Source organism: Choloepus didactylus, chromosome 6 (assembly GCF_015220235.1).
Source record: "Choloepus didactylus isolate mChoDid1 chromosome 6, mChoDid1.pri, whole genome shotgun sequence".
NCBI lineage: Eukaryota > Metazoa > Chordata > Mammalia > Pilosa > Megalonychidae > Choloepus > Choloepus didactylus.
Window position 1 is genome coordinate 49,796,431 of NC_051312.1, and position 256,464 is coordinate 50,052,894.

At 39.7% G+C, this 256,464-nt stretch overlaps 1 protein-coding gene across 6 annotated transcripts; it reads left to right on the top strand.

Moving 5' to 3' along the window:
* Positions 1-11,655: 11,655 nt before the first annotated feature.
* MPPED2 (metallophosphoesterase domain containing 2) lies at positions 11,656-201,959 on the top strand. Of its 6 annotated transcripts, none has more exons than XM_037840466.1 (8): positions 11,656-12,199; positions 17,789-18,037; positions 67,108-67,289; positions 105,726-105,951; positions 192,839-192,954; positions 196,015-196,128; positions 199,089-199,230; positions 199,683-201,959. In XM_037840466.1, exons 2-7 carry the CDS (start codon positions 17,910-17,912, stop codon positions 199,205-199,207), a joined length of 885 nt encoding a protein of 294 aa, XP_037696394.1. In that variant the 5' UTR covers positions 11,656-12,199; positions 17,789-17,909; the 3' UTR covers positions 199,208-199,230; positions 199,683-201,959. The 6 variants fall into 6 exon arrangements, with proteins under 6 accessions (XP_037696394.1, XP_037696393.1, XP_037696391.1 ...); XM_037840465.1 differs by having other exon boundaries at positions 11,658-12,199; positions 199,089-199,240; XM_037840463.1 differs by having other exon boundaries at positions 11,660-12,199; positions 199,089-201,956.
* Positions 201,960-256,464: the final 54,505 nt, after the last annotated feature.

Below are 256,464 nucleotides of genomic sequence, written 5' to 3' on the forward strand. Positions count from 1 at the left end.
TTATCAATTCAGTCAAACAGACCTCTGATCCAGTCCAACAACAGTAAATCTTACTATCTTCAAGAAGTTGAGCACCTTATTTAACAGAAAATGACTGAGGCAATTGTACACGTGTGTTTGGCCACAGCATTTGACTGAAGTTAAATACAAGTCAAATAGGACTAGAGCTTGGGAAACAATGGCCTTGAAACATTTTTGAGTGTTCAATTAATTTCTTCTTTGTTTATTCCTCCATTGTGTTTTTAAAAAAGGTTTAAGGCAGCTCTGAGTAATTTTATAATATGCAGGCTGTTATGTTTGTGAATATTTCATAGACTGGGTGCTAAATACTTAATTATTAACTACCGTTAACAAGAAAAAAGAAAGAAAGATAGTAGCCTGGTATCCTCTAACACCCAGTGAATTACTTTACCTTGCAAACTATTTCAATAACTTACTAATACCATTAGCAGATAAGGCATACATTTTATTTGTGATTCATTTGTATTCAAGGTTACTACAAATATAGAAAATTGTTTAAGTAGAATGAAAGGTGGCGTGAGTAGATGCTCCCTGTTTTTTGACTTTCTGGCATCCATTTGCCCTTCTGAAAAACACTCCAGTTTCTTTTCAGAGAACTTCTTTTTTCCCATGTTACGGTCTTGGTGGAATGATAAATCCAAGTGCCTGTCTTCCTACTGGGGACTTACAGGAGCCCCTGGTGGCTCTTTCTACCAAACCTTTCTTGCATCACCCAGATACAGGCAGGAGGTAGACTTACGACCCACCTTGGTTCATGCATGTGCTCTTCAGGATTTTAGACTCTTAAGCAGATGCTACAAGAATTGGCAAGTTGGAGGTGTGTCATTCTGATGGCAGTACCCCAACCACACTTCTAATGCTCTGAGATATTTCTTTAGTTCCTGGTTGACAACTCTCTTGGTTTTCCTGCCTCTATCACAGCTTCTTGCCCAAGTGTCCCAGTTACTGAGGCTACGTAACATACCACCCTCAACTTAGTGACTTAAAACAACATCTGCAAGATGTTGTCTGGGCAGGGCTTAGTAGGGATGGCTTAGGAGGGATAGCTTGTGTGTTCTCTACTCATTTTTGCATGTGATGCCTTGAAGGCTGGGACTTGAAGACTGGCTCCAATCTGACACCTGGTCAGGGAAGGCACAAACTGCTGGCGGCTGGGACAGATGGGGTTCCTTGAGCTGCTGTCACAATTTCTATATGGTCTATCCAGAACAGTGACTTCAGGGTGGAAGGAATTCCTTCATTGCATCTCAGGGTTCCAAAGACCAATGTCCCAAGAGAAAGCCACACAGAAGCTTATATAATTCCTTTTATGACCTAGCTTCCAGAGTTGTGCTGTGTCACTTCTGCTCTACTCTTAGTTGAAGCACTGTAAAAGTTCATCCAGTTTCAAGGGGAAGGTGGGGACTTCTCAGTGGTGTGCAATCAACATAGCAGTGTCAGAACACGTGGGATAGAATGTATATTGGCCTGATCATTTTTGGAAAATTCAATCCATCACCCCAAGCCTTCTGATTGATGTAATCTGTTACTTTTCAATAAACTCCCTGTTGCTGAAGTTAGCTAGGGTCAGTTTTCATTACTTATAACCAAAGAATCCCTATATAATAGAGCAGGGATCTGTTCTATTGATCCCTTGACAATTAAATGCCATTTTAATGTTGGATATTTAATTAATATCACCATCAAGAAGTTAGTACTTTTTCATTAATTAATTACTAGACACACCTGTGTGACTCAGAAGACGGCTTTACTTTGTTGGTGAATGACTCCAAGTATTTTATCAAGCTTCACTCCATTGCTGCAAAATAGACATGATTCTACGAAAATAGCTGAGGCAGAGAAAGGTTATTTGGTTTATTGCAGATGGCACTGGGGAGTGCAATGCTTCCAGAAACAGACCCAGAAGTTTTCATTCCCTAGGCCAGGCTGGAACTATTAAATCACATAGAAATACCAGGGCAAGATAAGCTACATGAACCAGTGATTGCTGGAGCTAAACACTCTAGTGAGTTCAAAGAGCCCTTAGGGGCTGCTGTTTATTTGGAAAACCAGAAAGAAAAAAAAAAAAAGTGGCGAGAGAATGGCAGAATAGAGGCCTAGCTACATATTAGCTTATGATTTTATCTTAACCAGACTTGTATTAGGGGTACATGTGCCTATGGTCTATATGTGTATGTTTAGAGTATTTTACTTCTTAAAAAAGCTTCAGGGTATGTGTACACAGTTTAAATAAAAATGTATGATCCAATAAATATCATCAGTTGGTCATTAAAATATCCCTCTAAAAAGAAAAGAATTTTAACAACAGAATATGAGTATCAAAAACATGAGTTAGAAAAATAGCAAATGGTATAATTAATATGCTGAATATGATGTTACTAAAAATTAAAATGTTAAAATAATGAAGTGAGAGAATAAGTTCTTTATGTTTCTAGGAATACTCCACTCCTTCTGGAATTTATTAGCCAATTTGCCTGAGACACTTGAGGTTCTAGAAAAATATTTTTTTAAAGTAATTGTGTGATTGACTATCTACACTTTAAAACTTTTATTGAGGATCTTGGAGATAAAAGAGAAGACAGTAATTTATGCCTAGGATTCTAGCCCCTGGTTTTTTTCAAGATTCAATTTTTCTCTTTTAGTGTCCAAATATTGGATTTCATCTACTCTCTCCAGCCCCATTTCCACCTCTTTTCCTCTTTTGGGTCTCTTCCAGAGGCCACTCTTTTCAGTGACAGACATGTCCACGGGCTGTTCTTTGTGACCACCGGCTGTGTTGTGAGAACTGTTTTGGTCTTGCTTTTCTTCACGCCTGTCAAAGGCCACGGAGTGTCTAAGTCTGAAAACATAGCCTGAATCAGCACAGACCCCAGAGACCCTCAACTGCTTCTCAATAAAACTTTCAATGATCTCTGTTTTACACTCAGCATTTTGGTTGTGGGTGACAGACTTCATTTGAACAAAATTATATTGAGTAGCACCTGAATGAAAAGACCATCCGAATAGAGAAATGGCACAGAGAATTACTCCTAACAACTTGGTTTTTATTCTTTGTTATAAATAAAACCATTATCAAAACCCAAGGAAAGCATACAGTTTCCATTTAGAAGCTGCAGTGCCCTAAAACCTTTGATTTGAAAACCCCTTGTGGCCCAAGCATTTTAAGTCATCTTGCAGAGAATTCTATATGTGTGTAAAAACACTTGGTAGGACTATTTTCCCAAAGCAACGATCCTTGAGTGATATTAGAAAACACCTTTGTATTGACTAATTTTGGAGCTATTCCTTTACTCTTTATTCTTAAAATGTATCATATTTTATTAGCAACATGTTACTGGATTCTGAATCAGTAATTTTTTGATACTGCAAGTTTTTCTAATGTGTTTATACTTTGATATTGCTTAAAAAAAAGTTGCCTTTCAACTTCTGTACAAATACAGTATGAACTAACCAACATACATAACTCTCAATCTATCATCTGCATTCCCTCTGCATTAGGTGTAACACTGGCACAAAAATCAGAGCCCCAGCTCCAATTTTTCCAGCTGTCTCTGTTGCCCTGTGATCGTTTGGTACAAATTTTCTAGCCTGTTTGGAAAGGCAGGCCTCTACCCCCTTCTTTGATTGTGCTTAGGCATTTTGCCAGCCTAAGACATGGATTAATATGAGCAGAATCACAGACTTTTCTGAACGTAAGTCATTTACGTGTGTTTAGTGGAATATACTAAGCACGAAAAAGGCAGATTGTCGTTGCCTTTTGTATAGAGTCTGGGAAGGTTTTGATTTCACTCCGAGTCAAGAACAAAGCAACCTCTGACTTTTCCTCAAACTCAGCCCATATGGAATGATTTTTAATGACTTCGCGAACTGCTAGCCTTCAGATGACTGGAGCGTTTTTTATTTCTTAAGTTTTCTTCTTCTATGACGTTTTATGATTATACCTTATGGTGCAGTTCTATTTTTGTTCTTCATGATTTTCTGAGTGTTTAAACTCTGAAGGGAAATTTTTAAATCATTTGGCCACCATCAAATGTGCTTTTAAGTTTGAGGGTAATGTGGAGAGAGGCTTTAAGTACCGTGCCAATACCAAACATGGCATTCCCTATTGAATGAGCCAATTCCATCCCCTGAGTCTGAATAATTTACAGGAGACGTGATGTCATTGTCTACTTAGAGATAAATGGAAAGGAGTCTGAGTGTAGAATTTTTGGAGAGGTCTTTGTAATAATTTAAAAAAGCATTACCTCATGTATTTAAACTTTTTGTACATACTGTGTGCTTTTCTCATTTTTATCCAATATTACTCATAAATGGTTAGTATTTCTATTTCATTATTTTTGAAGCACTGTTTGATGACACTGGTTTAACAGTTTCTCACAGTTCACTGCTTCAGTTTTCATCAAATTATATATCTAGTTACACTAGACACTTTCATCATCAATTTCCATATGCCTCAAAGACATGCAGGAACCGTTCTGGCAGTGGTGGATTCAGATACCAGATAATAGCTTCTGGAGAACACATTTTCTCTTAATACAGCCTTTTCTAAAATGAATAGCTTAGAAACCACCAGGCCAACCCCCTGAATGCCCCAAACACATTCATATTTGTTTAATTAGAGAGCCTGCCTCTATGGTGAAGGCTGATGGTTACCACAGACTATTTAATTTTGATTTGTAAATCTTATGATAAGATAAACACTGGCCAAGGACCCTTCCATATACTTGATATCCCAGCTGGTGGAAAAGCAGCAGCCATACAATTTGCCAAAGAACTGCCAAGTTCCAAAGAATTCTCAAGTTGCTCCCCCTCCCCCTCGCTGCCGCTTAGATTCTACAACTTTTCCCATGTTATTTCCATCACAACTGAATCCCCTGTTGTCAAATGAATGCCAGAGATTAAGGCCCATTATATATTCTAGACAACGCTGAGGTATGCAAATAAGTGTTATATCAACAATTGGTGGTAAAGTTCAAATATCAATTAGTCTCCACTTCTCAAACTTTCAGTGCACTTGTTTTGCTTAGGAATTTAAACAGCATAAATAATCAAAAACCGACTGAAAGTAACAGAACATAAAACTCTCAATTTATTTTTTAGGATATTGTGCATGCCTTAAAAAGGGAACAGGTAAAACTGGTGCTAAACTGACAATAAATGCAAATCTTTTAGTCTTTCAAACAATTCATTCATTGCTAAAAATACGAATATCAGAAGGGTTTTCTTAATATGTAATAGGACTGCTGAATCCATAAAGCAGCATTCCCTTAAAGTTGGATATTCTATAATCATAATATGTTGGGCATTTGAATTTATAATTTATAACTTGCATACCATTTCTGTTAATGAAAATTCTTTCAAGTCATAGAAAGATGCTTAATGACACAGAAGGATATTCACAGTATTTTATTCACTTAAAAGGCTACACAGGTGAGGCATACAAGGGAGATATGTGGGAACTTGTACTTCTTTAAGTCCTTCTGTATTTAATTTATTTGCAATGAATGTGTACTAACTTTGTATTAAAATTTTAAGGTGGATTATAAAATTACATATAATAATTGCTTGACATGTATCAAGTACTGTTGTAAGTTTTTTAAAAAATATTAATTCATTTTATCCTCACAACAATTCCATGAAGGATGTACTTTTTTTATTATTATTAGAGCAGTTGTAGGTTTACAAAAAAATCATACAAGAGAGTACAGAGCTTCCATATACCCTCCTCACATGCACAGTTTTTGAAGTAAGTACATTTAATACCTCTTTTTTACACATGAGAAAACCAGGCATAGAGGGTTTAAATGACTTTCCCAAGTTCACACTCCTAGTAAGAGGCAGAGATGGGATTCAAATCCTCCTCTGCTTTCAACCACTACATTATACTCCCTCTTAACTGCATTCCTAATTTTACTCCATTTTTTAAAATATATTTGATTGAAAAACTATATACCAAAATATTAACAGTGGATATTTCTGAATGGTGGAATCATAGCTGGTTTTTACATTTTTCTTTTTGTTTCTGTGTGTTTTTCAATTTTTCCAAAAACAATGAATAGAATACTTTTGAGAAGGAAAAAAAAAATGTTTTGAAAGTCCCTACTATGCTGAACTCAAACATTTTGATGTAGTGGTGTGATTTTTTTAAAACTACCTTCCAGTAAACTTTACTTTTATTTTATGCATCCAGTAAAACCATGTGCTATTCAACTGTCCTCTTGCGTGTTTCTTAAGCACCCCTTATAATATGGCATGGGATATTAAATGTAAGAGAACCAATTCTTTTGAGAATAGATAGATATGGAACTGAAGTAGTACCAAACAACTCGGAAGGAAAACAGAAATATGTTTACCTGCTGTATTTATCTTACATATGAAATAAGAGCAAGTGCATATGTAGGCCAAAAATAGGTGTGGGGCTTTGAATTGGGATAACATTTTAGGATCTGTAGGTTTCAACAAAATTGGACTAGCAACATTTTATAACAAACACAAATCTAATCATGTTACCTTTTCTACTTAAGATCCTTAAGCAGCTTCTCATTGCCCTCAGGATAAAGTCAAACATTTGGTGCTACAGTTCTTCATGATAAGGTGAGATTCCAAAAGATGTTGTATAGGACAGAATGGCAATGAGTTGGACATTTAGGAAGCTAGAATATGAGTGGAATTAGGTATTTAAGAAAGGAAGTTATTGAGTATGGCTCTCAGGCTCTCTGGCTATGGAGGACCAAGCCTTTGAGCGGTATTTCAAGATTCTGCTAAACTTTGTTTTATTACATAAAATTTATCCATCTATGTCTCTCCATGTCTCGCCTTTTCCAAAACTCTCCTTGTGAAGGGTACCATCACCTCTACCCTATGACTGCAATAGCTCCCAGATGACCTCCCTGTGTTCACTCTAGTCCCCTAAAATCCATTCTCCACGCTGGGGGAAAAATGACCTTTACAAACACAAATCTAATCATGTTACCCTTTCTACTTATGATCCTTAAGCAGCTTCCCACTGCCCTCAGGATAAAGTCAAACATCTTGAACAGGGCCTTAGCTGTGACCTTCAAACGTCTTTAACATAGAACTACAGTTCTGGCCTCTACGTACAAATCCAGATCTGGACCTCTCCCTCACCTTGCAAATCTTTACACTCAGCACCCCAGCCACACTTGTTTTTGTTTTCCTACGACCGCCTTATAATCCCTTCCTCCATCAGGGAAGGCTGCACTCAACCCCAGAGGAGAAAAGGTCTCCCTATTTTTTGTTTTCTTTGCACCAGGTGCCTCTACTTTTCACAGATCTAATTTTTATGTATTTGTGCCATTACTCAAAGTTAGTCTCTCCCTATCCCCAGAACATGGGAATGAATGATCTGCTTTTTTGCACCCATCAGCATGGTATAAGCACAGTGACTGGCACAGAACAGAGCTTAAAGGATACCTGTTGAATGATCAAACTATTACATTAATAATATAGTAAGAAATGGGTTTTAAATTCTGCTGGTCTCTCAAACTCAATTTTAAAAAATTGTATTCGCTCATTTATTTATTTTTGCTGAGAAGGAAAATTACATTATACATTACTTACTCAAAATATTGATAAACTTTATGCTAGCTTGTCAAATTGAATTATTAAACTTGAAAACCTCCACAAACCTTTTATTTAATAAAGTTATCATGGATTTTCCACACTGACCATCTTTCCAAAGAGATTACTTCCACCACGGCAAGTCTATCCCAAGTACCACCAAATTCTACAACTTTTCCATAATTGGGACCATGACATGGGGAAAGACTCAGCAGAATTAACTGTTAACAGAGATCATGTGAGTCTGTTGGGATGGACATTAAAACTGAAAACACACTAACCTGTGCTCAGCGTCTTGTTCCATCTGATGTATTGATTCATGTAGACATTGACTAGTAAGTATGGTAAGAATTAATGAGTGTTTTGCAAAATATTAAGATTTCCATCTCTTCCATGCTTATTATTTAAGGTCCCTGCAAAGCTGGCTTAAATTAAGCTTTTCTAAGACAATGCATATAAAATTTATTTTATGAAATAAAATTTCATCTGTTCTAGTGTGAGAAGTTCCTGAATTTTTTTTATGCCAAAGGATTTTTATTAGTTAACCAAAAGGAAATTTTAAATACACATTATTTATATATTTATATATTTATATTGAGGACTTCAAAAAGGAGCTATCAAAGAGTCAGGTTAATCATATAATTTTTTTTTTTTAATTTTTAGTATATACCTTGTTACATTACCCCTCTAAATCTTTAGGTAAAAATTTTTACTCAGTATTCTTTTTCTGGCATGCTATTGTACATGATTGTAAAAACGGGCTGCCTTTAAATGAGCATGATTCTTAACAATCTTCAGTTTCTCTATGAGGAAATTAATTTCTGAATGCATTATTTCTTATGCATTCTTATGCATGAGCTCACATTTCTAAAGACATTATTAGCAAGCCCTTTAAAATACGCTATTTTAAATACATGGGAAGTCCTTAGCTCTTATCCTCCAAAACTGGCCTCACAACATCACTTCCTTTCCTGCATACCTGGTGTGGATTTTCTTTCATTGTTTGTTTGCCTTACTTACACATGAATTCTCTTATTCACCCTCTTATTTATCAACCCATACAGTTATTGAACAAGTATTTCCAAGTTCCTACTATGCGCAAAGGACATAAGGTTGAGGAGCACAAAGGAATATGGAACATAGTTCTTGCACTTGAGGGGCTTATAAAGGAAGCACTTTCAACAAGTAAAGAAAATGTAAAAACTGTAGGAATTCAGAAAAACAGGATAGGTGTTCATTGGCTCAGTTTTTTTTCTAATTGTATCATAGTAGTAATTCTATTAGGAGGTTCTGTTTTCTGATCATACATATCTTAGACTTTGCTGGAAAATGATAAAACACAACTTAAAGGAAAAAGTGGAAAACAGTTGTTGTTTGTTCCTAGAGGTAGATTGTTACATATAATTTCAATGAAGTTCAATGAAAGGCAATAATTTCAATCACATTGTTTTGCTGAGGAAGAACCACAGGAATGAAAGAGTTTTTAAATTATAAACATGTCCCTGAAGTATTGGAAACCCCATTTTCAAAGGGAGGATGAAAGTCAACTCCAAATAGTGTATTGAGCCTGTAAGGGAAGCAGCATTTACTTTCCAAGCTTCCTCCCAAAGTTCTCCCAGCCTCCTGTTTCTCCTTTTCTTCACTGAATGCCTTCTGAAAGGGATATTTTAAAAAGTATTGCAGTGGGATAATAGGAATCATATTTGTCAGTTCCTTCGATGACATCAGTGGAGAAAGTGTTCAGCTTTACATTCCATTAAAGGAAAACAAACTTGGCATTTGATTTTTGTTCTTTTGTTTTCCATTTTAAACAATAAAAGTTGAATTTAACAAAAAAAGAAAAATAGAACTTGCAGGCTCACTTAACAACAACAACAAACAACCCAGCATATAGCATTTAAAAGATGGCGTAAAGAAGCTATATTTCAAACCAGATTTTAAGGGACGGATATTGTTCACATCCAGTCATTTCAAAACAAGCTTTTAGTGTTGGTAACTGTATTGGTGGAGAACATGACTTAACAAAAGGCAGTATGTTCAAATCTGTGATGAGGATGAGTTCCCTTTGTTCCCGATTTACTACTTAAATTTACTTACATTTCTCCACCTTCTTTGTTTTAATAGCTTAATGGAAATAAAAATTCACAACCCTGATACAGCCTGGTCACTACTTCTTCCAGTGGTTAATTGATCCAAGTAGAGGGTGACTTCTTCCTTTACCACCAGTTACAATTTTAAGGTTTTTCTTTTTGCCTTAGGTTTTCCCCACTTGTAAAATGGTATAGAAATTTTCATCAAATTTGTAATGGATCATTTGCTAGGCTTTTTAAGGCACTAAATATTCTGTAATATTTGCTGTTAAAGTAGAAAGCTTTATTATTATACTGTCTGTGAGCACAAATTTAGATTCAGAATCATGTACAAACTAGTTTGGTTGCTTTGATTGACAGTTAAAACAGAAAAAAAAAGGAAAAAGAAAGTCACAAAAATTATCAAGCTGATATAATTTTTGACTGATTTAATCAGACTGAATCCTTCTAAAAAAATCAAAGCATTTAGATAAGGAGGGTATACTTCTAACTCACAGAGTAAGTGTACAAAGCCATACCTTTCTTCAAAACCATGATTCCAGTCAGGGCTTGCTGCTTGGCTGGAAAAACAAAAGAAAACAACATATGAAAGTGCCAGCCCCTCACCCCCTCATTTTTGAAATCTTTAATGTCCCTTGCTATGATTTGTGCTGAACAAGGAAAGTCATTGGCCTCCCAATCCCAACATATTTGACAAGTACTGATGCTCTGGGAATGCTGTACAACAAAATAAATACATTAATAAGGCCATTTCCCCCTTCATTTCAGCCCAGGCATAAGAGATAGGTTCCTTAAAATTCAAGTGCCAGGAAAGCCCATTGTAAAAGGGAAATATTTTCAAGTAAATTCCGTTTGATCTTTTTTATAGGGACTCCTACCAGCCTCTCTCCCTTCCTCCCCAGACCCTGGAAACCAATTAGTTTCAGCACAGAGGCCACAGACCAGGTTGTAATGACTCCTTTTTATTTTTAGGGGATATAATTATGGCCAGGATGTCCAGTCAGTTGTCACATAGTGTACTTAGCACACTTCTGTCTTACACACACACACATACATTAGTTCCCTCAGGAGAATGCCTAGATCTTTGAGTCTGGCTCCTGGAAAGGAATTAGATCTGCTTGTCGTCCAAATCCTTCAGCTCTGACAATGGCATAACATCACAGGGCCACCTCATCTTTCACAGACAATCCCGCCACCAAGTTTTCTAAAAGCCTTTTCTTCCTTGTCTCTGTCTTCTAGCATTTCAACAGCTTTTTCATTCCTTATGTTGTTTGCATACAATTCTGAAAAGCTTTTCTTCCAACTTGCAAAGTAGCAGAGAAAATTGGACTAACTTTAATTTTAAAAATGTTTTTGAAGCACTTATCTTTTGAGGAAAATGTGTCCAAAAGACAAAAATGGAGACTATTAGTCTTTGCTTTTCTTCACCTTCCAAGCCTGAACCTCCCTTAATTCATGGAGGTGAAAAAAAAATTATCAGCTGGGTTGGCCTTTTTTTTTCCTCGAGGAACAACACTGCAAAGAGAGAGGGGTGTGTGTGTGTGAGGAACAACATTGCAAAGAGAGAGGGGTGTGTGTGTGTGTGTGTCTGTGTGTGTGTGTGTCTGTGTGTCTGTGTGTGGCTGTGTGTCTGGTTCGTTGAAAGGCTTGGGGAAAGGGAGCGCGGCTTTTCCCCCTGGAAAGTCTCTCAGTTCAGCAGAGGGAGACGACTCGGGGTCGCCTTCCTTGGTCCCGGCGCAGTGCCCGAGCCGCTCTCTTTGCCACACCGCCAGCTCTGAGACTTGGAGTGGTGCCAGGACTCCTGACAGCGCCTGGCAGGTCGGTGGGTGGGAGGACCTGGGTGTTCTCTTTGCAGAAGACGCCCATTTGGAGGGAGAACCCTTTTATTTTCATGGAGCCTCGTAACTTCCCCTAGCCCCCGCCCATCATTTTACGCTGATCCTACTCATGATGATGAACTTGCAGCTTAGCTTCCTGCCTCCTGCTTGACCCGGGCTCACCGGCAAGCTGTTTGCCTCGCCCTCAGAAACCTCCTCCTGCTGCAACCTCGGGGCCTGTGGGCGCCGCTGGGGGTTCAAGCCGGCTGGGGCCGCAGGAGGAGCGCGCGAGGGCGCGGGGTCCCGCCGGGGAGCGCGCACGGAGCGGCGCCTCGGCCGCCCTGCTGCTTCCTGGAGCTGTGCTCCTTTGACCCCAGTGGCAGTCCCTGTCACTGCACCGCTCGCGCTCCCTCTGGCTCGCCGCGCCCTCGCTCCCTCTCCTCGCCCCCTCGCTCGCTCTCTCCCCAGATCGAGGCTGCTCCCGTCCTCTTTCCCCCACCTCCCTCTCGCGCCGCACCCAGGGCCCCCCGCCCCAGCCCGCGGCGGGACCTCCCGGGTCGAAGGTTCTGGCCTGCCCGCGCCCCTCGCCGCCCCCGCGCGCCCCCCGCCGGCTCGGGCCGCTCAGCGATGGATCGCCTGCTCGCCGGGCGTTGAAGGCATCCCCGGGACCCGGAGCGCAGCCCGGGAAAGGTAATCCGCCCCGGGAAGGGAGGCGGAGGGAGGGGGAAGGGGAGGAGGCGACCGGGCGCCCGGTGCCGAGCGCGAGAGGAAGGGGAAAAAAATGCACACACAAAGCGGAGCCAGGGTGAGAGGTGCCTTGTCAGAGACGCGTGCGAAGGGCTCGGAGGCTGCGGAACGCGGCTGCCCCGGTGCCCCTGACATTAGCAACAGCAGGCGTCTCCCGGGCATTTCGGCTGTGCGCCGGGACCCGGGGAGGGTTTATTTTCAACCCCCGAGCGCAAGCGAATTATATTTTAGGAGCTGTCTTCCCTCCTACTCCCCATCTTGCCCCTCTCTCTTCTCCCCTCCCCCCAATCTTTCGGGCCCCTCGACCTCTCGGGGTCCTCACCTCACCGCCCCTTCCTCTGCCCAGATTTTTTTTTAGGAGGGGAGGGAGGATTGTGGGCAAGAGGCAGAGGCGATAGCCAGGCGGCGGGGATGGGGGTGGGGATGAGGGTTCGGCGAGCTGTTTACTAGAAAGTCTCGGGGTTATGTGTTCTAGCCGCCCCGGCCTAGGCCCGGGCTCATTGTGTTGGCCCGAGCCCCAGGCGCCCGCGGCTGCCTGAGGCGAGGTGCGGTGCTAGGAAGGCGCCGCGCAGCTTTGTGTTGGGACTGCGCTCCGCGGCCGCCCCCCGGACCGCCTGCGCGCGCGCGGATCTCGCGCGGGGCTTTTTCTCACCCTGTCCCCGCGCTGCAACCTCGCTCTCCGCAGCCGCCTCCGGTCTCTAAGAACGCAGCCTGCAAAGCGGGCCGACGACCCGAGCTGGGGTCACAGCTGGGCGGTGGGGCATAGGAGCAAGAAAAAGTAACCGTTGCCGCCCGATTTCTTCTGTACTGAAGCAGGAGTTTCTTTGCTATTTACGAGTAACGGGGTTATCTTTGTAAAGCCTTTGAATTACGGGTTTTTGCGGCCTAGGAGGTGAAGGGGGCATTTGTCTGGGATTGGGGAGCGGGTGGAGTTTGAAATCCTTGAGCAAAAAGAAAAATTAAGGATGCCCCAGTGGGATTGATTTATTGCAATTCTCCCCCTCCCCCGACATACCACTCCAAATTAAGTGCAAATGCGGGTCATGAAAAAAATGTGTAATTGATTTGAGATGCTGCGAACAAATAAATACAAACAGGTCAGAGCGAACAAACAAACACAAACAGGTCAGAGCGAACAAACAAAACTTTAAGCGAAAGAATATTTCCAAAGGGGTGTGTGTGTGTGTGTGTGTGTGTGTGTGTGTGTGTGTGTGTGTGTGTGTTGGGGGGGTGGTATTCCGTGGCCTCCACACCCCTTTCCAACGCTCTCTGGTTCCTTCCCTTCTTTTTCACCGCCACTCCGGAGAAGGAACCTGGTAGCTCCAGGGCAGAGAGCTGGGAAACCGCAGAGGCTCCGGGCTCGGGCTCCGCTCTGTGGGTTCGGGGATGCCAACGCGCCCGGGAGGCTGACGTGGGGAACGTGGGGCTGTGATGCCCGAGCGAGGATGGCGAGGTGTCAGAGCCATTGGCCGCCGGTGGTCATCAATCAGTCGGGGGCTGGGGGTGAGGGAGAGAAAGAAAGAAAAGCGCCCAGCGGAGCTCGGGGCGGCGAGTGCCAGCGCCAGCAGTGCCAGCGGCAGCGGCTGCAGGGGAGGCAGCGGCTGCAGCGGAGGCGACGGGCAGCAACGGGGGACTGAGCGAGTTAAGGCGAGGTGGTGCCCCGGGAAGGAAGGGGGAGCTAAGGCCAGGAGGAACCGGCCGTGAGCTGGGAGGCGAGGCGAATGTGTGTGTGTACGTGCGTGTTATGTGTGTATGTAGTTTAGCCCCCCCTCCCCCAGATTTGAAACAAACAAACTAATCCAAAGTAGAGAATTCCACGCCCCCCGCCCCACCATATATAGACTCCACATGTTGCCGGAGGCACAGGAGAAAAGTCTTGCCCACCGTCTCCGAAAGTATGTGCCAGCCGGGTGTCTGCAGTGCTGGAGACAAGTTCAGGTGTAAGTTCGGCGGGAGGGCGCTCTGTGGACCCAGGCATGTGGAATTTTATGTGAGCATCCTCGGAAAACCCTAGCGGAGAAGCCGCAGGGAATGCGTGTGGGCATCGCTCCGAGATGCAGGGAGGAATGAGTGGAGATGGGCAAAATAGAGTAGTTGAGAAAACACTCGATCTGTGCGGCAGAAGGAGGAGAGATTTGGGGGAGTTGGAACAAGCGGGTTCCAAAGTTCTTCCAGGCTTTCTGGCGAATCTTCTTGGGGAAAGTGATTAAAATGAGTATCCTTGTTTAAAAAAAGGAAATCGCGGGCTCCTTTCTCATAGGCTATGCCGGGCGGTATAGGAATAGAGAGTTAGTTGTTGCTTTGAAACTTTTAGTAAATTAGGTTTTTGGTATCGAGGAGGTGGAGACAGTTATTTTATTCCTCAACTTTTAATCCCTTCATTGCCAGCAGACTTTAAAAGGTTTTCCAACTAGATTCCTGGAAAAGAACATTGCTAGTTGCACAACTTAAGGGATAGAAGTGATTGCTGTCTAGGAAATGCAAAATGTGCTCACATGATTTTTTTTTTTTTTTTAACGAGAAAATCAAGCTAGCACTAGCATGAATGTTTGGCAGTGTCATTCCCTTTTAGATTTTTCTTTTGGCTTCCTGGCATTTAGTATTGTGTTCCTTTGTTTCATGGAGCAAATGCATTGAAATATAAAATGAAAGAAAGTACTGCTCTGTTTACTCTTTAAATATTGTATGCAAAAAGAAATTTAAGTGTGGCAATGGTGAGAAGTACCAAAATTTGATCATTTGGAAGATTTTACTAACCTAAATATGTGAAGCAAGGTGATGATCTCTCTTCTTGGTTGTTTTTAGGCAGTAATGCCTTTCTCTCTTGCTTCAAGCTTTTTCCAAATTTCTCAGGTTAGAGAAGGTGACTGTTAGCTATTGTCTCCTGTCCTGAGAGTTTACCAAACAAGCAGTCTTGTCCATGTCTGTGTGTTTAATATTCTTAGGATATATTCACCTTGAGATGCAGGAAGAGGTCAACACAGCATTTTAAAAAATAAACCTTTTCTTGGCTTGTCTGTAAAGGTGCCTATGAAAGTTTTGAAGCTCTCTGCCTCAGTCTGACATTTTCTTCAAAGGACTGGAGACTAAAGAAGATAGACGCTGCAGGTCCACTATTTCGATAAAACATTTGAAAGAGGACATGGTAAAGATGAATTCAAATGAGGTACCAGCCACCCATTTAGCTCTTCAGAGTAGAGGGGCCTGTGCCTGCTGATGAAAAGATGTTCCATTTGTCTTGCTGGGGCAAAGGTGCAAAGAGGCACAGATGTTCCCTTGATAAAAAGGCAATTGGTAGGTTGACTTTAGGGTAGAGTGGACTATTAGAAATGGGAATTGATTGTGTTCTAAGTTCTGTTCTCCTTGGCTTCAAATGAGAGAACTTGGGATGCTCACTACTGTAAGTTACTGCATACATATTTAAATATAGATATGTATATTGTATTTCAAGGCCACATTTAGTTCAGTTTAATTCATGAGTTTACTCCAGAAATGTTTAAACTGTTCCTGCACCCCATGCAAAGAGACTGTTACTCTCAGGTCACAGTGCTCCAGACATGAATTTGGTTTCCATTGCTTCTCAATGTTCTATATTTCGCACAATAGGCATTGATGGCAGGAACATAAGAATTGCCATGTAATTTTTACAACACTCTCTAATTTATGCAAACACTAAGTTCTTGCAGTCTGATAATGTGTATTTTTTCTTCCTGTGTGCTTTGATGGCTAACATTCTTTCTAATGACAGTCATTTCTGTAACAGGAAGATGTTTTCATTTGTATTTACTTTTCACTGCCACGCAATTATGCAGTTTTGCGCTTCAGTAGTGTCTCGGTACTTTGTGTCTCAAAAGAGAATTACAGTACTTAGAACAGGACTGCAATTTGAAGCAGGTGTTGTGTTTTACTGTTATGCAAAATAACAGTAAAATATAATTGAAGGGAAATTAAGGAAACAGCTGCAAACTTGGTATGAAAACTGCTACATTATGATTTGTAAGCAGTTCTTATAGATATCTTACATCAGAAGAGCAGGGAAAGATTTTAATTTAGTTAATCCGACTGGCCTGGTTGTCTATCAACTAGCGCTTAAAGGACTCATACCTCCCATGAAGTTAGGAAGAAGAAAGAGAACCCAAAGTGACACTTTGTTTAAAATGCCAGAGCACTACAGAGTCATCTCTTGGCAGTGCAGTTGCATGTTAGGAACACAGACAAAGTGGGTGTTATTTAGCTTGCTTTGCTAATAGGAAGAAGGCAATGATTTGAGTAGAACACTGTGGAATTTCTTAGCCCAGCTAGCATATGGAGGGCTACACAAGCCCCAGGTTGTAAAATAATAAAATAAATGGCCTATGGCAGGCCATCTGCCTTTTGCTCGATATTTAAGGTGTTTCATGCCAAATTTAAATCCAATCTTATCATCCCAAATATTTTTATTTTAGATAGCAGCTAAGATTCCTGGAGCTTAGTGGTGCACATGGCACGTGTAATCGGATGTGGGGCAAAGTAAGATGTGTGTGTTTACCCACGGAGTATGCTACTCGCTTTTCTTCTGCACCGATCAATTGCAACAGATTCGATGGGGAGATTTGCTTTCCTCAGTCTTTGCACACCTGCCATAAAAATAGACCTCTTCATTTCTGAACCCAGTGCAGCAAATAATATGTTAACATTTATAAAAAGAGTCAGAGCTTATGGAAATTTTTGTAAAAAGTATATCAACTAGTGAGAATTGTGCAGCCCTAAGAATGAGGTGGCAGCTGTAATGGCCACCTCCCTTTACCACTCCATCGGGGCTCTAAGAGGGGAGCTAATGAATGCATCCAAAGTGGTGGTCCAATCCTGATGTGTTTGACTTTTCCCTCTGACTGGAGTGCTTAAAGAAATTATACTACATTTAGCAAAAAGGAATTGCCTTACCATAAAGTTCTTGGCCTGAGTGGAATACATATGTATACCTGGCAATAAATACTGGTATTAAGCTGCTTGTGAAAGAGAAATTTGTGTATGTAATGTGTGCATGATATGTGTGCGTTATAACATGTATCTGTTATGAGCACAGTATTTTAAATTTACATTTGTCATTGTGTTATATGGCTGTTTTAAGCATCAAGATTACAAATTTTTATATGACACCAACTTTGTAAAGACCAAACGTTCCAATTAGCAGGGAAGGTTTGGAAGATTCTCCACTTAGATAGAGCACAAACCATTTATAGCTAGACACCATGGCAACTGTGGATATGCCCCTTCTGTAATTCACATTAAGTGCCATAATTATAATTAAAGAGGAAATCTTAGTTTGAACGCCATTAAGATGATTTGCTAGCAGCCAGCAATGTCATATAGAGTGTTGTAGTGTCCACTCATAAAGTGTATACAGGGAAGAGTTGGGAACCGTTGTATTCAGGATGGAATGATTCATATTCACATTTTTCCTGAACCAATTTCACGTCCAAGTGTCAAATTTGAAGTCTCTTAGAACTCCTTTTTTTCCTTTGTTCTCATTTTATAATTTTTTTTTTCCAGAAACACAGAGCGGTATTGATGAGTAGATCTTTGGGTTCAGAGGTTGGCTGAAACGCACCATGCCTGCTTTCATCCTTTGCTCCAGAAAGTTGTGAATTGCTCATGCCTATAGGGAGAAAGGATGGCACATGGGATTCCTTCTCAAGGCAAAGTTACCATAACGGTGGATGAGTACAGCTCAAACCCCACCCAGGCATTCACACACTACAACATCAACCAGAGCAGATTCCAGCCACCGCATGTACATATGTAAGTATGCCTTATGAACTTAAAAAAATAAAATTAGCATGCAAAAAAATAAAGTAAAAAAGGAAAACAGTCACTAAAGACTTCTGCCAGGGAAGAGAAAAACTATACCATTTGTAGAACAGACGGGTATTTGTGGTTCCAAATACAGCTCAGAAGGGATCTCCTACGTCTGTAAATTTCAGATTTTCAGAGCACTTTAAACCACAATTTGACATTAAATTTTCAGAGTCTCTGAGGGTTGGTTGGAGGGGGTTTCCTATATTTTGTAGGTAAGAACAGAGAGGTTAAGGTATTTACATAATGTCACACAGTAATTTTTGGCAAAGTCCCCTGACCCCTTGTTCAATTTGCTCTACATTGTGTTATGTGCCTCTGTTATGAAATATTTCTTTGAAATTTCTGTAGTTTTTTTTTTCCCCCACACCTCACCTCACTACCTCTTTACGTTCAGCTGGAAATAGGCCTAATTGGAACTAACCATTCAGTCATTGCTGAATCTGTTGTCTTGCCTGTTGCTAGTGGAACGTGTGTTGCATACTACAGGACTCAGACAATAAAGGGAACAAAGGATTAAGGGACAGTGAAACACTGGTTCCCAAGAATTGTACTTTTCTCTTGCTCCCTAATACTATTTAAGTCAGGTTGAGGTTTAAACTGTTTAAAAAACAAAGTAGGGGAGAAATCTTGAGGCAAGGACTTGGCAGTACCTGGTTAGCCTACCATCTTTTTTCTGGTCCTCTGTTACAGGATGTGCTGGGCTTTCAGCAGAGGGGCCAAAAGGTCACTGTCTCCCTTGTTTATTCGAGGCCGGGTGCTCATTCTCCATTAGACCCTTCCAATGTCCGACATGAGTCTTTCATAGTAGGACTAAACCTCTTTGAAAACTATTGTACAGTCGAGAGAGAAAAGAAGGTTAGGGCTCTGTTGACTGTTTTTGCCAGTCCTGGCAAAATTGAACTTGGGACACATCCAAATCACAAGCTCTTTTTTTAGTGATTGTTTTGTTTGCCCATTTAAAAAGTTGTAGGACCCCCTACCCCGCCTGCAAACACACACACACACACACATGTACACACACACCTTGAATTTGGTAACACTAAATAAACCAAAAGGTCTTTCCCTTGACTCCTGTGTTTTAGGGTGAAAATTGGAATGTTGCTTAGCAAGTATATATTCTGTAGATCCACTCCATTACCTATGATGGAATTTCTGCAAAGTGGCAATACCAAAATAGCATGCTTGAGGCATGATCCAAAAAAAAAAAAGTATATATATATATATCCTTTGCAAATGGTGAGTGCTAAATTCTAAGAATTCTATACTTTCATTAAATCAGAATATATTCATGATTATGAAGGTTTGCTAATTCGTGATTTTAAGGGAAAGTTTTTAAGGTGAGTAAGATTTTTCTTTCAAAATGGCTTTTCTGAGCCATAAATGCATTCATTTAAATATTCTTTTTATTCTTTTTCCATTTCTTTTTCTTCAAATGTGTTATAAATGTATGTAAGTCAGAATTTAGGTTACCTTTCACTCTATTTTACACTGGTATGATGTTTTGTATTAAAGAATCACAAAGAACTTGCAGATCCTGCTTTCTAATCAGGCAAAAGAACGTATGTCTTATGTCATTCCTTGGAAAACGGCTGATGGGGAGCCTCAATGTAGTCCTGGGGTGTACAGACATCTGCTTACTTATTCTTGGCTGTAAGATTCCAGTGGTGAACTGTGAATGCACAAAGATATTTTAGAAATCATGTAACCTTGGAACTGATCTGTTTAGATCTAGCCATGAAATCTCTGAAGGATCAAATTATACTGCTTGAAAAATAGGGTTTGCAGTGGCAGCCTAGACAGCTGTGTAGCCACTTTACTGGATTCCCTACCTTGGAACAGAGGGCCCTTCACAGCCTGGCTCCAGCTTGCCTTTTTTTTTTTTTTTTTACCAGTTAGGGCTTCCTACCTAAACCCTTTGCTCCAGCTGCACAAGTCAGCTCGCTGTCACCTGAGCATACTTTGGACCTTTTCATCTCAGTGCCATTACTGAGATGTTCACTTTTATGCACTGCTCATCAAATGCCTCAAGGCCAGTTCAAGCCCCTACACTTCTGTGAAACCTCTTCTGCTTCCAGTCCAAAATGATCTCACCCCTTCATAAGCCCCCTAGTCATTTAGCAGTTACCTCATACCACTTCCAGTATTATTTTCCTTCTTAATGCATATATATGTCTTGTCTTCTCAACTATGTTGTTTGCTTTTGAAAGGCAGGGATTGTGCTTCTGTGAAGGTGGCAGACATTCAGAAATCTCATTGATTGATGGATGGATTGACCAGTTGGTTTGATGGTGCACCAAAAGGAGAAATGTATATTTGATGCTTGGAGATTTTCATATAAAGTTTTCAGTCACCTCTTGACATACTGAGTGTCTATATGAAGGTGCACATTGTCAAGATCCTGACTTAGTTTTCCTTGGCTCTCCTTTTGCTTGCTAGAGATTGTGCTGTTGTTTGTAGGCCTAGTTCCCTGGCAAAGTGACTGGCCCATAAAAAGTGTTCAGGTATCTTGGTTGAATGTAATCTCTTTATATCTCACACACACACACACACACACACACACACACACACGGCCCTTAGTCTAAGTAGATACTTAAACTAGCCAGAAAATATCCACACAAATATAGTCTAAAATATCTTCAGTTTTTCTGAAATTTTCAACATGTCGTTTTGGAGCTTTGCTTATCTCCCTAAAGGTATTTTGTCTTTTCCACTTGAATAGTTGCTCATTTATTTTGCATGTTTTCTTAAAACATTTGTTTCCTTTTTTTGCTTTACACCTGGGGAAACAGTTGAGACAAGTCTGTGAAGACCAGTGACAGATATGGATTGAAGTTAAAATCCTGGTCCTTTAAATGATCTGTTTTTTTCTTTCGTATCACCTAGGGGTGGTATTTGGGATTTTCTCACCCTAAGTAAGGACTAGCTCACTTCCCATTTGATTCCCTTAGCCTCATCTCAGCTTTGTGAACCACCTTGGACAATTGACTTCTATTCTCCATGCCTCAGTTTACTCATTGGTAAACGTATGGACCAAATGATAGTTAAGCAACTTTTTAGCTCTGACAGAGGACAAAGATAAATAAGATCCAGTCCCAGTTCCCATCCTCATGAAGCTTGCCACTGATTTCGGAGCTGACGTATTCAGCTGGCTTTAAGAGGTTTACTACTTGTTTGGATTGGGTGAGTTCTGACAAGGCTGCCACCAAATCTTCTAAGAACCACTGGCCTGGGTCTCTGCCTATGACATAGGGAATTTTATTTTTTTAAAGAAAGCAATCCTATATAAACTTGAAGAAAAAAAATTAAAGCACAACTGGGCAGAATTTAACCCAGATTTTGTGTGCCCTCATCTTCAGACTCTTAAACATACTATTAGAAGTGATTTTTGAAAACCAGCAATTAACAGGGCTGTATTTTCCCACAATCCCTTCCTCTCTTCCAAGCAAAAAGTTATAATGTGAAAATTATTGAATATTTTTAATGATGGAAGGAGGAGGTGCTGAAGGGGCCAATACCCACTTGAAAACAGCATAAAGACTTTGTATATTTTTAATTGCCTGATAAAGTATTAATTAACCATCTCAGGTTTAGTACTGAAAGTCCCGTGTTCCTGGAACCTCTTATTCCTAGGCAAATGGGGATGGTTGGTCACCCTACTGAGGTAAAGTCTTCATTTTTTTTTATGGATTGGCTACTAGAAAGCTCACATCAATTTTGTTTCCAGCTGTAGTCATTATCCTTGTCCGTGCCTTTGTTTGTTAACACTCCTGGAATCCTCCTTACCTGGCTCTTTTTACTTTTACCCGTGTTTTAGGGAAGTAGTGTGCGCAGTGGTTGGCATAACCAGTGGAATTAGATTGTCAGACTTAAAGCCTAGTTACACCACTTACTAGCTGTGTAACCAACCGTGGATAAATGTCTTAACTTCTCTGTGTTTTCTTTTTCAATCTGTAAACTGTAGATGATAAAAATAGTGCTCACCTCACTGTTGCTGTAAAGGTTTAAAACAGCATTCCATGTGAAGTCCTTAGAGGAGTGGTTAGTACATAGTCTGTACTTGGTAAATGTTAGCTGTTATCACTAATGACTGTGTTATTGATAATGGGTTTTTTATTCTAAGCTGTCTCAAATTCATTTTGAAAATCAGTGAGGTGTAAATAAATGAATAAATAAATAAGTCACTGGAAATTTCTGTCTCATGTTCCTCAAGGAGGAAGAGCAGAGCTCCGTAGAACCTTTTCTAGGTGGGATTTTTGGCTGTTAGGGTTGGCAGTTACCCTGACTTATTAGTGCCTGCCAAGATCATGAATAGCCTAGGTGGGTCTTGCCTATTTCCAAGTTCTCCGAGGGAGAGGCAGCGGAGAAGGAATCCCATGAACCGTGGGCTGCCTATTTGTTCTCTGTGAACCATAGTGGATTTCCTTTGGTTTGGTTAGACCTAGCCCCTACACCTCCTCTCAGTGTCTTAGGCTCCCCACCTACAGCTGTAGCTAAAAAAGAAGTAGAGTTAACAGTAATTAACCAGGAAAAAGTGCAAAGGACATAGCTTGGCCTGGGGGATGAGGAGAGTATACACATGGTGGCTGAGGGTGTGATCTGAAATCAGACTTTTGTGTACAAAATACCAATCCTGCCAGTTACTGGCTTAGCTGGCTGGTGATGAACAAATTACTGAACCTCAGTCTTCTCATCTATAAAATGGGCTTACTGACCCTTTAAGTGTTTATGAGCATTATATGAGACAATGTGTATGATGCATGGTGCCTGAAAGATAGCACTTAATAAGTAGATGTTATGATAGTGTTTATGGTTTTGTCTACCAGCTAGTGAACGTAAGTGTTTTCCAAGCTGCTTGGTAATATAAAACCTGGCAAGTTCAACTTGTGTTCTTGTTGCATTGGTGCATTTTGTGGCATTGGTTGGTGTTGCTTGGGCATTATTAGTCATTTAAAAAACCCTCTGTAGCTTTGTAGGTATTTGAGTGTTTGTTCCATGCCAAATTCCTATACAACTTTGGTGGTTTGATCTGAGATAGCTGTCTATCCAGTTTAAGAATGTGGTAGAAAGTAAATGTTTGTTTCAGGTCTATATTAGGTACGTTTAAATGCAAGATTAAAATTGCATAATCGTGTTATAGTCATTTGGTTAAAAAATGTAAAACTGTGGAAAGACAATGTCAGCATTCCTAGTTATTATCTAGGAAATAAATTGGACGATGAATTTGGGGCCTGGAGTGTTGGGTAAAGAACTTTTACTTTCTATTTTATATACCCTTGTATAATTTGAATTATTTTTAAAAACCATGTAATATTTTATAATATGAATATTTTTTAAAGATTGATAAAAATCTAATTTGCCTACAAGTCCTTCTGCTTTGCTTATAAATTTGCTCTAATGCAAATCTACTTTCTATGGGCCTAGCTTCCTCTTTTTAAGTTACAACCAAGAAATAGTTCAAAGGCTGTTAATATATTCAATATAGTTCAACTTTCTCATGAGTGGGAAGATGAGGACAATATTCAAGATTCTGGCTACTTTTTAGTCCTGTAATTGAAGGGCATTTGAAAAAAAATTCTGTATACGTTTGGAAAGCAGAGCTAAGAAGTATCCTCAAATCCATTTTTGGAAGCCAGCAGAGTATACAGTATGAATAAATAAATAGCCTGCTATCAAAGATGACTTGCCTGTGTTCCTGGGAACTTGGAATCAGCCTTGGTCACTAATTAGCTCTATGATCTGTAGGAAATTGGGCCCCTCTGAATTTCAGGTTCTTCACCAGCAATCAGACACCATGACCTTTATGGTCACCCCTTCCCATTTTGAAAATCTAGGATTTCGCCCATTCTTATAATTTCTTCTATTTAAAATAATAAAAAAAAAAAAAAACCCCACAAATCCCATTTAATCAGTGATACTATTAGGGAAAGAAAAATTACTGGTGACACATCATGGAATGTGCTGGTGGGAGAAGAGATGATCTCTAACTCTTACAGAGGGGAGGAAGCTCTGTAAAATTGCACTTTACTAACACAGTAGAAATTCATCCTTTACTGCAGAGCTGGGCTGAATGAGCTGTTTGAAAAAAATTCTTAACATACACTTTCTCTTGGTTAGCCACTTTGTCATTCTCATTACAAATTTATCACTGGGCTGGCTCATTAACATGGCAGTAATTTTTTTTTAAAGTTTTCAATCTCAAATTCATCTTGGAGATGCCAAATGCCCCTTTCAGTTTGCACTCATATATACAAACACGGTATTTTTCTCTCCTCTCTCATTTTAAAAATAAGTTCTTTTTCCTGTACACTCCCTGAGGGTGCCCGTCTCGTGGTCCTTGACAATTCATCTTCGTTTCAGAGCTATTTTTTATTCTGTGGATTTCTTTGTTTCCATTTGAGCATTAAAAGGCAACCTAAAACTAGCTTTTTTTTTGGTTTTTGTTTTGGTCCATATGGATTTGTTCTTTGAGTCCCAACTGTATGTTACATAACTGGGCAGTGTTTTATTTGTTCGTTTGTGTATTTATTTGTTGGCTACTTGACTTCCTGGAAAGATGAAGAATTTTGACGAAGAAAGCAGATCCTGTCTATTATGGGAGCCCTGGATTTATTTCAAATTCTGAAATAGTTACCTACATTTCTTAGGATAAAGAAAGATTCATAGAGAACATGTAGCCACGGTAAATGAACAGACATATTCTGAAATTGGAGAACCATCACGTCACCTCTCCATATGCACCTGAATCTGTTTCCTGCTCTAAATACAGTTTCAAAAACAAACAAAAAACAAAAACTCAAAAACTATTTCATGGAGACAGTTTGATAAAAATATACAAATGGCAAGGCAAGCTTACGAGGAAGTAATGCAATAGGGAATCTTTATTTGAAACATGTTTAACTCTGAGTTTTTAGAGCTTCTAAAGATGTAGATTTTAAGATATAAAAACAAAGCTAATGTCGCTTTCACTACCATCTTGTATAACAAACTCTAGTTCTGACCTATTTACATACAGGGAAAAGAGCCCACTGAGAAATGGAAGATCAATTCATCTTGTAGGCTTATTTTTCTTACTCTTCAGTGTTTCCTTAGCTCTCTCCGTTCCATGTCTTTTTTCCCCTCTTTAAACCTTCATAGCATACTGGAAACTAGATGTTTCAGTAGCTCTCTTAGCATAGTATAGGCTATCCTTTCAATATCAGTATGGATAAAATTGCTACTCTTTGGCAGACCACCGTGGAAGCCTGCCTTTTTTTTTTTAAATATGAAAAGTACACTTGGAGGCTTTGTCCATGCAGAAACACTAACTCTGCAAAGAGGAAATTCTGTTGGATTTATTGGTCCTTGCAGTATTTGGGTCTGCATATTTTTGTTCCATTTTGCTTTGAAGATTTTTTTTTTTTTTTTCAATTTCTGTCCCTGTAGAAGGATAACATGTATGCAAATAAGAAAACAATTTTTGCAGACTTTTCACTTTTCTCCGCTTTACCACAAATCAAGAATAAAATTCCCTCTAGTTGTTTGAAATTTTTGTAGTTTTGCATTAAGTAGTAGAGGTCTTGAAACAGAGAGAGAGAGAGAGCGGGAGAGAGGGGGAGAGGAGGAGGAAAGAGAGAAAGCTAGCTAACATTTCCACTTAATTAAGCAAGGAGGTAAATTAAAAGTATTTGATATTGTTGAGCTTTAAAATTCTAGTGACAGTTAGACCTTTCTTAAGTTCCTTTTGCTAGTGGCTTCCTTAAGATAAGACCTCAGGGCTCTTCTCCAAAACATGGACTCTGCTCAAAACATTTATTTCTTTCTGCAGACAGTCTTTGAAATCTTCCAGCTCAAAGATTCTATAATTCTTGGATTGGAAAAATATCTTTTCCCATCTTGCTGTGGGCTATTTTGGCGTTTATACTGATTGGCTAAGAAAACTGGTTTACTTGTGTTATTTGGTTTTAGGTATTTGGGCCACAGACCAAGTTTCAAACCTTTTACATATTGTACATTTAGTTTAAAATGTGTTTTGAACAAAAACTTAGAACTGAAATCAAGAAAAAAAATAATAAAGCTCCCACCAGCCAAGCAACCTCAGCATGTTTTCCTAATTTCCTGAAAGATTTAGCCTTTTCCTATGACATAGACATTTTACCAGCTCTATTTCAGCCCTGAGTTTTGGAAAATTTTCTCCATTTTGTTTCATTTTGCTTTGTCATAAGACTTCAAGGGTAACCACAGAAGACCATTGAATTTCATTAAACATTTTTTTAATAACAAAAATCCCATCCATTGCTTTCGATATCATCATATATTTAATGTATTCTATTTTTAAAGCCATTCAACTTCTGCATATTGGTTCTGCCTGAGTAAGCAGGGAATATAATGAGGAAAGGCATGTGGTATGGAGAAAAAGGGGAGAAATGGGGCAGTGCTTGAGGCAAGGAGAGAGAGGATCTATCAACATTATTTGCTAGATCATAGCTCTTGCAATTACGATGTCCCTGACTTTGGACTTGTCTTGAGCACCAGGAGAAGGTCAGCATCCCTAAGAAAGGGTCAGCATCCCTAAGAGAGGGTCAGCATACCTAAACAGTAGTCAACTGGTAGATTAAACAGTTGCCCCTGGCTTTTTCAGTGTCTGCAAAGTGTAGAAGGGTAAGTTATCTAGCATTTGAAAGGATCAGAATAGCATTTTTGGTATTTTGACCTGATTTAATCTCTGAGAAAACAATTTTTAAATATCTTTTAGGTAATTCAAAACTTTAGGTTCATGTTTTAATATTTTAAATAAATCCGTTTGACGAATAGTGAACTATGAACTGGCCTTTGGGAAATGTAAGAGTATCTGAAATTGCAATTTCCCAGGGTTTGCCATCTGTTAGTATCTAGGAGACTTACCATATGCTGTGCTTAGGTTCTTATTTTACAGGTTAACTTGTTTTCACTTTGTTCTTTCTTAGCCCCCATATTTTGGGCGCAGCTGGTAGCACTGAAGCCTGTTTGGATTCAACAAACTTAGAGAAAAGAACGGGGTGGGGCGAATCTTTGGAAAGAGCAGACAGACAAGGAGGTGTTAACTCCTGAAGGTTATTAATTCCTAATTCTTCCATGATGCAGTTCAAAGAAGTGTCTCATGTTTTCCCCATGTGAAATATCAATGCCCAGAGTATCCTGTTCATTCAGCTGTGTGAGCCCCGTTCTACCCCTTCTCCCACTGACACCCCTGAGAGTTCAGAAGGGAAGTAATAACCCCATGGGAGGGTGTTTGCGCCACGTCTGCCCTTGGGTGGTGGATGCCTCGTCTGTTTTGCATCTCTTCCGTCTCAATCCCGCCACGAAGTTAATGGCAGTCGGCACGCTCCACTGTTTATCTTGGAATTTGATACCATCATCCTTGGCAACCAAACCGGGACCTTTACTGCTCAGATTGTTTGTCATTTGTTGTTAATTATCTGTTACCATAAATTCTGCACTTTGAAAAAAAAATGGGGAATGTTTTGAAATATTTCCTCCAACATGTAAGCGAAGCTTCATTTTCTGTGGACAAAAGAGAAAAACTGAGCCCTGTTGGGAACTGGTTTCAGGGAAGTCAGGTGCCCTGGTTTTTCAGACAGGCTTCAGTTAGTAGCCAGGATTTGCACTGAAAGAACCTTTGCAATTTGGTGATGGTCTGTATCAGTGAGAGGAATCCCTATTTGAGGAAAAAGTAATTTAACTTTACATTAGGGTTTTGCTTTTATCGCAGCCTCTTTATGCCATAATTATTTTGTGTGTGTGGGGGCCTGTTCCTTTCAGTCAGTTCCTCCTTTAAAGGGTTGTTAAGACTGAGCAGTCCAGAGTGAAAAGTGGCTTCTGCTTACCTGCCTTTATGAGGTGTTTATTTTGTCAAGTGCAGAATTAAAATGAGCTTTCTGGCCATTAGTGGATTTCACTCATGCTCCCACACTGCAGGGAAGGTTGTGTCACATTATAAACAAACAGTGCTGTTTTGCAAGGTGTGGTATACATGGGCTGCAGAAGCCACTAACCGACTAACTTAATAAAGTGGAATACAAAAGAACATGAGAGAAGGAAAGAAAGAGGAGAATGAGTGCATGTGTTTTGGAGGGGAGAGTGCACGAGTGGGTGGTTATTAAACAGAAATCTAGGCACATTTAGAAATAAAAGGGAAGTTCTAGAAAAATAATGCATATATAGATTTCAGTCTGCCCCCTCCTCATGTGTTGTCAGATTCTCTACCACTAACTAGTCTTTCATCTTTAAAGTGGGAATCATAATAATACATGCTTCAAAAGGTAATTTTGAGAGTTAAATTATATGCATTTGCAAAGTGCTTAACACAGTACCTAAATGCTCAGTGCATGGTAGCTATTATTATTAATAACATGGTTGATCATTATTGCTTCTGTAACATTAACCTTGGAGCTTCAGCAGATTTCAACAGTGGTGTAAGGCACATCATCACCATAACTTGTTTAGTTGCTGTTAAATTTGGGGGTATCTTTTTTATTCTTGGTGAGAGGGAGGGGATGGGTCTGTGTTAACCTCCTGATAGCCAGGGAAACAGACATAATAAATATTTATCTCAGCTCCCTACGTGCTTCCTGGGACAGTAGAACTCTCAGGGATGAGCCTTTTACTGAAGTTGTGGAATTTGCTTGAGTCTGCTGCCTTTGGTTTCCATAGAACCATCAAACGCTCTTCCCTTATTTGTAAGTGACCGTGACCGTAGTGTTGTCCTGAAATAGAGCACTGTTTCTAAATATTTCACTTTCCTCATCCTTTCATTTCCCATTTCAGTGTTTCTTAAAGGGGGTAGGGTCTTTAGAACATACACACTAACAGATTAGGATTAAAAAACAAGTATTTAATTAGGATCTCAGTTTTAGAAACTGAGTATGAGAATAAGAGACTGGGGAGTGGGAGAGATGGGGGAAAAAAACCACCCTCCGATTGCTCTGGGAGAGGCTGGGAAAAGGATTTAACACTTTGGATTTTTTAGAAGCCATTAAAACTCTGATGGGATCAGATTACCTGACTGCACATCTGAAACATGAAACTCTTGCCCTAAACCGTGCAATTGAGTTAAGCTCAAAATTCAAGGCCTCCCCCTAAGACTGGCCTTTGGATAAGCCTCATTGTTGATCGCAAAATGATTTCCTTTGAGAGGAGCAAGACTACAGTGAGGTTTTTATGGTCAATTTAGTCTGTACATTGGTGCCAGCCAGACATTTGGCAACAGTTAGTGCCAGCTTTGGTGATCTGTCCACTGATTTTTCCCAAGGTCTTCAATCCAGCCTGGATTTAGTGCTAACATTGCAGGGATGATATATTATAAGTCCAGATTTCTAGGCACACGTCCTACATTTTTTTCCCAAGTGGATAGTGCTGTGAGGAAGGGAGAGAACAGCAGATTGGTCTGTTGACTTAAACTTTAAGGATTTGAATGACATCAGCAGCCCTCCTCCCAAAACACTGTTTCCTCCCTCCACCTTTGTTACTTCTTTAGGGAAGCCTTTACACCTCTCCTACATTAGGTGTTCCCCTTAAATATACTCAAACACCTTTGTCTTTTTTTTAAACGTCCCTGTATCCGTAGTACCTATCACAGTACCAGGTACATTCTAGAAATATTTACAGATATCTGTTGAATGAATGAATGAAAATTGAGATTGCAAGGATTCCAGGAATTAATACATATTCCCCCAAGAAGTTGGTACACAATCATAATCACTCATTCAATTTGAGAGCCTGTATTTGGACTTGATGGTGTACTCGGCATTAAAAAGGATAACTTATTTAAGTCTCCCATGTTTTTTTCAGGATGGAGCTGGATGAAGCTCAGCGTGAGTATTTCTGACACTCCTGCACTATGCTATAACCTTTCTTCCCTTCAGCTGACTCTTACTTTGACAGTAGTAAACTTATTTCTAACATAGGAAAAAATATCAAAGTTTCACTTTCAACTTGAATCTAAAGATTTGGGTCTCCTATGTTGTTCTCTAACTTAAAAACTCAGGCGTAAGAAGCTATGTTTTTAGATCCTTGTAAAATGCTTATTTATCAATCTTCTTTGGAATCAGTAGTTACTGGTTAGAGGCATGGTATTAGCTAGGATATGTTTCAGCCTACTTACTTAGAGACTGATTGACAACAGCCCCTCCTGCCTGAAATGAAGACCATAGAAATGGGTCTTTTCCCATCATGGGAATGGTACATTTTGCAAAAGGCAGACCAATCCTATTCTATGCTAGTTTGCTTTTTAACTTACTTTACTATTTTATTCAAAATAGTAAACTCTTAAAGAAGATCTTATAGAATAGCTGTTTTGACAGAAATCTGTGATTTGGGTGAAATACAGGTAACATCATCTTAACTTGGGTGACTGAAAACCTTTTTTTTGTTCACTGACTTTAAGGTAAAACAAATGAAATTCAAAGTAAGTATGTTGTCATTATGGATAACTAAACCATAAACCCTTTGAAAACCAAATAATCAGGAAAAAACTGTTATAAAGTGGCAGGGTTAAGAAGGAACTTTACATCGGGCAGAACTTAAAAGAGTGGAGATAATAAGAAAGAGGGGTTTGCATTGCAGACACTTTGGGGCAGGAAGTCTTTAATTTAGGTGACTGACTTCAAGTTTTCTCCCTAATATTCTACATGGCTGTCTCTGCTACGGAAGCTGTTGTACAATTAGGCTTTCTGGAGATGCCCTTTGGCTCAGGACCTAATTGAGTGTCTAGACTTGAATGCAAAGCTAGAGTTGGTGCAGCTCTTTACCCTGAAGGTAGAGCCTCTTTGATGATCTAACCGCTTTGAAAAGTACCTGTAGCGACTGACAGTGACATTGTTTAGGTAAAGTATGATTTCGTAATTGAGGAGTCAGTGCTCCTTAGTATGTGAAAATTTTTGTCTAAAGTAGGGAAGACATCAAAATCCACATGTGCAATTTAAATGAGCCTGTATTCTGCATTATAAATATGCACCGGATGCCAAGTAGAAAACCGGAACACTCTCTCAGGATGCTGTTAGGGCCAAGCGGAATCTCATTAGGGATAGCTTCAAAGATCAGTTCCTCGTGTCCATAAAAACAAGTGTAAATTATCTGGTGTACGCCTGCTGTTAGCAGTTGTGGTGTTGCATTATGCATGATTCCAGACTGCACAGAAGAGACGCAGGCTGCACCAAGTTCCACAATATGTGTGGGGATTTCTCCACCCATTTTGTGTGTGTGTGTGTGTGCTGAATCCGACATTTTGGAAATTTATTGGTCTGTTTTCAGTTAGTGGAGGGTGCCATATATAACCTGCTCCTACATTTTTGATGAATTGGAGTCAGTTCAGAGAGGTACGATAAGGTTCTGAATTGTTTATATGAACAACCAGTCTACCCAGATTTATGTACCTTGTTTGCTCATATGAGAAGTCAGATTAGGGAACCATGAATGTATTTAATGCACACAGAATTGGGTGCATTTGTTTCAACCATCCTCTCCCTCCTTTTGGTCTCTTGGTTAGATTTTTTTTTTTTTTTTAAATTCAGTTTTATTGAAATACATTCACACACCATACAATCATCCATGATATACAATCCACTGTTCACAGTATGATAACATAGTTATGCGTTCATCACCACAATCTATCTCTGAACATTTTCCTTACATCAGAAAGAACCAGAACAAGAATAAAAAATAGAAGTGAAAAAAGAACACCCAAATCATCCCCCCATCCCACCCCATTTGTCCTTTAGTTTTTATCCCCATTCCTCCACTCATCCATACACTAGATAAAGGGGGTGTGATCCACAAGGTCTTCACAATCACACTGTCACCCCTTGTAATCTACATTATTATATAATTGTCTTCAGGAGTCCAGACTGCTGGGTTGGAGTTTGGTAGTTTCAGGTATTTACTTCTAGCTATTCCAATACATTGAAGCCTAAGAGGTGTTATCTATATAGTGCATAAGAATGTCCACCAGAGTGACCTCTCGACTCCATTTGGAATCTGTCAGCCACTGAAACTATTTCGTCTCATTTTGCATCCCCCTTTTGGTCAAGAAGATACTCTCAGTCCCACGATGCCGGGTCCACATTCATCCCCGGGAGTCATACTCTGCTTTGCCAGGGAGATTTACACCCCTGGGAGTCGGGTCCCACGTAGGGGGGAGGGCAGCGAGTTCACCTGTCGAGATGGCTCAGTTAGAGAGAGAGAGGGCCACATCTGAGCAACAAAGAGGTACTCAGGGGGAGACTCTTAGGCACCATTACATACAACTTTAGACTCTCCTTTGTGGTAATGAGCTTCATAAGGGCAAGTCCCATGCTCGAGGGCTCAGCACATCAAACCGCCAGTCCCAATGTTTGTGACAACATCAACACCAGTCCAGGTGAGGATGTCCAACACATCCGCACCTTCCCCCAGATCCTCGGGGCTGGGGAGGGGGAGGCTGTAAATATATTTTTTATTATCTGCCAAAATTACTCTAGGATGTGTCACTATTTCACTCCAGCCTATACTAACCTACCGTTATCTCACTTCCTATTCAAAGTTCCATGCAATTTTGGTGTTTGAACAAATCGACTGTAGAGTTGTACCATTTAGGAAATTTAGATCCTGTACCAAATAGATATCTATTCCCTTGGTCTCATATGAAAGTTGAAGTTTTAAAACACAATCAGTTTCAACCTTTATCCTTTGGCCTGGCTTGCCCTGGTCTTAACCAGACCTGCTTCATTCATATCACTAATTGAAGTCTGGGCTCTTTTTCAGCTTTTTTTTTTTTTTTTGACAGTGGCTGTATGCACTAATACTGACATTCATATCTCCCGAGCTTCTTGGTTAGATTTTAAAAATAAGTGTGAATGCTCAGTAAATTAAGAAAGTGCAGTTGCTTTTAACATATGAGGCTTTAATAAGAATTTTGGAACAAATGCCTAAGGATCTGGAAATATATTCTGGAACTTCTTAAATGAGGAGCTAGAGAAGTTATAGATCGTGTTTAAGAACATGGGCTCTAGAGCCATAATACCAAAGTTTGAATCAAATCTGTCTCTTACTATTTGACCTTCGAGAAGATACTTGGCCTCTATGTGTTCTCATCTGTAAATTAGGGGAAAAACTGTAGGCGTCTCATAGGTTTGTTATGAGTGCTAAATCAGTGGATTATTAAAAATACCTAGAACTTTCCCTGGGACATCATAAATACTATAGAAGTGTTTGCTCTTATTGGTATTTTTATCATCATCATTATCTGAGGTGGAATACCTTCCAGTGCAGGCGGGAATGATGAGGGATGGAGCACCAAGGACTGAATGCATAAGTATACGTGTGTTTGGGTGAACATGTCCTCATGAAGGCTGAGAGCAAGCAGCATCCAGGAATGATTATCTTGGGGTCAGTTAGGGAAAGCCACTAAAAATATAAAACACAGAGTAGATTGTGTCTTTCTGGTCCACATGACCAAGGGCAATAGCCTTGGGATCTTGGAAGATGTTAAGAAATAGCAAGAGAAGGACGGCTTTCCTCTTGCCAGAGTGGAAGACGGCACCTGTAACACCTCCTTTTCCCCAGCCATTTCTCATATCTCAGAACAAAGAAGCATAAGGGAGAAAGATCAAAAGGGTGGCCTTACATAGTATCATGAGACTTGGATCCACAGTCTTCAGCACCAGTTACCTCCATTTTGAAATTGACATTTGTAACTGTAAGGGGATAGCTGGATATCAGTATTTTCATTTCTGGACTGTAAGCTCTGTAAAGGCAGGGTTTGTGCTGGCTGTTCTTGAATCCTCTGCGATGCCCAGGGGCTCAGTAATTAAATACATTTTTGAGAAGTCAAGAAACAGTTTTCATTATCTCTTTCTTTCATCATTTTGCCCTCACAGTAAATTTTCTCTGAACCAGAAATCTTCCCTTGCTTTTTTTTTTTATCTTCATTTTATTGAGATATATTCACATACCACGCAGTCATACAAAACAAATCGTACTTTCGATTGTTCACAGTGCCATTACATAGTTGTACATTCATCACCTAAATCAATCCCTGACACCTTCATTAGCATACACACAAAAATAACAAGAATAATAATTAGAGTGAAAAAGAGCAATTGAAGTAAAAAAGAACACTGGGTACCTTTGTCTGTTTGTTTCCTTCCCCTATTTTTCTACTCATCCATCCATAAACTAGACAAAGTGGAGTGTGGTCCTTATGGCTTTCCCGATCCCATTGTCACCCCTCATAAGCTACATTTTTATACAACTGTCTTCGAGATTTATGGGTTCTGGGTTGTAGTTTGATAGTTTCAGGTATCCACCACCAGCTACCCCAATTCTTTAGAACCTAAAAAGGGTTGTCTAAAGTGTGCATAAGAGTGCCCACCAGAGTGACCTCTCGGCTCCTTTTGGAATGTCTCTGGTACTGAAGCTTATTTCATTTCCTTTCACATCCCCCTTTTGGTCAAGAAGATATTCTCCATCCCACGATGCCAGGTCTACATTCCTCCCCGGGAGTCATATTCCACGTTGCCAGGGAGATTCACTCCCCTGGGTGTCTGATTCCATGCAGGGGGGAGGGCAGTGATTTCACCTTTCAAGTTGGCTTAGCTAGAGAGAGAGGGCCACATCTGAGCAACAAAGAGGCATTCGGGAGGAGGCTCTTAGGCACAATTATAGGGAGGCCTAGCCTCTCCTTTGCAGCAACTGTCTTCCCAAGGGTAAAACCTATGGTAGAGGGCTCAACCCATCACATGGAGGTGGGGTAGGCGAATACCCCTGCATTCTCCACAGGCTCCTCAAGGGGGCACTATATCTTTTTTTCCTTGTTTTTTTGTTTTTTTTTTAACTTTCCCTTCTTTTTTAAATCAACTGTATGAAAAAAAAGTTAAAAAGAAAACAAACATACAATAGAAGAACATTTCAAAGAGACCATAACAAGGGAGTAAGAAAAAGACAACTAACCTAAGATAACTGCTTAAGTTCCAACATGTTCCTACTTTACCCCAAGAAAGTTACCTAATATAGCAACATTCCTGTGAACTTGTTCCTACTATATCCATCAGAAATTAACAGACCATAGTCATTCCTGGGCATCCCCAGAATGTTAAATAGCTTATCTGTTCTTCTTGGATTATTGTTCCCCCTTCCTTAATTGCTCTCTATTGCTAGTTCCCCTACATTCTACATTATAAACCATTTGTTTTACATTTTTCAAAGTTCACATTAGTGGTAGCATATAACATTTCTCTTTTTGTGCCTGGCTTATTTTGCTCAGCATTATGTCTTCAAGGTTCATCCATGTTGTCATATGTTTCACGAGATCGTTCCTTCTTACTGCCGCGTAGTATTCCATCGTGTGTATATACCACATTTTATTTATCCACTCATCTGTTGAAGGACATTTGGGTTGTTTCAGTCTCTTGGCAATTGTGAATAATGCTGCTATGAACATTGGCGTGCAGATATCTGTTCGTGTCACTGCTTTCCGATCTTCCGGGTATATACCGAGAAGTGCAATCGCTGGATCAAATGGTAACTCTATATCTAGTTTTCTAAGGAACTGCCAGACTGACTTCCAGAGTGGCTGAACCATTATACAGTCCCACCAACAATGAATAAGAGTTCCAATTTCTCCACATCCCCTCCAGCATTTGTAGTTTCCTGTTTGTTTAATGGCAGCCATTCTAACCGGTGTTAGATGGTATCTCATTGTGGTCTTAATTTGCATCTCTCTAACAGCTAGTGAAGCTGAACATTTTTTCATGTGTTTCTTGGCCATTTGTATTTCCTCTTCAGAGAACTGTCTTTTCATATCTTTTGCCCATTTTATAATTGGGCTGTCTGTACTATTGTCATTGAGTTGTAGGATTTCTTTATATATGCAAGATATCAGTCTTTTGTCAGATACATGGTTTCCAAAAATTTTTTCCCATTGAGTTGGCTGCCTCTTTACCTTTTTGAGAAATTCCTTTGAGGTGCACAAACTTCTAAGCTTGAGGAGTTCCCATTTATCTATTTTTTCTTTTGTTGCTTGTGCTTTGGGTGTAAAGTCTAGGAAGTGGCCGCCTAATACAAGGTCTTGAAGATGTTTTCCTACATTATCTTCTAGGAGTTTTATGGTACTTTCTTTTATATTGAGATCTTTGGTCCATTTTGAGTTAATTTTTGTGTAGGGGGTGAGGTAGGGGTCCTCTTTCATTCTTTTGGATATGGATATCCAACTCTCCCAGCCCCATTTGTTGAAAAGACCATTATGGCTCAGTTCAGTGACTTTGGGGGCCTTATCAAAGATCAGTCGGCCATAGATCTGAGGGTCTATCTCTGAATTCTCAATTCGATTCCATTGATCTATATGTCTATCTTTGTGGCAGTACCATGCTGTTTTGGCAACTGTGGCTTTATAATAAGCTTCAAAGTCAGGGAGTGTAAGTCCTCCCACTTCGTTTTTCTTTTTTAGAGTGTCTTTAGCAATTCGAGGCATCTTCCCTTTCCAAATAAATTTGATAACTAGCTTTTCCAAGTCTGCAAAGTAGGTTGTTGGAATTTTGATTGGGATTGCATTGAATCTGTAGATGAGTTTGGGTAGAATTGACATCTTAATGACATTTAGTCTTCCTATACATGAACATGGAATATTTTTCCATCTTTTAAGGTCCCCTTCTATTTCTTTTAGTAGAGTTATGTAGTTTTCTTTGTATAGGTCTTTTACATCTTTGGTTAAATTTATTCCTAGGTACTTGATTTTTTTAGTTGCTATTGAAAATGGTATCTTTTTCTTGAGTGTCTCTTCAGTTTGTTCATTTCTAGCATATAGAAACATTACTGACTTATGTGCATTAACCTTGTATCCCGCTACTTTGCTAAATTTGTTTATTAGCTCTAGTAGGTGTATCGTTGATTTCTCAGGGTTTTCTAGATATAAGATCATATCATCTGCAAACAATGACAGTTTTACTTCTTCTTTTCCAATTTGGATGCCTTTTATTTCTTTGTCTTGCCGGATTGCCCTGGCTAGCACTTCCAGCACAATGTTGAATAACAGTGGTGACAGCGGGCATCCTTGTCTTGTTCCTGATCTTAGAGGGAAGGCTTTCAGTCTCTCACCATTGAGTACTATGCTGGCTGTGGGTTTTTCATATATGCTCTTTATCATATTGAGGAAGTTTCCTTCAATTCCTACCTTTTGAAGTGTTTTTATCAAAAACGAATGTTGGATTTTGTCAAATGCTTTTTCAGCATCTATTGAGATGATCATTTGATTTTTCCCTTTTGACTTGTTAATGTGTTGTAATACATTGATTGATTTTCTTATGTTGAACCATCCTTGCATGCCTGGAATGAACCCCACTTGGTCATGGTGTATGATTTTTTTTAATGTGTCTTTGGATTCGATTTGCAAGTATTTTGTTGAGGATTTTTGCATCTATATTCATTAGGGAGATTGGCCGGTAGTTTTTCTTTTTTGTAGCATCTTTGCCTGGTTTTGCTATTAGATTGATGTTAGCTTCATAAAATGAGTTAGGTAGTGTTCCATTTTCTTCAATGTTTTGAAAGAGTTTGAGTAAGGTTGGTGTCAGTTCTTTCTGGAAAGTTTGGTAGAATTCCCCTGTGAAACCATCTGGCCCTGGGCATTTATTTGTGGGAAGATTTTTGATGACTGATTGGATCTCTTTGCTTGTGATGGGTTGGTTGAGGTCTTCTATTTCTTCTCTGGTCAGTCTAGGTTGTTCATATGTTTCCAGGAAATTGTCCATTTCCTCTACATTATCCAGTTTGTTGCCATACAGTTGTTCATAGTATCCTCTTATAATTTTTTTAATTTCTTCAGGATCTGCAGTTATGTCACGTTTTTCATTCATTATTTTGTTTATATGGGTCTTCTCTCTTTTTGATTTTGTCAGTCTAGCTAGGGGCTTGTCAATGTTGTTGATCTTCTCAAAGAACCAACTTTTGGTGATATTTATCCTCTCTATTGTTTTTTTGTTCTCTATGTCATTTATTTCTGCTTTAATCCATGTTATTTCTTTTCTTGTACTTGGTTTAGGATTGGTTTGCTGTTCATTTTCTAGCTTCTTCAGTTGATCCATTAGTTCTTTGATTTTGGCTCTTTCTTCCTTTTTAATATATGCTTTTAGTGCTATAAATTTCCCCCTTAGCACTGCTTTTGCTGCATCCCATAGGTTTTGGTATGTTGTGTTCTCATTTTCATTCGTCTCTATATATTTAGCAATTTCTCTTGCTATTTCTTCTTTAACCCACTGATTGTTTAGGAGTGTGTTGTTTAACCTCCAGGTATTTGTGAATTTTCAAAGTCTCTGATGGTTATTGACTTCTAATTGTATTCCATTGTGGTCAGAGAATGTGCTTTGAATAATTTCAATCTTTTTAAATTTATTGAGGCTTGTTTTATGTCCCAGCATATGATCTATTCTGGAGAAAGTTCCATGAGCACTAGAAAAGTATGTGTATCCTGGTGATTTGGGATGTAATGTCTGTTAAATCTAATTCATTTATTAGATTGTTTAGGTTTTCAATTTCCTTATTGGTCTTCTGTCTGGTTGATCTGTCTATAGGAGAGAGTGATGTGTTGAAGTCTCCCACAATTATTGTGGAAACATCAATTGCTTCCTTTAGTTTTGCCAGTGTTTCTCTCATGTATTTTGTGGCACCTTGATTGGGTACATAGACATTTATGATTGTTATTTCTTCTTGTTGAATTGCCCCTTTTATTAGTATGTAGTGGCCTTCTTTGTCTCTCAAAACATCCCTGCATTTGAAATCTATTTTATCTGAGATTAATATTGCTACACCTGCTTTCTTTTGGCTGTAGCTTGCATGAAATATTTTTTTCCATCCTTTCACTTTCAGTTTCTTTGTGTCCCTGTGTCTAAGATGAGTCTCTTGTATGCAGCATATTGATGGTTCATTTTTTTTGATCCATTCTGTGAATCTGTATCTTTTAATTGGGGAGTTTAATCCATTTACATTCAGTGTTATAACCGTGAAGGCATTTCTTGAATCAGCCGTCTTATCCTTTGGTTTATGTTTGTCATATTTTTCCCCTCTCTCTATTAATATCCTTTATTGTACCCATACCGAATCTCTTTAGTACTGAACCTTTCTCCAAGTCTCTCTGTCCTTTCTTTGTTTCTCTGTCTGTAGGGCTCCCTTGAGTATCTCCAGTAGGGCAGGTCTCTTGTTAGCAAATTCTCTCAGCATTTGTTTGTCTGTGAAAAATTTAAGCTCTCCCTCAAATTTGAAGGAGAGCTTTGCTGGATAACGTATTCTTGGCTGGAAATTTTTCTCACTTAGAATTTTAAATATATCGTGCCACTGCCTTCTTGCCTCCATGGTGGCTGCTGAGTAGTCACTACTTAGTCTTATACTGTTTCCTTTGTATGTGGTGAATTGCTTTTCTCTTGCTGCTTTCAGAACTTGCTCCTTCTCTTCTGTGTTTGACAGTGTGATCAGTATATGTCTCGGAGTGGGTTTATTTGGATTTATTCAATTTGGGGTTCGCTGAGCATTTATGATTTGTGTATTTATGTTGTTTAGAAGATTTGGGAAGTTTTCCCCAACAATTTCTTTGAATACTCTTCCTAGACCTTTACCCTTTTCTTCCCCTTCTGGAACACCAATGAGTCTTATATTCGGACGTTTCATATTATCTATCATATCCCTGAGGTCCGTTTCGATTTTTTCAATTTTTTTCCCCATTCTTTCTTTTATGCTTTCGTTTTCCATTCTGTCATCTTCCAGGTCACTGATTCGTTGTTCAACTTCCTCTAGTCTTGTACTATGAGTGTCCAGAATCTTTTTAATTTGGTCAACAGTTTCTTTAATTTGCATAAGATCATCCATTTTTTTTATTTAGTCTTGCAATGTCTTCTTTATGCTCTTCTAGGGTCTTCTTGATTTCCTTTGTATCCCGTACTATGGTCTCATTGTTCATCTTTAGTTCTTTTAGGAGCTGCTCTAGGTGCTGTGTCTCTTCTGATCTTTTGATTTGGGTGCTTGGGCTTGGGTTATCCATATCGTCTGTTTTTTTCATATGCTTTATAATTTTCTGTTGTTTTTGGCCTCGTGGCATTTGCTGAACTTGATAGGGTTCTTTTAGGATTCGTAGACCAATTGAAGTCCTTATCTCTAATTTATCAGATCTACAGCTTCGTAGAGTACACTTTCTCTAACTAACCAGCAGGTGGCGTCCACAAGCCACCTGTTCTCCACAAGCCAGTTCTCCCCTGCTTAGCCTTTTTGGTGAGTGGGGGAGTGAGTCTTGTGGGGTCCAATTGGTGTACCAAGCTTGCGTGTGTAGTTGGTGTTGCCTGCCCTGTATATGGGGCGTGTTTCTGGGCAGTCAGGGAGGGGGGGTGGCTCTACCAATCAAATCTCCCTGGTGATCCTAGAGTTTTAAAGCTGCTGCAATAGTCTAATCCTTCCGTTCAGTCCTGCCACAGTTTGTCTCTGCCACTGACCCACAAGTCCTTGGTATTGGCGTATGGCTCCTGAGACTTGCAAGTGGGCCCCTCTTCCAGGCTGTGTACCCCGGGTCCTCTGTTGAGGGATGACTGTGCTATGTCACAGGTGAGTGCCGTTCCCCCAGGGTGGTTCTGGGCTGCTGGGCTGTGTAGGGAGGCTCCCAGTCTGCTGAAATGATGGCTGAATGGGGCTTTGTTAATTCACACTGCTCCACCTTCCCAACTCTGAGACAGTCAGCTGAGGTCACAGGGAAGGCTAATGTCCACACCCAGTTTTGTGGTTTGTGCCTGTTATTTGAAGCACTTCCGTCACACTGGGTTGTGTGGGGCAGCTCTGGGCTATGGGCTTGGCGATGGGCAGGAGTGTTTCCTGTCCACCAGGATGATGGCTGTGAGCAGACACCCCCCTTTTCTTGGGAAGTTGTGGTGTTTAGTGAATTTTCTCAGCCACTGGATTATTGCCTTTTGTCTCAGAGCTCTCTTAGTTGTGCTCTTGACTTGACCTGCCCAAATTGCAAGTCTTTGAAGCTTTCTGTATTGGGCTTCTTAGAGTAATTGTTTTAGAAAAAGAAAAAAGGATTAAAAAAAAGGGCCGTCCTCAGAGATCTAATGGGTTATTGAAATGCTAAGAGACAAAGCAATTAGGGCCATTAAGGAAAGGTCCACAGGGCAGAGAGATCAGCTTTTCTTCGGGATTTGCATATGCGCCTCAGGGCCTGAGCTCTGCCCTTCCCCTTTCTATGTTCACCAGAACTCCAAAAATCCTCCGCTTTTATTTTGGAGTTTTTCGTGTTGTTTTTTTTCTGTGCCTGTCTCCTCTCTGCTGGGCTGGCTGCTCTCAGATTCTCTGGTGTCTGGTCTCAATCTATGTATGGTTGGAGTCTGGATCAGTAGAATGAGTTTCTGATAAGGGCTGCCACTGCAGTTCTCCCTTCTCCTTCCCTGAGCTGACAGCCCCTCCTCCCACGGGACTGAGCCTGGCAGGGAGGGGTGCGGCTCCCCTGGCCACCAAAACTTACAGATTTCGCTGATCTCAGCAGTTCCGCGTTTTCATGAGTGTTGTATGAAGTATGCCCAAAGTCAGATTGCTCTGTGGTGTCCAGTCCACGCAGTTCCTGGCTTTCTAACTACTTTCCTGGAGGAGTAACTAAAACATACAGCTCACCAGTCCACCATCTTGCCCGCCTCCCGTGGATCTTCCCTTCCTTTTTAGAGTCATCCCATCTATTAATATGCTCACCCAAGTACTAGTTATTACACAACTTGCTTGCTTCAGCATTCCTCCGTATAGTTGGCTGAAAATGTGCCTGCCACTTCCTGTCACTCACCCATCAACATCTTAAGGATGGTTTGCTGAAAGCTCTCATATTTTGGCATTGAGTGGTTGAGGCTACCTTTGAGATTGTACAGTCTGCTAACACCTTTGCTTGTAAATGAGGAACTCACTCTGAAATATTTGAATAAGGGAAAGAGTTGTTTGGTCTGAAGGAAGTCTTGGGAACCAGCTACAGAATAGGGAGAACATGAACAAGAAGAGTGGGAAGTCTGTTGGAAGTCAGGTGTCACTGAAAGTGTTTCAATCAATGAATCAGTAAGTAAGTATTGGAAATTGCATGGGGGTGGCAGGAATCAGTGCTGCTTGGCTTATCATTTTATCCCCAGGGCATAGGCCAGTGCCTGGCACAATAAGTAAATAGTTGTTGAGTGAACAAATGAATGAATGAGTTCCTTCTCCGGGCTAGCAATCTGGATAAGGTAGACTGTGAACCACCCAGTTCTTGTCTGCTAGGAATGTTTTGTCTATTTAGGGGGATAATCAAATGCTCTGAAAAATGTATATAATGAACTAAATGATTTTTGATAAAGTAATCATGTGTGCATTATTACTAATAGAATATCAAAGTATATTTTTTGATACTTCTTGTTGCTATGCTCCTTGTAATGGAAACACAAGTAGAGAATTTTACATGTGAGCAGTCAGTGGCCCAGAGAGGCTGAGTGACTTGCTCAGGGTCACACAGGACTGCTAGTATCCGTATAATGTGTCTCTTTATGATCCTTAAGGAGCAGGAGGTGCTTAAGGAGCTTACAATTTGGGGCAGACAATAAATGCTGAGTAGAAGTGAGGGAAGTTTTCTTTAAGAACATGTCTAAAATAAGCCCTTTTGGGGTATCTGACGTAATTCTATTAAATTGCTTTCCAATTTTATTTCCTAATTTTCCCCTGTAGGCATGACCTAGGATAGTCAAAGGATTTTCAGGTCCGATTCTTCTCCCAAACACGAAAGAAGATAGGTTCTCTGTAGGAGGCATCCTGTGAGGAAGAGCAGTTTAAAATTAACAGGAGCAACTATTTTCTGCCCTAGAGGATCACACTTTGCTTTCATTTCAGAGTAGTTCCTCCTCTTCCTACCACTCTTGTGCCCTTGGTTCCTCTCAAGTCTGGCAGCATCCTCTGGCCTGAAGAACTCCATAAACTCTGCACACTTGGACAGCAATTGCATTTTTGCTGAGTTGTGAGAGTTGAGAAGAGTGTGTTCATATGCCGTGAGCTTGAATATTGGCCGACATTGAAAAGAAGTTAGATAGATGGTTTCTGGCCTGCTGCTTGTACTCTGTGGAAATGAGCAAACCTTTATGCTTCTAGGCATTTTCCATTTGATGACACGAAGATGGAAGCTTGGATGCTTCAACACAATAAATTTACAAGGTTCGGTTAGAATACAATTTTGATTCCTACCTACAGTTGAGTACCAGAGGTTGAGGATAACTCCAAAGGGATCTCCGTCTTTGAGAAGTTCAGAGAGGCTAATGTTTAGGAATGATGTCTCCGACCAAAAGGAAGTTGTGTTATTGCACAGAAATTGCTCTTTATCCATAATTGGTGTTGGTATCACTTGGTAGACCATTGAAGTTAGTCGTCCTCATGAGGAACAAAGAAGACCACAAGTTACTCCACGAGGAGCATTACCAGCCACTTGCAATTTCCCGCTTGGAAAAGGCTCTGTGGCTGGTGTGAGGTATCACATTAAACTTCTTTATGTTAAAACTGCAGCTGGGCCCAAGCTGGCTTTGGCGAGGATTCTCTTTGCCTAGGGTGTTGCAGTTCTAGTTATCAAAAAGGCTCCAGCCAGATGCCTAGGATGTTGGTGCAGTTGCTGGCAGTTGGGCATTGCTTCACTTGCTGGTGATGAGACAGTAGGACCTGTTAGAGCTTTAAAACCTGAGTATCACAGGAAGTAGGAGAATTCTCAAAACTGTGTGGCCTTTCTGGGAAGTTCAGAGATGGCATTTGGCAGCAACTTTCACATTCATTTCTAACTGTTGAATGTCATACTAGGAAAATCATCTAATAAAAGCTCTAGTTTTTGTGATGACTAAAATTAGTGGCTGTGGAATGCTCAAGACCCCAACTACTAGGCAGAGAAGTTAATAAAATATTCATTGTGAAGAGCCCAGCTAGTGAATAGATTGGTTGTAGCAGTCTACATTTGACTGTAGAAATTATACATCTATATTGTCTGTATACAAATCTGTGTAATACACATGCACAAACACACACAGATGAATGAGGGTTTAAAATTTAAAAATAGATGAAACTGCTTTCTGAACACTTCTGATGACTGTCAAAAAAATAAATAAAACATTGGGGATGTTTGCATGTGTGTTGGACACCTCTGCTAACAGTTACTCACACAGTTGACCTTGTTTTCTATTGAGGGCACCGAGAAGCCACATTATTAAACATATGGGGTCAACTCATGGTTCACGTTAACATCATTTTTCTTTCTCTGGAGATGAAAAGGTCTTCAGCCAGATTGTTTTCTTTTTGTTCCACACAGGGGGTGAAGGAGGGGGGTAGCATGATTTTTGCATGACTGTGGGTCTGCTCCATAAATAAGCAGATTCAGTCTTTTGTTTTAAATGTAATCAGCGAGATTACATTTGCATTGCTTGTAAGTGAATCACATAAGTGAAATTACATTGCCTGCATCTCATTTGGTATCATAAAATGTTATGGGATGCAGGCTGTTTTTCTCCAACTAAGTGTCTTGTGTTAGTATTAGGGCGCTTTCTTTCATTTTCCTTTGTGACCAAATTTGTTGCATTCTTTAGAGCTAAGGCGCTTATTTCCACTTATGTTAGTTGGTAGAGAAATACCCGTTCATGTCTTCTGGAATGAACTAAGATATTGGTTCAGTAGGGGGTAAATGGGAGTTTTAAGACCGTCTCATGTTGTGTAGCAAGTGATTGCTAATCACTTTCTGTTGTTAGTGACAACTTCTGCTTACTAACAGTAAATGGCAGTCATGTTGGTTGGAAAGTATAAAGCAATTTGCGGCTTTTCAGTCAGTTGGCTACAGAAAATGTTTTACATAATTGAAAAAAAACAAACTTGTTAGTCACCATTTTTTTTTTAGTGATCAGCATGAAATACATATCTTAATTGGCTCCTTAAAAGGTATCCTTAAGGCAGGTAACTCAAAAGTCATGTTGAGATTTCTCTCCTATTTCCTTGAAAATGAATGATTTAACACAACAATAATTGGTGACTTGAAAAGTCAGTAATTTTGGTGATAAATAAGAATGCCCTATCCCTCCCTCCACTGAGGTTTTCTTGATTCTTGAATGTTTAAGATGAAAGTCAAAGGAAAAGTACAAGTTCTTAGATAACCTATAACACACTGTGGTTACCCACAAAACCTCGGTTTATTAACTACATTATTGATAAAACCCCATAAGACAGCATACAGCTATACTGCTGATAATGCCATTTGCTTTTCAAGACGGCTTTCAAGAAGAAAAACCAGACCAGTTATAGTAATATATCAATAAAGTTTAGATGCTTCATACCTGATGGTGATCCTTAGTTGTTTGAAGAGGTACTAAATTAAACATGCTTCAAATGGGATAAACAGTAGAGAGAAGTGGGAAAATTTAAATGTGACGAATGGGGAAATTTAAATATGAAAGTGTAGAATTTTTTTTCTGTCAGAAGGGAAGACTTAGGGATCATAAACCGGATGATGATGATGATAATAATAATAATAGTAATAATAACATTCTAAAAACCTTACCAATTTTTTTTTCCAAAAAGACTTTGAAGGAGACTTGCAGTCTTGTGTTCTTATATCATTTAAAAAAAAATGTATCTAGGAAAAATATTTCATAAGGCAGGGGAAGATTGGGTGTAGCTTTAATTAGTAAACTTTTTATTGAAGCATAGCATACATATATAAAGTAGACAGATTATACAAACTCAACTCAATGAATTTTTACAATGTGAACCTATTTGTGTGACCAAATTGGGTATAGATTAAAAGATCATTTGTTTGTTTTAGTTTGTAAAGTAATATTTTAAAGGCATGAGATTTAAATATTGCTGTAATCTACAATACCTTTTATTAATAAAAAATTGGACTCCTTTGTTACTATGTTTATGTGGTTTACAAAGAAGATTCTTGTATAGGTTGGGATCCCAGTGGCTTCTTGTGGGTTCCTTTGCAGCTGGATATGTAGGGTCTAGAGTTGCGTATGTGACTACTGTGACTTTTATTTAAACTGGTCTCCAAGGCATACTTTTCATTTTTAGTCATTTAGGATTTTCAGGAAACTCCTCTCTGTAATTTGAAAAATTATCTGGATAATATTTCCAGATTGATGACCTTCTGGAGTTAAAACATTTTTTTTTTCAATCTAGCTTTAAAAATATTTTTATTTTTCTATTCCATTCATCACCATTTTCTCACTGAAAAAATTAACCATGCTTATCCCACTTCAAATGAGCAGCTGCACTTTGAAACTAGATCCTTCTTTTGGCTATAATTGTCCAAATGAGGAGGACCAGGTTTGCTAACTATTTGAAAAGAACTGCTTGTGACTGTAAAGCATTTTTCTGTTTTGGATTTTTTCTTTTCAAATTTGGAGTGTTTCCAAGTCAGGAAGAAAAAAGAAAACAACAAAAGGAAAGGAAGAAGGAAGGGAAGAGAAGGAATGAAAGAAACAAAAGAAAGAGGGAGAAAAGGGGGGAGACCCCCAACAGTTTACAAGTATCTACAAGCAAGGCAACTCTTACCTGGGATTAGCTGAACATACTGCCAGAGGAAGGAGAAAATACAGGATGAGTCCAGAAGTCCAGTCTGAGAAAGACTATTGGGTGTGAAATGTGAATATAAACTACTGAGTTAGATTTTTTTTTTCTTTTTAGTAAATTTACCAGAAAAAAATATATACACAGATACATTCTGTTAGGTGTTATCATCACCTGTTCCTGCAATACCAAACATTGTTGAAAACAGATATGGAACCACCTCTTAGAGGGTTTTGTTTGGAACTGGTTCATGAGTTCTCCATATTTTCCAGTCACAGAAATCATCTTCATCTTCCCTCGTACTCATTCACCTTCTTAGTGAGGCCCTTACAGTTCAAGTTCAACCTGCCTGAAGAATGAAGTTCATTCATGAGTTCTCACAGTTGAATTTTTGACTCTGGCAATAGGTCTCTTTAGATACCCCAGGCCAAGTGTCTTCTTCAGTTGGATGCCTCGTCTTCATTTCCGTGAAGAATTCTACACATATTCCTACAGCAGCTTTCTACTTGTCCCCGGATGTATTGGACTGGCTTTTGGAAGTTTATCCTATATAAATGGGAAATACGGTCTATCTGCTTGGAGATTGAAATAATTGCACATCTCACCAAAAGGCTGATTGGACATATTTACTGATTGGGTACTTAGCAACTAGCTATTCCTTAAAAATATTTAAAAAGGAAACTAAAAATCATAATAGATTATCTGGCAATATCTCAAAATAGCTAGGGAAGAACATTTCCAAATGAACCTAGATTATAGCTCGTTTATTATACTGTGGAGAAAACTAATAATTTGTCTTGGCATCATAGTTGTTTTGGGGCTATTGGCAGCATGAATAAATGGTAATATCCATACATTTCCAAAAGTTTATTTGAATTCTTGTATTTTGTATTATGCAAAATTATACATTGTCTTCCAACACAAAGTTTGAATTGATAGAAATATTCTAAAACTTATTTTAACCTTGTAAATAGAAAGGTGAATACAAGTCTGTCTCAGAGTTTGGATATGTATTTTCCCCTTTGGTATAAGTCATTTCTTAATTCATTCACTCATTCAAATATTTATTGAATTCCTGCTATGTATGAAGTAAACAAACTGCCTTAGCTGAGACTGTTTAAAAAATTGAAATAGTAATCTTCTAAATTCAAGGTGGGGGAAAACTGTTCAGTATACTTAAAACAGTCTGATGATGTTTGTCAGCCTAGATACAAAATTTGCCATAGCTGAGAGTATAAAACTAACCCTTACTATCTTTATTATTTTTCCATTCAGTTTACTCTTTCCTCATCTTATTGTTTCATCTTGGTTAAACACTACTTTTGGGGAACTCCTTCTTGCTCTCCTTCAAGGCATGTTAGATCTTCTAGACTGTAAGGCATACAGCCCAAATCAGAACAAGGAAAATTGTTAGTTAAATAGAGGCACACCAGACAGAATGAGGCAAAATACATAGAGATAATAATGATGATGATGATAATAATAATAACTTCTGCCATTTATTGTTTACTGTGTACCAAGCTAAGTGCCAAGTGCTGTAGTACATTATCTTACTGAATTCTCACCATAACCCTAAGAAGTAGGTGGCATTATTCCTGTTTTGTGGGTAAGAAAACCAAGGCTAAAAGAGGTCACCTCTCAGCCCTGGATTTCACAGGTGGTAAGTGAAACAAGTATGCGTGAATCGATGGGTCAGGCTCATTTGACATGAAGGCAGACATGGAGCCATGGATTAAAAGTTTGGATCTTGACTATTTGCTTTTCTTTCCAAAACAATGCTCATGATAAAACCACTTGGAACTCAAGTCATGAAGGAACATGAAGTAAATACAATCCAGACGCACAAACATATTTTTGGAATATTTGCACTAGTTGAAGCTCTGTAGAGAAGCCTGACCTAGGATGACTTCTCCATGCAGATGGAAAGACAAATACAGAGGGACTCCTTACTGAACACCCAAAACTGAGTATAAAAATTTAAGAAGGAAAAGATTTTCTCTATCTTGCAGTACGTATGAGGGCCTATGGAAGTACTAAATACAGATACAGGATCTGGGACTGTGTTGGCTTGAAGCTATTATGGACCCCAGTAGAGCCATGATCTTTTAATCCAGTCTTGTGTGCTGGGCCGTTTTGATTGAATATTTCCATGGAGATGCGACCCACCCAACTGTGGGTGAGAACTTTGATTAAATTATTTCCATGGAGGTATGAACCTGCCCATTTAGGGTGGGTCTTGATTAGTGTACTGGAGTCTTTTAAGAGAGTTCATGGAGAAAGGAGCTCAGGGAAGCTGAGAGACATTTTGGAGAGAAGCTAAGATATGTAATTCATAGTTTGCCCCTGGGAGAAGCCAAGAGCCAACACAGACCTAGATGCTTGGAGATGCTGGGAGATGCAGACAGAAGGACATTTGGAGATGCTGAGCTAAGAGATGAAGTCCAGAGTTTGCCCTGGAGAAACTAAGAGAGGACCCCCAGATGCTTAGAGAGAAGTGCCCTGGGAGAATAAGCAAGGATGCACAGGAGCTGAGAGAGAGAAGCTAAGAGAGACAGAAGCCCAGCTACATTTTGGAGAAAGCCATTTGAAACCAGAACCCGGGAGCAAAGGACCAGCAGAAGCCAGCCATGAGCCTTCCCAGCTGACAGCGGTGTTTCGGATGCCATTGGCCTTTCTTCAGTGAAGGTTTCCTCTTGTTGATGACTTAGTATGGACACTTTTATGGGCTTAGAACTATAAATTTGTAACCTAATAAATCCCCTTTATAAAAGCCAATCCATTTCTGATATTTTCCGTAACGGCAGCTTTAGTAAACTGCAACAGGCACCTTTACCGACTAGAACAAAGAACTCGAGATTCCAGGGAAGATTGTCAAGGATTTCTTTCTTTTATTGTTTCACAGGTATATTCATCTAAAATCCATATGAACAATGGCCTGAGACACTCTAGGTCCGGGACTCTCTAGTTTAAGCATTCCTACTAATTCACACTTTGATATGGAAAAGGCCCTCAATATCTGAGCCTCATTTTCTTATCTGTAAGATGTAAAGTTAGTCCCTCTAAAGGTGCTTTCTGATGCTAAAAATCTGAATCAGTGTAGCTTTTGATATCACTAAAGCAAGAGCGTGACAATATTAAAGTTTGGGGTGATTGGGCTAAAAGTGGCGTGAGTCATGGCTGAAGGACCAGGTCAGAGGACCTGGACTGAGGTAGTTTCTTTGGAAGAGAAGAAGAAAAGTCCAACATGAAAAAATGCAGTTGAGAACATTTTTTCCTCTGGGGAGAGTTAAGTAGATATGGCAATTCTGCTGTCATATGCAAAGGCTTCCAGGAATTGGTGGAGGAGGTGGGATGGTCCATAGTAGAGTGCTATGAAGTCGCAGAAACTACCTGCATGTGGGTTGGTGTGAGCTGCAGGCCTTGACAGGACAAGAGGTCACATGGTCGTATGGACCTGTTTGGTGTCAGGCCTGAGTAATGAGGGGCTCTTCGAACCAAAAGAAGGTAGGACAGTTGGTGGCGAACCTCTAACAGATGTATGTGAGTTTAGGGGCAGACATTTAAAATAGGAACCTAGCCGTAAAAGAAGAGAGCAGAGTGAAATTGGGCCCAAGTCCCTGAAATTATGGTAGGATATAAAAACTAAATAACAGGAATGAGACAGCGGAGCATGTACCCGGACTGAGGTGAAAGGAAGGGCAAAGCAAAGGGGGCTGTCAGATTGACTTGCCTCCCAGCTGCTTGAGGCATGAATTAGGATTTTCTGGAATGACATCTGTGGTCAGGGTTGGACAGGGTTGGTTCAGGAGCCCAGCTTAGGACTGAGCCAAGTGATGAGCATGAAGCTGCCATGGGTCTGACCAGGGGGCTGACCCGGGGCAGGGAACCCTGATATACAGTTGTAGGGAAATTTAGGAAGTGCCCAGGAGGACTTTAAGTTGGACAAGCTGTTTGCAGGACAAAGCAAGAAGTCTAAGAATGGTGTGCTTTTTTCTCCCTGGTTCTTTGTTTCTTCATAAGGTTAAAAAAAAACAGTAGTCCTCCATTTCTTAATCGCTAGGTCTTGGATTTTATGTTTATGACTATTTACACTCATAAATTGTCAGTGCAGTCTGACTGCCTGACAACTTCCTTCTTGATCTGTAGGCTTTTGTTGTTGTTGTTAATAGTGAAATTGTTACAATGCGTTACACACCCACCATGTGCCAGAGATAGTGCTTGGACTTGTGGATATAGTTTTTAATATTCAACCCTTTGAAGTGGGTATTCTCCCTTCTTCATGACCTGAATCAGAATTCAAGCCCAGTTCTTCTTGCCACAAAGCCCATCCTTTTCTATTAGGCTGTCCTTACTTTAATTAAAATAATTTTTTTTTCATGCTTCTCAGTCGTGTAACAGGAACAAAAAGATTTTCAAAACTCCATCTACTGTGACTAGAAATTTACAAAGGCTTTCTTATCTGTGCTTAACCTTTAGTTGCTTAAAACAAGAATCTGGGCTTTTTTTTTAACTTTGGAAAATGTAACTGTAACTTACAAGTTGTTTCTTAAGACCACACCACCATTCCTACATGGAACAAGGTGGCACTGAATTTTGGTTCTTAAGGTGAGTGCCATGCATGGAAATGAAGGTACTGAGTGAGCCTTTACAATTCTGTTTCCTTCAACTTCAGTTTTACATTTCCAGACTCTTAAGCAAGACCTACATTGTTTTTTTCTGCATAATTCTTGTCCTTTTGCCTCTCCTTTTTTTTTTTCTGAAAGAAAAGACAGTGAACATGATACATTACTTAAAAAGTAGTTTTTGTGGTGCATTTGGCAGTAAATGGTGTTGAGTGGTGGTGGAACAGTGATTTTTGGAAGTAACCTGGATAGGGGGAGAGGAGAAAAGGAAGTGGTACTAGTATCTGTGCTCTGTGCTTTCACTGCAACACTTGCTGCAAAGGTGGGAGGTGTTTGCGCATCTCTGCTCTCGCTCTGGGTGGCCAGGGCTGTTGAGAATATTATTTCGTTCATCTTGGAGGAGTAGCTGTAATTGTTGACCAGAACTCCTGGTATTTGAGGTTCACACATCACTGGACTTAGGGGCCATTAGTATTTGAACTAAAGGTTCTCACTACCACGAGAAGTTACATAGCTAGTTCCCAAATGGCCCAGTTCATGACCACAGGTAGGCCTCTTTGCTAGGGTTGTGCAGCTAGAAATCTTGTCTGATCTTGACAGCTTGAGAGCCTTTTGTGGGAGTTCAGTAAAGGAAAATGGTTGAGAAAATTATGACAGAGCCAACCCATGAAGTAATCTTGCAGCCAGTGAAAACCTTTATGAAGAGTGCAGCAACACTGAAAATGCTCGCATTATAGTGGTTTAAATAGAGAAAAAAATTTTTTGGGATGCGGAATGATCCCGAGTATGTCTTAAAGATATGTAACAGGAAGAGAAAAGCAAAAGATGCCAAAATGGTGCCAGTAGCAAAATTAGGGATTCATCTTTCTTTGCTTTTTTATCTACATATTCTTAATTTTACTTAAGTTAATTATAAATAATATTAGTAAGCATCTATTTTATCACTAGAGGGAAAAAAGGATTTATTTTTGCAGTTAAAAAATAATTTATATTTTGGGGAAATTTTTCTTTGTAGATCTGGGAAATTTGCTTGTCCTTTGTGATTCTGGTTCTTCCGATAGGCCTATTTCACTGAATTAACACATTATGGTATGTAAAACAACACCTATTTGACTCGAATACTGAGGTGATACAGAAGACTTGACAGTTTTAATAGTACCAAGTGAATAATAATTTTAAAGGATGGAATTGACTCATGAGTTATAAAATGGCATGTTCTTTCCCAGTTAGGGTATAGGGTAGTTTATTATCAGTATATAGAGAACTATATTTGTAACACTTCATCAAGGAGAATATTCAGCTTTTATCAACCTAGTGAAATTAGAGCAATTCTGAGAAACTTCGTACAGACAGAAATAACAAAACAATAATAATTACAATAATTATTTGCCCTTTACACAGTGCTCAGTGCATTCTCATTATTCCTTCACAAACAACCTCCCTGTTTTATTTTCTCTGCTAAAACAAATAGTGTACAATGGGTTGGCTTAACAACAGGAATTTATGGCTCACAGTTTCAGTATCTTCTGGCTGGCCAGCAAGCTTTGGGGTTCCTTGGTTTTTCCATCACATGGCAATACATGGTGGCATCTTCTCTTTTTCTTTTGTTCTGTTGAATTCCAGCTTCTAGCTGTTCTCCATGTCTCCTCTCTCCATCTGACTTTCACTCTGCTTTCAGAGGACTCTAGTAATCTGGATTAAACTCCAGTCTGATTTGGTTGGACCACACCTTGACTGAAGTAACATCTTCAAGAGATACTATTTACAAATGGGTCCACACCTATAGGACTAGGAGTAGGGACCTGAACATGCCTTTTGTGGGGGACGTGATTCAATCCCCAACAATCCCTATGAGGTAAGTATTTTTACTTCTAATGTAAATGTGAGAAAGCCTAAGCATGAGATCCAGTAACTTGTCCCTACCTGCTGGTTGTCAGTTTGTATATGTGGGATTTGGTTCTTTTTGCAGCTAGTTCCTAGAACTTATTATGCTCATCCAGTTTTCTGGGGATTCTAGTACATTTCATGTAGGAATTTATATTAAACCATCTGTTTTTCTTTTAAATGAATTAAGGAATGAAAGCAAATGATATTTGCACCTAAAATAATACCTGACAAAAGACAACAATTTATAGCTTTCGCAGTGTTTTCTATTAGACAATATTAAAGTGGCCCAAACTAGAATTTCAGAGGTTTATTTAGCAGGTATTTAAAAGTGATTTATTTGAAATCTTCAGCTCCGGAGAAAACTTCTGTTTCTTTAATTTAGTATTGGATTTGTGTAGAAAAAACTATTGGAATGGGAAGTAGTATGATAGTAAATAAGCCAAAAAGTCAGACATACTCCCCTGTGTAATTGAAGTTTCACCATTTATGATGTCTCTGACCTTGGGGAAACTATTTAACCTCATAAGTCCAGCATTTCTCATATGTAAAATGGAATTAATAATATCCACTTGATAGAATTATTGTGGGGAATAGATAAGGTAATGGTCATAAAGTGCTTGGCACAGTGCCTGACACATGGTAAACAGCATTCATTGATAGTAGCGATTATATTTTTTATTACCTGGAGTTGGGAAGCATGGAGTCTGGATCCAGTTCTGCTGCTGACATTGGCCATGAGCAAGTCACTCAACTCTTCTGGGTCTTAGACTCCAGTGGGGATAATTACACTGTCATTTCTACCTGTTAGGTGAGGATGTAATCTGATTATATATGAGGCAGCTTTTTGCAAAGCTATAAAGGGCTATACAGATGACAAGATAAAGGTGACAACAACAGTAGGTGGTCAGAAGGGGCAAAGTAGTTAACTTTGAGTTTAAGTCGTAACTGGGGACTTCCCATAGGAGCCAAGCTTGCATAGAAGGAGTTGTCTGAGTTATATATTCAATCCTCTGTGAAAAAGCTTTAACCCAGAAACTGGAGCAACGCTAGTCACAAATTCACCTGATTTGTAGCTTCTAATCAAGAAAGGGTCAGCCCAGAACTGCATTTTTTTTAACCGAGAGAGGGCTGGGCCCAATGGCTGTTAGGGACCCCCCTGACAGACTCTGCTGATATTAACCCTTTCCCTCGGGAGTGAGAGGAGGGACACTCAGCCCTGCAAGAGTGGAAGTATTGAGCATGAAAGTGTGTGAGCTTGTCCATATCCTTCAGGCGAAGTGCTTATAAAAAATACCCACTTCCTAAATTACCACTGGTGTTCTGCAAAGTTTTGCTTTGGCATATTTGCATCCAAATTCCTGGCTACTCTCACCCACCCCTTCCTGCTGCAGGGCCCTAGGAGAACTAATGCTGGGTCCTCGGGGCTGTAGCATATCCACTGAAGCACTTCATCCTCCCCAGGGCAAGCACTCACTCCCAGCTGTGGCTTTAGGTAAAGAGCACATACTTCAGAATGTCTGATGAGCACAATCCCTTTAAGTGGTAATGGCATTTTATTCATTTACTTTTGTGGGTGTGTGTGTGATTGCCCATTAAAGCAATACTTTAATCAACAATATCTACTGGGGACAGGGTATAGGAGACCCTTAGCTTGCTCCAGGTCTAAGAATCCATTACCACTACCTCATTTGTCCCGTGGAAATCGTTTTCAAGATCAGAAACTTGGTGCCATGCTATGTTACCAACCTCTTTTCTAAACATTTAATTCAAGCCAAATAAAGGGAAATGTGTTCTAGTCCCGCTGCACTTACAGAAATGGGTTCAAGGTTTTCAACATGTTTTCTAGTATGGCGGCATGCTGTAGGAGTGGTGGGAAAGACACAATCATTTCTTTGGAACCAGAGTCTGATTTGTAGTCAGGGATTATAAATCTTTACAGTGACTGTTTTTCGGCAGCCGTTCACCCCAGACTTCCTTCAGGAATCACATTGTCTGCACAGAATAGCGCCAGCCCCAATGCTAATCAAATTTAATCTGTCAGCCAGGACTGCTTTTCTACAATGGGCATTTGGGGGCATTGCCTATTAAAATGTTGAATCTTTAGCATTGCAAATCTGAAAGCAAATCTGAAGGCTTGATAGGACAACCACCTTAGTATTTTGTTTGTAAAGAGCAATTGGTACTGGAGTGGGAAGGGGGTTGGTCCAAATATTCCATCGCCCCCCCCCCGGGCTACCCCTCCCCTAAAAGATGATTTAAAAACAGGCAGTCAGCCAGAGAATTTTCAAGGCTAACTTTTTCACGTGGAAGGGAAAAATTATTGCAATGCCCTTTAGCTAAGTACACTCACTTCAGCCTTTATGGATGGCGGTAGTCACATGCTCACCTCTTCATAAAGAAGAGAGCTTGAAGCACTCATACAGCAGAACTGGGAGTGGGGTTCGCAAAAGGTGATAGCTGACTTTCCTGAGTCTTAGCAAACATTCCGGTCTCTGCAGTAGGCAATTTTGCAGAACACACACTTAACTAGGATGGGCCTTCTACAGTTTCACCATGCTCATGGATGTGCGTAGAATTGAAAAGAAGTGAACCATTGGCATGTGCAGATATGGTGGATGAAGACTTTCCAGTAAAGTTTTAGCAAATCTTGATACACAGCTGAGAATTCTGGGTGGTTTAGTCCCCTTATCCAGAGGAATGACTGATTTGAAATAGAAATTGGAATGTGAATCATCACGGGACCAATGAAAGAATGAAGAAATGACCTGTAACCAAGCACAGAAGGAAGCACATTTGACAAGGATAAGCAGCACAGTGCAATTGGATTTGTGTGCTATTTTCATATGTGTATAGGTGTGTGTGTATGTGTGTGTGCCTTGAATGTCAGTTAACTGATTAAGGAATTTATATGACACTTGGTCTGTATAAAATATGGTCTGTGCTGTGGGGTTCAGTCATTCTTGGCTAATACTTTTTGTTGTTTTTACAAGTTTGGGATAAAATAACCACTTTTTAGTGATGTGTACTTGAGCCAGGTAGTCATGATTTGTTTGTCCAGATTTTGGAAGAGTGGTATCTGAATAATGCTGTTCTACTTGATTTTTTCCCTCCTTCCACAACCCTGAGGTAGAGAAGTACAAGCTTGAACAACTTTAGGAAAATTCAAGTCACCTTACAAATGCAGTGTCCACCAGGAATTACCTTCTTTTTAGATTTAGAACCATGAGTCACCTTCTCTCCTTCTCTTTCCCTTTCATACCTCACTATTTCCTCCCCCATTCTGTTCCTTTTATATCAAAGGCATTACCCCTATTTCCTATGAATCCTTCAAGGTCCAGATAAAATCCACTCTATCCCCAAATAGAACTGATGCCTTCCATCAGTATTTCTTATAGACTGTCTCAATATGGTTAACACTTGCTGACCATTTACTATGTGCTGGCACTTCACAGGCAATAGTGTATTTAATCTTTGTATCAACCTTATGAGGCAGATACTGTTTTATCCCCATTTTATAGATGCAGTACCTGGGGCTCAGGGACCTTTAATAACTTGCCCAAGGTCTCACAGGCAATGGTAAAACCATGTTTCAAACCCAGGTCTGGTTGACCCTTCCCTGCCATTTCTCTTAACTACTTTCTGTCTCTCTCCCTCCCCACTTGCATATATAGGTTTATATAATCTGCTGTTACATTGAGTACAGTATGCCCTTTCAAGCTGACATGTGAGCTTAAAGATGGTAAAAATTGCATCTCAGTAAACTCTGTAAAAGGATAACTTTTTTAAAAGGTAAAATCTTGGCTTTCATACAGATACAAAAATAAACATTTGTCAAAAATTTTATTTAACTCACTAATTGAGAGAACTGAGAAAGTTGTTACAACAGGTGAGTAGAAGTCAAAGAACTACGAATTTATATGGAGTTGAAATGAATTTACAAATAGATGCCATAGTGGCTTGGGTGAAGAGGGGAAGTCAGTTGGCCAGACAGAATTTCTTTTTGCCCACAGTCAATAATTATTTTCATTGCTTTCAGTTATCTACACCTTACAAAGTTGTAAAACCACTTAGTCAAAGACAAAATCTCCTATCCTTGTGGGCTCACATAATCTTCAGAGGCTCCAACATTCCATTGAAAGGATCCTTATTTCAAAGTCTTAAATTTTTCCCTAGACCTCTGAGAAAGAATATTGCATAGCTTGCTCTGGACGGGCCTAGATCCAAACCTAAACTCAAGCTTATTATTTGACCTTGAATAAAATTCAGAGAACACACACACACACACACACACACACACACACACACACACAACCATGCAGAAATCATAAAAGGATTAAAGGTAATAAAACTTTATTTACAAAAACGGCTGGATTTGGCCTGAGGGCTGTAGCTTGCCGATCCCTGAACTAAATGAATAAAATCACTATTGAAAAATTTAGGGAGAAGAACTAATTTCTGGCCAGACCTGTTAGTTGACCTTGCAGTGTCAATAAACAGGTAAATTTGGGCAGTTTGGCCAGCGTGAACCAGAAGTTGTAATGTGGTAAAGAGCATTTCCCTTTGTTATTGTTTGAAGGAAATAGACCACTGGAATTGCAGCCAGACTGAATTTGATTGGCATTTCAACCGCTTACTAGCTGGGTGATCAGGACAGGTGATCACTAGCTCTGTGCTCTTGGTGCACCAGCCTGTGATAATCAGGTGGGAACTTTAACTATGAAATACTCCACCCAGGTATTCATTATTCATTCCCAGAGAGGGAAGAAAGATCTCCATGAATTCTTCTGTTGTGTGGAAACTGTAATTTTTATACTTGAACAGTGGACTAGCTATTCCACCAGGGGATAAAGACGTAGGTTAAAATAGTTCTCTTGATTGTCACAAAACAGTTTCCAGAGTCGATAAATATTGAGCCTAATACTCATTGTAGTGGGTTAATATTGAAAGCTGCTTCAATGTTGGCATCATTTTAAGTGGCCTTACAAATACGCGTTTGTCTTGAAATGTGCTCAGATTACGTCCCATAGGTAAAAATGGTCTTTTTGCCTTAGCCATGACTGTTTGAAAGTAAGTCTATCAAGTCAACTCAAAGTTGGGGGGAAAAAAAACGCATTACAGACCATTAAAACCCAACTGAAATTGCCACATACTTTAAAGAAGGCCCATTAGCCATGCAAATATGAAGTTACCTGCACTTCAGATAAGCACAATTAACTAAACAATGGAGCCCATTAGCAACTACTTATGAGACATTAAGCCTTGGAAAACTTGGCTTTGATGAGTTGGAAAGGTAGAGAAAGACAGTAGAATTAGTTCTCCCTTGGCTGGAGTTTGGATTAAAAAAAAAACATGTAAATCAGTTAGAGGAACGACCCTTGTGGTTGCCCAACCCTCCATTTTGAAAATTAAATCCTTGTGGTTTTGATGACTCTTAAAGGCTCTTTCTTTTGGACTGGGCCAGATGACAGCATGTTTTCAGGTTGGGCCAGTGTATGAAAATGATCCACATTTTATTCTTGAATTGTAATTGTAATTATTTTTTTAAAAGCAACGTGCCCCATTTCAGGCCAGAGTCCGCTCTTGAAACTATGTGTTGTGTACGAGGGGTTGTATAACGGAGGATGGCAGACCAAAGAAGAGGCAGAACCATCAGCCAGGGACATTGTGACTTTGCCAAATTACTTAACTTTTCTGGGTCTCAGTTTTTTCATTTGTAAAATGGGAAAATAATGGGGCACCTGCCTGCTGTAACGATTTGGAGAAATAATCCATGTTAAGTGCATTGCACAGTGCATAGTTTCTAAGTGGAAGTTGTTGCTATCTCTCACCATTATTATCGTTACTATTATTTTCAAAACATAATTTCAAAAAAATTCTATGTCAGTATCCAGATCAGTGTTAAAAGTGGGGACAGACAGAGCTGCAGGAGACTTAATTCCAGAGGATGTTGTAGTTGATTTTTGACTTTTTCTCCAGTCCTCATTTATAATATAATCACCACGAAAGTTTCTCTTTAAAGTAACATCATTGGATTTCTATTGCTTTTCCTTCTTATCCTTTCCTTTCTGTTTTCATATCACCTGGGCTTGGCTTTATCATCCTATGCTTAGATTTTTTGCAGTCAATTCCGAGCCAAGTTCCTTTCCTCCAGTGCCTCTCCACACCCCTACCCACCCTCACGTTTGCACAAAGCCGCAGCAGTTTTCCTAAAACCTGGTTGTCATTGTGTCCCTCCACCTCTCGATGGTGGGGGCCGGGGGACTTTCCCATGCCCTCCCGTGGTGGTTCAGGCCACACGGCCTAGCTCTCTGGTCTGGTCTCCACCCCCACTGGCCTTTCAAATCTTTCACTGCTTATTGTCCCGGCAACTCTGCTCCAGCCATGCCAATTTATTCGCAAGTCCCTAAACATGCTCAGTGCTTGCACTCGCTCATTCTATCATCTGGACAGCGCTTTTCGTCTTCCTGATTTTCCAAGTCCTGAGCTTGTTTCAATCCCAAGTCAAGTCCCAGCTTCTCCCTTTGAGTTCCTGAGTGCCGATCCTTTGTCGCACGTATTTGTCATTGACAAACTGCCTTGCTTGTTGTGCCCACCATAATGCCCCCTGTCTTGCTCTCCACCTTCAGGCAGTGCCAGACAGTTTCTCCTCCGAACCCCATGGCACCTTGCTCATGGTTGATTATAGCAGTCTGCACATTTGTCCATAAATCATCTGTTTAAGTACCTCGGGGACCGTTGCAGGCTTGCTTGCAGCTCTCTCTCCAGCACCTAGCACCTTGGATGACCCATAGAAGGTGCTCATTAAGAACACATGTGAATTGACCAAATGACTGAACAAATACCAGGCATGTCAATAAGCATCTGTTCATAGTGATTGACAGATTAACTGCGGAATCCTTGTTTTTTCTTCTTTGTCCTCCAAAGACCTAGCACGGCGCCTGATACACAGGTTGTAGGTGCCTAGGAAATGGCAGTTAACTGACTGCCTGATTGTCTGGAATAACAGGCACTCTGTACAGTGCCACATGCTGTCTATTCTGAAATTCAAGGCCAATGTCCGGAAAGGTAAACTGATTAATGTGGTTGTTACGTTAGAAGATAGGGGAACATTTAACCCTGGACAGTACATCTCCAATACATCTCCAATGGGATTTTTATGAGCCAACAGTATGCCATCTGAGAGGCTTCAGAGGCTCCCACACTAGCTAGCCTGATGGGCCCTAAAATACCTCGAATGGCACTAGTAGAAGGACCATGAATTCATATTGCATGCAGTGCTTAAAGAATTAAATTGTTACCACTTAATATTCATTGGACGTCAGCACTATACTTTTGTGCTAGGAAAAAATAGACGAGACATACTCCGTTCACTGGGCTTTGTTAGCTATAATTAGTTGGTGATAGAACAGTGTTGATATAGCAGTTCAGCAGTTAAAGGAAAGCAGTGCCCTTGGTACAAATGTGAATATATTTATACATCTGGTTCTGTTATGCTAACTTATTGTATTTCAGCACCGTTACTGTTCTGGGCATAAAGACTAAACTAGGAGAATTTCACCAGCTCATAATTTGGGGAAAAATGAAAACAGCCCCATTTCTGAAGCACCATAGTTTAAATCACATCTCCTTTAAATTTCGTTTTCCTGTGGTTACTGGAATTCTGGCTTCTTTGTTCTCTTTTCACTAGATATACCTGGAAGTGCTGCCCTACTTTGTAATTTCAATTCTCTTTGTATCTAAAGTCTCACTAATTCTGATTATAATTGGATGGTTTTGGACTGCATTTATCTTTGCATTGTCTGGGAAGGCAGACAACAGAATTGCAGAGACAAAGGACATGGGTTAAGCTACTTAATAGAACTAGGTTGTTCCATGGAACCTCAGGGAACATTTGGTCCTGCCCCTCTTTTCATACTTGAGAAACAGAGGCTTGAAGAAGGGAAGTGACTTGCCCAGGGTCACACAACTAAATTGATGGCAGATGTAGCCAGAACAGAAGCTCCTGGACTCCACAACCTGGGTTCTTTGTAATGAGGCTTCTCTGTCAACTGACGTAATCCCTCCAAGAGACCTGTATTTGGAAACAAAATCAGTTTGCTCGTGTGACTTGATGTCTTTGCGAATAAGCATCACTTTTATATCTTTATCAGCATTCTAAAAATCAAATTTTATATTGTTCACTCCCCCAATAAACTGCGGTATGTGGTTTTTTGACATTTTAAGAGACTCAGGTTGGCTAGATAATTTACATGAGCATTGAGGAGTCAAAATAGGGGGCACTAAAATTTGGGTAGTTTTGACAGTGAGTTCCAATAATCTAGATATCAATGGATACCAAAGTTTAGGTGGTTGGTTTGCCAGCATTTTGTAATTTTTTTTTTATGATTTTTATTCACTATTTTCAAAGTGCAAGTCACATTTTAGCTTCCAAATTAAAATGGACAGAAAGAAGACAATATAGGGGAAAGAGAAATGAACTGGAAGGTAGGAGACCTACCTTGTGGTAAAATGAGTCATGTTAAATCTGATCAATGTTTTCCAAAGTGTCGGACTTGGATAATTGGTGTTAGGCAAGAGGCTTTTAAGTGGAAAAACCATAAATGAAAATTTTAATAATTGCAAATTTTAATGAGTAGTTGGAAATTAAACCAACACATCCATGACTTCATAGGCTCAGGACAAAACTGGATAACTATAAAAATTGTGTAAAAACTGTAAGAAACTTAAAAAAATTAAAAAAATCATAGTACAAGTGATTACAGCAAAAATCAGGAAGGTGATACTCAAGAATTGAAATACTGGAATAGATCATCTCTAAGGTCCCTTCCAATATAAACATTCTATGATTTTACTATAGTGAGACTGGTATTTATTTATTTGTTGCTTTCATGGCAGGTTTTGCATCCCTCTTAATCAAACAGTATGTCTAGGGTGGATGGTATAACATCACAAATGTGATTTCAGCTTTCATGCTATCTAAATCTTCTGAGTTAAAATGAAAGGTTTAATGTTGTGTTGGAAAACTTTTTAGAGATATAGTCAGTGGAATGTATAAGCAGAACATCAGGGATGGTGACTATTGAAATTCAGTTAGAATGCTTTGTAAGAGTAATATTCTATTCTTAGACTGAATTATAGGCTAATTGTATACTTAAGGCTTTTACTGAATACATAGTCTAAAGAAAACATCCATGTTGTAACAAACCAGATCTATTGATGGGGTTTGCAACACTGTATGAATTTGTTACAGCCAGAACAATGATATAGCCAGAAGAGGATTCTATAGTGGAAGCAATAATATTATCATATTCTTTTTTATGGACTTTTTAAAAAAACTAATATGTCAAGACTGAATAAATGAGGATGGTTTACTTCTTTGGATAGGCAAGAAGATACATAAGCATTTTACAGTCAAGCCCCTAGAACAAAAATTGAGGCTCGGCACAAAACTTAGAGATGTAATTAAAAAATGTTTTAAGAAGATAGCTCAGACTTCCTCTAGGAGACTCCACTAGTGTGTTCAGCATCGTTGTGTTTCCATAGCCTGTACTGTCATTTGCCTTTGAGTTTATCAGTGTTCAGCTCATTGCTGCATGAATTCCAGCGCTATAGTGCAAGGGTTCTGACCAATCGGATTGTCTAGGAAGAGAGATCACCAGGATTCTGCAGGGTCTTGAAATCCTTTCATACAAGGAAAAGTTGACGGAACTGTGGCTGTTTGAATTAACAGTAGAGTAGATTTCAGGGGATTGTAATCGATGCCTTCAAATAGTCGAAGAACTGTCAAATAGAAAAGGGGCAGGATTCTTATTGTCTGTTATTTCAGAGTGCAGAGCTAGGATTAAGAAGGAATTGACAAAAAAGAAGGAAATGTACTTTATTGACTGTGGGTTATATTCCCGGTTTAGGCTGGGTGTTGTCCTGTGCGTGATCTATTTCTCACAAAGTCCCAGTAGGGTAGCTGTTATTATCTCTTCTAAAAGAAGGGGAGACAGAGGCTCAAGAAATTAAATACTACTACTAAGAGTAGCAGCTAACATTTACTGAGTGCCTGCTGTGTTTCAGACACTGTTGTAAAAGTTTTAAGTACATCATCCCTTTTCATGCTGACAGCAGTCTGTAGGATGTGTACTATTCTTATATCCATTTTACTGGTGAGAAAACCAAGGCATAGGGTTTAAGCAACTTGTTAATAAATGTGAAGCTGGGGCTCAGAGCTTGCATTATTCTGCCACTCTACTTTCTGAGCAAGTGCTGTGTGCCAGCCCCAGTACTTGACTACTTATATCCTCATAACAACATAGTCAGTTAGGCATTAATATTCCCATTTTACAGATGAAAATAAATGTAGCTCAAAAGAATTAAATAATTTGCCCAAAGCAAATGTCAGCCAACAGCGTATCAATCTTCAGTCTCCAGGCCAAGTCTCTTTGACCATGTCCAGCTTTCTCAGAGATGTAGGATCTGTATCACAAACTTTCTAACAAGTAGGGATATCAAAAGTCAGAATGGGTGAATGGGGTTTGGGGAGGAGAATGCTCAGCTCCGGAGTTCTTGTTTTCACTGGAAGCCTTGGAATGAAAATTTATGTCAGCTTGGCAGGGTGGGGGTAGAGGGGATTCAAGCATCATATAGAGCGGTAAACCAGATGTCCCCTAAGGTTTTGTCCAGCCCTGGGATTTATGATACTGTGTTTTCTTCTCATCTTCCCATGTCATCTTGTTTCCCACCGGGTATACTCAGAAGTACTTGTAAATCTCGTGCTGCTATTTGAATTTGGTTGGGGGCAGTGTGGGTGGGGGTGGAGTTAGATTGTCTTGTTAAAATACTCACTTGCTGGGCTATTTGACCTGATGCCTTGGGGGAAATGTTAGGTCTTTTGAGAAGTTAGCAGCATAAACAGTAAGTGATAAAGTTGTTAACTAAGGGGGGAAATGTAGGGTGAAGGTCTTCACACCTTGTGAGCAGGTAGATTTCCCAATAGTAGTCTCAGTCTTTCAGGGTCTCCCTTAGATGCCCTGTTACAATGAAAATGCTGGTCTGTCTTGATGTCTCTTTATGCGATGTTATCAAATGCCCAATTTGGGGAATTGCAGTTTCCCTAGAATTGTCACAACTTTGTTATATCCACTATAACTTGCCCATTGTGCTAGACATCTAATTGGCAACTCTGAATGTCCTTGGTTGAAGTGTCTCCCTTCCAATGTCCCCCAGGTGATGTTGGTCATTTTGTCCTGCAGAGGGGTTCTGATGGTTTTGAAACCATCTCTTGCTTTGTTTCTATGGATCACGAAAGGTGTCAGTGCCCTTGGTCAGGGGAGCTATGTAAATTCTGCATTTGTGTCTGTATATGTTTTTACTTCCCTAATCAGCCTCCATATCTTTCCCAGTTGTTTCTCTTTGATCAAGTTGGTGGTGTCTGTGGGTGAGCCTTCTGTCCTAGTCTTGCTGTCTACTTTTTACAACTCACAGCTGAGCAAACTTATTTTGTCCCTTTTTCTGTCCCCTGTACTTTTTTCCCTTTCCTTGCCTTCATTTAATTGTGAATTCTGCTGGACACTTACATGTTTCTCTAGAGGAGGAGGGAAGGTGGGAAAGGCGTCTGGAGTGATTCAAAAATAGAATGGCGTTCCCCATAGACTTAGAAAATTATTCTTCAAATGGAGTCAAGCTAGGAAACAAGCTTTGTACCATGTGATGATTTGCTGTTCTAAACTGGGTAGATTCATAGCAAGTGGGTTTATATCTGTCTTCCTGTTTAATAAAATGATGATGATGATGATTTCCCTCTGGTAAATTGGATGGACTCTGTAACTTAACTAAGTTTTTGAAAGGGGCAAATGGGAGCTGGGTCTATATGTTACTACTAGGATGAAAGCAGAAATATATATAAGGTAAAATATGATATTGAAGTTATCCATATATTTAGAAATCCAGTGGTTGAATTATTCAGTTTTCATTCAGATGGTGGTAGATACTCTCACAATGAGTATAAATGCACATAGCCCTATTCAAGTGAGCACCTTAACTTTTGATGTAGGATTGTCACCTATCACTTTTAGAGAAGGACACAGCAGTCTGCTGCAGCAGGGAATAGTAATTCATTCTCTGAGAAAACCACCTTAAGAAGACAGGCGATGTTGATAAGATTGGAACCATTAAGACTAAATGTAATACAGCCTCCATGATGGAAAGGAAGACACCAAACATTTTTATATAAGAAAAGCAACATTGGATGAAATTAGGAAGTTTCCAGGTTGCTGGGTTTCAGTGGATTAGTGAATTTTCTGTGGAAAAAGTGTTATTAATTTCTAACTTTTACAGGAAAAAATCCATTAATTTTATGCCCAGGTAAAACTTTCTATTTGGGGCTCCCGTCAGACTCTCTGTGATAACTAGTATGGCTTTCTTCTTTCCTCCCCTCCTTGATTTCCTTCTTCTCTCTCTTCCTCATTTTGTTCCTTTCTCTTTTCCTTTCTCTCCTTTCTTCCTCCTTCCTTCTTCTTTTCTGGCAAAAAATGAAATAGAGTATTAACCATTATAGGAACGCTAGACTGATTATTCAGGTTGCATACTGATGTCTTTGTTTTCCTTGCTAAAATTGCCATTGTTAAAACAGGTTTTTTTTAAAGGAAATGGGAGAAAGAAAGAAAAATACACAAAGGTTGTTACTGCAATATGTATAGGGAATCTTGTGTTGAGGTTTCCATGTAATCTCTGCTGCATTTTAACAATCAAGGGTGGGGTAGATATGAAATATTGTTCCTTATTGAATGCCTCACCCTCTAATCTCTGCATCGCATGTTTGCTTCTCTTGTGACCTTCTCTTTGAAATTTGTAAGAGTTTTTTCACCCACAATCCAAAATAAGTGTTCATTCCTACAGAGAAACTAAAGGAAACTGTTGGTGTAGAGTTAATATAGTTAAAGCATCCTTAACTCGGCTACAAACCCCTTAAATAATTAAAACTGTATGCTTGAAGAGTCAGATTTGCATTTCTTTAACAAGTTTATTTAGTACACTTTGTTACACTCTATTAAATGAGAATGTCCTGTTTCATTTTCTTTACTTTGGGTTGATCATTTTGCCTTTTGATTCTTATGCCCCAGTTTAATTCCACAGCGTATAGGTCTCTAAAACTATACATGTATTAATGTATATGTAGATGTATACATACATTAAAAGGCTTAGTATTTGTACTGAATAGAATCTTTGCCCAAGGCACTTGAGCATTCCTAGTGACCCAATATGTAACTAGGACTGCAGATAATTCAGTACGGTAAAGATGAAGCTTGACAAATTTCTAACAACCAAAGTGTTTTTTGGTTTGTTTGTTTGTCTTAGACCCTGTTATTTTGGCATCACCTTCCCTCCCCAAATTTAATTCATGAATCTCTAAACAAGAACACAAAGATACAGGTATTGAGTGGTGATGGAAAGGAAATTAAATATAGGTGCTGTGACTCCCCACATCTCAGTTGGCAAAGCATGTGCAAACTGCTCTCTGAAAATTAGTTCACTGCTTAAGTTATGCATGTTTAAGAAGGAATAAATTAGTTATCCATTTCCTAATGAGTTGTGGGATCAATTGGAGCACGATGAGAGAGAAAATAGTATAATTTTGCTTCCCCAGTTGGGGTTCAATCTCCCTAAACTTCACCATTAATCACTCTATCAGGTTTCTGAGTTATTTCTGCGTCTTCATAAAAGATATACTTTCCTTGTAATTCTCCTACCAGGTAAGTAAGGCTTTTTGAGTTTGGCACAGAGGAGTTGTAGGTGGGTGATACTGTCCCCTTTCCACCCAGTGTTTCCCTTATTACAATGGGCCTTCCGTCTTTGCATCGGTTTATTTGGGTGCATTCATGGAAAACAATCAATATGTATGTGCGATGAAAATTGCAAGGCTTCTGATATGTTTAACTGTTATGGGATCTGTTATGTCTACTTTAGGGTCGACCCCATCCCATATGACACTCCAAAACCAGCGGGCCACACGCGGTTTGTCTGCATCTCAGACACACACTCCAGAACAGATGGTATCCAGATGCCTTATGGGGACATCCTTCTCCACACAGGCGATTTCACCGAGCTGGGACTGCCCTCAGAGGTTAAGAAGTTTAATGACTGGTTAGGTAAGGAATGATTGCGTTCTGGCACCCCCAATTAACCTTTCCCGTCCGAGTGTCACTCACTGTGTCCTAATTGAATTAGAGCACTTGGAAGCCAGCTTAGCCATTTCTCGTATGATATGCGGTGGTGTCTAGCTTTAATCCAATTCTGTTAATTAAAGATGAATTTTTAGATATTTAATTTTACTGTGCATCCTTTCAGTGCCTGGCCTTGGCGGCTCTGGGGCAGAGGGATGGAAAGCTTTGAAACCGATCTCATCTCACTCATTCTGCTTTAATGAGGGCATTCATTGGCACACATGAGACCTAGAATCATATTTTTAATTCATTGGCTCTGCAATCTTTCCCAGATATTATGAGCAAAGATGTACAAATGACCTACTAGTAAGAGAGCATTTCTAAGAAATGAAGGAGGATATAAAAGTCCTTATACGAAAGGACGGTCCTATAGCACAGTGCTTCTTGGGAACAGCTTTCCTAAAAAAACTGGAGGGTGTCCTAAGACCCCCACCAAGATAAGATGTCTTGTTGTAAAGCTCCAAACACTTGGTATATGAAACCACCTTGAAAAGGATAATGACAACTTTGTAGTTGCTGTAGAGACATTCACAGGTTGGGGTTATAGCAAAATGTTGGTTCCTGGGTCAGGTCATTGCCTTTGAAATATTAGCATTACAAGGCAACAAGAGGTTTTTCACAGCTAGATCCAAAGACAGAACTTTTAAAGAAATCTCTTAGGTGAGGGAAGGAAATTCAAGGGTTGAGATTCTAAAGACACCCAAGAATTATATAGTGAAGAGTAGAAATCACTCTGGATGAGTTAATGCCATAATATGCCAGGTAACAAAAATTACTCGGGAGATTTAGACAGAAACTTTAAAATTTCTTCTTCCATCGAATCAAAGCAGGCTTTCTGAAATTTTTAAATTATTGATTAAATCATATATTCATTGAATCACTTAAAATATTTTTTAAAAATGAACAAATCTAACTAATGATGTGACTATTTTGACTTTTTTATGTGACCTTGCACATCTATGTATATTTCATATAGCTGACATAGAGTACATTTCTGCTGTTTTACTTTTAGCTGTTTTCACTTAGCATTGGTAAGCTTTTATAATGTTTTTACATAATTTTCATATTTATCCTTTTTTATTAGCAACATGACATTCATATTGTTGGCTACGTCTTTATTTAGTAAGATACCTCTCTAAAGGTGAACATTTAAACTGATATCAATGTTTCCTCTTGTGGCTAGTTCCAAAATGTGCATTTTCATGTGTATATCTGTTTTTGCTTCTGTTGACTTATTTCTTAGGGTAAAATACTATTTTATAGTTAAATTACTAAGTCAAAGGTTATAGAATTTTTAAAATGATTTTTGCTGTGTATTGCCACCTTGCTTTCCGAGGGTATTGTACCATTTATTAGCAGTGAATGAATGTACCAGTTTTATGGTGCTCTTAGCAGTGCTGTGTATTAGGACTTTTAAATTTTGTGCTGCTGTAGTAGATATTCAGTCATTTCATTTAAAACAGCAAGATGCTTTAAATATCATTTAGCATAATCTCATTTTTTCAGATGAAACAGAGATGAAGAGAGGTTAAGTGACTTTCTCAGAGCCTCATGTGGTCAGAGTTGGGTCTATATTCCAGATCTTTTCACTTCTGCCTCTGTAAAATTTGCTTTCATTTTAGCAACTTTTATTTATGAACTATTAGCAGGTAAAATTATTTTTGGGTGAATTTTCACAGTTTTAAACTGTAACAGCTGAATCAACACAAATTACCTAGCTGCATTGATGATGCTGGTTTTTAAAACAAGAGAACGGTACTGTAGGAAGTATTTGCAAAAATAAAAAAACAGTTATATCCCAGTTATAATCTTGTTTAGTCACTGACCTTGGGCAACTGAGTTAACCTCACTTTTCCCCTTGGTTTCCCTCTGCAAAACTAAGGATTAATACTATCTGTCTTTCTGGATTGTTGTGCAGATTAATCAGTAAATGATTGCTGCTAGTAAGTTTTTGTGGGCCATTAATAACTGAATGGAGTATGTGGTGAATGAACCATCAACAGATATTTAAAGGGTGAAAACAAGAAAGGGGTAAGAGGAATTATTTAGTAGATTAGAAGTAAACACTGGAAGACTTTATAAGGGAAGCTGCTCTATAAATGGAAATGTGCTGTAACTAAGGAAATAAATGATAAGGAAATAAAATGCTTAGGTCCAGTTGCACGATCAGTTCCTTCTCTTCTCATTTCCCCTTTGTGAGGCAGGAAGAAGAGGTCTCAGCAGGGGGTGCAGGATGTGAGGTCCAAGGAAGCCCATGGGATATGAGTGGAGGAACTGGGACCCCATAGAGAACACCCAGAATAGCTCACTGTTACCCGGGCAACCTGCTGGTGCTCAGAGGCTGAGAGATGGTGTGTGATTACACTCCAGCACTTGGCTCAATCCGGAACCTCTCACCTGAAAAGTGTGAGGTTCTGTTTTCCAGCAGTAGCTGCCAGATGGCCTGGAGTCAGGGGCAGATCACTCTAGGGCTTTTGCCACAATAGGGCAAACAGATTTGGCAAGTACTAGGAGTTCAGCGAGCCTCTAATTAATTTCTCTCTTTCTCCTATAGTCAAGATTACACTGATTATTGGAAACAGCCATGACTATCCCCCAAGCTCCTTCACTTTCTCACCAGGCTGAGCTCTGTTTCTACTACAAGCAAAGCACTCCTCCTATCCCTATAATATCCCTTCAAGGATGTTAATGGTAAACTTGTTTTATAGATGAGGAACCTGAACCCAGCTGAGTTGATTTATCCAGGGTCATTGAGCATATAAGAAGCTTGGAGGATAATGTTGACACTCCTTTTCAATATGAGCAAGTTAGGTTGATCCCTGTCCAGCTATCCCTGAAGACTGAGATAAAATGAAAGAGAAGGGTAGCAACTGACTAGATAGGATTTAACAAAGAATTACAAATACTGATCTATCTGTCTATCTATCTATCTATCTATCTATCTATCTATCTATCTAATGTTTAGTTTCTAGGGTACTAGAATAACTAAAAGGAAATAACTGACATGGTGGAACTATAACATGCTTCTAAATTTGCTCTGTAGCTACTTGTTAAATTATATGTTGAAAGTTAACACATTTCTATATATGTATTATATTTCACAATAAGGAAATAACTGAAACTGTGGAACTGTAACTCATAACATTCTTTGAAATTTGCTCTATAACTACTTGTTAAATTATACTTTGAAAGTTTTCACCTTTCCGTATATATGTGTTACTTTACAATAAGGAATAACTGAAATGGTAGAACTGTAACCCATAACATTCTTTGAAATTTGCTAACTTATTATTAAATCATACTTTGAAAGTTATCACTTTTCGATATATTAGTTATATTTCACAATAAAAAATGTAAAAAAAAAAAATCTAAAATCTAAAAAAAAGGAAAAAAGAAGAAGCTTGGAGGAAGTAAGCAACCTCTCCATGTTCACACAGCCAGTGAACCAGGAGCCATCTGACCCCAAAGTTTGAGCTGTTTTCCTTGACCATTCCATGATATCATAAGTGGCTTATGGCATCTGGGAAGCTTGCGGATTTTAGGCTTGAATTAAAAGAAATGCTGTAACTCCTGGCAGCTTCATGGTGAAGTTGAGTAGTTGTTTGGTCAGGCACTGTTATTTGAAAGATGCTTTTAAGCCTTGCCCATCTTGAATCTCTCATTGACCTACCAGCTGTAGGGCCGGAGAATCCTGTCATGAGGTCCCTGTTGGTTCAGAGACGATGTGCCCTGGTTAATATGCACATATGTCACCTGGCAGATGTAACACACAAAGTTATTAATATAAGGTAATTTATGAGATAAGCTCACATTGTGCAGGATCAGAAGAAAGTAAAACTCCAACCAAGTACAGCTGAGGGAGGAAAAGGTAGTGAAGCACATCATGATTGTGAGCAGCTGGGAAGACTTGGCTTTGAATTCCCTACCCTTGATTAGTTGATTAAACTCCTGAGCCTTGATTTCCACATTTGTAAAATGGGCGTAATAATAATAACCCCCACAGTTGTTGTGAGGATGAACTGAGTGATCAAGCTTGTGCTGTACTTAGACTGCCCATGGCTTAAAGAAAGCTTTCATCAAACTGTGGAGGGGAACAACCGAGCTAGTGGTGTAGACTCCAAAAGGCAGAAACTAGAAGAGGATGGTACCTGGGATTTAAGAGGGATTCAGAGCATAAGAGGGAGCTCCAAAAGACTTAAGAATAGAATCTGAAAACACGCCACCCTTTTAACAATTACACTAACTAGACAGAATGTTAGGATTAGAAGAGGTCTTGGAGGTCATTGAGTCCCACCCCCAAATTGATAAAAGGGGTAATTGAGGCCAGAGAGGAAATGAATTTCTGAGAGGCAATCAGATAATTTTTGGCCATGTTGGGACTGGAACTTGGCAGAGGTGGGGGGAAGCTAGCATGTATCCTCCATGGGTACTAGAGTCTAGACACTGTACTTCCCCTTCCCTCCATGACATGCATCTTTCCTGCAATGCACATAATAACTTGTGAAGTAGGCATTATTACGTTCTTTTACCCACCAGGAAACTGAGCCTCAGAATGGTTTACTTACTCAAGATCATACGACTAGGAGGTGATCCCAGGATATGAACTTAGGTCTGTCAAGAATCCAAGTCCCAGGTGTTTACTCCTGTCAGGGGGCTTGGGATCCCTGCTGGCAGGGGTTGAAGGGGAGATGATATATCCAAGGTAAAACCATTTCTTTCAGTAACTGCCTTCCTGAACACACACACACACACACACACACACACACTCCCACAGAGGATCTAAAGTGAGTTTACTTCATGCTAAAACTATTTTGTGACTTAGCCTCTGTATACAAGTTGGCCTATGGGAGGGTGTTGAGAGGTGGGGAGGCATTCTTAACATTTGGTGTGGACAGTTGAGCTGGGAAATCTTGTCTTATGTGTACAGATTTCTTCCCTTTACAAACACTTGAGTTACAGATGACCCATGTATTCAACAGCTGCTGCTACGCGCCCTCTGGTCCCTTTCTTCTGTAATCTCTGCCGTGGGTTGGGTAATGAAACTCTCAGTCCCCCTCTGTCTCTCACCCTGCGGGAGCCACCAGAATCCCTGCTTTCTGCCTCTCCCTAGTCTGGCTGACCAGACATCCCAGACCTCCAACCCACAAACCATCTGCCTCTCTCTCCACCTAGTGCTATTTTCAAGGGGACCAGGCTGGGGTCAGAGAGGGCAGTTGGCTTCTTATTGCCAAGAACTGCTGAGTTGTGGAAAAGAGGCACAAAGAAACCTTTCCCAAGGAAACAGTTTTCAAAGTCCAATAATATTTTAGCTCACATATGCTACAGATACGTCATGAATGGGCTTTGGTGAGCTGAACTGGGATCCGAGCCACTAGATCATTATAACAGTTTCTATTTATCTTGGCCAAATGCATCCCAATCAAAGATTTGACTAAAAGTAAACTTGTCAACTGCAAATTTCCTGTCAGTTAAAATATGATTGTTTTAATGCATTTTAGTAATTTATCTCTATTGTCCTCTCATCTTCAGAATACTTTGGTAGCCTTCTTCAATATTGCATATATCAGTTTGGATATTGCACAAGTGGGCTTGAGGGGGTCTTATCTTTTTATTGCACAACAAGCTTCTTATTTCCAGCCTTCAGTTACACCCACAGCAAACTTTCTCCCATTCCCCAAACATAACATGCCCTTTCACCCCTCTTTCCCTTTACAAACCCTGCTGCTTCTTTCTGGAGTGACTGTCTCCTTCCAGGGAACTCACTCATTGTTTACTATTCATCTCAAATATTGCATCCTCTACACCACCTTCCCCAATTTTCAGAGGTGGTTGCTCCCCTTAACACATTGGCCGGATATCTGGGTGGCCCTTCCCTTGGTTGTTATATTATTGTTGACTTGTTCCTCTCCTCTACTGGCCGACAGTGTGTGCTTCAAGTGTCTTGATATAACCATTTCTGAGTATAGGGCCTGGCACATATCTGTGCACATGAATGTTTGTTCAGTCACTGAGTGAATGAATAAATGTAATGGTACAAGACTTTTTACTTGCACTTTTAGCCTGAACTTTAAAATTATGTAATACTGTATGTATATAGTGTTTTGCTCTTTCCTACTCCTTTTATTTTCCCTTTACTTTTGCCTCAAGGAATTTATAACATCTCATTGGCTGTTATTAATGATTCCTATATATTGTACAGAAATATTGAAGAAGGACTTATTTTTAGTTTTTATGTTATAATTAGAAATTCAGGATCCTTGGGTGGTCTATTCTTTCAGCTGAAAATTCATACATAACAATCTAGTCGGTTAAAAATCCCTTTCAACATAGCACCATAGCCATGAACTTTTAATTATAACTTTTTCTTTAGTCTAAGGGATTCTCATTTAATAGCTGTTAGCTTCAGTTTCTCCAGGCCTAAAAAGGAGAATAAAAATGATTCCTAGAAAAATCTCAAGAAAAGAGTTATTCATATTTGTAGAAAAATCACATTAGGTAAGATTATAATGGTGTGAGACTGTAATAAACATCCAAGATCTTAGATATACAAATCAATTTTGCCCCTATCAGAATAATCTTATTGGGAGATTGTATTCTTCCTCTCCCAGTGATTCTCCTGTTGGTCCAAAGTTTTGGAGCTGGTCTGTAGGAAAAGCTTTCACAGACTGAGCTTTTTATTTTATTTTTATAATATACATAATACATGTTCATTCCTATAACTTAGAAAATAGAGATAAGTGAAAAGAAGAAAGCAAAATTACCCATGGCGATAGATAACCACTGTTAACATTTTAGTGTGTATCCTTATAGAATGTTTTCTATTAATACATATGCACACCATATATATTTTTTAATCAAAATAGAGATTTTACAGTAGTACTGTTTTAAGGTCTGTTTTTCATCCTAACAGTATATCTTGAACACTGTTCCACATTAACAAATATGGCTATAAATCCAAAAGTAATATTTTCATTATAAATAAAATATACATGCATTATAAAAATTCAAATGTTTGGAAGTGTATAAAGTATATTTGGTGTTTAGCATTTTGGAAATTTTTCTACTTTCTATTTCTATTTTGAATATCTTCAATAGCAGCAAATTTTCAGTCTTTAAGGGCTTTTTATTTTAAAATTAATAGAGCTATGCATTTTTGTTTTGTAAGTATTTAAAGTTTAATACATTATGCATGTCCTTCTGTGTCAGTATAGCAGTCTGTCATGTGGATGTACTCCATTTTATTTAGCCAGAGCTCTATTAAGGAATACCTAAGTTGTTTCCCTTCGTTTATAATTATATGCACCTGTGTCATAAGCATCTTTCTTGCTGTCTCTTTGCAAACATTCTTAATTATTTTCATAAGATATGTTCCTAGAAGCAGAATTATTGTTTCAAACAATATGTACTTTAAAAAAAACCATTTTTATTATGCATTGTCAAATTTCCCTCTAAAAAGATTGTATTTTCTCCTTGACACTCTTAGTATTATTTGAGAGTTTGTGTCATATATATTTTGAATATCCTCAGTGGCAGCAAATCTTCACCCCTTAAGGGCTTTTATTGAATGACTACAGATTATTTTTTCTAATTGTGAAAGTTTGTAAAGATGATTATTGTAAAAATATGTAACTTTTGATACAGAAAAAAATAAAATCACTGGTAAATCTTACCATCCACAGATAACTCCTGTTAATATCACGTGTGTATCCTGTTGTGGTTTTGTGTGTGTTGACGTATAAAGGGCAGTATGGTGTAAGGTTAAGAGCAGGAGCACTGGACTTAGTCTGCCTGTGTTTAAATCCTGGTTTCAACATTATGAAATCTGCTGTTTCAGTTTATTCATCTATAAAAGGAGAATTATTAATGCTTACAGTTTCTTACTTACAAGGATTATTGAGAGATTCAATGAGATAAAGGATACACAATGCATATAGGTGTTAAATGGTCAGTAAATGTTGTCTGCTACTATTATGTCATCCGAGTGCGCCAGGACTACTCCTCCCTGCCCGGGTGGTGAGTTTCTCTCACTGTTTGGGAGGAGAGGAGATGGAGGGATGTGGGGAGGAAAGAAGTTCAGGGAAAGCAGCCTTACAGTCTCTTGTGCCACTTACAGTCTCTTGACCCATAGTACAGAGGAAAGGGGAGCTCTGTAGTACTGAGTGCCACCAGAATCCTGGCACTGTCCTCTCTCCGAGCACCCTAGACCAAACACACCTCTTCCTTAGATTCTAAGGAACCTCTGTACCACAAACCTGACAGAGCCAGGCCTCCTATCCCCCCACCCCCACCTTTTCCTCAATCTCCTGTCATCTCCCTCCTGTTGCCCCTCTTTAATCCAGCCCACTTGCTTTCCCCTGCAGTGTCACCACCGCTCCTTTTGGAAATCACCCCTGCCCATCAGCTCGACTAGCTCGGGTCTTATGCTCTCTAGCATACCAGGCTTAGGCAGGTGTCAGTGGTGGTTTCCAATTTTTTTAAGAACTCATACACATGCTTTGCGGGCATGGTTTGCACACATTTTAGACTTCTGATTTCTTGAGGCAATGAAAAATTTTTGGGAACTGGGTCTTATGAATTGGATGGGTAGGAAAGTTGGGATATCCAGTTTGAATTTAAAAAAACAAACAGTGATATGAAATGATGGTGACTGTTCTCTATTTAGGCACGTAGCAGTTCCCCCCAAAATAGTTCAGTAAAGGTTTGTAGGGGCAGCCTCATTGGGCCATTTATAGTCATATAACTTTATGACCACCATATAGTCATATCTAATAAAGAGGTAAAGGTTCAAGGCTTTAAGAAGGGCAAACAAGATGACTTCTCCCATGATTTGCAGATGTGAATATGCCTGAGTGTTCCTTGGAGCCCAGATCTCCCTGATTCTTATTGTTTAGAGTTTAATACCAATGGAACTTCTTAACCTTTGCTTGCTTGCAAAAACAATATCTGACATGCTGTACTTTTCAGTTTTTTATTCTTAAGATTCTTAATTTGGTTTTTCCAGTTACTTCCTGGAGGTATAATTTATATAATAGCTTTTCTTTTTCAAGCAATTCTTTTGTGGTTTTTTTTTTCCTTAGTGTATGATTCCAGAATTTTAAAAATTGTCTATGGGCTGCTTATGTATTTATTCTGTGTTGAGAATATAAACATCCTATTTTCTTGTCTATAATACTATATAAGAACATTTGTTTAATCCAAATAACTGTTGGTTTATGCACATTATCCTCTTGTCCTTCTTTATTTTGGAGAACCTTTTTTTTTCCTAAAGTAAATTATTTCATGGTCTAATTCATATACAAATACATCCTCCCAATAAGGACAAAATTAACTTTAAAGAATAGTTCAATTTTGGTATAGAATTAAGTGAAGTACTTGAAAGAAATGAACCTAAACACAGAATAGTTGAATACGTTCAAATAAGTAAGAGTGGATTTTGTTCCATTAGAAAGGATCATTAGTGACCTGAGGACATGATGACTAGGTCTTTTGTGATCCATGTGAACCTAATCCTCTGTTATGGCCAGTCATTTTCTTAAATTACATTAATTATAATACCTCTAATTTATATGACATCTTTCTTCCAAAGGACTCAAAGCACCTTTAAGTATATTAGATCATTAATGCTTATAATGTTCTAGGGAAGTTGCAATGCACAGTGTTATCCTTGTCGTATTGATGGATGGAGATCCAGAAAGATGGAAGGACAGATAGGGGTCACATCGTGAACTAACACAAGAGCTGGGATGAGGGCTAAAGTCACTGAATGTTGATGCCCCTGTTCCAGCCTTCAATTCTACAGCCTCCTGTTTCCTCCTTTTCCGAAATATCCCCATCTCCTAAAGACATGGACGACAGGGCAGCATACATTTAATCATTCCCTTGTCAGCTACACAGAGAATCTAGATTAACACTTTCCTTGAAAGGGTGACTTTTTTGGCATGTTATTATATGTAAATCATACCAAAATTAAAAATAGATAAATAAAATTAAAAAGGAGCCCTCTGAAAACAAGCAAACAAAAAGTCTCTAGCTCTTCCAAACCATGTGGCCCAAGAGGGAAAATTGAAGCCCCCAAACCATGCAATCCTAAACTTTAGAGCGGGATCCTTGTATCCCAGAACATGAAGGGACTTCAAACCCCAAAGATTATTTGAATCTGTTCTAAATGTGGTTGCAGGGGCCAGACCCTGCTTTGTGGTAAGGACTGAGGATGCAGAAGGGTACGAGAGAGCAGTATCACTGCATTTAGCATCCAGCCTCTGATTATCCGTATCATTTCCCGCATTTGATATATTAGGCAGAATACAGAGCGTTTAAACATCTTGCCCAATTTTGAACATCAGATTTTTTAAAGTGCATTTCCTAGGCTTAGGGAATTTGTCTTTTGCCTGGGTGTGATGCATTTTTTATTCTATACTATTCTGAATATAGAAACTTGGGATATTACTTAATTCTTTGAGGCTTTACTTACGGATTGGAGCACTGATTTTATCTTAATCTCTCTTTCTCCCAATTCTTATATCTAACTTGCCATTAGATATCTCCATATGGATCGTAGATGGTCCGTAAATAACCTCAAAACCAGTATATCTCAAACTGAATAAATATCTCCTCCAAATACTGCTCATTCTCCTGTATCTTCTTTTGATTCATGATACCGTTAACCAACACATCCAAACCCTCCTCTGTCTATACCATGTTTTGTCATTCTTACTTCCTGAGTGTCTTACAGTTCTCTGTCAGTTCCTAATGAGACAGTCAAGGCCCAGGTTGCCATTTATCTTCCCTGGAATCATCTAATAGTAATAACTAACATATATTGAGCACTCAGTATTGCCTGACCCTTTATTTCCATTAACTCACTTAATCCTTGCAACACTCTGAGGTTGGTTGATGCAGTTATCATTTCTACTGATGAAGAAACAGAAGCACAGGACCCTTTTCCATGGGCATCCCGTCAAACTGATATTTTGTGGAATGCCTTTTAGGAAACATTAATTTATGGAAAAAATGTCTGTTATGGTATGCAGAGCTCTTCATGAGCTGGTGCCGACTGTCTGGCCAGCTTCACTGCCCCCCACACTTCCCTCTGGCCACTCCCGAGCTCTCAGGGCTTGTGTCCTACCAGTCTCTCCTTTCCTCCCTCTCCTCTGGCCATGGAACATTCTGGTCCAAGGTTTTACCCACCTTTAACCTTTGTAGTAGCTGTTTCCTTGGTCTGTAGCTCAAATGCCACCTCCTTGTAGAGGTCTTCTTATTACATTTACTTCTGTATCTCCTGATTTATCATCCTCACTGAACGTAAGCTCCATGAGGACCCTGACCTTTTCTTGTTCTTGTTAAGGGGTAGGTATCCCCCACTCTTCCAACAGTGCCTGATGCATAGCTGCTGCTCCGAAATTGTTCACTGAGTGAAGGGATGGGTGATGAAATCAAGCTCCATGAGAACAGGGGCTGTGTCGGTCTCGCTCCCTCCTATTGATGGCTCTTGCCTATAGTAAACATTCAATAAATGTTTGCTGAGTAACTGAATATTTGCTCATGTTGTGCTCACCACTTGCCTGCCAATGTTTTCCCGAGGACATGATGACTAGGTCTTTTGTGATCCATGTGAACCTAATCCTCTGTTATGGCCAGTCATTTTCTTAAATTACATTAATTATAATACCTCTAATTTATATGACATCTTTCTTCCAAAGGACTCAAAGCACCTTTAAGTATATTAGATCATTAATGCTTATAATGTTCTAGGGAAGTTGCAATGCACAGTGTTATCCTTGTTGTATTGATGGATGGAGATCCAGAAAGATGGAAGGACAGATAGGGGTCACATCGTGAACTAACACAAGAGCTGGGATGAGCTTGTATCTCTACTGTAAAATTGGTCTTGACCTTCCTAGTTGGTCATCATTACTTCCTCTCCTCCATGCTACCTCCAGGCCATTGGCACACATTACTTTTAGGGCTTCTGGTCTCCTTTCTGAGCATATACTCCTGGTGGAGTCTCTGGCTAAGAGTGACCTTCAATAAATGTTTGGTTGCCCTCACTTCCTTGTGCTTCCGTTAACAACATGCTTTGCTTCCCTTAACTTAGAACAAGGGGAAGTAGTCACAGGGTTGTGAGGGTGAGGTTTGACAACCATCCTTTTGGAAGATGTCAAGTGCCATGTAAATGTTGGAGATTATCATTTTGTGATTAACGTTCATCCCATCCCTCATTGCCCCCGCTTGGAGACCTCTGAATGCACTTCAAGACCCTACCGTAGGTTTCTGGATAAGGACAGTATCCTTATACCACAGTGCCCTTTGGTTTGACTTTGAACTTGCTGATAGCGTATAGATCATTTCCATTTCAGCTCCCCCCCCCCCGCCCCCTTCAGCCTGTCTTCATGTTGTTTCCAGGGACCTTTATTCCAGCTGTCGCCTGGGCATTGGAATGCCATTTTCCTGGTCCTTCAGTCGGCACTCCCAGTCTATCACTCGACTCACTAATTCTTGACATTTCCTCCTGCCCCCACCTTTGACTGATAAATTTTCATTATTGGTTTTGTGTGAAAGTCTTCAGGGTTCCACTCTTCCTGACCCCTGTGGTCACTTAGTGATTACACATGCCAGCTGAGGTAATTTATTCACTTTGTTTTGGTGTGAACATATCCCATGGGTCTTGTAACTGCTATAATCACTTGACCTTGGTGACTGTTAAATACTTTAAACACAGTTATTTTAAATTTATAATTGTTTTCATTAAAAATCCCTAACTGACCTTGCTGTCAACATGGCATTATGTTCAGGGGGAAGAAATAAAAAATATTATGATGCAAATAATAAAGTACTCATCAGAGATACATGGCAAATCATTAGCTCACCCTACACCTTCTCACTTGGCGTCATGCAAGGAAGATGAAAGAAAGAGGACATAATTATAGTGCTGTCCACATAATTCAATGCAGCCATTCCTACATGCAGGGCAGGCCACTAGCCCGGGGGGTGGGGGAGGGAGTGGAGTGGAATCCAAAGGGAAGTACTAGAAGGGCCTCGCATCAGGCCGTTAAGTGTGTAGCTAGCACTTCTCACACGGATGGGCAGCTCCAGTTGATTTGATCATGTTTTAACATTTTTATACTTCTTATTTTGAAATAAATTGCAAATTTACAAGAAAGTTACAAGAATAAAACAGTGACTTCCATATACCCCTCACTCAGATCCACTAGTTGTTAATGTTTCAGTACATTTGTTTTATCGTTTTTTCCCTCTCTCTCTGACCACCCCCAACCCCCGCCCCCATGCACATTTTTTTTTTTCATTCTTGAACCATTTGAGAGTAAGTTTCAGGCCTCCTGCCTCTTTACCAAATTACTTCACAATGTCCATGGCCTTATTAAGAACACAGATTTCCCTTCCTGAAACCCCACTGCAATTATCAAAATCAGGAAATATAAACTGATATAATTCTAATATCTAATCTACAGAACTTTTTCACATTTGCCAATTATCCTAATAATGTCCTTTATAACAAATAAGAATTTTTTTCCATTCTAGCATCTAATCCAGAATCATGTACTGCAATTAATTTTTTTTTTTTTTTTGCTGTGGCAACATATGCATCATAAAATTTCCCATTTTAACCACTTTTAAGTTATACAATTCAGTGGTATTAGTTACATTCACAGTGTCATGCTACCATCACCACCATCCATTGCCAATACTTATTCATCACCCCAGACAGAGATTCTGTGCCCATTAGGCATTCTTTCTCCCCACCCTGTCCTGTTTCATTTCTAATTTTTATTGTACTGACAAACTTCTTTTTGTCTCTATGAATCTAAATATTCTAGGTATTTCTTATAAATGAAATCATACAATACTTTTTTTGTGTGTGTCTGGCTTATTTGACTCAATGTGATGTAGCATGTATTGGAATTGGATTCCTCTTTATAGCTGAATAACGTTCCACTGTAGGTGTACACCACATTTTGTTTATTCATTCATCTGTTAATGGGCGCTTGGGTTGCTTCTACCTTTTGGCTATTCTGAATAATGCTGCTGTTTACACTGGTGTACAAATATCTGTTTGAGTCCCTGCTTTCAATTCTTTTGTATATATACCTAGAAGTGGAATTGCCAGGTCATGTGGTAATACTGTTTTAACTTTCTGAGAAACCTCAAGCCATTTTCTGCAGCTGCACATTTTACATTCCCACCAACAATATGCAAGTGTTCCTATTTCTCTGCATCCTCGCCAACACTTGCTATCTTCCATTTTTTAGAAACAGTCATTCTAGTGGGTGTGAAGTGGTATCTCGTGGTTTTGATTTGCATTACTCAAATGGCTAATGATGTTGAGAAACTTTTCATGTGTCTGCAATAAATTTTTAAAATCAAACCAAACAAAAGTAAATAAAAATACTGTTTCTTCCTTTCTTACCCTCAAGGAGTGAAGGATTGTAATGGAAATTTGGTCCTATGAAATTAGTATTTTCACCTGCATTTCTAAATAATAATTGTAGGAAGAGCTAAGTGACAATACACCATGCTAGGTAGCTAAGACTGTGTTTTACAAATACATTTGTTATCTCATTAAATCTCCCAGCAAACATACAAGGAAGTGATTCACGTTCTGAAGTTGCAGATTCTGAAACCCAGAGGGGTTTACTGTGCCCTAAGCTCTAAGGGGCAGAATCTGCCCCAATCCTGCATTTTTCCCGGACATAAAGGAAGGGTGGTGGGACCCTGGGATCCTAGACATGGGCACAATGTGGAATCTAGTGATGTTATATTTTATGTTTCATTTCTAATTTTTATTGTGCTGACAAAGATCAGAAAATATATTTACATTAGAGAGTTATCTGACATCTTTGGCGGGGGGGGCTCTAGAAGGTGATACTTGGTGTCTTAATTTTAAAATATATTGTGAAATTAATAACTAATATCAAACCAACTGGATTTGTCTGATGGAAGGTTGCTAGATTGCTGGCCAGAATGTGCTAAGGAATAAAGTCCAAAGAGTCTTGGTAACCTAGCTACTGGTACTGGAAACTTGTATACTCAGATATTCTGTGTGTTCCTGGCCTGGCTGTTAGTCCTTGTGGAGACTTGATGGCATGTTCCAAAGTTGTGGGTTGAATGGTCCTGCAAAGATAATTGATTAGGTATGTGATTAGCTTAAATCGTGGGATTCTGTTCGAAACTCGGTTAGATCCCTACATTTGGTTTTGTTTTTGTTTGTTCTTGTTTTGTTTTTCTATTTTATTTCTCAGGGAAAGAAATGGGGCTAGTTTTGCATTTTCATTTTTAAATTGTTCAGTTTTTCCAATATGTTGTTCCTGGTCAGGCCTGCTGCATGTCCATAAGGTGCATTTGTGCAGAGTGTAAAGAGGTGTCCCCTGGGTGGCACAGCCCTGGGTCCAGCAGGGTATTTGCTTGCTGAGTGCCTTATGGTAGCCCACTGGCTGTTGCACTTGTGCAGTCGACAACCTTCACAACCATTTGCAGAGGCCTTCAGTTAGTCTTCTATTTTGGGTTGTTTTTCTCAAAATGAGCAGTGTTTTTGTTTGTTTGTTTGTTTTTTTTTTCTCTTTCATTGTCTTTGGATAAAGTTTTCATGTTAGCATTCACTTTTGTCATCTTGTATTCTTTAGATATTGTATTACAAGTTAATTTCATGTACAGTATTTTGAAACAAGGGATATTTAGAGCATTTGATTTCAACATTGGTAATAGCCTATAAACACACATAATTGTAAAAAAAAAAATCATGAAGTCCCTCAGTCAAAATATCTCTAATTTTGAAATGTAGGGGAGATTTTTGTTTTGTTCCAGAAAAGAAATACATAGGGGAAAAATGAATTTTATTTTTGCCTACACTGTCTGCATTTCCGACCTCTTTTCACATCTGGAATTTGTTTTAAGACCCTATTTAGTAAATCCAAAATGAATAATTAGGTAGCTAACTATAGCATGCATTATTGATCTACCAGATTTAGATGTTACTGCAGGAAGTTTTGCATGCATTATAAAATTGAAACAAACTTATTTCCCCTAGCGTGTTTTTTTTTTTTTTTTTTTTTTTCCCCTTTTCTGTTCCCAGGAGCAGGAAAGAGAGAGTACATTTTTTTCTTCTAACTTCAAGGTAAAGTTGTACAATTAAAACAGAGTTGTGTCTCCTTCTGCTATTTATGTGAATCTTCATTTATCCTCTATATAAGTGTTTTTCTCCGTGGTATGAAAATAAGGTTGAGAGTTAAACTTTATTTTTATGTGGTGGAGACTATGCTTGCCTGGGAGGTCAGATATCTAATTATTATATGTAAAAACAACCCCCAAGCTCTGATTTCTCTGTAAAATGTTGAGAATGATGTTTTGAGTCCTTCACTTACTGACTCTAAATTAATCATGTTACATAGGCCTTTGAGATTGAGTACCCACAGTACCACAAAGCCCTGTACATGCCTGAATTTGGAATTTAAAACCAACCAAGAGCGTACAGTAGTAGTTTTAAGGGTGGTGAGGGTGGTGATCTTAGTATTAGTACAAGTGCTATGAGGAGGAATGCTAGATTAGTCAGCTGTAACTCATGAGTTTATTCGGGATTTAGGAAACCAAACTGATATTTTAGCATTTTCATTCCATGTTCTTCATTTTATGAATCCAGTCTTCATAGAAAGCCTGGCTTCAGAAAGCAGGGAAGCTTATGGGAAGTGGAAGGGAAGTGACTTACATATGCATTAAAGACTGAATCTTTAAAACTATGAAAGGAGTAAACTAATCATTATCCTATCAAGATAGATAGAAACCAGAAATCCATGTTTGCCTTTTATGGTGCAGATACAGCTTTTGTTTCTGGATGTTTTGTTCTCTGGGCCTTGTGAGGGTTAGGGGTGATGGAAAAGCATATGTAGTTCCACCACAGTAAAAGCCCTTTTGCCCAGCATGGCAGGTACTGGAAAGTGATCAGTGAATCAAAAATGTCAAAGTGGGAAACCATAAATAATAAACACCTAAATATTTTTATTTTAACTTTGAAGCATACAGCTATGCATACTTTTGCCAGTCTTCTGAGGTAGCCCTGAAGCCTTTTCTTTCACTACAGACATGGAGTAGAGATCAGCATTGCCTTTCCTGTGTAAATTGCATTATAATTTATCATCTACAGGTTTCCCCATTTGGATTTACGTGGTGGTGAGTAAAAACGTAAAGATCCTTGTGAAACCATCTGACTGCAGCATCCGTCTAGATTTTTATGATTTTTTTTTTACCCACAGATTTTAAAGTGCTGTCATTTGCTCCTTATGCAAGGGCAAATTTAAACATTTTTAAAACATTCATATTTAGTCATTTTATGGAATATAAAATTACATTAGACAATTACAGTAAAAAGTGCAGTGGGCATAAAATTGGTTTGGGAATAAATGCAAGTAGCTCTGACACATTGTCCACATCACCTTCTGTAGGAGGAAATACAATGGGTGTCATGAGAGATAGCCATTGACTGCAATTATTGCACTGAGGACAGCAGTCAGTATGTGTCACAGGGGGACTGCAGAGTGTCAGTTAAAAGAGCTTCTGGGGTGTCTAAAACAGATCTAAACAGAAACCACGTATGATCCTTGGTAGCTGTTCTGTAGATTATAATTTGCCACAGCCCCTTTAGTAGTTCTTGGATCTCAGTTCCATCCTTATGTACAAGAATGTTATACATTGTTTACCTGCCTGCTCAATATTAAAAAAAAAAAAAATTCCTATGTAGATCAACAGTAGACAGCATGAATTTGTTCACAAGCCAATGTATATGGTTGTGTCTTTCATTTTTATTATAAATAAGACAGTGCGTCACGGAGTAAAGATGTCATAGTATACTTAGTAGATTGTATCTGGAAAGAACTTAAATGTTAAGAAGGGTCATGTCTCTTAGAATTATTTTCCCATGGTTTTAGTAAGGTAAATTTGCAAGCTCTGTCTCTTGCTACAGGAGGAAGAAGGATCAGGAAGCTTGTCAAGGCAGCAGGTGCCGTCCTTTCTTAGTTCTGTTCATCAGGGTTAGGGGAGTTGAAGTCTGAGGCTGTCCGTGCTCAAAGAATACAGTCTTTCCCTCTCATTAGTACCCCCTCAGTCACCTGAAGAGATGCACAGAATGAGCAAGAAAATAGCCCAGACAGGTACATACTTTGAACAGGGTTTCCTCCTCTTCTAGACTTGGACAGTTCAGAATTTCTCAAGTGTGGCTGTTCCATAAAATATGCAGATGTCCATCCGTTTTTAAAATTTAACAAAGCTCTTCAAAACTGTTAGTTTTCAAAATCTCTTTTACCGTATCCGTGTATTTGAATCTCTCTTTTTTTTTTTAAATCTGTACTTGTGGTTTTAGGAAAAATACGGCTTTTATTCATAATGGTGTTTGTATATGCCCTGGTGTGAGATATAGATGCACACCAACTAACAATAGCTATAAAAATGAAAGCTTGCACAGAGCCGTGCCCTGCCTTCTCAGTCAACAGGAACAATGCTTTTGGGACTGAAGAGAAGCTTTAACACTGGGGAGGTGTGTGGGGGGGGTATCAGCTCAAGAAGTAGGATGGGAGAAGTGCTACAAATTTTCTATAATGCATAATGTTGAAAGAAATTTTATCCCATCGTAAAGATTAGCTGGCTGTGTAATTCAATTTAAAATTGGTCGGCGTGTCCTGACTATTATAAAGCCTTTCTTTTTTTGTTTTATCACCATTTCTTTATTTTATGTTGTACACTAATATGGAATAGGGCATACAGCTAAACCATACAAAGTCTCTTTCCATGATTCCACCCACTGGAGAAATTGTGGGTAAATTCAAGAGATTATTTTAAAATTAGTCAAACTGCTTGCTCAATTGAATGTCTTCTTGTTTTCTTTCATTTTCTTTTTCTTCTTTTTTTTTTTTTTTTAACATAAAATGAATTTCTCCTGGGCAAACAACCATTGAGAGTGAAATTCTTTTAAAAGCATTTGTTGGACACAGGGCTTGGTTCTCAAAACTCAGTGTTAGCACTTATCTATAGTACCATGGGCATTAGGTGCCATTGAAAACCACGATGCAGTAGCTTATGTTAATGCAAGACTGACAGACTCACATCTGATGGCAATTACCCATACTGGGGGGTTAATAAATGTTCTGAGAATTGCTGTCTTTATTTTCTTTATTACAAGAAAAATGGCCAGCTTCCTAAGCCGTGCCTCCTGCTTCAGCCTTGGTGACTTGATAATTAACTCTTTTGGTTCCAGGGCATCACGGTCTCTGCTGAGTTTAACATTCATGTTGGGGAAATGCTAAAGTAATAGAAAAAAAATTAAATTAAATTCAGCAAACGTTTCTCTAATTGCCCTCTATGAACAAGAAAAGAGGAGTTTTAGAAATAATAATAGTGAGACTCAAATGCCCCAGAAGAGTATCTGGAAAATGAATGCGTATTTTTTTTTTCACATTTTTTTTCTTCTAGAAGTTAGAGTACTTAATGTTCTGAGGGGGTCTCAGCACAGGTATGGCAGGTAGAGTTCATTACATTTGCAAAGTCTTACCTTATCCTGTCAATTGACAGTGGCTCCCTGAGGCACTTGGTTAAAAGAGTCTCTTGCCACATCCAGACTCAGTGGAAAAGAATTATGATTAGTTAGCAGTGTCTGCCATGTTGCAGGATGGGGGTGTGGTTGCTCTCAGGCTGTGCATTTGCTGTTCCTGGGTTGGCATCACTCATCCTGGGTGACATTCATGTGCTCTGACCATGGTAGACAGAAAATTGCCACAGTGGAAATGTAAGCTTGATTTACTTTAAATCTTAATGGCCAATCCGGACTTTCAAATTATCTCTGTTAGAAAGTTCCTGAACTTACTGTGGCCTTGGCAGGGTGGGATTTTAAAATTTCCTTCCCGTTATAGGCCATTTCATGTCCTTTGCAGGTGGTTCATGTCTCTGAGGAATATTGGGACTAGTACATGAATAAAGCAGTCCAGAAAAGACAAGGAAACATGCACATCCTTTCGGATCCTATAGAATTTAGGAGGCAAATTAGCTTTGGTTTATGATCCTAATCTATAAAGAATTAAGGTTATTTAACCACTCTGATGGGAGTTACTTTTGAAGCTTTTTTGCACACTTACTTGAAAAGAAGTTAATAGATCAGGAGAAAGCAGTCAATTCAGTTTACGCTATTTTATCCCCCAAATCTCAGACCCCTTAGCTTGGGCAGCTCAGTTTTTTCTAACTCCTGGTTCCTGCCTCCTGAACCTGGCTGCTCATCTGAGTGTCCCAGGCACCTGGTTAAAAAGCCAGATTCCTGGAATCTTACTAAGACCTACTGACTCAGATTCTCTATTGATGGATCCTAGTGACTTGTGTTTAACAAGTTCTTCTGTAGTTTGCGTATGGCCAGATCACTGCTATTGTTCTAGCTGATGACAAGATGGGTTACTGAGGATGCAGATGTGTTCTGCATGTACTCTCTTTTAGTTCCTCAGGCTGGTCAAGCAAATACCTTGAAATGGGTGGGCTTAAATGATGGGAATTTATTAGCTTATGGTTTTGAGGCTAAATGAAAGTCCATACCAAGGTGTCATCAAGGTGATGTTTTCTTCCTGAAGACAGCATTCTGTGGCTGGCTGCTGGTGATCCTTGGCTCCTCTGTCACATGGAAGGAACATGGCAGCATCTTCTGCTCTCTTCCTTCTTCTCTGGGCTGTGTCACTGTCTAGCCTCTTGCTTCTGATGGCTTTCTCTCTCGGTCTGAATTTCATTCTCTTATAAAGGACTCCAGCAGTAGGTTTATGAACCATCCTGATTGAGGTGGGACACACCTTAACTGAAGCAGCCTCATCAAAAGGTCCTACTTACAAGTGGGTTCACACCCAAAAGAATAGGTTAAATTTAAGAACATTATTTTCTGGGGTACGCACAGCTTTAAACCACCACAAGTTCATTACCCTTAACAAAGCCATTCTTTTCCATGCTTTTTTCATCTTAATCTCTATGTACCCCAGTTACCTCATCTGTAAAAATGGATAACAGTTCCTACCTCATTGGTTATAGGGATGTAGAGTAATGTATAGTTTTCTAGGGCGATGCCTGACAGAAGATAAGCATTGGAGGTGTTGGTTCCAATTTTCATAATTGCCATCATTTGATTTTGTTCAGAGGGACTCTGAGTATTTTTGCTAGAGGCAGCAAATCATGAATCAGAATCTCTTGCCAGGCTATTATAAGGAGGAGCAGAAGGTCTAGAAATAGCTTTGTTTGGGAGAAACATTATTAATTAAGTATGTGGTACTTAAAATATAGAGAGTTAAATCAGTTAGGAAGCTTTTGGTTCCCAGAAACAAAATGGCTTAAACAACAAAGGATTTGTTATATCATACAACAAAAAGTCTTGGAGAAAGTCATTTTTCAGGATTCAATAATTCAGGGATCCAGTGATGACGCCGGGATCCCAGATTCTTTCAGTATTCTTCTTTGCTATTCTCTCATATTGGTCTTGCCATTAAAGGTTGGAGAGTGACTGCCAAAGTTCCAGGATAACATGAAGGCACAATAATGTTGAGGTGTAGAAGGGGAGCCATTCCTTCCAGTGTGTCCCTTTATATAGGCGGTAAGGATTTCCCAGAAGCCCTTTCGCAGACCGCCCCTCATAGCTCATTGGCCAGGATTGGGCGACATGTACCTCCTTAAACCAGTCACTGGCAAGGGAAACAGCATTACCAACTAATCAAGAGCCAATCGCTGGGGTTTAAGAATAGACCCACCTTTCTTGAGCAAGTGGCTTCCTAGAGGAGGATGTATATATAAACAAATCTGGGGGCTCTGCTATTGAGGAAAGCTGAGAGTAGATTGTGGGGTGAGGATTTGAGTGGTCTATTGACAGGGTCTGCTTTATGATCTAGTAATGATGTTTCTTTGCCTGGTGCCTTGAAGTGAAGTGTACTGCTTTAGAATGGAGTTCAATCCGTATGGTGTATTATAATTCAGGGCACAGCTACTGTGGCATGGCTTGGCTGTGATTGAGACAAAAATCTTAGGTAGTATTTTAAAATATTGTGCATATCACCATGTTTCCTATTTTCATCTTGAACATTGTCACTTTACTCTTTCCCTCTACTCCTTTCTTTCTCTTTTTCATTCTTCTTTTTTTTTTTTTTTTTTTACTTTTTCCTGTTTTACTTTTTGCCCATGTCTTTGAGCCCTAAATACTGGACGTGAAGAGAGAGGCTTCTAGTCACACACATCCCTTTCAAGAGATATGGTTACAGATTCCTGCTATGTTGTCAAATTTTAAAGATTTCAGAGGCTGAACCCATCATTGGGTATTGTTGAATGACTGCCTGTTTGGGCCCTTCTTTGCCTCCTGCCCGTTTAAAGTTGGCATGTTGAGATTCCTGAAGATAGCATAGAAAGTATCCTTTTAATAATCTAAACTAATTCGTTGTTACCATCATTTGGTCATCATAGATGGAAAGATACTTGGTCAGACTCTGAACTTCTGATTTTGGGTGGCAGTCCCCTTCTAATCCCCCAGAAAGAGAAATTGGTGCCCAGGAAAAATAAAGCTCCACTGTTTATTTTTAACTACTTGGATCCCATTCCCCTATATTGATAAACTAGGCTTAAGCAAGAGTGAACTGAGGACTCCTGCCTCTGGACTAGAATAAAAGTAGGTTAAGAGGCCTCCATTCTAGGGTAGTGTTGGCCGCAGAAGTCTTAACTAATCGCCAGAAGATGCATAGAAAACAACACCAAAGAAAAAGTTGAAGTGCAAAAAGATGGCATTTTTCCTTAAGGTCGTGGTCCATTCAGATCTAGTGAATCTGAATCTCACAGATTTTTTTTTAAACTTCCTACGTAATTCAGAAGATTGGGCAGGTATGGGAACCGCTGTCCTAGAGTAGCTATCTCAGGTCTTACAGTAAAAGGGGTTCATACAGCCTGCACAGTTCAACTTCTAGGGCACTGATTTTTCATCTGTGTTCCAAGGGCCCTGAGGGCCTAGGAATGGGGTGCCAGGAGATAGAACTCAGCCTTTGTTCGCACCCTCAACCCATCTTCAACTATAGCAGATGTACTTCCAATTGTTTTAAAAATTCCCTCTTCTTCATAAAATTTTCTTTGAGCAAAGTTTTCCCTTCACCCTGCTTGTCCCATCAAACAAACAGACATTGTCTGCTTCTGGGCCAAGAGAGAGGGTGGTGCAGCTTCTTAAATGTCACTGTCCAGGTCATCTTTGGAGAGTGGGGAGAAAAATCCCATTAAGGGCCCCTGAACATTGGAGGCTACATGAATAGAATATGGAAAGCCAGTGGTGGCCAAGCAGAGTGACCACAGAAGGTACCCTGGAACCAGGAATGGAACCTACTCATGAGGTTAGCTACTACCCTGGGTCTCCCCCAGGCTATCCAGTGCTGTTGTTGCTGCCTATTTGTTAAGTCATTGTATTTTGGTAAACCTGAATCTCCCAGAATGCAATTCCTTATAATAATAATTTTTTTTAATTTTTTTTTTTTAAGGAGACAAAGGTAGAGCCCAAGAAAATAAGCCAATATATGAACATTATTGCACGGCCCCAAGCCACTCCCAGACAACAACAGAGTATGTGCCTGGGATCAGGCACAATAAGCCTAATTGTCTACATTTTTCCCTTTTGCACAGTTGCTTCAATGTTAGACCCTTAGTATGTTCACCTTACCAAAGCAGGGACTTGAATAAACACATCTTAGAAAAATTTCTAAGGGTAGATTTTTAAAACATATTTTCTGGTGAATTTTCAGCTAATCAACATAGAAGTCACAGTGTCTGAATGTTCTGATGAAAATTAAGATTTTGAAGGAAGAATGTGCTCTATATACCGTTCTTAGCTTTTCTGGTGCATGTGTGTGGGCATGGTTGTGCTTCCTGCCTCCTTAAAGTCTGTTGCGTATGTATCCTTACTCATTACCTGCAAGGGGCTGGCAGACAGAAAATGCCGACTGATCCCCATCAAAGACACCTATATCTTGGTAGGTTTCCTCTGTTCTTTTCAAAGCAATTGTAATTCTCTTCCTAGCACTTACCACAATCTGAGTTCTGTTATTAGGTATTTACTTCATTATTCTCTGTTGTTCCCACCTGAATATAAGCTCTATAGGGGCAGAGAGATCCTTCTCTGTTTTTGTGCATCACTATATTCCTAGCACCAAGCACAGTGCCTGCCACATCATAGGACGTTAGGGAGTATTTGTTGAATGTTTTAGAAAGACTGTCATCATTCCATGGGCACTCTGGGTCCCTATTTCACTATCACATCTCATCCTGACTGTTGAGATGATCAGGGATGTAATAGGATTTAATGGGATCTAATAGAACTTTTTTGCCCTGAGGCTGCTGGACTAGAAAATGGGATTGTGACCTAACTTTGCATGATCCTTGAACTAAGCCAAAAAGGAAAGGAAAGTGAGGGAAAAGAGAGCTAAACCACATAGTGGGTGAATCTGAGAATGTACAGTTGAATGCTTAATGTGACCTGATAGAGTTAAATAGTATGAATAGTTTAACTCAAAAAACTGATATCCCACCAGATCTTTTTAGTAAGGGAACAGCATTCCAAGTTTTGAAAGGGTTTGGATAAAAGTGGTTGGAGTCCTCACTCCTAGAGAAGTATATCAGACTCTGTAGAAATACTTTCTTTTCCTACCAGTGTATACATCCTTCCGTTTCCAAGTCAAAACACTCCAGAGGATTTTTTCTTTTTTTTAATAAAAAAAGCTTTTTTCAAAGACGCTTGACTTAGATTTCCAGCATGTAAGACCATGATCCTGGCCTTAGCTGCCACTCTGACAAGAATAATTCCAGCGAAAAACAAAGTGGTTCTTTTGTGCAGCCAGAACGCAGGTATTTAGAGACCTGTAGAAATGAATATTGTGGTTAAGATAAAGCCTATGATAAGGAGATATGCATTTAGAAAATCTTTTGCTCAGAACTTTGAGAAACCACGTTGGTATTTAATATGAAAAAGAGTGCCATATAGTTCAGTGTAAGCAAATGTAACCCCTTAACCACTGATGGGGGACACATAAATAAAAAGAGGGACATTGGCATCGTGGAAAATCTTTTCCACTGAGTTTCATCAGAGGTGCCTCAGCAATAGCCTAAGAGACAGAAAAAAAGTTTGGCAGGATGGTGACTGGCTCCAGAGTAGTCATTTCTACCATTCCTAACTTACTCTCCAATTCAAGTTCACAGTTAAATACTGTAAGGGCAACTTAACAGTTGCCTTCTGTGGGTCAAATGAAAGAAAATTACCTTAAACTCTAATAGTAGAGGTTAAAAAAGGAACAGGAAAGAATATCCCAACAATGAAATTTGAGCTTGCCTGGGTGATGATGAGATATGAAGAAATTAATGACCCTATGCCTTGGGTGTACTGGATAGTACTTGCAGGTAATGGCAGATTGATTTTAGGAATCAGGTTACGTGTTGTAGTCACAGACTTCAGAAAAGCCTCTCCGTTTCTGTGAACCTCAGTTTCCTGATCTGTAAAGCAAATCATTTAAACTGTCTCAGATTCAAAAACTCTTGAGTCTTGTATTTGAGAGTTAGGGTAGATTGGTTTGCAAAATCAGGGGTTCCCTGTTGCAGCAAACTAATTGCTTGATCTCGGAGGAATCATTTAGACTTGCTGGGCTTTAGTTTACCATTCCATAGAAGGAATGATTCTGATCTCTGAGGACTCTCCTATATTGGAATTTCTGTGAGCCTGGAATTAGAGCATAAGAGGTCAGGAGCACCCTGCTGTCTCTGGATCTTCTGTTGGAAGCAAAAGGAAAGAGCCAACCCCTCAGAAAACTTAGCACGGATTCTTTCATCTGACCCGGTGACTTGGGGGCCTGAGAAGATGCACACGCAAGTGTCCTGTTTGGACTCAGGCAGTAGGCTCATTTATAAAGAGTGGCTTCTGCATAGCCAGCTGTCACAACAGCAGTGATTTGCCTGGGAGGCCTAGAAGTAAGCACTTTCAAATGAAGAGATACAACGAAGAAGAAATAGACACCTTCTTCAAATAATGAATGGCTGTTCCATTAATTCCCACCTATTGATTATCTCCTCTGAGCTACCGAATCCTGGGAACAAAGGCTAGAAATATGTTTAAATGAATAAGGCTAACCATGCAGTAATAGCAATTCCCTTCTCTTTTGAAATTGCAACACACTATTTGTGTGGTGTTTATAGTTCATCCAGTCATTCATTCATCCATTAATTTGTTCATGCAGTCAACAAATATTGAGTCCTTATGTGTAAGGAATCTCTTTGCCCCCACCAAGATCCTCCAACAACAAGAAAAAAACCTACCCCTTGTAATAGATTTTAAAAATCAGATTTAGATTTTCAGTAGCAAATGAATAGCATACCTTGTTACATATATAACTGATGACATCCTAGGATAAAGTAAAATAGGATTGGTAACATTTAAACCATCTTGAATCCAAAATTGAAGCATTAGCTACTCATATTCACATGATGCAGGGTAGAATTGTTTCTTCTTTCATTCATTCAATAAATAATTTTTGAAGTCTTCTGGGAATACAAAGATGAATAGAGTATAGTCTGAGCCTTCTTTAGGTCCTATAGTCAAATGGGAGAGAGAGTCCTGTAGGCAAATTCTCACTCTGTGAACTGCAAGCATTTGGCAAGTTCAGGGCCCGAGGTATGAATGTAGAGGCCATATCAGGAAGAGTTCAACACACCACACTGGAGAGTTTAGCTTTTTTGCTATAGGCAGTACCAGAGAATCTGGAAGGATTTAAAGTGGGTGAAAATCCGTGCATTGTCAGGGGGCATTTGATGTGTATGATAGAGAAATGGGCATGCACCTTAACAAACAATGTAAAGCTAAGGCACCTGACTTTGAATATCCAGGAACCAGGACCCTCTACTGTAACAGGGACTATTGCTCTTTTCTTCATTTTACTGTCTTGCTGGTAACAAGGTTCAGCAGACATGGTATGGTCTTCAACTGTGGCCTGATAACCTGGATTCCTAAAAATATATAATTGAGCTTTGAAGAACTCCTTACGCTTTAAGCATACCATTTATGGGAAGACATGGATTAAGTTAATACCGTGTAAATTTATCTCTTGAGCTGTAGCTATAAGATGCTGCAGTCTAGATCTAGAAGACTATGGGTAAGGAATGAATATATGCGAAGTTAAACAGACCTCCCGTTCCACTTCCTGGAATCTTGAGCCCCTAAGGCTGTGATGGACTTTCCAGAATCTTTTTCTCCTGAGGAATTATACTGCATACTCTGCTCCTTCATCCCAGAGGGGAGGTCGTAGATGGCCTTGGACCATGCACAATTCTATCCACAAGGAAAGAGATTAGAGGCTGTTGGAACTGGTGCTCCATTAGAATCAAACCCTAATTCGAAGGAGTCTTTATGACTTTCATACCCCTCAGGAAGTCTTTTTAGTAGCTTCTGATTAAGTGGAGCTCTCATTCGTAGCAAACATTTGCCAGTTGAGTGGGGAAAAACAAAAATAGAGGAGGAAGTGAATGCGGTCTCCATTCCCCCATCTCATGGCTATCATTATTGATCAAAATAACCTTCCATGAGAGGCTGCTTTTTAAATTTTATCCTTGAACTGCTTCATTAAAATTTTAAGTTATAAAAACAGAAAAGTCAACTTTATTGGACCCCAAATTTTCCTCTATGCAGCTTCCTGTCCAGATTGCAAATTATTAAAATTGACATAGGGTATGTGTGCAACGTAATAATATCCAGTTTTGTAGGCTCTTCTCTAAATTTCAAGACATTCTGTAGAGTGGATTAGATTATAAGTGAGTGGGGACTCTGAAAAGAAAATAGAATTGTGTATTGATGCCTTCAGAAATATTATTTGATGGCAATAAAATATTCCCTGAAATTCCCTTCAGAGGGGAGAAAATGGAGTTTGTTTGTGGTAATTGCATTTTCTAGCATTTGCTCTCACACTTTCCAATATAAGCCAATTGGAACTTATGATTTGGTTTTTCTTATTGGCAAAAGTACCATGTAAATTGATCTGTGATGCATTTAAAGAAGATGCTTTGAAAGTTTGGAAATTGAGATGGCTTTTTCTTATTAGATTTCGAGAGTATTAGGGTTCATTTCTATATTTTAGTCTAATGTAATATTAGCCAAATATGTTCTTTTTCAATTTAGCTTTAATCAAGTTCTAGAAGACCATTTTCATCTAGCCCCAGTGGCACTGTTAAAGCAAAGATTTCATTTCCACTGTCAGCCCTCCGTTCTGGCTTCTGCAGCCTGGCCCCTTGGAATCACCACACACTGAAATCTTCCATTCATCGAGCCAAGCATTATTTCAGCATGCAAAAATAATAGTAGTTATATGGAAAGAGATTTTTCATGCCTATTTGGAGGATTAGGCCTCTAAAATTATTATTTCTTTTAAAGAATATGGCCTTTATGCCTTGTGTTATTTTTATTTAATTTGATCTTTACCATGCTTAATGGTTTAAAATGCAAACACATAGTACTTCCATTTGCTCTTCTAATTATTCAGTAGAATAATTGCCACTTATTTTATAGTTATTGCTGGAAGGAACACCTTTTTTTCAGTTGCTTTTTAAAGACCTTTGTGCAAAAACAGCAACCACAACATATTCTTCAGCTCACCATAAACATCGTCAGTCAACAGCTACAAGGTTATTAAGGATGTTTATTGACTACTCTTTTAAGGGGGTAGGAAGTAGAGCTCCTATCCTGAAGGAAGGATTCTTATTTGAAGGAGTTTCAGTGCAAAACAGAAGACAGAATAAAGACAGCAATAATAATAATCACCCTTTCTGTGTCAGGTATTGTATGAGGTATCATATGCTTTACAAATTTCATTTCATCTTCATATCCATTTGTATGAGAGGTTGTATGGTTATCCTCCTTTTTCTGATGAGCAATAATTAAAGTTAAATAACATATTTTGAGTTTGAGTTTCACAGCTAATAAGTGACAGAACCCAGAACTTGATCCCAGATCTGTTCGACTCCAAAGCCCTCCAAAGGCTGTTTTTATTGTGCCGTCTATTCCTAAATTCCTGTAAGCTCGTGTGATATAAACATGTACACAGCTGACTGAGGTGAGACTTGACCAGTTTGTGTATCTATCCAGTAGTTCCCTGATTTGGATCCAGTCTTCTGAAGCTTAAGGAAACAGATTGAAGGATCTTAAGAAGACAGTCTGGTTGTTCAGACCAAGTTGATTGAATATGGTATAAATCTTTCTCAACAAGCCAAGGCTCTCAATTTGTTAGGAAGAGGTTGGACAGAATAAACAGTGCAAGAGACTCTACCTTATGGTTCACGTTGTACAGCTAGATGGCAATACCCGAGTGAAAATGGAGTTGAGCTTCAGTGGACAATTACCACCATGGTTTCACATTTAGACGATGCTGCATTAGTCTGTGCAGCAACATAGAGATACTAAGTTGGGAGACATGGAGGATGTTATCCTTTCATTTTTACTACCTCATGGTTGTCTTTAAATGAGTGTGAGTGTATGTGTATGTGTTTAAGTCAGAAATAATTATGTTAGAATAATGTTATGGTTGAGACATGAGTGCATACAAACAAGGAGCCACTGAGCAGCAATCAAATCTCTGAATTGTTTTCGCTATCCTTAGGGATTTGGGTACTAAGTCAGCTTCCTCCAGTTGGCGCCTCTTAGTGAAGTCACCTGCCATCAGTGTGATAGACTGGCAACTGCTCAGGTCCATTGGGGGTCTGCTTGGGATTTGAGGATTTTTAATTTTTTTTTTAAATGGAGGAAGTTGAAGAGGAGGGAGCATTTCAGCTGTGGCTTCTCTCGCGAGCCCTAATTCCTGCAGCGGACCATGGGGCTTTTACTCAGCATTCCCTTGCTTTCTCCTGGGTTTCTGGCTCAGCCCTGATATTATTGTAATATAGTTTTCTGTGTTTAATATTTCTTAGACTTGGTTTCCCATTGCAAGCATGGAAGAAACCCTAATGCATGAGTTTCAGAGGAGAAGGTAGCAGTCTGAACCTGCTGTGTGGCTCCATCAGCAAGTGTGAGTATTAACAGTAGAGCTGTCAGGACTTGTGAAAATTAATGGAGCCTGACGGGGGACAGACTGAGGTCAGAGACGGAGCTTGCCCTGACTGAATGTTTCTGGTGGCTTTGCAGCCGTGGCAAGTGAGTGCAAACCATGGAGCCAAGAGGGATTTCCGGAGGTTATTCATTCGTTTAACAAGGAGGCAGAGGGTGCCGACTGAGTGCCAAGCACTGTCCTAGGTCTTGGGGATTCAGCAGTTACTGGCAGGACCCTTCCTTCTCTTAGCTGATCGAGCCTCCTGCCTGCCTCCAGCCTGGACTCAGCCCTTTTCTGCTAGAAGCCCTCAGGAATCACCAAGCAAGGAATTTTGGAAGGCATGTCTCCTTAGCCCATCCCAGAGCCTCATGGTTCTTCCTCCTTACAACCATTGGTATTATTTTTTCCTTTCATCCTCCTGCAGGATTTTCTGCTCAATTTTCAAGCCCAAGGTATTCTCATTCAGACCTCGGTGGAATAGAGAGACTTGTAGGGTTTGAAACAATTTCCCCCAGGTTCCTGCTAGAGTCACATTATTAAAAATATAATAATATTTTTAAACAGGAAAAATTCCCTTCTTCTACCTACCTTAGGGGTAGAACAAGGTCCTTTCATAACATTGGCATTAGGGAACTGTGTTATAGAACAGGCCCCTGGCACTGTCGCATGCATCAAAGTTTTTAGAAAATGCGATTGAATTGCGGTTTATCTCTTTTGTTTAAAAACAGTCCCATGATAACAGGCTAAGCTATGTATCTATTTTACCTTTTCTAATCCCAGAAACTTAGTTTTTTTTTTCTAGCACACTGACATGCGTAGGTGAGTGTGAGGGTTGTACTTTGTGCATTTAGTTTTCCTGGGCATGTGGGAGTCGTAGCAGGTTCTCCTTCTTTCACACTGTCATCTCCCTCTTGTTTTTCTTCCTGCTACATGGAGAACTTTATTTAATATGAGTGATGTGCCACAAACATTTTTCATGTTCTCATGTATTTTCAAAGTGTGGGCTTGGGGTTGGAGATCTTAAAAGTTGTCTCCTTTGTAAAACTAGGTTTTGTTTTACTCTGGAAACCTAGCAAGCGATGTTTGCTTTTGGATGCTGTCCTTTGCAAAGAACGTTTGCTTTTCTCTGGGATTTTCTTCTTGGTTTTAGCAGAAATAAATGGAGACAGCAGTCAATTATCCTTGTTTACCAGATCCCTGATAAAAAATGGAAAGGGTATTTGGCATCAGCCACAAGCTGATGGGCCATTTTGTCCCTTTTTTATCTACTCCACATTCATGAGGAATGAAAAGTATGGATCAAGGACCATCTACTGGCAGGTGGCAGGTGGATTCCCAGGAGAAGTGAATATTCTGGAGTTGACCTTGGATTTTTATTTGACTACCTCTTGAGTCTCTAGAGGAATACACGCTGAAATGGCTTACACCAGAAAAATAGGTTGCAGTTTTATGGTAATTTTGATGGACATTAACTTTTATTGAGGGTTGGGGATGGACAAGCTGGTCTTGTTTGGCTAGAGCAGTGCTTATATGTGGTTATTTTAAACTGGCAAGTCCCACATGCTGCAGTCTTCACTGCCGTCTGTTATCTTCCTTCCAGTCCAATTCACATTATTGTTTTACCTTTCTAGACTCTCTTGGCATTTGGGTTTGTTACCTCTGATTTTCATTCTCCTTTAAAAGTCTCATCCTAGTTCTCTTAATAGAGCCAACAAGTTTTTAAATTCTGGTACCCCACATACAGTTGTAGGGCAAAGGAGCTTTTTTCCTCTCCTTCCCAAGCTCGTGACCTTCCCCTCCTTGGGTAGTCTCTCAAATTCTTCTGGGAGCTGATGTGTAAGAAATCATTCCCACAGCTGCAGTAGCAATTGGGGAATGCCTTAAATTGAGTCAGGATATGTGTTGTCATAGTGTGAGACTGACACTACCTCATGTCCCGTGGAGGAGATGCATCTAGATTGAGGAGTTCTGGTTCATGGTACAAACAAAAAAGGGCCACAGCTTCCTTGATCTAGAGACAAGGTCACTGTAGATGTGGGAATGGTATGAGGATGGCTCACTTAAGAGGTTGGCCTTGAGCCAAGCTTTATAAGGCTGTTACCTATTTAAGATCACCTGAAAGAATACTGGCCTGGGAGACAAAATAGATTCTCTTCCTACTTGTGCCACCAGCTTGGCCTGTGACTTTGCTTAGCAAATGGCATGTTTCTTCATAGTAAAATGGAGGTGGATAAATCAGCAGTTTTCTTTTCAATTTTTTTTTTTTTTTTAAAGCCAGGAATAACTTCCTTTAAATGAAACCCCTAATTGTAAAACAAGGGAAAGCACAGAGCTCTCTGGTGGATGTGGGAGCAGCCTCCTTCCCATCAGCCCTTGCCTCTTTCCTTGCATTCCTTTGCTCCAGCCCTGGAGATGCTTCCCAGAGCACAGCTTTCACACCATCAGATCAGATTGTCTCTGAGGTTCCTTCTAGGCTCTTGCACTGTGATTCGTGGGAGCCACTGTGGGTGCCATGTTACAGGTCCAGAGTTTGATCAGGGAGGGAGGCAGACCTGGACACAAGTCGCTCTGTGTTTGCCTTAAAATTGTTGGAGATTTACATCAGACATGTGCATATCTGAAGGTCTTAAACTTTCTAAATGGTCTATTCCTCTTTACATGTTCATCGTCTTTATCATCTGATTCTGTGAAGGAATGGGGATAATCCAAATGAGTTAGTTGCTTGCTCTTAAGAGATACAGAATCCTATGACATCTATCATAGACTGTACCACTGATTTGTGAACAAAAGGCCAGTTCCAGCACATTTTTTTTTTTTTTTTGTGGTATTCAATAAATAGTAGAAGAGATGGGTGTCTGGACAGCAGATGGAGGAAAGAAGTGGTGTGTTTGGGGTCCATGTTGTACAAAGTTAGGTTGATCTTGACAGGGGGGGCTGTGTTTGCACTGTGTACAGACTGAAGGCCTCATTGGTTCCCCCGACCATCACTTATATATTTAGATGTCTTAATGGCCCTAATAATACTTTCATTATTTTAAAGGACACTTTGGACCATGGCGGTCTCTGCCTTTGGCAAATCAAAGTTTTCTTTTCCATCTTTTCCTTGCAGCTAGTGTTGTTGTACCTGGCCTGGTCCCAGTGTGTAATCCAATTTGTGGACAAACTAGTGATTTTGGGGATGATAATTGGGAAGTGTAATAATAAAAGAAGAACACAGCTAATGTTTATTAAGTGATTTATAGTGTCTGAAACTGTGCAGGTTCTTTATAAGCAATATCTTGTTTGATCCTCACCAAACTTTGGGGGGAGGGTTTTTTTTTAAAATTATTTCCCCCTATTTATATTTGAGGAAACTATGGTTTAAAAAGGGTTAGTTGAAGGTTAGTTGACAAGACTGGAGTTGGAGAGAGAATCAGACACTTCATGGGGGCTTCACCAGAGAGAAACCTTCCAAGAAAGCTCTTCATTGAAGAGTGGATCTTGCTGAGGTTCATACATTCCTTTGTTTATCCAACAAATATTAATTGTGTGTCTGCCATTCAGAAGGTATTGAATTGCATACTTTCCATCAAACAAGGAACCCACAAGCCACAATCTGTGCCTTCAAGGACCTAACTTGTCTAGTGCACAAGTCACATGCAAAGAGCTAAACTACGAAACGGAGTAATAATAGCTAACATGTTTGATTGTTTACTCTATCCCATGCACAAATGCTTTGAAAGCTTCTCATTTTATCTACACCACAACCTGTGAAGTAGTGCTGTCATTGTCTCCAATTTACAAGTGCACTTTAGTGAACATGAGTAATCTGTCTAACGTTATACATCTAATTTTTGGTGAAGCCTGCAGAGTTTCTGATCTTAACTGCTCTGCTGCCTTCACAGGTCAAATCATAATAGTTCAAAATTTGAATAATAAAAAATAGAGATGTGAGAAGTACAATAAGAAAAAAGGGCAGACAAAAATCCACGGAAAGTAAAGATGAAGGAGGGGAGTGTAATGGAGTAAAACCGAGATGAAATGAGATGAAAAGGGAGCTGAGGAAGAGGAGAAGAGAAGAAAAGAATATCAGAGAGGGAGGACGAGAACATGGAAAGTGTAGGATCAGGGGCCAAGAGAAAACTCACTTTTAAGGACAGGTATGTTGTTGGAGTTCGAATACTGTGATGTGTGATCAACAAAGATGAGAATCGAGAAAAATCCTTGACTTTGGCCATTAGGAGGTTATTTGTTACTTTCAAGGGAAGCTTTTGGAAGAGAATGGAAACGGAAGCAAGATTGCATTGGGTATATTTTAAGTAGCCATTTGTCTGTAAATTGCTAAACAATACTGTGGCCAGTCAGGCAACACAAATGCAGCAAGTAGGCTATATATGAGCAGGAATAGGGAGTGGTAAAGTCTGTGGTAGACTGGAGATTAATGTTGCCTGATCTTTTGCTTTTCCAAAAGAAGCTATAAATCCAAAATTTATTGTGTGATAGCTCCTGATTTATATTAATAATTTAAAAAAATCACAGTTGAGGGTTAACCATATACATCCGCAGGCTGAATTTGGCCTAATAGCTGCCAGCTTCTGGACTCCTCTTCCCAGAAGTTTAGAAGTGAAATGAGGAGTATTTCAAAATAGAAGCAAAGTCAGGAAATATTTACGACTGTGTGTGAATGACCATGCGTGTGTGGAGGGGGTGGGGATCAAGGGTTACTTGTTTGTTTACTTGGAGGGGGGTTTAATGTATAGGGTAGAGAGAAACTCATTTGCAAGCTAAAGAAGAAGAATCCATAGAGAGGGTTTCAAAATATCAAAGAGAAGAGATATCTGAAAAAGGAAAGTGCAGTCAGGAGTGGGAGAATGGGATTAAGAGGCCAATCATTAGAAAGATGAGAAGACCCAAACAGATGAAGTAATTGGAATGTGAAGACAAGGAAGAGAACTGATCCCACAGCTTTCGTTATCTCTGTGGTTAGAGGACCCTCCTTAGGCTGAGGGAGGGACAGGGGGAGCCTAGAGCTAGAGAAGAACCTGGAAAATTTTGGGATGGCTGCTTTGGGGACCGGTGGTGGCAAGAGTGTGGGATAATTAGAGCTGTTGAGTAGCTGTGGGGACCCAACTGACTTGTGTTATTTTTTTAGTTTTTAAGTGAGCTTCTATTTGTGTGCTACTGTTAGCATGGGAGGTACAGAATAGAATAAGACTTTATTGCTGCTTCCAAAAGCTTATGGTGATGGTTTTGTTTATAGTCTGTAGCCCTAACCTGAATGGATGGACTAGTTTCCCACATTTCATTCATTCATATACTGTGAATCATTCATTACCATACCTGTAAATTTCCTGTGCTGTTATTGGCTCAGTGGTTTTCCCCAAATCATCTTTTTAATCTTAAATAGAAAAATAGAAAAAATAAAGCTTTATATTTTTACTTACACTGCTATATTTTATTTTTCCAAATATGCATTTTAAAAACATACAGAACTATTTGATATTTTGTCAAAAGTCCATCCCCATTTCACCTAAAATAATTCTGTATTATATCACCAGCTTGGTCAAGAGGCAACTGGTTAAGTTGGTAGAGTTCTTTAGGACAGAGTAAGGATTTTTCTATGCTAGAATAACTATATATGGCCTTGCTTTTTTATTCAAGCAAATCAGCTTAGATGGCCTGATCTGAATAAAATAGATAAAGACAGACACTTCTTTGTCTGACAATTTTTAGATGATGCTATTTGAATACTAAGAAGATAGGAGCTTGACTGCTGAGTCTTTCAAATTAATCTAGTCAGGGGAAAAGCCCTAAAATGCCGTCAAGTAACAGGAGATTTGTCAGCTGCCCTGCTTATACTTTTCATATAAAACATAAAGGTTGGCAGATTATAGATGAAAGGTCAGTTGAGCAAAAAAGAAAATATGTCAGACAATTTCATAACATAGGTAACAGAGGATAGAAGCTGGAAACAGCTCTTGGATTTTCAGAAAGAGATGAATTTGCTGGCAGTGTGTAAATACCGTCACCGTTTCTGTGGCTATTCATTTTGGTGGTTAGTTCTTTATCCTGAGTCTCTAAATTTTGATTTAAGAAATGCCGAAAAAGTCTGTCTTCTGAGGAAGATTTACTTTGCAGTCGTTTTACTTTAAAAAAAAAAAAAAGCTTGTTTGAAAGGAGAAAAAATGTGCTTCCTTTGCCTTGTCTCCCAGTTTCTTGTGTCCATCTCCAAATCAAAGTTCATAAGAAGGCAAGTCCTCTCGCTCGTGCACTGGTGCATAATGAAGGGTCTACAGTGAATCCATGGTCATGAGTGATTCAAGGGGAACTGGGTGACTAACAGCACAAGGAGAGTTACACAAAGACTGCACGCAGGTCGAACCTGCTTTGGAACAGATTACTGTCCTAAAAATCTTACAGAGCGTCGTTGAATCCAGGGGTGCAGCATTAGGCCAGTGGGGTCACAGAGTCATGATATTAGAGTTGTAGGCATCTCACAAACTTCCAGCATATCCTGGGGAGTTTGTGGCCCTGTTAATACATCTTTCTCTTACTTTAGGAGCAGGGAATTGTGCAAAGATAACACCACCATTCCTTCCAGGTAACTTGCTATATAGATCACACTCATTGCCTTGTATCAGTGCAGATTATAAACTCGCATAAACATGCATTTGAGGGAGGCATCCTACTTTCCTGTGAGCTTTTCACTACAGCCTTGCTGGTAAGTGAGGCAAAAGACATGTCACGTAGCGCTGTGGGCTAGTAGTCAAGGATACCCTTTCATTCTATTGTAACTTGACCACAGCATCTTTGTTTTAATCTGCCTGCAGTGGTATTTTCTATTATACCACTTTCATCTCTCTCTTAAGCCTCCCCATCAATGCACATGCAGTATATGCAATTTTAATACCAACTTTAGAAACTTAAAAGTTAAAAGCTAAAGAAATATTACAAGACACGGTGGGGCAGTCCTAAAACCACCTCAGTATTAGCAGGTAAGTTGCAGTGTGCTACTGAGATTGTGAGCTGCTGAGATATTTGGCCATTCTTGTGTTATCTGCAGTTTACATTGCTGAAATCCAAGTAAACCTATGGCAAAATCCCCCCTCCCACTCCAAAATGAAAGTCTCTTCCCCATTGAGCTTCATTAGTTAAGTAATTGACTCTGGCTTGCTGGCAAGGACCAATTCTTACAAGTGTATCCGATTTCCTGCTAGCTGCAACTTTAATTCTTCCTGGAATAGCAGGAAACATTAATTTTGCATTGGAACCATGAATCTATAGGAATTATAGACACCATTGTCCTCCTCACTCCTTTCTTTCCCCAAATAAAGTAAAATAAAATGAGCAGTGCCCTGGAGGTGTTGCTTGAGTGGTGGGTAGTGAAAAAATAGAGAAAAGGGCCTTAGTTTTAGGATGGAACAGCTGCTTGGCACTATCTTCCTTTGGATTTTAGTTCTTATAGCACCACGGTGAGTTATTAATATGTATGATCTGTACTTTATTCAAACATTATAAATCTATGCAGAAGTCTGGTATTTGGATTTTCCTTTATAGCTTTCATTCTTCTTCCCAGAATTATCTCATTTTGACTGGGAAACTTTTGCATAAAGAGCACACACCATGAACTTCCATTTCTATACCATAAATATTAAAAGGGGGTTAAGCTTTACAGTTTCTTTTCTCATCCCAATGGGAAGAAAATTAGCCTTCTAATCAGGGGGTGATTAATAATGTTCTTTTTATTCACAAGCCAAACAGTAAACTTAACATTAGACTTGCAATATGACATCGTACTGTGTGATTCCTTTCGTTTATGTAAATTGTAGAATACTTGGCTGTGCCAGGTCTTTTGTATGACGGATACACTGAAAATCTTGCAGTTATCCAAGATGCTAAGAATAGTTGGTTTGCTTATTTTTTGAGGACCGAACCAAGTCCACACCTTTTCTAAAGGTCGTGATTAAAGTGTTTTTATTGGAGAATTACAAAGTGTGGATTCGTCATCGTGTGGATTCATCACAGTGGTTCTGTAGCATGCAGAAGATGAAAACGGAACTAGAAAACTTAATGTCTTCTTTGTAGATTTTTAGCTTCTTAGCAGCTTTCTATCTCCTGTTTTGTCATTTTTGTTAGCATAAAAGAGTAGTCATAATTCTGATTCACATGAAAATATGAAGGAATGTGCAAACTCTTTCATTTGGTTTGCTGCCTTCTAATCACGCCGTCCCAGCTGTTGTACTTTGTGATGGGAAATGAACGTGCTAATTGGTGCTCTTTTTTCTTATTTCAGGAAACCTGCCATACGAATATAAAATAGTGATTGCTGGGAACCATGAACTGACATTTGATAAGGAATTCATGGCAGACCTTGTTAAACAGGACTACTACCGTTTTCCCTCTGTGTCCAAATTGAAACCAGAGGACTTTGACAATGTTCAGTCCCTCCTGACAAACAGTATTTACTTACAAGATTCAGAGGTAACAGTGAAGGGATTCAGGATATATGGTGCACCTTGGTAAGTGTTAATTCAAACAGTTTTCCCCTTCGGATTTATGTTTTTGTTTTGGGAGGATTTTTTTTTTTTTTTGTCTTGTTTTGTAGTTCAGTAGTAAGAAAGCATGGTCCAGATGTAAGTACTTTAAATGAAAATGATTAGGGTAGAAAAAAACCTTGTTGCTGCATTTTCCAATAAAATGTTCTGGTCCTGCTGCAAAACGCAGGATTTGTTGTTTTCATTGTGATAGAAATTCCATTAGGAAGATGGATGTGAGTAGGGCTTTGGTGGATATGTATGTTTATATGACTGTGTGTGTGTCTGTGTGACACAAGAATTTGGGGAAAGTCACCATGTTACCCTTCACACAGATTCCATCAGCCTTAGGTAACTCATTTCCCTATCATTTTATTCTGGAAGCAGTCATAAAATATCGCGCTTAATGGAGGTTTCTCAAATCTTGCTATACATCAGATTCATGTGAGTTGCTCCTGAGAAATACAGATTTTGAAGCCCTACCCCAGAAACCCTCATGCTTTTTCCTGAGATAGAGCCCAGGAATCTGTATTTTTAAAATCTCCCCAGCTGAGGTTGATGCACTGGCAGTTTGGATATTACTGATTGAGGGCCCAGTACTAGAACTCTCAGAACTAAGTTCCAGAAAGCTTGAGGCAGGAATTTTTATCTTTAGAGGCCAGAAGGGAAGCATTTTGGTGATCTTGGCTCTATCAGTTGCCAGTTGTCTGGTTTAGAAGAAGTTACTTCACAAAGGCTAAGCCTCAGTTTCCACATCTCTCTAAGATGGTAAAAATAATACCAACTTAAAGGTTTATTGTGAGGATTAAATTAGGTGACATTTCCAAAGGCCTTACGAGAGGGCTAGGTAGTTTGCTTTGGGTGATAATTATCATTTTTCTGATCTTTGTCTGCCACTAAGCATTTATGTGGACTTAGCCTCTCAACCCAGTTTCTTTATCTGTAAAATGGGAGTGTTAGGGATGATCATCAATGTCAGGGGATTCTAGTACTTAAAAAATCTTTTTTTTTCTTGAGGGCTCTATGTGTACAGAGAGCAAAAGAACTAACCTTTACTCTATCAATATGGAAAAGTATCCCAGTCTTGGCCCAAGAACAATGGATAAATCTGGAAGAGAATAAGCAGAGGGAATTCACATTGGTTGCCCAGCTCAACAGTTTAGTTTGCCCTGTGTAGAATAAAAATTTAAGATATTTTCTGAATTTTTTTTTCTGTCCTTACTAATTGGTATCCAGAAGGACTGATGAGTGTGTACAAGAAGTAAATTTCTGCTTAAAATCAACCTGATAATAGTTGTGAACCTTAATTGCATACTTACCATATGCCAGGCACTGTTCAGATCCTTTATAGCTATGTTCTCATTTAATCATCAAAATACATTTAGGATATGGGCACTGTTATGATTCTCATTTAGCAGATGAGGAAACTCAGGCACAGAGAGGCCAAGCAACCACCCAGAAATCACACAGCTAATAAGTGGTAGCATCCTAATTTTAACCTAGAGCGTTTGACTCCAGTGTGCATGGTATGATTGGGGGTGAGGAAGGATGGTGGCTTAGTAGTTGGTGATTATAATCAGCAGATCAGTTTATATCCAGCTTTATTAATGTGTATCAATTTAGTTTTTTGTATATGTGAAAGCAGTAAAGGATAAAAGAATAAACATAAAAAATTAGCCCTATCAAAGTGTAATCTCAAAACTGATCTCAGGGCAATGTAGGATGTTGATACTAACATTTCTTGGTAAAGGGCAGGAGAGAGAGAGCATTTCCAGCTTCATAGCCCAGCTCTTACTGACCATGCGGTGGTTGAAGAATGATGTCTTATTGCCAGAGTTCTACATGCAAGTTAAAATCATTTTTCTCAAGACTTTAAGATGATTTTTGAAAAATCTTCAAAGGGTGCAGAACATTTAAAGCCATTCCTGAACAAGCAATACTTTCAGAGATTCCTGGATTGATAGTTGCTGAAATAATGACAGCAAACAAACTTCTTCCATTATATGAGCAGAGTCATATCCTTTTAAGATAGGGGTTAGCTAAACCAGATTATGGCCATGATGAATGGGGAGGTGATTTAGGGTCCTGAGACATATATTGCAGTATCTCAAGACGTATGAAACATAGTAATTCAAATATGTGACGTGATTGGGAAGGAACTGTTTTTGGCAGTGTAATAAAATATTCACCATAGTTTATATCTGAACCTGATTGATGTCATTTGGACTTTTTTGTTAAATTTTAATATTGGAAAGGGTGGTAAAGTAAAAAAAAAAAAAAAAGAGGCAGCATTAGTCTTCTCAGATGTTATCCTAAAGTTGTCTTTAGAGATAATTTGTTGGGATTTCCAGAAAGCTTGAACTACTCCCAACCTAGCATGTCTTGACAGTTCAAGAAGATCTTTAAGTGAGATTCGTCTCATTCTTTGGAATTATTGGTACTTTTACTTTTGACCAAGAATACAGAGGCTGATAAAAAAGTAAATTTTAGTTTCGTCATATTTTTGGAGGGGCATCAATAGTTTGGATCTCTCTGTGAAAGTATTTTGTTAAAATTAATATCCCCAGGTCTGCCGGCAATCTGAACATTGATTTAGGAATGTCTACAGGAGCATGTCTGTACAGGGAAGACAGTATTTCCCAGCTCTGCCACTCATCTGGCCCTGGGACTTTAGGCAAGTTTCTTAACCGCATCTGTAAAATGGGGTAACAAGATTACTTCCCCTCACAAGGTTATTAATTATGGGGATTAAATAAGTTTAATGGATCCACAGAACGTAGAAGAGTTCCTGGCAGAGAGTAAGCACTTGTTAAGTGTGAAGCTGCTAATTCTAGTAGTGGAGTGCTGGTGTTTCCAACCTGCTTTGTCCTTTTGTTAACATTTCCAAGAAGACTATTGTACTAGGAGACAGATGGGGTGGATTCTAGAACTAGTTCTGCCTCTGCTGATTGGATAGTTGGGAGCGTCACCCAACTTTTCTCAACCACAAGCGCCTTCGTAAAATGGGAGGCGAATGAGGTCTACCTTAATCTCCCCCCTCTGCTGCCCAATTAAATAGCCACCAAATTTTGAATCTTCAAAGGGAATATGTATTTGTGGGCATGCTTGATTTTTTAATGTCTTGCACAATTTTTTAATCCCTTTAACTATTAAGAAATTTGACTGGAAACAAAATTTGGGAGAACTAATACCAAAGTTACCCCTTTTCTCCCTTCAGAAGTTAAAGATTTTTCCCTCCCTGAAATTCATCCATGGGTGAATTCCTGCTTAGTAACCCAATAGATACTCCAACCACCAAATAATGGAAACTAAGTTTGATTTCCATGCATTTCCAGTGACTTTTCTTGAGGATATTAAGTTCTGATTTGCTGATATTGCTAGTGGTTTTAATTTAAAAACAGAGATCAAAACAAGAACCCTGATACTAAGGATTTCCATCTTGTGACAGGTTTAATCATCATCAGACCAAGAAAATAGCTATAAACCCATGTATTTTAAAAATATGACTGTGAATTGGTTTATAACTTGTAGTACAGCTAAAAGCTTCCTAAAAAACAGGGAGAATTAAAGTAGTATCTCCTGATTCACAAGTTGGTAGAAATTTGTGTGTGAAAAACAACTTACACGCACCAGAGTATTCATGTGTATTTGCAATTAGAATGTTCTGTGGTGCTTACTAGATCACCAAGGAGAAGATTTGAATTTGGTTTGATGGGTCTGGGAAAATTAAGTGACATAACCTGGAGAAGTTGTATGTGGGATGCCATGTCACGGACAGAGAGGTGCTGGCTTTCTTGAAAGGAGGGCAAACGTTGATGAGTTCCTCAGGGTGTCCCTGCCTCTGGAGGCCTTAAAGCAGGTTTTGTGGCTTCTGTCTGCATTTCTTTATCATCTTGTTCTTGCAAGAATCTTAAAGAAAGGAATCAGGCATGATGTAGTATCTTCTTTGGTAGTAACAGTACAGTTCAACAACAGCTTTGCTTAACTTCTATTGTTGCTATTGGTTTTTTCTCTCTTCCTCTTTGGCGGGTTGGAAGAGGGTGTTGTGCTTCCAAGCAGTTAGGTCAGCCTTGGACTTTGCTTTTACTGACAATAAATCTCATGGATTTCTTATATCCTTAGCATTAGTTCTCTTTCCCCAAGTTGGTTCCTGTTTTCCAATTAGTGACTCACTCTCAGCTCTGCAGAGCGTTTTCAAAAACTGAGAATGGTTAGAAAGAGTAGATAAAATTCTCATTGTCAGATATAAGCCACTGTGCTAACTGCTTATCTAGCTGGGGTTGGGGGAGTGAAATTATGAAATCATCTTTGCACTTTTGGTTACCTAGAACTGGCTCTTTAACCAGCATTTTAGTGCATGCAGGTTTCAGGCAAATGCACTTGTGGGACTTGGCATTTAAAATCGACTACCTCTTCTATTTCTGATTTTATTTGCTCTTTTGATAAGATACTGTGTAGAAGAGAAATCTGGTACTAATTGATCAGCAGCCAAGCTGCAAAAAAGTAAAAAGTCCTTACTGCTCTGACCAGAGCAGCACAGTTGTATTTTTCAGCAATAGCCTGCAGCTTGTTCTCCTACTGAATAGAAATACATAGCTGACCTCCTGTGGTTTTTAATGAATATGAGTGGGGCTTTCTGATGTCCAGGAATTTGATCTTCAGGCTTACTAAGGGGTCAGGAACAAAAAGAGCACTTTTTCATGTTAGAGTGGACCCAGGTGTAATTTGTCAGATTTAGTAACTGTGGAGGAAGTGTCTTAACTTCTGCAGCAGGAAAATTAGATTGAGCCTAGGCAGCATAATTCTGAAATGGCCGAAATAGCAGGATAACTCCCATTGAATTACATTTTCAAAGGATGTGTGAGCAGAATTGTTCTCCTCCTCCCTTCCCTTCATTTGGTATTATAAACTTGTTGAGTTCATTCATTCATTTAGATGTAATTTCCTCAGCATTTTTCATGGGGAAAGTTAAGTGTTGATTCCCCTCTCTGCAGCATTTATAATTGTGTTTGCACACAAATAGCTGCAAGGTTGCTCACGTTTCCTTGTTCTGATCAGTGCAGTAGTACTTTGTGTTTACCCTGTCAGAAAAGCTTCAGATGTTTTTATTTCCAATTATAAGTTTTGTAATGCATCATGTATTTTGCTGACAGTCTTCAAGTTCTTGAAATAGCAAACAAATTAACAGCAGATATTGAATGAGAGGATTAGAAAACCAATTGGCAACTCATATGACAGTATTCAGATATGAGGATGGGTGGAATGGGCTCATTTATTTTATTTTCACAGTCATACTTTGTAATTAACTTGGGCCAAAAAAGAAAACAAGAGGGAGAGTGACATCTCCACATTCAGCAGAAAAGTCCTTTAGAGCTCAAGAACGACGCTATGCAAACAATCTTGGTTCTGTACCACATTTTCAAGGATTCCGGCTTTTATTCAGGAGGGTTCACAGACAAAGGTATTGGCAGGAAAAAAAGGTCTTGTGTCTGTGTGTTAAACAAATATGCACTCTGCTTTTACATGACTCTGTTTAAAGGCCCAGGCTAGCATTTCATTTTCCTTGGCATGGGGCCCAGAGGCTCTCCCATTATGAAACCTATGGCTGTTCTGCCCTGATCTAGAGTTACAGGGCTCTGTTTACATTTTTGCCTGTTTCAGAATGCAGCTGACTGCTCTTAAAGCCGCACGGGATCAGATTCACTTCTGGTTTAACAACTGCCCTGTTTATTTGAAAAAGGAGAAAGCCAAACTGATTACTTTGCTTCCTACCTCCCATTGATAGCCATATCAGTAAATACCATTTCAAAGCCCATTTATGCAAGCTTGCTGTGTTGGATCCAACCTGTATACCTGTGTGCCTGCATCATCCAGCTCAGTCTTTAAAGGCTATCCTAGTGCCTTTATCTGATGCGGTGGTAGTGGTTTTATAGAAGAATGTGGAAGCGGTCAAAGACATGTTCCTGTGCATTCAGGTATGCTTACTATTAACCACTGGTATGATTTAAATTTTTGCATTCATATTTTGAGAGAGCAGCTCAGTTTGCAAACAACAATGATGAATATACATTTGGATAATATATTTCATTCTGAGAACGTTTATATGTGTTTTTTCATCTGGGCCTCACAGCAATTTGTTAAAATAAACAGAGTATTTATCAATAACAATAATGAGTAATAAACATTTACAAGTACATAATATGCTAGGTGCTGCTCAGTATTGCCTCCTTTTGACAGACAAGGGGACTAAGAGAGTAACTGCTCGAAGTCACAGAGTTGGTTGGGGGGAGAATTAGGACTAGAATCCAGGTTCCTGATGTTCTGTCCTTGCTGAGTTCCTTAGACCAAATCAGGATTTCCCTCTAATCACAGATGCCCGTCTACTCCTTGACGTGAGCTAACTCAGGAAGCAGCTACTTCTCAGTTCAGAAGCCTTGGGTGTTTGTATCTCATTGCTAAAAGGGCATACAGAAACTCTTCAGGGGCTCTCAGATTAAGTGGTATTTATTGGGGGGCTCGTATTGAGGGAAAATGACAGCGTTGAGGGGACAAAACAAATGACTGATCCGGCCTCTTTTGCATGGTGTTCTCCAGAGACTAGGACTTTAAAAATAAAAATCTGTATCTCAGTGTGTTGTAAAACATGGGTTAGCTCTGTCTTGCCCTTCTACTCCTTGGTGACAACTTCCTTTTCCTTTCTACATGCATCAGGGAGGCAAGTGTTGGTTGCATACAGCTTTTTCTCTCTGAAGCACCATGCAGCAGCTGAGAGGCAGCAGCCCTGGGCATATGCACCAAGACAAGAGCTGAAAGCATGCCCCACTGAAGTCAGGCTGGGCATGGTGAAGACCTAGATCTTCACACTGTGACACAACTGCTGGATGTTCTTTCATTTTCTCATATTACACTAAAAAACTCCTTTTTTTAAACCCAGAGTTGCTGCTGGTGGGTAGATGGAGATTATAAAGTGGCTATATGCTCCATGAAGGCAGGGACCCTGTGCTTTGTTCTCAATGCATACGTTCGATTAGCCCAATGCTTACTGCATTGTAGATGTTCAGTTTATATCAGGTGAATGAATGAATGAATAAATGAATGAATAAGGGTGGTGGTGGTAGGGACGTGCTGTGACTGATGAACTGAGGGTTTACACAGATGAGACACCAGCTGCAAAAGAAAAGAAAGTATCTCCAATACATGTTAAGCATAACCATGAATCCACAACATGGAGGAAGAGAGGTAGTAGAGGAAAATGGAACCAAACAAAGCCCTAAACTGTATCTGTGGGCTTTGCTAACATGCCTAAACCCTTCTTGAACATTCAGAAATACGGAGAGCATAGCATCTCTCCAGGTGAGCGTGAATTAATAAGGATGAGGAGTGGGAGTATTTAGACAAACCTGACTTCAAGGTAGTGGGAGTTTTCAAAGAAATGTGCCACCAGTATTTTTAGACTCTTCATTGTTTCTAGACCTCAGATGCCTTCCTTATCCCTATACTCTGAGCAGATATAGAAGTTGCTGTTCGATTTGAAGACTCTCTTCAAAGCTGCAGTCAAGGTAGTCAGTGTAAAGTTTGAGATTAGAACAGGTGGACTCTCAGGACGTCCTTTGGAGATTATAAACCTACCATCAAATACCTAGTACTCCCTTTGCTCCATGGTTGAATTTTCAGGGTTGAATTAGAGTCATGTTAGATTCTGAGCTATTTGTTTTCAAGCTGTTTGACAGACATGGATTTCTCATTTTATACTCTGAACTGGAAAAGTAAACTGAATTTCTCCAGGTCTCACCAGCTAGTGAGTCCACTGGTGTCACAAGAACAAGTTCAACCCCTGTTTGCCTGGTTCCAGTCACTGCTGCTGCTCTGCCCTCCCTGCAATGCACTTCTGTAGTTCAGGTGTGCTCACGAGAAGTCCAGGGAACCCCGTGATGATCTGTGATGAAGGTGGGAGGGGCTTTGGAGCAGATGATGTAAAGTTGCCACTGCCACTGGGTGTTCCCCATTTGCCAGACACCACTCCCACATAGGCACAGGGTGCCCCTCCTGCACCTTCCGGTGAGCTTGCACCTTTATTGTTCTACACTAGAGTCTTAATAATCAAAGCCATGCTCTGTTCTGTGTCCAACTGGGGAGAAGCCCTCTGCCCTTCTAGGGTGTACATTAGAGGGCTGCCAAGGCACAATGTCACTCACCCTCTCAGAGATTCATCTGTCAGCTCATGGGAGGCTTGGCAAGGAACGGGCTGTACTGTGATGTGATACATACCCTCTGAAGGTTACGGATTTGTTGAAACTGGGTTTAGCTCTTCTTGCTGATTTCCTGTTCTCTTAAGCCAACATTCTGTGGGATAACAGAGTTCTGGCAAGACTATCCCAGAAGGAAGAAATACCCTACAAGTTCTGATGCCCAAGCTGGACAAGTCTTAAATAGCTGTGACACTCTTCTGCCTACTGAAGGAGGAAGGCATTGTGGTATAGAGGTCCGCAGGCTTTGACCTTTAGAAGCAGACTGTCCCCAGTTCTCATTGAGAATTAATTTACCCAGTTGAGCAAATTATGTAATCTCTCTGAACCTCAGTGTTATGGGGCAAATGGGTGTGCAAATAATAGTAACTGCTATTTATTGTGCATTACTCACATATCATTATTTTTAAGTTTCACAGCCACTCTATGAAGAAAGTAATATTTCCCCCATTTTGGAGAAGAAATTGAGATCAGAGAAATTAAATAACTCACCTATGGACTCTAACTTTGTCAGCAGAACTGGGAATCAACCCCAAATCTATTTGGCTTCAAAGCCTATTTTTTTTCATCATTCGTAGTATATTTTTCATGGGATTAATATGAGATCATGTATGTTAAGTTCCCAGCACTCAGTAATTGCTTAATAAATATTATTTTCCTTCCTGAAAGGTAACAGTTGTGTAGAGTTTTCATCATGGTTATTTTTATGCACTTGTTTTTGTTTGTTTGGTTTTGTCTTTTATTATTTTGTCTTTTGTGTGTGTGTGTGGTGAAATACCACAAAAAAAGAGGCAAAGGAAAAAGGGGCAGAAATGATGTGAATGAGAAACTTTGCCTAGGAAAATGGTTACGCCTGCCACATGTGTGTTTGCGTGACTGTATATTTATTAAAGAGTGTATTGGACAGTTTCTTTGCACAGCAAGTTGCTTGTGATCTGGATAAGTGGAAACTATTTAGGAAAGGAACCCTATATATCGGCCACATTTTGTTGAAAGGCATGGACAAGCAAATAGATGTCTCTGTTAAACGAAGACGTGTGGGGCATTTTTCAGGTCAGTTACATGGAGTATCATTTTAAATATATGAGTAATGCTTGGCAGTGCGTTTTCACCCGGGAAAAAGTAAAGATAATGTTGGATGTGAGTATAAATTGAATGTAGAATGTTCCGTGAGGACTGCTCAAACAGGAAGTTAGTGGCAAATTTGGAAGCCTCTGGGTTAGCAGAATCAATCCATTCAAAAATAAGAGTACCTGCTTGTGTGCATGCATTTCACAAAGACCAGAAAAGGTGAGCTGCAAGTTGCATTAATTCAGGAGAAGTTATAGGAAGACTGTTTTGCCTAAATATTAGACACGATCAGTTTGGTTAAATTGCAGATAAATTTACTATAACTAATAATGTCCAAGTATGAAAAAACAGCATTTACTGTAAATAATAATGTCCAAGCAGCAAAAAATGAAATTGAAAGGGCAGTGAGAAAAGAAGCACCTGGTGTATAGGGCAAATTAGAGAAAGTGGTTAAGAACAAGCCTAAATTAGACTCTTCCTGGGATAAAATTTCCGACAACAGAATCTGAAGGTACCAGTGATATTTATTAGCTAATTTAGATACTTTCAAGTCTAATGTCTTGGCATGGTGAATTTAGGATGGATCACATTCAATTAAAAATAGCTAAAAGTTCATGTGAACCTATAGTAAACCAATATTAAAGGCTAAGTAAAACCAATGCTGTTTGTAAAAGAAAAGAAAGGTCAGAGTTGGCACACTGATTTTCCATTCTTTCCTAAAACTGGTTTTGCACTTACTTTATTCATTAAGTATAAAATGGTTGCACATAAAACTAAGTGCCTGTGATGCCTGACTGGCTTAATAAATGGGGATTACTTATTTTTCTCACTACATTTCAAGCTATTGTTTGTGTGGAAATTCTGGGACTTAATCAATCTTAAAACTGAACCCGATAGGGTATGCTGACTTTCCATGCCACACAAGCCTTCGTGAGCTGAAGGAAGGAGCTTGGAATAGTATGGTTCTAGAAAGAGAATTGTCAAAGATAGAAACTAGGAAAAAAATGTTCATCTTGATTTTAAAGTCCAACCCCTGAATCACTAGCCATAATAGGGGCTTCTATTTTTATTTTGAATTAAGCATCAATAGGAAAAAAACCCTTCTTGCTTTGCTCTGTTCAGAACAAAATTAAAGATGCCTGAGTAAATCCTAACTAGAAATTGTTGACGGCAAAACAGTTTGGTAACTAGTTGGGGAGGTGCTGTTGGGCTGTAATAAGCTCTCCCCTTTCCCCCAGCTTATTTTTGTTGTTTTCCTTTGGCATGATGATTTGAGGGTGGATAATTGTGGAAAGCAAATTTGTTTGAAAACCTCATAGCGCTCATTTTTGGGTTTTGTTTTTATATTATTTAAAGAAAATAATGTAGGAAACATTTGAGAACAGAACGTTAGACTCTGCTGATGATGTCTCTGTTACTAAACATTCCTTATTGCTTCCCTTGTTTTCAGACTGAGCAGCAAAGACATAGTTCCTTTTCTTATCCAGATTCAGCCCCTCTCAAGAAGATAGAATTCTGAAAGAAAAAGTACTTAACCTATTGGAACAGTGGAATGAGTAGGAAAAACAGGAAACGAAAGTGTGTATGTGTGTGTGTGCACGCACATGTGTGTGTATTGCTGGGCCTGACCTTTGTGCTTCTGTATAGCTCCAAGGGAAGGCGAATTCTGTGTGGTTCCCGGTTTGCATAGCAGTTTCAGGGGCAGGCTCATGAAAGGGGAGGGAATTGTCAGGGTATCGAGTGCGTTCCTACATTCAGACACCATATGGGCTGCTCACTATTACTATTAAAGGGAAAATCTGATACCAAGCAGGGTATTGGTTTTTAAGGTTATTTGCTGTAAGAATTACCTTCTGATCCAAAATGTCTGGGAGAAAACAGGATCGTTGAGGAAATTTCCAACTCTGGGTAGCCTGTAAACCACAGCATTAATAATACCCTAAAATCGGTTCTGAGACTTTGTCAATGTTGATATTTATGAATTGCCATTATGAATGTGTTTTTACTTTGTTGATTGGGGCGATAAACAGAATAATTGGATTATTGGTAAAGGAGAATACAAATATGCCGGAGAAAATCCATTCTCTTTGCCCCACTCTAAAAATACTGAATCAAATACTCTCTTTTTTCTGTACTAGACCAAAAAGGCTTTTGTCTTTCTGGGGTCCTCTACAAGTAACACCAGAAAGAAAGATGAAGGGAAAATAAGGGAGAAAATCGTCAAGGATAGAAATCATGTAAAAACCAGACATTTCAGTTACTAAAGATTATGTCTCCCAAGCTATGTAAACTCTCTTCAATTTAGCCAGATACTCAAACATAGATGATTTTACAATTCCAGTAAAAACATTGGCACATTCATGGTTTTAGCCATTCACAGATTTTATTTTTACCAAAAGGCCACATTCCCTAGTTGTGAAGTGTGCGTCCCTGTGTAATTTGGAAATTGACTCTTATTCTGCCTTTTTGCTCTTGTATAAAGTTTGTGTGTTTCTTTGGGCTTGCACATATGCACACACTTCACAGATGCGAGATTAAATGTGTGATAGGCCATTGCAAAAGATTGGGGGTGGGGGGTAGGGGGTGGAAGTGTCTATCCTAATCAACAAGTGCTGTGGCTTGCCTGGCTGAAATGGAAAGATTTCCCCAAACACCCAGAGTCATGCCTCATTCATTCTGCAGAATGATTTTGTTCCTTCTTTAAATCAGCCTCTGCAAAGGACGTAGAACCTTGATAGTTCATGTGGTGCTGGGTTGGTTGATAAAACCCAGACATGTTTGGTACTGCGTTTTGATTCAACCCTGAATGTGATACCCTGGGACTGTGGTCCCTGCGTCTGGCGTTACAGGATGTGACTTGAGTCAAGGAAAGCCTGGCGCTTACCTTTGCTTATTTGTATTCCAGTGCTGTAACCTCCCCTCCTCTAGTGTGTCTTTGTTCTGTTAATCTGCAAAACAGTGCTCGACTTGTTATTAGTCCTTGGAGCTTGTTTCTATTAATCAGTCTGCAAAACAGGTTGACTCGGATGCTTTTGTTCAAGAGTTTAATGTCTTCTCCTTGTCAGGCTGCAGTTCAGGCTGCCCGTTTGCCACACACGGGACCAGCCGATGAAATTTGGTTTCTGTATGCTGATTGCATTGTCAAGAAAAAAAATACTCTTTGAAAAGACAACAGGAAAATGCTAATGTAGAATTGTAGCGCTAAGTATTGGGAGGAGGGAAAGTTTATAGAACATATAACTTGTGTAACCTGGCCGTGGTGTATAAATCACACAACAGTGCGGTTAATTGGAACAAAAAAATAAGGTATTATTCATATCCTATAGCCTACAGCAAAGTGTCAAACTAAGCTTACTGATAATAGTAATTATATGTGTATTTGAAATATAATTCTTTTTTATTGCTTAAAATGGAGACAGTGTCCTTTTAGATACAATACTGGGTACTTATAAGAAGAACCAACACGGTTTTCTGAATTTCCTTACTTTTTTTCTTTCCATCCTCCCTTAGTTCCAAACGACCTTGCCACAGATTAAAATTATTCTACCTGTTATGTGGGGAAACTGTAGCTCAATTTTCTTATCTTCATTATCAGGGGGCAGGCACTGACCTACCTGTGGAGACAGAGTGTGGGTTAACTGAGTGAGGATTATAAATTGCTTTGTAAAATGCTCATTATCACCATTTAAAAAATTCTCCTAACTCTAATGTATGAAGGAAAGCATTCTCTGGAAATAATTTGCATGCGTAACTTTTCCTAGGAACAGCAATACTCTAGGAAAAACATTTTTCTGTTAGAAGATGTTACATCTCTAAAAACTTCTGGCATAATTCAGCATTCATGTCTGATGAAATAACTGCCCTCCCCCAACCAAAAAAAAAAAAAATCTGTTGAAGTATATGCAAGGAGCAAACTTTCAAAGTCCCAAATTAAATTTGTCATCAGTGATAAATTTAGTGCTGTGAGATACTTTAATAAGTGCTCCAGCTTGATTTATTGGTTTTGTTAGTTAACAGGAGTATATTATGTCTTGTATAGAACTTAGCAGAAGCAATTTCTGACTAGACCTTCATTGATTTAAAAAAAAAATGAGGAAAGTCTCATTTTAGTCTTGATGGTAATTATTTTAGTACTAAATTGGAAGGTAAGCACACTGCAGATCTGTCATTAATATAAGAAAGAAAGAAAAGATAAAGAAAAATGTCAAAGGAAGACATTTTAAAGGTTCTAGTTCTTTATTTTTGTACGTACTTTATTTCCTTTGTGTGTAAGCGGAGAGAGAGGGAGCATCCAGGCTGTTTTTACTAGTTGGGGCTTAAGTTGCAAGCCTTTGCATATATAATCACTAATGAGTGTCAGGATTCAGCTGCTAATTTGAAAGGCTTTATGGTTCTTTCACCCCAGACCCTAGCAGCTCCGTTAGACACTGCTTTGTCCAGCCTGACCTTTGCTGGCCTCTAGATCACAGCTAAATACCAACATTACGTGAACACCTTCCTGGTTGAAACAGTCCAGACACGATTCCTTTGGTGCATATCTTATCAGAATCTGCTACCGACATAAACTTGGATGCCCCAGTAGGTTGCCACCTAATTAGGATTACCTTCCCTCCTATTTACTTATCCTAGCGGTGGTGTTCAGTTGATGGGCAATTTGAATTTTAGAGCAATTAGCAAATTTCTCTTTCTGCTCCTTCTTAAAAAAAGTATAAAAAAAGTATACCTCTATAAGACAGTGCAGCTTTTTAAATGTGTTTTTGGGCTGTATCGGTGAAAGTAACTGATAGTTAATTTTTTTTTCCTTGACTTGAAAAAATACATATAATTTATTATTAATGACAGCGAATAAGAAAAATTTTAAAATCTATTTTTTTTTCTTTAGAGATTGTCTTTGGGAGTGCACTCTCCTTAAAATCAAATCATGTAGTAAGCAGGCAGAAGAGAGTTTTCTGGGTCTTTTTCTCTTTAAATATCCTAAGAAATAAAAAATTGGACATGTTTGTCAAACTTTTGAGCTGGCCTTTATTTTCAGTGATATTGTTTATAGATTCTCATCCTCCTGTTCCCAATTCTCAGAGAAATTACTCTGCTTCTGCTTAAAAAAAAGAAAATTGCTATGAAACAGTAGTCAGGTAGAGGTATCTTCTGGCATTGAATGTAATTATCAACCAGAAAAATAGATTGTTAAAAATTTCTTTCTTGTCAGATCCAGACTTCCAGCCAGGTCTCTGGTGATTTTATTTTGAAGTGGTTTGAATTCTCCTTCCTTTTTCTGGAGAGTCATAAAATTAGAGATGGAAAGAGTTCTCTGATTGCATCACTTTTTCCACCCTTTGGCCAGTGTGCTCTCCCTCCCCCAGGCATATTCCCTGGTACTCCATTCAGCATGGTTTAAGATAATAAGAACAGGGAGGCTTCTCATCCAGCTGCCTCTGGGAAAATGTCCCACGGTCCTTGACATGGGGACATGTTTTTAGGCATACAAGCTAGAGCTTTCTCCTGCTTTGAGAACACATCAGCATTCTTACTTTCACATGGCTCTTGCTGTCCCTTTGTCCTAAACCTTCAGAAACTTTTCCTTTCTCAACCAACCTGTATGTGTGGACAGCAAAGAAACAAGATACCACATGCACTGTTTTGTCCCGCTATCTTTCCCATTCAAAGCAGCAACATTATTTAGGAGCCTTTCTGATTATTAACCATGTTTCTAAGATGTACCTAAATTTGAGTGGTCCATAAATTTTTCCTCTGAATGACTTTCATGGATCTTTAGCCAGGTCATAGATCTTGTGGCTAGAGGTTCTCAGAATCTTGTTGGTTTTGAGAATTTTCAAGAGTCAACAATTAGATGAGAACTCAGTGAACATTTGTTTTGAGGTGCACAGAATTCAATTAATTGGAGTCCTTGGTTCATGACACACTGTCATCATTGATCTGTCATGTTATTTAACCATTTATGAATAATGTAGATCATCCATTAACCCACACCCAGCCAGAGAACTAGAATATTGACAGTAATTTGTATATACCCATATGCTTTGCCCCTTCTCATCTTCTGCCTTCCTTCAACAGGTATACATTAATCTGAATTTTGTTTTCATCATTCCTTTACTTATTTAAATTGCTCGAATAGTGTGCATGTGCACACACACACACACACACACACACCTTATATCTAAACAATGTATTATTGGGTTTAGTTTTGAACCTTATAAAAAGAATATTATGGAGTTCTGTTTTATTTACAGATGAGTAAGTTACTGATGGACTGAGCCTCCCATGAATAACTATAAACTCTGAAAAATCACACAAAAATAACTACAGGCTTTGGAGAGTAAGCAATAGCAGATAGATTTTCAAGGGTTGCTGAAGCTTGGAGGAACCAACTGGCATCAAGGATTTCACATTTCTGTGATTTTGCCCTGAGGACAGCCACAGTTGGGTAGAGTTGTAGCATGGAGTGAGTAACATTCCAGTAGAGAGCCTATATTCTGCTTGGCAGGAGGTACCATTTGAAGGGCTCAGAGTAACCAGGACTACCAGAGAGTGAGGTGGAATCCCAGAAGGAAAGAGCACCAAATAGGAGGAATACTAAATTCTAGGTGTAAACTCTGCCCAAGTCTCTGGCTGACCCCTGAACCATGCATGCCTAGGGCAGATTGAAAGGTCTGAACTAAGATCTGAGCTACTGTCCACCACAGACATGACAGAATTTAGAGTTTGAGTCTAACCAAGTTAATGCCTGCCAAAACAAATCGTCAGCATTCTTCAGAGAAATATAACAAAATCTAGTGTCTCCACAACATAGTACTCAAAATCCAGAATACTCAACATACTAAGAGCGAGGAAAATGTGGTCCATTGTCAGGGGAAAACACAAACAGCAAAGGCCAACCTTGAGATGACTCAGATGCTACAATTATAAGACAAAGATGTTCAAGCAGTAATTATACTTACGTTAGGTGAAGAGAAAGTACGCTTATAATGAATAAAAAGTTAGGAAGTATCAGAAGTGAAATATAAAATAAAGAAGCAAATGGAAATTTTGGAACTGAAAATTATATGTGAATATATAACTCACTAAATGGGTTTGATAGCAGAATGGACTAACAGAGAAAAGAGTAAGCAAACCTGCAGATGGATTAATAGAAATTATGCAATATGAAAGAGAATGAAAAGTGCTAGAAAAAATAACAAACAGCTTCAGTGACTTATGGGATAAAATTTACAAGGTGTAACACAAAGGGAATTGGATAGAGAGAAAGAATGAAGAAGGGAAAAAAAAATACTTGAAGAAATAATGGCCAGAATGTTTCCAAATTTAATGAAAGATAAATTTTACACATTCAGAAGCCAAAGGGACCCTAAAGAGGGAAAATACAAAGAAAACCATGCTTAGGAACTTCATAGTCAAACTGCTGAATACCAAATAAAGTGAGAAAATAGTTAAAGAAGCCAGGTTAAGGCAGCAAATTACACATAGAGCAACAAAACAAAAGGATCTTTGACTTCTTATCAGAAATGAAAGTGGAATGACTTCTTTAAAGAGCTGAAAGAAAAATTTGTAAACTCAGAAATCTAAATTTGATGGAAAGAGAAGAATAAAGACAAAATAACAATATTTTTAGATAAAGTAATCAAAGAAAATTTATTGCCACCGGACCCACTCCACGAGATATGCTAAAGGAGGTTTTTCAGGATGAAGGGAAATGATACCAGAGGGGAAACTCATATTTTCAGGGATGAAAGAAGAGCACCAGAAATGGTTAATATCTGGGTGAACAAAAAAACTATTTTTTCCACTGGATTTCTTTAAAATTACATAACTGTTTAAAGCAAAAAATTATAATGCCTTGTACGTAAATATATATGTAGGTAATATATAAGACAACTGTATCATAAAGTAAGGCAAGGAAGCTTACATGATTGTAAGAATTTTACATTTTATGTGAAATGGTACAATATTAATTCTTTGTAGACTGTGAAATATGTAAAGGATATATAATGCAGTATTTAGAGCAACTACCAAAAACATATATATATAATTATATAATATTATAAAATATATATATTTGTATGTAGTGTATATATGTATAAAATATATAGATATACTACATACAAATATAAAGGGTGTATCTAGAATGTCAATAGATAAGTTAAAATGGAATTCTAAAAATTTTCAAGTAATACAAAAGAAGACAGGAAAGGGGAACAGAGGAACAACAACAAAAAAAAAACAGGGTGCAAACAGAAAAGAAAGAAGAGTAGACCAAAATCCATCCATATGAATAATTACATTAAATGAATTTAAAATGCGGAAATCATCCAAACAGAATAGGAAACAACTATATGCTACCTACTAAAGACACGGTTTAAATATAAAGTCACATTTTAAATATGAAAGTGGACTTCAAATATGAAGACACAAGTGGGTTGATGAAAATGGTTGGGAAAACATTTACCAGGCAAATGGTAAATGTAAGAAGGCTGGAGTGGCTATTTTACTATAAGGTAAAATAGACTTTAAGAAGAAGAGTGTAATCAAAGATAAAGAAGGACATAAGATAAAAAGATCAGCTCATCAGAAAGACCTAACAGTCATAAATGTGTATGTGCTTAATATTGGACCTTCAGAATTCATGAAGCAAATGTTGGCAGTTTATTAAAGGAAGAAATAGACGTTCCCACAATCATAATAGCATATTTTAATGCCCTCTCTCATTAATTAATAGCAAAACTGGGCAAAAACTTCAGTAAAGCATAGAGGATTTGAATAATTTTATTAGCACCCTTGACCTACTTGATAATTGTAGAGCACTTCACCCAACAACTGCAAAATATACATTCTTTTCAAGTGCACATAGTTCTTTTGCCAAGATAGACCATATGCTGGACCATAAATCAAATTTCAATAAATCTGAAAGGACTGAAATCATACAGAGTATATTTCCTAAACATAATTTAATTAGAAATCAAAAACAATAAATATAGCTAGGAAAACTCCAAGTTTCTGGAAATTAAAGCAACACACTTCTAAATGAGTTAAAGAAGGAATCACAAAGGGAATTAACTGTTTCAAATGGAATCATAATGAAAATACAACATATTACAATTTGTGGGATAACATTAAAGCAGTTCTTAGATGGGGATTTCTAGCTTTAATGCTTATATAGCAGAAAAAGAATAAAGATTTAAATCCAGTTAACTCAGGTTCAATTTTTTAAAAATATTATTTGAAGCTTAATTTATAACAAACTGAAAGAGGAGCTGAAGTAGGCCTCTTTCAGGCCTACTGAAACAGAATAAGTCAGCAATAATAATAATAATCAACACCATTTAAATATACCATCAGAAGGCCTGAATCATATTCCTGTTTACCCCACCCCTTGTTAAGAAAAGAAAAAACCCAAAGGAATTTGTATAGTAATTTCTGTGGGGCAGTTTATTGTGTATGTATTAAAAAATATTTACCTCTTGGTTGTGTCAAATAATTTTCTTTTCTGAGTAGTCTACTGTCTGTATTGCTTCAGCGGAATTTTTAAAAAGGTAAATGATTTGCCAACTCAGGTTCTATTTTAAAAGGCTAGAAAAGTAAGAACAAAACAACTACAAAGTAAGAAGAATGAAGGAATTAACAAAGTTAAGAGGAGATATCAATAAAATAGAAAACAGACAGAAAATTAACAAAGCCAAAACTTTTTAAATGATCAAGAATAAAAGAGAGAACATAAATCACCAATATCAGGAATGAAACAGGAGTTATTGCTATGTATCTTAGGAACACTGGAAAGATAATAGACTATTATGTACAATTACATGCCAACGAATTTGACAATTTAGATGAAATGGACCCATATTTTGAAAAATACAGTTTACCAAAAAATTAACAGAAGAGGAATCAGAATTTTAATAGCCCTTATATAACAACAAAAAATGAATCATTTTCAAAAACCTTCCCAACAAGAAAACACTAGACCCACTTGGTTTTACTGGTGAATTTTATCAAACATTCAAGAAGAAATAACACAATCTTTCACAAATTCTTTCAGAAATTAGAAAACAAGGGGCCACTTCCTAACTTACTTTATGAAGCCAGTATTACAGTAATAACAAAATCTAACAAAGACATTACCAAAAAAGTATGGAATATTATGCTTCATGAACATAGAGACAGAAATTCCTTACAAAATATTAGCAAATCAAGTCCGACAATATATAAAAAGATTCATGCATTATTACCAATTTGGGTTAATTCCAGGAATGCAAGATGGGTTTAACACTCAAAGATCATCAATGTAAGGTAGAATGATAATGGCAGATGTGGCAAAATATTAAAAGTTGGTGGATCCTGGGTATCTGGGTGATGGCTATTTTGGAGCTCTCTTTTGGGGATAGTATTATTTTTGCAACTGTCCTGTAAGTTTAGAATTATCCCAAAATAAGAAGTTAAAAAATATCAGTGTAATTCATTGTATTAACAGAATAAAGGAGGGGAAACCATGTGCTCGTTCCGATAGGTACCAGAAAAAGTATTTAAAAATATTCAACACGCGTTTGTTATAAAAGTTCTTAGCAAGCAGGAGGAAGGGGAGCTTCCTCAATGTGATAAACAGAGTAGTTACAAAAACCTGAGAGTTAATGTCATAGTTAATTATGAAATATTGAATGCTTTCACCGTAAGAGCAGGAGCAAGATGAGGATTCCTAGGCTCACATTTCTATTCACAATTATGCTAGTAGTCCCAGACAGTGTAAGGAAACAAGAAAAAGATGTAGAGAATAAAGATGGTAAAAGAAATTAAAATTGTCTCTTGGAGGTGGCATGATGGTTAATGCAGAAAATTCTAAGGAATCTACAAAACAACTACTAGAAGTAATAAGTGAATTTAGCAGAGTACAGGATATAGGGTTAATGTACAAAAGGCAACTGTATGTTTATATTCTAGCAACATAAAATTGAAAGAGAATTTAAAACAAAACGATTTCACTTACACTAACACCGAAACCATAAAATGATTAGGAATAAATATAACAAAAGATGTGGAGTATCTTTTTACTGAAAACTACAGATATTGCTGAGAGAAATTAAAGACTGTCTAAATAAAGAGTTATACCATGTTTATGGATTATTCAGTTCTCCCAAATTGATCTATAGATTCAACTCAATCCCAGTAAAAATCCTGGCAGGATTTTAATTTTTGGAAATAAGATGATTCTAATACCTATTTGAAAATGAAAAAAATTTAGAATAGCCAGAAGCTATTTAAAAAATAAAATGAAGTTGAAGGACTTAACATTACCTGATTTCCAGACTTTATAGTGAGTGTAAAAAGCCATACTCAAAAGAATACATAAAGCATGATCCCATTTGTATAAAATTCTAGAAAACAAAAACTAATCTAGAATGACATAAAGAAGAGAGGCTGCTTGGACTAGAGGAGAGGGTGTACACATCTGTAAAATGTCATCAACTTGTACACTTTAAATGGATATAGCTTCTTGTGCATAAATGATATCCCAATAAAGTTGATTTTTAAAAAGGATTTTACAATGACTTAGTCTTCTGACGCTTATTTCATTCAACATTTTATTGATGCAATTTATCAATACATTTGTGGAAGAAGGGAGGGAAGGAGGAAAAAAGGATGGAGTTAATGATTATCTTTATACTGCTCTTTTTTTCATAGGAGAGAAAAGAGGTGGAAAGAAATCCCAGTCTTCTTAAACAAAGCAACACTAATTCTAGACTCCCTGTCTATCCATCTTACATATAGGAGAATGACCTTTCTAGAACCTAATTCATCATAACCAAAGTACAAAGCTGTTTCTTTATCAGGAAAAAAATTCATATTATATCAGCAACATTCTCTGGTAGGTCAAGTAATGCAGCTTTTAAAAATGATTATTCTTGGAACGACAGGCAGGATGAGGGTATTACTCAAAACTCTTCTGGTTGCACGTAACAGAAATCCAACTCAAAATGACCTTGGGAAAAGTGGGAAATACTGGCTCACGTAACTTAGAAGTCATGAAAAATACTGACAGTCAAGCATGGCCTGATCCAGATACCCATAAGGCATTGTCGAAATCTACCTATCTCTTGGCTGGGTCTTTAACTCCTAATTATATCACCTTGATTTACATATCCCTCCCAGAACTAGTCGTTGGGGAAAGGAGAATGGCTCTGATTGGCTGGGACTAATCATGTACTCTGTCCTGGTCCAGGGCACAGGTGGACTCTACCTGTGCCACTTGAATGAACAGTGGAATAGGGGTGAGTTTTCAAAGGAAAATTGGTGTGCTGTTACGAGAAGAAGGTGGGACGAATGCTCCACCAGCAAAAGTAACAGTTGCCTCCTTCCTCAAATGTTCACACAAGATGGGGCTAAGAAGATAGGGAAAGAAGAGGAACCTTGCCAGTGGTGCAGTTTTCAGGTTTTGGTCCCATTTGTCTTGTAGCCTCCAATTCCCAGGACCATGGCTGTTTGCTCATCTTGATACCTTGCTTGTAGCACTCCTATAAAGGCTCTCAACAGTGGGTGGTAGTGATGATGAACTGAAAATTCTGAAGGGCCAGATGCCTTCATTTCTTTGTATTAGGCCCAGCAATCGGAAACTGACAATGTGGCTATTCAGGTTATTTACAGCTGTATAACATACCACAAAATTTGGTTGCTTAGAACAACAGACATTTAATATCTTACCATTTCCATGGGTCAAGAATCAAGGCATACTGCTTATAATTTTGCCTGAGAGTCACCTTCAGAGAGCCTCTTTTGTTGCTTAGATGTGGCCTCTCTCTCTCAGCCAACTCTTCAAATAAACTCACTGCCCTCCCTGCTGTGTGGGACATGACTCCCAGGGGTGTAAATCTCCCTGGCAATGTGGGACATGACTCCTGTGGATGAGCCTGTTCCTGGCATCATGGGATTGAGAAAACCTTCTTGACCAAGAGTAGGGGAAGAAATGAAACAGAATAGTTTTAGTGCTAAGAGATTTCATATAGAGTTGAGAGGCCATTCTGAGGTTATTCTTATGCATTATATAGATATCCCTTTTTAGTTTCTAGGGTATTAGAATAGCTAGAAGGAAAATACCTGAATGTGTTGAACTGTAATCCAGTAGACTTGATTCTTGATGATGATTGTATGACTATGACCGCGTGATTGTAAAAACCTTGTGTTGGAGCCAAAACTAAATGCAAAATAGTACAGGAGTCCCTTTATCCAGTGTGTAGGCAGAGTAATAACATAAAGACAAAAATATATAAATAATAGGGGAGGGTTAAGGGGTATGGGATGTTTCAGGTGTTCTTTTTTATTTTTACTTTTTTCTTTATTTGGAGTAATGAAAATGTTCTAAAATTGATTATGGTGATGAATGCACAACTGTATGATGCTTCTGTGACCCGTTGATTGTACACTTGGGATGGATTATATGGTGTGTGAATATATCTCAATTAAATTGCATTAAAAAGAAAAGAATCATGGCATAGGTTAGTGGATCCTCTGGCTCAGAGCTTCTCTCACAAGGTCATAACCAAGTGTTATCCAGGGCCATGGACTCATTTCATGGCTCAGCTTGGACAGTCGCCGCTCCCGAGATGACTCAAAAGCTTGTTGGCAGGATTTGGTTCCTCACAGGTTGTTGGACTGAGGGCCTCATTTCCTCGCAGTTTCTTGCTGGTTAGTGGCCTGCGGCCTTCGATTCCGTGCCGGGGGGCAGCTCACACCATGGCATCTGGCTTAAATCAGAGAGCAGCTGAAGGCAAGCAAGATGGAAAACAGAGTCTTTTTGTAGCTTAATCTTGGAAGTGACATCCCATCCCTTTTGCAATAATCTGTTTATTAGAAGAAACCCACTATGTCTACTCCATATGCAAGAGGTGGGGATTACACACAAGCATGATACCAGGAGGTGGGATCATTGGGAGCAGCTTAGAAGCTGCCTACTATGGTGGCAAAGGCTACAGAGGAAATAATTTGCTGGCCTCCCTTACCATTAAGGTTTTCTTTGGGGACTCTCTGATCGTGGCCTTGGTACATTAGGCTGACAGAGGCAGCTAGAGCCACAGTGGGGAGCTTTGGCAAGATGAGGTTTTATGTTCATGGTTAGAAATGAAAATCAGATTAGAAGATAAAACTGAAACTGTTGAACAGTTTATTGCAGGGTATATATATATATATAGTGATTACAGAAACAACTGAGAAAATAGTTGCATAACAAAAAAGAAACAGACATATATTCAAAGAGTTGTATTTAAGAATGTTCATCAGAGAGAGCAAAAGATTAGAAATGATTTGAATGTCCAACGAAAGTAGGTGATTGCTTTTAAAATTACAGTATATCCATATGTTGGACTATCATGTAGCTTTTAATGATAGTTTTTGAAACAGTGGCTTTTAAACTTTTTGACCACAACCTACAATAAAAAAAAAAAATCTGTTTTACATCAAAAATAAGTCTACACAAATTTTTAACTGAAACAGAAGTTTCACAGGACATATTTATCCTTTGTGCATGAAATACACTTAACGTTTTTTATTCTGTTCTATTTCATTTTCTAAGCACTGGTCATGACCCACCAAATTAATTTTATGGCCTAGTAATGAGACACAAGCCTCAGTTTGAAAAGAAAATTCTTTTGGAAGATTGTTTAATGAAAAAAAAGTAAGTTATCATTGCAACTAAGTGTTGGAGACAAAACTAAATGCAAAATATTACAGGACTGTTTCCAACTAGTGGGATTGTAGGGATCTTTTATTTTTTTCTTTGGGCTCTTCTGTTTTTCCAGTGTTTTTGAAACTGGGCATATGTTTTTTTATTTTTTATTTTTTCAAAGATAGTTTGTGCTTGTGGGTGACTAGTTTTGTGTTTAGAGACTGTAAAAGAGAATTTAGGAGAACCTGCTGAAGCAACTTTCCCAAACAGAGAAATGCGCATCAGTGGGTCAGTGAGCAAATATTTGGTGAATCCCAAACTCTGAGAATACAATAATGAATAAGAGGGTTGTGGTCCCTGCCCTCATGGATTTACATTCGGAGGAAGGAACGTTTTACTTCAGTTAAGACATTTTAAAAAGATGCATTTTAAAAGCCATTTAAGTGAGTAGGAGCCACATAGACTGTCGAGTCCTGTCAAGAGTGTCCTCAGAGTGCTGAGAGGAAGAAGGTTCAGGAGACTCTGTGCAAATATACTTGGAGCAAAAGGATGATGTCTCTAAGTGAGCATCTGGCTGAAAATTCCTTTTGGATCATAGCATCCTAATGTACGTTAGAGATCTTCTCCCTTGATTTCAGGCTTAATTTGAGAAGCTTGAACATATTCTGTAAAGATACCCAAATGCAGTCCATGAATTGGGGGCACTGTATCTGGGATTGGCAGAAATCACACTTTGATCTTAATAACCTTGAAAAGAAAAGCATTGTCTGTCATTTGGTTGCATGAGATTTATAGAGATTACTCTGAATCTGGTCTTTAAATTGATTAGATATCCTTCTGAGAGCCTTGGATTCTTGGTCCATGAAACAAGGGAAGCAAATTAGAGAAAATTTACACCCAAAGGGATACCTCCAAGACCTCTGCCTTGATGGTAGAAATTGCTTTTATGATGTCTTGGGTTTCATTTTTTCATTAATTTAGCTCACATTTATCGAGTGCCTGCCCAGGGTACAGCACTGTCCTAGGTATTGGGAATACGAGAATGAACAAAACAAAATACTGACCCTAGAGGGCCTTATAAGTGTCTTACTAAAAAGAGAGACAAGTAGCTCACTTAACAAATTGTCACAAGTGCTATAGCTAATTTTGTAAGATTATACTGAAGGCAGAGAGAAGCACCTGATTTAGGCTGGGTGGGTAAGGAAAAGCTTCACCAAGACAGAATGGTATGTATGAGGGTGTTTCCGGCAGAAAAAGCAGCACATGCAATGAATAAGAGCAATTAAGAATTTCAGGATCTGCAAGAAATTCCATAAACCTAGAATGTGATGGATGTTCAAAAAGGCCATAATGAGCCTCATGTACCAAGTAAGAGAGTTTGGACCTTATGCTGTGGTTCTGGTGAGCCACGGAAAGGTTTTAAGTAGGAAAATTATTTGGCTATGTTATTGTTTGGAAAGAACTCTAGCAGCAGTGCAGACTAAAAGAGGGAGTAGGGAAGGAAAGGAGACTGGGAGTACTGATCAGGAATGTTGTAATTGTCCCTGCACAAGATTCTGGGGGCCTTCCCTAAAGGATTGCTGGGGGAGATGAAGAAGAAAGACTCAAGACATTTTGAAAAGGTAGAACTGAAAAGATATAGCACTGATGAGTTCAGGGCACGGGAGAAATTAAGATTAGATTTCTGGCTTCCTGTCTAGTATTAAAAGATTCTAGTAACATGATGATGATTTTCATGGGAACAAGACATTCCTGGGAATATTGAGTCTTTTCCCAACAATTGCTATTGTGAGAGACATTGGCTGTGTGCCCAGGATGCAGCTAGGCACCTGTTCCGGTCTGCTAATCCTGCCATTTTTCAAAATACCAGAAATGGATTGGCTTTTATAAAAGGGGTTTATTTATTTACAAATTTATAGTCCGAAGGCTGTGAAACTGTACAAATTAAGGCATCAACACAAGTATACCTTCACCAAAGGAAGGCCAGTGGCGTCTGGAAAACTTCTGTTAGCTGGGAAGGCACGTGGCTGGCATCTGCTTGCTCCTAGGTTGCTTTTCAAAAATGGCTTTCTCCCAGGACATTTCTCTCTAGGCGTCTGGGAGGTAGTCTCTTAGTTTCTCCCAGACAAACTCTGGAGTAGTAAAAGTCTACTTTCAATGGCTGTCTTCAAAATGTCTCTCTTGGCTGCGGCTAACATCAGGGGTCTGCAACTCCAAGCATGTCTAAGCATCAGCATCAGCAAGCATCTGGGCCTGTGTGACTCTCTTTGAAAGTACTCCAGTGATTAAATGAAGACCCAGGTTGAATGAGCTGGGCACATCTCTACGGAATTAATCTAATCAAAGTATTAGCCACAGCTGGGTGGGTCACATCTCCATGGAAACAACCTAATCCAAAGATTCCAACCTAATCAAGACTAAATACGTCTGTCCCCACGATTGCATCCAAGAACATGGCATTTGGGGGGACATAATACATCCAAACTGGCACACACCCTTTCTAGGCGGTGCATCCTACATGCTTCCTTCAGCCATTATCTTGGAGGCTTGTTCATATAGAGTCTTAAAGGTTGGAAACATATTGATGCAGAATAAATAAGAGACAGAAGAGCTGGCCGAAGAGTCCAGGAGAGAAGCAGCTGTTGAAACCAGATGTCGGGTACTAGAAGTTATGGACTAAAGTAGCGAGGTGAATCCACAAGTAGAAGTAAGGTACCAGGACCTTAGCTGGGAGGAGTGAGAGATTTTGGAGGTATAGATGCAACTAGCTCCAGGCAAAGATGATTTAAAGCTAAGAATGTAAATGATATGTGGATGTTGACAGTCTAGTTTTAGATGGTGCCTGCTGCCCACTATGGGGGCTCATTTGCTTTAAGGACCATGTGGGACCAATGTGGTAGGAGATGAGCTAAGGGAGATAGTTTCTAAAACCTCTTCTATTTGAATCATGAATTGTCCACCTGACTGCCCACTTTGTGATAGACCACGCTATTTATACCTTAGAAGTGAAATGTTAAATGAAATTCAATGATAAAATTCTATAAAAGAACATGCTAAAATAAAAGTGGATAGGAGTAAAAGACAGCTATAGATGAATTTAAGCAACAGTACAAGTATAACCACTCTCAGACAAGCAGGGATCTTTGAGTTCAGGTGACCACAAACAGCAGACTGGATGATCAAGAGACATAATTGCATTTGGGAGCAAGGCATTCCCTGTGGAGCTCTCTGAGTATCCCCCAGGACACAGCGGCAGTGACTGTGACAGTGAGCCCAGCCCCTTTCTTTGGAGAGATCTTCGGGATTGGGCCATGTTCCTTTCACTGCAATTGATCTGGTTTATGTCATCAGATTCATAGGTAGAGCAAGAGCGAGAGAGAAAGAGAGAAATTTTCCTCCTAATAAATGAAGGATATGGAAGAAGGAACAGTCATGATAAGGATAATGATGATGATATTGATAATGCATTGTGTCGGAGGGCTTACTCTGGGTTGGCCACTCTGTGAAGGGATTTACATATACCTCCTTTAGTCCTCATAGCAACCGGCAAGTTAGGTATCTGACTACAGAGAGGAAGGCTAAGTTCAGGTAACTCTCGTGCTAATAAACCTATTTGGAGAGGCAGGACTGGATTTGGATCTCTGTACTTTTACTACTACTACATCTTTGATTCTGCGTTTGCTCATCTATGAAACAAGAATAATAACCATGCTTTCTTAGTAAGTGGTTTGTTATGGAGGTTGGATGAGTTAATATATATGAAGTTCCTAGAACCGTGCCTGGCATGTAATAAGAGCTCAGTGAATATTAGCCATTACTTGTTGTCATCATTCTATACTACCTTTAATATTAAGGAAAAAAAAAAAAAAGAGGGGCCTTATTTTAAGAAGAAAGTGCATGGGAAGGAAACAAATGCACACATATACTTAGTGCAAACTATACTCTTTTCTGCTTCTGTCAACGGCTATTAAAATAAAGGGCCTGCTATTGTATATTTATTCAGGTATCAATCTTAATCAGCCCCTTTGCTACTTTGGCTGTAAGGGCATTGTAATTCTATTTTTACCCATTCCTTCCTGTGCACCAGACATTCAAAATAGCATGAGTAAGGATCAGAAATATCTTAATGAACTTAGTTCCCAGAGATCAGTGACCAGAGGAAGAGGTTTGCAGAAATTTCTTCCTGAGCTGATAAGGATGTTAGTGGTGAAGGTGTAGAGGGAGGGCTACAAGTTGCCATAGAGCAAGAAAGGGCAAAGATCAAGTGGTGGAATGAATTACAAGGGACCCTGAAAGAATTTGGAGGATTAGAGCAAAAATGCTTCCCATTTTCTGGCTTGTGCTTGGGACCAGCATTGTGTAATTGTTTGTGATAATACTGCCCCTCATGAGGTAGCCACATTTTTGATGAACAGATTTCCTGGAGTGATCGGTTACTCATACACCCACAATAACAGAAATACAGAGGTTCCTATGCTGTTAATATTTTTGTTTGGGTGTATTCTTTTCTTTTTCTTTCTTCAATCTCCTCACCTGTCTCTTTTCTCCTTCTTATTCCACCTCTTCCTTTTATGCCCTCTCTTTCTTCCCCTTACTTCTCTCTCACTTGCTGTCAGTGCCATTTTATACTCAGATCTGTGATCATCATCAGGTTATCAAAATTTGGAAACGGAGACAAAAGGGAAGAGAAAATGCAATCATAATACCCAGAACAACCAAAATCCTTACAGAAAAGCCTGTAGCACAGGGTTTCCCAACTTGTGGTAAATTATGACACTTAGTGTAGCATGATATAATTTTAGGCAGTTGCACAGATGAACATTTGTTCTTATGTAATTTCATATTTATTGCCTGCAAATCGAAAAATGTGTGTGAATATATATATAGCACACCAAACTTGTGATTTCATGGACATTGTTGTTTAGGATGAGGATACATTTATTTAAGCAATAAAAGTGAGTCCATGTGTAGAAAAATATTTGGTAAATATTAGTCCAGGTGGTACCCAGATGTGGCAAACGAATCATAACTCTAGAACATGAGGCTTGACACTTGGGAAACCCTGTCATAATATATGGCATCTTTTACTTGATTTGGGGGCTTCCGGGGAACTGTGTTGACTTCTCTGTAAAATGTGGGAGTTAGTCCACCCCACGTGATCTCCATGCACTAGCTACACTGTCTTGCCATGGTTCCATCATAGTATCAGTGAGTCTGTCTCGGAATTGAGGATTCTGAATACCACCAACCCTCTCCCAGGCTCAACAATTCCACACACAGCTGCATCTCTTGAAAGCCCAAGGCATGAGCAGTAACTCTGCACTAGTAACTTGAGTTTTTAAGCATTTAAACATGTGTACCAGGTGTGACTGTTACTCCACTATGAGATGCAGATGCAAGAAATTTCACATCATTTTATTTGTTTGTTTGTTTTTCAAGTTGAAGTAAATCTAAATTTGAACCCTTACTCTTTAGTGTGGGAAGGAATTCTGTCTCACTCATGATTGAGGCTCCTTCTGCCCTGGCTCCCACCAGGGCCTTGGGGAGATCCAGGACATTTGGAGGAGCCCCCTGGTGTTGGGGCCACAGACCCTATGTTGATGCTAAATGGTCCCTTGAAAGCAGGTGATTTCTCTGCTTTCCCCGATGTGGGCTCGGGGATCTGCCCATTTGGCCTCCTGAGGAACACCGCAAGTTGTTCCCACTGGGGGCTTGTCATTCCCCACCCACCTGCCCACTGGCTTTGCCAGAAATTCCAGCTGAGTCCTCACTACTCCAGACCCTCCTTCCCTTTTCACTCTTAAGGTGTTCTCCCACCTGCTTATCTTGACTGCTTCTGAGAATCCTTCACCCTCACCCCTGCCCCCAGAGATCCTTACCCAGCTCCTAGGAAGAGTAGGGGTGGGGTGGAGGGTGTTTCTGGCAACATCTGCTTAAACCATGATATGCAAACACCCCTGTGGCAAAGGAACACAAAGGCCTTCTTGGAAAAAGAGAGCAAAAACAGGAAAACCAAATACAGATTGATCAGTATTTCTATTAACTGTTCTGTCATGTATTAAGGTAAAAATTGAAATCTGTGTATAATGTATTTTATAATATTAGGCACTCAAAGATACACACACATGCTCACTTTCAATTCAGGGGCTCAGAAGCATGTTCAAATAGATACAGTATTAAACCTGGTTTCCCACTCTTATCAAATAGAACAGCCTTAGAAGTAAAGATTCAGAAGGTCATGGTTGTGTAGGCATGAATAATTTCCTCATTTAAATAGATCTTATCCAAAAGTTCAGTAGGAATTGAGGCCAAAGGGATGGAATGTACCAATGACCTTAGCCTAGGTCACAGTTCTACCCCGCTGGACCCGGAGTGCAATCAACTTAGTCTGGTCCCCAAATGGAAGTCAGGGCTGTTGGGAAGAGGAGGTGGGAAGCCACTAACAATTGCCTTCTGTGAGCTTGTTTCCTCTTTGAAGCTTGTTTCCTTTACATGAGTAAAATTATTTGGTGTTTATTTTCTTCAGTGCATATCAATATTATGTTGTAACTGATATTTCAGAATTCATCTGAATGGATGTCAGAGAAACCTTCCTTAGTGACATAAATCTGTATAAAGAAAAGGGAATTCTCCCCCTATTGTAACGTAACCATTTGAGTAAAATTGACAGAGTCTGTTCTAAGTCACAGCTATTCCTAATTATCCTAGTTCCTGTTTCCTAAACCACAGGTTCTTTAGGAAAGTCTTTCTTTCTTCCCTTCTGACAGTTAATATTTTTTTCCTCAGCTCTCCTCCCCTCTGTGAACCATTTCTTTCCAGATTTAAGATCTCTTCATATGTGCCTTTTTAGATTTCTTATTAAACTTTCCATCCATCAGATAAATACCAGATGATAGAGGACTGTGCCCTTTTCCATACTTTTTGCCATGTGGGTAATAAATACAACTATTTATTTCAGTTTCCATCAATTAAAAACACTACAGTGGCTTTTTATTTAAAAAGATGGAAGTTGGAGGGGATGGGAATGGGACATTATTGGCCTTCTGGTTTGTAAGTACTTGGACGTTAGTAAACTTCTCTGGAGTTCCAGTCCAGGAAAATAGATTGCTGACCAGAAATAGAAACAGGATTTTTTTTTCCTAAATGAAGGAAGTCATTGTTTAAAATAATACTTAGAAGAGACTAATTGTACCCTTCCTTTTTAAGAGTATTTCTGAACATACTTCCAAAAGACTCTTGATATCTTCACCTTATTTTTAAATTATGCAGTATTTTCTATGTAGATCATATATTGAAGTCTTATTATTCCTTCATGCAGAAGTTGAATCTGTGGGTTGCGGGTGAGTTTTGCTCTCTTTCCAGATGGCTCATGGAATAACACAAATGAGTTCATGCTGGGGGGTGGTGCTTGTAGTTTCAGTTTTGTTTGTTTTTTGCTGTCCTCAGTTTCTTGTTAAGTTGCAGGAACGCTGTATATCTTTGATTACTCCCTGGTTATGAGACATCTTTATCCTAGAAGAACAGGTGTCAGATGTGAACTTTCAGTTTTATTTTCTCAAAATGTGCCCAGAACGTGGGAAAAGCTTTCTGAGTTCTATAGTGCAGATTGCTTCATCTCCCGACGTGCTCCACTTCCCAGACCTCTGTGTCTGACAACATTTGAAGGAGGCATAAAGACATGCTACATTACGGTTAAGTTCATCAAATGAATTTATGCAAGACAGTGAATGCCCAGCATCTCGGCCTGAGAGTTTACCCAGGATAATCTCCTGGAACATAGCTCAGTTTCCATTTGTGATAGGAAATTTATGGTGCTTACCTTCAGTGTGAAATAAGACTAAGGAAAAAAAATTCAGAGGTGAAATTGCCAGGGTGATTTTCACTTTAAATATGTGAGGGCCAGCAAAACATTTACTCTTCATAAAGAAGATTTAGCCACTGTAGTCAGTGTCCAGGGAACATTCTCTGTGTTTTTAAGGTTCTTTTTATCAAGTGCCTGCTCAGGGTGCTGGACTTTGTACTGTGGGGTCAGCCAAGTATCCATCTCTTTGTCCTGTAACAACGCTCTCCATCTTCAAGGCTTTTTCTCCTGATGCTGATCTGAGTCGCAAAAGCGTCCTTTCCTCTCCAGCAGGGATAGGCTTGTTGGCTGTCAACTTTGCTGTGGCACAAATGAAATACTAACTGAGTCCCATTTAATGGTATCTGGTGGCATCACCATTTCCTATCAGGTTCCTTTTAACAGCAGCATTTCCACCTCAGCTTACCCCCAACAGATGGACTCATGATTTTTTCAGTAAAGGATTTTCTCTGTTGGTAATCTTGGGGGTGGGGGGTAGGGGAAGAATTGGACTTTTCATTTATATTGTGGCCGAGGGAAACAGAGGTGCGTAAAAAGATGATAAAAAGAATAAGAGAAAAATGATGGCATAACCGATGCAACAAAGAAAATCCAGCTTTCACAAAGAAAACATATTTTCTGGATTTAAGCAGAAAATGCTCTACGCATGATCCACAGCTCTCCTCTCTCCATCACTACTTCATTTTAGGGTGACCCTCGTCTTGTGGGGGCCCACTACAAAAACCCTGCATGCCCCTGTAATGGCAGAGCTTTGAGTGTTTTCTTTTTACTACATAAGTGTCCGCATGGGCTACAAAGTGGAACAGAAGCCAGGCCAGCTCTCAAATAAAGACTCCTTGCTGGTATTCACTTCCAGATAGTTCAAGCCGTGTCCTTTCATTTCTGGGAAATTTCTGAAAACAGTTGTCACCTTTGGTGGGCAAAACTAATTATCACAATACACATGTTCTGCTCAGGATTTACAAAGGAAGAAATGTTTGATGCTGGTATATGTTGTCCTGTCCACACAAATGGCCAGTTTGGGGTGAGGAAAAGGGGGCAGGAGGACATGATTTTTGATATCGTGTAACTTTGTTAATGCATGATACAACTGGAATAATATAAGGGCACCACTGAGCTCCCTGGTGAAACTTTGTGGATTTGAAGACTGCTATCCTGAATATTTCATGATCTTCTTGTCAAGACTTCTCCTTATAACATGACCTAAAAGCCCTGGATGGCTTTTTTCTTATGAAGCCTTGAACATTTCCAATTGCAGAAAAACCTCAAGAGGAGCAGCATTTCGAAAAGCACAGCTTAGGTTTTTATTTTCTATGTTGGGATATTTGTAGGTTTTCTTTTTATAGAATTAGAGTTGTTGTAGTGACTTTTTCTATTTAGATCCAGGTATTCCATGATCCCGTAAAAGCCCCACTTTAGGAAATTGAGTCTGTTTATGAATGTTGCAAACATTGTGCATAGAAAGTAGTACAACACAGATGAACAGGCAGGCACTTTTGTAGTGCTGGGGTTACTTTGCTTTTCTGAGGATTAAACAAAAACTCTTTCATTTTAATAGAATTTAATGTTTAAATTGTCCCCAGACTACTAACAGGAGTAGGGTAGGGGTGGGATGTCTTCTAATGTCTCCAGGTGACCATAGTTAAAGCAGTGTGATTGTTGGCACTCTTCTAGCTTTTAGAACACTTAGTCTCTGTATTTAAGCTGCAGCCTTGACCTCAGTGCTTACTTAGTCTCTGTATTTAAGCTGCAGCCTTGACCTCAGTGCTTGTTAATCGTGGACATACAGAATCAGAATCGGTGGTGGTGGGGCAGAAAATCTAAACTTTAGCACCCAGGGGTGATTTTAATGCCCACTAAAGTATGAGAACAACTGGCTTTGAAGTTACATGTGTTTGGGTTAGCTGTGTATTTATTCCTAGAATTGCTCATTGTAAATTGGTTACTGATAGGAACATCTTTCTGCCTCTTTCCTGTAAAAGTGGAGGGCAGAATAAATTAAAATTCACATAATTCAGGATTTAGTTTGCTTGGGATAGGAATAATTATGGTTTTGTTTTTTTTTTTTTTTTTTTTTTTTTGCTGATTCTTCTATATGTTTGCCTTAATTATTAGTTTCATTTCAAGCTTATTCTGCTCTGTGTTGTAGAAGGAAGGTTAGCTTGAAACTCAGGGGATACCAATTATATACATGGTTCGCTTCCTGGCCATGTAATTTTGAATGTCACCTTGTCCTCACCTCCTTCACATGTGAAATGAGAATGGATCTCTAAGTTGCTTCCCGTCTCTGACATTTTATGACTCAATATTTTATTTTTTATTTTTTAACTTTTTCTTTCCCAACCTCAAAACATTTTCTCATGCATGGAACGTTAAAGGACCTTTGAGATGATCTACTGTTAGTCTTTCATTTAGTGCAAGGGAAATGCTGAGAAGTAGCCAGGAAGTGCTGCTTTGGAAGAGACAGAATGAGAGCCCAAGCTTTGGCTCCTAAATTAGGGTTCCTTCCACTGTGAAACATTCTCTCTCTCTATTGCATGTCTTATGAGGGGCTCCAGTTCTTAAATTCCAGAAATATCCCAGAGTTAGGGTTGTCATAGTGACTTTGTCTATTTAAATCCAGGTATTCCCTGGTCCCGTAAAAGCCCCACTTTAAGATATTGGGTTTATTTATCAATATGCTAACCTTATGCACAGAAAGTAGTACAACACAGATGAACAGGCAGGCAAATTTGGTTAGGTGCTGCAGCAGCAGAGGTTACATTGGAACATTTGGAAATTATGAGTTTATTGCAGACTGGCTCATTTTTGCATCATTGAACTATATCTTCCCTCTAGGGACAGAGATTTTGGGAGACCCTGGTATGAAAATGACAGTCCACCAGGAAATACCAAATGACATATTGTTACTGATTCTAGAATGCCAGGAGAGTATGTGCTGCAAACTTTATTGCAATCCTCGTGTCTGTTGGAAAGAGCATGGCTTTTGGACTTAGAACTGTTTGAACCCTGGTCCCATTATTTACTAACTTTGGGATCCTGGACAAGTCACTTGACCTCTCTGAGCCTCATTAATATAAAGGAAGCAAAACATCTAGTTTGCAGATTAAATGCGTTCATATATGTAAAGGTACCTGGAACTTAATAAGCACAGAGTAAATGCTAGCTTTCTTCCATGGACCTTTATTTACTTTTTGTTATTATCAGAGTTTGAAACTTATGCTAAGAGATCATTTTAAGCTTCTCTGGTGACTTAAGGAGGATATCTGCTTTCCAGAATTTAAAAAGGAAGGACTGTTTCAAAAAATTAGAAGGCCAAAATGCCAGACTAATGTGTGAATAAAAACTCCTTTTGAGCTTTCTTATTGTGGGTTTACATCATCATAAAGAATCTGGCTCCTGAGAGTCACAGACCGTAGCAGAAAACCTCTCCCTGATTTTGTCCTCCTCTTTTCCTTGTCCTCAGTGTTCCTTTAGGACATATTCAGGGAGCAGTGATGGGTGCGCATTCTGAAAGCATGTTGGTTTACTCCATGAAGGCTGATGGGTTTTTTCCACAGGCTGACTGAAGTCACATGAGTGAACTCCCTCCCTTGAAAAGACAGAGAATAAAATTTATCAGAGTAAGATTGACCCCCTGCCAGGAGATGAATTTTCTTTCTATGACTTAATTCCTCTCAAGGAAGCATTCCTCTTTAACAGGGATATAGATCACTTTTTCTATTTTTTTTTTCCCTATTGCTGTGTATTTGTCTGTCCAAACCATTTTTGTTCATACTGCTGGCTGCATGTTTGCATGAATAATTAGTGCTCACATGGTGCTTTAAGAGCCTAAATTTCCTGGAAAGACAGGGTTGGTGTAAAGGGTGTTATATGTGAAATATTATGACACTGTTTAAGAAATCGGAAAGAGCCAAAAAGGATAACTATTCGTACAAAAAAGGAAAAAAAAGTGGGCTAAAAAAGTAGGGGATGGGGACTGGGCCCTTTCTTTTCATTCCTATTTCCATTTGATTTTTAGGATTATAGACTCTTAGAATTGGAACATTCCATAAAAGTTATATGACCATCCAGTGCATGGATCCCTTTCTACAAGACTTCCACGTACACATGCGAGCACACACACGCACACACACCAGAGAGAGAGAATTCACCCACTCACTGCTTAAATGCCCAAGTAGTAAATGGAATGTGGACCAGGGCACTTGTTAACCTGTATATAGTCAGGGTTCATTTTGTTGGTTGGGTAATAGTCCCCAGCCTTCTTTTTTTTTTTTTTTTTTTTTTGTATCCCCAGCCTTCTTGCACTGCTATGTCTGACTTTACCAGGCAAGGATATATGTGCTACTCAAACCTCCTTCCATTGAATCCATATCCATCTAAGGCTCATCCACATATTAGAAAAACTTGTTGTTTTCTTAGTTGTCCCTTTCCAAGTGAATTCTTCCCAGATTCTTAATTTCTTCCTTAATGTTGGCAACCAGCAAAATTCAGGGAATTGCTATGAGGTTTTATAGGTTGTTCGTACTTCTGTAGATTTTCCATAGAGAAACAATATTTAGTTAGAATAGCTAAGGTCATGGCCACAGAGAGTTTTAAAATCTAAGAAATTATGTTCAAAGGCAAGACATAGGGTCTTTGAATTCAAGAATGTGATGAAACATTACCCAGGCCAGTGTCTGACTATGTTGGGTGGGTAGGTGGGGGCGGGACTGAGTCACAGGGCCTGTTTGTTAAAGCTTCACTGTCAGTCTTGCAGAGCTGAATGACTGGCAGGTTAACAAGCGCTGGATGTGCCCAGAGGTGGTTCTCATTTTGGCAGAACTGTCCAGGTGAGGAATCTTTACCTTTGTGAGTTGGGAACTCCCATATCTCATCATGATAAGCCAGACTGATGTGCAAAGGGATGGCTTCCTGGGGGAAATGCTTAATTGATTTACACTGTTGATGAAGCACACATACATGCCTTCCATTACCTCCCATCCCATATGGGGAAAGCATAAGTTATAGAACCTTTTTCGCATTTAAAAAAAAGAGAGGGAGAAACACGACAGTAACCTAAGGATAGACAGCTTTTTTTTTTAACATATGAAAGGAAAACCAGTTTTATGTCTTAAATATATGTTTTAATAATAAAAATAGAGCTACTGCCAAAATTCACTGTAGAAAGTAGCCAGAGCAAGAAAGAGAGAGATCAGGTGTCTTTTCTTTTCAGCAATAATTGTCCACAGACCCTCCTGATTGGTCTTTTGAGAGAGCCACTGGCAAAACTTTTGGGTCCCCTTTGGCCATGCTGCTTGGTGGGGTGGAGCATGAGCCAGCCGCTGCTTCAGGAAGGGAGACAGAAGGACAATGGGCTGGTTCCCAGGCCTGTTTGTGCTGAGAACCAGCCAAGATGGGTTTGGTTTTTGCTCACCTGTCATTGCAGCAATATGTAGTGACATTTCAAACTGCTAGCATGAAAACAAGGTAAAAACTGCTTGGGACAACTGGGAAATTTCATTTAGACAGAATGTCAGGCCTTAGTCTCCAGTGTAAATACTAAAGGCTTTGCTGTGTCCAGTTATGCAATAGCATTTGGTGTGAAATAAAATCAGAGGCCAGTGAAAATCTGGGTAGGATCTAAATGTGTTGAGTATGTTTAAATTTCTCCCCTAATTTAGGCAACCCTATGCTTCTCCACCCTTTCGCACCCACGAGTACCTGGAAGATGTCCCAAAAGTCTTGAATATGGATGTGATGGTTAGATTCATTATCATAGAGAAAAAAAATGCAGTTTCTAGATCCTCTGATCCAAAAAAATTAAAAAGTGCTTTTGGATCTAGCCCATTACTGGTGGTTTTGGTTTGCCCAGCAACCTAATCCATATTCCTGAATAAGCAAGTGGGCCTTCAGTTTCTAGAAGAATGAGCTACATATATTCACAAACTATTCTATTCATTCCTTAGATATAGGAATCTTTTAAAAGGAGGAAGAATGGGGTCATTTTCATTCTGTGGCCAACGCTTTTTATCTTTCAAGGACCAAATTAGCAAATTACAGGAAATAATATTTTTTTTTTTAGCCAGGTCGTGAGTTTCAAAGGTCATCTTTATTCTCCTAGGCAGAAACACTAAACTTGTAAAAAAATTTTTATAATTTTTACTTCCAGTGAATTTTTCCTTCCCCCCACCCCCACCCATACATACAAAACACTCAGGGAAAATGTTTGTCTTCACTTCCTGCTATTCAGCACTGTGCATTGTTAAACTGATGCAGTGTTTATCCACATTGTGGTTATGGCTGTAGCCTGGCTGTTGTTGAAGGATGTTAGACAGCCATTTATCACAGTACTCCCGTAAACCCATTGTAAAAATGTCCTACTAGTTAAATGAGGCTTAGATTTAATGAGGCTGTAAGAACGGAACCGGTTTTTGTCATACTGTAAATAAGGTTCCTATAGCAATGTCATCAGGATTAAGGTGCAGATTCCTTTTGTTTTCAAGCAACAATAGTTTCCTTGCTAAGGTAAAAGGAATTCCCCTACTCTTATAAAGGAGTCTTTTGAAGAAGTGGTTGTTTGCTCAAATAAATGCGGAACCAGAGGTGTGTGGCTCAGAGACCACAAGGTCAGAGATGGCCTCTTTGGGAGAGAACTGACACTCTCCTGACCTCATCTGTGTACCACAGAGGTGCAGAGAACACAGGAAACCTGTTCCTTGTCTCCTGCTGCATGCAGATGCCATTCAAATGCAGACTTGGTCCCTTCCTCTGAGAGAGACCAAGTCCCAGATTCCTAGCCAGTCTTTGAAGTGAGTAAACCAGTTGGACGTAGCAGGAGGGCACTGGCCCTTTGGAGGCAAGCAGGGGGAAAGCATAGGGTAGAAGAAACAGTCTTCTTTGCTTGGTCTACCAGTGTCCAGTGAAATCTTCCATTTCAAAATTACAGAGCAAACTGTAGAAAATGACCAGAAATTTTGGTGTGCATAATTTCCCCCAATGGGAAGAGAACATCAGTTATTTTTGTAATGTTTGAAGAAACTAAATCAGTGAGAATGTCACCATAGGCAGCCAGAAGCAGATCCATCGGGTGTGGCATTACTGTGTTGGGGTTGCAGTACACTATTTATAAAAATAGCCAGTCATGAAATTGCCCTGTTGGAGAGAAATTTGATTGTCCAAGAAATAAAATAAAATGGTCTCTATCTTCATTTTGCTAGGGCCCCTGCAAAGCCTCAATTCAAAGAGATCAGTTTTGAAGAAGACTAAATTAAAGGATGGTATGAGGGCTGATGGATGACATAGAGGCAACTCATCAACTTCTGTAGGTTCCTGGGTGTCTTTCTGGACCTGGGAATGCTTTAGAGGTGTGGAGGTTTCCTTGAATGAGCCTGCAGCTTGACATGACGGCATATTCCTTTCAGCTTGAACTCCATGTTCTCTTCTCAATCAAAAAGTCCTCGGGAGTCCATTGCTTCTATTTTGATGGTCACTAGAGGCTGAACTTTAGCTTCTGGTAGTTTAGTCTTTTATATTTATTTAATGATCTGAGTAGAAAAAAACATTTCAAAGGGCTGCATTTCTCTTCAGTGCTCACGCAGTGCGTAACGCTGTTGTACATCCTTGCACAATCCCCCACTGATTTCCCTGGGCAGTCGTTTGGACACAGTGCAGTGTGTGCTGGGTCCCCCAGCCAAAGGCCTCCTTTGCAGCATCTCCATCTTCAGCAGCCCCCGAAGACCCTTCCTTCCCCTTCTTCCCACTTTTGGTGTAAGTCCCACCAAGTATTTTACAATCCTACCATTCTTTTTGCAGGCCCACCTAGAATAATCTTGGCAAGAAACCCTTTTAGCTCTTTCATCAAACAGTACTTTTTTAGACCCACACTGCTAGACACAATATGTTTCTAGAAATATCTTAAGGCAGCTGATCAAGTCAAATCAAGGACTCCACTTGCCTATATCCTAAGGGCACAAGTCATTTATTCATTCACAAATGAATGAAAAACATTTGCTCAGTGTCTATAAAGTGTCTACTGTATGCCAGTCTCTATGCTAAGCTCTAGAGATACACGGGCAAATTAGGCATGATTCTTGCCACTCTAGAGCTCACACCCTAGTGCAGTGATTCTCAAACTTTAGTGTGCACAAGATTACCCCAACTCCAGGAATTTGTTAATTGGGAAATTTGAATGGGACCCAGGGCTCTTCATTGTTTTAAGTACCCCCAGGTGATGATGAAGGACCATGAGAGAAATCCTGACCTAGTGAGGAGGGCTAAGGTCGGTTGAATTATGTATCCCAATGGAAGACATGCTCTTAATCTTATTTATTTTTTTTATTCATTTTATTGAGATATATTCACATACCACGCAGTCATACAAAACAAATCGTACATTTGATTGTTCATAGTACCATTATGTAGTTGTACTTTCATTACCAAAATCAATCCCTGAGACCCTTATTACCACACACACAAAAATAACCAGAATAATAATTAAAGTGAAAAGGAGCTACTAAAGTAAAAAGGAACACTCGGCGCCCTTGTTTGTTTGTTTGTTTGTTTGTTTCCTTCCCCCACCTTTCCACTCATCCATCCACACACTAGACAAACAGGAGTGTGATCCCTATGGCCCCCCCAATCCCACTGTCCCCCCTCATAAGCCACATTTTTATACAATTGTCTTCAAGATTCATGGGTTCTGGGTTGTAGTTTGATAGTTTCAGGTATCCACCACCAGCTACCCCAATTCATTAGAACCTAAAAAGGGTTGTCTATATTGTGTGTAAGAGTGCCCACCAGAGTGACCTCTCGGCTCCTTTTGGAATCTCTCTGCCACTGAAGCTTATTTCATTTCCTTTCACATCCCCCTTTTGGTCAAGAAGATGTTCTCCATCCCAGGATGCCGGGTCTACATTCCTCCCCGGGAGTCATATTCCACGTTGCCAGGGAGATTCACTCCCCTGGGTGTCTGATCCCACGCAGTGGGGAGGGCAGTGATTTCACCTTTCAAGTTGGTTTAGCTACATGCTCTTAATCTTAATCCACTTTCCTGTGGGTGTGAATTTATTTGTAAATAGGACCTTTTGAAGATGTAACTGTATGTTAAGTTGTGGCCAACTGAATCAGGGTGGGTTTTAATCCATGTTACTGGAGGCCGTATAAAGAAGAGAAGCCAGAAGTCAGAGAAAGCCACAGGGAATTCAGCGGAAGCCTTGAAGAGCAGACGGCCACAAGGAGGGAAGAGAGAGATGCAAGCTAAGGAACCCCAAGGATTGTGGCAAACCAGCCCCAGAACACTCTAGACTTTGGGAAGAAAGCATGGTCATGCTGATGCCTTGATTTTGGACTTTCAGCCTCCAAAACCATGAGACAGTAAATTCCTATTGTTAAGCCAACCCACTGTGTGATATTTGTCATGGCAACCTGGCAAACTAAGATGGGAAGGACACAGAAAAAAAGAATAATTATAGTGCTGCAGTAACTGCCTGCATGAAGGTTGTCCCATATGCTGTAGGGGCCAAGAGGAGGTGTTACTGCCACGTGAAGGGCCAGGGTAGGTCCATGGAGGGGGTGATGTTTAAGCCAGATCTTGAACAATGAACCAACCGAGGCCACTTAGCAGTGTCAGAGAGGGAAAGCCTTCCAAACAGGAAACAGTCAAGGAGCCTGAGGTGAAAGGGTAAAAGGTGCCCAGGGGCCAGTGTGGCCAGAACACAGGGTGGGGGTGGGGGTGGGGGTGGGACTGGGAGTGGGGGAAATGGGTCCATGTTGGGAAACAACCTGTGTGCGCAGCTCAAGAATTTGGAGTTTGCTCTGGGGCAGTGAAGAGCCCTTGAAGGTTTTTAAGCAAAGGAGTGAAATAATCTGATTTCTGCTTTTTTCTAAAGTATTCTAGAGAAGTTGTCTTCCTCTCTTCATACAGGCTCATCACTGGAATTGCTGGTCAAAGCTACCAGAAGCAAAGATGAAGTGGTTTTATGCAGCATTAAATGAGCAGAAAGGGCAAAATGAGAAAAGGCAGGAAATGAGAAGCATCTTACTGCTCCCCTTTACTCCCCACGTTCCTTTGAGGCTGGCTTAATTGGTGTGATTCCATTCTCAATTTAAGACATCAAGGTTAAATGACTTATCCACAATTGCATCGAGTTACCTGGGGAGTCAGAACTAGGGCACAGGTTCCTGCCTTCAAATCCCCAGCCAGAGTCTCCACTGACCCTTGTTAGGCAGGGAAATAAATCCGCAAAAAAATCTCAAGCACTGGAAAATATTGCATCCCTGCCCCCTTTAAATTCTGTGATAATGGGTTCCACTGCATAAAGCAATTGTACGTTTTTGAAAGTTCCTCTAACATTGTTGAAATAAATGTTAAATGGACATTGCAGCAATGGGCTGCTTTTAAATTTAAAATAGCACCTCCCATGGGGAGGGGGTTGAGGGGGCAGGTTGCCTGATGAGATTCTAAATAGACTGAATCCCTGGCCCTAAGGTTAGGTAGCAGAGTCCCTGTATCACCCAGGTTTGAATGATAAATAAGAGGACATTGGGCATTCCGGGTCTCCATTTTTCATTATAACAAATGCTGCCTGCTGGCAGAGACCACCTCAGTCACTCTGAGCTCCCTTTTCAAACTGTGCATGGGTCAGATCAGCAGTGGGAATTCTGTTTCTGAGGCTTGATAGCCAAGGTCTGTGTCATGAGGGTCCGAGCTTTGTCATGTCTAATCCCTGGTTGTCATAAATGCAGCTAAAAGATGAAGAAAGGAAGCCTGGAAGGCCAATTTTAAGAAGGGGTGAAATGGAGCTTCACTTTGAGTTCCAGAGCTGGAGAGGTCATCTGGTCAAAGTCTCCATCCCCGTCTTTACAGGAGAAGCAGAGGCCAAGAGAGGGGAAGTGATTTGCTCAGAGCCCCCAGCTAGGGCCGGGAACCCAGGTGGCTCTGGCCACCACCCCACATTCCTGTTCTGCTATCTCACGATACTTTGCTGACCACACATTATTTTCCAAGGATCCATTGGGATAATTTATGAATTCTTTAAATACAAAAGTTAAAATGATACTGGGAAGCCAGAGAGTCCATGAGACCAGGTTTGGGACTCATCTAAGCCACTTACCAGTGTGTGGCTCTGCTCCAGTCCTCTGAGCCTATCATTCTTCTGAAAATGGGGGCTAATATTCTATCTGTTCACTCTCAACAGAGTTTCTTTGAGTATCATGTGTTGTTTTAATGTGGAAATGCTTTGTATACTGAAACACTCCATTAAGATACATGCAGTTGTTTCTAGAACCAGGTGCAGAGCAAGGCCCAAGGAATTTCACCTGTGTAGCTATTATTGTTCTGTGGATCTGCTTTTGCATGCCTTGGAAGCACCTGGGCATGGCCTTATTGCGGATCCTATGAATACAGGCTTTGGTGTCAGATCCTGCTGTTGTCCAGTCCCAGCTCCTCCATTTGCATGCTGCTGTCATTGCTGTTACCCTGCTCTCCAGAGCTCAGATCCTCAGCTGTAAAATGGGACAGTAACAGCATCTAATTGATGTGATAGTTGTGAGAATCCATGAGATGTTCAAATTACTCTGTGCAGTGCCTGAAATATAAGATCAATTTATAAATGATTACATATTATTACTAATATTGTTTCAGTCATTACATTTATTATTTACTCTGTTCTAAACCAGAGAGTGACTTTAGAACCCCATGAGGGCAGGGGCAGGACTCTTTGGTCAAGCCTTCCAACCACAAGTCTGACAGAGCCTGGCACTAAGAGATACTCAATGAGTATTTGGGGGATGAAGAAACGAAATTCATATAAAACAAAGTAGAACTTTACGATTCATGATTTTCTGGTTAATTTCATTTTATACCAGACTTATGGACATTCACACATTCATTCATTCCATAAACATTCATTGAGCACCTACTATGTACCAGGCACTGTGCTTGACACGGTCCCTGCTGTGTTAACCATAAAATCTAGTAGGGGGTATTGAAGAACAAGCAAGTTAACAGATGAGTAAAACAAATCCAGGTTCGTAAATTGGATTAAGTGTTACAAAGGAACCAAACAGAGAGGAGGGTTTAAAAAAAATAATGAGGGAGTTCTTTCTATTCTGGATTGTCAGAGAATGTCTTAGTAGGAAAAAAAAAAAAAAAGTTAAACCATTGCATTCCATCCTGTTGAAGAAAGTTGTCTAAAGTGGTTTAATTCATTTCCTTTTGGCCATATTGGACTCTTTGCAGTAGCTTCCTGAAAGGCTGCTGTAGGGATAAGTGTGATAAAGCTGTAAAACTGTAGAGTGCATCATAGGGATAAATGTGATAAAGCTGTAAAACTGTAGAGTGCATCATAACCATCTCTGGAACCAGGAAAGAATCAGAATTCTGGGCCCCACCCTGGAGACAGAGGCTTCTGTTCTGGTTGGGTCCTTGGCAACCTATGCTTCTAGAACTCCTCGGGTGCTCCTGCTGCACTCTCAAGTCTGAGAGACCTGCTCTGGAAGCTGTTGACTTCTCTTCCTGCTGTCGGTCATTCTTCTGAGCATGTCCCTGAGATGTTGCAGAAAGCACAAGCTCGGTTCAGTGTGAATGAGGTCAAGACATTCTCTAAGTCTTTCAATGGAGACCTCTCTTATGAACCGGTGCCATTGTGACTGGACTCTTTTTTCCCCCCACACGATGTTCATTCACCTCTTTAAAAACATCCTCAGAAATAGGTGGGGAAGGTAGAAGAAGAAAACTTAACAGGCTTCCTCTGTGGAAACGTTCCTGAATAGACTTCAGGGATTCTGTAAACCCCTGAAATAGTATGTAAATTATGTGTCTTGGGTGTAAATTAAATTTCCTCTTTTGAAGGTTTACAGCTTTCTTCTGAGTTTTAAGGGGCTTCTCCCCAAATAATAACCACAGCACTGGACAGTAGGGATAGCGTCGCGTTCGTCTTTGCATCCCCAGCCCCTTGCACAGGGACTGGTGCAGAGAGAGCAGCCTCTCACAAAATACTAGTTGAAAGAAATAAAGATTCATGTTGAAGAAAATCTTTTTCAGGTATCATCAAAGGGCAAAATCCAAACTTCAGCCTTGTATTCCTCGCCCCTGCCTAAGCGCACAAACCCTTGTAGTCTTGCACCGCCCCTTTTACACACCCCTTTGCGCCGGGCTTCCTTTGTATCAGCCATCAATATTCGGAGAGTGCTGCCTCTTGTCAGTCTAATTTCTGGTTGCTGCTGCTTCTTGACACCCTGCACTTTATCAACCACACACTGCTTGGCTCCTATTACCACTGATCTCAGCATTGCTAATAAACAGCAACACCAAGGCCATATTTTCCGGTCCCTGTCAGGCTGGTGAAATAAAAGTCCTATTAACATGCTCCTCCTCATTGCCTCTGACAGCTTGATTAATTAGGCCTCCTCTTTAGATGACCTCTGCACTGACACGACAAGGAGGTGAATATAAAATGAATAGTTTGCCCACATAATGGGCTACTGTGGGTTTGGGATTTTTGTGAAATCAGACTATCTAAAGTTAGACGAACTTGTATGAAACTCTGAGGCATGCAGCAGCCCCGGAGGATGGCTTTTGGTTCAGGGGACAGTGGCACATACACGTAGGACTTGGATGCCAGGCAGTACGGGACAGGGGAGTCCACGTGTGGCTCTTGTTTACACAGCCCGGTTCATAGAGTGACAATCTAATGTTCGTTTAACATTACCAGATAAAATGACCTTTTGTTTTCAGCAGCATTTATTCCCCTCCTTTTTTCCCTCCCTCCTTGCTGAAAAACACTGTGTTAACCTTGTGTCTGCTTTGCCTGTCTGAGCTAATGCAAAACCATTACACAAAAGCACTGGAGTTAAATGTCCACATTTCCATTCTAAGTCGCTGTTTTCAGGGAAATCAGTAACTTGGACATAAAAAATCATTTCAGACTAGAACTCGACATCGGGGGACTGGCCAGCCTTGGCAAACAAATTGGGCTGCTTGTTTTCCATTACGGGAGTGTGGAATCAGAGGGCTGCTCATTGGCTGCTTTGGCTGTTCTGTACTTCTTCAGCTAGGGAATGGCTTGGGAAGCCATTAGCCAGATTGAAATATACAAGGGGCTCTCTAATTGCTTTACTGAGCAGCCTCGGAAGATATTTTTTTTTTTTTTTTTTTTTTTAATCATCATTTTATTGAGATATATTCACATACCACGCAGTCATACAAAACAAATTGTACTTTCGATTGTTTACAGTACCATTACATAGTTGTACATTCATCACCTAAATCAATCCCTGACACCTTCATTAGCACACACACAAAAATAACAAGAATAATAATTAGAGTGAAAAAGAGCAATTGAAGTAAAAAAGAACACTAGGTACCTTTGTCTGTTTGTTTGCTTCCCCTACTTTTCTACACATCGATCCATAAACTAGACAAAGTGGAGTTTGGTCCTTATGGCATTCCCAATCCCACTGTCACCCCTCATAAGCTACATTTTTATACAACTGTCTTCGAGATTCATGGGTTCTGGGTTGTAGTTTAATAGTTTCAGGTATCCACCACCAGCTACCCCAATTCTTTAGAACCTAAAAAAGGTTGTCTAAAGTGTGCGTAAGAGTGCCCACCAGAGTGATCTCTCGGCTCGTTTTGGAATCTCTCTGCCACTGAAGCTTATTTCATTTCCTTTCACATCCCCCTTTTGGTCAAGAAGATGTTCTCCATCCCACGATGCCGGGTCTACATTCCTCCCCGGGAGTCATATTCCACGTTGCCAGGGAGATTCACTTCCCTGGGTGTCTGATCCCACGTAGGGGGGAGGGCAGTGATTTCACCTTTCAAGTTGGCTTAGCCAGAGAGAGAGGGCCACATCTGAGCAACAAAGAGGCATTCAGGAGGAGACTCTTAGGCACAAATACAGGGAGGCCTAGCCTCTCCTTTGCAGCAACCGTCTTCCCAAGGGTGAAACTTATGGTAGAGGGCTCAACCCATCAAACCACCAGTCCCCTATGTCTGTGGTCATGTTAGCAACCATGGAGGTGGGGTAGGCGAATACCCCTGCATTCTCCACAGGCTCCTCAAGGGGGCACTAAATCGTTTTTTTTTTTTTTTTTTTTTTCCTTGTTTGTCTTTTTTCTTTTTTTTTTTTTTAACTTTCCCTTCTTTTTTCAAATCAACTGTATGAAAAAAAAAGTTAAAAAGAAAACAAACATACAATAAAAGAACATTTCAAAGAGACCATAGCAAGGGAGTAAGAAAAAGACAACTAACCTAAGATAACTGCTTAACTTCCAACATGTTCCTACTTTACCCCAAGAAAGTTACATACTATAGCAACATTTCAGTGAACTTGTTCCTACTACATCCATCAGAAATTAACAGACCATAGTCATTTCTGGGCATCCCCAGAACGTTAAATAGCTTATCTGTTCTTCTTGGATTATTGTTCCCCCTTCCTTAATTGCTCTCTACTGCTAGATCCCCTACATTCTACATTATAAACCATTTGTTTTACATTTTTCAAAGTTCACATTAGTGGTAGCATATAATATTTCTCTTTTTGTGCCTGGCTTATTTCGCTCAGCATTATGTCTTCAAGGTTCATCCATGTTGTCATATGTTTCACCAGATCGTTCCTTCTTACTGCCGCGTAGTATTCCATCGTGTGTATATACCACATTTTATTTATCCACTCATCTGTTGATGGACATTTGGGTTGTTTCCATCTCTTGGCAATTGTGAATAATGCTGCTATGAACATTGGCGTGCAGATATCTGTTCGTGTCACTGCTTTCCGATCTTCCGGGTATATCCCGAGAAGTGCAATCGCTGGATCGAATGGTAGCTCTATCTCTAGTTTTCTAAGGAACTGCCAGACTGACTTCCAGAGTGGCTGAACCATTATACAGTCCCACCAACAATGAATAAGAGTTCCAATTTCTCCACATCCCCTCCAGCATTGTAGTTTCCTGTTTGTTTAATGGCAGCCATTCTAACCGGTGTTAGATGGTATCTCATTGTGGTCTTAATTTGCATCTCTCTAATAGCTAGTGAAGCTGAACATTTTTTCATGTGTTTCTTGGCCATTTGTATTTCCTCTTCAGAGAACTGTCTTTTCATATCTTTTGCCCATTTTATAATTGGGCTGTCTGTACTATTGTCATTGAGTTGTAGGATTTCTTTGTATATGCAAGATATCAGTCTTTTGTCAGATACATGGTTTCCAAAAATTTTTTCCCATTGAGTTGGCTGCCTCTTTACCTTTTTGAGAAATTCCTTTGAGGTGCAGAAACTTCTAAGCTTGAGGAGTTCCCATTTATCTATTTTCTCTTTTGTTGCTTGTGCTTTGGGTGTAAAGTCTAGGAAGTGGCCTCCTAATACAAGGTCTTGAAGATGTTTTCCTACATTATCTTCTAGGAGTTTAATGGTACTTTCTTTTATATTGAGATCTTTGGTCCATTTTGAGTTAATTTTTGTGTAGGGGGTGAGGTAGGGGTCCTCTTTCATTCTTTTGGATATGGATATCCAACTCTCCCAGCCCCATTTGTTGAAAAGACCATTATGGCTCAGTTCGGTGACTTTGGGGGCCTTATCAAAGATCAGTCGGCCATAGATCTGAGGGTCTATCTCTGAATTCTCAATTCGATTCCATTGATCTATATGTCTATCTTTGTGCCAGTACCATGCTGTTTTGGCAACTGTGGCTTTATAATAAGCTTCAAAGTCAGGGAGTGTAAGTCCTCCCACTTCGTTTTTCTTTTTTAAAGTGTCTTTAGCAATTCGAGGCATCTTCCCTTTCCAAATAAATTTGATAACTAGCTTTTCCAAGTCTGCAAAGTAGGTTGTTGGAATTTTGATTCGGATTGCATTGAATCTGTAGATGAGTTTGGGTAGAATTGACATCTTAATGACATTTAGCCTTCCTATCCATGAACATGGAATATTTTTCCATCTTTTAAGGTCCCCTTCTATTTCTTTTAGTAGAGTTATGTAGTTTTCTTTGTATAGGTCTTTTACATCTTTGGTTAAGTTTATTCCTAGGTACTTGATTTTTTTAGTTGCTATTGAAAATGGTATCTTTTTCTTGAGTGTCTCTTCAGTTTGTTCATTTCTAGCATATAGAAACATTACTGACTTATGTGCATTAATCTTGTATCCCGCTACTTTGCTAAATTTGTTTATTAGCTCTAGTAGGTGTATCGTTGATTTCTCAGGGTTTTCTAGATATAAGATCATATCATCTGCAAACAATGACAGTTTTACTTCTTCTTTTCCAATTTGGATGCCTTTTATTTCTTTGTCTTGCCGGATTGCCCTGGCTAGCACTTCCAGCACAATGTTGAATAACAGTGGTGACAGTGGGCATCCTTGTCTTGTTCCTGATCTTAGAGGGAAGGCTTTCAGTCTCTCACCATTGAATACTATCCTGGCTGTGGGTTTTTCATATATGCTCTTTATCATGTTGAGGAAGTTTCCTTCAATTCCTACCTTTTGAAGTGTTTTTATCAAAAACGGATGTTGGATTTTGTCAAATGCTTTTTCAGCATCTATTGAGATGATCAATTGATTTTTCCCTTTCGAGTTTTTAATGTGTTGTAATACATTGATTGTTTTTCTTATGTTGAACCATCCTTGCATGCCTGGAATGAACCCCACTTGGTCATGGTGTATGATTTTTTTAATGTGTCTTTGGATTCGATTTGCAAGTATTTTGTTGAGGATTTTTGCATCTATATTCATTAGGGAGATTGGCCGGTAGTTTTCCTTTTTTGTAGCATCTTTGCCTGGTTTTGGTATTAGATTGATGTTAGCTTCATAAAATGAATTAGGTAGTGTTCCATTTTTTTCAATGTTTTGAAAGAGTTTGAGTAAGATTGGTGTCAGTTCTTTCTGGAAAGTTTGGTAGAATTCCCCTGTGAAGCCATCTGGCCCTGGGCATTTATTTGTGGGAAGATTTTTGATGACTGATTGGATCTCTTTGCTTGTGATGGGTTGGTTGAGGTCTTCTATTTCTTCTCTGGTCAGTCTAGGTTGTTCATATGTTTCCAGGAAATTGTCCATTTCTTCTACATTATCCAGTTTGTTGCCATACAGTTGTTCATAATATCCTCTTATAATTTTTTTAATTTCTTCAGGATCTGCAGTTATGTCACCTTTTTCATTCATTATTTTGTTTATATGGGTCTTCTCTCTTTTTGATTTTGTCAGTCTAGCTAGGGGCTTGTCAATCTTGTTGATCTTCTCAAAGAACCAACTTTTGGTGATATTTATCCTTTCTATTGTTTTTTTGTTCTCTATGTCATTTATTTCTGCTTTAATCCTTGTTATTTCTTTTCTTGTACTTGGTTTAGGATTGGTTTGCTGTTCATTTTCTAGCTTCTTCAGTTGATCCATTAGTTCTTTGATTTTGGCTCTTTCTTCCTTTTTAATATATGCGTTTAGTGCTATAAATTTCCCCCTTAGCACTGCTTTTGCTGCATCCCATAGGTTTTGGTATGTTGTGTTCTCATTTTCATTCGTTTCTATATATTTAGCAATTTCTCTTGCTATTTCTTCTTTAACCCACTGATTGTTTAGGAGTGTGTTGTTTAACCTCCAGGTATTTGTGAATTTTCTAAGTCTCTGATGGTTATTGACTTCTATTTGTATTCCATTGTGGTCAGAGAATGTGCTTTGAATAATTTCAATCTTTTTAAATTTATTGAGGCTTGTTTTATGTCCCAGCATATGATCTATTCTGGAGAAAGTTCCGTGAGCACTAGAAAAGTATGTGTATCCTGTTGATTTGGGATGTAATGTCCTGTAGATGTCTGTTAAATCTAATTCATTTATCAGATTGTTTAGGTTTTCAATTTCCTTATTGGTCTTCCGTCTGGTTGATCTATCTATAGGAGAGAGTGATGTGTTGAAGTCTCCCACAATTATTGTGGAAACATCAATTGTTTCCTTTAGTTTTGCCAAAGTTTCTCTCATGTATTTTGTGGCACCTTGATTGGGTGCATAGACATTTACGATTGTTATTTCTTCTTGCTGAATTGCCCCTTTTATTAGTATGTAGTGGCCTTCTTTGTCTCTCAAAACATCCCTGCATTTGAAGTCTATTTTATCTGAGATTAATATTGCTACACCTGCTTTCTTTTGGCTGTAGCTTGCATGAAATATTTTTTTCCATCCTTTCACTTTCAGTTTCTTTGTGTCCCTGTGTCTAAGATGAGTCTCTTGTATGCAACATATTGATGGTTCATTTTTTTTGATCCATTCTGCGAATCTATATCTTTTAATTGGGGAGTTTAATCCATTTACATTCAACGTTAAAACCGTGAAGGCATTTCTTGAATCGGCCATCTTATCCTTTGGATTATGTTTGCCATATTTTTCCCTCTCTCTATTAATATCCTTTATTGTACCCATACCGAATCTCTTTAGTACTGAACCTTTCTCCAAGTCTCTCTGTCCTGTCTTTGTTTGTCTGTCTGTAGGGCTCCCTTTAGTATCTCCAGTAGGGCAGGTCTCTTGTTAGCAAATTCTCTCAGCATTTCTTTGTCTGTGAAAAATTTAAGCTCTCCCTCAAATTTGAAGGAGAGCTTTGCTGGATAAAGTATTCTTGGCTGGAAATTCCTCTCACTCAGAATTTTAAATATATCGTGCCACTGCCTTCTCGCCTCCATGGTAGCTGCTGAGTAGTCACTACTTAGTCTTATGCTGTTTCCTTTGTATGTGGTGAATTGCTTTTCTCTTGCTGCTTTCAGAACTTGCTCCTTCTCTTCTATGTTTGACAGTGTGATCAGTATATGTCTCGGAGTGGGTTTTTTTGGATTTATTCTATTTGGAGTTCGCTGAGCATTTATGATTTGTGTATTTATGTTGTTTAGAAGATTTGGGAAGTTTTCCCCAACAATTTCTTTGAATACTCTTCCTAGACCTTTACCCTTTTCTTCCCCTTCTGGGACACCAATGAGTCTTATATTCGGACGTTTCATATTATCTATCATATCCCTGAGGTCCATTTCGAGTTTTTCAATTTTTTTTCCCCATTCTTTCTTTTATGTTTTCATTTTCCATTCTGTCATCTTCCAGGTCACTGATTCGTTGTTCAACTTCCTCTAGTCTTGTACTATGAGTGTCCAGAATCTTTTTAATTTGGTCAACAGTTTCTTTAATTTCCATAAGATCATCCATTTTTTTATTTAGTCTTGCAATGTCTTCTTTATGCTCTTCTAGGGTCTTCTTGATTTCCTTCATATCCCGTACTAGGGTCTCATTGTTCATCTTTAGTTCTTTGAGTAGCTGCTCTAGGTGTGTCTCTTCTGGTCTTTTGATTTGGGTGCTTGGGCTTGGGTTATCCATATCGTCTGGTTTTTTCATATGCTTTATAATTTTCTGTTGTTTTTGGCCTCGTGGCATTTGCTGACCTTGATAGGGTTCTTTTAGGGTTTGTAGACCAGTTGAAGTCCTTATCTCTAATTTATCAGATCTACAGCTTCGTGGAGTACACTTTCTCTAAGTAACCAGCAGGTGGCGTCCACGAGCCACCTGTTCTCCACAAGCCAGATCTCCCCTGCTTAGCCTTTTTGGTGAGTGGGGGAGTGAGTCTTGTGGGGCCCAATTGGTGTCCCAAGCTTGCGTGTGTAGTTGGTGTTGCCTGCCCTGTATGTGGGGCGTGTTTCTGGGCAGTCGGGTAGGGGGGGTGGCCCTAACAATCAAATCTCCCTGATGATCCTAGAGTTTTAAAGCTACTGCAATAGTCTAATCCTTCAGTTCAGTCCTGCCACAGTTTGTCTCTGCCACTGACCCACAAGTCTTTGGTATTGGCGTATGGCTCCTGAGACTTGCAAGTGGGCCCCTCTTCCAGGCTGTGCACCCCGGGTCCTCTGTTGAGGGATGACTGTGCTATGTCGCAGGTGAGTGCCGTCCCCCCAGGGCAGTTCTGGGCTGCTGGGCTGTGTTGGGAGGCTCCCAGTCTGCTCAAATGATGGCTGAATGGGGCTCTGTTAATTCACACTGCTCCCCCTTCCCAGCTCTGGGACATTCAGCTGAGGTTGCAGGGAAGGCTAATGTCCACGCCCAGTTTTGTGGTGTGTGCCTGTTATTTGAAGCACTTCCGTCACACTGGGTTGTCTGGGGCAGCTCTGGGCTATGGGGCTGGCGATGGGCAGGAGTGTTTCCTGTCCACCAGGATGGTGGCTGTGAGCGGACACCCCCCTTTTCTTGGGAAGTTGTGTTGTTTAGTGAATTTTCTCAGCCACTGGATTATTGCCTTTTGTCTCAGAGCTCTCTTAGTTCTGCTCTTGACTTGATGTGCCCAAATTTCAATTCTTTGAAGCTTTCTGTATTGAGCTTCTTAGAGTATTTGTTTTAGAAAAAGCAAAAAGGATTTAAAAAAAAAAAAAAAAAAAACGGCCCTCCTCAGAGATCTAATGGGTTATTGAAATGCTAATAGACAAAGCAACCAGGGCCATTAAGGAAAAGTGCCCAGGGCAGAGAGATCAGCCTTGCTTCGGGATTTGCATATGCGCCTCAAGGCCTGATCTCCGCCCTTCCCCTTTCTGTGTTCACCAGAACTCCAAAAATCCTCTGCTTTTATTTTGGAGTTTTTCGTGTTGTTTTTTTTCTATGCCTGTCTCCTCTCTGCTGGGCTGGCTGCTCTCAGAGTCTCTGGTGTCTGGCCTCAGTCTATCTATGGTTGGAGTTTGAATCAGTAGAATGAGTTTCCGGTAAGAGCAGCCACTGCAATTCTCACTTCTCCTTCCTGGAGCTGACAGCCCCTCCTCCCCCGGGACTGAGCCTGGCAGGGAGGGGCGCGGGTCCCCTGGCCGCAAAAACTTACAGATTTCGCTGATCTCAGCAGTTCCACGTTTTCATGAGTGTTGTATGAAGTATGCCCAAAGACAGATTGCTCTGTGGTGTCCAGTCCACGCAGTTCCTGGCTTTTTACCTACTTTCCTGGAGGAGTAACTAAAACATACAGCTCACCAGTCTGCCATCTTGCCCCGCCTCCTCGGAAGATATTTTAAATCCTGCCTGCAAGGAAGAGTAGAACAGCCTGGCAGAGCCTGAAGGCTGCAGCAGAACAGCAAATATGGACCAGGGTGCCAGGAGATAGAAGGCTCTTTGTTTCTTCTGCTTACTTATATTGTGGTTTTTATTCTTTTTAAGTCTTGCCTCATAGCACTCGAGCACTTTTAGAAAGGCACCATTCCATCAAAGTGTCTTCTAAAGGAAAACAGTTTCAAGGATACTGAGATCAAGCCAGTTAATACCCCGCACGGACCTTGTCGCTTGCTAAGTGTTCATTAAATGGTTGTTAGGCTATGCTGAATTAAGAGTTTGTGCGGGATGAATTCCCAATGGGTGAAACACTAGGAGTGATCAGGAAGGGGAGCTTGCCTGTCCCCTCCAGCATATCCCATATTCTGCACACACTTGGATTCCCAGGGACAGGAAGGAACGTACAACCAGTGAAGCTAGGGAAGGGAGAAACTGACTAAGGTCACATTAGTTAGTGACATGCTGGACTGGAATGGGAAGATCTTTGGTCTGGCAGTTGGGAAATGTGGGATCTATTCCCTATGTTTGTTGAAGATCTTCCAACAAATCACATTGGTCCTTTAAGCCTTTGTTTCCTTTCTGTCATATGAGACAGTAGAACAATATTCTCACTACGTCAGCCTTGCACATCCAGAGCCCTTCCTTGTCCAGTGAGTCCTCCGATTGGACATTGTAGTGAGGCCAGTCTGGTTAATGCTCTCTTTATTTTTTCTGTCACAGGTCATGCAGGCAGTGACTGGGTACCTAGACTAGAAGCTCTTAGGGGAAAAGAGTGAAAGAGAAGATGGACGCTTTAAAGGGAGGTGAACATCTCCCCCAAACTTAATTTCACAATTCCCAAAGAGAAAAAAAAAATTAATGTGGTTGCTGTTAAGAAATTGCTGTGTGTCCTATTCACTCATCCCAATGTGGATGATCATTGACTCCCAGAACTCCCTGGCAAAGTCAGAGGACATGCTGAATTTATTTCATTAAGGTAGTAGAGGGGCTGGATCCATGTCACATACGGTTATGGGAATTTAAGAAATTCATGCTGTCATGAGTGCAACTAAAATTTTTTTCAGTTCTTTTGGTGCATTATTAAATAATTTAAACATTTTTAATAGGGTAAGTTAAACAAGTGGGAAAAATCCCAACAAATCGGCAAAGCCCAAAAAGGACAAATACAAAACCAAGAGGAAAAGCCTAATGGAGCAAACTGAGACATCTTTGTTGCCTTTGAGCATTAACTTGTGATTGCAATTTTTTTTTTAATGAGTTAATTTATTTTTTCTTTTTAAAATCTTGTTAAAACATTTAGAATTACAGTAAATGTTTTATTTCTTCAATCAGCCCTGAGGTGAGTTTATTTGGAATATTAATTTTAAATGGATTTTGCAATCATGGATTAGGTTATCTTAGAAAAATGTGTCCCTTCTTAAAAAAAAAAAAGGATGATGTTATGTGTGTTTGAGAGAATTCAGAAGCCACTATCAATTTCCAGTTCTCTTGTGGACTCAGAAAGGCAAATGTGTTTTATATGGTTTTATATGTTTGAAGCATTCTGTGAGACAAACAGAACAATTTACAGCAATTGAAAGTGACAACTCTGCCCAAAGCACATGGCTTTGTTTTCATTACTTTACAGTGCAGGTGGAATGTAGATTATGCCTGGTCAGTTGCGTCTCTCAATTTAATTTATTCTACCTTTCTGTTCATTTAAGTATAAACTTTCAGTTAACCTACTATTCCATCCTGTCCAGTTTCTTTTTAACATTTCTAGTGAACAGCCATTTGTTTATTTACTTGTTTTGAACCAGTTACAACAAGCTTTAATCAATTTTCTTTCTAACTAACTTTTTTTTTGCTCTAACTCTTACAAGATGGCAATAATATAAAAAGGCATTTATTCTTCTCCTCTGGAACTTGTGCTTTTTCCAGAAAATCCACCTGAGCGATTTGTATTCATCCATTTAAGAAACATGGATTGAAAGCAGCACACTGTTCTGAACATGTGGGATTGGGGAAAAGCACAAAGTGGGCTCATCCCTCCTCAGGATGAGTTTACTGTTTAGTTAGGCAATTATCCTTGTGGTTAGAAATGTCACTGATGTAACCATACTGTCTTCAAGTAGACAGAAAATCCATCAAACTAGTTATTGGTCATTCTCTTGAGACAGGTGAAGGAGGATGGGACTACTATTTATTACCCCAGTTACGAAAAAAGTATTGCATATTCCATGAGTGCATTCTATAGAGCCAGGGTTTGAATTCACATCCCTTCCATCTGGCTGCAAAGGCTGGAAATTTGTAGCCTCCCTCTCCCTTCTCTTTGCTCAATTTCTCTCTCCCACCTACTCTTTCCCTCCCCTCCACAAGGTGAAAGTGCTTTATAGAGAGCCCAGTGGCCCTGAAGTCAGATGAGTCTGAGATTTATTCCCACCTTTGCTGAATGACCTTGGACAAGTTGTTTGACTTCTCTAAGCCTCAGTTCCTCAGCTGAAGACAAAGATGCTGATTACCCGAGTAAGGATAATAATAAGCTCAGTCATAGAAAGCATTTTGCTAGGAGCCTGACAGAGTAAGCAGTAAGCTCTCAGTTAATGTTAGCTATCTCTCTCCTCATCGTAAATGCTATTTTCATTTTATTTTAAATATGTCATTTCCCACCAGCTTCCCAGCAGAGTGGATGGAGAAGCAGGTGTGTGGAGGAGAATTGGCTTCAGGAATCTGTGTTTATGTAGAGCAAAAGGATGTGCTAATATTATATCTTTGGTGCTTCTCATGTAATTGACCTAAAGTTGATTAGAATCAAAGTTTAATGTTGGTAACTATTTAAAAAAAAAAAATCCCCAGTGGACAGTCAGCTGAAATGTCACCTTGTATGTGATGTTTTCTGAGACTCTCCCAGGAGGAGGTGGTCGCTTTGGCCTCTGTATGACACACTGTCTGATATACAATCAGCTCAGTAACATTTGTTGTGTGACTGAATGAATGAAGAATAGAGTGGATAGCAACATTTATCACATTGTTTTAAAATATTTTCGCATATGGCTCCCCTACCAGACTGTGATATTGGTAGGATTGGTTGAAAGACAAATCAGAGTTGAGTTTGCAGATGACAGCATTTTATTTGGACACCAAAGTTCTGCAAAGAAATCCAAATCACTTGCAAGAACAGAAGTAGTTTCAGGGTTCTAGGGATGGCAAACGATTTTTATAGACATTAAAAGGAAGTTAGAGATGGAAGAAGATGGTGGCATAGAGAGGAGTGGATGTTAGTTAGTCCACCTGGAACAACTAATAAACAACCAGGAATAACTAGCAAATAATCTGGAATAACTGCTGGGGGAAAACTGTGACTGTCCACACATCATACACCGACTTGGATTGGGAGGAATGCCTGAGATTGCAGCATAAAAGCTGTAAGTAAAAACTGGGGACCTGAGCTGGGAGCCCTCTCCCCCAATGTCAGCTCAAACTGCAAAACCTCACTGTGATAGAGAACAGCACTCTCTGAACAAGCTAATATACCTCAGTCCAGGTCCAACTGGGATGTTAATTGGCAAATGTGGACTACTCAATACAAGCTCAAAATCCCCAACCAGCAGACAGAGGCTTTTAGTGACAACTGATAAAGAGCTGGAGGACTTCTCTGTACCAGGAAAGGGAGCCCAGAGGACCAGGTGCTATCTCTGGCCAGTGGGTGAAGCTGGGGGGAGCCATGGACTGGCCCTGAAAGGGGGCTTACTGTCCCTTTTCCTCTCTCTCAGCCTGGGCGGCTCAATGGAGAAAGCCACAGCCATTTTCAGTTCACAGCACTCTGACCCAGACAAGGGTGGAGATAGCAGAGTCAGAGACAAAGAACCTATTTAAATGCTGATGATCACTCCCTAGTGGGTGTATCTTCCCTAAAAGGAAGGAGGTGGTGCCCAGCCCTACTACTGGCCTTCCATTCAGAACCAGACCCCAGAGCCTGGGAGAAAACAGCCAAAACAGAAACTGTGGGCCACACCTCCTTACACCAGTCAGGAGTGACAGGCTGACAGATGCTACCTGCTAGGCAGGTTAGGAAAAGCACAGCAGCTAGAGGCCTCACAAGGTATGTCAATCTAAGACACACCCTCAGGGAAACCTGATACTGAATATTTCCCCCTTCTGAGATCTGTGCCCATTCTGGTCTAGGAAAACCTGATTGGGATAACCAAGAAAACCAGATGCCTAGACAACAGAAAACCACAACCTACACTAAGAAAAACAAAGTTATGACCTAGCCAAAGGAACAAACTTATACCTCAACTGAGATACAGGAATTGAAACAACTAATGCTTAATCAATTCAAAAAGTTTAGGGAAGATATGGCAAAAGAGATAAAGCATATAATGAAAACACTAGGTGAACATAAGGTAGAAATAGAAGGTTCAAAAAAACAACTGGCAGAATCTTTGGAAATGAAAGGCACAACACAAGAGATGAAAGACACAATGGAAACATACAACAACAGATCTCAAGAGGCAGAAGTAAACACTCAGGAACTGGAGAACAGGGCACCTGAAAGCCTACACACAAAATAACAAATAGAGAAAAGAATGGGAAAATATGAGCAATGTCTCTGGACTTAAGGACAAAAAGAAATGCAGGAATGTATGTGTCATTGGTGTCCCAGAAGGAGAAGAGAAGGGAAAAAAGACAGAAGCAATAATAGAGGAAATAATCAATGAAAATTTCCCATCTCTTATGAAAGATATAAAATTACAGATCCAAGAAGCGCAGTGTACCCCAAACAGAATAGATCTGAATAGGCCTACTCCAAGACACTTAATAATCAGATTATCAAACGTCAAAGACAATGAGAAAATCCTGAAAGCAGCAAGAGAAAAGTGATCCATCACATACACAGGAAGCTTGATAAAGACTGTGTGCAGATTTCTCAGTAGAAACCATGAAGGCAAGATGGAAATGGTGTGATACATTTAAGATACTGAAAGAGAAAAACTGGCAAAACTGTCCTTCAAATATGAGGGAGCGTTTAAAATATTCTCTGACAGGCAATGACAGAATTTGTGAACAAGATACCTGTTCTACAGGAAATACTAAAGGGAGCACTACAGACAGATAGGAAAAGATAAGAGTGAGAGGGTGATGGTAACACAGCAATGTAAGTACACTGAACAAAGATGACTGTGAGTATGGTTGAAAGTTTATGAGCATGTGGGACACCAGAAAGAGACAGGAAAGATAAAGACTGGGACTGTATAACTCAGTGAAACCTAAAGTGCTCAACAATTGTGATAAAATGTACAAATATGTTTTTACATGAGGGAGAATAAATGAATGTCAACCTTGCAAGGTGTTAAAAATAGGGTGGTATTGGGGGAAAAATACAATCAATGCAAACTAGAGACTATACTTAACAGAAACAATATATTGTGCTTCCTTTAATGTAACAACGGCAATATACCAAAGCTAAATGCATATAAGTGGGGGACATGAGGGAGGGGTATGGGACTCTTGACATTGGTGATGTTGTCTGACTATTCTCCTTTAGTTTAATGCTGTCTTTCCCTTTTTTGCTTACTAGCTGTCATGGGTTTTTGTTTGTTTGTTTCATTTTTTTTTTTCAATTTCTTTTTTCTTTTTCTTTTGTCTCTATACCTTCTGTGACTCTTCCTCCTTCTTTGTGGAAGAAATGGAGATGTCCTTATACAGATAGTGGTGATGGTGGTGAATACATAAATATGTGACTATATAGGGAACCAACAATTGTTTACTTAGAACAGAATGTATTGTGTGTGAACAAAACCGTCTTTAAAAAAAAACGGGTTGATGAAGAAAACTTGAGGATGCTATATTGAGTGAAATAAGTCAGACACATAAGGACAAATATTGCATGGTCTCACTGATATGAAATAATTATAACATGTAAACTCATAGACATGAAATATAAGTTACCAGGATATAGAATGAGGCTAAAGAATGGGGAGCGGTTGCTTATTATGAGCAGAATGTTCAACTAGGGTAAACTTAAACATTTGGAAATGGACAGAGGTGATGGTAGCATGTTGTGAGAATAACTAACAGTGCTGAAAGGTGTGTGAAGGTGGTGGAAAGGGTAAGCTCAGAGTCACATATGTCACCAGAAGGAAAGTTGGAGGTTAAAAGATGGGAATGTATAAAACAGTGAATCCTGTGGTGGGCAATGTCTGTGATTAACCATACAAATATTAGAAATCTCTTTCATGAACTAGAACAAATGTATGACACTATAACTAGAAGTTAATAGAGGGGCATATAGGGAAAAAATATACCTATTGCAAACTCTTTACAACAGTTAGTAGTATTTTAAAATTCTTTCATCAACAGTAACAAATGTACTATACCAAAACTATGAATCAGTAATGGAGTGAGGGAGGTTAGGGGTATGGGAGGATTTGAATTTCCTTTTTTTTTTTTTTTCTTTATTTCTTTTCTGGAGTAATAAAAGTGTTCTAAAAATTCAAAAAAAAATTGTGGTGATGAGTGCACAGCTGTATGATAGTACCGTGGGCAACTTTGGATCTTTGGATAATTGTATGGTATATAAACAGTCTCAATTAAAAAAATTAACACAAAAAGGAAGTTAGCCACACTTCTATTGATTGGACAAGGGTTTGTCCATCTTACAGGGGTGGGTTTTGAGCAGGTGGGCTTTATTTTGTATTGGGTCAAACATAATGAACTAGGGGCTTGACTGGCTATCTGGGTTAGCTGCCTTGGTGGGGATTTCAAATATTAAAAGATATCAAGAGGGAATTCAAAGAGGAAGTAGGGCATGGGATTTTTGGCTGTGATAGGTCCCCAGGGCTTTCTCTATACAATTTTATCACCTTTTCCCTGCTGCCCTGACATACTTCCCATACCTAGTAGACAGTCAGAAGTTGTTTCTCTGTTGCTTTTGTAGATTCTTCTTTTCCTATCAGAGACACTTCTTCAAACATTCATCGATTTTATTTAACTAAGAACCCAAATCATAGATCTTAATTAGTTGGGCTCACTTTCTGTATTCTCTAAAATACTCCCTAAGTATTTCTGTCTTGAAACTTCTTTTTCTCTTTCCAAAGAAGTCTCGGGACATTCTTCTTAAACTGATTTCTTTGAGAGGGGGTCTTCTCTGTTCCTTTGATTTTTCTCACCTCCTTTTCCACAACTTTCCAGCTATTCTTATCTTTCCACTTAAATCGTGTATCTCAAACATAGATGAAATGCACCCCCCTTGCTGTATTTGAACCAGTAATTCCAGTGAGCCAGAGATCACCAAATGCGAATATTTATTTAAAGCTACTATGTGCCAGGCTCTGAGCTAGGCTGTAAGAATACGGTGGTAAACGACATGTTCTGCCTTCACAGAACTTACACTCTAGTAAAGAAGTCATTCCGAAGATGGTGAATGTTTCGGAGCGAGAAGTAAGGAATAAGAGGGCATCCCACCCTAGCCTGGAGTTGGAGCTTGGAGGACTGGCAGGGGGCCTCAGCACTTGCTCCCACTGAGTCTCAGGAATGGGGAGCCATGTGAAAAAAGAGAAGTTCTGAGAAAATGAAGTCCGTGGCATTGGAAAAGAATTTGAGCACCAAAGCTTTAGAAATGCTTCCCATTTTCATAGTTGGGATTGAATTAAGAGACTCAATAGGAGAGAAATATGAAATGGAATCACAGATCTGTTGCCAGGCTCCTGGAATGAGGGGGCATCTTTTGGAGGTCTAATTAAGTCATTACCACAAAATTGTAGTCAATTGTAAGTACTTCATACATTACAGATGTTTCTAAGAGCAATTGGTTTCATAGAAGGGGATTGTGACAAATGTTGTATAAAAATGTGATCTCTGACTAGTTCCATTTCTTATTTTCCACATGGAACAGATGATCTTGATTATCTCATGGTCAAACCAGAATTACGAAAGTCTGAGAAGATTAGAAGGAGGATAAACTGCTACTTAAATCTTTTCTCAGCGGCATAGAAAGGCATGTGTTTCTAGTAATAGCTCCTGGGGACTGTTGGGTCAGTAAATGCTTCAGCTGTAATTAAAAGGGCATTTCCTTAGTTTTAATTTCTTTTAATTATTTAAAAAATATGTCATCTGGGTATGAGGAGGCATGGTCCCTTCCTAGAAACAGGAAAATACCATTTCTCAGACCAAAAGAGCAGTGCTCTCCAAAGAGTGTTCTGAAGATCACCAGTTCTGCTAGGTGTCTGTCTCACTGGGGAGAGCAAGGGGGATTGGTTTGGGGAGTGCGATGTACTATGTCCTCCTCTTGGAGATTTAAAACTCGTGCTAAGATGCTAAAGACCCTGAGAAGTGGATTAAGAAATCTGTTTACTTTCACTCAGCTTTTCACAAATGTGTTTGACCACAGTACCCTGTCTTTTAACCCAAATCCTATCAACATCCCACAGAACACACTTCGGAAAAGGCGAAGTGTCGGATGATTTCTTGGTGTACTGTATGTATCTCATGGTAACTCTGAGCCAGTAGGACTTACAAGCAGGCATCCACGGACAGAAGTCAGAAGAAAGGCCTCAGCCACTGATTTGCCAGCAGTGCCAACTCAGCTCTGATTGAGTGAAACAAGCATGTCAGTGTAGCGCAGTGGAAGAAACATTGGGCTTGGAGTCAGTTTTACTTCCTAGAGTCAGGAACTTAATCCTCTTGAGCTTCTCTTCTTTCATCTGTAAAATGACCATTATAGTACCTGACAGTCATCATTCTTTGAATGCTTTAGAGTCTAGAACTGGGATCCGCAAACTTTTTCTCTAAAGGGTCAGAGGGTAAATCTCTTAGACTTCATGGACTGTATACCGGTTCTGTTGTGACTGATCCACCCTGGCATTGTGGTGTGGAAGCAGCCACAGGCTGTATGTTAACACATACATGTGGCTGTGTCCTAATAAAATTTGATTTATGAAAACAGCCGGCAGACTGAATTTGGCCCATAGGCCATAATTTGCCAACCCCTGGTCTACAGTATGCTAAGGGCTTAACATATATTACCTCTGATTAACCCTGTGGGATTGATACAGTTATTATCCCAATTTATACATGAGGAAAGTGTGACACAGAGATATGAAGTAACTTGCTTAAGGCAAAATAGTTAATGAGTAGGATCAAGAATTCAGCACCGAGACTGTGCTCTTTTCTATCATACTCCCTTCCCTCATGACAGTGCAAAAACTAGCTATAAATGACAAAGGTATTTCCTGAAGAAAGTCGCTTTTACTTGGGCTATAGGAGGCAATTCACGAGGAGAAGCATATATTTTATAGTGAGCTTGCTTTTCTCTCTTCTGGTCTCAACTCTCACTTCTATGCCCCAACTCCAGCCCCCCACCCCATCCCCACCCCCCTTGGGCACAGTTTTGTTCACCTTCTCCTTGCTCAGCACTGACTGGGATTTCTAGGGCATGACAGTTCAAAGAGATTGCCTTTTTCCTGGAATTACCAAAATCCACCAGCGGGTCATTGAACATGATAGTAACGCTGCGAACGTGTTTGAAACGTCAAACATTAAACTGCTGGGATGCTATCAACTTGGGTGTACAGTCAAAAACATCTGAGCCTAGAGTTCCAGCACATGCAGACTATTTCTTAATAAAAAATAACCCCATGTACACTCATTTGTATTTTTCTTCCTAAGTGGAATAAAACTAGCCCTAGAGTCAAGTTTGAAATTATTTTCATAATTCTGGGTGATTAAGACACTTCCCAGATCTCATTAGCAAAAGCTCAAAATAGAATAATTGCCATATAATTAGTGACTGGCAAATCTTTAGAGGTTTGGAGGTTTTGTTCTTTTTGGAATCTGGCAGTCCAGGGGTCTAACCTGAGTTTATCTGAAACTGGAAACTTCAGAACCAGGCACCATTCCTTTCCCAATTCATACTGTTTTAGTCCCTCTTGCCTGGTTCCACCAAACCTCATATCCTTCCTTCTCTGTGTTCCTTGGACACATTGTGTCTTTCTACTTAAATGTTTCTTCCTCTCTGGAGAACTGTTCCTCTGTAACTATTTAGTGTGTTCCTTCTCTGTGTCTAACACTGGACAAAATACTACAGGAATACAAGGAAAAATGGAGATGTTTTGCCTGCCATCTAGAAGTCTATAATCTGTTAAGGAGATATGATTGCATGATAACAACCCAAGGAAGACAGGACAGCAGATCATTCAGGGTGGGCAGGACACCAAATCAGTGCTTTCACCTGAAGAAGCTGGAGCACAGCAGAGTTTGGTAATTTTCTAAGGTCACACAGTTGTCTATGGGTTTAAAGAAAACCAAAACAAAAAACCAAGTCTCCTGCCCTCTGACTCCACCTGTTTCCACTGGGATGCATTGCACATACTTTCCTGAGCTGAGCATCTCAGCCCTTTATCCTGCCAGGGTAAAGAATTTTGAAATTAGGCAACACAGTGTCCAAATCCCAGCTCGGCCCCTTGGCAGTGACCCTATGGTCACTAACTTAAAGTTTTCTTAGCCCCAGATTCCACACCAGTAACCTGAGACTGTACCTACTTCATGGGACTCTTACGGGGATTAAATAAAAGATATAGTTGAAAGCACCCAGCACTTAAAGGTGTTCAATAAATGGAAACTGTTATAATTACCCTCTAACTAGAGTTCATCAATCCACATCCACTCATCCCATTTACTTCTTCTCAAGTCTGTGTCCCTTATGAAATCATGCACTCCTTTAGAACAAGAGCCATCTTTTGGTTATCTCTGACACATAGTAGGGCTCAATTCATTTTATTCATTTAACAATACTTGGCACTTAATGTGTGCAAAGCATTGTTCTAAGTGTTTTGCATATTTTAACTAACTAAAATTTCATGATAATCCCTTGATGTGGAAGAACTACCATTTTTTCCATTATAGAGATAAGGAAATTGAGGCATAAAGAAGGTGTGCCAGAATTCACCCAGCTAATAAGTGGTAGAACAAGGGTTCAGACCCAGTTGTTGGCTCTGGAGTTTCCTGCTGTTAACCATCATGCACTGCTATTATTTGGACTGGCTTAGGTTGACCTTGGCCCCAGGGATTCATTTTCTTGACAAATGTGGGAATTCTCCATTGAAGTCAGATTCCCCCTATCTGCCTTGAGGCAGCAAATAAAGACGAAAGCTGAATCCCAGGCCTAAAATTCAATGCACAGGATCTAGAGATGTTATGAATGAAAGAAGAAAGTCACACATAGGTCAGCTGGGGACTGAAGTCTGGAGACTAGACTCAGTCTAGTGTTTGAGTAAGTGTTGATCCAGAAGAACGTCAGCTCATGCTTTAGGTAACAACATAGGTTATTTTCCTGCAATAAAAGGACTTAGAAACAAAAAGCAGCCCCTTCCACGCCCCCTCACCATTCTGAAGTTGGAATTTGATGGGGAAAAGAGACATTTTCAGACTTCACATAAGAATCAGTGACAAAACAAGGGAATCCATCTCGAGTCCCCATTTGATCTTCTGTCTCAGGTGAGATAGTATTGCACATTTACTAGGGTATGTAATCCGTTTAATAGAATCATAGAAAAGCCTGAATGAACAGGGAAAGGAACAATATTAAAGCAAACATAAGGTAGTAAAAAGTAAATCCATTCTGAGATGTGGGTGGATAACTCAGTGTGTATTCCTAGGTTTTTTATTGCATCTTGAGGCTGTGAGCCCAGCAACTCTGAGGTAGGCCTGGTGATGACAATATCCATTAAAGTTAATTTCCTGATAGAGGCTATTTAAATCTGATTGTTGTTTTAATATGTTTCACTGCTCATTTCCTTCAGCTTAAATAGAGGAAGCTCTCTGCACCTCCCACGGCCATCCCAGGTGGTATCAGAGAGATGATACTCATCATGACCTTGACCAATCTGGGAATGGCCATCCTCCCTAGGCAGGAGGTGATGTTATTTATCGCTGGAACCTAAATGTCACCTGATTGGGAAAACGTAGGTGTTATCTTAAAAGCCTAAAGGTACGTGCACTTAAGTAAGAAATCGCTCTCTGTTACTCAGCAAAGGCCTGAATCCATGTAGAACTGAATGGAAAAAAATGTGAGTTTTGGCAGTGTCCAGAGTAATGATTTTCTAATTATACATACTCTATTTTTTACTTAAAGAACTAATATAGACCTACCCTAAAAGTCATCAAAACAGGAGAGAAAAATCCCAGCATAATAATAATAACAATAGCAAATACAGTTTGTGACATATCAGACTTGTTTCAAGTGTTTTACTTGCATGAACTTTTTGAGATCAGTACTGTTATTATCTGCATTTGTACACATGAGAAAGCACGTTTGCAGAGAGGTAGAGTAAGCTAACAGCCAGGATCTTAAGTAAGGAAGTCTCCCCTGGGAGCCATGCTCCTAACCACCATGCCAGTGGTTCTCGAATTGTGGCCCCAGGACCAGCAGCCTCAGCTTCACCTAGGAACTTGTTAGAAATGCAGATTCACAGGCCCCATGCTAGGTCTACTGAATCAGAAACTTGGGAGTGGGCCTTTCAAGTGATTCTGATGCACTCTAAAGTTCAAAGCCACTGCATTGCACTGTACTTCCTCTCCAGACTTCATTCTTGCATTCTGTAAATATTCATCAAGTGCCTAATAAGTGGAAGACACTGTTGGAAATACAGCAGTAAACAAAAAAGACACAGATGCCTCCCCTCCAGGAGTTTACTTTCTGGATAGTGAGGCAGACACTAAAGAAAATGAATGAGTAATTTATATAGCATGGCCTGGATAGAAGCTCTGTTATCGTATGTTGATGGGTTATATTGACAGTCTTAGTTTGCCAGATCTGCTCTACAAATGCCACATCCTGGTTGACTTAGCAACAAGAACTTAATTGGCTCATGGTTTGGAAGGCTAGAAGTCCAAAACTGAGGCAATGTTTTTTTTTCCCCAAAGTCTGTGGCTTTCTGGTGCTGGTTTGCAGCAATCTTTGGAGTCCCTTGGCTTGCATCTGTTTCCCATCAAAATGTGATCTCTGTCTGTTCTTCTAATTTCCACTGAGTTCTGGCTTTTTCCCATGGCTTTTTCTGATTTCACACTTCCAGGCCAAATTTGTTTCAATTTGACCACACCAGTTTGGATCTTCTAAGATGAGTCCATGCCTTAACTGATAATACGTCTTCAAAGGGTCCTATTTACAAATGGGTTCACACCCACAGGAACTAAGAACATATATTTGTTGCGGTGCATGATTCAGTCTACCACGGTTGGTGAACAAAATAAAGTTCCACCTCAACACTCTACCCACTGATGGGCAGAGGAAGGAAATGGTGCACAAAGAGTTTATTAACTTACTTCTGGTGGCACAACTGTTTATAATGCAGAGGCAGATTTAAAACCCAGGTCTCTTGATTCCTGATCCTACTTTCTTTCTATGGTGCTACACCAAACATGCTTTCCTGAGTTCTTTCTCCTGTGTCTTGTCAGGGGAAAGAGCATGAAGTTTACAGACAGGCTGACCTGAGACCAAATCCCAGCTCTGCCACTTACTGGTTTATCTGACATGGATTAGTATGGGAGAATTGACAGTTGTCGGTAGAGGCAGAGCTGGAAATCCAAGCCCCCAGTTCCCTCTGGCCCGCAAAACCAAGAGAGACTCCGGTCTACAAAAGAGAGGCACATGATGGGTAGTCAGGCTGTGTTGCCAAGAGTCTGTCACTGCTCTTGGACTTGCAGAGTTGCCTGTTCTTCACCTTTGTGAAGGTTCCAGAAAATACGTTCTTTTTCACTGTAGTATGTTTATCCAGAATCCTCAGAAACTGCACAAACTTTTTGTGTATTTTAGGTATTCTTCCAAATGTATAGTCCGTGATTGAAGGTCACTGTGACTGGTTCAAAGTTTTCTATTTTAGGGAAAGCCATCAAAAATCTGGCTCCTAGAAATTTCCAGTTGTTGAGAAAGCTAGATGACACTTTTGTTACTGTTCATTAAAACTGCTTAAGAAGAAGGTATTTGGCTAGCTAGAAGCTATGGTCATTTCACAGAGCAACACTATGTCACTAGATAGAGAATAAAAGGTGACGGGGTAGTATAATGCAGTAGTAACTCCTTTTCCAGGAAACAGAATTCTGGTCTCCTGACTTAACTAAAAATGCTGACACCAAAAAGGAAATCAGCAGATTTTTTTTTCTTTGCAGAATTAATAACTCACAAAGCCTGTAAACAAGAGCCCCTTAGGAACTCACTCGCGAACTGCACTAACTCTGATTTAACTCATGATTCTGACACAGTCTGCTGCTAGCCTTAGAGGAACCTGGACAGCAAATTTAAAAGAGAAATAGAAATGCCACACCAGTGGGTTCTTGGGGCAAACAGATCTCAGTTTGGATCCCAAGTTTGTTACTCAGATGGGTGACCCCAATCAAGTGATTCAAACACTGTTCGCCTCGTTTATCAGCTGTAAAATAGAGCAAATAAGCATTCCTATCTCATAGGGTTTTGTGAGGCTAAAAGGAGCTAATGTACTAGAAACCCCTGGCAGAGTAAGTGCCCTGTAATGGGTAGCTATTATGATTATTGTCATCATTTTGGTGGTGGTAGAGTAACAAAATAGGATGGTAACCCTTATTGAGAGTTTCTTATGTGCCAGACACTGATCTAGGTATATTCTAGGTATATCAACTAATTTAAACATCACTGTTACCACTCGTGGTAGATTTGTGTTGTCTCCATATACTTTGATAATCTTGACGGTTAAAAAAAAAATTATGGTTTTTTAAGCAGAAACAGAAATCTACTTAAACTTGTATTAATATGGAAATAGTGAGTTTTTTAAAACTGTGATATCTTTAAGGAAAATTATTGCTCCAGGATGACAAACCAGGGTGAACTTTGGGTTCAGTTTCCCAGCATTGAACCATACTCTCTAGGGTAAACACCCAATGGTTTCAGAAGCACAGCCCTGGCTTCCTTTTACACCTCACCTCTGCTGTGCAGGTGGCCAGGGGAGCTGTGCTGGTGACAGTAAAAGGGGCAGGTGGGGAAGGGAGAAGCCTGATGACCTTGTCTCCTCCTGCTGCCCCGATGTGCTACAGGGGAATCTCCAGTCCCTCCACCATCCACCACACCCATCAATTCCAAATCCCTGTCCTCCTCCTCTTCAGCTCTCCAGCAGTGTGCTACCCAGGTGTGCCAGGCAGGATAATGGCCACCCAAACATGTCCACATCACAATTCATGCAACCTGTGAGTATGTTACTTTACCTGACAAAAGGAACTTGCAGGTGTGATTAGGTTAAGGCTCTTGAAATGAGGAGATTATCCTGGATTATCTGGGTGTGTTCAGTGTAATTACAAGGGTCCTTATAAGAGGGAAGCAGGAGGGTCAGAGTGAGAGAAGAAAATGTGGTCACAGAAGCAGAGGTTAGAGTTTGTGGGGCTGTGAGCCAAGGAGTGCAGGTGGCCTCTGGAAGCCTCTAGATTGCAAAAGTCAAGGAAATGGATTCCCTCATACAGCGTCCAGAAGGAAACAGCCCAGCCAACACCTTGTGAGACTGATTTTGGTCTTCTGATCTCCAGAATTGTAAGATAATAAGTTTGTATTGTTTTAGGCCAAGTTTGTGGTAATTTATTACAGCAGCAATAGGAAATTTATGTACTTGAATAAACTAAACCCAGTTTCCTCCAAGTAATGGATGAATTTATCTGCAGCATTGTGTGAAAAAGAACCATGTTTGAACCTTGTCTTTCCCTGTAGCAAAAGAGGGAAACTTGTAAGCCTTAGAAAATTTCAAAATCCAGTCTCAAAAAGACCCATGGGCTTGGGACGTGAGAGAAAGGGACCAATATAAGAAAAGAAAGGAGGTGACGGTTCCATCTGGACCTGCACATGCCCTTTGTGTTTCCCATCGTACTTTCAAGGAGATTTGCTTTCGTGGTTTATTTTGGCATGGTGATTAAGCGCAGGTCTCTGTGTGACTTTGGAAATCTTGAACCTCTCTGTGCTTCAATTTCCTCTTCTATGAAATCAGATTGATCATAGTATCTATGTCAAAGGGATGTTGTGGGCATTAACTGAATTCATGTATACAAGCCTGACCCAAGATAAAGGGGGCATAACATTTCTCAAACAAATTAACCACAGAACCCTTTTGATCCAGAGCAACCCAGCAGATCAGCTCTATTGGACATAGTTTGGGAAATACTGCCCTGGAAAAAATACTCTAGGAAACCTCAGTTCCCTTCTCTCCAACTCTTATTCCCTGCCCCTGACCTCTAGAGCCACCAGTGTACTGGAGACTGGGGAGTCCCCCAAGACCCCAGCAAGGAGAGCTGCATCCCTGGTAGCTCGAGTTGAAACTTGTAAGGCCTTTTTCCATGTTCACATTGTTTTGGGCAGCAGTGAGGCTTTAACCCTTATGGTTTTCATTGTATGTCAGTCATCATATGAATTAGGTTGGCCCCTGGGGGCTAGCCAGGGAACCCACCATTGTTTCTATACCATGACCTTTCACAAATTGCAACCAGGCAATTTAGAAACAAAGTTTGGAACACAGTTCATAAACTGGGGACTGATGGGTTCAATTTCAAACTTGCAGTGTTGATTTGGGAGTAAATAACCTAGAGCTTATACATCCAAATGATCATTGTACTCCTCAAAGTAAGCAATTTTCAAAGAGGAATTCTGTAAGTATGTTATACTGTGGAAGTATAGTATAATTTGGATGTATCCACTCTGGTGCCATATGTTTGAAGAAGAACCAAAAACACTATAGTGTCAGTACTTACATAGGCATAACTTGTATAAACATCGAAAATCTAATTTCTGGGAAATTTCATTTCAAGAAATCAGGCCCAGCTCACATAAAGACACCTTTCAAAAATGAAATATAACACTGTTAGTTAAGCTTGGGCTTATTTTGTTTTGTTTTGAAAGCTATAGAGAAATAAACTATAACCCGGTTTATTTTTAGCAGACACCTCTAGGAAACCTTGAATAATGCTCTATTTATAAAACAAAGAGTCTGTTTTCATGCAGACTTGCATGAAATAAGGGAAAAAGCAGGACCGAGTATCAGAAAAATGAAATGTTTCTTTTAAAGATTTCTTGAATGATCAGCAACTCAAAACAATTTTCCTGTTTTGGGTTTTTTTATTGTTGTTTTGTTTTATTTATTTATTTATTTGGCTAATGAGAGGTCACCTGGAGATTGATAAATTGTGCTTAATATTCTGACTTTTAAGTAGATTGGAACCAAATGAATAACACCTGGAAAAGAAAAAGTGGAATTGGAAATGAGGGTGCAGCCAGGCTTTAATAAGAGTTGCGCTGCTGAGTGAGAGAGAAAATTTATATATAATTCTTCTGGTTAAATTATTTCAATATCACATTTTATAGAACTTTTATATTTTCATCATCTTTTATGGCATCAGAAAAATGAAGAAAAAGAAACCTTGGTTGGCTAAATTCAGTTGCCTTAAAAAGTCCTAGAAACTGAAAGTAAGTGACCTAATACACCTAGAATATATTATAGGTTGCAGATGGCTTCCACCCTTCCACTTTAGCATCCTGATCAATTATGGATCATGCTAGTCCCCTAATATTAATAATAATAATAATAATTAATAATGATAATAAAGCCTACATTTATTTAGTGCTTATGTGCAGAGCACTCTGCTAAAAACTTTCCCTGGATTATTTCATTGAATTTACTCAAGTGTATCGATGAAGTAGGTACTACTCTTATCTCCATCTTAAGAGATGGAGAAACTGAGACTCAAGAGAGGTGCAGCAACTTGCAAAGTCCACACACCTCCCAAGGTGTTAGTGCTGATTCAGACACAGGTCTGACTCCAGAGCTACGCTATTAGGGGCTTTGCGGTTCCTCACTGAGCCAACACTGAGCCGTTCTAAACGCCTATTCTGTTTGCACTGATAGCTCCCTTCTTCAGTCAGAGATTGGTCTCTCATCAGCCTTTTTATTGTAAAAATACACAGAATAAAATTAAAGAAAACTTGAGAATCCAAGGAAAAACCTATAACCTCCTCTGACCAAAAAGAAAACTTTCTTGTTTTTCTTCATATTTTCCCCAGGAATTGCTCAGCCAGGAAAATTTAGGTGTGACCTCCTACATGTGGCTGTCTCACCTTGTGTATGTATTTCCACTTTTCTACACATTGGTCTGTTATTAGCTGGCTGTCTCCCTATTCACTTTCATATTCATTTGTGATCTTCCCTTTATACAAATGCTGATGTGTAGTAGGAGTTCAGTAAATGTTTGATGAGTGAATGAAAGAACATGCCTCCATACAAGTAGTATGTAGTGTGCACTGTGGGCTGACTTTTCAAGCAATATTTTGTCCTACGAGATTTCTGTATTGCTTTGCAATTAATGTTTCCATAACATATGTTTTATTGGCTATTCCAATAATGGTAATTTTCTTAACCATTCCTTATTTTAATACAGTTTAGGATATAACCATTTCCAGTATTTATAAATAACACTGTAGTGAACAACTTTGTGCATAATATTTTTACTTGCTCTTGGATGATTTCCTTAGGATATAATCTCTATAAACAGGAATTACTGAATCAAAGTACAAAACTTGTATAGTATGTGTCAGCCTGTCCAATATAAATACTAATATGAACCACATATATGGTTTTAAATTTTCTGGTAACCACATTAAAAAGTTTAAAAATGTAAAATTTGTTTTAATAATATATTTCATTTACCTTAATATATCTAAAATGTTAGTATTTAAACATGAAATCAATATGAAAATTGATATTTTTACTTTCTTTTTTTTGTTTGAAGTATCCAAAATCTTGGTTTGTGTTTCACACTTATTTCAGCACAGCTCAATTCAAACTAACCACATTTCAAGTGCTTAGTAGGTGTATTAGTTAGGGCTCTCTAGGGAAACAGAATCACTGAGCGGTATCTATGACTATAAAATGAAAGTGACTCGCACAGCTGTGAGTATGCATGAGTCCAAATTCTGTAGGGCAGTCAGCAAACTGTCAACTCCAAGAAAGATGTCTGATGAACTCCTCAGGAAACGAACGAGCAACTTTGACAAATTCCTCAGGAAACGCTTCACTCGGCAGCCGAAGAAGAAGTGAAGGTCCTCTATCTGTCTGGCTTATAAGTCTTCAACTGATTAATTGGATTAAATCCAGCCAATTGCATTCTGTCATTGTGGAAGACATGCCCTTCGGTGAGTCATCAGTCACAGCTGCAGCCAACTGACTGATGATTTAATAAACCAGCCTATTGGTTTATTAACCAGCCACAGACGCCCTTGCAGCAATGGTTAGGCCAGTGCTTGCTTGACCGACAGCTGGGTACTATCACCTGGCCAAGTTGACACATGAACCTAACCATCATAGTAGGCATATAGTAGCTATTGTATTATGCAGCACTGGCCTATGATATATATAATCCTATATTTTTAAGTGGCCTTTACTTTGTAAAAACAAACTTAGCGTCTTGCCCCATTCTAATCTCCAATTATATGTATTATCTGAATCACTTCCTGGGGCACTTACACTAAACTATTCTGCTTTTTTCATGATTATGAATATTTTTGTGGCATCTGTTATGGCACTGTGCTAGATTTGAGGAACACTAAGATAAATAGGACATGGCTCACAATACACTGGGCAAGATAGGCACACCCTGACTACAGCTTTGACTCAAATTCTTGTTGAAATGAGGTGGGAAATAAATTTAAAAAAACAAAACCAAAAAAAAAAAAAAAACCCCACAAGCTAATAATAATGTAGAGTATGATCAGTTCCACAAGTGAGGATTAAACGAAGGGCTGAGGGGATTGAGGAAAGCTTCTCGGGGAAAATATAATTACAAGTTGCGCCTTGAGGGCTCAGTCGAATTTTAATAGGCAGAGATGGGGGAACGGTTTTGCTTGTGACTGTCTTGTTATCCCAGCCAGATGGCAGGTTGGTGAACAGGGCTGGGCAGTGTTTTGCATTGTGTTTGATCTCCCTGGAGCGCCTTGCAAAGTGCTTTGCAGTGGAAGGTGCTCCATAATGTTGGTTGAGCCCAATTAATAATATATGGTTGGCTGACATACAGTGAAGGAGCCACCCCGGTCTGTCTGCTTGCTTTAACCTCTGAGTTGAAGGGGCAACTTAGCTTTTCACTCATTCCTCTGATTGTGTGTACTGCCAGGTTACAGTCACAGTTTTCTCACTTTACTAAATCAGTCTGGACTGAAACTACTCGTTTAGAGCCAAAATAGTAGATAAATGGGGCCAGCACTTTAACTTAAATCTGACCTACTTGTCACTTAATCCAATTCCTCTGAGCCTGGCAAAAAGCACAAATAGGCAACACAGACAACCAGTGAATGGGAATTAGAAGACGCTTCATCAAAAGACGCCTTCCATTTATTTGCAGCTCACTTTTACAGGTATTTGTTTGACAACCTTGCAATTCTCATAGGAATTATTCTTCCCGTTTCAGAGTTAAGGAAACAGGAGTTCAGAGAGGTTAAGTGATTTGCTCAGAATTGCAGAGGAAGTAAGTTGAAAGAACCAGGACTTGGCCTCTGTCAATCTGACTCCCAAGTCAGTGTTCTTTCCATTATCTGAAGCTGGTCCCACCCATGTCTGAATGTTGTCACCCATTGTTTGGTATGGGTCCACTCAATCTTTGTCATCTACATAATCTGAGAAATAGAAATAAGGTGAATTTTGTGGTGACATAAAGATAAATTAGGAAACAAAAACCAAGGGGTTGATGATGTTAATCCTTATATAATGTTCTTAACATCTGTAATGATAATGACAAAAAGAGCTACCATTTTACAGATGAGAAAACCAAAATCAGACAGATGAACTTGCCCAAGGTGACATTGCTAGTGGAAAGCACAGTTGGGATTTAAGCGGAGACCTACCTGCTTTCTAACTCTGCATTCATAACCACTGTCCTACAAAGTTGGGCTCATTCCAGCTCAGCTGTAGGTGCCCTTGGGCAAATGACTAAAGTCCTACCTTGTTTCTGTACACCATCTTTTTTAAAATCAATACTTTGCCCACCTCTTATTGCTAATCATGAGCTTACAAATGTGAGAATGATTTGGGATATGTACTGTTCTATGTTGATGTATATGTATGCCTGGCACACAGTAGATGCTTGGTAAATGTGTGTTGAATTAGTTGAATGAATGAAAGACTCCAGTTGCTGAAGATGCCATTCTGTTCCCACAATTGGGAAGGCAGGCCCTACATCAGCTTCCTGAGCAAGTCTCTCCCAAATCTACCAGTGTCTCCATCCCATTGGAGGAAACTCCTTTGCTGTTATTTAGTAGAATTTCCACTTGCATTTGACCATATGGAAATTTTTATGATGAATATTTTTTTTCTTTCCAAATAATGTAAGTTCATTATAGAAAAGACAGAAGATATAGACAAACAAAAAGAAGGAAAAATCATCAATAACTCTCCATCCTGAGTTAACTGTTAACAAGTTGGTCTGTTCTTTTGTTCCTAAGCATTTTTTATGTACTTGAATTCATACAGATAGACATGTTAATACTTTGTTTTTCCACTGACAATCAGGAAACACAAATTTTCTTTTGAAGTTACAAACTCTTTGTAAACACTCCTCCTTAATTCAACTCTGTTGACAAATACTTAAGCGGCTGCTCTGGGGCAGATGCTGGGGACACAGTGTTAAACCCGACTGAAGTCATTGAGCTTCATGGCTTAATGTTTATGTTGTTGTGCTTAATGGTTGCGTTTTATTGTCCGCTTGTCAATTATTCTCTTTGGATCTGTTTTTTAGGTGGCAGATTTTCTTAATAGTGCATTCCTATATCTCCCGGTGTCCCAGTGTATTAAATATTATGCAAGGGATACCAGCATTAGCAGTATAAATGTGTGACAGTGTGCACTCAAACAAATACATTCTGAACTAAACCGAGCAAATACGATTTTGCATTATCTTCTGGGAATAGAGATTTCATCAGTCCGTATCTGTTAACAAATTCTTGAGAGGTCACTGTGTAACTGAACAAAATCCAGCCAATCCTGAAACCACCTTTCCTCTTTGTTTTAATCTTGGGAGATCTAGGTTGGAAAACTGCTCTCTACCTGGACATCTGGTTCCTATAACATGGCTGCAGGGTAGGAAGAGATGTGGGGTGTGGGAGGGGACAAGGCAGGGCACTCTCTGCCGGGTTTCCCAAGTACTTGGCAGTTTTCCCGCCTCCTTACCTGTCCCGTTCGTCCTGTGCTTTGGAGCCAGCCATGCATGTGACACACGCTGCCCTTGCAGGCTCACTCTCTTTTTGGACATGGTTTTACATCTTGTGGTCCTGGTTTCAGCTGCAGAGTCTTATTAGGGGGTGCGCAGAGGGAAATACGAGAGCCCTCCCCCTCAAAGGCCTGCTACTATGCCCCAGGTTACCTGCTGGCCCGGGGGCCAATTTGTGCTTGGAAGTGCTGGGTTAATTTTCAGATGAGTCTGATGTTTCCCCATGCCTAAAACTGGGTTACCCAGAAGTGAAGGGCAGAGTTTAGAGACTTCAATCCAGGGCAACTTCACTTATGAATGGTTGGCCGTGGGATTGTCCTGGAAACTGTGTTCGATCTTGTATTCCCAGTACCTACCTTGCCAGAATGTGGCTCATAACAGGCAGGCATCAAGGTCTTATCTGTTGAATGAATACATGCCCCAGAAGCACCTTACTGAGCACCCCTTCACTGGGCTTTCAACTCGATAACTGTGCACTTCATGAAGACAGGGGCTTGGCTTACTATCCGTGCCTCCCTGTGGCCAAGTTCGGTGCCTAGCACATACTGGGCATTCACAAACCTTTGATTAAAAAAGAAAAGAATGCTTCTGTTCCTTACTTCTGCTTCCCTCCATCCACTGAGCCTCCCTGTTTCTTTCAAAACTGGATGATGAGTGTGGCAACTGCCTGCCGGGGGTTAGAGATCAGCCCAGGGCCTGCTGCAGGCTGCTCCGGGCAGGGCCCTTCCTGCAGTCGGGGTCCTTAGTCTGAGCAGCGCTGGCCCTAGTTCAAACTGAGAGCTCCCTGGTGCCCAGCCCTCTGATTTCCTCAACCTACAAAACAAAGAGCCACTTCTGTAAGCTCCAGAGCATGTTTGAAATTTGCTTAATCTGCCCACCAAGATAGGAGTCCTGCCACAGTCTTTTCTCTGCCAGGTCAGGCTCCCTTTCCATGATGGATGGACATTGTTTCAATCACTGGCCTGTGGGAAGGAAATGATTGAAAATCTTGCTTTTCCTGCTAGGTATTTTTTTGTAAAATTTGAGGCAGTTAGGCTGTGGGAGGGCTGGGCAGCCACTGTAACATTTTTAATAATTCAGGGCACACCAAGTTTGAAAACAGGTCATAGTGATTTGTGTGTTCTTTGCCCCTTGGTTCCTGAAGCCAAGTCTGCTTACACCACCTCCCTTCCAGCAGGGGAAAGAAAAATGGGTAACAGAGGCTTAATTCTGACAACGTCTTCCTTATTAGTTACAAAAAGGAGGCACAGTTGGTGTGTTTGTAAAGACTGCAGTGTGTGCTGCCTTCCTTAAGGAAGCCCCTGTGAGTGCTCGTGGTCCTCAGGCGACTGCCTCACGTATGATTTGTTCCTTTCCCGTCCACAGCACACAGACCACATTATTCACCCAGGCCTGCCCTTTATCAAAGCAGCATCACATTTCCTCCCAAGGACCTCATAACTGAAGACCAGACTACAGAGTCATAGGGAAGGGACTAGACAGCTGGTGAGGGAGAAGGCGGCACTGCCCTTTGGCAGCAGATGGGCCACTGGTTTGGGCCAGGAAGTTTTCGCAGGCAGCTGCTCGGGGGTGTAAATCTTGCCCTGAAGTTAAGTTTTCCCTCCCTCGCCTGGCGATGTCAATTGGTGTGTGTGTCTCTTTGCTGCACAAGGTGTGAAGTTGCTCTGCAGGCTAATGCAAGACACCTTTTTAATTGCATGAAGACTAACTTCCAGGTTGCCAAGTGGAGGAATCTGTGGGGAGAAGGCTGGCTTCTGAAACAAAATCCAGAGCTAAGAAGAGGAACTGAGGCATGCAGTGGGGAGCAGGACAGGTGTCTGCCTTTCATCTAGATATTCAGGCTGACACATCTGGTGCCAGGGTAACTGCTATTTCTAACTGATGGGAAGCTTTGCAGTCAAGGGAGGGCTGAGCTGTCAGGTGAGCCAGAGATCAAGAGTTATCATGACAGCTTCATGGCATGTGAAAGGCATTGTGAAGTGTGGTGTGATTTTAACCAGCGCTGGTTAAATTAGCTTCTCTTGGACCCGGTGTGATGTGCAGTCAAGGAGGGACCGATGGTGGGCTGGGAGTGCCAGGCATGAAGATGGCTGAAATTCTGAAGGGCCACCATTTAGAAAAGAAAGTGTATGTGGAAATTGATTCCCAGTGTCTGAGTTTTGCTTAACGGAGGTGTAAGGCAGTGATGGCGTTAATTTGTAGCTTGTGGATTCTTCCAGGAAACTTTTCTGAGCTCCTTTTTACAAATATTCCAGGGACCCAAAGTAACCCCTTTCCTGAACTTCCCCAGTTTCAGATCTTGTCAAAATCTAACTACCTGTCCTAACTGGCAAAGCAGCTTTGACTAAGAGTTTTGCCCTGTGCGCTCACATTCTGCAGAATTGCCTATGCAAGACTGAGCAAGCAAGTAAGTGAGCAAGCAGAGTGAGTGAGTGCCTCTCGGAAAAACTTCCACTCAAAAGTGAACTGAGGAAGTGCCTTTTAATAAGTAATCAGTCAGAGGGAATCACTCTCTGTCTAGCCACCTAGTAATGCCTATTCATTGGGGACTCTTTAAAAGTCTGGAGCAGAAGGGTCCATGATTTGATGAACCCTTGCTTGGGAAATTCTAGAGAGACACGCACAGACACATACATGTAAATAATTAATCTAGATCATCTATAAATTAAAAGCTGCCCATTAGCACTTACTCTGTGCCAGAATTCTTTCAAAAGTTTTACACAAGTCATCTCACTTTATCCACATAGGCAGACGTGTTTCCATTTGAAGAGGAGGAAACAGGCTCAGAGAAACTAGTCAGTGGCAGACCCAGGATTTGAACACGGATCTGATTCCATAATCCATGCTCTTGAGCTCTGCTTCAAAAGCAACAGTGGCTCGTTTTTATGGAACCCCTGTGTTCTCGTAGCTTTGAGTGGTACAGCTAGATGGCAGCTCCCCCACCCCACCCCACCGCACACATACACACAGCTTCTGTGCAGAATTCCCAGTGGAGTCCACCCCAGGACTTCCAAGCCGTAATCTCTGTGGGCAGCTCTCTGAAGACCTTATTAATAAAAAAGTCCGAAGTCTGTGACTCAGCCTGCCCAGAACCTGTCCATGTGGAATTTGTGGACACTGATCAACACCATGGCTGTGAACCTGAGTGGCCCGTCTGTGTAGAACAAGTACCAGCTTCAGTTTCCAAATCCCACTTTTCCAAGGCATGCCCAGCCCCCACTGAAGTTTGGGGTGGGGGTGGGGTAGATAGCCATTCACCTGTCCACCCCTCAGATTTATGGTTCTGCAGCTCCCTGCTGCCTGCACGATCACACTGTGTACTGCAAACACAGATGACCTTTGCGGCAGTTTCATTCCATCCTGCTTCCATATAGAAAACCTGTTTTGTATTGACATTGTTTGGAACGAGTGCTGGCTGCGTTAACTCCCTAGCTGCCTGCCCCTCGAATCTCAGCCCAGAGGGGCCAAGTGCCTCTCATTTTAGAGAGCAAGAGGGAGGGAGCTTGAAAGCACCCCCAGCTTCCATTCATTTGAGTCTGTAGTCCAGTGGATTTAGGCAGATGGAGTTGCTCCCCTTCCTTTTGGGTTTTCTAACCCTGTATGTGGGGATGGGTTGCAGACTCTGATTGGCCCACTGGCAGTAGGCTGCTTTGTGGACATTTTCTTACAAGTTGGTTCCCATGTGGTATTTGTTAGTCACAACTAATCATTAAGTCCTCCCCCCACCCCTTACCTCCCATTGCTACAGTACAAAACCCACTATGGAGCTCTGGAGGTTGACTTGGCACATATTTTCCAGTGAACCCCTGATGGCTCACTGCTGGGGTTTTGTGTTCCAGGTTGAAACTCAATTGGGTAAAGCATTATTCACTGATGCTGATGCATTCAATCTCTGCTCTGCGCAGAGATTTCTCCCACACTGGACTTGGTCCCTCAGAGGCAACTGAGGTAATTCACTGAGAGCAATTCACAGCACTTAGTTAGAATATTGATAATCTGCACAGGATTGTAGCATATTAGAATTTTTAGAACTCGATGAGAGATTGAGTGCCAGGGTTTGCCAGGTTGGCTCAGAAGTGGGGCAGGGGGAGGTGCCTGGGGATGATTTAGAACGAGGAGTGGGCTAGGTGGGTGAGCTGGACTCTGACCTCTGTCTTCTCTGTCCCACCCGGCAACAAGAGCACCTCTGCATTTACCTGCTTTGTGTATTGGGCTTCTGCCTAAGATATCTACAATTTAAAAGTATGCTTGAAATCCAGTAATTGAGTCCACCTCCTCATTCATTCCACAGATAAGGAAACTTGCCCAGTGAGGGTCCTCTTATCGAAGATCCAAGTGACTTTAGTGAGTTGGTACTAGATGAGAATTAACACACACATCTCCCAACTTCTCTATGCCCCATTTGTCGTGCCAGTCTGGGATAATTCAGGGACCCATGACAGGGCTGCTTTTCCCATTGCCTGTCCCCTGCCAGGTAGGAAAAACCTGACCTGGATTAACTAGAGAAATGGAAAGCACCCCAGGAAGACCATAACAACATTGTGGAAGCCACACTATGTTTTTACCAAGTTAGGTCGCCTCATCACACAATTCCATGGCATACCCTGGAGTTGTGTAATACACAGCCCGAGAAACTGTACAGAACAGCCCTGTTTTTATTTTATGTATGCGGTAGCCAAACTGAAATCAGGCTAGACTGTTTTAGTTCAGCGTTGCACAGGGAAAGAATACAGGCTTTGGAGATAGCAGTCCTGGGTTCCAATTTTGACTCCACTACTTACTAGTCCTGGGAACATGGATAAGCTACTTGTCATCACTGATCTTCAGACTTTTTAACCTAAAAATAGAGCTGCTAATCTCTAGCTCACAGGGTTATCCTGTGGAATTAAATTTGATATTCCATGTAAAACACCTATGTAAAGCATCACAGGCACTTGATAAATGTTCTTTCCTTATAACTTAACCTTTCTCTATCCCTCCCTCTCTCTCACTCTCTCTCTCTCCATCTCTCTCTCCTCTCTCTCTCTCTCTCTCTCTCACACACACACACACACACAGAGATTTCAATCTAAATAAAAGCCAGACATTTTTTAAGCTTTACCCTTAACTTAGAAACTTCTGGAATTTGTCATAAGTTTAACATTAAGCAAATGAAATTTGGGATTTCTATAGACCATGGACTTGTCTTAATCTTTTACAGAGCACTTACAAAACTGAGCGTTTCACTGGGGGAACAGGGTTGTGGGTTTCCAAGAGAAAATTCTATGAGAGAAAACTGGAAAGAATGAAAACATTGCCTCCTGTTCTTGCGACTCTCTTGAGCCCTGGGATGTCCTGGGGGTCCACCCAGAGGCTGTCTGCCCCCAGCCCGACTGTGACGGACAAATCAGAGCCCCTCATTGTACCGATGGCTTGGGTGTGCTTGGATTCTTCCAAACCCTTCTTTGTTTGCCATCCATACAGGAACCGGAGTCCCAGAAGCTTGCTTTCAAAATCTAGGAAAACAGATGTTTTTGCTTATTTTTCTTTTTCTCTTGCCAAAATGCTCAAGGTCCTGAACTTGCTGTTTGTTTTTAACCTTTAAGACAAATCTTGGAAGAAGGTCATCATTAAATGGAGGGAATGGATAAGCATCCCAAACTGGGAAAGCACGATTTTAGACCCTAATGAAGGTGTTAAAACCTGAAGGCAGGGAATCCTAGAGGACAAGAGAAAAAGTCCTGGAAGACAAGAAAGAAAAACTAATTGAGGATCTACTTGGCATTCTCCCGAGGCCTGTGGGGATACCCTGTAGGGTAAGAAATTGATCACAGCCTTCTCCTCAAGGGAAGCAAACACATTGCATCTGGCTGAGCAAGGTGGCTGTGCAGGGGCTGTGTGGAAGGAGCATATGTCATGTACCAGATGAGGCACGGTGACAGTCACAGTCCCTGTATCTTACAGCCTGCTCATTAGACAGTTTAGGTACCGTATTAGTTTCCTGTTGCTGCTCTAACAAATCACCACAAATTTGGTGGCTTGAAACACACATTTATTTATTTTAGTTCTGTGGGGCAGAAGCCTGACCTGGTCTCACCACACTAAAATCGGTGTTGGCAAGGCTGCATTCCTTTCTGGAGGCTCTAGAGGAAAATCCATTTCCTTGCCTCTTCTAGCTTCTTCTCGCCTCCATGGTGGCCACTGAGTAGTCACAACTTAGTCTTATGCTGTTTCCTTTGTTTGATGTGGTGAATTGCTTTTCTCTTGCTGCTTTCAGAACTTGCTCCTTCTCTTCAGTATTTGAGAGTCTGATCAGAATATTCCTCGGAGTGGGTTTATTTGGATTTATTCTATTTGGAGTTCGCTGGACATTTATGCTTTGTGTATTTATATTGTGTAGAAGGTTGGGGAAGTTTTCCCCAACAATTTCTTTGAATACTCTTTCTAGACCTTTACCCTTCTCTTCCCCTTCTGGGACACCAATCAGTCTTAAGTTTGGACGTTTTATTTTATCTATCATATCCCTGAGATCCATTTCGATTTTTTCGATTTTTTTCTCTATTCTTTCTTTTGTTCTTTCATTTTCTGTTCTCTGGACTTCTAGGACACTGAGATGTTGTTCAACTTCCTCTAATCTTGTATTGTGAATATCCAGAGTCTTTTTAATTTGGCCAACAGTTTCTTTTATTTCCATAAGATCTTCTTTTTTTTTATTTACTCTTGCAATGTCTTCTTTATGCTCTTCTAGGGTCTGCTTTATCTTGCTTATATCCTGGGCCATGGTCTTCTTGATGTCCTTTAAATCCTTTGCCATGTTTTTGTTCCTCAATTTTAGTTCTTTGATTAATTGTGCCAAGTACTGTGTCTCTTCTGATATTTTGATTTGGGCGTTTGGAATTGGATTCTCCATATCATCTGGTTTTATCATATGCATTAAGATTTTCTGTTGTTTTTGGCCTCTTGGCATTTGCTTTGCTTGATAGGGTTCTTTCAAGTTGTTAAAAAAAGATACCAATCTAATTTTTCAGAAACACAGTTTGGTGGCATACACTTTCTCTAACTAACCAGGAGATGGTGTCTGTGAGTCACCTATACCCCTCAAGTCAGTTCTCAACCTTGTCCCCACGGTGTGTGGGGAAATGATTCTTGTGGGGTTCAGTTGGAGAACTCAGTTTGGGTGTGTTGCTGGAACCATCCACCCTGAATGTGGGACGTGTGTCCGGGTGGCCAGGGAGGAAGGGCAGCCTTAATATTAAAATCCCCCAGGTTCCCAGAGATTCAAGGCTGCCACAAGAGTCTAAGCCTTCATTTCAGTTTGGCCCCAGATCCTCTCTCTTACTGTCCCACAAACTACCAGACTTGATGTAGCTTCCCTGGGTTCTCCAAGCGGGCCCCCCTCCCAGCTGTGATCCTCCAGGACCTCTGCCGAGGGAATGCTGTGCTACGTCACCAGTGCGCGCCGTCCCTCAAGGGAAGACCTGGGCTGCCGGGCCGTGCAGGGGCACTCTCAGCCTGATGCAAAGATGGCCGAAGGGGGCGTCTCAACCCCTCCTGCTCCTAGCACAGTTCCTCCTTCCCAGCTCCGGGACAACTGGTGGGGCTCTGGGCTGTGGGCATAGCCCCGGGCAGGAGTTTATCCAGCCCTCCGGGGAGCCAGCTGCTGGCCGCGGGGTTTCTTTCTGTTTCTGGCTCTCCCTTCTGCTCCCTTGGCCCCGGGGGTATCTGCCGCGGGCTATCTTCCAGGCCAGACACCAAGAGGCCGGCCCAGCCCCCTCTTGCTGTGTTTTACTGTGTGGTTCCCACTGTCACAACTGCAGCCGCTCCTGGGTTTTTCCCTTTTTTTTTTTTTTTAAAGAACCAGTTGGTCTCCAAACGCCAACCCCTGGCTTCCCCACACCGCCGCGTGGCTGCAGGTCTTTCAGCCAGCTTACTCACAAATTTCAGAAAGCAGACTCCCGGTTTCACCAAGTATACGGCCCCTGTGGTACTAGCAGACCTCGTCCAGCTGGCGCATCGCTGTAACCGGTATTCTGGATCACTTTCTGGTTTTTATCTAGTGTTTTTCATGGAGGTGTTTTTTTGCCCTGTCTCACCTAGCTGCCATCTTCCTCTTCTAGCTTGTAAAGGCAGCCTGCATTCCCTGGCTTGTGGTCTCTCCTTCACCTTCAAAGCCAGCAGCTGTGTGTCGAGTCCTTCTCACGTTGCAACACTCTGATCTTTCCTTCTGCCTCCCTCTTCCACTATTAAGGACCCTTGTGATTACATCAGCCCCACCCGAGATAATCTCCCTAGCTAAGGTCAGCTGATTAGCAACCTTAATTCTATCTGCAGCCTTAATTCCCCTTCTCATGTTAGGTAACATAATCACAGGTTCCAGGGATAAGGACATGGGCATCTTTTGGGGAACGGTTACTCTGCCTACTACAGGTACATAGGTCACTGTTACACTAAATGCAATGATCATATATATTAGAACTCTTTAACTTGCAAGAAACAGGACCTAACTCAAACTATTAAAGGAGAAAGATTTTATTGGCTCCTGTACTTGGAAGGAAAAATGTGAGTTGGCTTTAGGCACAGCTGGATCTAGCTGTCCAAGAATGGCATCACAATACTCTCTTGTGGCTTGGCTTTCTTTGTGACGGTTTTATTCTCAAGCAGGGGCTATCTGCATGGTGGCTAAGATAGTCCCCAGACCGTTCCAGGCTTACATAATTCTTGAGGCTCAGTATCCCACAGAGGAACATATAATCTCTTTCTGAGCAGCACAAGAAAAGCCCTGACGATGACTCTCACTGGCCCAGCTTGGGTTATATGTACACTCCTAAACCAGTCACTGACCAGGGAGATGCAATACGTGTCTCATCCTCAACTGGGATGGAGTCACCTTTAGCCAAGGCACATGTATTAAGTGGGAGAAGGAGTGGTTCTCCAAAGGAAATTCAGATGTTGCTATCAAAAAAGCAGATAGACACCAGGTAGACAAAAACAACATGTGCCTGTTCCGCCATGTTTTTGTTGGACTTTGAAACCAGGCAATTTATGTATTATTGTAGTTCAGAGCTCATTTGGCTTCAAGGAAAAAGAAGATACTCAAACATGAAAAAGTGCAGAAGAGGTTCACCCAGGGCAAGTAGTAAGGTAATTAAGGTAGTTTATAAGAAGAGGAATTGCACAGTGGTTAAGAGTATGAGTTTTATAACTGTATTGCCTGGGTTTATATCTAAGATTTCAGTTTTGTTTACTTGACTTATCTGTGCCTCAGTTTCCTCATCTGTAAAATAGGGACAAAAACAGTCCCTACCTCATAGGCTGGTTGTAAGGATTAAATGTGTTATGTAAAGTACTTAGAATAGTTCCTGACTCAGAATAAGCACTCAATAAATGATAGCTATAATAATAATTATTATTGTCATATTATTACAAGAAAGTCCACAAGGATAACCTAGGGGCTTAGAAAATGGGAACCAATTCAGATACTGTCTTAGTTTCTATTTTCATAATTGGGGCCACACAGTTTCTTTTCTCTGAAATCATTTCTCTCTTTACCATCTCAATGAAAACTAAGGTTCTAGCATGTAACTTAGATTTTTACGTGACCTTGAATAGCCATCCTTACAACCCTGGCCTTGACTATATGTATCCACCACCAAATGCATGCTGTGTCAGTGTTTCTGAGTTCAGATTCTTGAGAGAATCTGAATAGTTTGGCCAATGGTTGACTTTAAATAAGGTGTGTAGTCTGACTAATTAGCTTAGTCACCTTAGACAGAAGTTACCTCTTTCAGTAGGCATCTAAGGAGCAGTATAAGCTGAAAGGGAAATTTGGACTTGGCAGGAAAATTGACTGACTTCTCTTTTACACGTTTACCCTAGCAAATTGGAATTGTCCTATTGTACAAAAGAGAGTCACTATCAAAGAATAATAGTTATAACTAAATGTTTAGGAACAGGATGATACCAGGGACTGCTTTGTGCTGTGTGATTTAGTCCATAGTGCTTGTATTGATCATTCTCCCTTTATTATAAAGGGTAGAGATATTTTCAGCTCCAATTACAAATCCTAATCAGATAAACAAAGATGCCATTCACCTCTGCATATGACATCAGTCTCAAGAACTCATTCTTAGAGCAGAGGTTCCGGTGATGGTGGAATATTCACATCCACTTGCTGGAGATGTCCCCCAAATCTTTCCTTTGCTGGCAGGAGGAAAATGTCATACTTGCTTTTGGCTCACTGTGTCCTTTTTATTTTCCAGAGCTGCCTTATTTCTTTTTTTTTCCAGAATTCCTAGCTCAGGATATTTAAATCCTTTCAATGTATAGAGGTGTCCAGTGAACAGAAGTGTCTGCCTTCGGAACACTTGTCCTTTCCCCCAAGCCGTTTAGTAAGAATGTTTCTGGTGAAGTGGTTTCATATTGATGGCGAGGAAGAAGGAGAAGGAATACGGATGGAATTTCTTAGCTCTAAAGCATTACAGGAAAGTTAGAAGTGCTTTGCATCTGGGTCCCGCGTTTTAGGAAGCTCTGAGATTTGGGGGGAAGACAAAAGCATCATCAAGATTTTGATAGAGGTCTGTTGGGAAAGTCTCCACTGTAAGAATTCCTGTGCCCCTTTCTAGTTGAACAGTTCTTTGGCTCCACGTTTGATTTCAAATGCATTGGTTTTGAAGCAGTCAACAGAAAAGCATCCTGCTGCCAGGAGCAACCATCAAAAAGAAAAGAGAGCAATGCAATGTGTGCGAGAGGGAAATATTGCAGAGTGAAAACGGGGCTTTGCCGGCCTGATATCATGTGCGTTATCTCCCCCAAAGGACCCCGTGGTTTAATGGATGGGGCTTTAACCTACCCAGAGGTCAGTCTCTGCTGGACAAGTGGAACCTCATCCCTGAGGGCATTGACATCCTCATGACACATGGACCTCCTCTAGGTAAGTAAACCAAGGGTTGTCCTTTTTCACACTGCAATGCCTTTTTTCCCAGGCATAATGAATAATGTTTCAGGGACATAATCATTTTCCTCCAAAAAAAGTGACTATGAGAAAAAGTCAATGTCTTTAACGAAAACCAGTATGATAATTAAACTCCGCAGTTCTGCTGGGCTTTACAGGTGTTCCTGAAATTAATTTTTTTATTTAGTCCAGTCAGGGAAAATCAAATGAGTATGGAGCATCACACACAGTCTTTTGAGCCTGACAGTTTATTTTAAGAATGGATTTCACTTGGGAATAAGGGGAAATGGACATGAGAAATGAAAGGAAAACAGGGACTTCCTAATTGTAGGGCTTTTGAATGACGATGACAGAAACTTTTGGTTAAAAAGAGTTCATTTTCCTTTCCATATAATGCTGCATGGGAGGGGATGTCTTTAAAAGTTTAGCGTTTGAGCTTGTTATATAAGGAAAGAATCATCTTTTTTTTTTAAGCTAAAGTGTCCTGTAAGAAGCAGGCACATAAAGCCTGCATCCAGGTTTATATTGCCAGTTTGTTGTGAAGATATCCCCATTTATCCACGTTATGGGATCAAAGATGATTATTTGATTTATATAATTATATTCTAATTATCCATGAGCTTATTATCTCTTTGGCTTAGACACAGAAAATTTTCAGCTTGGAATGCCACCCTGATTCCCCATCTACTCATTACCCATCATGCCAGGACCCTTCTGGTCCAGCTAAGGAATGCTCAGAAAATTCAGATGTTTCTCTTTTAATAGAAGAGTTTTCTTGATCATCTTGGGTTGGGAGGGAGATGGGAAACACTTAATGCAAAAATAAATGATTTTCAGTTTTTTTCCTATGGTTTGGAAGTTGTTATTCATGTCATTTGCTTCCTCTGGAAGCCAGTAAAATAATTTTTTAAAAATCTAATATTCATCCAATAAGTGAATTTAATCTTTGTAGATATTTTCTCCTCCAAACCACTTCCTACTGTTTCTTTGTCTCCTCTCCTCACAAGGGAAGTACTCTGTATTTCACACAGAAACAGTGGAAGTGGAGTCCAGAGCATGAGCCAGGATAGAACCCGTTAATGGTAGGGGAGCCAATTCCATTGCAGACATGGAAATTGTACAGATTGTACAAGATGAGCATTTCCTGACTTTTCAGTGCTTCATGATCACTTTGCCATGCTTTTCCTCATTCCATTGCACCCCATCTCATGTTTTACAAGATTATACCTGTCTACAACCTTGATCAAGTGATAATTAATTAATTCCCTTATCATTCAATCATTAAAGACTAGATAAATCAAAATTGCCAGCTAACTATTCTGATCAGCAGGAGCTACCCAGCAAGACCACTCTACAGAGATATCATTACAGCCAACTTGATTTTTTTTTTCCTGAGCAGCCTAGTTGGGGGTGCAAGAATGATATCCCTTAGGCTATTTTTTTGGTAAATGGCTTGGACACCCTCACTTTAAAAACATTTACATGTCTGAAGTAATACTGGAAATCTAACTTTACAATCCAGCAGAACAGTTGATTCACAGATTTCATCAAGTCGTTAAATTTGGTGTAAAAGCTAGTGGCAGTAAGAGTAAGTGTGAATTCTAGACTCCAAAACAGAATTCAGACCTCCAGGGAACGCCTAATAGAGAGGCCAGGACTCCTTCTTTATAATAAAAATGAGGTAAAACAGAGAGTAAGAATGCATATAGCAGAGTAAGGTCTACATCAAGGGGTTCTAGTATACAAGGTCAGGCAAAGCTTTCCTAAAGTACGGTTGAACCTTAGTTAATAGAATTACTGGAATTCTTGTGCCAGTGCTATATGGGGACAGAATTGGCCTTGAATTCTCTTCTGCTGGTGAGGGAAGCCACACCTACATGTGTGTCTTACTCTTAAGATATGAGAAAGATGCTTTTTCAGGTTCTTAATATGTGAAATGAATTTTTTTTCCCCTTCAAAAAAAAAAAAGCACATCTATGAGAGAATATTCCAGTCATTGTGGATTGAAGGATTTTTTTCATTTAATTAAAAAGTTATTGAAACCCTTGACTGAATTTTTGCTAGGGATCCCTCTTTCATCTGCTATCCTAACCAGATTCTCTGGCCACTCCCCTGTATCCCTAGTAGTATGTCTTTACAGAGATGCTAAATATTCATGTCTACAGCTTGGCCAAACCAGGTAGAATAAGCTTGCCTGCCCCTTTCTGCATGATCATTTCTAAATAGATAGGAATACCCTAATGGAGTTGCGCAATGAATTCCCGCAGATTATGATTTAGCCTTTCATCCCACCCGCCGCCTTTATACCCTTTCCTGCCGAGGTGTAGGGACTCCATTTTAGACCATAATCATCCAGACAACTGACTTTTGCTATAATCAATGTCAGTTTTTATGGATTTTCTGCATTAAGTGTAGAACTAAATGGCTTTTACTTTAAAAGTAGTCAATTAGCCCCAGCCTGCTAGATGCCACCATGAGTTCATGTTGTTGCCTCTTCCCAGTGAGGAGACTGGATGAGGACTTTGGCTGTCCCAAGCTTTGGTCATCAGGAGTCACCAAAGGTTGAGAGTTGATGGATCTAAAGAGAGAGAGCAAGGGATTTTGTGGCCAGGTGACAGGAGCCCCTCGCAGCACTTCGTATTTGAGCCACCTTGGAAGTAAACTGTTATAAGAAAGATATAATAGAAAAGAGAAAGTGACTAATTTGAGAGAGAAAGAGATATTATAGGACTGCCGGTAATAAATGTCATTGAGCCCATGAAGAAGATTTGAAACCTGTGGCTAAATAAATCAAATCCTTTACAGAAAAAAAATGTTAATTAACAGGAAGGAAAAAATGAAAGCCAAAAAAAATCCAAGAACCTTAAGAAGACAAAGTGACAAGTGAAAAGTTTCTTAAAAGCCATTGTGAGCTTTAATGGAGAGGGTAGGATTACAGATAATGTAATAAACCTTCTGTGAGTTATGGCTTCCTGAAAGTCTAAATGAAACCTTACCTGAAGAAGAAAATTAAGAGTATTGATTGCATTTTGCCCTTAGGTTTTCGAGACTGGGTTCCAAAGGAGCTTCAAAGAGTGGGCTGCGTGGAGCTGTTAAACACAGTCCAGCGGCGAGTACGGCCCAAGCTCCACGTGTTTGGTGGAATCCACGAAGGTAAGAGCAGAAGAAAGGAGTTCACAGCACATTGGGTCATTCATTATCCAAGATCTTGTTCCACAAGGCGGGAGACCTTAGCAAAACTGGGAACACTGGAACAGTGGTCTGCAAACATTCTTTTTTTTTTTTTTTTTCCTATGAGCAGAGCCTCTTTGTAAGAAATTCCTGCCTATAATATTTTATATGGAGCTGCTCTGTTTTAAGCAGAGTGGAGGATAAAAACGAGGTCTAGCCCACCTTACCACAAAACCAGCACTCCCCTGGGCAACTTTTGGAATCTCATGGCTCAGATGAGGAATGTTTGATAATACTATGGACAGTTTTTCTAAAGAGAGTTAGAATAAATGGCCTGTATATTAGACAAAAATAACTTTTATGGTCCCTTCCAACCTGCAAATATTGAGTTTCATATAGAATATACATAAAGACCCAGGGAGACAGCACATTCTCTAAAAAACAACTTATAATGAAAGCCATATAACAGAAGTGGTAGGAACCTGCTCATTTGCATGTAGATATTTTCTTACTAACCTCAAAAAAACATTTCAGATTTCTCAGTAATCATCAGGGCTATTAGCTCGGGCTGAGGTTAAGCATGATAGTTAAATCTCCCCTAAATGGGAACTGTTCCCGTTGGTTTGTTCTGCCTGTCGAGGTAAGTGGAGTCAAATTCACAGAATCCGAATGCCCCACAGGAACCTTTAGGGCTCTGAGTTTTGTCTGCCCTGCCTTTTTTCAGACCAGGGGTAACCTGGCCTTTGGCCTGACACCACACCTCCTTCCAGCAGACCCTGAGTTTCCTGGCCTTGCCAGACCTCCCCAGTCACACACGCTTGTGTGCAGTGGATGCATTGAAGGAGGCAGCTGCTATCTTCTCTCCAGCTCCTGCCTGCAGCCTCTTTCTGAAGTTATTTATGAATCTGCAGTCAAATCGAGGTGTTTAGGGTTATGTGCCTGACGAGGCAAAAAACAAAGTTTGCTTTCCAGAGCCCACAAATCCAGTGACTTCCTGGTTAGGCAGGTAATAAAGAGCATATTGAAAATCATCCTACTGAGGCCAGAGAAAATTCAGCTTGCTCCAAGTGCAGGCGCCAGCTGAGTGGATGAGTGGATGAAAGCAGGGGTGAAGCTCCCAGAAAATGGGGATGTCAGCTCACCCTCACTTTGAGCTTGTGCTCCCTGAAAAGCAGGGTACCACCCTAAGTCATGACAGGGAAAGATGAGGCGTGGGGAGAAGAGAACAGAGAGACGGGAGCTCATTTCTGAACAGCATTTCTGGGGAGCTGTTATCTTCTTGGAAATAGGTTTGAATTCTTGCAGCACACGCATATGAATTTGCATTTCACTTTTATTTTTTTACATCATGAATTAGCTTTAAACTAGCCATGCAGACAATTGGGGAATTCCACTGAAGCCCCCAAACAATAAATTTGCTCAAAGGGGAGGAGATCATATTCAAATAAGCTTGTCTCACTTATTCGCTTAAGACAGCTGAAGAGGGCAGAGAGAGGGCAAATACCAACCTCTTGATGGAAAGAGATAACAAGACTTTATGACCTCAGAACTAAACAGTGCACGTTTAAATGCCTCTTTTCTTTTTCTCAAGAGATTTTTCCATTGACCCTCATTAAGCTCTCCACAGGCTTACTTGGAGAAATGGAAAACAAAACAAAACCTTATCAGTTATTTCTGTAAGTCCTGGTAATTTTATTTTTTCACGGGTGTATTTTTCTTTGTCATAGGAGCCTGATATGAATGCAGAATTGCAAACTTGATTGCAGAGGCTCTTTGGCAAATCTAAAGTATCCAGGGAATTGTGCGAATTTGCAAACATGCTAAAAATTTCAACATATTAAAAAATTGTGAAAGGAACATACATACCAAAGACCCCAGAGAAACTTTCTTAGCCTTCTTCCAATAGTAAGTCACAAGAAATGTATACCGCGTATGGGACATATTTATGTTTGATCCAGTCTCCAGGTAAGTTTAGGAAAAGAGTGTCCCATGATAATGTTTCTACACATCATTTGGACATTTGATTAGTTTATGCTTTTGAATGAAATGGAACTCAGCCCCCAACCTGCACAACACGATGAGCCTTGAAAATATCAAGTGAAATAAGCCAGACGCAAACGGACGAATATTGCATTCCACTTCGATAAAATACCTAGACCAAGCAAACTCATAGAGACAAAAGTGGATTCATGGTTAGCAGGGGCTGGGGGTAGGGGGAATGAGGAGCTATTGCTAAATGGGTAGCAAGTTTCTGTTTAAGGTGATAAAAAAGTTTTGGTGATGGATGCACAACATTGTAAAAGCAATTAATGCCATTGAATTGTACACTTTGGCAAAATGGCAAATTTTATGTTAAATATGTTGCTACAGTAAAAAAATAGATCAAAAAAAATGAAAAAGTATCACTTGTTAACCTTTGTTGAGGCAGTTGAGAGATTATTTTGTAGGCAAGGAAGCTAAGCATCCACATCTCCCAACTCCCAATCCAGGGCTCTTTCCAATTGTCCCATCTGTCTCTAAACCCTTTTAGGGTATCAATGTGTTTGCTTCCAAGAAGTTACTCAGGTCAGTCATTTGTTCCATAGGACACAGTAGTTAATATAGGGCTCTGGAATGAGAATCATATTTTACAATTAGACGGAAAATGTTTGTTTGTTGTCTTAAAATCCTCAGTAGTGAGGAAATCACAGCCGTTCCCCAAGAAGTTTAGTATTAAAATAAGAAAAAACTGAATCTCTCTTCTTTGAAGTAAAGGATTGTCCCTACCAAGAAAATAGAATAAAATTGTGTGGCAGCTTTTGAAAGCTGTTGTATTTGGGGATGTGTAACTGATTTTCATCTCACTGCCTACTGGCAATGATTTTTTGTTTTCCTTGCCTAATGGACCTGCATCAGGTCACTCACATGGGTATATGTACGTAAGTGTGACACTCTTCCCACAGGTTACGGCATCATGACAGACGGTTACACAACATACATCAATGCCTCAACGTGTACAGTCAGCTTTCAACCGACCAACCCTCCAATTATATTTGACCTTCCAAACCCACAGGGTTCCTGAAGCTCCATATGCCCGATTGGAATGTGAGGAAAGGTCTATAAACTGTCATTTTTCTAATTTTAAACTTATATTCTCTTACTTGTTTATTTCCAAATCCTGTGAGTTCCTTTTGTAAATTGCTGGAACAGAAACGCTAGAGGTTGTGCTGCTTCTTTATTATTTTATTTTTAAATGGGCATCCATTTGAAATCAAAGAAGCATTGTGAATTTGTAAAATGATTTCTGTTTTCTCAAAGGCCAGGCCATTGTAAATTGTTAGTGTTTGCCAAAGGACAGCCAAGCTTTCTTTTAAAAAGTGATCAAAATCTTATTTTAATATGCTTTAAGCTGGAAGAAAAGAAAAAAAAAGGTAGACAGTGTTTTTAAAAACCACCCAGATTTGCACAACTGTTTAAGAATATTGTTTCAAGTATTTTATTTTTTGATGTTTTGTTGTTGTCGTTGTTGTTTTCTTGGTAATGCTTCTTTTTTGCAGACATGGCCCCAATTTATAGCAGTCTTCTCAACAGAGGTAGACGTGGAAAAGACTTCTCTTCACACTCTCACTATGAAGAAAGCTGTGTCAAGGGAAGAAAACGGCCCTCATTTAAAGGAAGTCTTAGCTAGTGAGCTCCATATCGTGGTTATACAAGCTCTCGTTGTTTGTTTATTTCTTTTAAATTATTTTAGCTTTAAAAATATGGAAACGGAATCTGTCAAGAGCTGGTATTTCATGCAGTAAAAAAAACGAACATACAGACTCCTTTTCGATATGAATTTATATATATATATATACGTATTTTTTTTTGTGAATTATGACTAAGTTAGGAGTTTAATATTGCCAATGACAGTTCAACTGCAAAGGGGTGCACATTAGAAATCCGAAGGAGCTGACACATTTTCTCAGAACTCAAGGTCTAAAAGAGCTTGAGTTAAATCTTGGTGCAGTTGCAGGCATGTATAAATGGATGCAATGGAAGCTAACTAAAATAAGGCTTAGTTGTCCTTTATATTTAAATACCCTGAATTGTCTTCTTACTCCCTGCCCCTCATTTTGCACTGTGTGTGGATGCAATCTTCGCTAGCACAAAATATTGTCGCTAATAGTCATTTCTGTTTTCCCATTGTAAATGCTGTTGAGCTTTATTCTATTTTATGTTACCTTGTTAATGAAATTTAGGAAAGCAGTTGTTTCTTTAAATTTATTGTGATATTCTTTATCTAGCGGCCTTTATATGCAAATAAAATTGCAAGATTTTTAAATCTGTGATGTTTGAAGGGATTAGTGGTGGGAGGGTGGTGGTTTAAGTCCTGGGGAAGGGAGTTTTATTCATACGCAACACCAGTAATCCCTTTAAAAGAATTAGAGTAAGTGACTTTTTAAAAAATTTTTCAATAAATTTTTATCACTCGCCATCTGCGGTCGGCAGGTAGATCGATAAGGCACTCAGTGTACTCTTTCCTTCCATCATACTGTCATCTATCTTACTGTAGATTTCAGAGGATGACGATTTCGTCTTTGACTACAGTCACTGCTCCTGTAGAAACTAAAGTGGCCATGTTACTGCGGACATGTCTCTGATAGTGAGAGGGGGAAGCAGCTGATAATAGAGTAACCACTGCACAGCCCCTTTTGTCCCCAAGAGCAGTCACTATCCCCCCTTGCTGGTTTTTTAATATATCTATCCAAAAATGCTTTTGCAGCCAGAGGTGGTGGATGGTAAGGTGGGGAAATCTGTGTATGTCATTTTTGCTTTCTCTGGAAGAAGTTGAAGAAAAACCATATGATCCTGAATTTGCAATGTATCCCAAAAGTCTGTGTTCTAGTACCCATTAGATTATATTCAGATAAATCTGCCTGCCTTCTTCTCCATAGAAGCTCCTTTGGTGTTATTCCTGAAGGGAATTCTTTATTTCAGTCCCAGCAGAGTAGAAAGAGAGTGTTCTAGTCCAGAATTCCAGCTCAAACTCACATATAATTATCTTGGGCTATTGCAGCTGTTAATATTTATTTAAGCATCTCAGAGGCCACCCAGAACCATGGGGGACACTTTGGCCTGAGTTTGCAAAGCAGATCCCTGATGCTCTAGCTTCCCAAACAGAGGTGGTCTATGATGTGCCAAAAGAGGTACTGGGAGCAGGTAACAACCATCTTCTGACCTGCTGCATCAGTCAAAGTGGTGCCAACTTCAGGTCCCTTCCCAGAGAACTGGAGTGAGAGATGGGCTGAATGGAAATTTCACCTGGTAACTGTACGAGGAGCTGGGCACAGACTTCTTGAAAAGCAGGCTTTCCGGAGACAGGCAGGGGATCATGATGACAAGTGTGTGTACAGCCCTTGAGAGGACATCTGGACACAAACTAATTAAGCTAAGCACTTACTTAAATTGCCTTTCATTGTGTGGGGGCTGGAAGCAACCCAGTCTGTGAAACCTAGAAGGGGAAACGTAGCATGGCTCGTGGAACAAGGTTCGTGCAGCCTGTCCACCATTCCATCTGCATGAGCTGCCTCCGCGGGCCCAGACTGTCCAGAGCCTGAAGCTTTCTCCACTGGGCCTTCGAATAAGGAAACATTCCAAGTAGCTCTCACAAATTGAGCACTTTCCCTCTCCAGGCACTCTTCGGAGCACAGCTCGTATTTTGTTTCTCATCATCACAAAACCCTGGGGGAAGTCACATTAGCCCCATTTTTTAAGATAGGAAACTAAAGTCCCAAAGGTTAAATCATTTTTCCAAGGAAAATGGAAAGTTAAAACCAGGTCTTTCTAACCACTGAAGTGTACACTTAGAAATGGTTAAAATGGGAAATTTTGTGTTATATAAATATGCTTCCAGAATAAAATAAAATTGAAAAACACTTTTGTCTAACTTCCTAATCCCATGCTCTTTCCATCACCCTATCTCTGGACCAGAAAAGTTGAAACCCCCCAGGAGCTGATATAAAACTGGTATGGGCCTGGGGATACTTCCCATCTCTCATGTAGGAGCCCCAGGAGCATCCTACAGTGGGGCTTTGTGACAAAGTTTGGTTGGACCACTTCCTCTCTGCTTGAGGGATGGCACAGTGGAGTGGCTAAGAGCACAGACTCTCGCGCCACGATGCCTGCCCACAGCCTGGCTCCACCTTGACTTAGCTCTGACACCTTCAGCTGGTTACCCTGTCAGTAAAATAGAGATGATGATGAAGTTGTCACAAGTGTAGCGCCTATAGAGAGTGTTGAGTTGTATCTGTATAGCACTGCCTGGCATTTCGTAAGCGGTATACATGTGTGTGTTAAATAAGGTCTCCGAGATTCTCAGGCAGAATTCTCTGTTGATGCCACACCCTCTGGAGCGCAGGTGTCATTGTTTCTGAAATTGTCTGGTTGTTTGCATACCTTGGAACCTGTAACAAACTAAAACTGTGAACAACCCCAAGGGCATTTGCAAACTGACTTTCCAGTTTGGGTGTCATGCCTTACAAAAATCTCAAAATAAGAAGGAGTCTGTGCTCTTTCCAGTTGTTTAAAATGGCTCCCACGGATTTGCATGTTTCCCATAGCATCTCTCTCCCCTTGGAGTCTTTGCACTGCATCCTACCACCCCCTTCTCAATTAGTGAATATTTTTGCAGTATATGTTCTCTCAATGCCCCCCCTTTGTTTTTAATTAAAGAAGTGGGTTTATAGGGAAATCATGCATAAAATACAGGGTTCCCATATAGCACCCTATTATTAAAACCTTGCATTGGTGTGGTACATTTGTTACAACTGATAAAAGCATCTTTTTATAATTGTATTATTAACTATAGTCTATGTTTTAACTTAGGGTTCATGTTTGTGTTGTACAGTTCCATCGATTTTTAAAAATAATTTCTATTGTAGTAACATATATAGGACCTAAAATTTCCCCCTTTAACCACATTCAGATATATAATTCGGTGCTGTTAATTAAGTTCATAACGTTGTGCAACCATTGCCACCATCCATTACCAAAACTTTCCCATTGTCCCTTATAGAAACTCTGTACATTTAAGCCTCTCCAGGGAATAGGGAGTCAATCCTCTTTTGTTTTATAAAGGTGTTGGGGGTTGCTGAAATCCCTTTAAGAAGCATGTCACTACTGTTCTGACAGGTGACTGGCACTAAGCCTGCCTTCATCTCCATCACTTAATAAATACTGTGGCCCAGGTCTTGAGTAGGCAGAACGGAAGCCGGGAGGACTCAGGGATTATCAGTTACAGATAAAACACTTGCTGTGCCCCAGACTAATGCCCTCAACCCCCACCATCACCCAGCTTCACAGAGTGAACATCCATATGTTATTTTCATTTCCCAACCTCTTTTCTATTCCCATTTTCCTAAAAATTTTCAGGTACTTTTCATTTAGCTATTAAACAAAAGTAAATTAAGATCTACTTTGTTTGGAGAATTTGGCCATGAGCTGAGGCATGTGGAAACACTGCTAGACACAGGACAGGAGGAAATTCAATTTGGGGAGGGGTCCAGGATTGGCCAGGATCCAAAGAAGGCCCCAGGCCCACTTTTAGACATCAACTTCTAAATAAAATATCTTTTTTCCTACCTTACAATTAGTAGCAGGATTGCTGAGTTATCAGTTTTCTAGCATCACTCTTCCAGAAGTTTAGAGCCATGTTTTCCCATCCTTTTCTAAACATCTCCACCACCTTGCCCCTCCTATCCTGCTTTCCATGAAAGAGAAGAACAGCTGACTCAGAAGCCTCCCTAAGAAGCCCTGCTTCCTGGTGCCCATATGAAGTCAGCCTCCATAGCTCATGGAGAGGTTCAGAGAGGTCACACAGAAAATCAAAGACACCACCCCAGACTGGCATTTGGAATCTTAATTTTGAGCATGTACTGCTTTTTCAGCTTGACTTTCCAGGAATAAGCAAAGATGGGGAGATCAGTTTGTTCAGGCATACTGTGATTTTGTAGTAGTGAACAAGCCACCCCTCTGTGAGAAGATTATTTGAAAGAAACCTCAGTGTGGCCCCCAAGTGCCCCTACAAAGGTCCATTTCTTTCCCTTCAACCAAGTTGCCTATGAGAACTCTTCTGGGCACCCAGTTCCTCCTCCTTCGAGATGGATGGGTGCTTGACTTCGCCTTTTTACCTCAGAACTTAAACAGCTCTTCGTTGCATTTTTGTCCTGCATTTTGACATGTGTATATCAGGTCTGGAGGCTGCCCAATGTTGGTAAGGGCCCCCAACTTTGGATCAGACATGCATTTTCACATCCCAGTTTTTGTGTTTACCACTGGGGTCGCCTTGCTCCTGCTATTTTACTTCTCTCAACCTTGTATCCCACACCTGTATCATGGGGATAATTCCTACCTCACGTGGAATGGTCAGAATTGCTATGGCAACATCAGTAGAGTCTCAGACCTAGTGAACTTAATAATGGAAGCTTTTATTAATTCTGTCAATTGTAATTTCTTAAAATAATTTCTTAAAGCAAAAGAAAAAATGGTACAAAGAAATATTTCCTATGGTAGTCACAGCCTTTCCCTAGAGAAAGTGAATTCCATGAACTGGACTGAGTTTGGGTAATGGAGCTGCAAACCCAAGGCATAAATTGAGCTCTTTAAATTCCTGTCTCTCCTCTTTGAACTACCTGACAGAACACTTACAGTGGCTTCTTCTCTACTCCTCATTTCCTTCCTGATTTAGGGATGCCTCAGAAGACAAAAATCTTGAAGTAAAAAGGCCCTTTTCATATCCCAGAGCATCTGTATCTTGGTAATGGTGAGAGAGAGAAATGCATTTCCATTAGGAAGCGCAGCCACAGCGGTACTAAAAGCCCTGGTAGACTAAACACTCGAAGACAGAGAGCCTCCTCCACATCAATCAGCTTTGAATTTTATGAAGCCACAGTTACCATGAGGTGCCTCCAAACACTCTCAGAGCCTGTTTACCAAGGGAAAGGGCCTGTGATTTCATAGCCCGTTTCTGCCACGACCTTAGTGGATGACCTTGGGAATAGGTTGAGCTTCTCAGTAGAAACTCCTGAAATAGCAAATGACTTGCACCCTAACGCTCCATGCTTGGGCTCACCAACATGCTTGGGCATGCTTGGGCAACATGCTTGGGCCCACACCAGCTGTAACGTTCAGGTAACGACCGCCTAATCCTTCAGGGGACTCCAGTTGCCTAGTAGCCATCCCTGGATCCCCCCACTTCCACCCATATCGCCCCTCTTTTATGCTGTCATGGCAGCCCACATTTACTTCTAACCACACCACATTCTGATTGTTGCTTGTCTGCCTGTGAGCTTCCTGAGGTCAGTGACAATGCCTTCTGTCTTTGCATTCCCAGCATCTAACTCCAAAGAAATGCCTTCTTAATAAAGTAATCAATGTTTGGCAGGCAGTAGCTGGGTATATGAGGAAACTAGGAGAAATTAATCACAGATGAAAACAACAAATGTTTATTGAACACCTACCATAAGCCAGGTGAAGTGCTAATAAGCTTCATTTGTAAGGTCCAGTCTTTGCCATGAAGGGGCCTTATAATTTTGCAGAAGAAAACCAAGATATTTATACATGACATTAAATAGCAATAAGAGATTTAAATAATAGCTCAAGGCAGCAGTTGAAGAAAATCAGGGTCTGTGATACACGAGTTTCTCCAATTATGTGAAGGGCCATAGATATGGGGAAGTGTGAGATGGGGGTATAAGTTTCAGGCAGACACAGGCAACTAACTTAGGAAAGAGAGTCTGCATGAAAATGATAATGTCAATTCCATGTAGCTTCATTCCTGGAGAAGAAAAACCGGTCTGGCCAGTGGCAATTCCGTGTGTCACATAGCTGTTTTCTTAATTTACTCTATGAAATGGTTTTCTCTAATGGCATGCCATTGACGAAATACACCATAATGTCTCCATCCATCACCTCCAAATGCTTTTGTATGCATCAGTTGTTGACTTGTTTTCTCCTGTTCAGCACATAAATGAGAGGAATGATTTATCCAAGGCCACCATTTACTCTTACGTGCAATCTGAAATAGCTCTCTGGAGAAATACTGCCCTGAAGCACTTATTTCTTTGTGCTGCACTGGACTTGTATTGAGGGTGGCTTTAACGTGAGCTGCCCTGGTATCCCTCTGACCTGTGTTTCCTGGGGAGCTGGTCCAGGTATTCAGTGTGGTTCTGCGACTCACCAGTGTAAAACCTTGCAGTCCTGTGGGTGTGGCCATTAAGGTAGGATTATAGGGTGTGGAAACCAGGGCCTTGGCTCTTGATGCTGTGGGTGGGCATTTGAACATACAATGAGAGCCCCCACGAGCTCTCTGGAACTCAAGGTCATCAGGAAGAGAAAGGATATTACATGCCTGAGTGCAATTCCCTTCTTTAAAATTCACCCTACCTCCTTGAACTCCATCTCCCCACACTGGAGACATCTAGCTCCTCCCTCAGGGTTTTGCATAGATCTGGAATGAAAGATACACAGGAACATCAAGATAATTCTCTGCTGAAGTTTCCTTGAGAAAAGACAAAGGAGGGCCTTTTCCAAGTAAGATCTGGTACAGTCTCAAACACCAGAACGGGCTACTGTTTCAGTTTGCTAAAGCTGCCAGAATGCAATAGACCAGAAATGGATTGGCTTTTACAATGGGGGTTTATTAAGTCACAGTTTTACAGTTCTAAGGCCATGAAAATGTCCAAGTTAAGGCATCAAGAGGAAGATACCTTCTCTGACGAAAGAACATCTGGGGTTCCTCTGTCAGATAGCAAGGCACATGGCCAGCTTCTGGTGGTCCTTCACTCCTGGGTTTCATCGTGAGCGTCTGTGGGTTCTCTTACCATCTCTGAGGCATTTCTGTCTCTCTGTTCTCTCCAGATGTCTCTGCCTTTTATCCTCTCATAAAGGACTCCAGTAAAGGATTAAGATCCACCTAGAAGGGACTGGGTCACATCTTAATTGAAACAACCTAATCAAAAGATCTCACCCACAATAGGTCTGCTCCCAAAGGGATGGATTAAAAGAACATTGTATTTCCTGGAGTACAGCTGCTTTACATAGTTTTTGTCTTATTAGATGATGGTGATAATGACAAATAAAAGGTTTGGAGCATCAAATGGTACAGAGATCCTGGGACATTAAAGACAGTACTGCTATCTGTAGCATTAATAAATTGTGACAATGATTTGAAACACCACATTTTTTCCTTTTTAGTTCTCACCTCAAAAAATTAAAAAATAAACTTGTAGTATTTCATCTGAGAAAATTTGTCTAAATTAATTCTGTAAAATGAAAAATAAAGATACTCATCATATGTTTCTGCATTAAAAGGTGTCTGGTGAGTGTGAGTGTGTGTGTGTATGTGTGTCCACTTCACTAATACTGTATGCAATATATAATAAACTACCTCTTTGCTTGACTGTCTATATTTCTTAGAACCAATAGAACTGAAATAAGGTGCACAGAAGGATAAGAACATTGTTTTTAAATGGCTGCATAACCAAAATGAAAATCCAAAGCTAATCACAAGACTGCTAATTGCAGTGGGAGCAATATGTTGTTTCATGTCTTATGAATGGAATCTGTATGTTCTGGAGAAGATTCAGAAGTATGGTAGATTGGCATTGAATTTCTCTCACCTTTTTATTTAATAGATCATCTTCCCAAAGAAGGTAGGAAAATACCCAGGAATAGCAACAAAATAAACTTCAGAGAATGTGCAGAGAAATTCACTCAATAAAGAGGGGAAGTGGGAGTAGGGGGATGGGAATAGGAAGGAGAGAAAGCAAGAAGCACAGGTCTAAAAGCGAATGAACCTTTTCCTTTCTCAGGCCAATAGGTGTGACTTGTATATGTCTTTTAATCACTTTGTATCTCTAAACTGTAAATTGAATGATTATCTTCTCTGATTTCAGGAAACCATTGAACAGTGGGGGCAGCAGGTGAATAACCTGGTTCGTATCATTAACTTGAGGTCTGCTGACTTTTACAGGTGACCATGAGAGCTGAACCCTTCATTACAATGTATCTGTGATGGGCTTTTCTGATACAATGCTACAAGAGAGACTGTTTTGTGAGGATGTTACTCTTAAAGAAGACTTTTCCCAATAAATAAATTATATACCTTTAGTGAAGTGACAATATGCAGGCTATTCCAGCTACACTTGTGGATTCAGCAGTATCCCATTTATTGATAAGAATATTTATATCCATGCCTGTAGCTCTGCGGCAGTTGGTAATATTTGTAGCGAATAGCTTGGCTGGAATGCTGAGGACATCACCTAGTGTTTTTAAAGCTCAGCATTCTCAAAGCTATTTAAAGAACCCCTTCATCATCACCACTTTGGACCAATGTTAAAAGCAATTCAATAGAGACATTCTCCTTTCACTGCCCCTCTCCCAAATAATTATTGCTGACCTAGAGACAATTCTAGAGAGAGACATATGTTAGCCATTTTTTACCTCTTATATAGGTCCCTTTCATCCAACATTTCTGTAAGATTGTATTTGTCATTCTTTGGTTGAATCTATTTACAGTTATTTTTGTTTGTTAGAGAATGCTTTTACTACTCACTTGAAGTCAAAAGGAGTTTATTTCGTTCTCATTCTAAGCATAAGGTTTGGAAGTGGGATGATAAACCTAATGTTTATCTTTGCAGGTGTTTTTAGTGGCCAGTGATGTGCACTGGGGGGAATTAGACTGAGGTCAGGGATGCAAATCTATACCTCTACAGCCATGTGATAGGTAAACTATTTATCATGGGCCACCCTGCACCAGGCACTCTACTTAGCATAAGATTCAGTTCAGAGTTAGGTCAAAGTGAAAACCAACCAAACCCTTTAACCATTAGTCTATTAGCACAGGATTTAACTTGAACAAGGGCAGATGAGCCTCTTTTCTTCCAAGTGACCAGTCTCAAAATCAGTGAGGTTACTATTTTTTCTACCTGCTGTCCTGCAACACAGAGTCCAAGTCTACCCTCATGATTTTTGCAGACCATGGGCTCTATAACTTTTTTGGCCATGATGTTTATAAACAGGAGAAGGTATCAGTACATTAATTTAAACATGTTTGATGATAAGTATGTTTTATTGGAAAAAGAAATGAATGCAAAGTCATTTACCTTTCGATCATGTAGTTGGGAGTGCAAAGTTGTGTCTATAAGCCAGAGAGGACTGGCTAATGTTAAATCTTGGAAATTAAAGTTTTAGGCCTTTTAAACTTTCATTGTTTGGATGATATATCTCAAAACAGGTACATACGCACACTCCCTAATTTTCAAAGATTTAGAACTTCTCTGGCTAATATTAACATTGATGTGTACAGGGCGATGTTGAATGGACAACCAAATAACGAAGAATGGAGTACATTTCCCATAGGCTTTGAGAAGTTCCTGAACTTTCTTACAATTTTATGTTGTCTCCCTTTTCTTCCCAACTAGTCAGAAAATTTCTCTCTGCAATTATGTATCTCTCTAATCACAGTTAAAGACATAACTACAAACTCGAGACTTTATAGTATTTCTCCAATACAGTGTAGAGTTTCAGGACTCGATTTATTAGGCTGATGTGTATGTGTATGTATGTATACACATATATGTGTATATAGAAGGATTTTTTTTCTGGAAATATTCTGTCCTGTTTAAAAGCGATATCTTAAAGGTTAGAGATTATGATCCTAATTTGGTATCCACAATTTATAATCTTTTAACTGGTAGTTCAACCAGTTTTTTTTTTTTTTTTTTTTTTGAGACTCTGTATGAGGTCTTCACTGCAAATGAAGCCTCTCTAATCTTCACCCATTGTCCATTTACACATGAGCAAATATGTTAAACTGTTCGTAAAATGATAAAATAATTCTAAAGATAAATGCAAAATGACTTTTACAAAGACACGAAACAGTACATTACATTTTACTCTGGGTAATGCCTGCCAACATTCCAGAGACTAGAGATTTGATAAAATACCAATTTAAGGGATGGGAAGAAATGATTCCTTGAGTGAAGAATTCCAATTCCTTGTGAGGGGGGAGTCTAATTCTAGAGGAAAAGAGAACCATATAATTTTTTCTTACCTTTGTAATTCGGCAGTTCTTAAGCTAATAAATTAGAGTAAGTGGTTTGTCTGAGACGTGAAGAAAATTGGATACAGCATGAAAAATTAACAACAGTGTTAATGAGAAAATGGCCATCTTATAATTCTTGTTCTTGGATTTAGTATGCAGGGTGACTAGCTATTCATAAAGGTGTTTATTTTAAAAAGAATATTTGAATTTTTTAATGTTTCTAGATACTGTCAAGGTCAAAGAAGACACACTCTTGTTTTGTCACATTGTTTTGGTGTAAGGGTTGATGGTTTTGGTTTAATGAAATTGTTATAGAAGAGCAGGCAGCCAGTATACTTCAGACTTGTGTTTGTCACTGGTAGAGCATCTTTCACAAGCAGTTAGCTTTTTATAAGACATACAGTGTCCTCACATTTATCACATACATCCTGTGCCTCTTGAATAAAAACACCATTTATAAACAACCAAAATAAGTCTTGGCCCATTTGAAGAGAAGGAAGTAAACTCCTCAGTCTTTGGGCAAGTTAACACTTTCAAGTCTTGTACATACCATTTCATGCTCTTTGACGGACCTTTGTCCATTTGTACCTCTAAAGAGTTCTCCCTTCTAATATTAAAGAAAGTTTTTAAAAAATTTCTTTCAGCTGTTTGATTGTAAGGAACAAAAACCCATTCCAATTTGCTCAAGAAAAAATTGGTTTCTCACAAAATACAGACACAGTAAATACTAAGAGACAAGCAAGTGCAGGGAAGCAAAGAACCCAAGAATCTCTCGGCCCCTCAGTAACAGTTGTTCCTGGACCTTCTAGTTGATATTTAGTAAAACTCTTCTGATTAGCTGCTTGTTAGTCCATGAATTGTTACTGCCAGGTAATGTAGGACCTAGAGCTCTCCCCTTTTGAGAATGTGAATGCAGTAGATTAAGTCTAGCTCAGAGCAGTGTGTTAATGAGGACAAATTTTGAGTGTGAACCTCACAAATATTGTTTATTATTCCTGTCTGAGGTACCATACAATTGCAGCCTGACCACTTTATTAAAACTATCATCAGCATGACCATGGAGATTGCTTGTAAGAATATGAGTGAATTGAGGCAAATCTATCTCTGCCCCTGAAGGGAAAAAACGCTGCAATATTCATAGCCCTGGAGGCACTGATAGGAATCAGTAGTACCACGTCTACCTGAGAAGAGTGACTTATTAAATCCCTCGCTCACTTTCCTTTGTTTCCTACAAACCAGAGAACTGAATGGGTCAAATTCAAGTAATCAATCAACCAAACTAAGCTATGAAGCATCTCTCGTAAGCAGTTTGGTCCTGCCCACATTAAATGTCCATAATAGACAGATTTTTACTTACATGGTTAAGCCAAGTCACAGGGAAGCTACAGTCGAACAGATGAACTCAAAATGGTGGTGGTGGTGGTGAGTAGCTCACATTTATAGCATCATGTCAGGCAGGCTTGGTTCAAGACATGACTCCATCACTTACTAGCTGTGATGCTTTGATCAAATTACTTAATCTCTTTGAACCTCAGTTTCCTCAGCATTAAAATGGGAGTGATAACAGTTCAGATGTCATAGGATTGTTGAAAGAGGTAACTGAGAAAGTGGGTGCAAAGAGCTTAGCACAATGCCTGGCACATATGAGCTACCGTTGTCAAATCGTGTGTGTGTGTGTGTGTGTGTGTGTGTGATTATGCATGTCATTTTGATTGTTCATAACTTACCTTCCTTGAATCTCACAATTTGTGATGAACCTTACTGCAATCAGTGAAGCAAGGAAGATAGGGATTATCAGAGTTTGCACATTCAGGATGAATTAACTGAAACCTAATATTACAGGTTCAACCAATAAAATCAAACTATAAAGACAAAATAAAAACATTTCTGAATACGTAAGAAATACAGAATGCTCACCACCTATGTACTCCATATGTAAAAGTAATTATTAGAGGAGATGCTCCAGAAAGCTAAAAACAGAACCCAAAGTAGAAATCAAATGAGCATATGGCAGATAAACATGACTCAGAAAATGAGAAATAAGGTATTAAAAGAAGAGGATCCTTTTGTGACACTTTGATAATTCCGTTTGAGCAGCAGTTTAACTTCTATACATCTCTATTAGAATAATCATGAGTTGGTCCTATAGTGAATATTTTCTTAATCACATTGTAAATACTGTTGGTTTTCAATATTAGTATTACAGACAAAGCACAAAACTTTAATTACAATTACAGGGCAGAATATAAACCCTGATAATGTGACAATAACAATATAGCTAACAACAATTAGAGGTGGAGAAAGGAAGAGAGATGTAAGATGGGGTATAGACTTGCATCATTTTTAGAAGAGAGTCAGTACTTACTAACTAAATTTTATGTATCTGGAAATAGAAGCATATTCTCTAAATTTTAGTCACAGTTAAAGTAGTTGCCCTGGGATTGGCATAGGGAATAGGATATTTTACTTTCCCTTTATACTTTTCTACACTCTGAATTTTACTTTGTATGTGCATGCATAACAATTAGTTTAATTCAAAAATAAGGAAACATAAAAGAACATTCGATTTAATGGTTGAGATGGAGATAATTCTATTCTGGGCACCAAAATCAAAACATTAGTAAAGAAAAAATGGAAGCTGATCACGTGGGAAGCTGTGATTCTGTGCTAGCAACTAAACCTGGGATTTCCTTCAGTAAATTTGGTTTCCTCCTCTGCCTCCTTGTTTGGTTGCACTGAAATAAGGAATTAGGAGGCACATATTCCAGACCAGCTCTGTGAAGCAAACCACTACCAGCTACTTGACAAGAGCTAAATTTATAGCAGCCATAAAATACATAGTTATTTGCAAGCATAGGGAATGAGCAGTATAGAGGATAAGAATTTTAAGAAACAATGGCATACACACACACACACACACACACACACACACACACACACACACACACACACACACACACACACACACACACACACAGAGCCAGCTGCTGAATGTTGGAATGGGAATATTTTCATAGTGGGTATTTGTTGCCATTGAATGCTTAGACCAGTGCAAATGGAATATTCAAAAGGCTTTTGACAGGTCAAGTTGCCCTAGGTTTTTGCAAGGTTATGTTGTCCATGAATGAATGATTTTGCTTTACATCAGAGGAAGTCAGAGGACAGTGTACCGTCTTAGTCCCCGAGGATTCTCATCTGTTGTGAACAGCAAAAGCCCAAGGTAGGGGGGTGGGTCAGGGATCTGAAATCCAGAGCCTTGCTGGAACACATTGGTCCTTAGAAGTAAGTGTCTTGGTATGATAAATAGGAACTTCTCAAGTCCGTTAGAGAATGGAAATTTAAGAGCCAGTTAGGTCAAAGATCAGGAAATTTATGACGATTATCTGCGGTTACAGTGTAGAGTGTTTGAGGATGGTTTAAGCCAAGGAGTCCAGTGCCTGTAAATCTTGAGAGAGATATTAATACCTCTGTGACCATGTGTGTATGTTTCAGAAAAGATTGATTGCAAAGGCCAGTTCCCAGGAAAGACAAGCAGGTAATTGGCATTTAATTAATGAAAATAAGTTATATTAAATTAAAGACTTATAATCCTTGATTATTTATCTTCCTGTAGCCAGTGTGACAATCTAGTCTTAGATTATTAACTCAGCACTGTTTTTCTAAGAAGCCAAACTAAATCCTCTGTTTAGTCTATATAAATAATCAGGAATATGTTTGCATCTTGCCATGGGAACAAAATGTCCTTTGGGAAGCCCCAGGAGAGTTTTTCTTAATATAAATGGTTTTTAAGAATTAAATCTTGCAGGGCATCCAATGTGTTCTCAGGCATAGCCCATACCTCCAGAATCCAGAAGAGTTGACATGTACTATTGTGTAGAAGAAAGGGTGTGTGCTTGAGGGTCAGGCTGACCTTGGGTTGAGCCCTGGCTCTTAACTATAAGGCCATGGTCACAGTATTAAAGTTCTGTGGTGTTCAGTTCCCTCAGAAGGAACTGGAAAATAATACCCGCCTCAAATGCATTGTTTTGAAAATTAAATCATCCTGTAAATTCCCATTGTCTACTGACTAGCACATAATTGATGCTCAATAAAAATGTTTTTGATTCACTTCCTCCTCCTTTTGTAGCACAGGGTGTTGGTGGTTAGACAATGATTCCAGAATGAAGTTGGAGGACTCACACTACCTGATTTTAACAGTAACTGTAAAGACATCACCAAAACAGTGTGGTATGGTAAAGAGATAGACACATACTTTAATGGAACAGAATAAAAATCCAGAAATAGACTCACACAAGTACAACCTTAACAAAAAAATTCAAGGAAGGAAGGATAGTCTTCAACAAATGGTATTGGAATAATTAGACTTCATATGTAGAAATATAAACCTTGACCTAAACCTCACTCACACCCTATACAAAAAACTCAAAATGGGGTCATTGCTCTAAATGTAAAACATAAATCTACAAAGCTTTCAAAAGTAAACAAGGGAAAAAATCTTTGTAACCTGGAATTAGGCAGAGAGTCCCGAAATACAATACCAAAAAAAACAATCCATGAAAGAAAAAATTGATAAGCTGGACTTTATTAAAATTAAAACATTTTTCTCTGTGAAAAGACACTATCCAGAAAATGAAGAGACAACCTACAGAATGGGAGAAAATATTAGCAAATAACAAAGGTCCTGCACCTAGATACATAAAGAAGTTGTAAAATTCGACAGTAAATGACTTGAACAGACACTTTTCCAAAGAGGATAGATATATGGGATGCAAATAAGCACAATAAAAGATATGTGACATCATTAGCCATTAGGGAAATTGAAAATGCAAATTAAAACCTTAATGAGACACCACTACACATCTGTTAGAATGGTTCAAGAAACAAAAGCAAAATATGTAAAAAATGAAAACCTGACAATAATCAAGCACTAATGAAGATGTAGAGCAACTGGAATTCTCATACATTGCTGGTAGGAATGCACAATGGTACAGCCACTGGAAAACAGTTTGCCAGTTTCTTATAAACTTAGACATACATTTACCATATGGTCTAGCAATCCCACTTCTGGGTATTTACTCTAGAGAAATGATGACTTATGTTCATGCAAAAACTGTACTCAAGTGTTGATAGTAACTCTATTCATAATCACCAAAAATGGGAGCTAATGTCCTTCAATGGTTGAATGGATTAAAAAAAAAACTGGTATATCCATACAACAGAACACTACTCAGTAGTAAAAAGGAACAAACTATTGATATACACAGCAACATGGATGAATCTCAAAGGCATTTGAGATGAAAGAAGTGAAAGTGAAAGAATACAGTCTCAGGAGGTTACATACTGTATGATTCCATTTATATGACATTCTGAAAAGGAAAAAAATTATAGTGTTTATTGCAAGGGGTTATGGTAGGGGGAATGTATGTCTACAAACAGGGAGTATGGGGCAGCCTTTTCAGGGGTGATGGAACTGTTCTGTACCCTGCCTGTGGGTACACAAACTTACATATTTGTTAAAACTCATAGAACTACACACCAAGACACACCAAATTTACTGTATGTTAATTTAAAAGTAGGATAAAAAAAAAAAACATTTCCAAACAAAATTAAGCAAAGCAATGGGAAAAACATTCAGGATATGAAATGTTTTTTTAATTGATAAATAAAGTAATTTTAAAGTAAAAGAAAAGTAGAATAAAAAGAAATGAGAGATTTAAAAAATAAAGAGAGAATGACTCCATGAGGAAGCCTCTGACTTGTAACAAACAAGAAACCTTAATATACTAGGACCCCATGACTCCTTAAGTATAATTTATTCATTCGACAAATACTTACTGAGAACTTCCTATGTAGTCCCATTATTTTAGATGCAGGGCATGAAATACTAGACATAAAAACTCACAGGTGCTTACATTGCCATAAATATAACTACATGGAATGTCAGAGGGTATGAGTACTGTGGTAGGTGGATAGGAAATTATACAGAGCGGTCATGAAAAAGAATTGAACAGAAGCCTGAAGGAAGGAAGCTGCGTATGTGTCGTAGGCAAAGGGGATAATCTTAGAGGAACCCCATGCAGTACACAAGACTGATCAGAGAGGAACTGCTCCCAGTGAAGCCAAGTGGATGAGCCCCAGAGACTCTTTTACAAAACTCTATGGGGTTTTGATGAGGAACACAATGTTAACACTAATAAGCCAAACTATTCCTGAACAGGGCTGATTTAATTTGATGTGGCAAAGGAAGGACCAAAAATCTCTTACTCAAGACCAAGATGGAACTCTGGTCTAAAATCCCATGAGTTGGAGGGATGCTTCAGTCCTAGGCCATAAAGCCAAAGTCACTAAAAGACCACAAAGACCATGCCAGGGTGTGGTAAGAGCAGAAATCAGGTTGTCCATTTGCAAGGACACAGAGGGGAGGAGACTGGCCACTGGTCTTTCAGGGATGCTGTGGGTACCCAGCAGATGTGTTGGAGAGGCGAGACTCTGACCCAGATGTTTCATAATTAATCTGAGAAAGAAAAACAACTGTAGATGGGAGGTGATTTCTAGATTGGCCACAAAGAGGATGTTTCCAAACTCAGGGCATAGCTGTTATGAGAAGTGGTGGGTTGGAGAAGCCCTAGGTTTGACAGAGCCAGCAAGACAGACAGAGGGCACACTATGGCCAAGTCAGTAAAATGCTGGGACCTAAGCGTAGACAGCAAGATGTTGGATAATCAGACTGGAAAGAAGCAGGTGGACATATTAAAACCTGTTTGCCTTGAGCCTTGAGTTCAGCTGAAAATGTACACTTCTTCCCCAGATATTGCAAGATTTGGGGATGGCATCCTCTCACTTTCTCCTTCAGGAATGGCTGCTCCTTGAATTTATCTTGAAGGTGGGCAAACCTTAAAAGAGGAGAATGGAAACTCCCTCCCATCTGTCCGTCCATCACCACCCCACTCTCTTTTCTGAGCTGAAGCACTTCAATCCAAGGGAACCCTTTCCCTTTAAGAACCATCAGCTTGCAGGCACTGGCTTCCTGCCAGTGTGGAAAAGTAGAGCAGAAGACATTTAAAGCCCTGTCTGAAAACTGCCATTTTTCCTGCAGCCTCAGATGGAGTGATTAATCAAGAAGCAATTCCAAAGAGAGGCCATCTTCTTTACCTACTTAAACCTCCCAGGTTAAGTTGTATTTTAAGCCCTGGCTTATTTTTAGACAAGTTTGTTGCTGTTGCCTAACCCTATGTTAAAGCAATTATTGTCGGTGAGGGTCATGCAGAGTTCAGTAGGACTGAAAAATTCACAGCCTTTAGTATTAATGGGGTGAGCAGCCTATTCAGGGTCTTTACCATAAAGAGACAGAACAGTGAGAGCTGGCAAAAAAAGACAAACACATTTTATGTTTCAAGAGAGGAGAGGCTTATTCTTTTGGTGACTTCCAGGAAAAACCTGGGAACACAAACAAACAGATGAACAAAAACCTTTTAGTTTTTGTTCAATCACTGTCTTCTACATGATGCTCAGAAATTGTTTAGTTATTTGACCTCAAGTAGGAAATTAGAAATTTAAAAAGTGAAGGGGAAAAAACCAGTATATTTTGAACACCTACTGTATGCTAGGTGCTTTACATAAGTTACCTTGATTCTCACATCTATTCCTTTGAAGCAGTTGTTATTATATGTGCTTTGCAAATGAGAAAACCGAGACTTAGAGAGGTGAATGATTTGCTCAAGCTTACAGTCTAGTAACTGGCAGAGCCAGGATTAGAATCCAGGTTAGTTAGACTACAAAATGCAAGCTCTCCCCCATGTCAAAGCTGGATAGCAGGGCTTTAAATGTCGGGCTAACTGCAGAAGTCGGATTTTTCTTTGTTCTTTTTGTATTGGTATTAATTAAAAATTTATTTTAAGATCTTCATTTCAGGCAACTGCTTTTAGTTTGACTTCTGCGTTGATGGGAAAATAATGAGAGCTAATATTTAAGACTTTCCAAATGCCAGCTATTGAAGCAAAATGACATTATCTCATTGAATCCACATACAAACACACATACATACACACATATACAAAAGGATACTGTGATCATTCCCATTTTACAGAAAAGAGCTAAGGCTTAGAGAGTTTAATTCTTACTTTCAATATATCACAGCCAGCACATGGTCAAGCCAGGATTCAAACCCAGGTATTGTGATTTTAGAGCCCTCCTACCCACTACTCCACACTGCCACAGTTTCATTCAGTCACCAGGACTTCCCCCCACCTCGCCCACTAGCTATAAAGCAAGGCACCTTTCCTAGATTTTCCTTGATTTGGACATAGTGAATGAGCAGTGCAAGACAAAGGATGAAGTGATCACACAGGAGACGGGTTCTTCTTTAGCCTTTGTCTCTCAAGCTGTTCAGCCAAAACGTTGCTAAACTGCCCTTCTCAGGAAAGCCACTTTATAAAGAGAACGAGACCCAATTCCCTGGCTTCTTGGAAGGCTCGAGACATTCCTTTGTGGAACCTGTAATCCATTTGTGGCAAGGCTGTGGTGTATTGTTTAATGGCCACATTCCTACCATTCCAGCATCCAGCCCTCCTTGCGCTGTAATTTTGCCACTCCTCCCATTCAGGGGTAGAGTCTAATTCTCCACCCCTTTGAATCTGGCTGGTCTTATGACTTGCTTTGACCAATACACTTCCATCAGCTTTGAATGCTGTCCTGAGACCACCCTACAAGGAAGCTGGTGGTTGGATGATGAGAAGCCACATGGAAAAGAAGCAAGGCACCCCAGCAGACAGCCAGCACCAATGGCAACCATGTAGAGGACCCTACCGTCGCATCTTCTCGGCCCAGCTGATCCTGCAGCTGCTTGAGTGAGCCTGGACAAAACTGGCAGAAGAACATCCCAGCCAATCAGAAGAGTTGTGAAAAAGAGTAAATTGTTGTTTTAAGCCACATTTTGGGAAGGCGTGTTACACAGCTAACAGTGTTACACGGCTAACAGTGTTCCTTTGAAAATCAGGAGTATAAGGATCACTCCTGGATGACACATTTCTCTCAACACTTCAGAGGCTTCAAATGAATAGGAATGATGTTTTCCAGAAACCTGCCTCAGTTACCATTAGCTCCTCCAGGGACCAAAGAACAGTTTCAGGGTTCTTTTATCCTTTAGGCAACATGGTAGGGGTGCACAGGTAATGAGACTTTAAATGTTGGAAACCTGGAAAAAATATTGTCCCAAAATTCAAAAGGAAAGCTGAAAATCAAAATGAGTAAATATTTAATTGAATGTCTGTAAAATATAATGGCATTCCAACTAGTTGCCTGCACCTCAACACTTACATACAAAATATATTTAATGTGGATTATCATACCTGAAACAATGATATAGGATGCTTCTTCCAAAAAGAAGATGATGGCTCATGAAGATCTTGAGTAACTCTGGGCACTTGTGTGCTAAAGGGACCTGAGAACACTGTATTTGTCATGAAGTCCCTACCTTGATGCCCCAAGTTTTTACTGTATTATAGCATTCTGTCTTTGGGGAGAAGATTGGATGGGAGCTCCTAAAATCTAGGGGTGCTTTAACTTACCTGAAAAGGCAAACATTTGCCTCAGCCTCTCAGAAGCAGCTTGGGCTAGTGTCAAGGCAACTAAAATCAGCAGAGACGCCACAGAAAACATATAGGGTGTTTTCTAGAGAAACAGATTGTGAGGGCACAGTGCATGATGGAATATGTAAATGAAGCCATTAAGGATTATTGAATTCTTCATTGGCTGATTGAGATTTTTTTAAAACCTAAATCCCACCTCAGGAAAGGAAGCGGGGTGTTCCTGTATTTCTACCCACTGGAGTTATGACCAGAGTCGCACATTTTATGACAACGTAGAAAGAAAAGCTGGCATAGCCTTTTAGCAGGGGAAGCACAAACAGGTCTTATTGCCACATTAACCCTCAAAGAAGATGCAATCCCCAGGGCACAATTTTCAAAAATTCTGCCTGAGTGGAGGTCTCAGTTTGGTTCTGTGGTTCACCACATACATGATGTTTGTTCTCATATTATATGTCTTGTGTTGGGATGTACCCAAATTTATTTAGGGTTCCCCAAATCCAGTCTATGTTGGAGGAAGGGGCATAGCCTTACTTGAAGAGGCCACTAGCCTCGTAAACTAAACTCATGAATCACTCCTGCAAGGCAACTTCTTGGTGAAGGGGCATTGCTAAAAGCCAAGATTGCTCTTAATTTAATCTAGTACAGTCAATTCCCTAGAGACGTTCTGAGTGGTTGTTTATGGGAATGGGGAAGTAATCAATACACCATCAGAGAGGGAGCCAAATAATTTAGGTATGTTCATCTGAAGGAGGGCAAGACCTTCTAGAAAGGGCATCCTATATCCATAGTTGAGGGAGAAATAGAGAAGGAGAAAGATGAAGGAAGGAGAGAGGAAAAAAATGTGTTAATAAGGGAGTTTGAAACAGAATGCCTTAATCACAATGATTAGGAAGAGCTGAGAGGTTGGGGTTTCTTTTAAAGATGTTTCCTGCCAGATTCTTTATCCCATAAACAGAGATTTATTAAATGCCCCTTTGGATTCTGCCTGCCTGTTGTTGTACATTCTGGGGCAAGCACTATATTCCTGCATTGCATCTTCCAACCTCCACATCCATAATTTCTCAGCTCATAGATGACAACTGAAAAATTCCTATTCCAGCCTAAAATTTTAATCTATATTGAGGGAAACTCATAACATATATTTCCTTTATCTGTTGCAAATTTTTAGATCATGTCTGGCAATGAATAAAGTAGAATAAGTCAGTCCTGAGCATGAACCTTTTGTTTATTCTTACATTCAGCAAATATCTTTCTACATGTGCAAGTATATTTGTTTCTACCTTTGTAAAAGGTAGTATTTGCACATGCTGAAAATTTCAGTGTTGTGAGGGGTTTTAAAGTGTAAAATAAGCCTCCCTTCCATCCATTATAACCCCTTTCCAAATACCCTTCCCAAAGGCAATGTTTATTACCAGCATTATTTTTTAAGATCACTTATAAAATTATGACCACTGTTTGGCATCTTGCATTAAAAAAATTACCTTCACCTAACAATTTTCCTTGAAACCCATTACCTGTGAGAATGTATAGATGTGCCTCATTATTTTTAGTGGCCACATAGGATTCCATTTTATGTGCCTTTAGGTTGCTTCCAGTCTTTTTGGTAAACCTTTTGATCATCTCCAAGGGGCTGTGGACACAAAGATGAATCAGATATGGTGTTTGCCCTCAAAGGCTTCCTAGTTTAGTGGAAGAGACAGGCATAGAAGCAATTAAATGAAGGTTTGATTAATTAGTGTCACGTGGGCAACCATCCTGGCATAAATAGCGAGCTAGAGAGGCCCAAGAGGGAAGATGTCTTTGCCTGGTGGGGTAGAGAAGGCATCACAGAGAGGACAGGGGGGCTTACCAGGTGGATGTGCAGATAAGGGGAAAGGGAAGGCCTCTGCTGAAGAGGAAAGAGCCTGTGCTAAGGTGGGCATAAAAAGGGCAGTTGCAAAAAAGCATTGCAGGAGGAAGAGACCATCAGCCACTGAGTGCCCAGTGCCTTGGTACAGAGCCAGTCCCTTCTCTAAGCTTCAGCGACCAGCAGACAAGCCCTCCTCCTGTTCCCTTTTTCCCAAGTCCCCAGAGACTCCTGCACAAGCCGCGGAGAGAACATTCTCAGGCCTAAGCAGGACCTCCTCAGCACAGAGCATTTGGAGATCTCCGTGGGAGAGCCGCTGTTCCCTTTGGCCGTCCCCCTTCCCTCCCGGAGCCGGAGAGGGCGCCGTGCATCTGCCCCTGAATTGCGCGCGGCAGTTGCGGGCCTGGAGCTGAGTGACACAGCAGGTGCCTCCAGCCTGCAGACGATTCCATATTTCAATGGAGCGTCGTTACCAAAGCTTATTATCTAGGGCAATAAAGTTTGGGATTAGGGGGATTCGGGATGATTGTGTGATTCTCCACAAAGCTTATCTTCTAATAGACCAGCTGCTTTATTAGGCCACCCCCACCCGCACCAGGCCCTTCCCAAAGCATCCCGGGTCCCAGGCAGCCGAGGGGGGCTTTGATGGTGGCAGTAGCAGACAGCTGGGGGTATCATATCACCCTCAGTCTCCATCTGTGAGTGTTAAATTACAGGCGGCTTCCAGCTGGGCACACCGCGCTCCCACCTTCCCCCCACAAAGCCCATCCGCGTCATTGTCGTCTTTGTCGGGCATCTGCCAAGGACAGGACGTGGCCGCCCCTCCCCCTCTGCTCCCCACCTCTGAACTCTGAAAGGGCCAGGTTTGCGTATTTGGTTGCTGTTAAGGCGCGTTTGCTCCATGTCAAGGGGTGGAGTGGAGTGCAGTACAGTGGAAGGCTGCAGAGGAAGAAGCTCCGTGGAAATTTCTGTGGCAAACCGGGCTCCGCTGGAACTGTTCACTATTTATAAAGAAGAAGGGGGATAGGACTATGCAGAAGGACCCCAAAGAAGCTGGCATGCTTTGCAAGGCTCTCAGTATTCTCCCCCAACTGGGAAATTCGTTGGCCCCTGGGTATGAAGTGGGCCACTCCCACACCCTCCCCCAGCAGGTTGCTCAGTTCCTTTTCTGGCTGGAGCAGGGCACGGGGGCACTGTCTCCCCAGCCCCATGCAGTCAGCAGCACTGAGGCCACTCTGGTTTCTTATTCCTCCTTGAGAACCTTTTAGATCCCAGTCCCTGGCAGAGTTTCTGTTCAGAGTAGTTTGTTAGGATGCTGAGGGGAATATGGGGGTCTGCGGATATGTTTCAGACATTATGAATTCTTCAAATGGTATGCTCTGAAAACTGAGCATTGGTGGATTCTGACAAGCACATGGCCACTGCTTATGGATTTTAGGAAAACTTGATCATAGAACGAGCCCAGGTTTCCCATTCCAGCAACTTTAATGCTGTTTGCAGGGCCTGCTGAGGGCAGAGACTTACTCCAAGTTAGTCTTTTCTTGTGTCTGTGCACCAATCAACAGAGAGCATGGCTTAGATGCTCTGAGTAATTAATTGTAGCATTGAGAAAAAGGTGACTTCAAGATCCAGCTGTGCTTATATATGTGCAGGCAGTGGAGTCAGACATATCCAGGTTCAAATCTGCTTCTTTCCCTTCCAGCTGTGTGGTTTTGCTTTCCTAATCTGCAAAACATGGAAGCTACCACTTTCCTTGGTTGGCTGTGGAGGTTAGAAATGAATATGAGCGAGGGCAGTGTCCAACATGTGGCAGGTGCTCAATGAGTATCAGTAATTATTATTGTTGTTGTTATTGCTTTTGCTATTTTTATTATGTGAGACCTGTAAACACATTTATTAGTATGCCCTATATATTAATCCTACTGGTATGAGTGTGGGCAAGAATGACTGAGTATAAATCTAGCACACTCAATCAGAAAGACTTGAACTGCTCTGAATGAGCTTGAGGACATGACTAAGTACTTGAGCAGTGATGGGAATTGTTGAAGTTCATCTAATCTGTGTTCCATGTAATCATTTTTTAAACAACCAAATTCTGAGCCCCTACTATGTGCTAGGCATTGTTCTAGGCTGGGGAAAATAGCAGTAAATGATAATTTAGAAGTCCTTACCCCTATGGAACTATAGGAATAAGGAGCTCAAGAAAATAAAATGTAAACAACTAAGTAAAAAATGCAATTTCCAATTTTGATAAGCTGTGTGAAGAAAATAATCAAGTAACGGGACAGAAATTGAGTGGCAGGGTGGAGTAGAGTGGGTGCATTACATTAACTAGGCAGGCCAAGGGCCTTTATCTGATGATACAACATTTGACTTAAGACCTAAATGATGAAAATAAGGCAGTCGCATGAAATTCTGGGAGAAAAGTGTTCAGGCAGAGGGAACAGCAAGTGCAAAGCTTCTAGTAGGGGATGGAGAAAGAAGGCCAGTGTGGCCATAGCATCGCAGGTGAGGAGGAGACAGGTAGCGCTGAGGCTGGTACCAAATCATAAAAGTCCTTTCAGGCCATGATAAGAATAAGGATTTCATTCTGTTTCCGGTAGGAAGCCAGTGGAAGGTGTTAGGCAGCTGAAGAATGATATAATTTGATTTATATGTTGGGAAGATCCTTCTGGCTACTGTTTTCAGTAAGCGTACACTGGCACGAAGAGACATCACAGCATCAGTCAACATCAATACTATCACCTTTCATGAAAATTCAGAAAGCCAGCACAATAGAAGACTGGAAACAGAGGAGATCCAGGCCATTGAAACAGATGTAAATAAGAAGCCCAAGAAAAGCGTGTTGTGAGGACAAGTCCACATTGGAGTGAAGCTGTATTGATATTACATTCTCTGTGGGTTTGGAGCTTTTACTCCACCTAAACTAATACCCAGGGCATCTATAAAAGCTTAAGATTTAAGAATAGCAAGAGATTATACCTAATTATCCTTTGAATTGTTACAGTGTCTTTTGCTGTTTTCCCTAAGCCTCCATCTCTTATACACGCATTACAAAATCTTGCTTAACTCTTTGCTCTTGTTAGATTTTATTTTAACAGATTTACATAGGGCAGCTGCTTAATAAGGAAGACGGTAAGTGAGTGACTCTCGTCCCCTGTTTGGGGAAGCTATTAGAAGGATTATGCATAGATGCATAAAAAGCTTACTGAAACGCTTGTCACTCTGTGGTCTAGTGGGAAGTATAAAGAATTAGCAATCAAGAAAGGTGCTAATCTAACTAGCACGATATTTATTCCATTAGGCCTCAAGTTCATTTCTGTCATATGGAGATATAGTAATACCTCACTGAAAAAGAACTAGGGTCTCCTAAACATGATTGAGAATCAAATGCAAACTATTTTCAAAAAGTCCTCCATGAACATTAAACTAGAGGCTAAACAAAATCTCCTAGCAGTGCAAATAAGAGAGGCCCTCTTTCTATCCCTGCTTTCTCATACTTTGTACACATTGGTAACAAACTGATTCCTAAACTTACTGCATAACATTACAGGGAAGAAGCAGATTCACAATGAGGACTCCTTTACACTAATATCAGGGAAATACGATTACATGACCCCTGTATATTGGGACCATGTCTTTGATTTTTTTGTAATCATGACATCTAACATATAATAGGCAATCCATGTAGATGTTTGCGGAAATAAAACGGGAATTATTAATTGTCACTGATATATATTTTTTAAATGCAGAAAACTCACACATTCAAACAGAATTAAATGAATGTCCAAGTCAGTTAGGAAAGGGGCAAAGGGCCTAATATATCTTGAGACTTAAAATCATGGTGGTAAAATATACAACAAAGTAATTGGTAATGGTACAGTGATGATATTGAACCCACAAGAGATAGCTAGCTAGATTACAGACTACACTCTGAAGAGGCAGCCAACTCAATGGGAAAAATATTTGGAAACCATGTATCTGACAAAAGACTGATATCTTGCAAATACAAAGAAATCCTACAACTCAATGACAATAGCACAAAAAGCCCAGTTACAAAATGGGCAAAAAATATGAAAAGACAGTTCTCTGAAGGGGAAATACAAATAGCCAAAAAACACATGAAAAAATGTTCTTCTTCACTAGCTATTAGGGAGATGCAAATTAAGACCATAATGAGATATCATCTCACACCAATTAGATTGGCTGCTATTAAACAAATAGGAAACTACATATGCTGGAGAGGATGTGGAGAAATTGGAACTCCTATTCATTGCTGGTGGGACTGTATAATGGTACAGCCACTCTGAAAGACAGTCTGGCATTTCCTTAGAAAACTAGATATAGAGCTACCCTTTGATCCAGCAATTTCACTTCTCGGAATATACCTGGAAGATCTGAAAGCAGTGACACGAACAGATATCTGCACACCAATGTTTATAGCAGCATTATTCACAATTGCCAAGAGATGTAAACAATCCAAATGTCCTTCAACAGATGAGTGGATAAAAAAATGTCTATACACAGGATGGAATACTATGCTGCAGTAAGAAGGAACGACGTTGTGAAACATATGACAACATCGATGAGCCTTGAGGACATAATGCTGAGTGAAATAAGCCAGACACAAAAAGAGAGATATTATGCGTTACCACTAATGTGAACTCTGTGAAAAATGTAAAATAAATGGTTTATATTGTAGAATGTAGGGGACCTAGAGATAGCAAATTGTGCAGGGGAGTTGACAATTTAATAAGAACACATAAGTTATGGAGGGTAAACTTAATGTTATGGGAATGCTCAGGGACAACTATGGTTTGTCAATTTTGGGGGAGTATGGTAGGAACAAATTGGCAGCAATGTAGTTATTTTAGGTTAATTGTTTTTCTTATTCCTTTATTTGGTTATAGTTTATTATCTTGGAGTAGGGTAGGAACATGTTGGAAACAACGTAGTTATTTTAGGTTATTTGTTTTTTCTTATTCCTTTGTCTTGGTTTTGTTTGAAATGTTGTTTTTTATTGTTTGTTTTTAAATTTTTTTATGACGTTAAAAAAACCAATGAATGAGTGTTAAAAAAAGTAAATGAACAATAGGGGAGGAGGGGAATGGAATGGTTTGGATGTTCTTTTTTATTTTATTTTTTGGAGTAATGAAAATGTTCAAAGATTGATGGTGATGGATGCACAACTATATGATGATACTATGAACAACTGATTGTACACGTTGGAGGACTGTATGTTATGTAATATGTCTCAATAAAATTGCATTAAAAATAAATGAAAAGGCAAGACAGTCTTTTATACACCTCAGTAATAAATTCATTTAGATTTTTTTAAACTTAAATTGTCAATTATCCAGAATATGGAGCTATTTATAATAAATCGTTCATTCATTCTTTGTACAATAAATAGTTATTGACCACCTATTATATACCAGGCACTGGGCCCTGGGGAAGCAGGCATGAAACAGACAGACAGGTTCACTTGCCCTCACGAAATCTGCTTTCAATTTGAAGTGCCAGAGAATAAGTAAGTATATATAGAGAGAAATATATAGGGAATTTTCCTACAGAATCTTAGTGGCTGAGGGCCTCCTCTAATAAAACTTCATAGGTTTGTCTGAGGAACAATTGAGAAATGAAATATGTATGTGCTTTAAAAGTTAAATGCATGCCAAATAAAAATCATAATAAAAAAAAATGAAAATAACAAGTGTTGGAGAGAATGTGGAGAAATAGGAACACTCATTCATTGCTGGTAGCAATGTAAAATGGTGCAGCCACTGTGGAAGACAGTTCAGTGGCTCCTCAGAAAATTAAGTATAGAATTATGGTATGACCCAGCAATCCTACTTCTACATATATATCCAAAAGAATTGAAAGAGGGACTTGAACAGATATTTGCACGCCAATGTTCTTAGTGGCATTATTCACCAATGCTAAAAGATGGAGGCAAGCCAAGTATCCATCAACAGAAGAATGGATAAACAAAATGTGATATATAACATAAGATGGAATATTATTCAGCCATAGAAAGGAATGAAGTTCTGATACAGGCTTCAAGAGTCAGAAGCTAGAATACAGGTTACCAGGGGCAGGGGTAGGGACTAGGGGGTTAATGCGTGATAGGTACAGGGCTTTGTTTAGGTTGATGGAAGAGTTTTGGTAATGGATGGTAGTGATGGTAGTGCAATGTTGTGAAAGTAATTGACACCACTGAATTCATATTTGAAAGTGGTTAAAGGGGGGAAATTTTAGGTGGTATATATCTGTTACCAGAAAAAATTTTTTTTAAACATAGAACTGTACAATATAAGAGTGATCCCTAATGTAAACTATGGACTATAGCTTATAGTGTAATTATAATATTGTTTCTTCATTTGTAACAAAACTGTCACACTAATGCAAAGTGTTACTTATAGGAAAAACTGTGTGCCTGAGGTGGGCATATGGAAACTCTGTCCTTTCTGCATGATTTTTCTGTAAACTTACAACTTCTTTAATAAAAAAATGAGAAAGAAAAAAACAGGAAAAAAGTATATGAAAAACTCAGATTGCAGTAGTATATGTCTGGCATGATTCTACTTTTGATTATGCATAGAAAATAAATTCCGGTCAAAGGCTTTCACTTTTTAAAATCACTTCTACAATGTTTGATTTTATTTTACAAGGAACTTGTATTGTTGTTATAATTTAAGTGTTTTTAATGCAAAAATAGTCAATGGGTTTTTCATGGGCCTCTATAAATAGGCAAGTGTGCATTCAAAAGAATCGGAATGTGTGTAAAATGGTCGTCTTTAAACATGAAAAGTCTCTGCTGTATCCAGCTTGGGTAATGAGGTAGAGAGAAAAATTCATCAAGATGAAGTTGGAGATAATTCCTTTAGCACTAAAAGCAGAAATGTTAATTGATGAATGTGATACCCACTCAGGACAATACATTTGGCTCCTGAACAGGACAGCTTCAGCTGGCCAATATAAACATAAAAGGACAAAATAAAATAAAGTAAAATAAAATAAGATACTCCTGAATTGGGATGTTGGGACAGGGGAGGAATGACTTTACTAGGCAAAAAATATCTACTTTATATTTGAGGGCCTTGGTCCGAATAGTAGAGCTCATAGTCATGATCCTTGGGGCAAAAATCAGGACAGATGTTTTTCTTCCCCTTCCTTCCTTCCTTCCTCCCTCCTTCCCTCCCTTCCTTCCTTGTTAAGTAACTCCACTCAAGGTGAAAACCAAAAAGGAAAAACTGCTTTTATAAAGAGGACCTATTTCCGTTGGAAGACACTTCACAAATCCATGCTTGTTTTTTCCTAGGCGGTTTAAGACACATGGTCATGATTTTAAGGATCATAGTCAAGGCGAGCAAACTTTACACTGTGCTCACCCCGAGCCTCACATTACTACAGAAGAAAACAAATCTTCCTGATCCTGACAAATCCAAATTGAAGACTGCCTGCCTAGACAAATCCAGGCTTATCAACCAGCTGCCCAAAGGAAACTAACCCCTGAGCACAGGATCCCCTACGCCTGTCGAGGATTCACTGCTCACTGTTTTGCTCTACATTTCTCTCCACTGAGAACACAGGTTATGCAAATGCTGTGACCAATTTAGACTGACAGGCATCCAAACAACCAGAAATAAATGGGCTAGAGTGTTCCTGAGCAAGATGCAAGATCTTCCTGCTCCCAACAATAACAATCTGCATTTACCTGGAACATAAAAATGATCCAAGAGGATAAAAAGGGAGACAGAGGCTTGGAGTTAGGCAGAGCTGGATTCAAGCCCTGACTCTGCCTGCCATATGCATATGCTGTGAGACCTTGAGCAAATTCCATAGTCTCCTGAAGCCTCAATTTTCTCTTCTGTGTACTGAAGATACTAATACCTACCTGTTCCAGTTTGCTAGAGCTGCCACTATGCAAAACACCAGAAATGGATTGGCTTTTATGAAGGGGATTTATTTGGTTACAAATTTACACTCCTAAGGCCATAAAAGTGTCCAAACAAAGGCATTGAGAGGACACCTTCACTGAAGAATGCCTGATGGCATCCAGAACACCTCTGTCAGCTGGGAAGGCACATGGCTGGTGTCTGCTGGTCCTTTGCTCCCAGGTTGCATTGCTTTCAGCTTCTGATTCCAAGTGGCTTTCTAAGACCTGGGAGTCCTCTCTTAGCTTCTCCCAGGCAAACTCTGGCCTTCATCTCTTAGCTTAGCATCTTCAAGCATCTCTAGGCATCTCTGTCAGCTCCTTCAGTTTCTGTCTGTACTGGCTTAGCATATCCTGAGGCATTTTCGTCTCTCTGCTCTCTGTGCAAGCTCTCTTTAAAGGACTCCAGTAAACTAATCAAGACCTACCCTGAATGGGTGGGGTCAAATCTCCATGGAAACAGTCAATCAAGAGGTCACACCCTAATCAAAAGACTAATAAGTCTGCTCCCACAAGATTGCATTAAAAGAACACAGCTTTTCTGGGGGACATAACAGATCCAAACCGGCATACTACCTGAGGGAATTATGTGAGAAAATGCAAGTCAAGTGTTTGGCACCGGCCTGTCACATAGTAAGCACTCAATGTTTAAAGTATCATTATTCCTAAGAAAAAAACAGTTACACTCTGAGTTGAGACTTGGAGGGAAACTGGTGGTAATTGGCCAAGGGAAATTCTCAAATGTTCCAGAATGGCATAGGTAGGAAGGTAAAAACAGACAGTCAGTGCTGCTAACTCAGTTTCACAAATGTTCTGAAAGCTTTGAGTGTTATGTAATCTCTCTGAATTTCAATATTCTTGTCTCTAAATGGATACAGTTATACCCTAAGGAATTCAAAGACCCATGTAGTTCCATCTCAGAGCAATGCCACATATAATAAGCACCAATTTCAACAGTCCAAAATTATTGAAATAAATACTGTTTTTTGCTGGCATGCCTCAAAGGACAGTATAAAGGATTTTAATACTTGATTTACAGCAATACTTATTCAATCCTTTCACTCTCCTTCCTACTTAATTTGCTCCCCACAGCTACTCCAAGCCTCTTTCCTCAAATACTTGTGAAAAATTAGTTCTGCTCCCCACTGCTATCAACATGGCATTCTCCGGCCTTCTCTCTCCCTCTCTATCAGTATTTCATCAATTAGATTAATGTTTAACCCCTCTCTCAGCAAAAAAAGGACCCTTCCTCTTTGGGAAGGAAGAACAGGGAAAAACAGAGGTGGAAATTCCAGATATTATTTTGTTGGCCTAGAAGTCTGTGAATATTAAGAATGTTTGTTCTCTTACATCTGCCTCATAAGGTTGTTGTGAAGATTGAATGGGATGATGTATATAAAAGTTAAGCAAACAGGAACTCAAACAGATACTTACACACCAATATTCATGGTGGCGTTACTCACATCAGCCAAAAGCGTGGTACAACCCAAGTGTCCCTCAACGAATGAATAACCAAATGTGGTATGCACTTACAATGGAATATTATTCAGCCATAGAAAGGAATGAAGTTCTGATACATGGTATGACATGAATGAACCTTGAAAACATTATGCTAAGTAAAATAAGCGAGACACAGACAGAAAGTAGTTCAGGACCTGGGGGGCTTGTGGGGGTGGGGGTAGGATGGAGAGTTATTGCTTAATGGGTACAGTTTCTGTCGGGGGTGATAAAAATTTTGGAATTTGTGGTGATGGTTGCACAATGTGAACATAATTAATGCCACTGAATTGTACACTTAAAATGGGTAAGATGGCAAATTTTATGTCACATACACCGTAGTAAAATCCTTAAAAACTAATTAAGTTAAACAAAGCACCTGTGCCAGTTTGGATGTATTATGTCCCCCCAAACTCCATGCTCTTTGATGCAGCCTTGTGGGGGCAGATGTATTAGTATTGATTAAGTTGGAATCCTTTGAGTGTTTCCATGGAGATATGACCCAATCAACTGTGCATGAAACATTTGATTGGACTGCTTCCATGGAGGTGTTAGCCCACCCATTCAGGGTGGGTCTTGATTTAATCACTAGAGCCCTATAAAAGAACTCACAAACAGAAAGACCCCAGAGCAGCTGTGACATTTTGGAGAGCAGCTTAGAGAGATATTTTGAAGACGGCCGTTGAAATTGACGCTGACATTTTGGAGAACAGCATTTTGAAATACAACCTGGGAGCAAGCAGATGCCAGCCATGTGCCTTCCCAGCCAATAGAAGTTTTCCAGATGTCAATGGCCTTTCTCTAGTGAAGGTACCCTATTGTTGATGCCTATGTTGGACACTTTATGGCCTTAAGATTGTAACTTTGTAACCAGATAAACCCCCTTTATAAAAGCCAATCCATTCCTGCTATTTTGCATAATAGTGATATTAGCAAACTGGAACAGTACCTGAACATGATAGGTGATTAATAAATCGTATTATAGCTATTACAATTACTTTTGGGCTGCGGATGATCCATGCTAAGCAAATAGTATAAAACAGTGTAAGAAACAAATGTCAAAGTTGAAATGGAGACAAGAGCTCAAACTTGTTCACTAATATAGTGACCCCAAATTTGACATCTTGCCTGACTAGACCTATTGTACTACTACTTGCCTCTTCTTGGCTTAGCTGAACTCCTTAGAAATGACCATTTGCCTTCCTAGACCTGGGGAATGTATCAGACCTTTAACTAGCCTAGCTCCCCCTGCCAGTACTAGTTGTGGCCCTTGATCTGGAATTCCAGTAAGTTTTACATCATAGTCGCCATGCCTTGTAAGTTCAGGAAAGATCTCTAATTATGTGAGTGCTCTAATTGCATGGTAGTCATTGGATTATCCTCTTATAGGAATAAGGAATATTTCCTTCCAAATCTGTTGGCCAGACTTCTGTTGCTCTAGACTTCTATTTTCCACTTCTAACTAAGTGGGTAAGTAGTACAGAAAGGTCCAGGCTACTGCAGTCTTAAATGACATCCCCAAACAGTGCTGATTTACTTCTACAGGCAAACAAACCTCAGAATAAACCAGGAAAATGTTTACTTAACTGCCATATTCTCCACTGAGCATTTTCTGATACTATTCTTGGGAACTGATCACTGGTTAACAGATATGGTTGATTAAGCGGCTCCCACCACACACACACATGAACTCACACATGTGCATGCGTGTGCACACACATAGACACTTTTAAAAATCAAGCTTTAATTTTTGCATAAGTTTTTAATCTATATTTCCTAGTTCTGAAGCCATGGTTTCAATACAGGACCTGTTAAAAGGTGAAATGGACTTAGTAATGCCTTCGACTTTTATTACTCAGCCAGATTGTGGAGTCTATCAATTATTCCAGCACTGACAGTCAGGTGAATTAATTGGGGCATCTGACAAGCTGGCTATTACCGTATGTTGTTCTGACAGTTGGTTTTGATATTGGGAATTTGTCAACCTCCCCTCACAGGAGTGTTGGGGGTGGGAGTGGGAGGTTGAGTGAATCAGGAGAGGACATTTCAGAATTTTCTCCATAGTCTCAGCAGCTGCAGAGAGACCTCCTATAAATGCTGACACTCAACCTGAGCATCGAGCCACATGCTAGACTTTACAGTACTTTACAATACAACAATCTAACCAGAATCAGGCTGACAAAGTGAGAAAAAGACCCAGGAAAGTTCCCATTGAACTGAGAATCCTTTAAGACTTTAAGAGCCCTTCAGAGACCAGTTATAATTACTGTGCCCAACTTCCATGGGTTTATCTGACAGTGGATTTTCATTCTTATCAGCAGATAAGATGGATTCGGCTCAAGGTCATACATGAGGCAGATTCTAGTCAACTTTGAGATATTCAAGACATGGAGATGCAAATAATAAATGACCTTTCAGTTTTAAGGGTCTTATGATTCTAAAGCTTTCTGTACTTGCTACAACAACTTTTTGGGATTCTCCTAACCAAGTGACTTGGGCTTGGGTTAATGAAAAAAAAAAAAAAAATGGAGCAGGATGACTCTGTCAACTACTGACTTTCTGTGTGACTTTAAGAAGTCATAATTCCACTCTGGAATTCTATAACCTGCCCGTAAGATGGCAAAAATGCCTGTCCTATAGCCTTCAAATACAATTTTCCAAGACTGGGGCATGGGTAAGACTGGAATAGGAATTGAACTCTTTGGAAGACAATCACAGATAACCCAAGTCATTATTCGTACATTCCTCCTTGGGTTTTGCTGGATGAAAAAAGAAGAACCAAAGTGCTGATTTCATGGGAACTCACTAAGGCCAGGTATTAATTGTGCTATGCTACAGTCATTTGGTATAACTAGTTTCAGAGATTAATGCTGACCATGTGAGTTAACAATTCAGTAGGTCTGCGATTGTCCAGGGTTGAGAAAGAAGTGCCGAGCAGTAAATGTAATCCACATTCCATAAAATTAAGCCTTGTGGAGAAATGCATTTCAAGGACATTTAAAACAGTTAAGCAAGAGGAAAAGCAAAACTGATGTTCGGTTACATTTTCCGGATGGCATGTTGGGCTCAGGGTGTGGAAGTGACCCCTTGAAAAGGTTAATATCAAAGCAACTGCCTCCACCGTCAGTGAGACACTGGGCCTTTCCCTTAGGAAGTGATTAGCTCTTTGGGAAGTTTGTAGGGAGGTGTTTCCAGAAACTGCTGTGGGTTCTCTCTCATCTGTTGGATATGCCATGTTATTAATCTCACTTCTGAGCCCTCAGTTCCTCTTCATAAAAAGATTGTTGTGTTGTTATTTTCTGTCCTCATTACATCTGCCTCTCTCACCCCCTCCTTGTGATTCTACTGTGAGAGCAAAGTTGGGGGGGGTGGGAAAGGAGGGGTCTGACAGCACAACAGACAGGAAGAAGCAGAGACTGTATCAAAGCATATATGAAAGCTCATTATGTCCAACTACCAGTCCAAGCTTAGGCCCCACTGTAGTGGCCTTGCCAAATGATTATGCAGCCTTTACTTAAATAGGTCTACCGTCAGGGAACTCACTACTCTTCATGGCTTCCCTCTCCATCTTTGAAAGGCTTTAAATAATAAGACAGTGTTCTTAAATTGAGCTGAAATCCATCGTCCTGTAACTTTCACCATTAATTATAGTTCTAGCCCTTGGATACTATATGAAACAAACCTAGCCTTCTTTGCCTAACAGTGCTCTGAAAATCACTAACCCAGATCTCATGAACAGGGAAGGATCTAAATTTGGAGACCTGAAGCTTATTCAATTTTGAGAGGCCCTCTGTAAGCAAACTGATGTGCAATACTAATACAAAATTAGGTACAAGAGTAAATATTTATCTAGAATGAGAAAATAAACCACAACAAATTACACATTTTTAAAAACTGACAATAACCCAAACATCACAAAATCCAGAAAAATAATATGAGATATTTATTAATTAATAGCCTAACACACTAAAAAAGTAATAATGTTTTTATTACCTACATTTTTTGGCTCAACACTCTGTATCATTCTTCATTTGACAGTGATTTTGTAGTATCATTTTCTATAGCAAGAATATAAAGATAATTCAGCCTTTCCTTTAGCATCAAATTTGCTTTTTATTTTTGATAGTTTGGAAAAAGCTTTTTTCATCTAAACAGTTTTTATGGGTTATATCAATAAATGTTAAGGATGGTTGTCAAATTCAGGAAAGTCTCCATCGAGTCTCTTTTATATATGAGTTCTAGGAGTTGGAAGAATTTTCCACAAACTAACTTCTGGCTTTACACATTTCACACCTCGTTTCTCTATACCACCCATAAACGTCTGATGCCAGGCACTGTATGACGCATTGATAGCACCATACAGCCCCCAGCCTTGTATCTTCATGACATGATGATGGGTGAGCCAGTACAGACAGTGGTAGGAATATTCCTGGAAGCCATTTTTCCTCCAGGACAGCCAGCCATAACTTAACTGTATACAGAAGTGAGTGGGAACTACAAAAATATATTCTACCACACCCAAACTAAAGGTATCCCCATCTCGAGTTCCCTTTACCTGAAGCTAAAAATAACAATGGCCACTCCAATATCCCTGACACCAAGAAGCATGTGTGTGTGTGGTGGTGGTGGTGGGGGGTGGGGTGGGGTGGAGGGCCTAAGTTGAAAGAGATAATGGGCTTAACCAATCATAGTTTTGTTTTGGTTTGCTAAAGCCGCCGGAATACAATTTACCAGAAATGGGTGGGCTGTTACAATGAGGATTTATTAGTTTACAAATTAACAGTTCTAAGCCATGAAAATGTCCCAGTTAAGGTATCAACAGGATGATACCTTCTCTGAAGACAGGCTGCTGGCATCCAGGGTTCCTCTGTCACATGGGAAGGTACTTTGCTGGTATCTGCTGGTCCTTCACTCCTGGGTCTTGTTGCTTTCAACTTCTGATTCCAGTGGCCTCCTCTCTGAGTTTCTGCGGATCCTCCCTTAGTGTCTCTCCAAGCTCTCTGGGTGTTTCTCTCTCTGAGTTCTCTGGGCTTTTTCTGTCTTCCATCCTCATAAAGGACTCTGGTAAAGGATTTAAGACCCACCTTGAACTGGGCAGCTCACGTCTCTATTGAAACAACCTAATCAAAGTGTCCCACCCACAATAGGTCTGCCCCACAGGAATGCATTAAAAGAACAGGGCATTTTCTGGAGCCCAGAGTGGCTAAGTCTGTTGCCCAAAGCCACACAGCCAATAAATGACAAACATCAGGATTCTAACTGTTTCTGTCTTCAAACTAGCACAAGTTCCAATATCTTACTTTTGTGACTGTTATTAAAACTACAACCATGGGCACATTGTTGGCTGCCTCCCTAGGTCTTAGCTTAAGCTTCATTAGCTTCACAGAAATCTGCCTCTGCCTTTGAGATCTCAAAGGAAACCACCTCCTGGCACAGACTACAGTTCCCCTTCAGATGAGCCCTATGGACCACTGAGGAGTGAGAGAGTCAAAAAACCAATAAAACCAGAAAACCAGATCAGGAAGTGGGCCACTCATTTATCCTGCTGTACCTGTGACTTTTGGAGATGGCACAATGCATAATGCATTTATTGGCAATCCTCGCTTTTGGGCCTATGATATTTTCTTCCAGTAAAAGTCCATGCATCTCCAAGTCATCAAATATGGAAGGAAAAAGTGGTTGTTAATTTGCGTATTAAAATGCCAGAGTTACTCATGGTTTGGGAATCAGCTTACTTAGGAGGGAAAAATTTGTGTGCCCATCCCATGAAATTTTCATTGAGCATATAATCATTTAGTTTCCCATTCCTTGATTGTAGCATTTGAAGTGAAAGGCTAGCTAATGATGAGACCATGCAGTTAGATGAGTAGATGATGCTATCACACTCCTTTTGCACTCAATGTACGTGGGCCCATATTGTGTATTTTTTTTAAATTTTTTAAATGAATATATTCTATCTTTTCAAATAGACTTCAACTTTCGCAATGATAGGGTTGTGTCATATACTTTAAAAAGTTTTTTTTTTTGTATCCTCAGCATTTTTAAATTTGTCCTATGTATAGCATTCAGGCAATATTTATTAACTAGGACCTTTTACATATATTTAGATTACTCAATTGAACCTAACAATTGAATAAAAAATTGATTTGCAGTTTTACTTTCTCCCCTCATATTATCTCTTCTTGTTTCTCTCTCTTTGTTTTTCTAGCCTTTTTTCCTAATCCATCCTTCTGTCCTTTGTCCTCTTATTTCCAACAAATTTGGGGCTTTAGAAATAGATAGAAACAGTTTGAATACTGACGTTTGCCACTTATTGGCTGTGTGGCTTTGGGCAACAGACCTAACCACTCTGGGCTCCAGTTCCTGCATCTATAAAACGAGGCTAATGAGAAACTCTCAAAATCATTGTTAGGAGTTGATGCGGTGGGTCTCAGCCCTCTCAGATCAAATACTGCAATTTTTTTACAAATATTTCACAATGCCTCCTTTACCATCCTGAAATAAAATCCATAGATAGCACCACTACATAAACACATAATAAAAAGAAATCAATATATGCCACATCGAGATATAAAAGGAAAGTAATTTATAATAAAATAATTTATAAATACTCAGGCACAGGTATACAAGGTGATGTAATGAAGTGATCTGATGTTTGGACCTGTATTTTTCGCCACATATGTGGCAGGTACAAATATAGATCAATACAAGTATGCTGTATTAGCAAGTCTACAGAGTACATAATGAAGTGCAGTCTTTCCTCAGCTCACACAGTAGTTGCATTCTTAGAAAGTTGAATGTACATAGAAACTATGCAAAACATACTTCATAAATAAAATGCAGCCAGGTTCTAGGCTCAGATAATTGTAAGTAGTTTTTTTTTTACCTCCATGACTTTTCCAGTAGGCCCTTTGGAAGTCATATGGGATATGGGACAATTCTCCCTTTGCAGATCTGTTCCCAGCATTGCAGGATGTCTGGCACAAGGCATCCTTGATGCCCACCCCATACATGTCAGTAGCACTCATCAATTATTATGACAATGAAAACATGCCCCCACAAGTTTTCAAAATACCACTTTGAGGTGGTGTCCCCTTAACTAAGAGCCACTGAGATAATATATCTCTAGGTACCTACTGTAGTGCCCAGATTAGAGGTGCAATCAAAGTCAAATGCCTTTCCTTTCTCCCTTCTCCTCTTTTTCCCTCCATCAGTTGCATGGCCCCTGAAGCTCTGAGAAATTAGAAAAGGGTAGGAGGACAACTGTTTCCGAATCACCACCTTGGATCAGGCAATTAGAAAATCAAACATCAGGAAACTAGAAGAAGAAAATCTATTTCCCATCCATGGGGCCCTTAGAAATTTTTTGCCCTGCAGGACATCTGTACTTTATAAAGACACACACCCACTAATTAACTTATTGGTAGATGGGAACTTCATCATGTGCAAATAATTTGGAGACAGCTGCCAAAGGATTAGGAGAACAGGTTTGGTTCTGTTAGCTTTGAATGGTATTGAAAACAAAGGTGACATCAGCCTTTCCTATGGGCATCTGTTTTGTTTCACAGGGAAACTGAAGAGGAATTGACTGTTCAGGGAAGAAAACATTTGACAACAGGAATTCCAGTGAGTATCTTTGTGGTATTGACAATAACCAGTGCCAGCTGAAGATTCCTGGCTCTAAGGAATATGTGTCCCCCTGGAATGACCACAAAACCTTGAACTTTGGGCTGAGGGTGAAAAGAGGCTTTGGAGAGAGAAGGTGACAGTAAATTGGGTTAATTAGGATCCTTTCTGGAATTCATTTGATATTCTTATCTGCCAGCTCAGTGTAAGTTATGGATGTTAACTCATTCATCCTCAAAACTTTTCTCTGAAAGCCTTACAGAACAGAGACATAATAGTGTATCAAAAGACAAAATAATTCAGATGGCAAAGAGAACAATTTTGAGGAACATACAATTGAATCGGGAAAAATCTCTCAGATTCTCCACTCTTAGAGAGGTGGTGAAGTCTTGATGAAATAATGTTGACAGTAAAATATCAAATACCTATCTTGAGTCTACCATTAAATTGTCACTTGGAATTTGATGCATTATGAATATTGTAACAAATGTCTCCTCTGTGCCAAGCATTGAAGGAAGCATTTCGAATCCTTATAACAGAACACAAAGGTAGGATTATCATCCCATTTTACAGATGAGACAAATTAGACTCAGGTTAAATAGCTTGCCAAAGATCTCACAGCTAATAAGAAACTGAGCTAGGTGGGAATAGAATCCACCGAACTTCCGACCCATTGTGTTTTCCACTTGATTACTTGCCCTCAGGTTTAAAATATTCCAGAGTAAGTTCTTCTTTCCTTTGCACTGATGTAATGCTTAAATCTTTCAGGGATGAGACAGGCATATGTTTAAAAATATATAATAAAATTCAGAGACAATAAAAGATATATAAATTTGACCACATAAAATAAATAAAGATTTTGTAGGGCAAGAAACAGCATTAAAAAAGGTCAGAATACAACCAACAAACTGGGTAAATATATTTGCAACATATACCACAAAGGGCTAATCCACTTATTACATAAAGAAATCTTTAAAATGGAGGGATAAAATACCTGATAGAGAAATGAAAAATAAAAACAAACCATGAACATACTATTCACAAAAAGATGTAAAAATGGCTGTTAAACATATGAAAAACTATTCAAACCTACCACCTGTAATTAGAGAAATGCCAGCTGAACCAATACTTAGACACCTTTTCTTAACCATAAGATTGGTGAGAATGAACAAATATGGCAACACATTCTGTTGGTAAGGCTGCAAAGAAACAAATGTTTTCGTACGTGGCTGATGGGAATACACACTGGCACAACCATTCTTGAACGGAATTTTGTAATACCTTACTTTCTTTTTGACCCAGCAATTCCACTTCCAGTATTCAACTTTAAGACAAAACTTCAACAATACAATGCATAAATACCTATGTACAAGGTTTTTCATTTCAATATTGGTTGTAATTTCAAAATATTGGAAAGAATTTAAATGCCCATACATAGTAGAGTGGTTGAATAAACTATGGCACATTCATTTAATGAAGTGCTATGATGCCATTAAAAAAAAGCTGGAGTGATTTCTGGGATATATTATTAAATGAGAAAAGCAAAGTGCAAAAGCACATCTAGTATGCTACCCTTCATGTAAGAAAGAAAGAGATAGAATATATTCATGTATCTTCTCATTTGTACAAAAGAAATATAGGAAGTATAACGTAGACACTAGTGGGATTGGTAACTGAAAAAGAGTGAGTGGGACCGGATGGAAAGAATAGGAGAATGGGAATGGGGTAGCAGGGCTGAGGGGAGAGTGACACTTCTCTGCATATATCTTTATATATAATACTCAGAAATATAATACGTATATATGTTTCCACTTCTCAGTTTTATTTCAAATATCCTTAAAATAAATTTAAAAATTAAAATCAACCAGGATGTGAGGAGATTTTCAAGTAGAATATGGACAATAAAAATGAACCTAGCTCTGTGACAAATTAATAACATAACTACAATAAAAGGGGAGGGGAAGAAAAGAACTAATGTTACTTGGAAAACAGTATTTTAACTGTACATCATTAGGCTAAATAAAAAAAGAATTCTACACAACTACTGTACTTCATTGGTAAATTTAATTTTTTTCACAGGTTTATAGGCTAGCAATTCTGAAACTATGTGTATTCTAGGATTGTGTAAATAAATATATTGTGGATAATGATCTCACTATTGGAGAAAGGGAAAGACTAAAATGAACCCTGTAGAGTTTGATTGAACTCAAAGAGTTTGGCATGAATTTTATATGTAATATATATTCATATATACTATATAATATATTTTATATCTTTATACTTTTTATAATTTATCATATTATATATTTTAAATTTTAATATATTATATATAAACACATACATGTATAAATGTATATAATGGATAGATATAGAAATAAAAATGTATGTGCATGCTTTACATATATATTTATATATATATATATATATAAAGCATACTTTATGTATTTCCTAGCTCCGTCCACTCTCCCAGGGCCTAGAGACAATGCTATCCTAGTAGCAATGAGCATAATTAGTACCCAGATCTTGATTTCTAAATACCATTTTCCAATAAAAGAAACCAGAGCTCCTAGGAGAGATGATTTATTCCAGGACTGGGGAAGGAAAAATATAATGGGCGCCTGGAATATCTTGCATGCCAGAAAGTAAGGAAGTGCTCAAAAAAGGATGGGCACATGTTAAAAGGATGCAGGAAAGAACTGGCAGGGGTTATGAATAGCCTAATCTGGGATGGTTGGAGAAAAATGTGAATAATAATAATAATCATACACATAAATAAAATAAATATCCATCAGTCCATACTTATACAAACAATAGTTGAATAAATAAACAAATAGAAGCAAAGGGAAAACTTTTCCTTATAGTAAAATTCCAATTAATAAATTTAGAAAGAATGGTGGGAATAGAAAATCACCAGTAGGGAAACATAATAGCAATATCTTTTGCAAGCAAGAATCATCAGTGGATGCTAAAATTAGCAGGAAAAAATATGATGAAGAGCAGGATATTATCATAGTCTCAAAAAAATTTTTCCCACAAGATATTTATTAATGAAAAAGTTAAAAGATATTAACTTTATAGTGGAGAACCTGGCAGATATCACCTTAACCAAAAGTGATAAAAGTTAATATATTGACATCATGTATTTCCTGATATAATGCCCTAAGAAAGGCACACCACAATTCTGTGCTATTTTTGCCAAAATGCCAAAAATAAGAACTCTAACCTATGAACAAGATATACTCAAATTGAGGAACATTCTACAGATAATTGGCCAAGACTCTTTAAAAGTGTCAAGGTCATGAAAGACAAGATAAAGACTGGGAAACTGTCACAGATGGGAAAAAGCTGAGAGATGACAACTAAATTGAATAAAGTGGGAAAACTGGTAAAATTTAAATAAGTATCTCATCAGTGTTAATTTCCTGATTTCAATAATTGTACTACAGTTCTGTAGGGGAAGCTGGGTGAAGGGTATATGAAAACAATGCTTGCAACTTTTCTGTAATTCTAAAATTATTTCAAAATAAAAAGTTAAAAAATATATAAGATTCCCTTCATAACAAAATTAATACCTTCAATTATAGAAAGTTGGAAAAATTTCTATAGAAAAATATAAAAAATACAGAAAACACAAAGAGAAAAGATAAAATGATCACTAATCTCGTCACCAAAGAGATCAAATCTGTAATTATTCTGATATAATTACACACACATTCATTTTGTTTCCAAAACTAGGCGAACAAAATAGCCCTTGTTATGTAATCTGCTTTTCCTTCACAATATATCATGAGCACTGATCCCATAGAATTAATATTCTTTAACATTGTTTTAAATAGCAGCAAAGCATTCCATAATACAGATATGTAAATTTATTTAACCCAGCATTTCCTGAAGCATACTTTGCAGAGTCCTAATTCTGGAGTGTATTAAGAAGTGCTGTGTAATAGAGGGGTTCCATGGCCAAATGAACTTGAGAAACACTGAGTTAAACAAGATTAAATACATGTCTTTATTGCAGGAATTTTGAGAATATGCTAATGTGCTTTGTGACTCTCCAAAAGAGCACTATAGTTTGTGCATCCTGCACTTATTTGATCACACAATCCTATATGTATTTGTGTGTGGGTTTGAAGAATATTGTGAGACCAGTTTCTACAGAAAGCATTTTGGGAGATTCCAATCTCCTTTAGATTATTTTCAATATTTCGCTATCATAAATAATGCTGCTATGACTATCTTGGCATATAAATCTTGCCGTATAATCTTGCAAGTATCTCTGATTTCCTTAGGCTCAAATCTTAGAAGTACAACTGTTGGGTCAAAGACTATACAGCTCTCTGGGACTCCTGATATCCAATAGACAAATTGTGTTCCTAAAGGAATGACTAGTTTACATGCTCACCAGCAGTATAAGAAAAGAGAGAGACACTGCTGGAGGTAGATAGATTTCAGAGGCTCTGAACCTGAATTTTATCAGAAGTAGTAGAAAAGGGGTGTGATGGTTAGGTTCACATCAACTTGGCCATGTGATGGTGCGCAGGTATGTCTGGTCAAGCAAGCATTGGCCTAACCATTACTTCAAGGACATTTGTGACTGGTTAATAAACCAGAAGGCTGGTTTATTAAATCCTCAGTCAATTGGCTGCAGCTGTGACTGATTACATCAACGAAGGGCAGGTCTTCCACAATGAGAGAATTCAATCAGCTGGATTTAATTCAATCAGTTGAAGACTTTTAAGCGAGACAGACAGAGGACGTTCACTTCTTCTTTGGCTGACCAGTGAAGCATTTCCTGAGGAGTTCATCGAAGTTGCCAGTTTGTTGCCTGAGAAGTTCATTGAACACGTTCATCAGAGTTGCCAGTCTGCTGCCTGCCCCACAGAATTTGGACTCGTGCATACCCACAGTTGCATGAGACATTTTTATAAAATCTTATATTTATAGATATCTCTTGTTGATTCTGTTTCCCTAGAGAACCCTAACTAATACAAGGGGCTTGGTTAGCTTTTCTGAACTTTCTTACCAAAAGGGCATTTCAATATTGGACTGGGCCCAACTCTTCCTTGAAATTTTATAATGCGAGAATTCAATACTGGTGCATTGATGGTTAATTACGTAGTAGGGGCTGGAACTAGCTCACTCTTTGCCAATTTAGTTACCAAATAATTTTACTCACCATCTCTGATTTTTTCCTAATGTTTCAAAAACATTTGATTCCATTATATCAAAGAATTCTCATGCTTAGAACCAAAGCTGCTGTCAATTCATTGCTCTTTGTTGATCATAGGGACACATAGAGAGTGGGCTGGGCATGGTTATCTTCCTTGACATGGGCATCCAAAACTGGGAGGCCATCTGTCCTGACTGCTGGCCCAACCAGAGGTGAGTGAGGGCCTAGAACTTGTAAAAGTCTCACTGAACTTAAAGCTTGGTCCAGAGGGGATAGTGTTGTTGGGTTTCCTTTAGGGGTGAGAGATTTTTAGAACACCTGGAGCTACATGAGTCTCTGAAGAAATAAGGAAGATTTTTAAAATCTGTCAAAGCTGAAAACAATTTAACGTTGTGTCTCTGGTCCGCCATACCATAAATTCGCATGGAACTAGGCACCAGACTAGTTTCTGAGACAAAGTGACCTTTCTGAAATTACATCAAGACCTAGGGAGGCAGAGAGTGTGGTGCAAGCACCCAGCTCCGGAGTGCAGAAACCAGGGCTCTCCTTTGGTCTCTTCCAACAAGCTACCTTACCAGCCAGTTGTGTGGCCCTGGGCAAATTACTTAAGCTCTAGGGCCTCATGTCACTTCATGTATAAAATTAGGGCTTGAATTACCTCAATTTGCACACTCAAATGTTGGCAAAAACTCAAAATTATTGCAGGGAAATAAATCACTTAATTTGTAATTCCCACAACTATTCATGGCATATTAATAAGAGTTGGGCAGCAGCACAGACCATGTAAGTTTCTCCTTGAGAGAACATATCTTATGCCAGGTGGCCTCCTTTCTGACCTTCCAACCCGTCAAGTTTTTTTCCTGCCTCAGGACATTTGCACTTATTACTGCATTTGCCTGAAGTCTCTTCCTTTTGACTTGAAGCGCTTTCTCATGACTCCCATCTCAGCTAAAATGTCAGCTCCTCAAAGAGGCCTTAGCTGTCTGCCCAGAAGTGACTTGCTATCCCATCATTACCCTATTTTAATTTCTTCATAAGTTCTGAAATGATCAAACCTACTGAGTTGTTCCTGACCCTACTGCCTGTTTCCTCCACCAGAATCTAAAAATCTACAGAAGAGGAATCTTGGGATCTTGTTCACCCTGTGCTTGGAGCATTACCCAGCAAGTGCAAATGCCCCAAGGCAGGAAAGAACGTGGTGGTTTGGAAATCAGAAAGGAGGCCCCATGGCTGGAGCTTTGTGGGTGAGGGGAAAAGTGGTAATTGGAGATGTCAGGGAGGTAGGCAGGGGCTAGCCATGTTAGTCTTATTGCCTACAGTGATCAGAGTGTTGCTAATGTAGGAAATCCTTGGAATCTTTTCAAATGTATACGTATTTTAAAAAGCAAACCATCTGCAGACATCTATACTTTACCTACAGTTAGTAATCAATTACTTGAGGCACACCTCACAGCGGATCACCACATCCCAGTATGTCATAACTTTATAGCTTTAGGAGATAACCGCAAAGGTAAGGGATCTCCATCTGGGCTCCAGGGAGGGCTCCAGGGAGTTTGTGAGTTCCTGAAGTGAAATAAAAAGCTTTGCTTCTAAATGCAAGCATGCATTTGAGTTTTGGGGGGAGGGGAGCTACTGCCTTTATCATATCCTCAGTGGATCCCTGTAACCCCTAAATTTAAGAATCATTGATCTCTGCTCTCGGCTTCCTCTGAACACCAAGACTCTTACAGCAATTTGTCCTAAGCTGGTGGATATGCTTGCTGTTGATTTAAATCACAACGTAAATTTGTGAACCATACTTTTTTATCAATAAGCAGAAAGGGAAGTAAATGTGAGAAATGCTTTTAAAACAGACCAATTAGCAAATGAACGGACTTGATAAATCAGTGCTGTGTGTTAAGTAACCTGAGTGCAGGTGGCAAGGGCCAATTTTCTTCCCAACGACAGTGGCTGAAATATCCATATAAGATGATCTCTAAATATTTGACTGTTGCCTTAAAATAACTACCCTGATATTTTTAAAAAGAACATAATTTAAAAACCCTTAGCTTATTTTTAATTTATAGTCCTTGAAAAAAAATAAGTGGCTGGCCCAATCATTTATATGCCTGGGTAAAAGCAATACATCTATATAAAAGTACAGTGATATATTTCTGTTGCTAGTTTAATGTGCTGCTCCTCACCCTGTATGTTCTGATTCATTGGAGAGTAGCAATCATGTCGACAGGCGCTGTTCTTCAGTTCCCATCAGCGACAACTAAAGGCCAATTCAAGGTTGTGGTGGGGTCATGAATCTAACACAGTCGCTGATAGAACAATTTCCCTTCCACACAGCATTGTCAGTGGAACACACTGGGAATAGACAGGGAGCCTGGCTGTGTGCGTCTCTATCTGCTTGCTTTCCTTTTGTTTCTGAGCCAGCATCTGCAGTGTGTACCAATTGAGCACCATTAGGGAATAGAGGGCCAGTCCGTGGAAAATTGATAAGGGAGAAAATTTCTAATGCCTCAAGAATCTGGGGGAAAAAAGAATCCTGTCTCTCTGTGCAAACAAGTCATCTAACAATGTATTACAGGGGGGTCAAGAGCAGAGAGAACAGAGGGAGAGGCAGAAACAAGAGAGGTCTCAGGGCTTTACAAAGAAAATGTTTACATTCCAGAGACTCCGAGGGTTAATTAAATAACCGAGTTCTCCATTCTTTCATTTCCCGAGTAGTGCCTGAGTGAGTGAGTATGCTGGCTCTGCAGCTGCTTTGTCTAGGCTGCTGACTCATTCAAGTTTGCAGCCCAACTTGACCAGAAAGCCAAGCCTTCCCCTGTAGTTCATAGGGTCAAGGTAGGTTTAATAAAATATATTATAAAACAAAGTCCAAAGAGAGCATCTTGGCTGAGGCTTTTATGAGTGGTGCCATAACTTGTAAGCTAAACCTCAAGTATTGAGATTAAAGATATCTGGGAAGTGGGGTGTAGGATGAAAACAGGTCTAAGCTGGCTGGGGGACAGGTTTCCTCAAGTGGATGGTTCCAAGTCAGTCTCCAAAAAGCCTGGAGCCTGCCAGGCATTAAATGGCGTTTTGTAGTGGTTTTCCACATCAGATTAAGAGTCAGTGTTCCGGTTTGCTAATGCTGCCGTTTTGCAAAATACCAGAAATGGATTGGCTTTTATAAAGGGGATTTATTCAGTTTCAAATTTACAGTCCTTAGTGTCCAAACTAAGGTATCAACAAGATGATACCTTCACTGAAGAATGGCCAAAGGCTTTCTCTGTCAGCTGAGAAGGCACGTGGCTGGTGTCTGCTGGTCCCAGGTTGTGTTTCAGTTTCTCTCTCAGCTCCTGTGCATCCTTAGCTTAGCATCTCCAAACATCCTTTCGTCTGCAACTCCAAGCATCTCTGAACATCTCCATTGGCTCCCAAGCATTTCTTCAAAAGTCTTTGGGGTGGTTTGTCCTCCCTTAGCTCCTCCAGAGCAAACTCTGGGCTAGCATCTCAAAGCATTAGCAAGTGTCTGGGTTTCTTGGCTTAGGATATCTCAGGGTGTTTTCGATTCTCTGCTCTCTGTGTGAGCTCGCTTTAAAGGACTCCAGTAAACTAATCAAGACCTACCCTGAATAGGTGTGGTCAAATCTCCATGGAAACATTCAATCAAGAGGTCACACCCTAATCAAAAAGATTAATCAATCTGCCCCCACAAGATTGCATTAAAGAATATGGCTTTTTCTGGTGGACATAATACATATAAACCAGCACAGTCAGAGAGGACACAGAAGGGGTAAGAACTCATCCAAAAATGCTGCAATAGATTTGGAGCTTTGAGTCCAGAGTTTGTCCTTAGTCACCGGACTCCTGGCCTCTCAGTTTGGGGTGTTGTCTTGTCTTCTATGGCTGCCATAACAAAGGACCACAAATGAGGTGACTTAAAATAACAGACATTTATTGTCTGACAGTTCTGGAGGGTAGACACCTGGAATCAAGGTGTCAGTAGGGCCATGCTCCCTCTGAAACCTGTAGGGGAGGGTCTGTTCCCTGTCTCTCTCCCAGGTTCTGGTGGCCCCAGATATTCCTTGCCTTGTGGCAGCCTAACTCCAGTCTCTGGCTCTGTCTTTAAATGGATGTCTTCTTTGTCTGTCTTTCTCTTCATATGGTTTTCTCTCCTCCTGTATCTAGCTGTGCCTCTTCTTTCCTTATAAGGACACTATCATATCGGATTAAGGACCAATCCAATTCCAGCATGACCTCATCTTAACTAATTCAACTGCAAAGACCCTTTTTCCAAGTAAGGTCACATTCTGAGGTACACAGGGTATGCACATTGCTTTTTTAGACATAATGCTATTGCACAATTAATAGACTATGGTATAGTGCAAATGTAACTTTTATATGCACTGGGAAACCAAAAAAATTTGTGTACTCACTTTATTGCAATATTTGCTTTATGGCAGTGGTCTGGTACCAAACCCACAATATATCTGAAGTATGTATTTCCTTAGCTCAGATTTACAGAAGTAGGATTACAGGGTCAAAAATTATGAAAAAATTCAATACTCTAAAAATATACTGTCATATTGCTTTATAAAAGGGTTGATGCAGTGTGTAGCCAGTAGCAATCAATTAAGCAAAACTGCAAAATAACAAGGAAGAGTTTATGGAGTTAGACCAGGGTTTCTCAACATCAGCACAATTGACCTTTTGGGCCCAATAATTCTTTGTTGTGGAGGGCTGTCCTGTCCATTGTAGGATGTTTAGCAGCATTCCTGATCTCTACCTACCAGATGCCAGTAGCAACCCTCCAGCTGTAACAGTGAAATATCTCCAGACTTTACCAAATGTTCCTAAGGGGGGAAAAAGTCATCCATGATTGAAACCTACTGTGTCAGATAAAGTTCAAGTTGTTTTCAACTCCATCACATATGCAAGTTATGCCAATGTTGTCAAGTGACATAATCTCTCTGGCTTATCATTTATTCATTGTAAACTAGGAATGATCACACCCAGCTCAGGGGTTAGTTGTGAAGACAATCCATGCAAGAAGTTTTGCACAATGCTTGGCACTTGGCAAGAGCTAGTAGCCATTTGCAATGGAGCTCAGGGCATTAATGTTTCTAGTGCCCAGTGAAAAGGCGTGGCCTTTATATATGAATGAAGGAGATGGATTTCACCTTCAGTAAATTATTCATATTCATTCATTCATTAAATAAATGTTTACTGACCTCCCTACTATATTCTAAGCATTATTTTAGGCACTGGGGATATAGTTATGAATAAAACACAGCCCTCCTGGAGCTTGCATTCTATTGGGGGAGACAGGCAATAAATAAGATTCGAAAAGTGAACTAGGTGGTATGTTAGAAAGGGGATAAGGAATTGTCTGGGATGTGGGAGACGTTGAAAGTTTAGATAAGGGTAGCTCAGGAAGTCTCTATGGAGTAAATGACATTCAAGTCAGTCCCTAATCTCAGCATGTGGGTAAGAGAAATCCCAAGGGAAGGAATAACAAATGCTAAAGTCCTGACAGGATCATGCCTAGAGTGTCCAAGGACTGGCAAGGAGGCTAGTATGCCTGGAAGAGAGAGAACTAGGGAGAGAGTAGAGGTTGGGGAGGGACTGAAGATGGTGGTGAATGGTTGGCAGGTGGCCTGATGATGAGGGCCTACACTGTAGGGCCTTGGCTTTTACCCTAAATGAGATGGGAAGCCACTAGAGAGAAATGTTTCATACACTTTTAAATAATTTTTGATGAGAACTTGCTGAAGATGGACCAGGAAATGTTAAGTGTCTGTCCAGGAATATAAGCTGACAGTAGAGAAGGGTAAAAACCTGCTTCCAGGGCTTATCCAGCCCAGCTCTAAATCTCGCTACTTGGGAATTCCACCTCACCTTCACTGCAAGACCTAACTTGGATGAAGATAAAGGGTCAGGCTCAAGAGGAGAGCTGATTGAAGGGATCTGTCATTACCTCCCTGGTCGAGGAGATGGGCTTATTTTATTCTCTTTTTCCTGCTTGTGTGTGACGTCCACTGTCACAATAGTCGAGTTCTTCCCAGACCATGAAACTCAACCTTCCTTCCTCTCTCTTTATGAGAAATTAGGCTTTTATAAATTCCTTGGAAGATATGTCCTTTTCCTTTTGTTTTTAAAATGATTGCAAAATTAAGTGTTGGAGTGAGAAGTGCAGATAATAACTAAAAAGAACAAAGTGGTATGGGGAGGGCTGAGGGCCCCCAACCATAGCTCATTCTTATACTGCACAATTCATTGAAACAAATGTCCCTATCTCTTGGGGATTTGGAATGTTCACTTTCTTGGTGAGACTATCAGTGGTATGCATTTCTTAATAGCCTTTTCTTCCAATATTGTGACTCAGACCTGTGTGGCTACCTCTATGCATGTCAACAAGTATAAACACATTCTTGAATGCTTTCTTCTCCTTTAGTCCAAGCTGATATCAATCTGAATTCATTTCAGATAAAAATCTCAGTATGTACTTGAACTCAAAGGTGAGAGTGCATGTTGTTCTCATTTTCTGGAGCAACTCTCCTGCTAGATCTGGCTAGGCAACTTGACTCACCTGCAAAAGATGGTTCTCAGGAGCACCTACAACTTGGAGCAAAGTGCTGATCTTGTTCTGAATGCAAACAGGACCAATTGCTTGATGTTTCAGAAAGCTTGTGGCATTTGAGGTGATTCTGTGAATTTTCGAGGTTTTCAAATACCTCTTTATGGTTTGTCAAAGCAAAATAATTTACTCCTCTTCTGCCTTCTGCTATTCATTTCAGGGTTATCATGGCAGGATTTGTTGAAAGAACCAAAGACAGCTGCCAGCCCCTTAAAAAGCATGTTTCTTTTTCCTGTATAAACGTCACTCAGGCTTTTGCTTGGGTCTGCTTGTTTTCATTTCCCAACATTCACTGCAAGCCTTCATCTTGGATTAATTTCTTGACAATGCCAGCTCATCACTATATGGGCTCCATCCCCAAATGGGAGTTTGGTCACTTCCTTTGGCCAGTGGGCAGGCGTCACCTACTTGGGATGACAGAGACCTGCAGTCCCTTCAGCTAGTTGCCTGCTCTTCAGTGGCTGTCCCTTTGGCAGAAGCACCCAACCCAATGGAAGCACTTTCTGCCAGCCTGTCTGATGACGTTTATGACTTTCCTTGTCAGCTAATGAAACTGCCTTTTCAAAATCTATAACTTTGAATTTGAAGAAAATCTATAACCATCATGTTGAACACTTTCCACTCTTGTGTCAGGATGGTGTAAATTTCCTATGTCAGTTTCACAGTGTAGGGCCTGGTTTGTGATTATCTGCAATGGCAGACCAGACCTCAGGACCAGGAATGGGGTCACAGCAAGTGAAGTGAAAGAGTACAGCAGCAGTAATAGGCAGATATGGCTTCACCCAGCTCTCATTTCATTAGGTATGTCTACCCTATGGGGCGAAGAAATATCAAACTTGAATCAATTAAAAAATCCAGAACAATGTATACTAATGTGCCAAATCCTGAATGGAATGGAATTCAAGTATGATCCAAACCAGTATCACCACCAAGCCCACTCACCCCTCCAAACTCCAACTTTGGGGGAAAGAGAGAGGGTGCAGAACCATTGAACTAATGCATAAGGATCAAGGGATAAAAATAAGGGCCCAGAGGTAAGAAAAAAAAAAGAATATCAAATAATTCTGCACAATAAATCTAAACTAAAGCAAAATTATCTCAGTCTCCCTTTTCAATCAAAGATTGAGCATTCTGGTAAATAAAATGAAATGAAATGATTTGTGAAAAATTAATTCATTTTAATGGAAATAAAATTTTCCAGCTTCAAAGTAACTTACATATAATCACCAAGTACATAAGAGACAGTGACATTCTTTTGGTCTGAAAGAAACCAAGCATTATAATGACAGTAGTGTCTGTACAGATTTCCTCTTCTAGAGTTCCACATTGAAGGAGATGAATAGCCTGGCTTAGCCACGGAGAGGCAGGCTCCTTGACAAGGGATTGCATATGCCTTAACACAGCACATGATGCTAGGAACTAGGAAGTCTTGTAAACCTTAAGGGACAGGTGTATCCTTCTTTGTGTATCTTCACAACTGAGAATCTGGAATATTTCAGTCGCCTCCAAAATTATCAGTGAATTGGGTTAACCAGCTTTAAAATAATGCAAAGTGTATATCTGGAGGGGCTAACTCTTTCATAGGCTAGGGATTGTCTGGTCCCTTGCAAGGGGTTGTGTCCACCTCACTGTCACAGCCTGAGGGAAGACCAATGCCTCACGAAGCCTGGGATTTAGAAGTGTGTCCATAGTGGCTTTGGTGCTTGCTTTCTGAACAAGTCCAAATCAGAGGCGGTTCTAGATTAAGCTCAAATAGAGGACTTTTAGGCACAACTTTCCTGATTAGAGAAATGAGAGCTAAGGCAAGAGTGTGCTAATGAAAGCTTCCAGGCAAAGAAGTCAGGGCTGGCTGCCAGCTCACAGACTAAGCTTGGCAGACAGACAGTGGAGCTCTGACAGGGAGTTTCTCTGTGCATTTTAGAAGAAGGCAGAATAGATCTAAATGCAGCCAACCTATTGATTTATTCTCTTTGTACTGGACATGGCTTTTTATTAAAGAAAGCAGATATTCAATAGTGTTAACTAGTAATGGGAATTGACTCTTCACTAATTGCACAGACCTTGGCATTAATACACTTTAATGGAACCTGGGCTCTGTGTCCCTCAGATCAATCTTGAAGTTTTTCTCTAACTCTTTCTGGTCAAAGGACATGAACAGCATTGTAACTGAGGAAGACCTTTTATAATCATTTTTTTTTTAATTCATGGAATGAATAGGATGAGGAACTTTCTTTTCTTTCCAAGGATCAGAAAGAGGAATCATTTTGTGACCAGAAATTTACATAGAAACTCTGGGCTGAACTGACTGTGGAGCCTGCTGGTGGCTGCTTGGAATTCAGTTATGCGTGCTGGAAAATAGTCGGACTTCCCATGCACCTGGCTGGGTCCTGCCCTTGTTGGATTCTCTGAGGCAAAAGGCTCATCACTTATTTATTGTTCATTTGTTAGAGTTGTTAAAAGTAAATAGGTTCCCTAACAGCTGTTGGCTTGTATACAGACCTGGGACTAGGAATGTGAAAATACAGGTCTTTGTGGTGAACCTCTCCAACAGAATCTGACCCCACCCGAAGGCAAAACAGCATGGAACACCAGATCCTGCCTCGAGGGAGGACATTTCTGTAGTTCCCAGGGATGGCAAATGTGCCGTCTCCAGTCCTACAGGATCCATTGCTAGATTCCTCCCCTGGCCATGCATGACTAAGAGGAATCTCTATGACAATGAGCTTCAAACCCAAACCATGAGACTTTGACATTCTCAGGGAGGCTGGTTTTATCTTTTTCATCTTTGAATTCAACAATGGCTGAGGTTAGAGTCAGACAAACCCCACTGAATTCATGGTTTACCCTTTCTAGCTGTGTGGCATTAATCAAGTCAGCCTCTCTGAGCCTCTGTGTCCTCGCTTGCAAAAGAAGGATAATAGAACACATACTTCTCAGAGTTGTTACAAGATTTAAATAAAGCTTTTAGGGCATTGAGGGTACTGAAGTAAACACCCTATGAGTGGTAACTCTGATGATTACCATCACCTTAGAATCCTTTGAACGTAAACAATAGGCATTTGGTAAAAGCAAGTTCAGTGAATTAATTCATTCCCCTTGATTCAACTATTTCTGTGCTTACTGTGTGTCAAGCCTAGTTCTGCAGTGCTTAAAACAAGTAACATCCCCTGTGACCTCCTGGAGCCTACATTTTGCATTTTGCAGGGGATACAGCTAATAAATAAGTAAATGAATTAAACTATTTGAAATGTAGTTTCAGATAGTGATAAATGCTGTAAAAAATTAAGCAAGATAAAGGGAAAGAAAATGTGTGTGTATGAGAGAGAGAGGGATGGAGACAGAGGGAGAGAGACAGAGACAGAGAGAATGAGAGTGTAATATGCAGGGAAGATGTGAATAAATAAACAGGGTTTTTCCTAGGTTCGATAATGTACCCTGCCCCACTTGCTCTAATTCCTCTGACCACGTGTTCCTATAACAAATTCTTTCTTTACTCCATGAACTTTTGTGCTATAGCTTCTCACAACATAGTAAGGTAAGATAACTCCCATTATCTAAGCCTCCTTATTCTTTCCCACCCTTGGTCTTGCCTCCTTTATCTTAAAGCTTCTCACCCCCAAACCCAGGACTTTACCTCAAAAATGAACATTGCAACCTGGAAAATTTCCTACAACATTTTTACTTGAGGGTGTCAGGGAAATTGTATCTAACTTCTGTACTTCTAGACTTGCCTTCCAGAAGTGAACAGCCCTGAATTCAAGATGTTTTCGTGGTGGAAGTAGATTCTGCTTTCTATTTGGCTCTGCAAAGTATTACACAACCGGACTGCCATATTGAATTATTTTCAGCAGTAGGAATTCTTTGTATCCCATCTCAGATCAAGCTCTAATTTGAAAGTAATAACATTTGGGCAAAGCTGAGATGCACTACGTTGCTGCCGAGGGCTTGGTCGTTTTGAGGTAATTGGTTTTACCCAGTTGCTGATTCTTCACTTGGACAAATGAGAAATCAAACTACAGCTCAGTTTGCAGAGAAGCCCACGTCAGCATTTAGTCTGACTACTATTTCAGAGCTTGTTACGTTATTGGCAATAAAATGCAACTAATATACTGTTAATTAATATCACATCCTACAGCTAATTTATCACATTATTAATCAGCGTGATAAAGCCAAGGAAAAAGCAGCTCACCTTTAGCGTCTTTTCATCTCTATTAAACACTTGCATTTATGCACAAATATGTGTTTTGGTCAACACTGCCAAGTGTTGGATGAGTGTATTCTATTTTCAAACAGTAACTTGCCCCTCAGGAATATTTTATTTAGCAAGACAGGACTTAAAGTGAAAGGGTAACCATTTCTGAGTGTAACCTTGGCTTTGTGCTTCTAGTAATTATCCTTTAATTGCATTACCCTATTTGAAATAGAGTTGTAATTGGAAAAAAACAATTTGACATTCCCCGATGCTTACTCTGACATGCACTATTTGCTTTTTATTCAAATGTAAATTTTCTCCATAATACTATCAAAGAAAGAAAAAAAAATTAAGCAAAATTGAAATGTCAGTAGCAATTTCTGACATGCAGGCAGTGTCATTCACTTGTGCTGTCTGGAAGGCAAGACTTTCAGTTCAGATGGGAAAAAACCTCAAACTATGAAATTAGCATGCTCTGAGGGAAGAGTGAGATGGATGGCAGAATCACAGATCTATTCCTTTGGGACATACATCCACTTGCACACTGGCTTCCAAATATCAAACAAGGTGCCAGCTATAATTTTTGGATGAGTAATCCTGTCTGCTTACAATATGTATTTTTTTTCTTTAAAGCCTGAAGGAAAATAAACTTAACTCTAGAGTCATTTCACCCTAGGCATCTTGAAGATGTAATTTTAATTTGGCCATGTGATAGGGAGCCCTAAAGTGGCTCTGATGATTTCAGGCTCCTGATATTCATACCCTTGTATAATATCCTTTTGAGTGTGGGCTGGACCTATTGACTTGCTTCTAATGAGTACAACAGGGAAAAAGTAATGGGACATCACTTCCAAGATTAGGTTACCCAAAACAATGTGGTTTCTGTCTGGGGCTTCCCCGTCTTGCTTTCTCATGTGCTCCCTCTGAGGGAAGTCAATTGCTGGGTTGTGAGCTGTCCTGTGGAGAGGCCTTGTGGGAACTGAGGGAGGTCTTCAACCAATAGCCAGCAGGGAACTGAATCCTGCCATCAACCACACGAGCGCACTTGGAAGTGGCTCATCCCTCAGTTGAGCCTTCAGATGAGACCACAGCCCTGGCTGACACCTTGTTCATAACCTCGTGAGAGACCTTAAGTCACAGGCACCCAGCTAAGTCGCTGCTGGATTCCCGACTCACAGAAGCCACGAGGTAAGAAAGAGTTGTTGTTTTAAGTTTATAAGTTTTGGGGCAATTTGTTATACAGCAATGAACAATTAAGACAGAGCAGGAGATAATTAAACAAATGAGTAATTCTAGATATTCTTTGTTTATCACAAAGTTTCTTGGGAGAAAGCATGAACAGTGATGGAGGAAGATAACTACTTCATTATCTCAGTATGTTTCCTCTGTTAGGTCACTTCCGGTGCCTTGATTTTCTTTTCTTTATTTTTGGATATAATTTAGTCACAAAAGTCTATGAATTGGAAGTGAAATAATGGATACAAAAGCACTCATAAAAGTTCAAAGTACTGTGCATAGATAAGATGGTTAGTATCTAAAGTTTCTCATAGCTTGGACAATACTAAAAGTCCAATACTAAAAGTTGACCCCATGGTAGAGTGGAATGAGCACTTGCCCATGTGTCAGTAGACCTGGATTCCAATCCAGGTTTTATCACTAATAGCTGTGACCTTGAGAAAGCCACTTGAGCTCTCTTTTTCTTTTTCCATTTCCTCATCTGATAAATCTTTAGGATACTGAAAGGAAAGGGAACAGGACAAGTAAGTTTTGACTGATAAGGGCATTC

Bases quoted from the DNA above. Each gene is read 5' to 3' on its own strand.
- MPPED2 (XM_037840466.1), top strand. From the start codon at position 17,910: ATGGCACATGGGATTCCTTCTCAAGGCAAAGTTACCATAACGGTGGAT. The intron at 67,290-105,725 runs GTAAGGAATGAT...TTCTTATTTCAG, and splicing joins GAAGTTTAATGACTGGTTAG to GAAACCTGCCATACGAATAT. The intron at 196,129-199,088 runs GTAAGAGCAGAA...CTCTTCCCACAG, and splicing joins GTTTGGTGGAATCCACGAAG to GTTACGGCATCATGACAGAC.